Source organism: Lathamus discolor, chromosome 5 (genome assembly GCF_037157495.1).
Source record: "Lathamus discolor isolate bLatDis1 chromosome 5, bLatDis1.hap1, whole genome shotgun sequence".
Taxonomy (NCBI): Eukaryota; Metazoa; Chordata; class Aves; order Psittaciformes; family Psittacidae; genus Lathamus; species Lathamus discolor.
Genome location: NC_088888.1, coordinates 19,821,428 through 20,026,916, shown reverse-complemented (window position 1 = coordinate 20,026,916; position 205,489 = coordinate 19,821,428). Strand labels below are relative to the sequence as shown.

Here is a 205,489-nt window from a genome sequence, read left to right as displayed (position 1 = left end):
GCAGAGAGAGAGGGGAAAGCAACCTACAAAATGTTTAATGCTTTCTGATATCCATGAACCCAGCCACATGGGTGACAGTAACACATTAAGGTTGACATCATGAAATTAATGCAATCACCTTTATAAGGGTTCACTATTTAGTTCTAGATCATTGGTGAAACACAGCTGAAAGAACAGACTGGGACTTTTTGGGCACCAGATGGAATTTTACATAAAAAACTGCTGTGGAAAGTTCTTTTCCCTCTGGAGATGGATGATCTGCAGTGGCCATCTATTTCTTTTCTTGGTATTAATAATGTGAAGTGTGTATTGAGCATCACTTTGAGAAAAACCCTTTGATATCTTTGTTAAACATTGTCCTTTGCTATAGCTTTATCTCTAGCAACAAATCTGGTGTGTTTTGTACAGACAGAATAAACGATAAAAACAACTTATTCCATTGAAGGAGACCATTCAACTTTAAAACGAGATAACTTTTTACAAGAAAGGTGGTTTATCCATCCCAGGGAGGCTTGCTCTGATCAGGTATCACCGTGAAAGGCACAACACAGCAGCACCTCTTAGAAGGCCTTCACAAAGCGACGGCCGGGCAGACCGAAGGGAATTCTTCGGAGAGGAGATCTGCCGACCTTCAGCACGTCCCGCAGCTCCACAGCGGGAGCTGGGGCTCCAGGAGAGCCGCTGCCATCGCCGGGGTACCACCCTCAGCCGTCCCGCTCGCGGCAAGCGCTGACCCTCACGCGGGCCGGGCCCCAGCCCCTCTCCCACCTCATGTCCAAACCCACCCCGAGCGCTTACCACCTCCCGGCAGCCGCCCTCGGGCCGCCATCCCCTCCGAGGGGCTCACTGGGCCTCACTCGGCACCTCCCCTCTTCTCCTCCCTCCGCCAACCAGAGCCCCGAGGAGGCAGCTCGAGGCAGCTCCAACGGCCGTTAATGGTCGCCCCAGGGGCCGTGCCAGGGACGGGAGCGCGCCGGGGGCTGCCTCTGTGGAGTCGGGCACAGCGGCGCTTCAGCGGCTGCTGCGGACCCGGCAGAGGGAGCCGGAGACCGGGGCCGCAAGGCTGAGGTAAGGCGGAGCAGTCGGACTGAGGACGTGGGGCCGGGTCTCTGTTTTTTGCCTTGTTTTAACTCTGTTGGTTAAATGAGCGGCTTTCTTCAGGTTTTTGCTCAGCCTGAGCCGCCCCACCACGGCAGCGGTGGGCAGGCATCGGCCGCCGGCATTATCACTGCCTGTGCCCGTTGCTTCACGCACCATCCTTTTCAATGCTTTCCCAACAGGGTAATCCCACCCACAGCCAAGAGCTGCACCGCCCTCCGCAGAAACAAGACCTGAAAGTAGCACCTCGGCTGTTACATTGAGCTGCCTCCGGGGTGGATCATCCCCAGCTCGCTCCTGGAGCCACCGCTGTGGGGTGAGGAGCTGCTTAATATGCTGGAGGTGTGCTCTGCTTGCTTCTCGGCTCGCGTTGATACTCAGGTGGCTTTGCAGCTACAGCTTATGGTCTGCAATTTATGTAATTTGAATTGACAGTGATTCCATCGTCATTATGTTTATTTAGAAGAGATGCCCTGTGATTCGTTCAGTTTTATGTGTTGTTTTCCTTACTTTTACAATCATGGGTTTGTAATTTCCTACCTAATTCTTAAGGACCGCCATGCATCGTGGCTCCCATGGTATTTACTTGTCTGGAAAGAGTATGGGTCTGAACAGGACCTGCTCACCCTTGTACAGGTAAATCTGCTGTAGTCTTACCTGAAATATTTTCTTTTATTCTAATATTACAGGTCTTCTGATTTCCATAAATTTAGTTTTGCACCATTTTTGTCCCCCACTTTTTAAAAAAAACCAAAAACCACCCAAACCCAACAAAACAAGCTACTTGCTGTGCTAACCTTCAGGTGCTTCTTAGTTTTGAGGTAGGCAAGTAAATACAACTTTATTATATCAGTTTCTAAAAGCTAGATACCAAAACAATTCAGTACCATGAAGTATGGCACTTTAAATGCCAGAGTGCTTTATTGTTTGATCACTTGTCCCTGGAGTTAAACCTGAAACCTGTATCAGATTCCACTTGCACTCCTTGAATACAGTATAGGAAAAGCTAGGTACAGTGTTTTGAACACAGGACAGCGCTAACCTAGGAAAAGGTAGGAAATCTGGAGTGGAAGGGTTTATCATCCATCCTGCCTCTCTTTGGAGTTCAAGTGTTTAATATCATCTATAGCTCTTCATTGAGAGAGATGCCTATAAAAAGAAAACAGCTTTTATTTTTTCCTTAACTATATCCTCATTGTAGGAGAAGAGATGGAGGTGTCATCATGGTAGAGATCACCTTGTCAGAGAAACCATGCAGAAAGTGAGAGACTATTTTCTTTGCAACCTTATGACTTTCAAAGCCACATCTCTCTACACCCAGGAATACTTCAAACCTGTAGCTTACTGGGAGAGAGGCAGAGTACTTGTTACCTGTGTTATTGAAGCTGTGTCATCATGCAGAAAGTAATACATGGGAAAAAGGAAATTTGGCTCCCACATGAAGTATCTGAGTCACTCTGGGAGCCCAGAGTTCTGATCCCTGCCTCAGGGAACACATAGTTATTTTACCAATTAATAATGTTCTTTGGAGTAATGCTCAGAACTGAATGCTGCCTTCTCACAAGTGTATATTTTAGGTTCTCAGGTGTTCTATAGAAGCAGACCGTTGCCCTCAATAGGCAACAGCTGAGTGAAAGCTGTTGATTAGTAATTTGGGATCTTGATATGTTAATTATGCCTAAGACCCACCTAGGTGGCTGTTTTTGTTTTCTTTTCATTAAAAAAAAAAAAAAAAAGAAATCAAAGCAATAATGATGTGATCCTCCCTTTCAAGATTTCCTGTGAATATAGGTATTTCTGTATTTATCAAAATGGTAGGATGGTTTGTTTCTTTCAGTGACACAAATGGCTGCTTTGGAAGTAAGCACTATCACAAAAAAAGCCATGCTTTAATGTCTAAATCACAGCAGTATGTGTAAACACAATGAAAACTTCAGGATGGAGATTTTACAGCTAATGAAAAAATTCTGTAAGCACACACATCTGCTAGGTATGCAGATAAAAGGTACAGAAAGAGCTTCTACAGTGGGGATTTACATATATTAACTTTGTAATTGTATGCACAACAGGCAATTACACAAGAGTTAATAAAATAATACTAATAACGATTTGTATAAGGTAATTGAAATTTATGAAGCAGTTTTGGTGGCTATTAAAGCTGTGATGTCTTCAAGTAGAGATAATGAGTATGATAGAAGTGACTAGCATGAATAAACTTAATGTTGCATTTGTCAGACAAAGACAGTAAAATATTTTGAAAAGGGGTCTGAATTTTAGTATCATCACTGTGTAAGTGGGAAACTTATGTAGGAATGTAAGTCATGTTTTGGTTTGCTTTGCAACTTAAGTCAGAAATGGGATACTGCACTTTAGATAGTTTCATCTAAAACCCTTTTCTCCTGCTCAGTGAGATCTTGGCTATTTACAAATACTGGGTAAAGTGCTGGTGTGCTTTGGCATTACTTCTGTGTAATGGAAAGCTTGCAGCTTTTTCCCCAAACCATTGTTATGTTTAGCAATTTGAATTCTTTTCTCAGGTCTGTACCACTCTAACTGTTACTGTTGAGTTAAGGTGTGTATCTGTTAGACTGAAGACATAAACTGATGGCTTCTGGATCAGTGTCACTGTGCCTTTGAGGTCTGTGAAGAAAGAAATTAGATCTCTGAATGTGCGAATGTTTTTGTTTGAGTATGGCTTATCTTTTAAAGCGCTGTTTCTGTGTTTAAAGTTTACACTAAGATTGCTTTCTTTATTTGAGAGTTTTAATCCTGTATTATTTTTTCCATACCATGCAATATATTCCCAAGGTGACAGCAAGTGCTTTTTCTCACCAGAAAATTCTGTGTAAGTGGCAAATGAGGCAATTACCACCCACTTAAAATGGGCCTTTCTTTGTGTTTTGTGGGGGCTTCACCTGGACAGAGAATTAAGACCTTTTGCTAGAAAGGCTTCACTTTCTTTTATGTTCTTGTTATATTGCAATATCACTATCCTAGAGAAAGTATGTTTACTGTAGGATATGATGAAAGAAAAAAAAAGCTCTCTCACTGATCACATTACTTTCTTTTGCTTCATGAAAGTACTGGATTGTAATAGCATGGATTGTTGGTGAGGAGTGATTTGGGAGAATGCAATTAGGAGGGACATGTAAAAACTTCAGGAGTAAGACAGAAGAAATGTCAAGCAAGTCAAATTGTTCTTGAGATGTGGTGTTAGTAATTTGGAGCTCTGCTGTCAGCAGTAAGGACTGCAAGGAGCACAGAGGTTGTAAGACAAGGTTGACGCATAGTGGCAGAACTATGTATCAGTGTTTTCGAGAGCTAGGAATTGGTTTATGGAATTAGGTTCTTCATTTCCCCCCTCCTTCCCACTCCTTCCTTGCCTCCAGCTGAGCTCCTAAGGGAAAGGTTGGGGGAGAGGAATGGGAAGCAGCAGAAGGATGTTTATGCTGCTTGGTAGGAATGTAAACCAAGTAATTAATGATGTGCATTGAATAAATGGGTTTGGGTTTTCTTGGCTTCCTTCTTACTGCAGATTGCTACAAACAGTCTGTCTCTGCCTTTCGCTCACACAAAAGCATTTGTAAATTTAACCTGTTCCTAGGAAAATCTTACTGAACCGAGTCTTGGTTTTGAGCATCTTCTATAGGGACCAGAAGTTTCTTGACTTGGGTATGACATGTCAAATCTCCACCAACACTTGTCACGTTTAGGACTACAACGCAACAGGGGAAATATGGGTCTGGTTGCTAAAGTTCTGGGACAGTTTAGACTGGGTATTAGGAAAAATCTCTTCACTGAAAGGGTAGTTGGAACAGGCTTCCCAGGGAAATAGTGGAATTACTATCCGTGGAAGTGTTGAAAAATCGGGTAGATGAGGCCCTTAGTGACATGGTTTAGTGGCGGTCTGGGCAATCCTGGGGTAATGGTTCAACTTTATGGTTTTAAAGCTCTTTTCCAGCCTAGTTCATTCTATTATTCCTTTTTTTGAAGTAAGAAAGTGGGATTTAACAGCCTATGAGAGCAGATGAAATGGGGTTCTCCTCTACCATCCTTTTCATTTCTTGGTGAATTTTGAAATTTCTATGAGTGCAGGCCTGGCTCATGTTCTTCCACTCCAAATGGGCTCCTCACACAAGAAGTGACCTATAGTAAAGGTCCCAGAAAGCTTCACACATGCATCTTTTCCTCCATGCATTTCTGGAGGGAGTTTGAATTCATTGAAGTGTGAATGTTCCAAATCTTCCTTTAGCAGGAGGAAGTAAAAGGAGGGGTTCAGTGGTATTCATTACTAGGCATGCTGCATTTGGCAAATGGCAGAAGAAGGAAGCAAAAGGGTGATGGCCTTAAGCGAGATCAGCTCTAATCCAGCCACTGGTGCTGAGGGACCAAGAGAATAATTGGACTGATACAAGCAGTAAAAATGATTGAAGCTACACATCTTGTCAGCTGACCATGGACTTTAACCTTAGACTTCGCCAATTTAACCTAGGAATGAAGAAGGAGTTGTTCAGTTCTTTCTGAAAAGTGGAGGAGCCATCAAAGTTCTTTTCCATACAATAGAGGTCACCAGTCTGCTTTGTAAGTGGATATAATGCTTGCTTCAGCAGCTTTAAGTTTATTAATATAAGAAGATGTTGTGACCCAATCCCAGAGTGTAGTTTTATAACTGAGTTATCTTACACAGCCTATAGAGTGTCAGGTTTAGACAGCTCTCTGATTGGTAGCTGTTGCAGGTTTGCTCTTATAGAGGATTCTGGAGTTTATGAAGCTCAAGTCTTCCTTGCTTATGTACATAGGAAACTGAGGCAGTATCTTAAGACTGGGAGCTGTCTGCTGTAAACTTCTTGGCTTCATTCAGTAAAGAGATTTGCAAAATACAGTACAAAGCCTTGTCTGCAGACTGCAATTTCTCTCTTCATCAGGTAATAAAGATGGGTGACTGCTTTAAGGGAGTCACTTAAGTGCCAAAAAAAACTTTACTTGATTTTTTTTTTTTTTTGTTGTTGATTTTAAAAACTTTCCCTACACTTCATTGTGTTACTTTATGCACAGGCTGACCCTGAGAATTAGGGATTGTCTGCCTAGGTGGTAAATTCAGCTCCTTCCCAAGCCACTCTCATAATCCTCACTGTCTGTGAGGATCACAGAAGCAGGAAGGTGAGAAAGTGTGGAGAGGAAAGACTTGTAGTAACAAAGATGCTTTTGCTTTGTCACAAAGAGTGGTAATCTCTTCCTGCTGTTTCATTTCTTCATAAACGTCCCGACCCCTGTATATTCTCTGTCCAGCATGTCAGTTAATTATTTTTCATTGGATGGAAAAACTGTAATTCCACTAAATTAAAAACAGGGCTGCAAATGGGCTTGGTTTGATCTCTGTGGCGTCTGAGGCAGAGGAACAAGACTATTTCCCACAATTAGATGTTAATTTATGTCTGAGCATGTCTATTCCTAGAAACAGCAAGCACATGTAGCATAACTAGCACCATTAAACCAGCATCATCCACCCTCTGTGCTTGGCAGGCGCAGAACTGGAAGAGGGGGAAACTTATGAGAGACCCGTCTCTAAATTGAGCAGTGGGGATGCAATGAAATGAGCAGAAACTTGTGATGGAGAAGATGGAGTGCAGCTTCTTTGAATGGTCAAATGCACAGAGTATTACAGAAGAACTGTGGTTTTGTTTGTTAAACATACATCCACTTTATTTTCATTTCATTCCTGGTCAAGTCTGCCTGAGATTCACATCATAAAGCAGCTACGAAGGTTTATTATGAACTGATGAAATATCTAATAAAGAAAAAAAATTAACCCCCCCCCCCGAAATGTTCTTTGGCCTTTGGAAAGCTATATACTAACAGTTTTGATTAAATGGAATAAGAGGTCACTAAATCTGGTCTTTTACCTACTGTGTGTAACAGCTTCAGCTACATCCATTTCAATAATGAAATTCTGTGATGCCTTTACCTTATACACAAAGCACCATGCACTGTATATATTTAATTTTGTTTCCATTTTACAATGCGATGAAAATCTTTTTCAACTAGAATAGATGCTAGCCTTGGATACTTAAGTGCTGAATAGAATAATAAATCCTGTGCATCACTAGCTTGACTTTCATCCAAGTGTCTCAAAGAGCTTTATAAACATCAAGTGATCTTTCCAGCATGCCCATCACAACTGGAGAGTATTACCACTGTCCTGCAGCTATTATTATTAATTTGTATCACTGCATCTAAGAGCTCCAGTCGGAGTTAAAACTCTACTGTGTGTATCATGAAAAGTTAAGCTCTGTCCCAAAGACCTTTGAACGATTATAGAAAAATAGTAACAGTAGAAGGGGCAGGGAAATTGCAACTTAGGAATTGACCACTGTTGGAACAGCATGGTCTGTCCAGCTGTTGTCATGTATCTTGTGGGCAGTACAGTGAAGATGAAGCCTGAAGAATGTTTTTCAGTGGCTCTTTGGATTTTACTATGGGACTGCTTCCATGTTTTAAAGTGCAGCACAGGAAAGGTACACCTCAGGCACACTTGGCTTGATGAGGGATTAAGTTTGCCTCAATATTAGGAGAAAATTGTGTAGAGTGGAGGTAACTGAACTGCAGAGGAGTAAAGAGTATTTTTTATGTGTGGCAGTAACACTAATGGAACCAGTGGGCTGAGGAAAGAAGGTAAAACAGAGTGGCCAGCCCTTTGCCCTAACACAGTTGTCAATGAACTGAAGTGGGTAGTGGGTGTTACGACAGAGCTCACTGTACCTGCACCCTGTGATGATCTCAATTTTGTCTTCCTGTTTCCAGACATACCTAGAGAGAAATTTTCAGCAGAAAAAGGGAAGCACTAAGACTGTGTCACCATATGAAGAATATTGTACAGAGTCTGGGCACCTGCAGTCAAACCGATTAAACTGCAGCAGTTGTGAAGAGATCTGATGATGATTCAACAGCTGCAGAAGCAATTTTTGGAAGTAGTGTCTAGCATGTTTAGGCTGTGCAGTGATTCTTGAAGTCTTCTGGCACATAACTCAGGCTTACACTTGGATTCTTTGTATTGTCTAGTAGGTGAGGCTTGCGCTAGACTTTAGAAGAAAGGGGGAACTTGCTTCTGGGACTTCCTCCTAGCCCAGTGGCAGTTGACGTGTGATAGGAGGGAGAGTGCTTAGCTCAGATCATACCCTATACTGAGAGTTAAGGAGGTGGGGGTGAGCTGCATCTGAGCCATTCATGCTTTGCATGAGTTCTTTATTTGCTTAGCTGATGATTAAGTAGAATGTCTTTCATTTTACAGCTCCTCTACTGCAGTTAGACTGCAAACCTAACCAGGGTTATACTTTCCACCTTGAGTCTCTGAAGATACAGTGTCTGAGGAGCATAACAGCAGAGTTATTCACTTTACCCTGAGATCTGTTCTCCCACTTCTGAGATGCACATGCTTCTGACTGGCTCTTATGAAAGGCAGAGATTGCACCTCTGATTGCTCCCAGCTGTTGAGCAGAGAAAACACCTGGAAGAGTGTGCTTGTGATTCCTGTGTGCAGCTTCTGTTGTACTACACCTGTCCTCTAGTTTCACTCTATAACTCCACCTCTATTTTTCTCACTTGTTTTCCAGTTATCTGGCTGTTCTTGGTCAAACTGAAGCAGAATTTGGTTCACTGTCCAAGTCTAGAGAGCAGACTGCTTTTCAAGTAGATTGCCTCTACTGTCCAACTCCTTTCAGCAGTGTAGACAGGCCCATATGATCCCTGATGCAAGAGAACAGATGCACAGAAACCTGTACCATTGAAAATATAACTGTAGACTGTAAGAACCTGTGTTAAAATAAAACCTGCAGACCCCACATATTCCTTCTGCCAACCAGACTGGTGGATCCCAGGTGTTTCTTAGGTATGTGTCATGCTGCTTCTCCCATCCTCCATACTATCCAGGACTTCCACAGTACATGAGGCTTCCTTTGTGCCATGGCCGTGGCTCCTGCCACTGGACTCTCATAGCTCTTGTTTACAGTTGGTTAGCACAAGTTTGTTAGCACTGGCCCCTTTGCCATTCCACACCATTACTTCTTGTGAAACTTGCTGCTGAGGCCTGCCACAGTGGCTGCAGCCTGTGAGTTGGGCAGAACATCCACCTGCTGAAATATGCATGCAGGTCTAGCTCTTCATGTTCTTCGTTAGCATCATGAGTGGGCTTAGGTGGCTGCGGTGTTAGAGAGCTGGGGTTTGTGAATCCTGGGCTGTGATTCTCTGCATGTATCATATAAAATGGCTGTGCTAAGAAATTAATCTTGTGAAGTCCATGTTCCTTGTGTTCTTCCATGTTATCCCTAGCTTTAATTTAGAATCCCAGAGACTGTAGTCTACGGAGATGTTTTTTAACCCAAGGACAGTGGATACAATATAAACATGGGGTTGTGCCTTGAATGTAACAAGTCAGGCTGACTTTGACAGACTGGCTGTTGGTTTGCTCTCATCCCAACAGTGACCTTACAGAAAGCTATTGCATCTTGCTGGGATTTGCACAGGTGAAGGAAAAGAGGGGTGACACTGTTGATGACTGCCCTTTAACATCAGCAAATGCTGTATTCCTTTTGTGTGTCTTGTTTGTCCATTCCAGTTCACATCTCCCTGTTGGGTCGTGTCTCATTCTGATGTGGTGATATTTCACATCCATTTTAGTGCTAGTGTGTTCTAGTAATCAGTGCAATACCTTGCAGCTGTTGGCCTCTTTGAAGATGTCACTGGAGCTGAGGTTGCAGCTCAAAGGCAGTCATCCAAGGCTGGAAAAAAGACACTTTGACTGCACAGATCAGAGTAGTATTTTATTTGCCATGCTTGCACACTGCCACAGGCTGTGATTCTGCTGACTTCTAGGTAATGCAGGTCCAAGCTTAGGTGGAAGACTGCAAAGGGGAAATCCTGTGCAGCAAGGAGTGGTGGTGTTTGATGGAGGAGCTGGCATTCCTCTCTCTTCAAGGGCAGACAACACTTCAGTGTGATAACAGGGGATGATGTCCTTCTACAAGGGCCATCATTCATGCATGACATGAAAATTGCATCTGGTTTATGCTGCAGTTGAAAACTTCCCAAGGCACTGAGTCTTATTCTGCATGGCCTCTTCAAATTTCCGTGTAAACAAGTTCAGGGCTGCCCTCCTAAATCTACAGTCATAACATAATAAATGTTTGAGGTACTTTGTGTGAAGGACTATGTTTGCAAGAGGAGGAGAATGTGTGTGAGGTGTTACTGAAGCTCTGGTAATAAATGGCAACTTAGTACAAGAATTCAGCTTAAACCAGGTGGAAGTGGTTTTACTTTGCAGTGAATAAAAGTGGTTTTACTTTGCATGTGAGGGCACACATGGCCTTGGGTGCTGTTGCTGAATGGACAAGCTGTAATTTGCTGTGCGCCATTGTAACTCAATAATTTACAGTTCTGTTCTGGATGGAGACAGCAATTTTGTTTGAATGTGATTGGCTTTTTCTGTGTCAAAGAAATGTGTAGTGTTGCCAGTGTGCTCAGAGGGATAGTGATCAACCTATGTTAAATCCATGCATTTGGTGATTTTTCTGCTTGAAAAGGGTTGGACTTTGTCTGCTTCAATGTAGATTAGTAGAAGGAAAGTGTTTATCATATTTGAGGTTTACTTCCTCTAAGAGAAAATTCTTTATTGCTTGGCCCTTTGCAAGTAAGGCTAGATCTAGCAGTAAAATTTCAGTAGTCAACATCTGGATTTTTCTTGTGTAAAGAATAATGAGATGTACTGATGCCTTGTAGCATCTCTGAAGGGCATATCTCTTTTGCTGCCTTTTAAAATCTAAGATGAAAAAGAAAGTAATGAGCCAACTAATCTGTACAGTACTTGCTGTCCCTTCTACACAAGAGGAACTGCTTTTTTCCTCAGGACACTAATTGACTTGATATTCCCTGACTTGATATTCCCTTTATACTGCTGAAGGTAAGGTGCTGCTATGCACTTGGAATAAAGAGGGGAAAAAATGGCATATACAATGTAGGACAGTTGAGCTACCACTGAGAAATATGTACTAATTACACTGATTTCTCACCTGCATCTAAAATGACAGAATTGTATTGTAGCCTATCTTGCCTTCTGGGTAATTGTTTTACCTGCTGGGTGCCTGTTTTACAAGGTCAGTGAAATGATTCCAAATGAGAGAAAAAAGCCTAACTAAAATGCACCATCTCAGATGTCCTATTTGGATGGTGGGGAGAAGAGAGAGATAGAGGTGTGCTGCATAACTGTAATTAATATTTATTTTTACTATTATCAAGGCAATTCTCAGAGTTTCATCTGTGCTGGGTTCAGCATCTGACATTGGCTTGTGCACTTTGATTCCGTGTCTGGTTTTCTGATCTTGGTGGAAATGTATTGGAGAAGACAGAAATGGAGCAAATTGGGAACCAAAGCCATCCCCATGCTAACTAATTGAATATATATATATAATGAACAACTCTACAATCGCTGTTGAAGGTGTTACATCAAACAGTCATGAAAATTTTCAAAGCTTGTAGATAAAAACATGTTGGCAGCTGGGAAAGGGAGCTGTACAAAGGGAGAGCTTTTTAAAAGCGTTGGGATTACAGGTTCACACATCTCATTTAAAAACAAAACCAAAAAAATAGAGCTGTTATGCAAACATCGCCCTCCGATTCCTGCAGTGTAATAAGTACACACCATTTACATTCTACAGTAAAGAGAAGCCATGCAGAGTGAGCCAGGCCACTGAGCAGTTTTTATGGCCATCTGGCACATAGTGCTCAACTGTCTGTCACTGGAGACCCAGTGTTACCTCTGGGCTGTTATCTCAGTTGCTTTATTTGTCATTTGTTGACATCAAGAAGTGGAGATTATGGAAGATGTTATTTATGTGACTAAACCAAATGCTACCTTAATGGCAGCTGCCTTCTGTTTAGTTTTTTATTTGTAAAGTGAAGCAGAATTTTGTCTTTGCAGCTGTTCATGGCTTATTTTTAAGTTGTCCATCAAATCTGACAACAAAAGCCAAGGTTCAACACTCTGAATTAAACTTAGCTAGCTCATTTTTCCCAGGTCTTCTGTTTGTGCTAAATGACTTTTTAGTTCCCTTGGCCACAAGAAGACTTTAAGTTACCAGCCTGTAGTAAGGCAGATTTTGGGCACATCAGTTGAGCTGTTCTTAGGTTTTGGTTTTTCGTAGATGCAAATGGTATCAGATGGAGGGCTTATACAACAAAGGGTATAGCTGCTTGGTATGTTCAGTTTGTTTCAAGTGCTGTGTGTTGTAGCAGAGCTGCTGTTTGTCTGCTGTAGATACTTTGAGAGACTATTCTCTACTGTAGAAGAGCTGCCAGTTGTTGCTGTGGCACTCAGGTGAAACACTGTTGGAAGTACTTGGACCTTCTCTCAGAGAAAAAATAGCCATTCTTCTTAATTAAGAAATCATTTTAGCGGGAAAGAAGTGACATGGATAGGGAAACTCCAGCAGAAGAGACAGACTCCCTCTTTCTTTCCATGAGGACAGAACAGATGAGGAAGGGAGGATTTGTGTTGAAACACTTTTATTGACTGCTTTATCAAGCACATCTTAGTTTTTTTTACCTGTTTGAAGAGAAGGCTTATTTTGGAGCCTAATAAACTAGAACTTATTCTAGTTTAGTGATTGGGAGCTTCTTGGTGTACTTTGTGCTTATCTGGAAGAAAAGGTGGGGAGTAGTTCCACATGAATTCTCTAGCTGATTCAGGATCTTGTTGGAGTCTGTTTTTCTTCTCTCCTTTTATGTTACTTAGACAAATGGAAAATAATGAAGAAGAGACATAGAACAAGCTCCCTGGATCAATAAAAATGCCAGTTTGGTTGCATCAATATAATAGGCAGAGCTGATGTCATTTGCTAAATAAATGGGGGTGTTTAATGCAGCATCATGGGTGTCCAGAGTGCTTTAAAAGCAAAGATGATACAACTCAACAGTTGTAGGCTGCTGTGGCTGGATGGGGCTTTGTACAACCTGGTCCAGTGGGAGGTATTCCTGTCCATGGTAGGGATGTTGGAGCTAGATGATCTTTAAGGTCCCTTCCAACCCAAACTATTCTATGATTTTAAGTCTTCAATAGGAAATGAACTTCATGCCAAAGCATCAGCTATACTGAGGTTAGACAGTGGGCCATGAGGCTCAGTGGGGCAAGGCTGGACACAGTTTAGCTTCCAAAATGCTGTGCGCTTGATTTCTTACTACAGAATTGTTAGTAGCAATAGCAAGCTTTCTTTGAAGACAGACACTGTGTGTTGTCTGCTGGCTAGAGACAATAGCCAATTCATTCATTTTCATGGCACTAAGTATTTATTGGTTTTGGTTTTGTTTTCTTAAAGTTTTCACTATTAGCCCAGAGACTGACAGAAGTCTCATGCAATTTCTCTGGTGCTGCAGTATTCCCAGAGAGGTTTTCTTTAAATACCAGTGAAAGGGAAAGGAATGTTAGTAGTTAAACTGAAGGAGCTGCTAGTTTATACAGGAACAAGTTTCATTTTGGCCAGTTACCAGAAGTCTTCATAGTTATTTGATACATCTCTTGCTTCTCAACTTTACTTCTCAGCTGCTAAATGCTGCAGTTCAATAAACTTTGCTCATTGATCATTAGACAAATACAGATGTGAAATTGGAGCGCTATGAAAGAGGTAGCCATGTGAGATGGAGAATTTCTACTTTTGAGGCTGTTAAAGCCTAAATGAAAGTCCTTTAAACCCTGACCTTTTGCTTCTGTGTTTATTTTGTTCATGTTCTGCTTCAGAAGCCACATACTGGCTTTATTCATATAGAGAAAAACAAATAAGTGTGACCCTTTCTCTGACACACAAGCAGCTTTCTTTCTGGTTCTTCGTGCTATTCTGAAATGAATACTGACAGACAGCCTCTTAACAGTCTGTATGTAACACTTTTTTACAAGTATTTCAGAGCTTTACAAATATGATTACACGCTTTGATCCCTTTCCCAAAGGGCAAATACCTCTTGGAGAAAAAAGCCACATTTGCAACATCACAAGCAAAATCAAATATTCTTTTAGTGCAAGAAAGAGAAGGATAGTACTCCAGCTAACCTTAAGAAATGTAAATGGCTTACAAGAAGTCAGTCTAGTGTAGAGCCCAGTCACCCTGGCTAGTGACCTGTCCTTTCAGTAATCTTCCATGTCTATTTGTTTTTCATTTCTTGTGAAAATCAAGTGCTGAGCCAAAGCATTAGTTCAGCATGGAGTCAGATATGTTATGACACATCTTGGCACTGTGCAGTCACTGATGCAGGGCTCATCTTGAGCAAACAGAGGATAGACTGTGGCAGAAAGATCTCGTGTTTGTTCCAGAGAAAGTTTGGTCTTGTTGCACACACAGGTTGGGTCAATAAGTAAAACTAGCTTCTGTATGAAGCTCTGTGTCCAAGATGATAAAATGGGTGCTGTTAGTTTACTAAATGAATGCTAAATTCTGCACACAGAATCTACCTGTGGTAGCTAGCCTGGTTACCAAGAGAGGCTGCTTACAACTTATCCTAAAGAAAGAGCAAAGCAATTTCCTTTGTTACGTGTCAGGACATTCCCCCCACGTCTTGCATCCCACCCCAGCCCTGTCTTGGTGGTTGATGGCCTCCCAGTACCATCAAATACCAAGCTGCCACTGCAACTTTGGACAAGAGTTGGTGGGATGTTGGAAGGAGACTTACATGGACCATGCATGTCTCTTCACTGATCTTTGCTTGCCAATTGTTCAGGACCTGGCACGAGACTTGGGGGATGGGGAGAGGGAAGGTTTCATCATGGACTTCAGCAGTCTCAGATGGCATGGGGAATTCTGCTCTTTCCCTTTGCTTCTAGCATTTGCCACAAGGTTGATCTGTCACTTGTCTGAGGAGAGAAAGTGGATGTATGTTATTGCAAAGGAGGTTTCCCACTGCTGGAGGAGAGGGTCTGCAGCATACAGGCAGTTCGTGGCCAAGTGATGGAGGGGCAGAGCATGAAACTAATACAGAGCTGCTTCACTAGGTCCAGCTGCTGCACAAACATGGTACTGTCAGTATCTTGCATATCACTACCCTTTTCTCCTGTCCGTCTACCAAGATGGTGCAGGAAACCTCACAGTGACTTCTCTCCACAGTAGCAGGGTTTTGTCCTCTCTTTTCTGCACGGATTTGTGTGCACAGGTCTCAGCCTGGCACAGGGACTCTGTACTGCCTTATACTGCCTATGACTTTGGAGTGATGAGGAACTTGCATACCAGTCACACCGGGGATGACATTTCTTTTACTGGTTTGGCATAGTCGGCAAGGACTAATACACAGGTAGAACTAGATTCATGTACGTGGGTGAGTTTGGACTGTATCAGAGCTGCCTACCACGTCCAGATAAGTTTGGGATAAGTGGATACTTCTCTATCCTTGCCAAATTACATGAACTGCTGCAAATGAAGGTTGCATAGTCTGTTATATCTGATCCAGTAACGCCTGTGTATGAGACTAGCCTGTGAGTGTCCTAAGCCTGGAGTAGCTTGAGGAATGGTAAAAACCGCGTCATATAAACCTTTGTGCAAACCTTTGAAGTTCAGCCACCTTCACTGACTCTGAGTTGGTGTGCAATGCTTTTATTTGTCTGGCTATGCTGGCACAGACAGGGCCCCAGTAGTCATGGACAGCAGATTGAATAATTTGTACGCAACAGAAGCATGGCATGAGGAATGTGCTTCTGGCTGCAGTGAGCAAGTCACTTTATCATTGGGGATTTTTTAAACTGAAGACTGTTTACCTGGCAGCTCTGAATTAGCATGCTGATGCATTCTGTGCAGGAAGAGTTTACACAGGTTCCTTGGAAGAATTTAATAGTTCAGCTTTCTATGTTTTTCTATATTTAGCAGATCAACCCCTTAGCTGTATATTCTAAAATAAAGGATAAAAATTAGGCCTTCTAATACTTAATGCTTACATTATTCTCATATGCTTTGAAGTAGCAGTTATCTAGGAATGGAATTATACAGTATCCACAAACTGTAGTTAACAGTTAGTTACGCTCTCAAACAGAAAATTATACCAAGAAATCCATAAACAGGAAGAACAGCAAGGGTCAGGCTGTCTTACTGTGAAGAATTACATAGTGTGGGAGGCCTATTGCCTTTTGTGCTTTCTGCTTTATGCCAGTCTCAGCTTCCATCATGCTGAGAAATCAGACATTAAATGTTGCATTTGTCGTGGTTTAAACAAAGTCACACAGCTCGTCCACTCACTCCCTCCTTTCTTTCCGTCCCTCTACTCATGGAGGGACGGAGAGGAGAATCGGAAAGCATGCAACTCCCACGGGTTGAGATAAGAACAGTTTAGTAACTAAGGTATAACACAAACCACTACTGCTACCACCAGTGATAATGATGATAAATGAAATAACAAGGGGAAAGAATACAACACCTCATCACCAGCCGACCGATAACTTGCCCAACCCCACCCAACCGAGCACGGACCAATATCTCACCCAACCCTGCAGTCCCTCGCCCTTCCGGGTAACTCTCCGTCACATCCTGGGCATGACGTGCTGTGGTATGGAATACCTCTTTGTTCAGCTTGGGTCAGGTGTCCTGTCTCTGCTTCCTCCCAGCCTCCCCTCCTCCCTGGCAGAGCATGAGGCTCAGAAAGTCCTTGGTCAGACTAAAACATTTGTGTTATCAGCAATGTTCCCAGGCCAGAAGTCAAAACACAGCGCTGCACCAGCTACTAAGAAGGAGAAAAATGACTGCTACTGCTGAACCCAGGACAGTATCCACCCCTTATTCCACACCATTCACGTCATGCTCAAATCCCACATTTTCAATATACCATCACTCTTGTCTCAGTGCACTCTTGGTGCATGGACCAGTCCCTATAAAGCTGCTGAGTCCATCTGGTCCATGATGTCAGGCTCCATCTCTTTAACAGTCTCTCAGAGCAGGAAAGGCTGTGTGCAGTGTTCACACTCGTGAATAACCTGGGGAATAGCGTCCATTGCTAAGTCCACCCTGGATCATCTCTGTGTTGCATCTCTGCCCTGATGGCCTGAAGTGTCATGGGCTCACCAGGCTCAAAATAATTCACTGCCCCTTCAGCAGTTTCTCTAGCTTGTTGCTGGGGACTCCATACAGCTGCCTTCCATCTCCGACGCTTCCAAGGCACTGGACGGGCCCAGTGGACTAGATACTGGCTCATACTGTCCCACACACACTGCCACTCATGACTGTACAGCCTTGGGGAAAACCTCCTGCTCCTCCGGTACCGTCTAACCCCAGACAAGACCCAAACCTGACTCTGCTTACCTTTTGACGTCAGACAAAATGGCCGTGGGTAGAACACCCTCTGTGTGTGTGCCAACATGCTGATCCCCATCACAATCAGCAGGCAGGTCCCAAGGGTACCCAGAGGCCATTCAAACCCTTCAGAACTCTCCAATGATGCTGCTGTGCTTGTCCCTGGGGCTGGTGCAGCTGCCGTGCCTGCCGGCTCTCCCACCACCAGCTTCTCTCTTCCTGGGTGCAGCTCTTCCTCCTCTGCCGTGCTGGGAAATGCTGCCTGGGCTCCTGCATCCTCCTGGGGCTCGGCGCGGGGCTGGGCTCGGCCGCGGGGCTCGGGTCCTCCGCGGGGCTCGGCTCCTCCGCGGGTCTGGGCTCCTTCGCGGGGCTCGGCTCCTCCGCCGCCTCCCCCCGCTGCTCAGCAGCCGCCTTCCTCCCGGCCTCTGGCCCCGCTCCTGCCACCGCGTGGTCCCCGGGGCCGCTCTCCCGGGCCGCTTCGGCCGCCGCCGGCTCCCGGGGCCTCTCCCCCTTGGCTCCCCGCGGCCTCACGAAGACGGAGGCGAGGACAAGGGCCAGGACGGTGAAGAGCAGCGGGACGGCCGGGTACAAGTCCACGGCCACGGCCATCCAGCCCTGCTGCCGGAGCCCACCCGTATTGCAAGTCTTTGCCATAAAGTACAGTGAAACAAGAACCTTAGCCCAAGCCCCACACTTGATACTAACACAGCAAATACCGGCTCTAAGTAATGTACAGCATTCTGAAACTGTGAGATCAAGAGAAACAACTCTGAAAGCCAATAAATCAGCATTGTGACGAGTGACTCTTAATCCAGTCAGATCTGTCATTATCTCAACCCTTTGAGCCCCACGCTGGGCGCCAAAAAGAACTGTCGTGGTTTAAACAAAATCACACAGCTCGTCCACTCACTGCCCCCCTTCTTTCCCTCCCTCTACTCATGGAGGGACGGAGAGGAGAATTGAAAAGAATGCAGCTCCCACGGGTTGAGATAAGAACAGTAACTAAGGTATAACACAAATCACTACTGCTACCACCAATAATAATAATGATAAGGGAAATAACAAGGGGAACGTATACAAGACCTCACCACCAGCCAACCGATAACTTGCCCCACCCCACCCAACCAAGCACCAACCGATACCTCGTCCAAGTCTGCAGTCCCTCACCCTTCTGGGTAACTCTCCGTTACATCCCAGGCATGATGTGCTGTGGTATGGAATACTTCTTTGGTCAGTGTCCTGGGTTCAGCAGTAGCAGTTGTTTTTTTCCTTCTTAGTAGCTAGTGCAGTGCTGTGTTTTTGATTTTTGGCCCGGGAACAGTGCTGATAACGCCGATGTTTTCAGTTGCCGTTCAAATGTTTGGTCTGGCCAAGGGCTTCCTGAGCCTCATGCTCTGCCAGGGAGGAGGGGAAGCCGGGAGGAAGCAGAGACAGGACACCCGAGCCAAGGTAGCCAAAGAGGTATTCCTACCACAGCACGTCATGCCCAGGATGTAACTGGGAGTTACCCAGAAGGGCTAGGGGACTGCAGGGTTGGACGAGGTATCGGTCGGTGGTCGGCTGGGGGGAGTGGGGCGAGTTATTGGTTGGCTGGTGTTGAAGTGTTGTATTCTTTCCTCTTGTTATTTCCTTTATTATTATTATCATTGGTGGTAGCAGCAGTGATTTGTGTTATACCTTAGTTACTAAACTGTTCTTATCTCAACCCGTGGGAGTTGCATTCTTTTTGATTCTCCTCTCCGTCCCTCCAGGACCAGGGGGAGGGCAAGAAGGGGGGGGAGTGAGAGAGTGACTGTGTCATTTATGGATGACTTTTGTTTAAACCACGACAGTCAGTTTGGGTCAGGTGTCCTGTCTCTGCTTCCTCCCAGCTTCCCCTCCTCCCTGGCAGAGCATGAGGCTCAGAAAGACCTTGGTCAGACTAAAACATTTGTGTTATCAGCAATGTTCCCAGGCCAAAAGTCAAAACACAGTGCTGCACCAGCTACTAAGAAGGAGAAAAATGACTGCTACTGCTGAACCCAGGACAGTATTCAAAACACATGAATTCTATTTCAGTGCATTTTGCACAAAACTGTGTAATCCTTCTAGTAGATATTTAGCTCTATCTAGTATGTTTGATCTTCAGACTACGTTCAAAATAAATGATCCTCCTTGCCTTTACTCTAGAAAGGTGCTGAATGTTGACTAAGGAAAACTGATCTATATTGATGTTAAGTGACTGAATCAAGGATGGTGTGAAATAAATGGTTAAAGGCTGCATTAATCTTTCTGCCTTACTGGATGTATGCAAACTGCATAGGGCCTAACACTTTTCAGTTCCTGTGGAGTGATTCAAGTGTCATAGATTGTTGAATTTCTTTCCTTACCTTTCTGCTGTCAGTCAAAGGCTGACAAAAGAAGGCCACCCCAAAAAGCACAATTAATTCACAGATCAGCACTTTCTTGTTTAATACATCTCTTTATAAACAACTGTATTGTTTCGCACAACAAACATGGTTAGAAAGAGCAGGTACAATATACAAGTTGATTGCCTTCAGGGACTCATGGATGAGTGAATCCTGAGATCTTTCAGTTCTTGGGATAACAGTGCAGCTGCTGAGCCAGTGGACAACTTGCACATGCATGCATCTGAGGCAGTGTAAATGGCTTTACCTTTATAATCCAGACTAAGACCAGCAAAGGCAAGGAACTGGTTCAGATTTATGCAAAAGTTTTCTATGTCAATCAAATTTGCCTGTTTCAGTAGTTGTAACTGCTGAGAATTATCTTCATGAAGCTTGATGTAAAGAAACCAAAGAAAGAAACCCACAATATCAACTACATGCTAAGAACTTTAAATCAGTCAGCGTGATTGATAAACATTTAGCTTTACTTGGCAAATGAGTGATAGCTTTATATTTTATCCACAGAATAACATTGGGTTAACAATAGAAAGAAAGAATTAGAGGTAGAATATTAGAGGGTTTTTTTATTCTTGGTCTGGATGGGTATTCAGTACTTGTACAGGTACTATTGAATGCTGCTTGCACCTCTAGTGGCTGTAATATCAAGTTAGCTTTAAGGTTCCTTTTATGGAGAAGGTCTACAGAGACTGTTAAGAGTGATGAAGAAGGGGTTTAAACTGAAAGTACATGTTGTTTGCTCTATTGTATTAAGACAGGTGTAGGAATTTAATATACTAAACAGCGACAGTCTTTTAACACTTACTTTCATTACAGATGGAAACAGCTGCTGGCAATACAAGCCTCGGTACCTTTAGATGTTAGTATCTCTACTGTTACATTGTCAGCACATTCTCTTGTCTTTGAACGTGACAATTTGGGAGGGGAGGCAGTGTAGTTAATGAGGGAGAATTTGCAAAAGGGGTGATGGAGAAACCCAAAAGGGGGTGCTGGAGGACCCTACAGCAATTTTGACAGAGAAACCAGGAAGTAGAGAAATTAAGGTGTGCATGGGTGCCAGAACAGAAGCTGACAGAGGTACTGGATAACAAGTTTCAAATAGCATTTATTTCCCTGCTCCCACTAATTTAGCAGGAATTCCTGCCTCAGACAAAGTATTGCTATTAAGGTGGCAGCTGGAGTATGGTCAGCATCACCTAGCATGCACCCTTCAGAGTTCTATGCCCCGAGGATAGCATGACACATGTAATTAAAAAATATCAGTAATCCAACTGTGAGCATTCAAACTTCTCAGCTGTTAAGGGTGACTATTTTTAACAGAATTGTAAATGAGTATAATGGTGCTCCCAGGACTAAGTCTATAGTTGTTGATAATGATTAGACTACAGCTACTATTAAACAGGCAAATTGAGATACTGGGACATGCTACATTTCCCCAGAAGACAAACCAGGCAAGAACTGATTATATGAATATGAGGCAGCAGAAAGTGACAATTGGTTTTAGCCCAGCAGCCTAATTCTGCTTCAGCCACTTGATATCCCAGGAGGTAGGGCTGTGTGTCCAGGTGTGGAAAGATCTATTTGAAACTATTATTTTTGAGACAACCTGAGACCAAATAGTCAAAACCAGAAAGTAAAAAAAACAGGGCATGCAGTGTGACTTGAAGATAGCTATGGACTTTGTAACTAACAGCTGCTTACTTGATATTTTAATCTATATAAACATGGGGGTAATGAGGAGGAAAGTCTGCATGCAGACAGCATAAAGGTGACACCTCTGGCTGCACATGATGTACTATCCCAAAGGAGCCGGATTCACGCAAAGCTGGTAACGGTAGATCTGTTTAAACCTTCTCAGCAAGCCATTCTTTTAAAATGTGGTTAAGTCTAAGTGGTTAACTTAAATTTTAACTTACTCTTGAAGCTCATCATCTTCCTAAAGCTGCTGTTAAATGTGGTATGTCAAAAGACAGTTTCCAGAAACTGGTCAAACTAAATTTTTCAGGAATCTAAAGCAAATGTAGCATACCTTAAACACTGCAGGAGAAGGAAGGAAAAAAAAAATAGACAAATTATTTCTGAATGAAGAATGAACTCTGAATTTAGCTTAACTAGTAGGGGTTCAGATTCTCTTCACCCTCTTCTAAGAGCCTTTCATTTTTATTTCTTTGCTCCACTGAAGAGATGAAAGTAAGCATATTAACAATGAACCTTTCATTCAGCTTTCTTAATGCAGAAGTACTGATCATGCAGGGTGGCCTTTCAAAGGATGATACGATGCTATGCTTTTCTGTTTTTAAGGATTGCTACTTACTTTGCTTCAAAGAGACCCCAAACAATTTAAGAGCAGAAGAAAACCCCAGTATTTTCAAATGTTCTGAGAACCCTAAAAAGAGGGCATTGCATTTCTGATCCAGAGGTACATCCTGAAGTGTTTAGAACTCTAGTGAGAATATGGTTCTCCATCCTCCCTGAGCATGCTTGGTAGAGGGAAATGACTTCTGCAGCTGAAAAAAGAATAAAAGGAACTAAACAACAAGGAAAGAGGAGGTGCTATCTTCTGTCCTTATGTGTGAACGGAGAGCCAACAGACAAGAGTAAGTCTCTGTAATTTTATTCTCATTACTTACACAGTCACTGCACCGTGCTACAAGTTATTAACTCACAGCATCCTGTTGCATATTATTAGCTTCGCACAAACTTAGCAGAAAGGAACATTCTGCTTACGGTTAAATCATTGCCATTAACATTTGCTACTATCTGAAGAACAAATCCCTGCTTGAGGATGCAGTAATCTTTAAAAACTATATATAAATTTCAGTTATCTTTTCCTACTGCTTCAGATGCATGTGCTAAATTTGAAATAATTTACAGTTAGTCTTATAAAGTTCTGCTTGTTTTTCTTCCAAAGAAAATAGCAGCATATTGCAAAATAGGAAGGTCCTGTAGCAAAATATGTAGTTATTACTAAATAATCCATCAAAAATGGTTTCTAATTAGACAGTCCTGTTTCATTACTTTGCATGTAACATATGTTGCAGAACTGACTCAAACTCTACACAGGTATATTCACAAAGATACAGTTTTCTGTAGTACTGAGTCAAAAAAGTTGGTGCTGTTTGGCAAGTAAATATTTGTGTCTTTCTTTACCATTTTATAATCTGATCTGAGCTGACTTGAAGAGGAAGGTGGATGTGATCAATAAGCACTTGTCAATTTGCATTCTCTGCCTTCTGCTTTCACACCTTCTTTCCTCCTGACTCAACTTCAGATTGGAAGATGAGGTATGCAGAGTTTATGGGAAGGTGTATATGAACAATATCAAAGAACTGAAGTTCAAACAACCCATAGCCGCCTAACATCCAGAACAAGTAAATCACGTCAGCATTAAGTTTCAGTTAATTGAAGAAACAGCGTATCACTGTAGTAAAATACACAATGAAGTTATCACTTCTATACACCAGTATTTTAATCTGCTTGCAAGAACAAAGTTGATGCCTTTTTTTTTTCCTTTCTGTAGTGTGTACTGAAAAGTCAGAAACAACAACATTCATGTGGAACTACTTTCAAATGCCCAGTTACACATGCTGATTGCCTCAACAAAGAAAGAAAAATGAATCAAGACTAGGAAGAGAAAGAAAAGTATGTCCTTATCACTAATGTATTTGGTAACTGTTATTTAAGAGTGACTCCAGCAGCATTAAAGTTTGTTCTCCTGGAAAAGCTGCTGATAGTGAGAGAGACAGCCCACTACTGCACAAGCTCACCATGTCAAGTGTGCATTGTGAATACTTTTTAGCAGTTTTTCCAGTGTGTTCCTTTGTGTAGCAAAGTATGTACAGTCTCAGCTAAGATTATGAACTGGTTACACAGGGCCTGTATTCTTACACAGCAGATCCTGCCCCATCAGCCTTTGTGTTGAACCATGGTTTACTGCTGCTTACATTACTTTTTGTTCTGTGTGCAGAATTCTAATAAGGTATTTAAGTGATGAAATAAACATCTGCTGACAGTAAATACAGTTCATTTTAAGTAAAGTAGTGTTGTCTTAAACATTGCCATTAGTTTTCTAGGTACAAAAGTTCTCAGGAGCATACAAATTTATTTCCAGCATGCGTTGCCCACAATCTCACTGTGACATTAAGAGATTACTTTTGATTAGGCCTTCTCTTTGCTGTTCTGCTAATGACTGACAATTTCAGTAACTACACTACAACAAAGAGAAAGTTAATGCATTTGTCTGGGCACCTAACTGTGTACACATCAACTGTGAGCATAGGTGCCGTCAATTACTCCACTGGTGCATTTCTTGAGTATAAACCCTCTATTTTTATGAACACTGTTAGTATCAGTTTTCTTCCTTGGTGAGTCTTTGTACTGAAATAGTTATTGTAAGATTTTAAAAAAGTGCTTTTATCCTTTAGAGACTTATATCTAAGCTATAGCATAGTCACAGAAGGAACTGCTATGACTGTAGAATGAACTAAACACCACGAGTACAAAGTTAATATAAACAGGACATTGTGTTCACGAGGCCAGGAGACCACAGTTTATCCAAGAGAAGAAAGCCATGCAAAATTCAAGTTTTGAATGTATTTTTCACCTTCCATGGAGTAGATAAAAGAGTTTAATATTACTTTCAGGCTGCTATAATTGCACCAGGACTCTTCTGAGGGTGTTGCCTCTGCACTACTGAAGAGGAGTTCATGTTCTCAGGTACCTCAGTTTACAGTTACATCGGTTCTCATTGAAGACACTAAACTGTTTCAAAACAGAAACCAATGAAGGTAAGGACAGGCATTGGCATAGCAACCTTCATGGCAGTTCTTGCTCTTTTTTGAAGCCTTGGCTCACACCCAGCTATAGGCCTGAAAACTTGATGCAAAGGCACAGTTGTTTTATGTAACTTACCTTTACTTAACACAGACATCTTGTTCAAGAATCACAGTTTGATAACCGAAAATACCATATGGATTTGGGGGGGGGAGTGTGTACGTATACCATGAATCAGGCCCAATTTCAATACCCAACAATTTTCAAAATTGTTTTTAAATAATTACCGTGATATTCTCTCTCCCTCTAATACAGTCCTTTAATGAACCTTGTATTTCTAGCATCTAAATGATGAAGAAACAAGTTATTCCTCTACTTATCCATTTTTAATACAGCCCATTATGATTTGCAATATAGCTAAAGTTGTCAAAATGGATGAAAGAACATTTAAGACATTAAAACTCTGATGACAATGATATAGTGTACAGTATGCATCAAATGAAAACAGTTCATTTGATGAATGTATCTAACCTCAAAATTAAATTGACCAAACTGGCTACTGTAGATTTAGCCAGATTTGCTTACAAAATAAATGACTAAACTTGAACCCAGCAGAGAGATTACTTTCCCCTTCCAAACTGGCAGAAAATACTGTCCACCTTCATCAGCTGTAAATTCAGTCTGAAGTTAGTGACCTAATGTGTGTATTTTCCCCATTTGTATTTCTTAAATAAACCTGCAGGAGAAAAGGTGCAAAATAGCAAGACCTGTTGGAATAGGCAGAAAGGAATTCAAACTTTAATCTGATTGGTTTAATTTTTTTAGCATGAGGAAAAAGAATAAAGTTACAAGATCCTTTTAATATTTTCACAATGTTAAACTAAAACTGAGCTCTAGGCTACATGTGTAAGTAAATCTAGAACACAAAAGGGTTAAATAAGGTCTTCTTTTAAGATACAAGAACTTAAGCTTTCTTTTACGTTTAACAAACTTCACAGAACAGATACTGCAAAGGAACAACCCCCTCCCCAACTTTTTTTTTAAAGTGAACATTGTCCATAATTTACATGAACTTTTAAGTAGTGTTCTCTCAAGAGCCACCTTGAAACTATCTGTGCATTTGTAATGAGATTAAAGAGAGTATTAAGGAGGAACAAAATAGCATCTTCAGTATTAATGCAGAAAAGTCTTATGTGTCAATCACAATGCCCATCAAAATGCTATGGTAGGATTTTGTAGGAAAAGAAAGTGCGTATCACAGCAGCCTCCAAAACCCATGTTTGCTTAAACTCCTCATGGCAAATGTAAATAATATCCTTGGACAGCCCCTCTCACCAAGACCACTGCCTGAAAATGCAGCACATTACGGAAGATTTTGGTGCTGGTTTTATTTTCTTGACTAATATCAATAATAAGAAACCAGCTTGCCTTCTGGATAGTTTATAATGATATGATGGGGCACTTCTGATTTGCTCTATGGTTAATTAACAAGAATGCAGTCAGATGCTGAGTGTGTCTGGAGATGCAAACATATAATATTTTTATTTAAATTAGTTGTCTCCTTGTTAAATGCTCCTAGCTGGCTACCAAAGTAACAATCTGATTTGGCCTATAAGGAGTTAGTTACCTGTAACAAGTAGAATGGAAGATGACTCATCCAAGCTTACTCCCAAAACTCTGGGGTTTTTCCAAGTGATACGTTACTTCACCCCTCTGATGTTTTATACCTGCCCAGGATTTGAGGACGAGACAAAATCTTTCCCTCCCTCAGGCTTTCTTACATATTTACCTGATTGTTAACACCTTACTAATAGGCTGAGAAGCTGAATTCATTCAGGATTAAGCTGGGCCACACCAGTACAAATCCTTTTTACCTGCATAAAACATGTGTGCAGCAGCAGATGTGCCAATTACAATGTTTGCTTTTTTGTTTCCAAACTGACAAGACTGGTGCAATTCAGTTCAGCTTAGCTCAATGTGACGTACTGTAATATAGAACCATAGGTCTAACCAAATCCAAAACACTCTACTCCATGTAATGCTTTTCACATTCACTTGCTATACTTGCTTTGCAATAGACGCGGGCAGAGATTTTCATGGGCGCGTTCAGCTGCATAGAAAGAGGGCTGATGGAGCCCACTTGATTATCTCATTGACACTCTGGAAGCGAGGAACACAAACTCGATCTGATAAAGGATGTTTTACCGGTTGTTCCCCAATACTGTTACTGAATTCTGTTTGCTACAAAATGTCCTTTCCCCCCCCCCCCCAATATATAAGTCTAGCTACAGAAAGTCAGTCTGTAGAATCCAGCCATGGCTACTGTGCTGTGAATTAGCCTTATTTGATCAATTATCAGATACCTGCACTTAGCAAAAGGCAAACAAGAGCCAATCAGGTTTTGGCCAGTGGGAATGGCTGCACTGCTCAAGGTATGTGGAATCCGTTCACACAACTCATACTATCTCTGTGGATGCCATGTAAAAAGTATGCACCATTTACTGCTCTGGGATGGAGTTGGCTTTATAGTGAGATCATAATTTAACTGAAAAGAAAGAAAAAAACCAACAAAAAAAAAAAAAACAAAAACCCCAACAAAACAAAAAAAAAACCCAACAAAAAACAAACAAAAAAAAACCACCAAGAAAAAAACCCACAAACAAACAACCCCCCCCAAACCAAACAAATAAACAAAAAAACCCAAACAACCCTGATAGGTTATTTATAGTTAAGATAGATATAAAAAATTTTATAAGAATCTCTGTCCCCCTTTCTTTTTGGCTTCCTGGGAAGAACCAGAAAGATGTTCCTACCCCAACAGAATCCCTGATGCTGGTGACACTGCCTAACTCAAAAGCCACACGCGATGAAGGCACGAGTGACCAGTCAGGTCTTCAGGGCTTAAGCAGCTGCAATTGCTGCTCTTAGTAGTATTTCACCTCCTCAGGATTCACTAGCAGTGAAGAGGTGAAAGGCTGCACATTAAACAGTTTGTCTGAAAGCCATGTGCATAGCAAACTTTTACACCAGCTTCTATACAACTATTTGTTTTAACTCTGCAGCTGGAATGTTTCCAGCATAAGGCTTTTAGAGTGACTCCAGCAATAACAGAAGCCTTTGGATTTTTTGTTTTGTTTAAATCCACTAGCCATGCTCAAAAATAGTATTTCTTCATGTTTTATTTTTATACGGTGGCTAGCAGGCACCTTAGTAACCAGCCAGAAATCAATTTCAACCACCATCAACCCCTAAACTACAGTACCAGGACAGCTGGCTAAAGAAAGGAAACTGATTGGCTGTAGTCTGAAACTTGCCTAGTACAAGGTGTCTGGCTGACTTTGTCCTAAATAAGGCTAACATTAGTGAACTAAGAGAACAGCATTTGGTTGCAGTCTTGCACTCAGGAACATCCTTCGCCAATGCGTTGGCAAGATCTCCCTACTTTCCGATCCAGTTTCACCATTTTCATAATGGCTTCCTCACGCCCACGTCCCATGTGGTCAAATGTGCAGTCATGTTGTTCAGGCAGGCGATGTAACATACAGAACACATAACCTACCATGGAAAGGGAGAAGAAAAAAAATACAGTTAGGGACTTGGTTAAAGTGGCAGAATCTTACCTGAATCAGAAATGAAGGATTACTTACCAGAGGATTACGCAGTTCTCAGAAATTAATGCCAGCTTTAAGTTTTTACTTACCTATCTTCCTTACAGGGTGTTAATAATCATCTGATTACTTACTGCATTTTCTTGAGTATTTATTAACATAGTACCAAAGCTCAAGTCATACTAGCTTTGAGTTTGTGGGTTTTTTTCTGTTGTCTCAGAGAGGAAGTGCCCCAAATCACCTAATGTAGGTATGCCCACACAGTAACAAAGCTAATTTTGCAAAAAGAAGAAGCTAATCACCTTCTCTGAAATCTTTTCTACTTTATTTGCAGCTGGCTGTCATTTCTGAAATTCATGCCTATGGTATTGCGGGTTGAGCTCCCAAGCAGGCATTCAGTCAGATCTGTTAAATGTAAGCACCTTGCTTTCTCCTTACTGCCAGCACCCCAAGTTGGCAGTAACTGCAGGAAAGTTCATGGCTCCACTACTATGCCAGTTTTCAGAAGCTTCTCTTCATGAGCTGTTCTGACACTAACCACAGGGAGTGAGCAGGCATTTGACATAGGGACATGTCCTGCCACATCATCTTGCTCTGTAGCTGAAAAGATGAAGGTTACTGTCTCTTTGTCTAAAGCTAGTCAATATTATTCAGTTTTCCAGGGAGCACATGACTCAGAAACACATGTAAATACTTCTTCCTACAGGTGAGGAGGGCATCTTCTAGTCTACAAAGAAAATAAACTTATTTTATTATTTGTCCCTAGCTCTTTATAACAGTAAAGAAACTGCCTCAAATTTCCTGCCTCTAAAGTGAATGTTACATAGCGGTAAGTAGTATTAAGATGATATAGTAGGGGGAAAAGTCACACAGTTACAGGGCTCATGTAGTCCACTGTATATGAAACCAAGTATGATATTGCCTATGCTGCAATATTTTTCCTGCCTGACGATGCAAGGAACATCACTCTGTCTCTAACTGAATGCTTTACATTACTGCTGCTCCTTGAATGCTCAGAAGATATTAAATCCACAAAATGTTGATTTTTGAGATGGAAAAGCATAAAAAAGAGCGAGTAATTGAGAGTGTGTTTGTGCCTAATACACATATATATAAATATGCGTTATGTATTTTAAGCTCCCGGACTATAAAACATCAATTGTGAGAGACAACAGCAGGCTACCTTTATGTTAGCATGATTGTTAAGAAACAGAAAAGGAGAGAGTATCACACATGGAATTATTAAAAAAAAAAAAAAAGGAAAAAAAAAGTGAAGAAAAAATTATTTATCTTTGCTCTGTGTTTTAACAGCACCAGCTGTGAAAAGCCATGTCTATTATCTGTGTCTGGCTTTGAAACCCAGTATTAGTAACAAAGCAAAAAAAAGATAGGTTTTCTTCATTGGTATATGCTATTCAGAAATATGGATGGAAGGATGCAGATTGCATTGATAGATATCTCACCCTTGTGATCATTGCTTCCACTTCAGTCTCAATCTGGATCATACCACAAAATCCAGTATAATAAATATTTTGAGGTGCCAAAAATTCAAGGTCTCTTTGTTAAAAAGAAAACATCCTTGAACTATGGCTTCAATACTGAACAGGCATTTCACTCAGTTCTCTCTTACAGAAAGCATGGAGTGAAGACTTCCCTTATTTCTTGAAACAAAACTTCAAATTACTGAACCAACATCCACTACAGGCACAAGAATACATAAAATACCTGACTAGATGAGCTCAGAAATCAAGTTCTTCATCTTATCTGCAATGGACCATTAAGAACAGATGCAAGAAACCCTGTGGATATGGACTGTGCTGAAGTTGTTTCAGATCACTGTACGTAAAAACTGGTTTTAAATCCTGATGGTTTTACAGATCCTCTCCACATGGTTAACAAGCATATGTATAAATGCTGTTTAATGTTACATAAAAGAGCTCTTGGACATGTGTACAGTGTTCCACACAGCTCCAGCAAGACAATTCTGTAAGTCTAATAAGAAAATAAATATACAACATGATTCATCACTTTCAATTGCCCATCTCCTCACCTTCTACAAAGCTTCCTGCCTTCCGTAGACCAGTATAACTTCATAGTGGTCCTTTCCACTCTGCCACTCCCCATCCCCCATCTTCCCCCCCCCCCCCCAGTACAATCTATTCTGTGCTTTCCCATATCTTCATGTCTTTTTTTGAACACATTTTAGTTCTTAAGGAGCACCTGTTTTAATGTAGGAAAATCTGTAGCATTTGCTGTATTTATTCCAGATTAAACATTTTTTTTTGTTTGTCAGTTATATACTTATGCATTCTTGAACAGCATTTCAGTAACTGTCCACAAAGAATGCCATGTGATTTTCATTTTCCTAGACAATGGAAAAAGTATTTCTGAATTCAGCAACTAAATAATCTAAAACTGTTATTCATGTATCTGCTGATTAGAACTGATAATACCTAATGGAAGAATACCTAAGCACATTTTGAACAATACTAAAATAGTTTTGTATATTGGCTGTTCTTATGGAGGGGGTTTATTCTCTTTGCAATGCAGATCTTCTGCAAGTCTCATTTCCAAAAAGAGACTTCAGATCTTTAGTCCCAAAACTGCTCCAAATGCCAAAGTCACTTTAAAGATTGAAACTTGTATTTTTGTAGGTTTTATTTTAAATTTAAACAACTTGAATACTGCTATATAGTAGTTAATTGAGTAACAGCAGTTCTGATTACTTCAGAATGGGTATAATTCAAGTAAGTTATTCCTGCTATATTCACTCCTTGCTTCTTCACTGGTCTGGAAATCAGAGTGGACATTCTGTGGTCTGCACCTGCACAAGCACTTCATGTTGTATCCAGACCATCAGGTTTTACAACAGTTATATAATTAACTTACATACACTGGGGCAGTAGGCCAATATATTTACTTCTATTTTGTTTCTTAAAGCCGATGCATATTTAGAGGTCAAACTTTTCTCCTGAGAACTCTGCTTTTATGGTTATAAAGCAAGTTAGATAAATGAACTCTTGTGTGTATTTACAGTCAGGTTCGTTATGGGAAGATATCAAATACAGGCTGTCTTCCCTGAAAGATTTTACTGCAGAAATGCTTCTTTTAGCACACTGTATCTAGAAGACAGTAACATTATGCTAGGGGAAAGAGCATGGGAAAAGGGAATCCATCTGCCAGCTAAAGTTAGTTTCCCTAGTCATCAACCAAAAATACACCAGACATCTACTCCAAGCATAGATGATTTCAGTCCAGTAAATATAATAATACATCTCACACCATTGCAATTGTTGTTTTCTGATGTTAGAAGTAAACTGTGAATCACCTACTCCTCAGGCCTGTAATGCAAACTTCTTGAAAATTTCCATTCTGAAGTATCTCAAAACCTCCGAGCTCCTCTAAGCACCCCAGAAACTATTGCACAACTTATCATCAAAAATTCACTTCCATTTTATCACTAGAACATAAAATGGCTAAAGCCATAAAGCACTGTACTATCTCTGCTTTACTTGTACCCATAAAGATGAGTCATTCAGAGGAAGTTTAAGATCACACACAAGCAACTGTGAGGTTGCTTTCATCATTCCTGAGGAATCTATTGAGAAAAGGCAGTTGGAGAAGACAGAAAACAAAATAATCTTCTATTTTCAAGACCAGAAGATACCACAGACCTACAGTTTGCTGTGTGGGGGCGATGATGAAAAAGAACTGCATTTTCCTTATCATTACATTCAAGAGCACTGGATAGATGGGAGTATGGAATGACAATAAGCAAATATTTTAGCTAAAACCTACATTTAATTCTTAACTTTGTCTTAAAATTCTGAAACCAGTAAGCTACTAAAGTACCAATAAAATGGTATATGAAGCATCACAAACAATTCAACTAAATGGCATAATAATCCACAACCCAAAAGCCAAATTGTGATTTTGGAGGATCCCTGTTTTTAAAAAATTTCTTTTTGCTTGTTTGTCAACAGGAATTGGTCCATGTGGTTCCATGACTTTCTGGAACATGTCACAAATGCCCAATATTTGGATTACTGCAAACTACTGATGGGAAAGCACAGTGGCACTGGTGGGACTGCTCCAGTGGATGTCCTTGGGCAGGCATGGAGTCCCAGACTCCTCTGATGTACTGCTGGAGATCATCACAATGTGACTTAAAATATATAATAATGATCCCTGTTACGTGAATTGCACCGTGATAGAAAGGAAGCTCCCTTTTCTCCTACCCTGAGATTCTGGTCCTGATAGACAAGACATTCAGAAAGCTGCTAAAAGATGACAGATTTGTTTGGTTTGTTTGTGAACATGTTCTGAAAAGTGACTTGAAAACTTTCAAAAGTTTCCCTATTTGAAACATCTTGATGTATATTATCTAAAAAGCATTTGCATAACATCCTTCTCTCTAAATTGGAGAGATATCAATTTGATGGATGGACCACTCTGTGGATAAAGAACTGGCTGGATGGCCGCACACAAAGAGTTGTAGTCAATGGCTCGATGTCCTGCTGGAGACTAGTAATGAGTGGTGTCCCTCAGGGATCGGTGTTGGGACCGGTCTTGTTCAACATCTTCATTGCTGACATGGACAGTGGGATTGAGTGCGCCCTCAGCAAGTTTGCTGATGACACCAAGCTGTGTGGTTCGGTTGATACCCTGGAGGGAAGGGATGCCGTCCAGAGAGACCTTGACACACTTGTGAGGTGGGCTGATGCCAACCTTATGAAGTTCAACCATGCCAAGTGCAAGGTCCTGCACCTGGGTCGAAGCAATCCCAGGCACAGCTACAGACTGGGCAAAGAAGAGATTCAGAGCAGCCCTGCAGAGAAGGACTTGGGGGTGTTGGTTGATGAGAAAATGAACATGAGCTGGCAGTGTGCGCTCGCAGCCCAGAAAGCCAACTGTATCCTGGGCTGCATCAAAAGGAGCGTGACCAGCAGGTAGAAGGAGATGATCCTGCCCCTCTACTCTGCTCTTGTGAGACCTCACCTGGAGTATTGTGTGCAGTTCTGGTGTCCTCAACATAAAAAGGACATGGAACTGTTGGAACAAGTCCAGAGGAGGGCCACGAGGATGATCAGGGGACTGGAGCACCTCCCGTATGAAGACAGGCTGAGGAAGTTGGGGCTGTTCAGCCTGGAGAAGAGAAGGCTGCGTGGGGACCTCATAGCAGCCTTCCAGTACCTGAAGGGGGCCTATAGGGATGCTGGGGATGCTTCGTCAGGGACTGTAGTGACAGGACAAGGGGTAACGGGTTAAAACTTAAACGGGAAGTTTAGATTGGATGTAAGGAGGAAATTCTTTCCTGTTAGGGTGGTGAGGCACTGGAATGGGTTGCCCAGGGAGGTTGTGAGTGCTCCATCCCTGGCGGTGTTCAAGGCCAGGTTGGATGAAGCCTTGGGTGGGATGATTTAGTGTGAGGTGTCCCTGCCCATGGCAGGGGGGTTGGAACTAGATGATCTTGAGGTCCTTTCCAACCCTAACTATTCTATGATTCTATGTTGCCACAATTACCCTGATAGTCAACATATTCATACTTTTGTTTTTTTTCAGAATAGTGAGCACTTCTGGACTTTGCCATACAACGAACACATCATATGGCTTATACAGCAGTTTTGTCTACTGAAGAAAACGGAACCTTGCTTATGCAGAGGTACATTTTTGCATTTCTAAAAGCTAAGCCATTCAAATGTCATTGTTGAAATGAAAAGACAAAGCCCTTCATTACCAAGTACCATCAATCATCTTACTTGTTCAAGCTAGACAATTACGTTTTCATTGCATGCATGAACTGCTCCAAAAGTTTAGCTTTATATACTGCAGTGACCTCTCCTGATACATTCAAAGAAGCTCCCATTGGTAGGTAAAAGAAAGTGAAGTCAATATTACCATAAAAAAATCAGAGCTTCTGACACTTTAGAGTCATCTTACCTGCCCACTAGTATTTATCATTTTAATGATACTTATCATTTTAATTCTGGCAAAATTGTCAGGATTTGCAGCTTCTGCCATTTCCAGATTTTTAATTGTATTTGATAAACAATTTGTGTTGGTATAGATCCCCTATACCAAGCCTATTCAAAGTAGCCTTGATAATGACATACACTTGTTCCTGTGCAGAATTTTGTTCTGTGTATTTTGACTTCTTCATGTACTTCACAAGAAATTTTACCTTTCTGACTAATTTGAAATGTTAATCAACAGAGGTTCAAACAGAACTTAACAATACCTTGCAACCTCAAGAGATGAAGGTGCTACAAAAATTCTCCCCCAAAGGTGTACTGCTAAACAAGGTATGTGTGAGTTTATATGCAGATTTCTGTGCAAGAACCGACTTCAACATATCTTTAAAAGGTGAATATATCTACAAAACATCATACAACACAGCACAAGCAGGCAGATTAGGCAGCAGAGAAGATCAGCTCATACCATGATAATGTGCTGCTGCAGCACTGTTCAGAATAATTGGACAACATTCAACAAAATATCCAGTAATCCCCAAAACAACACATGCATCTCCCCCATCCCTTCCAACTGCGAAGATAATGTAATGTCTGGTAAATGATACTAACAACAAAGCTATTTAAAAAGTGTGGGAAGGAAATATTTTTTCAAGACATGATATAGGAAGAAATAAATGTAAAGAGTAGAACAAACAGCTACCAAGATATAACACTTGTATGTTGAGTACCTCAGGAAATACTTGCTCTCTGGATTTCAATGTAATCAATCAGGTTGCTCCCCTGGTATTTTGGATACTGTTCAAAAAGAACATCCAGCAACAGAAGGACTACAGTCCAGCCTAGCAAAACTGCCAGTGCAGCTTACATGCACTGCTATTTTGCAGTACAAATATTCTAGCGTGCTGGTATCTTGCACCAATTCTCCCTCTAGACAGTTCCATTCTTGCATAAACTCTAATTATCTCTTCTCTCTCTGCTGTCGGGAATGCTCTGCATTGGCATTGTCAGCTTTCATAACACAACTCAGGAACATTAAGTTTTACTGACGTTTTCTATAAAACCAAACCAAATCCCAACAAGCTGAACAAGCTTTTGGAAATAAGCAAACTAAACTATTCTCCTGTTTCCCCTTTTCAGCTCTGCAAAATGTCATCAACTTTGATTAAGTGCTAAGTAGTTTGGAATAACTTGGCTAGAAATCTTGTCATTCATTCCCAAGGGAAGAAAAGAGTAAGCCACATTGTGGTGAAGCTTTTCAACCAAATAGATGTATTTATTAAAACTCAGAAAACCCCTGTAGCTAAGATGGTCTTTCTATCATTTCCATTTGAAGAAAAGTGGATGGGGAATGTTAAACTCTAAGTGGTCAAACTTAGAAGTCTCTAAATATTAATGTACAGTATCTTAAAAGTTGCCCTCTCAAGGCATTTCAGTTCTATGTTCCTTCACAAACAGCACAGTTGCAATAGATTCACAAAATGCACAGCAGAAAGAAATGTACTTTTCTTATTTTTCTAGTAATTTGCTATGGTCACTGCAACTTGCCCTTCAATATTTTCTTCTTTATATAGATTGTCTAAACTTACTTAGACTACTAAAACTATCAATAACTGAATCAAAAAGAGGAAAAGAAAAGCAGTGGTATAAGACACATTAAAATGTTTCTTTAAATCTGCTAACCTGTTCCCAGGTCTGGACATGCCAATGGGACTTCCATCCTGCTCTTAAATCAGTCAGAATCTCAGGTTTCATGCTAGGAACACAGCTCTGTGACATCTCTGACTCTACATAAAATTTTATGTCTGAGAGTCAGGATGCTTCAGAGATGCTGTAGATTCATTCAGTAATTCTACTGTAGGGTTTATGCTTAGGAGAAAAGAAGGGAACAACAATATTTTTCTTTCCATTCTCTACTTTGCTGTCTACCACAAACAGTGTAAAGCAGTATGTATGAGCAGGCATTTGAGACAAAAAAGCTATTAGTGAAAAAAAACTGCCCAGGAAATGAATGGAAAAAGTTGCATACAAGATAAAGATGATACCATCTTAATTGTGTAACAGCCACAGAACAGGTGTGGTTAAAAGATTCTGCAAAAATTCTTTAGACTGCAAGGTGAAGACTTTGTATTTCCAAGTTCAGCCACGTATAACCTGTGTTTCAAAGGGTCTTCTGTTTTCTTGAAGATCATAAGCCTGGGAAGCTGCTTTAGGGAGCACAAAAGAGATGTGGTTTTGCACTGTGGAGACTCTGCAAACAAACTATGTTTTATCCCTATTTGTGCTATCCATATTTCACATTCACTCTGCTATTTATCTTATTACTTGCACAGAAAGCTGTCAAACTGTCTTCTCCTACATTAAATGTGACACAAATTTTGAACAGAGAATTTGTATCACTTGAGGGCAGAGCACATACTGATTTTTTAGGGTGTTTTTTTTTTTTTTTAATCAACAATCCTCAAGGAGGTTCTACATAAGACACTATTCTACTCCTTGACTTAGAACTAAGAAGAACTCAAAAGAAACAGTTTCCTCCTGTTTCTTTGAAGACAGTGTATTTGGAATGGGAAAAAATTAAGATATGGCAGTGTCCTAGGTTCAAGTCCTGTTTTTGCTCTAGTAGATACCAACTCCACAAAAGGAGGGAGCCTCTTCAGGAACAGAACTGAGGTTTTCAGGAAATGATTTCTGAATTTCAAGGAGCCTGCATTGAACAAAGTGATACAGACAGCAAAGTTAATTGCTTTGTAATAGCAATAAAAAGAATAATAATAAAATAAAAGTTCTAGAAGCATTCAAAATTTGCTGTGGGCCACGCCTTACTAAATACTGTAGGTCTCAGTCAGGATCATACCACAGTTCTGCCATGTACCACAAAATAAATGGGGTTAAATCTTCTGGTTTGGACCAAATAATTTTCTTGCTCTACAGAACACATGCACATAAGAATTTATCACAACTTCTTCACCCCACTCTGGATCCAGGAGTTGAGGCCAACATCTATCAGAGGCAGTCTAATGCAGCAACCCAGGTGGTACATGATTACCTCCATGGGCACAGCATGCAATCAATACTCACTTTTAAACTGCTTTATACCTCAGAAGTTACTAACCTACACATTTCATATGTAGACTCCCAACTTTATACATTTTCCTCATAAGTTGCAGCCCACAGCAGTCAGGCAAAAGCAGCAGTTGAGACACTACAAGCTGACTTACCAGCTAGCACAACTGGTGAAACACCTGTGGAACTGGGGTATGATCCCAGTTCATCTATGCTTATAGATGTACCTTCATAGAAATTTACATTTTAATGTTACATGCTTTCTCAATATAACTGAAACAAAAGTTAATTTAACAAGAGATTAAAAAAAAAAAAAAACCAAAAAAACCCACAACCAAAAAACACTTAACAAATTTTGCTCCCATCAACTTGCAGCATCAGTAGTGGTGCCAGAGAGTGAACACCAGTGTACAACTAACTTGAGGGAGAGGGAAAGCTAGGTTCAAAGGGAAAAATTTAGACTTTAAGTAGGTGAAAAGTGTTTGCTTTTTTGAATAATCATGTGATCTTGTAATGTTATATTCAGGAGAAATTAATATTACTGCTACACTTGTAAAAGAAATGTTCACTGCCACATTTGCAGGGCTGAGAACATACTGAAACAACACTGCATCTCCCATATTGTTCTTGGTTTCACAAGGTTATATCCCATAGGATGCGAGAGAATGAATCCAAAGGACAGGACATGTTGTAAAAAAGCAGAATTACGCCAAAAATGTAGCGTCCAAGAATAGACACCTAATAAAGCAGAGATAAACCGTAACAGGTAACACTATAAAATTAGGTTCTCCATAGGCTATACCAGCATATAAAGAAGTATTTGTTTCCTACCCAGACATTTAGATTTGAGTAGTGTGAAATCTTAGAAAAAGTCTCTTGAGAAAGGGCAGGTGGATGACAGAGCTTTCCTAACACCAATACAGGGCCTTGTGCAGTGTTTGACGTTTTTAAAAGAACAAGGTATTAATACTTCTAGAATTCTCTCTACAGCAGGGCCACCTGAGCTAATACACTTCTGCCAAAAGCTGAAGATTTAATTAAAAGCCCACATGTACCCAGTAACTTAATTAAAATAGCAAGCAATACTGAGTGATTCAATAATGTATGTGTATCATTTTGTTTAGCCCAATGAAAATGCATGAAAGATAAAGCTACTAATAAAGAACTGGAATGAATAATGAAAGTCTATACCAACATACTGTACGTGTTGTATTAATTCTGTTCTCCTGAATCCTGAATGTATTTTGACTTTGAATCACCACATGCTGAATATTACTCCAAGTCTGCCTTTCAGTATATTTCCTGAATTGTATTATTTATGTCTTGGGTTTAAATAGCTTTCTAGAGGTTGCACTGTATTGATCCACAGTCTGACATCACCTAGGCTTGCCGGTCACATCACTAGAGAGAAGCAGCTCTCTTAAACCTAAATGAAATTTATATCATTATCCCCTATTTATACCTTATGTCCAGGGTCTCTTAGATTACACATTCTGATCCACACAAGCTTTCTATTCCTGTGACCTCCTACAATCTATGTCAAGAATAATTCTTCTTCTAACTAAAGGGAAACAGAGCTCCATTCAGAGCTCTATTTATCCCATATTTATCCCATGAAGGAAAATAAACACTTATACCTACCCTTACATCCTTCCCCTTTAGTTTGTGTGTGAACCAGCTGTAGTTCCTGGAAAAAAAATCCTGATTTTTTGAGGTAAATTTTGACAATTCCTTTACATATCCATTTTGTCCTCCCAATTCTGATGCAGCAATTGGTGTGATATTTTTCCTCTAGTTCTTCCTATGAAGAATTTATATTTTCACCAACAAAATTTACTGGCCATCATTCCATGCTATCTAAGCCTTACTTGATGATCAGTTTACCTAACTTATAATGTTCCTTTGGGATTTGTCAGATTACTATGCCATGGTTTTGGGCCTTCTCTTGTTTACTTCAAATATCAAGCATATTAGTAAAATCAGTACTTACTTGAAAAGCTATTTGTTAACATATGGACAAATGTGTTTGATTCACTTTGATGGGGAATGCAGTATCTAGGCAGTACCTCTCCTTTTGCGAACAAACTGCTCCAGCCCTCTGCCAACCAGCAGGAGCTTTCTAAGCACACAGCCCTGGAGAAGCTGTAACATTTTGACTTCAAATCAAATCCTGTGAGACTGGATAAATAAGAACACTGTAAATAAAGAACTTTGATTAGTAAAGGTAGAGCTTCTTTAACCTTCAAAAATGTTTCCTTGAACATCGGGCAGGTAGGTAGCTATTATCTTCATTTGCTGATAAAAAAAAAAAAAAGACTCAAAGAGCAAATTTCTTCCCTAAAGGTACTGAAAGAGACAGAATTAGAAATAAGATAGTCTCAGCTAGGGCATGCATCTCTTGTGTATGCAAGACAATTAAAAATTGCATCTTCAACTGTTCAACTAATGTGGCTTTCTTACCTCATATTCTTCTTTCTTCTTTAACCACAGTACAGGTACGTATGAAAGAAGAGACCAAATGTAGCACACCAACAAAATGCCTATTTTTTCACTCATACTATAGTATAGAACCTGAAGGGCTTACAACATCAGTAGTGTAAAAATAAAACTTCTTTTTTTGGGTTTGTTTTTAAAAGGAACATGCTAACTTGTCTTATTTAAGGAGAACTCAAGGACTTAAGAGACCAACTGACCGTTTCAATAACATGTATTGATTGGGACTGAAGAAGGTAACTAACAGGCACACTATACATCACTGAATCAGGAGAGTCACCTGCTGCGGAACTTTAAGTAGCATAGTGGAAGAAATCAGAATCAGCACATGCTGTAAGAAAGCCACACTAGTTGAACAAGGTGGGGTAGTATACTAGAGCCTTTTCAAACTATTTCATGATTCCTAATTATAAGCAGACCATGAACTCCATTTACACTTTCAAAGCTGTGGACAGATTTTCTAAAGCCTAGGCACTAAAGTGTTTTTTTCTGGGTCCTACCCTTGAAACCCATGAGTCACCAATTAGTCAACTGCTTTTAATTTCTAGAATTTTCAGAATACATACTACCCAGGCAGACCAACACTAGTTAACAGTGCATATTCCCTATCAAATTATAGTATTGGGATAAAACCTTTATAAAACAAAACAAAAACTCCTTTCAGTTTGAAGTCAATCTTCAATAGTTTTTCTTTTTTAACACTTACAGGACTGTAAGCTTGTAAACTAAGCTGCAGGCATTACTGGAATGGCTGAATGCCTGAGGCAAAACACCTATTCTGGGAGCAACTACCTTAGGACAACAGTCAACAGAAGACAGCTGAGGATGGTACATCTTAACGCCTGGCAGGAAGACTTGCCAGAATGACAATATGCAACCAGTTGCTAATAGATTTTTAATACTTCTTCTTGAACTGGTTGACTAAATTTCCAGAAGCAGTGCACAGTATTTAATGTTAATCAATAGAAGTACATATGTTATACCAACATATATTCATGTCCTGAAGGCATTTTGGTTTGTACCAGAAAAACCTTATCCATCTAGAAAGTAAACTCACCAGCACCATTACAAATTCTTCTCTAGAGAAAAAGGTTCCATGGAAATGGAACCACAATTTTACCAAGATTTAAGAGAAACATTAGTCTCAATACATGTTGTCAATACAAAATTGTGCACTTGTCAAGAGCTTTTTTTTTTTCTTCCTTATCCCAAATTTGTTTCTTTCTTGCTGTCCTTCTTAAGATAATTTCTAAATTAACTGAGTAAACCAAATCATTCCAAATTTATTTTGGCACAACCCAAACAAATGCCTCATCTCCTGTGTTTATGAACAAGCAGCTCTGTTATACAAGTTAAGAGCCTGCAGTTGGTTTTCTTCCACTTGTTTTATCACTGTATTACAGTGAGACTTATCTGTCTACAGTTATCTGTAGAAAAGGTACGGTCCCTTTTGTGGGGCCACATTTGTTTCTGGTGGCTACCAAAAAAGCTTGATATGAGTCTGCTCTTTTTTCCTCTTACCCCTCTGCTTAGCAGAAGACCAGAAGTGATGGACACATAAAAAAAACCCACGAAAAGAATTCCACCAGGTTGTTACAGATTTATACAGAATTAAATTAAAAACAGGAATGTAGAAAAATAAGCAGAGTAACATAACAGAAAACTCTTTTTTATACTACTTAGTTATGCTTATGAGTTTGTGTGTGTATATATATATATATATATATATATATATGCATACATAGACATGAGAAAAGTTTCTGAAGTGGTTTAGAAGGCACGTTTGCCAAATATTTCAAAAACGTTTTGCTCCTGTCCCTGCTAAAATTTAAGATTTTTACAACTTATTTATAATGCTTTCTCACAGTGGTTGGATCTCCTTTAATTTGCACTTACTCATCAATGTTTTAATAGTCCTTTCCATTGCTAATTATATAGACAGATAATTTGGCAAGAACCAAATTATCTTTAGAATGCACCAGACTTAAGTCAGGAGTTGGTTCAGGATTTGGTAGGGAATTCTGTAAGAGATGTAATGCCAGTTTGTTATTCACATTGTTCTAGTGCAAGATAAATGTATTTCCCATGGGTTTATTCCCTCATCACCTTAAGGTCAGCTTTCCTCTGAGCGACTTTTTTCAAGTGACCATTTTATCAAGACAATCTTACCTACTTTGATCACATCATGATGAGGCATTTCACCAAGTTCTAATACAAGTCTGCCATGAGATTTATCCAGTTTGCATTAAAGTCATATTCAACACCATCACAGAGACACCCAGCACATTGTATACTGTGAAGACTAAAATCTGTCCTCTTTCTAGAGACATGCTTTTGTAGTTAGTTAGATCTAAATCACAATGAGCAGTGGACAGCGATGTATGTGCTTAAAGTTATATCCACATAAAATTTCTAGCTAGACATGAAGGAAAGTTATGCCCTTATAAAGGAGGAGTCTGTGATGTACCCCAACAGTGTACTGAGCCATCATTCCACACATTCAGCACAGCAAGGCAGCACTCTGGCTAACCAGCAAAGTGAGACTCTCATTTCCTGACTCAAAGTTTTATTGCTGTAGAAGCCACTTGTGAACGTGCACCCCTTCAAATCCAGAAAGAGACAAACACCAATACTTGCCAATGTCTCACAAATAAAAATAGCAAAGCAACATGTTTTGCCTTCACCCGTGCCTGAGGTTAGTATCTACTGCAGAGTCTCCTCCAAGAGCAGTGGTGAACACAGAACTGTTCAAGTAAGTCTGTATTCTGGGAAATTATAACTTGTTACAACATAACCTTGGCCAGTAAAACTCAAGAAAATCTTTCTTGTCCGCACAAGCAAGAAATAGGGCTAATGAGTGTTTGATCAGCTTGCACAACAACTGAGCCGTTAGTTTTTTAAGTCTGATCAAACTGGAAGGTTTCAACTTCTTCCCATCCTATTAAGCATCTACTGTGGCCAAAGAACACGAAAATCTTGAGAGCCCTATTTGAGAAACACACAAACAAATCGACAAAATCTTTCTACGGCACTGCCACTGAAAACTAAGGCTTGACTTACTTCCAGGGCCCAGTATCTTGGCCACCCCACTGATTGTCAACAGTTCTGGATAGATGGACTTCAAGCTACAGATGTGTCCATTAGGATGTTGCCTACAAATGACAAACTATTCTCAATAACAGGTACTGAAGAGCTGGTATACTGTACTGATTTTTAATTTCTGACTGGGACTATATCTAACACAACATGCAAGAAATTCCTTTACTGATCCTCTAGAATATCCTCATACACCTTATGGAATTCCAACAATATTTAAAGAACACTGCAGATTTCCATGTGTTGGCTTTACACAGCAAGTGATACCAGAACTATTTGCTGTAAAATAATAAGCCTCAGCCATAAAATTAAGCTATCCTTTCTGTGCAATTAATTTCTATGGCTTATAAGTTTAAAGTTCATTGTCTTTTAAAAATGCACAACTTGACAAGATGCATACTGCTATTGAGTAGGACAAGGCCCATAAGTTTACTATGTTATTTGCAAATAATCAACCTGTCTTTTTCTAAAACACTCTTCCAGCACTCTATGTTATATAGCTACTGTCACTCTCAAATCCACTCCCCCTCATTTTAAATAAGGCTTTGGTACCGCCTGCTTATCCTATCACTGAACTGACAACATAATTTTCAGATCAAAGATCACTGGCAATTGATTTTGGACTGCTTGCACTTCCAGCAGAAATACTGTAATAGAATGTAACTTGAAGAATAAGATTCCTGTAAGTTCCTGATTATATAACTGCCTACTAAATCCAATATTAAATAAATACATTATTTCAATACAACCATTATCCATCAGAAGACACTAAACTGTTGAAAGGCCCACCCAAAAGCAGAGAACATCGCTGCCTGGAAAACATGCCTAGTGTAACTGTCATCTAGAAACGCTTCACAGGAAGATGGTTTTGTTCTAGCAGTGTTGATTTAAAGGTTATCCAGTCAGAGGCACAAAATGGGAATTCATTTTAAAATTTCTTTCTCACTGAAGCTTGCAAAGTGCATCAGCAATTAACAAGTCCTATCATTTCTCCCAGTTCGCTGTGTGAAAAGGCTCAGAACTCGTCTTACAAATTGCTCTTTTGAAGATCAAAGAGAAGCTGAATTTGTCTGTGTGCTCTGGATGAGTTTGTAATTTACTGGAACTTTCAGAGGAGGCTCGGCAGCACGCTTGTTTGACAGCCCCAGGGCACAGGATTCAGGAGAGCTCTGTGACTCTTCTCTTCCGAGTTCCTTCCTTGGCTTTAATTGGCACCTCATTAGAAATTAATGAAAATGACATCCTCTGTTCTTCCTGCTCCAGGCAAAGAACACTAGAAAAAGGCCCATCACAATTCATAACACATTCAATTTATATAGCAATGGCTCTTAAGCATTATTTATGAGATGTGAATTTCTTGTCAGCAGTTAATAACTTATATGGAGCAGAAGCAGAACGAAAAAAGACCTTGAGAGTGTGTGTGTATGTGTGTGTGTATGAAAATACACACATTTTCTACATCTGAAAAATTTCTGTGTTCAAAGAACCCTTGCTGGTTTTTTTGGTTTTTCAATTTCTGGTGAATTGTCTTCCTTCTTGACAAAGCTCTGCAGCACTGTCAGATCTGTCTAAAATTCCATGTACTGTCAAAGGAACAAGCTCAGCTGCATCACCTCTCTAGGACAGGTCCTACAGGAGACAAGAGAGCCAACACAGCAATCTCTCCAAAATATCTCTGAATTTGCAATAAAGTAGACTACTCTGTCCCCTTTTAAAAAGGTTGTGCCCTGCTGGACAAGTCCCAGCTACGCTGGAGTAGTATTTGCAGGTATATCTACATTAAAACATTGTCCAGCAGGTATAAATTTCTCTTTCCACTATGTCTCTCTAAAAATCCCACTGGAAGAGACAGCAGAACAAAAGGAGATGATTTCCAGTACTTTTAACATCGAGGAGAGATGATGTGTAATAGCAAACAATAAAACTGCTATTATGCGGAGTTAATCTAGATTTTAATAACAGTGTTTCAGATGCAGCTTTGGAATAACATAATATTTCTGTGGCTAATCCTTTTTCCTTACATCCAAGCAAAACACACACATTTGTCCTTCTAAAGTTTGTGTCTGCCTTTTTATTGATTCTGACTATCAGCATTTATTTTAACGCTTAAAGTTGAAGGGGTTTTCTACTTTTTTTCCACTGCTTCAGTTAAGGAATAAGATGCCAAGAATTTAATAGCAGTGGTAGAAAGTCCAGATCAAAAAATGTTCTACCTTGGCCATTACTTTTGAAGGATATACAGGCTTGTTCTACACCAGTTGATTGTATTTCCAGCTCTTTCAATTAAACACACATTGTTACCAGTGCTTCACATTATGACAAAAAGGATAACCTGATCACACACGGATTTAGAAAACATTTTAAATTAATGAGAATTTTAACACATTTATTCTGTCCTGTTTCCCTTCATCTCCTCCCCGGGGTTTCTGAGCTGGCTTGTCATTCATGACCTACAGCAACCTAGTTTTACAGATAGCAGGGCAAAGTTACTGAGAATGGTATCCAAGGCAGCTATGTAAAATGACAAAAGCTGGTGGGTATTGGTAAAGCGGTTTAGGTGATGTGCAGTTGAGATGGCCTGTGTTGCTCAGTGGCAAGGTTTTGTTTACTTATTAACTTTACTACTAAGTGGCACATGGTATGCTTACTTTCACATCACAGGAGAGCACTCCATTACAGGGAACACATACATACTGAATACAGTATTAATTAAAAGTTATAGCCGTACAGATAAACCAAAGATACAATCTTTTCAGCCCTTCTCTTAAAAAATGTGTGGGATAGAAATGTTTATTATACATACTTTAAACTAGATAGGATGCAATATATAATGTAGGAAAGTAAATTTTCTTTTCCTCACTTATTGCTGAGGAACTAAGAATTTTTTGTTTCCTATTCATGTTTTGTTAACACATTTTATGACCTTTAACAATTTTTTCCATAAAGCTGTATATATCCAGGGAAAACAATTCAAAAAACAAGTTCTACAACATTTGTATTGCAACAGTGTTGAATTGTGGAACTACCTCAAGAAAACTTGAGAGGAGCCATATTTGTCATCCAATTTAAGAAAAAAAAAAAAAAAAAGGCAGGTCTGATTTTATAATTTGAAAAGCATTGCTAATCAGTGGAAGGACTTTTAAAAGGTTGTTTTCAACTTCATGCTCTTACATAGCTCCAGTTTTGCAGAATGCAGGAAAGATTAATGACAGAACATAATCTCTAAATCAGCTTTTCTTCAATTCTCCCCAAACCTGTAAAACTTTCATGTTCCCAGTATTAGGGAGGATTCTTGTATCTCAGTCAGGTCCCTGTAAGCAGCCTCAAGACATCTGTGACAACAGAATACCAGGAGCAGAAACTCCTGCCCCTACCATGCTGAGCAGGAAAGGCAATGCCAAACTATGTCACTGACAGTGCTGAATTCCTTTAGTTTGGTAAAAATGCTACTGGATACTTCAAAGTATTCAGACACAGGATTTCCATAATAAGAATTTTTATATTTCAGCTTTTGATTTCATGTTTGGTGGCTTCAAGATAACGTATGTTAGTTCTACAGCAGTTCCCCAGTACCTGAAACAAAGCTTGCCTCATGTCCAAAGGAGCACAACACAAAAGTAATCTCTAAAGATTGAAGACAGTGAGATACTGAAGAAAAGAACAAAGGATAATCATGGAATCTTTGCCACTTTCTATTGCTTTCTCTTCACTTGTTATTTAGAACTCATTTATACACTATATATAAATGAGGTCTGCCTCATTTGACTGGGTCTTTGTAACTAGCTTAGCTAATCCTTTCTCCCCCCATTGACGCTCTGAAAGACATGCCTTCTATCTAGAAAACATTTTAGTACAATATCCTCCAATTCACAGGTGCAATGTGAATTGCACTTATCGTCGATGCAAATCCTTTGGAAATTATCCCCCTGCTGAGACACAATGAAGTAACTAAACAAATTTCTCTGCATGTATTGATACAAGTATGGTCAGAGAGCACAAGCATAAGTTGCAACAGATGACTATATGTAAAAATAATTAGCAGGTAAAACTACCCTGTGCATTCTCACTGGGTCTGACAAGCACATTTAAACCAGTTATAAACACAATTGTTCCATGAAGAAGAGAGGATCTCCTCTGGAATCCAGTCACATTAATTATTGTTTCAGAAAGATTATTTGCATGTAACATGAAACCCCAAATTAGTTGTCTGCATGAGATTATCATCCTCAATTCAATTAGCTGAACAGTGTCATCAACTTTGGAAAAGCCAGGGTGGATGACTAAGTATTACGGACAAGCCGTTCCCACCAAGAGCTAACTATGAGAAAGCGTTTTCAGTTAGAGTGGGTTTTTGCTTAAACTTTTTAATAATTATGTAATTATAAAATGCACAATGTAGATGCTGACCTATGTTTCTTCTAGCTCTGTGAAAACCTTGTCATCTTTGCGTATTTTGACATGCTTTGTGTTTCTTCTCCTGTCAAGTGGGTATGATGCTCTCCCGCCTTACAGGGACTTTTGAAGCTAAATTCATTAACATCTGAGCTCTCTTGAGGCAGTACATCAAGGCCAAAGTTTTAAAGGGGAAATTAGAGAGGAACTAATTATAACTTTCTGCTACCAGCAGAAGCTATGGCTTCTGTTTAAAGTTATCTTTGAAAGATTAAAAAAAAATGCAAGCATTCTCTGTATTTCTACCTCTGATATGGATCTGAACACGGCTGCATTAGAAAGCTGGACACTACTGACAAGCAGTACTCACCACAGCGACATGATCCCAGTTCCTGCTGTACTAGCTCCAGTTTTGTTTGGCACTGGAAGCATCGGCGTCTACTCTTCTGTTTGGATCGACTGGTTTCTTCAGGCCTGTCATTACTGTCATCCAGTAGCCGTGGCCGTTTCTCAGGAGAAGCCTCACTCTCCGACTGTGAATCTGTTGTATTCACAACAAATATTTTAGGAAAAATATTAGAACTTCCTTGCTGAGGCATCCCCTTGGGCAGACTGAAGGTATACAGCTGGGGTCACCACCAAGCAGCAAGATACTTCCCATTCTACTGCATGTACCCATTTGCTTAACAATCAAAATGAGGATCAAATAAAAGACAAATTATCTTTGTCCCCTCTAACAACCCCTCCTGCTGGCAACACTGAATACAAAATGAACTGATTAGCTTCCTTCCAGCCATAGCTGGGTCATACAGAGATATATGTAGAGTATAGACAGTCCTGAACAACTGCAGGCTTCATCTGTCATCTCTTTTAGCTTCTCCTATGAGCCACCTTGGCTCTCCCTGCACAAACTGAATAGGCTGCTGATGACACACAACTGAATGCTGGTTTGACCTGTTTCCTCCCTGGGCAACAGGGAGATTTTTAAGGCAAAGCATGTAAATTATATCTCTTATGACTGAAGGTGGTAGGTACATAAAAGCACTATACTGTGCTTCCCTCTCTTTCCACACGGGTAACAATTTAATTTAGCATACACCAACAATGCAAACCCAAACAAAAGAAGCCCAGGCCGCGCATGCATGCTATAAATTCAAAGTGCTCAGCTATTTTTAAAGAGCTAGTCAGAATACTGTCTGCATTAACTACTTCATAAATTTCAGCTTATAACATAATAAGTGTATGGAAAACCTTAAAAAGTCAAAGTTCAGGATGGTTACTTCAGGTGCTGTAGTGCCTTTTTCTGTTGCTGTGGTTTGTTGTTTTTTCCCTTCTTACAATGGATATATTGACCAGAGGTCTCGGCACGAAACGCATGTTACTGACTGGAACATGGCATACCCACACCTTATTTTCATGGCATGTTAGAGGCAGTGGATTTCAGCAGATACACAGTTCTACAATCTGAGTCAGGTCAGGCTGGAAAAGACATTTTTGCTTCTCCAATCTGTGTATAGCAGAATCAGTTCTGCCTTTTGCTTAATAGAAGCTGCAAATAAATGTAATGCAAAGTGTACTAAAAATTAAATTGTTGGTAGCAGCGTTGCAAGGAAACTAACTGCAGAAAGCCATTACTGCAGTCACCAAGAAAAAAAAAAAAAGGTTTTAGTTCAGTTAAATCCATTTTGAAAGGACATTAATATAACAAGTAACAAGAGAACTATATGTTTTTGCAGAAGAGTAGCCTATTCCTATCGCACAAGTTCTTACCTTTAGGTTTCCATTGTGTGGTATCTTGTGCTTAAGGAAAGCATGTCTACTTTGCATTAGCTGTCCTGGACTAGTCAGGAAAAGGTAACTGCTGTGGCTAAAGCACTGGCCATATCCTTGTTATTTCAACGATCCACTGCTTATCACCATCACGACTTTCCTTGAGCAAATATCTAATAAAGTCAGACTAGGCTAGCCTCTCCCTCTGGGGTATGCTCTATGAACTTTCCCTGGTCCCTCATATCTAGTATAAACTAAGCCATTTCTCTTACCTGCGCTTCAGACCTTGTCTCGCAGTGCTTCCCAGTTGTTGGACTCCAGTATTACACCCATGGCAAACAGACAACTTGCCTCACTTGGGTCTACTTTTTTTCTGACATAAGGTATGCTGAAAATGTGCCCGGCTTTACAATAAGAGCAAAGTCTCCACATCTCAGATTTCACAGAAAAGTGAACTGCTTTCTGCACAGTATATAGGTGATAAGTTTTTATTAAGCTGCAATAATTTATCTGATGTGTGCCTTAACACAACCTTTTTTTTGATCAACGTCATAGATTACATGGATTTTGTGAGCTTACATCTCACAAAATATATCTATTAGGCCTAAACTAACATTCAGTACATAACTTAGTCCACCTCTGCATGCTCTGCAGGAGCCTTGACAAGGAAAATAAAGCAGTCATAATGAACTCATACAGCTATGGAGCAACCAGTCCTGTCTTGAATTAAATCTCTGCAGAAGAATATCCACAAGACAGATCCTCTGTCTTTACCCAACTCTACCCTCCAACTGGCACCTTATGTACAGCAATCTGGCTGACTCAGGGCTCAGTGTAAATCAGTGTAAATCAGCCCACCTTGCTGACAAAGATGGGGAATTACATGATTTGCAGTTTATCCATTACTCAGAGAAACAGATACACTGCTGTTTTGAAAGAGCTGCCTCCCACACAGCTTTGCTTCTGGAAACATGAGCCACTCTGGGAATTCTCAAAAGCAAATTTGGCATTCTGAATTAAGAAGATGGAAACCACAGTGGTCTGCTTATAATGAAGTCCAAATAAGGGAGTTGTGTGAGTCAACCAGTGTCTATCAGTTAATTAACCCATGTGCCTTACTGAGAAAAACAGCTACCCAGAGTCAGGCTAGTAGTCCTATAATTAAAAAGATTTCATTGTACATTTCCTGTTAATTGGTGATGACTAACTGAATATTAACATAAGTCAGTTAATATGACAGAAATGAAAATTTAGATGGACAATTTTTTAAAATGCATCTCCTCTTGCTATAAAGAGTGCCAGCACTGAGGTCACCTTAGCCTGACTCTAGGGGCAGTGCCAGCCATCTGATCACTGCCTGCACAGCACCTTGAACATGTGAACCCAAACCAATACTCATTACAAAACCGACCAACAGTACACACACTTCCATCCTCTCAGGGTCAAGAACAAAAAGTGAGGAGAAATCATGGATCAGAAATCAGAACTTTTAGGTTCAGCCCTGCATGCGTTTCTTCCAGATCGTGTTTCTTTCCACAATACTGACACAAGCAATAGAGAACACAAAATAAATCTCCCAGCACCTGGAATCTTGCAACATTACATTTCAGAGATCTGATAGCAAAAGGAAATTGTCATGCACAGCTTCACTACCTGGGTTGCAGAAAAACATCCCCTAGGAACAGGGTGAAGTTTTGCAACTAGACTCAAGAGTAAATTCTCTGTGTATTAAACAATAAAAATGGCTCAAGAGGAGGATTTTTTTCAGCCAGTGACTGACAGTGACTTCCCTCAGAAGAATGGTTCATGCAACAAGAATTACTTCTTGGTCTGATTTTAAGGAACAATTCCCACACTAAACTTCCATTTTAGTATTACACCAAAAAATACCCAATCTGAGTTAAAAAAAAAAAAAAAAAAGCTTTCCTTTTACCTGCAGATTATCAAAAATCATAAAACTCTTCCGTAAAAATAAAGAAAAACAATAGAGACGTCCCCAAAATGTTACAAGGAAATTGCTCAGCAGAGATTCTTCTATATCTGAGGATGGAGATTGTTCTAATTGTGGTGACTCCCGCGTGAAATGAGATAACGAAATAATTCAGCCAAGCAAGACTGAAACTGGAGGCTCGTCTGGAAACAACAAGCAGTCTTAAAAAACTGTTATCTCTTAGACAGAAACTCGCTTTAGTTCTGTCCTGTCATTGTTCTCGCCTTCATTTCTCATGTTCTCCCCTCAAAGTTTTCCAAATAAAGAGCTGAGTACCACTCTCTAACTCTCCTGCCATGCAAGCTGCGTGCACATGACTCAACTAACAATCACGATGGCTCTTTCACAGCATTTTGGAGAGAGGGTGGGGCACTCTAACCCCAGCAAAGACATGGGCTGATGTCCTGGGTTCAGCAGTAGCAGTCATTTTTCTTCTAAGTAGCTGGTGCAGTGCTTTTTGACTTTCAGGCTGGGAACAATGTTGGTAACACCAATGTTTTTAGTTGGTGCTCAGTAATGTTAACTCTGACCAAGGACTTTCTGAGTCTCATGCTCTGCCAGGGAGGAGGGGAAGCCAGGAGGAAGCAGAGACAGGACACCTGACCCAAACTAGCCAAAGGGGTATTCCATACCACAGCACGTCATGCCCAGTATATAAACTGGGGGCAGTTACCCGGAAGGGCTAGATCACTGCTCGGGTCAGGCTGGGTATTAGTTGGCAGGTGGTGAGCAGCTGTATTCTCTTCATCGATTTACAGATGTCCAGTTTGCATAGCTGATCCCTAACCCAATCCACATCTACCAAAGCAAACTCCTCCTTTGTCCTGACTCCTTCTGGGGCTATAGAAATCCGGGGCCCTCGGGGAGAGTCTGCAGGAGTAAAGACAGAGGCAAAGAAGGCATTCAGCACCTCTGCCTTCTTTATATCCTCTGTCTCCAGGGTACCCACTTCGTTCAGCAGTGGGCCTATATTGCCTCTTGTTTTAGTTTTATTTGCTATGTATTTGAAGAAGCCCTTTCTATTGTCTTTAACCCGACTAGCAAGATTGAGTTCCAAGGAGGCCTTAGCTGTCCCAATTGCCTCCCTACATCCTCTAACAACTGTCCTATATTCCTCCCAAGCGGCCAGCCCCTCCTTCCATAATCCATAGATTCTCCTTTTCCACTTGAGTTTGCCCAGCAGCTCCTTGTTTAACCACGCCGGTCTCCTAGATCCCTTACTTGACTTCCTACTCATTGGGACGCTCCGATCCTGAGCTTGGAAGAAGCGGTCCTTGAATGCTAACCAACTATCTTGAGCCCCTTTACCGCCTAGTACACTTTCCCATGAGACTTCCCTTAGCAGTTGACTGAAGAGGCCAAAGTTGGCCCTTCGGAAATCCAGAACTGTGGCTTTGCTAGGTATTCTATTCCTCCCACACAGGATCCTAAACTCCACCATCTCATGGTCACTGCAGTCAAGGCTGCCATTGACCGTCACCACTTCGACCAAACCCTCCTTGTTGGCGAGTACTAAATCTAGCAGCGCTGCTCCCCTAGTTGGTACGTCCACCATTTGCATTAAGAAATTATCATCAATGCACTCGAGGAACCTCCTAGACTGTGAATGACTGGCTGTGTGAGTCTTCCAGCAAATATCGGGGTAGTTAAAGTCCCCCACGACGACTAAGGCATGTAGTCGCGAGGCTACTTCCAGTTGCCTGTAGAAAGCCTCATCAACTCCTTTGTCCTGATTAGGAGGTCTGTAATAGACCCCCACAACTGTATCACCCGTGCCAGTCTGCCCCTTGATTCGTACCCACAGACATTCCACTTGCTCCTCATCCGACCCCGGACAGAACTCAATACATTCTAGTTGCTCGAGGGAGCTGGCGGAGGTCATTGCTAGGCCACTTTCCATCATCTTTGGTAAGTCGTGGGAAACGGGCGAGGTGCCTGAGGATTGGCGGATGGCAAAGGTCACACCAGTCTATAAGAAAGGCAAGAAGGAGGACCCGGGTAATTATAGACCGGTCAGCCTTACCTCCATCCCTGGAAAGATGATGGAACAACTTATTCTTGACTCCATCACTAGGCATATCAAGGATGAGGGGGTCATTAAGAACAGCCAACATGGTTTTATGAGGGGGAAGTCATGTATGACCAACCTTATAGCCTTCTATGAGGAAGTGACTAGGTGGAAGGATGATGGTAGAGCGGTAGATGTAGTTTTTCTTGATTTCAGTAAGGCATTTGATACTGTCTCCCACAGCATCCTCATAAATAAGCTAAGGAAGTGTGGGCTTGACGATCAAGTAGTGAGGTGGATCGAGAACTGGTTGAAAGGAAGAAGTCAGAGAGTTGTGGTCAATGGCGCAGAATCTAGCTGGAGGTCTGTGACTAGTGGAGTTCCTCAGGGGTCGGTGCTGGGACCGGTGCTGTTTAATATTTTCATCAATGACCTGGATGAGGGAACTGAGTGCACCCTCAGCAAGTTTGCTGATGACACAAAACTGGGAGGAGTGGCTGACACACCAGAGGACTGTGCTGCCATTCAGCGAGACCTGGACAGGCTGGAGAGTTGGGCGGGGAGAAACTTGATGAAATTTAACAAGGGCAAGTGTAGAGTCTTGCATCTGGGGAAGAACAACCCCATGTACCAGTACAGGTTGGGGGGTGACCTGCTGGAAAGTAGTGAACGGGAAAGGGACCTGGGGGTCCTGGTGGATAGGAGGATGACCATGAGCCAGCAATGTGCTCTTGTGGCCAAGAAGGCAAATGGCATCTTAGGGTGCATTAGAAAGGGAGTGGTTAGTAGGTCAAGAGAGGTTCTCCTCCCCCTCTACTCAGCCTTGGTGAGGCCGCATCTGGAATATTGCGTCCAGTTCTGGGCCCCTCTGTTCAAGGACAGGGAATTGCTTGAAGGAGTCCAGCGCAGAGCCACAAAGATGATTAAGGGAGTGGAACATCTCCCTTATGAGGAGAGGCTGAGGGAGCTGGGTCTCTTTAGCTTGGAGAAGAGGAGACTGAGGGGTGACCTCATCAATGTTTACAAATATGTAAAGGGTAGGTGTCAGGATGATGGAGCTAGGCTTTTTTCAGTGATATCCAGTGATAGGACAAGGGGCAATGGGTGTAAACTGGAGCACAGGAAGTTCCACGTTAACATCAGGAAGAACTTCTTTACTGTAAGAGTGACAGAGCACTGGAACAGGTTGCCCAGGGGGGTTGTGGAGTCTCCTACACTGGAGATATTCAAGGCCCGCCTGGACAAGTTCCTGTGTGATGTACTGTAGGTTACCCTGCTCTTGCAGGGGGGGTTGGACTAGATGATCTTTTTAGGTCCCTTCCAACCCTTGGGATTCTGTGATTCTGTGATTCTGTGATTCCCTTGTTACTTCCCTTATCATTATTGGTGGTAGTAGCAGTGGTTTGTGTTATACCTTAGTTACTGGACTGTTCTTATCTCAACCTGTGGGAGTCATATTCTTTTGATTCTCCTCCCCATCCCTCTGGGAGTGGGAGGGAAGAAGGGGAGGGGGGAGTGAGCAAGTGGCTGCATGGTTCTGAGTTACCAGCTGGGCTTAAACCATGACAGCTGTCAAAACATAACAGGGAAGGAGGAAGGAAGAGATGGAAGAGTAGGAAGAGAAGCCCTCTTCAGCTGCTGCTTGCTTCAATAAATAGATGAAACCGTTTAATTTCTGGTTTAGTGACAGCTTTTGAGTCACTCAGGGTTTGTTTTTTTTTCTTTCCTAGAGAACCCATCACACTGACAGACTGATATTTATGATCTCAGCTGCCTGTGCAAACACCAGTAAGAGCAGTAATTAATGAATCCTCAAACATCACTGCCATCTCCTCTGAAACCATTTTAGAAGGAGCTTGAGCTGTTAAAACCTCTGTCCATGAAGAAACTTGCACAGGCACAATCAATAACTGCATAATGGGGTTTAACTAAAGTTTGAGCAATATCTTGTTCCCAGTTTCTAGTTTTGATTTCTCCTTCCCTTCATTCTTCCGTTTTTAAATGAGGAATTACTTAATTCCCTGGATGTTGACCATGCACTAGAAATTTCATCTAGAGGAAACTGCCTTGTTACAAATCTTTCCTATCACATTTACCAGAATGATCATTTAAAATCATCTCCTCTACTTCAAATGAACCTAAAAGTAACACAGCTGTTCCAAAATCCATTTGGCTTGTTGACAATTAATGAGACAGAAATTAGAGATTAACATTTTGTGAGCCAAGTTGGACAACTGTGACTACCTCAGTTCTTCCCTGTTGCTGTAAAATGCTGCAGAAAGTTATTTTTAAGCTCTGATATTTACAGTGACAAGAACATCTTGTCTTCTCACACAATCATGACTGTATCTCAAAGCTGCATCAGAAACCTAAGCATGCACCTCTTTGGAAGCACTCACACTCATCAGGATTTTATTCCTTTTGTAACTTCATCTCAGTTTTTCATAAAACCCTACAGAAAATGTCTCAAAGTCTTACATAAACCCTTTGGTAAGATTTAACCACACAATCTCTTTTCTAGCACCATCACAGTAACCTTAGTATCACCATTTCACTGATTTATTGTTTCCCTTCCACAGAATTCAAAAGCAATTGCACTAAAACTCATTGTCCCCATGCAATGCAGAATAGGGAGACCACATAGGAAGAGTGCCTACAGAACTCAAGTCCTGTCTGACACTTCTTTGCCTAGGAGGCTCCCTGTGAAATCACTCTGGAGACTAAAAATAACCCCCCAAAAGATGCATTACAGAAGTCACTATTTCTGAACAGTTACCAAACCCATTCCAAATTAGTTGTTTCCAACTCCAACAAGTAAAAACAACCAACCAATTAAAAAATACCACCCTACAACTTTTAGCCTGTTTGAAATACATAATTGTAAGGGTTGCAGCAAGATGTTCCAAATGTGAATTATCACTGATGTGCACCAAACTCCAAGATGTGAATGCTCCATCCCTGGCGGTGTTCAAGGACAGTTTGGACAGAGCCTTGGGTAACGTGATTTAATGTGAGGTGTCCCTGCCCATGGCATGGGGGTTTGGAACTAGATGATCTTAAGGTCCTTTCTATGATTCTATGATTCACCTTCTCCCTTTGCAACAGAGATTAAAAAAAAGGCTTCCATTACACAGTGACAAAGTGCTGTGGTTTTGGGTTTTTTTTTTTTTTTGTTTGGGTATTTACTTTTTTTTCAAATGGAACTAAAAACAGTGAAAAAATGAAATACAGCTTTGAAATGTTTGAAATATTGCTTTGAAAGTAAGCAGTATTTCTGAGCTCAACAACAGCATGGCTTAATTTCCCCAAAATGAGAGCTGCCATATATGATGCATGTGTTGCAAGGAAAGAAGAAGAGAATCAAAGGTGTGCAGTACCAACCACTTTGCTGGCATAGTGAGAACAGGCATTTGTAAAACATAAAGATGAACACTCCAGAGTTACTGTGGGGCAAACCAGGGATGCCTTATTGCCTTAGGAAACGAGGCAGCTGCCCCCCATCCTGAGTAGTTTATGTGCATCAACCTAATTTGTATTTCTTTCCACCAAACTTCAAAACTACCCTAAGTTAAAATTTTATATATATATATATGTGTGTGTGAATGGTAATTAATGCATAGATTACTGCTGGCATATGATTTCAAGGAAACAGAAAAATGTGGGAGCATAACCACATTAATTTTAGTAACATTCCACTTACACATAAGTGTCCTGGGTTGAGCAGCAGCAGTCAACACTTTTTTGCTGTGGGGGAGACTCAAGACTAGCAAGAGTTGCCTGGGAGTGGGGTGGAGGCTCCATCCTCAGAGGTGCTCAAAACCATGCTTGAGATCGTGCCCAGCCTGCTCTAGGTTATCTTGCTCTGAGCAAGGAGATTGGTCCTTAAGGTCTGTGGAGGTCCCTTCCACCCTCAGACATTCTGTAAGCCTCTAATCCACGGACGTGAAAATGAAACTTAAAAAAAATTATATGCTAATTCTTTCCTACCTCTCACATTTTTTGATTTTTTTTCCTCTAAACCTGTATTGTCGGCACTATTATCCATCAAAAAGGAAGTGCACTGTACTGCAGCATAACTTAATAAGGCTATTAACTACTATCTCTAATGAAATGGAAGAGACTAATCTTGTGCCAGTAACCCAGATGAATGAAATGCCCATTGAAAATTGTGTAACAAATAGTGATCTACATAGGTCACTGCACGCAGCTTAACAAAGTTATAATTAGAAAAAGTGTGCAGGTGACTATTCTCCTTTCTTGTCACTAAATTTTGTAATTGCTAAATTAAGTGAAAAGCTAATTAGTTTTAATCTCATTTTTAGGCTCCTATACTACATCTGTTTTATAGTTAAATTCTTGCATTACTCCCCCATACTCTCTGATGTCAGCATGTCTTTAGTTCATGGAAGCGTTCACTTATTTCTCAAGCATTTTTACTTATATACCCAGTTGATTTAAACAAGTACATATTTAAATGTATCAGGCACCTGTACTGTACAGTTCCTTTGACAGATGAAGTTAGGGCATTTCAATTAGTTGAAACATTAAGGCTCTAGAGAGACCTTATAGCAGTCTTCTAATGCCTAAAGGGGAATCTGAGAGACTTTTTACAAGGGTATGCAGTGATAGCACAAGGGGGAAAGATTTTAAGCTGAAAGAGGGTAGGTTTAGATTAGACCGGAGGAAGAAATTCTTCCCTGTGAGGATGCTGAGGCACTGGCACAGGTTGTCCAGAGAAGCTGTGGCTGCCCCACCCCGGCAGTGTCAAAGTATGTAAACTTCTGGAGCTCAACACAGATGAGAACAGGTTGGACCATGCTGCTTCACACTACGCTTGCTGCTAGCTGCCCATGTCTTGCACACAGGTAAACAGTTGAAGAAGGTATTTAAAAACAGCTGCTGAAAGCAAAACCATACACAGATGGCAACTGCTAGTGTGTGCAAGCCTGAAACTGAATTCCCCTTGCCTTGATTGCCTGGGACAATTTATGCAGTGTAGGAGCTTGATACCATTCTAACGATTTGTTATGGGAAGCTGGTCTGCATTGTTGGGCTTTTCTAGTAGCTGATAAACAGCATCTCAAGCCCTTCATATATCCAGACTATTATTAAGAACGATCCTTGAAAAAGGGGAAAAAAAAAAAAGAAAAAAAAAAGACCACAATGCTAAACTCACTAGTTTTCAGAAAAATATTTAACATGTCAGTTTGAACTGATTTTCTGATTACATTATGTATTTTAGCAGCACAGGGTTAGGGTTGGGAGAGGGACAAAGGCAGATTCTGGTGACAGTAAAGTTGAAGAATAAATGACGCTGCAAGTGTCCTGAATAATCAAAACAGGATTATTAACTGGAGGAATAATGTACACACAGAGACAGCTAAATGGAAGAACCAAAACACAAGGAATTGAAAATCTGGAACAGGATGTACATGATGAAAAAGTTATGAAGGCAAATCATGAACATCCTGGCCATTCCACAGCACCTGAAGAGACTACTTAACTAGTATTCAAATACATATATTTGCATGTATGAATATGCATGTACAAACACATACAAAAATAGCTTACTGTGCTTCTGAAATTCAGAAGCATTCAGCAATATCATAGTTTTGGTTTTGCTGACTTTAATGAGGGGCCACTTATGCTTTGTGAAACTCTGTAATGTTGGATTAACAAGAACAGATAATGCTATAAATAGGGCATCTCTGGTAGTCAGCTCAAGTGCATAAGTAAGTGGTGTTGCTCTGCTTCAAAATCCTAGCAGTATACTCCAGCTCTGTCCTCATCAATCAGATGGTGTACAGTGCTCAGGAAGGCAATTCTTCAAACTAATAGCCTAAAACCAGTTCTATATAGAAACTACTTGCTCTGTTATTTTTCATTCATATGCTGAGTTTTTCTTAGAACACCCTACCCCCTCACTCGTATAATGAAGGCTTTCCAAGGCTAAGACACAGATTCAGAAGAGGAATTGTAGGGAACTCTCGCCTGCTAGCAGTGAAAAAAAATATGTATTTTCAATATTCATCTTTCAAAAATCTGATCTGTCATTAACTGCAGAACCTCAGTGATGCCATTAGCAACAGAAACCTTGCAATGAGAGACTATAATTCCAAGGGCTGTAACTGATTAATGGTAAGGAAAAACCCTAAAAGCCCTTGTATTTTGATAAAGATTTTACTGAATGCATTAAAGCAGGTTCTGAAATATACAGCCAATCCACCTTCAGAATATACTTGGGTTTGAGTCAGGCATTTTAAGAAAAGCTTAAAATTCACTTTGTATCTTGATTGTTACTTTTTCCAGCTTTTTTTTTTTTTTTTTTTTATTTATTTTGTGGAGAAAAAACCACCAGCCCTGGCACAGAAGACAATTTTTGTACACCTGATTGCTGTCTATAATACTTCAGAAGTCAGGCTAGCTTACTGGGCAGTTCCTGCTGATTTGAAAGGAGATGCTTGGGAAACATCTATACTAACCTGAATCAAAGCTCTACATAAAGGCAGAAGTAGAACAGATCAATGAAACTCAGAGGATACAACAGTACCTGTACTGCCTTGTATCTCACATCCACCTTTTTTTCAACCCTCTTTTGCCTCAAGATGTTTGTCTCATCAGTTACTCCCTGAAATTTATGTTACGGAAAGTAATTTGGAACAGGAATGGGGAAAAGAGGTAACTTGTTTGCATGACAATTCAGTGAACACACAATAAACCCCTTACTTTGTACAAATATACGCTTTCCCCTGAGTATGCTTAACAGACTCAAGCATGCTTCCAAGAGACTCTAAAATTACTTCTATGTATTTTTAGAGTCCTTATGAAAATGAGCACCTAAATGGCGAGTATCTAAAACTTGTATTTAAAAGCTGTCTGATGCTCACAGAAATCATTCAGAAGAGAGGTCTTCACCAAGAGTCAGAGGAAACCTTTGAGCACTGCCCTCACATCAAAAAGTACAGCAGCAACAGGCTATTAGCCCCCTGCACGTTACACGTTTTAATCTAGGATATTAAAAATATCAATAATAAAGAGCACATAAAAGAGGACATGTGTTTTGAAATATTTTTCAGGCCAGCTACTTAGTGCTGAACTTGTTAAAAAAAAAAATCTTTCAGTGCAATAAAATAACAAATTTTACATGATAAAAAGCTGTGTCTCATTTGCTAAATCAAACCAGTAAGAAAGATGTCTGAACCGCACAGATCAGACCGAGGTGCTGGCTGCAACAAATTGAGGTAAAATCAATTCTTCAGGCTGACAGGAGCAGAGCTCCTCACAGATTTTTAAGTTAACCATCTCAACTATTCTTTGCAACATTCTCCATGTTGTCTTGCTATTGGTCAAGCCCCACTGAAACTAAAGCAAACCCTAAACTCCCTAGTCCTGTTCCAATGTAGATTTTTATTCAGTTCTAGGAAGAGGCTGCAGGTGGTAAAGGTCACACATGTCACCCCTCATTTATTTGTCCTTGAAATTAATGGAGATACAGTTTATTTAAAGTTGTGAGCTGCGATTTTATTATTTAGGAATAGCTTCCCAGTACCTCAGTGGGTAGATGCTGTTACTGAAACAAGAAATCCAGAGCTGTTTGGACCATAATGCCAAGCAGGCTTAATAGATGTGTATTCTTCAGTATTAGCTATGTACCTATTGCCAAAGGTCAGTTAACTGGTCACAGAGATCCTGATAGTTCAGAAAACTAAACATGGCATCAAATGACTTAAAAAAAAATACATTAAAAAATAATATTTACTCTTTTGTTTCACTGGATTTGAGGACAAATCCCTTATCATAATTCCCTAAGACTTTAAAACAAAGATGTGGTCATAATTGAATTTTAAAAGATAATGACCTTAAAGATACACAATTTTGTATGTGGCAAGAATTTCACCAACTAGATGGAAAACCACTTTTCAGACCATAGCGAAAATGTGCAGAGGAATCAGTTAAGGGCAGCAGAACATACTTGTTTTTCAAGAGAGAAAAGTATCTTATTTACCAAAGCACACTTGGGTTATTCTGCTCATAGCCACCAACAACCCTGCCACGAGGATTGTTCATTCAGCTCTTTGCTGACCATCCCAACTCCCTCACCTTTCCAAGAGCCTCTCTCCTGCCTCCTCTCTGCAATGCTCAAGTAATTAAATACTCACGTGTACTTCTAGAGCCTACCTGCCTCAGCTCTCACCAAGTGCTATGAATGCTGTTGAGGTTAGACTAAATACCTTTAATCACTCAGATTGTATCTGGTTTCTGTTAGCGTCATTGAAAAAATTAGGTTGGAAGGGACTTTTGAGGGGTCACTTAATCCAGCATCCTCCTTGATACAGAGTAAACATCAAAGCTGGACTGGTTTGCTGGAGGCCTGGTCCAGCTGCTATTCCAGTGCCAGCTAGAGGGGAAAAAAAATCTCTTCCCTTGATCTGCCAGCTATACTCTTCCCAACACAGCTAATCCAGAGACATGGTCTACTATTCTCCTCTCATCTGGTACTACCTTTAATTTGACATTCAAAATAACTTTCCTACTGGCTTACAATACAATGTGAACTCCTATCAAGAGATCATCCTGTCCCTTTGACGTAAGCACATTTTCCTCAAAGTTGTTCTACTTCAAATGTGGTCTTTTTCATAATGGGATTTGGGATATGGAAATGAGAACAGACGAAAAATTTAAGTCAGGAGCAGCAAAAAGAGATAAAGACAAATGAAGGCTGAAGAATGGACTTACATGTAATAAAGTCTTGAGCAGGTTATCTGGTGAAGTTACCAAAAAAGAAGGTTCAAGGGCATGCCTGAACAGCATAAAGGATAAAATATGAGTTTGGGTGATTTAAGAGAATAAATAAAAGTAGTAGGAGTAACAGTTTTAAGTACCAGGAGGACATTCTCTATTAGGATGCAGGACTTGAAAACTACTATTGTACTGGGTTGTTCAGTTTTTTCTTCCTCGCAAGGGAGGAAAAGCTTGTTTCTCACAGCCTGTGTACCCCTGTATAACCAAAACCTAATGAAATTTGTACACACCTCTGCCTTTCACACAGGCACACACTGAATCCTGCTTTCTACACAAGGTACTGTTCTAGTTTCAGCTGGGAAAGAGTTAATTTTCTTCCTATTAGCTAGGAGAGTGCTGTGTTTTGGATTTACCATGAGAATAATAAACACACTGATGTTTTAGTTATTGCTGAGCAGTGCTTACAGCAAGTGAAGAATTTATCTGAGTTAGTACAATTTTGGGGAATACAATATTATAAAATGGGAAACGTTAATAAGCTTGTAAGTTATCATGTTCATTTATTTATCCTATTCCATAAAAGTAATTGTGTTTTATTTCCTGAGGCCAGCAATCCTTCCACGAATAACTTCAACAGCCTGATTAGAAAAAGGAGTTACTCTCAAGTTGGACTTACTAGCATGGTTTATAAACATCTTCAAAACAAGTAAGTATTTCCAATTCATCTATACAGTGTGTGAAACAGGGCTTCCACAGCCACATTACATTTTTTGTCCCTTTGGCCATTTCAACTGCTTAGCTTCCTCACTTCATGAACAATGCAAAAGAAAGGAACACCTTAGGACCAGTAAGTGTGAAAGTTTATTTCAAAGAATATCAATTATGAAAAGGATTAGTTTCCATTCAACTCAGTTTAGAGTACTTTAACACTGGCAGATATAAGTAATTCCTGTCCTAGTATCATAGGATGATAGAAAAATAATGTATTTATTTTACCCTGGCTGTACTGAATAGACAAGGACAGGAGTCACTGTTTGCACATGTTCTCATGCTGCTGCACTCCTTTACATTTCCAAATGTTGTACGTTTTCCATGACCCAGAAGAAAATTCTCTTCAGAAGTAAACAGCAGGAGTGATTAATGTATGAACTACGAAGATGCTTGCAAAACTTCTCTTTAGAGCAAGGATAGGCTAAATTTCAAGGCATTTCTTTTTCTCTGTGGCTTAGTAAAGAGGTGATTTAGACGTCTAGCACAGTAATGTGCTAGCATGTGATAGATAAAAGATCAAGAAAGTCTTTTTTTTTTTTAATATTACCAATTATTGTGTGCTAACAAGCTCTTAAAAACCTTCCCAGGAACAGCTTGACTTTTTATAACTCAGAGGCAAGGATCATCATGGCTATAGATGACTTTTAACAAACTTTTTGATCTATTGACCTCAAACCCATCTCTGTGGATTCTCCAACCACACTGGGTATAACACATTTAGTCTAAAACATATGGGAGGCTTCTAGCGTAAAAGAGTTCAGGTGACCATATCGACTATGTGTAATGAATGAGGGTGATTTTGTAAAGTTGAACAAGGTGATAGTGAAAATAAATCCAAAATCACAGCAAGTCCTTAAATTTGTTTATAGATCAGTCTATTATGACCCTTACCATTAGGAGGATTTTAATCTACAATAATTGTAAGACTCTGAAAAGGCTTTTAGATAACCAGTACCGGCAACTAATGCAAAGGATATGTACAAAAATAATCAAACTGAGGTATATGTGCTCAAGCTCCTTTGAGCAGGAAAGGAAGCTAGTCCATTCATCCAGAAAGCTATGGAAGCACAGAACAGATAATCCAACACATCACAGAAACAGGCAAGAAGATGATAGTAAAAACCCATCAACATACATCATCTGATCACGGTACGGTGTCATCTCCCAGCCTCTATTAGCTCTTGCTGCATCAGGGCAAGTCCCAGACACTTTATCCTGTTTATAATTGCTGATAAGCAGTAATAAGGCTTCCATGCTTCAGCTCCTGTCCGTTCCATTTCAGTGCCCACCTATTAGGTTATAACTTTTATTTACAGCCTTGTTTGATGCGCTGTTCTATTAGTACAGCTGGAAACTGAGCGGGGGGGGGCGAAAGTAGAAAAAATAAGAGTGTCCCTAATGGGCACTATTATTGCCAGGGCTGGGTGATTTACCGTGCTCCTTGAAGGCTGTTCTATCATTACTTCCTTGATAGTGAGAGAGCTTAAAGGAGGGTGGATTTCTAACACAGTGCCCTGCAGAAGTCAAACGCTAAAGAACACCTTAAAAGTCCCTTGTAACACCAATGAAAAACAAACCTCAAAGTTGTTTTAATGTTGCAAACTTCCTTCACTAATATTTTGTATATTTTTGGTTAGGAGCTTAACACTTGAATACAATTAAAAAAAAAGTAAAATCTAATTAGTGGTGTACCAGGTTCTTTTGTCCTCTTTCAACACAAAGACTGGTAAGAAATGATCATACAAAAGTAGCGATTTCTTGGGTTTGGCTTTGGCTGAACTTGTGTACTTCTATTTCCACAACCTGCCCTTTCTGGAACTCCTAAAAGGCTCTCCCCTCTCAGTTGTACGGGTTCAGCCTCAAAGCATTCAGATTTCTGGCAGTGCTACAATAAAGCACACGCATTAATGCAAGAACATCAAGAAACTCAAAACTTCAAAGAGGACCCCATGCCTGCTTAACTGCTTTGCTCAAGCCGTGCAAGAATTATTTGCATCTTCTAGACTCAAATTTTAAACTAGAAAATGATAGAGCGAGGAGACAGATACTGTAATCTTGTACAATATAAATACTACCAAACCAATCCAGGACAGATACCCTCATTAAATGCAAGCCATCTGCACATATAACTATACAAAATATTTAAGACGCACGTCTCTCATGAACTGCTACTGAGAAAGTACTTAAAACCTCACCAACTTTATGGACATAATGTATGAATTGCCTGTATCATTACTGCATTTTATCTGCCCGTTTCTACTACCTTCTCTACTGCACAATAAAAAATTAACTGAGTGCACTCACACGGTTCCACTGATTTTTTTTTTTCCAGATTTCTTTAAGCCGCATGAGGATGCTTTAAAATCCGGCTTAGAACTGTGTATTAAATCATCATTAAAGTTGTAGAGCAGAAATAGAAGACTAATATGCCACGTAGTACTGCACTTTGCTGACATGGGCACCCAATATAAATGGGATCTGGATGCCTGACTGACTAGAGTAAGCCTCGCAGTATCTGCTATCAACATTACCTGACCATTAAGAAACAAATCAAAATGCCAGAGAAGCTTGCACTGGCCACACAGTCCCATCTCTTTTTCTGACAAAATCTTCAAACTGCTGGCTCTCAAAAACCTTTGAGGCATCATCCAAGCTAATGATTGCTGGGCTTTATTAACTCCTTTCATTACAATCCTTGTCCTATGGGCACACTTGGGAACAGAAATACTTTTTACCACAGCGATGATTCTGGCAAACAGGAGAAGGAAAAACCCTGCTATTTGGTGTCATAATACAATTCTTTATCTGAACATCTCCTCCAGCATGCAAGCTGACAAGTGCATGAGGTGAAAACTCCTTTTTGGTATGAGAACTTTTCCTGTGTCTTGACAGATTTATTGTTCTTTCTTCAATGGTTACATTAATGCTAATAAAATACAAAAGGTTTAAGTCTTCTTAATACCCTCCTGACGGGAACTTGCATACAAGATAAGTAGGTCAAATTTCTAATTTTCTATCTCAAATACTGATATATGGTAGACTTCAGGGGGAAAAAAAAAACTATGCTTGAAGAGGGAGGCGGAATTGCACAGATGAATTCCACCCAAACATTCTGCCTTCAAAGCTCTTCCAAGCAGAAGAAATGTAGAAAACTTACAGAAAAGAGGCTTATATGTAATGTGTAGTATTGACAACTATTGCTTACACAGCTTCCTAGGAAGGGACACTAAGCTGAATGTAGTGTGAAAGAACTTGCTGGTTTTGGCTGAATAGTTAATTTTCTTCACAGTAGTTAGTGTGGGGTTATGTTTTATTTGTTGTTAAACTGCAACAAATATTCACCTAAGCAGCCTGCTGCATGTGCCTTAAGATGTCATACCATTTCTGGGCAATATTTTACAGTCAATGTTTTCTTGTCAATTCCCATATTTATCCAGATTCCCAAATGCAGGCTTGGAAAACAAGGTAATTTATTTTAAAAACTAAAGTTTGCTGAAAATTCAAGCTCTGGAGAAAAAAACCTAACTCCTGGTACAGGTTTATTAGTGTAAGGGACTACAAACAAAATATGCAGATCACTGAGTAAATAATGCAAAAAACATTGGGGGAAATTCCCTTCTGCATATTTAACACAGCTCAGTTGGTACATAAATATAGGCAAAATTATTTTGGAAACACAGACTGCTAGAACATTACCACTACCTAAATGCCTGCTACTACCACTCCACAGGAGATTATGGCTTCCCACAGTGGTGCTGGTGGAAAGGATCATATGAGGTCTCTTTAAACCATGCAAAACCAAGTCTGAAAAAATATCTGAGCCAATGTGGGTAACTTGGCTGGCTGCCTGCCTGAATGAGAGCTCACACGGTTCTTCATCTGCTGCAGAAGCAGCAAACTTCAGCCTGACAATGACCTAACGGGTCACTACTAACAGTAGCTCTGTGAGAGATTATCCATCTATATCCTCCATGTAGAAATAAAGTTACTGAAAGGACACAAAGCAGGTAAAATTTAGTCTCAATGCAAACATCAGCTGTCTATACATCTTCGATCAGTTTTCTACTCAATACTCTGAACTTAAAACAGGGATTTCCAGAGCACAATCATTAGAGTTAAATCAGACCAATTACTCCTTCATGTTTTATGTTTACAAAATTTAACAGAAATCATGTATTTATGGAATTATGTTTAACAGAACTTTGAGATTAACTATGTGCCATACAAATCCTTTTACAGGTACATTTCTGACAGCAAAGTGACAATATTCCTATTTTATTTGGCATTCACCAGATATAGTTGACTATTAAACTATAATCATACAGCTACATCTCACACAAAATCTAACTCCTTGACCCCACAAAACACGTACCTGAGTTGCAAGATCTTTTGGTTGGTGTGGTTAACGAGGCATGAGCTGTACTTGTGCATGGCCCACCTGGAATCAGAGAAGATCATAGGTCTCAAAATGCCACCTACATTTAACATTTACAACTATATCAAAATTATACTTAGGAATATAAAACGCTGAGGAGCACTTGTCTTTGAAAAGCACATAAGGAAGTAGTCTATTATTCTCAGTATCGCTTTCACAGGCAAATCCAAATATGTCTGAAAAACTAGATGATAAGCTGGGACAAAAAGACAAGTCACATTATACTTTATAAATATTTCAAGAGACAGTTTTAGGAAAACACTGTAAACAGCAATTTTTCCAGCCTTGACAAAGTTACTGTTTCTGTCAGAACAAAGGTAGAAATGCATGTAACTAACAAGTATTGCAAGGGACAAAGCGATCACTTCCCTGATGTCAACAGCAACCTTGTCACTGACTCCAGTGAGATACCTGCTTTGCCTCCTAGCTTATGCTTGTGTTTTCCAAGTGTGGCACAAGAATATGCAAACATGCCATGTTTAAGTTTTTTTGTCAAACTCTGGACTCTTGCTCACTCCTCTGGTATCTGTTTGGTAGGAAACTGGTTTTTAGCTTTTTTCTTAATACGCATCATTGTTGAAGAGTTCTCCAGAGACCTCGTTGAAACAACAACCGACTGTATTCAGTGACTTGCAGTAAAAATAAATAAATAAAAAATAAACCCCATATAGTGAAGACAAGACAAATCTAAAGTAGCATTACCAGTGATAATAACATATTTATAACACATTTGATAATTGGATATTACAAATGGGATGATGTTAGAGAGCCTGAAATTAAGTTAGATCTAGTAGAGTTTGGCTACCGAAATACCAATAATCAAACCTGCACTGGACTGCTGGTGATACAGTAACACTATGCTGGCAATACAATGTAAGTCTTCACAGCCTGAAAAATACTTTTTTCCTTAATTCTTTTTTCAGTCCTCACGTATCTGGAAAGCAGCACTGGGGCTTTGGCAATCCTGGTTTCTTTTTTTTTTTTTTTCTTTTCAAGTATTTTGAAGTCTGGCCTGTACTGAACTGTTTCTTTTTGCTTCTCTCCAAGATGCTCCCCTTCAAGTTTTGATTCTATTTCTATTTTTTCATTAAATGTCAGGTCTTGGGTAGCTGTCTACCCTGTAAAACTCACAGCACTGTAACACTACAAAAAAGGTAAAGACACTCCTGCAATTCAGAAAGAAAAGTGTGAGGAAACTGTTTCAGTGCATATGACTTCAATGAAATGCTCTTGGGACCAAAGATCTCAGCAAAGGACTGGTAAACTTCCCCAAGTTTTCTGTTCTCCAAAAAGTCCCTTTAGCAACGTACATGTATCTTTTTCTAGGCTAGAATATAAAAAAAATGAAAGCATTTTGATCTATGTTAGTAATACTATAGTAAAAGGCTCAGAAAATGCCTAATCTAGGGTTTGGTGCACTTGGGAACAAAATCGATACTGCAACAGAGCCATGTTGAAATGTTTTTGATATTCAACAATTACACAGCAACTCTGTTATGTCAGTCTCAATTTTCAAAGACTGAGTATATAGTATTTCAATATAGTATTTGAGTAAACAAAATATACAACAGAATATAGACTATACCAAAAAATATACAACAGCGTATGGAAATTCAATGAATTGACTTTAGACCACAGCTACCTCTTAAGATGCAGCTGCTTTTCTTATACAATTGTAGTTACATTATCTTGGTTTTCACTGACTAGACACTAACAAACATCATTGCTGTGGGCTGTCAACACTAATCTTTGCAATTATCGTAGAGTAAATGTTTACACTAGCTGATATTTTCAGCATCCAAGTATATACAAGACATTTATTTCTCACTCTCTAAAGCACAGTAAGTTGGTACATATTCTGCACTTCCCTATGTCAGAGTTTTTCTTTTATTTAGTTTTCCTCATTAGATATTACTTTCATATAGCTTTGATTTGCACAGCACAGCACCAGAGTTTCAACAAAAAATATCTTGGGACTTGCATGCACATACACCAGTGCCTAATAACCAGCGAAGGCAGCATGTCCTTCCTTCTGCTACTGTTTTTGTTCTACCATTAAAAATGTCATGCATAATTCAATAGTAAGTTGTATGGGCTTGACTGTGCAATTCTACACGGAAGGCACTATGTTGAATCTTCTGGTATACATAATAGCTAATACATGCATCTCTGTGTTATTTTAAACAGGGCAGTATATTTCTCATCGCTTTGAAAAAAAATTCTGTATGAAAAAAGAGGGAAGCCACTAACAGTAGAACACAAGTCCTTCTTGGCTGTACACAAAGGTAGGTTTATAATTTAGCATGATTCAGGATATATCTGCACCTTCATTCCCCAAAAAAGTAAGCGTTCCAAATTTAACTGTGGTACGTAAAACATTTCAGAACACAGTGAAAGGCCATACGTGTCTAACTTCTAACATAACCCATGGGGCTGTAGACTGCTGTTTTTTCTCAGCACAAACAAGAGATTAAAATGGAAGAATAAAGATATCTTTCTACTCTATATCCAATTAACATATTAAACAATAGCTTCTGCTATTTTTTTCCAGTGTAAGGTTTCTGGCATTTGCAACTCCTCTTCCAAACAAAAGCAGCCACTGCCCAGCAATAATGTAATCCCAAGAGAAGATTAAAAATGCAAACCCACTAAAAGCTACTGAAGAAATTACAACTGTGAGAATTGCTGAGTTTGCAAATTCAAATGCAGAATTAATGAAGGCCAAAAAAGATCCTTTAATTAGAACATTATCATATATTAAAACAAAAGGTCTTGCAGCTGCTATGGTTTTGGCTTTTGATATCCCTAGCTTTCTATGGCTTTCTGTTAACTGTACTCTAAAATTTGGAAAAAACAGGTTCAAACCAGTTTCTCTGCTAAATCTCTAAAGTAGTAGAATTTTACATATTATTTATATTTCTATATAATGTTAATTTTGTTACTATTATAGGCTATTATAATTTCTCTATATTTAAATTGACATTTAGAGTGCCTTTCTGCATTGTCCACCCTCCCTTCTCTATATTTAAATTGACATTTAGAGTGCCTTTCTGCATTGTCCACCCTCCCTTCCTGAAAGTCAGTAACAATTAGCAAGTACCACCTGCCCTGTAGGACATGTCCTGAGGCACGGTAACTTTTCATTTCTTTTTCTGAAGTCTTGGTAACGTAAAGTGACTCTACTCAGAACTGTGCAGGAAAAAGTGAAATACCAGGATAAACTCCCCCCTGTCCCTGCTGTTCAAGGAAGTGCTAAGTATGAACCCAGAGCACAGGTGTCAGGTGTATTTGAACAGCATTTGGAAGTACTTACTGAGCAGCGGACAAGATGCAGAATGGAGTGCAACCAAGCTTGTAGATGAGCACAAAGCCTAAGATTAATTGTATCAGAGTATTATTGTACAGATAACAAACCCTCTAAGTCAGATAAAGAACAAACTGGAAAAAATGAGTGAGGGAGCCTGAAGCTCAGTGACACTCGATCACAGTAACACAAGCATGCCTGAATACCAGTTTTGAGCTTTTGGTTCTGTGATGGTTCCCTCCCAGAAAAAGCACACCAACTCTCTGCATGCAATGGGCCAGAAAAGGGTAGTAAGAAAGAGCTGAATTTCTTTGGACTTCAGTGGTGTAGTCAAGAGAGGGAGAACTTCATAGTTATTTCAATGCATGGAAGAACCCACCTTTGGAAAACTGTCCAAACCAGTAATCTAGTTGTGAATTTCCTGAATAGGTAGAGACATAATCTAATTAATCTACATAATTGAGTTTGAAGACAGTCATTGATTTCAAACAGCAATACCTAAACAAATGGGAACATAAATCTCTATAAATTCAGCCTGCACAGACAGAATATACTTCAAGGAAAAAAAGGCAAAAGAACTTCACAGCACTTGCAAACTGCTTATTTGCTGCAAAATGGGTAAGCTGCACTATAATTTAAGTGATGTCATTACTAAACAGATAAGAGGATTATGTCACATGCAAACACATACTTTTAAAAATCTCATTTCACAAACCTGCCATTATTTACTTTTGTGGATTTATTTACATGTTGCTTTTGGAGAACGAAACCAAACCTGGACTGCCTTGCTGCTGCTGAATGGCTGGTAGGTTTAACAACTGTAGCAAAGTAAATGGAAATAGGACTCAGATTCCCCTTTTTTCCCTGCTGTTGTCTCACTCTGTTACCTGTTCTTCCTCAGTTTCCTCATCTGTAAAACAGAAACGGCACTTTCGTACTTTATAGGTGTAAGTCGAAGTTTAAAAAATGTGCTATTGAAATTGGCAGTTGAATTATATTTTTATAAATAATTTTTAGGTAACCTTGATAGCTGTGCAGCTCTAACCCACATTTTTATTATGTGGCTGTGTTTCTGTTTCATGTTCCATAGGGTCCTTTCACTTTAATAAATGGGATTCCAGGATACACTGTCTACTCTGCAGTGTGAAGTGACTATAAATCAGAGGTAACAATTAACGGTGATACCATCCCACTGGTCTTCATTATGTTTCAAAATTATCATGCCACAGATGTGGAAAGAAGTGTTCACTTCATAAATCTATGTGCAGATCTTTAAGATGTTGTAAGAGCCAGGAATGTTCTTTAAATGAAACGGGGGCTGTAGGAATTAGACTGAAATTTACAGAAAGATCCTCATGCCATAAAAGATGACAAAGGTGACAAGTCTACTAGACACTGTTTTGTTCAAATTTCTACCTGTATGTTCTGTACTGCCACCTAATTCTAGTGGCATTTCTCAAAAGATGACTCAAACAGCCCACAATATGGTTTTATATTTGAAAGTCTTCTTGCAAATTGCAAGGGAAAAAGTGTTTGCATCAATACTGAGAAAAATACATATTTTGTGACGAATATTCAAGAGAAATCCAGGTTTGATAATAATCCAAAAGAAAACCTGACTTGCTGTTAACATTAAAAAGAGTAACAAAAGGCTATTTGTACATAGCAGATAATGAAAACAAGACTGAAAGAAACTAAAACTAAATCCCTCAAGTTATAAACCACTTTTTGCTACTATCTAACTTAATAAAAGGCTGAAAAGATAGCTCGTTCTTATTCTGTGGCACAGAAATCCAAAGATGCCTGTAATGCTAAAAACCAGCCAGGTGCATATTCTATATGAGAGTTCCCCATCCATAGCCAGAATTAGGAGAAAGAAAAAGGAAAAAAAGATGAAAAAAAAAAAAAAAAAGGAGTAAAAAAGGAAAAAAAGAGAAAGGAAAAAACGAAAGGAAAAAGGATGTACAAAACTGACTCCTGCTGCAATAACCAACTGAATTCTCTAGGCCAAGGCATTTAGTGAAGTATACAATGGAGAGCATCCAAGAGCAACTATCATTTGAAAGATCAATATCCTTACTTCAAAGCCACAAAACACAATTAAGGATATCACAGTAATAATCCAAAATCTGAAGTCTTTTCAGAGCATACTCAGGGAAGCTGCCATCTGACTCTGCTGACAAACCAAGGCAAAATGCAAAAACTGTGAAGTTATTACATATCAGTACAAAATCTGTTGCATAGCATCAGAGAGAAGGCCATTCAACAAAAAAGAAAAGAAAGGATGCACTTTGCTTATTAATTTTTCATAAGGTTATGTTAAAAAAAATACTTTTTTTATTCCAAAGACAGAAAAAAATATCATTACTTTTATACTACTATAGGCTTATTTGGCTTTTTACACAGTCATGCTTCAATGAGCCAAGAAATTCAGACTATAAGCATTCATTAAGTGCAATAGAAAAAAAATCACTCACCTGTCTGCCAGACACCTTTTACGAAAGCCTGGTACTACAGCTGAGGCAGAGATACACTCTTTATGTACATATAGTAACTTCACCAACATAACTTCATAACTGGGGGTATTTCAGTGCTTGCAGCACATGCAAATGCTTAATAAAACAAACTACTTCAAAACATTCTTCAAACTTTAGATTCTTGCAAATCTGAATGTTTGAAACAAACTGATGATGTTTTAAACACAGCTTGACATGCAACAGTTCAAGTTGTGGAGGGTATACAACAGCTAGTCAAAAGTTACAGAAATTAAGTCCTGAAAATTCATATTTGGGCATTTAAAATTCAGCACACACAGCCGTTAGGTATGGTCAGTGACCTGGACTGAAATCTCTAGTGCATTTTTTGACATTTACAGCAGTATCTCAGATTTTTGTGCACCTTCTCGTAATAATTTCAATGTGGAAATGCATTTAACTGTTCTGGAAATGCCAGATACTCATTTTGTCCTTTTTCAATTGTGGTTCTTGCTAATTCAAGGAGGCCAGGAAGTGTTAAGCACATAATTAAAATAAAATCTTGTCAACTGAAGCTAAGAACTACTGAAATATCAAATCTGAGCCAGATGCCAGAGTCAGAGTTATTCACGTTGACATTTCTCCTGTCACGTAACACCACAGTTAGTTTTAAACCTGTACAGTGTTAGCTTTAGGTCTATTTATATAGTGACAGAAAAATAATGTGACAGCCCTAAAGAAAGCAATGAAGGCCTGAAACTATGCAAAAGTATTCTATATGCAGTGTGACCTTTTCTTTACCAAAATGCGTAAAACCTTCCTTAATAAGTTAATTTTTTTATAAGATTGCTGGTGCCTGAAGGTAGAGAGAGGGAGAAGTGAGGACCACTGTCAAATCCCTTTTTCCTGCCTGTTAAAAATCAACAAATACCATGCCCACCCAATAACAAAAGGAAAACGTTGGCAGAACAACCAGCTCATATGCTGACTGACACTGAAATTAACTACCATTAGGACCACATACAGGAAGTGAGGGAAGGGAAAAATTAGAGAAAAACTATCCAAGAACTTGAACAGAGAAACTTATCTGCACATAAAGCATCTGAAAAATAAGAGTTAGACATATTTAACCATCTGTTAAGAAACAGATCATTAAAATCCATGCAAATATAGACTTTTTAAGGCTATGGAAGTATCAATATACACCTTCTTTCTCTACAAAAGTTTATTTCAGAAAACTTACTGCAACTGATGAGACCTGAAGGTTCTGGATAGTAAAAGGCAACTAAGGAGCATATGTGGGGCAGGAAAGAAAAAAAAAATAATAGAAAAAATAAATCATAGAACATTCCCCCTCTCCCCAAACTGCAACAGCATTTTTTTTTTAATTGATGATAAATAATACTTCATAAAAAGAAAACATATGTGAAGGAGGAAAAAAGTAAATAAGTCTGTAAGTCCTGAAGCTTGCATCACTGTCTCTGGGCATAAATATTTAACACATTTTTGTTGATTCTAAGACTAAGAATTACCTCCAGCTAGGTAACTCGTCTACCAGGGGATGAGATGCTTATCAGTAAGGCAGCCACTGGGGTAGATGCTCATAATTGAGGGTGGCAGGAGATGGAAAGTCACTACAACCTGGTTGTGTATATAAGACACTTGGGAATGCAAATGCAACTGTCTCAGAAAATCAAACCAGTAACAAAACCAGGCAGAAATACTTGCATACTATTGAACTGAACTCCTGCAAAATTCAGTCCAAGGAACTTTTCTCCTGTATCACCCACTGTGTGTTAAAAAAGGAAATGGCTACTTAAAAACAAGTACAAAAATCCCCTCACTTTCTTTGACACAGAATATGAATCTCACCACATAAGACTTCTATGGTTCTATTCAGTTATCGTAACAAGAATGGAATTTGTGACTTGCTTAAATGAGTTGCTGCAATTCTGTCCAATCTGTGCACCCTATGGACTCCAGTACTATAGCAAACTCTTTGACATGCGACTGTTCTCAAAAGCTTTAGAGAGAAGAGAGGGGAGTGGAATGCACCATGAGAATCCTTCCTGAGTACTCCATTCTTTCCATGCCTTCATAGGGGTTACCATAATGATCCCATACATTGATTACTTGTGAATTACCACAGTTCAATTCAGAACAGCACATAGCTGTACATTATTGCAAGGCACTGCAAATTATTAATCTTTGAGAAACACAGCTGCAATAAGAACAGTGCATGCTTTATAGAACTTGTTGCATAATAAATAAATATTGCATAGAAAAAAACACCCTCAAATTAAAATTGAAAAGGCATTTGAAGTTTGGGTATTCTTCACTACTGGAAAGAACCTTTCATGCTAAGGCCATTATCCATCAGAAAAGCTCCATCTGTGTATAATTATTTCTGATAAATGATATGAAGCTTCATTAAAGAGGTAGTAGGGACGTGAGAGAAGACAGAGAGCTCAAGCTGTAAATAAATCTCTTCATGTATTTTACTTAAAATCACGCCAGCAGGAAGTCCTAAAGAATTTTTTTTTTTTATAGGTAATATTTTCAAATGCTCTGCAGGCTGTGCTGCCTATTATCCATCACCTTCAGTGTATGTTCATAAGCTTGCAACAATTCAGGATGAAGGACACTATTTAATTTCTTTCCCAACCCAGTAATCACCTTCCCACTTATGCCCAAGTCCTTCTTGGCAAGGTGATGCACCCTGTAACACCAAAAAGTCGATCCTGGCCAATAAACCAGCAGAGCTGCTGAAGCCCCGTGCCCTGTGGAGGCCCAAATGTGTTGCCAAAGCATGAGGTTTTGATTAATTTTCTAGGAAGGTTGTTTTAAAGCCTTGTTTTTACAGCAAACTACAGGTTTCCCCAGGAGAAGCACTGGACAGAAGGAAGAGATGATGGGTGGTCAGCAGCAACTGCGTATGCAAAGGAGAGACAAGAGTTACATGGCAAGTTTACTCTTATTACACGAGCTGGTATCGGAACAGTCGCATTTGAACCTTGCTATATTTCTGACAATATTCTCACATGCAGATACAAAACAGTAACAAAAATATTATTTTCCTTAGTCTAACAAACAACCACAATCCCCAAAATGACAATCTGTGATTTGTCCACAGCTAATCTGCAGGAGTAAAAAAACATATATGCACATCTACATACCTGAAAAGAGAATAAATACTTCAGCAACTTGGCAAAACCATCTATGCAGACAGTTAACACAAGCATAGTATATCAATGATTTTTCAGTCCTAGTGCTTTGTCAGCATTGTTACTTCCAGCAGTTGCCTCAATGTTGAGGAACTGGAGTAGCTCTGTCAAATTTCCTAATAAAATAAAAGCCTGCTTTTCTTGCAATGTGTATTTCCCAGCCATGCTGTAAACTCAGCTCGAGAGTGACTGTCTCCACAGAGCACCTTCTAAAATAAAGCCACAGTTGGAGGAAAATGAACCTATAAATCACACATTTAAGCTTAAGTTATAGAATGCAAATTTTATAACTCAGTATATTAGACACTGAATGAATTTACACAGAGGTTTAGAATAATCTAAATTACACCTGTATCTCACTGTGTTTTGCTAATCTTTGGTATCTCATCTTACGTTCACAGAGAATTTTTGCCTGACAGTTCAATAGAAAAAAAAAGAAGAAAGATGGGTCATGAAAGAAGAGACAGATTGCCACATGAAACTCAAGTTTTATGCAAACAACCTAACTGTAGTGTGGACAAATACATATTACAGCCAGTGCTTTGTGCAACTGCACTAGTTTAAAAACATAAGGCTTTAAAGTCAAATTTCATAAGATACTGGTCTTTATCCTAGAATATATGTATTTATTTACCGGCAATGTGTGAAGGAGTTTCTCAGAATAAGAGTGCCTCAAATCGTAATGAAATTATATACTGCAGTTCAAACAGCTATAAAGTCAGTTAGAAAATCCCTTAACCCCTTTGAATTTGTTCTTTGGTTAAAGCCATTAATGTCTATAATTTGTGAGCAACATCCAGTCTTTCCCCTTGCCCCAGAAGACAGGTCATTGACTTCCAAAGGGAGTCAGTGAAACATAAGCCTGAGAACAAGGCAAAATGTTCATGTCTCCTTTGCTGTCACTCAGGAGTCATGCACTTACATTCCTCTTTGCTCGGTGAAGTTACATTCAGTTCTGTCAAAAGTTGCTGGTTGGAGTTAGCGGCCTGCGTGGTTAGAGAGGTATTGCTGTTGTCACTGTTTGTTTCTCCAGAGAACAAATCTGACTGGCTGTTGCTTGTGCTGGGAGTAGAGTCATCATCCGGCTGTTTCTTCTGGAAATCTGTCAAAACCAAGATTTCATACATGATCCCACTTGCTTAATCTTACCATCCAACTTCATTGCAAAAAACAGCCCAGCATAACAAAAATAATCACAAAACACTGACAGAGGTATCATCATTGTGATCATTCATGTATCTCATACAACACAAAGAGCAGTCTTCCAAGTTTAAGCAGTCTTCCAATTTAAAATATCTTTGAAAACTTATTTGCTCTTGAAGAACAATAAATAAATGTTTTCAGAACTACACAAAGGTCTTGTTTCCCCAGCCATTCAAGAACATCCAAAGCTTGCCACTGCATACATCAGTATACAGCACATGGCATCATTTTAAAAACAGTTCACACAAAACACATATATAAAGGAGCAAACATCCAATGAGGAAAGAACTAAGGCATGAAATACATGTATAAGGAAACGTTACGCTTCTCTCAACACAATCCTTCTCCCTGCTGTTATACAAAACAACACCGGTAACAGTTTTGGCACAGCTGCTGCAGACAGCTATGGTTCTGGTTTGGCACTGGGGAGCTGGTGAAGGTTGCCTTTGTATCACTTGTTTGGTGGGGGTTTGGTGGTGGTGTTCTCCCTTCTTCTTTTCATCACTTACTCCAACACTGGCATTCAAAGCTGCTTATTGATCTATGATCATGGAATTAAACATGGGAAGTAAATCACTACAATACATTAAAACTGCTTACAAATGATCTGGTTTCAAAGTTTTTTCTTTTTTCCAGCAAGTGCCAACTCACACTATGTCTCTAAACTGCACCAGCAGTCCAAATTCCACAGCCCGGACAGCTGCCATCCTCAGGCTTATCTTGCCTCCAAAGCAGACTCAGGTTTGAGGGGATATACTCTTTTCTTTGTACATGCAAATCCTCCCTTGAGGGCTTTTTCCCCAAACACACAGTCCTGATACCTGATTGCTACGGCATTTGTCTCAGTTCCTACCAGCTACACTACTGATTTCAGTCTGGCCCAGCTCTGCTGCTGGATGCCCTCCCTGGGGAACACCCACCCCAGCCAAGTGGATTTTGCTCTGCTCAACATCCAGTTACTCTCAGAATGCAAAGGCACCTCTTCCTTTTAAAAAGACAGATGATGATGAAAGACATCATCACGTCTTCGTGTTCCTAAACACTTTTTTTTTTCCCTAAAAGTGGCATACAAAGTCAGAATTTAACCATTACACAAACACATACATAAATGAGTATTTCGTTGCTCATTATTATGTCATGACAGGGAGGAAAACAGAGGAGTCCATAAATATTTACAGATAATGACATGTTAGAAACATGGATCACCAACATGACTCACTGAGATTGGAAGCACTGTAGCCAAACAGTCCCTAAAAGTTACTTAAGGATTTCAGTTATTTGCCAGAGAAATTAAGCTGTAACTTTTGCTGTGAAGAGTCAGCCAGAAGCCAGAAGCTTAGAGCAGAACAAGCTCAAAGCCAGGAGGAGAAGGAAGCAACAGGAACTAATCCAACTCCACAACACAGTGCTGAAGAGCTGGTAGGATGCTTTTTGTCAGGGGTGAGTTACTGGACACAGGAAGATGTCTTACTCAGGACTCACTAGTTATCAACAGTTTCAACCAAGTTGGGCTCTTGGATATTATTACTACTACGTTTATGCAACCAAGAAAGCTTCAAGCACTTGGGATTCTGCACCAGCCACAGTCAGACAGCTACAGCAATTATAACTGGAGTCACCACCCCAGAAGATATCCACCACCCAACTCTTCATGCCTGTACCAAGGCCACAGTCCTGTCAGAAGGGGAGCTCACAACTGGAGGCATTTTAGGAACCACCAGTCACTAGCTGTCTATAAACAACCAGTACAGAATACAAATTATTACAATTGTGCAGGTTGCTTGCTAATAAAAGGTGGCTAGAAAGATTTTAAGTGGTTTCACATAAGATTGCATTCAAGGCAGTGCACAGAAGAACAGCTGTGTTGTGTGCACATACCGAAGTTGGAGCAACTCCATCTTCAAGGAGCAGAGCAAATATAATGGTTATGCTCAATATTAAACACTGTGAGCAATCTATAAAATGCATTAGAAAGAAAGTGGAGAGTTACAGAACAGCAATAGATACTATGAAATCCATTAAAAATCAGCAAAGTTAAAAATTCTCAGCCAGCTGGGATAGCTGCAAATACTTTCTTTACTCAAGCTGCTCTTGCTCACTCCAGTCTCTATACATGCCAAAGGGCATTTACAGGGAAATGTAAAACATTTTTACAAAGTGGCCTATATAATTAAAGTCCTGACAGTCCTTTCACAACACTATAGTAAGTACCAGTACTACACTGTGTCTCCCAAAGCTGCAAGTTTAAGAGCATGTTGACCAAAGTGGGCTGGGTTTTGGTTTTGTTGTGAAAAATTACTCACTTTTGCAACCTAAATAAATTGATAAATTCTCCAACTTCAAAGGCAGCATGCCAAAAACAGTCATTCAGTGACAGCATTTCCCAACATGATTACTAGTGAAGCACTTCAGAGGCGTCACACAGCAGCAACATCCACCAAGGCAGTTAAATGCCATTGGCCTTCATGAATCAAGGACCTTGTGGTCAAACTTGCTTTTACTTAGACTACAAATCAATTAACTTTCACAAAAATCATAGTCTGCTCAGTTGTGTGGAACCTGAGAACATCTCCCAGATCTCACTTTTAAACCACTTTTTCACTGCAGACTTAAGTACTTGAGGAAAGTGTTTACAGACTGCTTACCCCAAGCACCAGAGACATATTAACCATAACTGAAGTTATACTACTTACTTACACTACAGCAAATTATTACCAGTTGCCTCCATAATGTGGTGTCAACAGCAATACAGGACCTATTCAGTAACATAGTTTATATAATAAACTTGACCTAAATTATCAACAGATTTCTAGAACATTGCTTCATAATTCATGGTCCAGTATTCACCTAGGACAAAAACAGATCCAGTGACATACTGGATCGACTGTATTATATTTCCTCTGCATACTGGTGGATGGCATTTGGCTTTTGCTAACCAGGACTCTCGTTAACACAAATAACTTGCAGATCCATTTGATCTCCCCCCCCCCGCCCCCCACCCCCTCCCAGCACAATTAAGACCTGGCAACAATTACAGGAGAGCCATGGCTTAAGAAATCCAGTTATGCTTTAACTCTTAAAGCAAAACAAAAACACACACACACAATACAGACAGGACCTTGGCAAGTTCTGAAGGGGTGGCTTTATTCTGATTAAAATCAGAATGTAATTCTGGTGACAGAACAATGACCTCTCCTAATATTCTCAATGAGGAAAAAACAGAACAAGAGTTGGCAAGATATTAATCACCATTTCCAGAAGTTTCTATTTATCAAGAAACGCATGCAAAACACTTCTTTTAATTATTATTATTTTTATTGAGACTTTCACTATGCTGGTAAAATTTGTGCCAAAATGCACAATAGCTAACAGTACGTCCACCAAATCCATGTTCCTCTTTGCTAGTTCATGAAACTCAGCATTGTAACTTTTTACAGGAACTTCAACTCGTACCCAGGTTTACTGGAAACAAACCTTCTCCATTTGTTAGGAAGTATGTTTTCTTTTTCTTCTCAACACCCTCTCCTTTTCCCCACTGCCTTCAGTTTTGCTGTTTTTTTGTGGTTGTGGTGGTTGTTTTCATTTTTGATATTCTGGTGTTAGTTACAAGGCAAAGCCAGCACCAAAATTAGATGTGTAAATTAGCCATTTCCTGCATGGGGGAATAACAGGAGGAAAGATCTCTCAATAAAATGCAGGAAATATATACAATAAACTATTACTGCATAGCAGAGAAGCTGCCAGTCTTCTAGATGCAAAATCCTTTTGTTTTGTTGAGTTTTGCAGCTGCGCTCAGCATCTCAACCAGCTGAGCAGGAGCAGAAAATCTCAAGCATGGCTCTCATGCACTACATGTTAATACGAAGTGTGTTGTTTTTCTTTTATTGCTTAGGATTTCTTTGTAAACTAAACAATGACCATGTGCATGTATAGACGTAGAATCATAGAATAGTTAGGGTTGGAAAGGACCTCAAGATCATCTAGTTCCAACCCCCCTGCCATGGGCAGGGACACCTCACACTAAACCATCCCACACAAGGCCTTGAACACTGCCAGGGATGGAGCATTCACAACCTCCCTGGGCAGCCTATTCCTGTGCCTCACCACCCCAACAAGAAAGATTTTCCTCCTTATAGCCAATCTAAACTTCCCCTGTTTAAGTTTTAACCCATTACCCCTTGTCCTGTCACTACAGTCCCTGACGAAAAGTCCCTCCCCAGCATCCCTATAGGCCCCCTTCAGATACTGGAAGGCTGCTATGAGGTCTCCACGCAGCCTTCTCTTCTCCAGGCTGAACAGCCCCAACTTTCTCAGCCTGTCTTAGAATCATAGAATAGTTAGGGCTGGATGATACGAACATTTCATATTCTAGGTATACAATGAATTAAAAGAGTTTACACTAAAAGGCAGGCAAGAAGCCAGATTTGTTTCCAGCCTTCCAAAGACAAGTTCTTTTGCAAGGCAATCTTCTGTCCATTTTTATTCATAAAATAACATTATAATGAAAGCCACTGTGTTTACAGCTTCTGATTCTAACCCATAAAACCAGAGGTGCTACATGAAATCATGTCTTCTGCACAGGACTAGAACTATCATATTTCTCTGGTTATTGTTACCAGGTTATAGGAAGCAATCAGAAAGAGCCCATCTGCCCAGTATGATGGATTTCACCCATTACCTCAAGATCAAACTAAGAAATATTCAAAACATCTAACCTCCTCCACCACCTAAAATACTTCAAATTCTGTGACACAAAAAAAAACCTCAACCAACAAACAAAAAAGAAAAACCCTAAGGAAATGCTGAGTTCTCAGCTTTTTCTTAACTGTAAGGGGTATGTAACTAAAGGCAAGGAACAACCCTTCAGCTTCTGGTAACTTCTGTGATTACAGTCACTTGAAACTTGAGGTAAAAGTGAATATGAGCAATTATCACCATGTTATAAAGCATTTTACTCTGACGACGACAGGCATGTCAGAATATTACAATGAAATGACTCAATAGTAAGCCAGACCTTTTTCTCATTTGCGTTCATGCTACACCATAAGAAATTATAAAATTTATGAAACTCCCAAAGGGTCTTAACAAAAACTCTCCTTTGGGCTTATTTTAAGGGTCAAGGTTATACATACTTCCTATTCTCTGGTATACAACATATGTTTTCATTATTAAGAAATGGGTTCATTCAAATAAATTATGGATGTTCCAAGAAGCATCAGAGTTAATAGCACGCTAAGAGGAGAAAACTAGAGTCTTTAAAGTAATTATTTGGGTTGATGTGCAATATTACACGACTTCTTTATTCTTCAGTCCTATAGCTCCCATAACTCGGCAGTGTGAACTAGCAAAAAAGTTATTTGGAGAGTGCTTGCATCTTGCATGCACTGAATGTGCAATATGCATGGTTTCTATTGCCAGAGCATCTTGTTATTCTACAGAGCATAAATGTATTAGTGTTACATCAAATGTCTACTAGTCCATTAGTATCCCAGAGCACACAACAGACTTTCACCTTACTCTAGTCTGATCAGAAAATATCCATACTTAAGAGAAATTGCATTCTTAAAGTACTCAATAGAAAGTAACACAAATATGACATTCAAACTGCTACAGTGAAATGTTTACATTAAGTTAATGCATCATTTTATTTTTTTTTCATCATGTGCCTGGAAAATCTGTTCTTATGTGAGCATGGAATAGTTCTGCAAGTCGCAAATATTTTATTTACTTATTTATTGAGAACTCTTCAGTGGACTTTTCTGGTTCATAGCTTACTGAAAGCATTTCAAGTGTCACTCATGTACAACTACATTTTTGCACAATGAATTAGTATGAAATAGATAAAACCTTTCCTTTAAGTAGCAATCTGAATGCAATCTAAAGCTCCAACAACAGACTGGCAATAAAATACCACTTAAGAACAGAAGATTCCCCCCCACCCCCCCACCTTTTCAAATACACAGGAAGATGCACTAACCCACTTAAAAAATAAACACAGATCTCCTGCCTTGAGGGGGACACACCATAGGATTTGCACAGGCATTTGTATTAGACAACAAAAACCAAAGTCATAAAATGGAATCAGAGGTAAGTACTGTACAAAATAATATTTATAAATAAACACTATATAACATATATGCATATATAAAAAGATATTTCTTAACACATCCAAAATAATAAAGGCAACAATAGGTGAATGAATTGAAAATCAGGCTGAAGAAAATGAAATAACTGTTGCAGGATTTTACTGTGTCAGGCATCAGGGTTCATCACTTTCACATTTAAGCACAAAGTACAGGAAGCATTATGAAACCAGCAAAAATATTAGAAATATGATTTTTCTGTATAACTGAAATTTATTTAGAATTGTTAGAACATGTGGTACAGGAAAACCCTCACGGTTTTTATTCATAAATACAACTTTTTAATTATTTTTGTCCCCCTGAAGGAAAGACATTTTTAGTCTTATTATAAATCATGAGATTTTTAGGCTTATTCTTCATGATTGCTATATTTTTTACATGGCAACACATTATTAATAAGTTTCAAATAATACTGTATATGTATGTGACATACTGAACTTTCAAATAAGCATAAAAATAATAGAAAAAAGGTAAATGAAATATAAAAAATAAAAAGTTGGATTTGCAAGGGAGGTAAACAGACAGTGAGAACACAGCTGCAGTTACATGTATTTATCATTCAGGAATTAGGATCAAGTTATACAATAAGACTGTCATATTTGTAAAATTACTGGGATGTTTTAACATAATAAGTCTTCTGGGTTTTTCTGGGGGATGGAGGGGTGGTTTTTTGTTTGCTTGTTGGTTTTTTGTTTGTTGGTGTTTGGTTTGTTGTTTGGTTTTGTTTTTTTATTTTCCAGGAAGTCTGATGACATTGTGTTTTTCTCTCAAAAATCAGGCACCTCTTGCTTAAAGGTGCGATTCCACTCTAGGCCTTCTTTCTCCTGGCTCTATAAAATGATTCGCCCCCAGAGTGACACAGGAAGCTCCAGATTTAACTACCAGATTTTGACTATTATTTAGCATGAAAAATCATGAATAACTAATACACAAAGACTAGCAAGACAATGAGCATAATATTATTATAGATGACATTCAACTTGAGATCCAGGTCATTAATAAATATATATGCAGAAATCTTTACGGAAGAGAATTGCAGTTTTGTATAAAAGTGAGAAGAATCTACAGTAACTGCATTAACCAGGTTATAACACTTTACGCGACTGCCACGAGAAAAAGAAAAGCCATTTTAAAAGCATGTGATCCCACAACCTCCAACATAGTTGTAGATGATGAAATTCAAGATTTCACAAAAGTATCCTCCAAGAGTAGCTTCCCCACAGAACAAACACTCCTTATTTGTCTGGTAATAGCAACTAGCTTGCTGCAACTACTTCAGTACTGACCAGGAGCAAGGCCACTGAAAATCCCTGTAAATAACATTTTAAAAACCCTTGTGTCACATTTCTTACTGTTACTTTACAAAGCATGCTTACATTACATCAACTAAAATTTCACTATTCCATAAAACTTACCAACATGAAGAAGAATACTACTGCCTGTCATCACAGGATCCAGAGTACTGAAACTATGAAGAATAAACTGCTATTTTAACAATTCAGCTTAAATTTCCTGTTATAGAATCCCTGAAGTCAGCGGTTAGCATTTTTACTTGAATTCATTACAGACCATGTACTGTGAGAAAGCACTATATAAAGGTACTATTACATTGCTAAACCTAAAACCAATGAGGGGCTAGCCATCCAGCACCTGTGTCTGACAGTGGAACTAGGAAATTAAGACAATTTATTATCCAACTAATTGAGATTGTATAGATCCTGGAATCGTTACTAAACAATACTGGTAATAATCCAACCCAAGGGGAAAGCATGAACTTTGAACAAACTGTGGAAAACAAAGCGACCAGTCCTTAATCATGACTGCAAGAAAGATTTTGGTTTTCAATGATATATAGAGTGAGAATTTATTAGGAATAACATCTACCAAAATAGATTACTAGTGAAGCACCAATCAAGTGGGCAGCTTGCCATGGGCTCTTACATGCTGTCACTGCAAAAGATGGCAGCAACAATAACATGACCAACTCCAGCGAGAAACAAGAAAAGAAACCCTAGTACCCAGGAAAAGTAAACCAGGAAAAGTAAACTGATGTAGAGTCGTGGAATTAGTCTGTAAATCAACTGGCTGCAGTGATTTGAAGTATCCATTTGGCACTTACAGAGAACAATCATTTAACATGACCTGAAGGTAACACAACAGTGGAGAGAGAATTATATATAGGAGAGTTTAAAAAAAAGTACCTCGGGAATTTACAGGATTTATTTTCTAAAGATGACTTGGAAGACTTGTAGTATGAGCATTTAAAACCAGACAATATGAAATTCTAGCAAATACTCAAAAATGTAAGTTTAAAATTGACTAAGAGCAGCACACAACCTACAAAAACCCCACAGCTCTATCACTCCCCTAGATTTCTGTATCTTTGTCTCCAGAGTTCTTTTAGTACTAGTATCCCTTTACAAAACCAGAGTAGTCCATGTCCCACTTCAAGTTAAATTCACAGTGGTGATACATCAGAATCTATGCTCCTAAAGGGGAAAAAAACATTCATTTTAATAAGAAGAATCTGATCTATCAAACCAAGCAGTTTGCAACAGCAGCGAGTCACATGAAGTAGACTCATGAAATGAACTTTGAGGTGCTTTTGCAATAAATGAGAGATCTTGAAAATAGGACTGTAACTGATAGAATTTAATTACCATTCATATTTATTCTGGACACTTCATTCACCAGGCACAAAGGAACTAATATTGCTTTAATAAAAGAAATGTTTCAATTAGCCTTTCTTGCACTGGAGCTATCTTTTAAGTCACCTTATCATGCCCTTTCCAATACCTAGAGAGAACCCTTCAATTTCAGAACGCACATCTGTTATTTTTTAATTAATTCCTTCAATCTAATTTATGTGGTTCCAATTAAAGTGAACATTTGCCTCATTTTCTGTCAATAATAGTCACATTTATAGTTGCAGCACTCCCAAATATTTGGCTATACTATAAATTGTCAGGATGTTCACAAGGGATAAAAGGCCTTGATGGTAAATTAAGCCTTCCTAGTACAAACCCCTCATCAGTGCCCTTTCCCTCATCTCCAGTTAAGCTACGTTAATAACTTCTATGATCAAAACTCTCAAAATATCCCTCAGAATTACTCATTTATCAGATTCTTTTCCCCAGTCTCAGCCTAGACGCAGAGCTAGAAACCATTCTGGAAGAGAAAGGAGAGGAGACGCTCTCATTTCCTGGCCTCACTTTCCCATGGACAACCCACCTTTTGAACCATGTGTCTGTGAGGAATATTTAGTATTTTATCACTATTTCAGTTTTACCACCAACACAATGAATGGTGAGGTTAAGTATGTGGGGTGAGCTTCTTCCCACTCTTCTCAACCCTACTGGAATGTATTCATGTTGTAATAAATATCTGCCTTTCATATGCAGTAGGTAAAGCGTGGAGAGGAAACTCTTGAGTCTGACAGTCCTGTTGTGGGGGCAAAAAACTTTGCAATGCCTGGAGTTTATATAAGTAATTTGTGACTGCAATAATCTATAGTAACATGAAAAGAGCCAGGTCATGTTTTAATCACACAAGTGAAAAAGCTCACTGGAAACACATCTGACACCTCTGTGCCTTAGCTTCAAGCTTCACATTTTACTGACTTCCCAAAGGAGCCCAGGAGCTTAGGGGAGTAGCTGTAGTTTCCCACTTATCACCCCCTCTATCCTATTCTGTAATTGTACTGAAATGCAAGAGCAGAGTTCAACCTGACAACAAAAAACTGCAGACATGCAAGGCCCAAGGAAAGGAAAGTTGATGCAGATTTATGAATCCAAAAGGTCACTCTCACTATGTGCAGGTGCTGCAAACCACTGTGTTACATTAAATTCCAACTATGGATCAACATGGCCAACCCGAACTTAAGCACCCCTTGCTTATTTTCAACAAGCCTGCAATATATGTATTTCTTTTCCAGTCTTTTAGGAACAAAACTACGAATACACACAGATATCAAAGAACTGCCTACATAAACCAAACATTGCTTAGTCCTCTCTCTGAACAACAAACATGGTGAAGTTTTGAGTTAATAAAACCAACTTATTTTACTTCTATTTATTAAAATTGTTTTCTACAAGAAGGTAGTAGAAATGTTGAATTCAAGTCAATGACAACACACATTTTCATTATTAGCCAATTCATCCCAAAGAAAATAGCTGGAGCACATCTCAAAATTTAAAATCAGGATAAAATGGCTGCAAAAATAAGTCATCTAGTGAGTGCGTATCTAAAGCTTACTGATTTTCTTCTTTATGTTTTTTTCTTACAAATACAATTTCAGTATCTAGATGCTGCTCTGGTTTCTTTACATTAAATGAAGTTTAGGAATAAAAAAATAAATAAAGGAAAACCTGCTCTCCTGAGAATGATACATTCCTGCCCCCCACCTCCCTGGAAAAGACAGATAAAGGCGTTTCTCAACTCACTTACACCACAAATACACATGAACTTAAAGCATCTCTTGTGACGATGAAATGATCCTTCTGCCTGTCAGTGTTGTGGGATCTCTGATGAAACTGGCTATAATATATGTCGATGTTTCAACATGGAAATAAAGTGCAATAAACAAACAAACAAACAAAAAAAAAAACAAAAAAAAAAACACCATGAGAGGAAGGCGATTCTTTTGCTTGTTACATTCATGATTTGTGATTTCAAATGATTAGACTTCCTGGCTACCATTGTAAGTTATTGGAGATGAGAAAATTAGTCTTTTGCCAGTGCTGCTTCCAGAGCTCTGGATTGCAAATTATTGTTATTGGGCATTAATAGCTCTGGAATCCCTTAAAGAGGAGTTTTCACTAGCAAAGCATAAATCCCCAGATCAAAGCAGCAATATGCCAACCTTGAACAATGCATTAATTAAATGCTGGAAATGTTGGGATCCTGCACATGAAAACAGATTCTGTGGCTAGTCTTCTATGCTCCAAGTTTTCTTTCTGGGAGTTTAACAGCGTGATGGCCATGGAATTAGAACTCCTACTCACAGAAAGGCCCTAGCTTTTTTGCTTTTCATCTACAGCCTTAGAGAAGACTTTCAAGGTTTCACAGGATCCTCTATCAATGACATACAAAAGAAACAAAAACTATTTTGAATTTTCAACCTGTGGGGAGAAGAGGGTGCTCTCATTATGCTGTGAAAGAACAGGAAAAATAATCCTAAAATGCTTACTAAACAGAAAAGAAAAGGATGAAAAATGTTATTCTCACACATTCAGCTAGTTTGTTACACTTTCCAAAATGCAATGGCCATGAAAAGCAAGAAACTAAAATATGCTTTCAAGTAGCCTTTGAAAGTATTTTTTCCAGCATTCTTTGTTATAGAATCATAGAATAGTTAGGGTTGGAAAGGACCTCAAGATCATCTAGTTCCAACCCCACTGCCATGGGCAGGGACACCTCTCACTAAACCATCCCACCCAAGGCTTCATCCAACCTGGCCTTGAACACCGCCAGGGATGGAGCACTCACAACCTCCCTGGACAACCCATTCCAGTGCCTCACCACCCTAACAGGAAAGAAGTTCCTCCTTATATCCAATCTAAACTTCCCCTGTTTAAGTTTTAACCCGTTACCCCTTGTCCTGTCACTACAGTCCCTAATGAATAGTCCCTCCCCAGCATCCCTATAGGCCCCCTTCAGGTACTAGAAGGCTGCTATGAGGTCTCCACGCAGCCTTCTCTTCTCCAGGATGAACAGCCCCAACTTCCTCAGCCTGTCTTCATACGGGAGGTGCTCCAGTCCCCTGATCATCCTTGTGGCCCTCCTCTGGACTTGTTCCAACAGTTCCATGTCCTTTTTATGTTGAGGACACCAGAACTGCACACAATACTCTAGGTGAGGTCTCACAAGAGCGGAGTAGAGGGGCAGGATCACCTCCTTCGACCTGCTGGTCACACTCCTTTTGATGCAGCCCAGGATACGGTTGGCTTTCTAGGCTGTGAGCGCACACTGCCGGCTCATGTTCATTTTCTCGTTGATCAGCACCCCCAAGTTCTTCTCCGCAGAGCTGCTCTGAATCTATTTGCCCAGTCTGTAGCTGTGCCTGGGATTGCTTCGACCCAGGTGCAGGACCTTGCACTTGGCATGGTTGAACTTCATAAGGTTGGCATCAGCCCACCTCACAAGCGTGTTAAGGTCCCTCTGGATGGCATCCCTTCCCTCCAGCATCTCAACCAGACCACACAGCTTGATGTCATCGGCAAACCTGCTGAGGGCACACTCAATCCCACTGTCCATGTCAGCGATGAAGATGTTTAACAAGACCGGTCCCAACACTGATCCCTGAGGGACACCACTCATTACTGGTCTCCAGCCAGACACTGAGCCATTGACCACAACTCTTTGTGTGCGGCCATCCACCCAGTTCTTTATCCACCGAGTGGTCCATCCATCAAATTGATATCTCTCCTAAACAGAGCTAGAAATAACAATTATATAGCCTCTTCAGGGCTCATGTTCTATAGACTGACAGATGGAACCCATCCCTGAAAAGCTCTGAAATAGTATGTTAGAAATTATCTGTTTCTTTGCATTAATAAACTACAAGATAAACAGTTAACAATAACCTCTCTCCTCCAGTTAGAGTGGCTGTGTTTCAAGTACAATTACAGGCATTTGGAAACTTAACTGAGGACTGGCATGTAAAATTCAGATCAAACAGGTAAATATGAATAAACTAAAGGATGAAAACATTTTTAGAAAGAGCCAAATGACTGCTAGAAGCTATCATGCACATGGTTCTGTTTCCCTGCTTAAAGCACAAACATCCATAGAGCCTATCCTTAGAGCCCAGCAAAAATAATAAAATGCAGCTTATCCCAGCAGCAACATGGGAGGCTAACAGAAAAATTTAATTAACTGACAAACTGAGAATAAACTGGGTCAAGCAGCCGAACCTCCCCCATCATAATCAAAGAGCTACAGTGGTGGGAAATCCTGTATGCAGTTTAATTCTCTTTAAAAACAGTTCTATTAGTTCTCCAGGAGCAGTTGGAGAGGCCCCCCACCATGAAGCTTCCACTTCAGTGTGTGATGCAGTAAACTAAACTCTGTAATGTCTACCACCAGAGGGAGGTGTTCTATTATACTACATCTGCCAAAAAACTTTTTTTTCCTTGCGCATCGATTTCTATTCTATTTAATCATTATCAATAGGGAACAAGCTTCTTTCTTTCTGCAAAGACACTTTGAAGAGTCTCTTGTTATTTATTTAAACTAATCACTGCTATGGCAAATGTGATTATCTATTTAACAAACGCAAACTTGTAACTAATCCATTGTTTCCATCTCAAGCAATCAACAAAACCCCTGTACTTTATCCTCTCTTTCCAGCCCATAACACAAAGACAACAGCAATACTCATCTTCCATATGAGAGGGGCCATTACAGAATTTTCTTCTAAACCAGAAACTACATTTTTCAGTAGGGAGAGGGAAAAAAACACCCAAAACAAAAAAAAAAAAAAAAAAAAAAAAACCCAAACAAAAAACTTGTGAGAAGTGGCACCACCATGCTATCTCACATGAATCAGCTCAGCAAATGATCAAACTTGAAAGAGATATAAATTAAATAGCAGAAAAAGAGAGCTGCAGAAGCAAGACTGATGCCATTTCACCTTTGCTAAATTCTTTCAAGCTGTACAAATTTGTGGGAATAATCAGTAGCAGAGTTCCCTAAAAGAGTTGTGCCAACAATGTCTAACTGCAAGCATCTATTTGTGCACAAGTATAAGTGGACAGAGGCAGACACCTCTGGAAAAAGATTCAGAGTGCCTACATGAAGAGAGAAATTACTGCAATATAAAGTGCCTCAATCACTGTCTTGAAATACTTGCCTCTACTGACCACAGTGGGCAACTCAGATATGCATAGAAAAAAACCATACCCAGTAACCCAGACGTCTTCCTTTACAATGGTTCCACCTATTCCACACAAAGAATAAAAACAAACCCCTTATGTTTGAAAAAAGAGAATTATCAGCTTCCTCTGGAGCTAGTATAGGAAAGATTCACACAAACAGCACATAGTAATATAGATGAAAAATTCAGCATTACATTTTCCTTCAGTCTTCATGTAAAGAAACCTGTCACCCATTGCACTGGCTATTTCTAATTAAAGTCTGCAAGTTTTCCAATATATGAATGTTAAATGGAAGCTTTTATCAGGACACTCTCCAATGGTAAATCTGATCTTGCTGGAGAAGCAGAAAGATATCTAATAGAAAAAAATGGCAGTAAAATTTTCCCTATTAAATGTATTTTTCTTAGAAACAGCAAGAGTAAATCTAAGAGGTAATACTCTGTGACTGACTTTCCACTGTTCTTCCTCATTTAAAATGTTGTAAGGTAACATTTTAATGCTGCTGAATTGTCTGTACATTAAAATATCTCTGAGGCAAACTACTTCAGAGGCTGCTCTTCTGAAGCATGGATTTTATCCTCATAATCATATAGTAGGATCATAGTGACAGATCTGACACCAGATACATTTTTATACCTAAATATAAACTTCAACAAAAAAAGTATTTAGCGCAAGTCAAAATGGAAGGAAAATAATTATTTGGTGGGTTTTTTCCTCTATATGTGAAACAACCATTACTTTTATTCATACTATGGGTTGGATTATCTCTAGAAACACTACTTACACAAAAAAGAAGATGTTCTACATATTTATTTAAATAAAAAAATGGGCTACACTGGATGTTCTAAAAGTGAACTTTAAGGAGCATTTATCTCTCGTCCAAGATTTCTGTAAACATTCATATATTAAGATTCCTAAGAGCAAAATGAAGGTATCCAAGTGATGACATCAATCCACAGCCTAATATTTGCGCTTTTTTCCCAGCTGGTGCATGTTTTCTCCAAGATTTTAACTCAGAAATTAATTTGTAGACTTGCATGCTAACTGCACAGATACTCCACAGAAAATCAACATTTGATTCTTAAATCTTGTTTCATAAAGGCAAGCCTCCTGCAAATCTCGTGCACTTGATTTCACAGACTCAAGAGCGCTCCTGATTATGGCCTATATTCTCACTGCCAAATTCAGCAATGACTAAGAATACATTAGCACCACAGACACTCTGATATGAAACCCATGTACTCAATTCCATCAGCATACTCCCTTGCTAATTAATTCGTGACCTCTTCAACATGCTCTGGGACTTTAGCCTACAATCTCCCTCGGTACAGAATGTAATTCAACCTTGACTGCAACACTGGTCTGGCTTCCTGGCTATTCCTTCATTTCCAAGCTTCCCAGGCTACATTAGAACATGTCAACTGTATCTGGGGGCAACAGTGTGATTACAGAAGCTCAGCTTTCAATTACAAGATTTTAATACCCTGTATTTAATTTTAGGAAGAAGACTCATTTTTTTATATTTTGCAGACATTTACACTAACAGCTGTGCTACTTCCGCTTTGCCTACTCTGTCCAGAGTCAAATTCTACTTTATTAAATCACCACCAAACCAAGTTCTCGTTGTGGTGCTGCTTTAATTAGTAAATTTAAATTTGCATCCTTGAAGAACTTATAAAAATCAAAGACAAATAAATCTGTTCCCCTTAAGAGACCATGGGGCAGAGGTGACATGAAATCCAAGCTTCTGTAATATGTTCAACTGCATTATTTCAAGCTGTTTTATACTGCACTGGGTAGTGCATAGGGTGAAAAATGCCCTATGTTATATGTCTAAAGGTAAAGTCGATGTATACTGTTGAGCAATCTTTTCATTATTTGCAAATACACTGAGGGCTGTTAGCTACATTTTCATAACCTCTTTGTAAGGGTATCCAACTGCCTTTGAGATAAGGAAAAGATGCGTATGAAGAAAATTAAGCCACTTGCCCAATTTCATGCTGGCAACGCATGACAAAGTCAGGAAGCCGATATTCATTTCAAATCTAGGAAGGTTTTTTTTTTTGGGGTATTTTTAGAACTGTTGAGAACAGTTTGCCCTGTTTTCTTAGTCTTGCACTCTTGGCCACTACTGATGGACTGGGCGCTGGCTAGTCATAGCTTTGGCTGGTTCTGTACAGATATTCCTTTATTCAATTTCATTAATTATTTAGGAATTGTTCACTTGTGTACAGAAAACAGTTTGAAGAGAGCAAGCAATGCAATGCTGTAAAAAAATGGAACTCAGGAAAGAACACAAATTAGCAAAGAAATAATATAGTTAGGAGTATACTGTGTGAAGAGCTTAGTGCCAAGAATCAATTAATATGAGTATTCTGATTATTAGCCATTTTGCTTGCAAATTGAAAGGGTTGCCATTTAAATCTTGCTTAATCATACTGAACCTTCTAGACAAAACCTGTTTTTTAATATTATTTCTGAAAAATAGCTCAGTCAGTCCTTCTGAAATGAAACAATACTAATAAAATCTTCACAAATATTACACAATACTAAAGCAGACTGTTATTCTGCAAACAGCAAAGTGACTAACATAAATCAAAAAGAAGTATGCCATGGCTGACATCAAGAGCTTTTCAGTCCCTGCTATCTGTTCTCCTTTTCCGGAGGACCTCAAGATAGCTCACCATGATATATGAAAAAATTACTGCTTTCTGATTTTAGAGCTTCTTTCTCTTATTCCTGCTCATCAAACCTGAAATCTCTTCCTTTCTCCACACTCCCTCAAAAAAGTAGTTTTAGAAAGATAAAACTTCTGTTCTCTGGTAAATTTAAAGATGCTTTGCACAGTCTGGATTTCCTATCAAACTTGCACAATGATATTGATTTGCAATGCCATAATAACTGCATCAGTCTGAAAATCTACAGCAGTTCTCCATGTTGGAGGCATGGCACTAATCTCAAGAATTTTCAGATTACTTTTCACATCAAAATTAAGTAGCAGAAAAGTAGTGATTTTTTAAAGAAGTTTACAGTCACGAAGACTCCTAGGAATAGGCTTGTCTGTCAAATACACTGCAGTGCCTGATTCTCAAGCTTTAATTCATGCTAAAGATTACAGGAGGCATTGGTCAATGGAGAGTGATAGCTGTATTTGCCCATTAATGATGTGTCACCAGCTTCTAGATTCAAGATTCATGTTTATGACTTTCTGTATCAGCTGCCTACCAGACTTCTTTCAATACTGTAAAAGGTATTTTATCTTAGCAATAGATGTCTTTTTCATCACCTATTTTTAGGAACCAGTATCAGATCTTACACTGATGGACACTTGCTGCAACATATTTTTTTCCTCCTTTTTGTTAATATCCCCAAGCAAATGATATCTTCAAGATATTCTGCAAATAGGGAGTTAGGACTATTGTTGGATATTTGTATTGTCTTCTCACTTGAGCATAATTCAACTTTCTTTTTCCTTAGTCATTTTCTTCTGCTAACAAGCACAAGGAAAAAGAAAACATGGCTAGAAGCGAGTAAGAGCAACTTTAACATGCTGTGTTAGCAAAATATGCTATTGCTAGGCAAATGCAAAGCAGTCCCTTATGCACTTGAATCCTGACAAAGGCAGAGCATACTGACAGTATCACGTTTAGGAAGATGTGGAGGTTCAGTAAAGGTACAGAGCTATCCCTCTGCTATTCTGAACCCTCTGCTATTCTGAACTCATTTTCATAGTTTAAGGAAACAAATCTTAGGCTGCTATACTGATGCTGAGAAAGCAGAATTTGTATTATCTTTGTTACCTCTTCAATGACAGTAGACTGAAAGGCTTTCATCAGATCTCATGTGGTGAAGAACAGAAAGCTGTAGCTTTCCACGTGGATGTCTGATTAGTACCAAAATATCTTCAAAAACATCTGCTTTCAAAAATAGAAAATGGAAGCACAGCACGGTACATTAATACAAAATGGCTGCCTAATCAAAGTTCAAATGAAACTGATCCCAAACTGCCAAACTACAGCTACTTTGCTGACAAAGTTGCAAGTTAGTTTTACGTGACAATTTTTCTACAAGAGAAGATGAATTGTCTATAGCAGATTATTTCAAGGACCTATCATGATGCCTAGAAGTTCCTCAGGATCTATACTTGCTCAGTTTTCCAGAAGGAGTTAGAGCTAGACAGTCCGCAATTGGAAATTTCTTATATGTTTCAACAGAGGTGATATGCCCTGTTTACACAAAAGACAACAGCTATTCAGTAATCAGCTGCAAATCACAGATTTTTAGAAATACTATCTAAGCTAAAGAACTAGAATTCCCATCAGAAAAGACCACTAGAAAATATATGTATTCACTTGAGAACAGTTGCTATTTCTTAAAAATACCACAGTATATACCAATACCTTATGCAGTTTAAGAAAACCACCATATTCCTCCATAATTCAATTATCCATCTACTAGAAATTCGTAAATACAAATGGAAAAGCAGGCATATAATAATAACTTCAAGTATTTTTTCCAACTAAAACTGTAAATGCAACCTAAATATTTTATTAATTTAAAATTCTGCTCAACAACTAAATATAATGAGAGAATAAATAAGAGAGCAATTAGCTATACTACGAGAGAAAATATGCTCCTTCGGTATCGTGCACCTGAAAGTAATTTTATTGGAAAACAGAAGTAAGAATGGGCCTTGGAATAAGAAATCTCGGTAACATGATTTACATGTTGCTCTTATTAAAAAAAACCAAAAGATCAGCTGTCATCTTTAAGAAAGCACTACAGAGTCCTCAGTTAAAATTCAAAATTAAAATTATTAGAGAATTATATAGATACAAACACTCACTTAACTATTCCAAAGCCATTTATTTTGGTTAGTTCACTTTACAGAAAAAGTTATGAATAAGTCCACGTTCAATTTAATAATGTTTATGCATTTCTACTTCTCTCCTAAAAAGGATTTGGCAAGGCAAATCTCTGTGAGGAAATCCAATAGGTCCTTTCTTGTCTCTGTTGTCCCTGTAGAGACTTTGAGCAGGCTGGGACATGTCTCCTTGTCTAAACACTGCCACAGACCTTTTCAAATGTAAATGGTGCGTGAGAGCAGAACTATTTAATTCACCCATTTAATCCTCTTAATATTTTAAATATGCCAGAATTTGGTCACAATGAAGAAAGCTTTTCTCTTGTGGCACAGTATTACCTTTATCTACTGTATTTCAGTATCTATTTTCCATGCTCATTCACCCTAATTAGGGCTTTACTGAGCAAGAAGGTAACAATTACTGTGTTCTCTAGCCAGTATAACATTGTATCAATGTGTTGTAAAAGAAAAAAAAAATATTACAAAATCCAGTTATTTTAATCCAGTCCCATGACAGGCAGTTATTATCAGAGGCAGTGATTCACATTATACTGTCAAATCACATTATATTAGTATATACACGGCCCAGAATCACAAAAGATGTTACTCTACCTTTTTTAAAATCCAAGTCCATACTCAAATGCGAAACTTGAATTTTCTCACAGAACTGAAAATAAGCCAGAGCACTGAAGTGGTGCAAAAGAGTGGCAACATACATTTGGCCTCAGGAACTTCTCCTACTTCAATTGTTTTTGCTGACTTCATGACATCTTACTGATTAAAAACCTTTCCCCTCTGGTATCCACATAGGTTTTACAGTCTCCACCGAGAAGAGCAGTCTTCTGTATAAATATTAATGGTTTATACCTACAAAGGCAGCCAGCTGTGAAGAACATTTTTTCTTAAAAACTTTACTTTGATTTTCTGTGACTCCACCCAATATTGCATAAATTGAGTCAGCAACAGGACTCCTCTGGGATTCTTATTTTTTATACATTCATTGATATTTTATATACTTAATTATAATGATAAAAGAAAATTATTCTTAAAAAAAAAAAAGCTTTAGGAGATACTGTCTGGCAAAATAACTCTGCAATAACACTTGAGGATGCTGAGGAAAAACATGCCTCCAAAGTAAATTTTTTTTTCCTCTTTATTGCACCAGACTCAAAAGAACCAAGTAAATCCTTGGTTGCCACTCATGTTTCACAACTGACACTGTTCATCTGCAGGTTTTCAGAATTTGCGAACAACTTAACAACTTCTGACATTTACATTTAACATAGCCATAACATATTAACAGCATTTGGTGAGTTATGGTCTGATAAAAAAAGGAAGAAAGGGGAAGAAAAGCAATTTGGAAAACATACATGTATTGTCATTATACTGATAAAATCCTCAGAACCAACAAGCTACTGAATGTGTCTGACATTCAGAATCAATGCTTCAAGACCTGATCATCAATTTCCAAGTTTAATCAGTAAACACATGGATTTGTGTCGGACACCAGTTAAACATTCATCAGAGTTCTGTTACAAGCACCTAAACAAAGACGGCTTTAACCTGAACTAGTACTTTTCAACTATGGCACAAGTCCTTCTACTTGTGATGTATCTTGTTTCCCAGAGCTAGAGTCTCATAGATCTTTGATGAACATGATGATGGTTCGCTATTTCTGCTTTAAATGTTAAAGTCTTAACCGTTCTTGCTTAAGCTTCCGGAGTTCCTAATTTTCCTCAAGCCCTAATGACATTCTGAAGAGATGATGTAATCTTCACATAGCTTAATATAACCCAGCCTTCAATTTACAGGGCCAGGAGTACAGGTTTGGAATACAGGAAAATACTAAAACTATTTTTTCCTGCTTGTTGAGATAGTATACTGCTGAGTGTAAGCACCACTTCATTTTTGATTACATGGTGCTCAGACCTGAATTTGTATCTCAGTTATTTAGATGTCACTGATTCCTCATAATATACATTTTGTAAATGAAACATAAGTAGAAAAATTAAATACTGTTGTTCAGGGCAGTAAAGTCATTTGTGGGAAATTTCAAACTAATCCCAGATATTCACATACTCTTCTTTCCCTACTTGCACTTCTTTCATTATATTGAGTTTAACATCACTTCATAGACTTAGGTGCCTAGATAATATGCTAATTAGTGAGTGCATGTACCTATGTATCTCCACATTAAAAGTAAAAAACCAATATATTAAAAAAAATAGAGACCTTAAATGACTACAAGCCTGGTAGGCCTACCAAACCTGTGTCTTACCATCTTTAATGTAAAACAATCTAGAAGACACTTCTGAAAATGTCACTTTTCTATTTCTAATGGACAATTTGATTGCACTTAAAAAGAGATCTGCTTTCACCTCCAAGGGACTTAATCAATGGAAACAACAGTTACCATGACTGCCATTTTCTACTGGCTATAAAAATTTTTTTCTCATCTCAGTGGAAAACAGTCCTGATTTTGATTGTGTATACATTTTCTAGGCATATACCAAAACACAGCTGTGGATACACATAGGCATATCTGCTCTAAAAAGAGAGGGTGTTGTGGGATTGTAATTGATCTTTATTCTTCATACAGCTCCCAAAACTGTTGGGATTATATTCAAAATGCCCAGCTTTAAAGGCACTCTGCTAGAGACAGCACTGACATTGTGGCTGACAGATCTCTGCAGCGACAGAACTTTTTTTTGTAATAAATATCAGATAGGTGAAATGGAGGAGGCAAATTGCTCAGCAAAATCTGCAATGAACTCCCTCAGGAACAATGAGCCACAAGCAGCTCACTTCATTCTGCTACATATGCAAAGTATGAAAGCATAAAATATGGGGTTTATCCCTTCTAAAATGTAACATATATATATATATATATATATATGTCTATATTATATATATATATATATCTCCTTTCACCTGCCAAGTCCCATCCCTTCTCCCAAGCCTCTCAAACAAAACCACAATGCCTGCATACGATTTTACCCCAGGCAAAAGGACAAGGGAACTGCCAGCATGAAAATACCAAACTTTTCCAGCACTGTTGGAAAATACTCAGAATGACAGTGACACATGGCAAAGAAGCCTGTATAAAATAAAATGTCACACAAACTGCACCTTAGAGATGATTTAATTCTAACTAATGCTGGACAAGATGGAGTAGTAGGCACCCCAAAGATTTTGGGAGGCAACAAACTATGTAAAAGTTTATGTAGCATAAGTTTACGGGTAAATTTGAGGCAGAAAATGGCAGCACCCAGAAAGGATGCTTGTGAAAGTTAAATGAAAATGAATTAGAAGTCTGAAGTCAGACTTCTCAGAGATACCAAATCTTTAGATTCAACTTCAGACCTTCAGTTTCCCCATGTCTTGTATTGGCCTTCTATGCATTTTCACCAGTACATTTCAAATTTTATCAAAAACCTGGATATACAAAGTTACTGCTTTACTACTTAATTATTTATTATTGCTTTTTCTGCTTCAAAGAAATTTTCACTCCAAAAATAATACCTTAAGAACAAGAATCAGAATTTCCTATTCTGCAAAAATACATTATATTAATATGCAGGAAACTGGCTGCAGCCCAGAACTTAGCACTCCTCCATTTTAGTCAGTCTCTTGGGAAGCTTTACGCCAATAACCCTACTATATACTGACTTTCATGGCCAAATCATTAATCTTCCCCACACTGCTTATCCCAGCTAGGGTAATGTTTGATCTAATTCTAACAGATTTTCATTCCAGAACCAATTGTAAATCTCAGCATGGGATTACATACAACTTCAATGAATCAGTCTCATGCAAGAATCTGATGACTTGCACTTGTTTAGATTTTCAGTACTTTACTTACGGGGGTGGGAGCTCAAGGAGGAAGGTTAGTTGAAAAAGGAAATTTAAAAAGAAGTGATACCTCTTTTATGCTAATCATATTTATATGACTATATATGAAATCTGTCTTAACTGCTTATGGCATTTCTATTTACCTTTAGAAATTTCAAAGGCAGACTCTGTGATCCGTCTTTTCACTGCATCTAGTGAGCTGCAGCAATTAATGCAAAGCAAGAAAGCAGCTCTGTAAACCTGCTGACAGCCATTTAATGGGAGAGGTGGCAAGTGGTAGACATGTCCTGGCAGTGTGCTTAATGGATACACAAACACCCACAGTCGTCAGCCTGAAGTGATACTGGCAGAAAATTAACTGAGAGATACAAAGCTCATTTAGCGAAAGAGACCCACAGCAATCTGGACAATGTAAGACTGTGTAAAGGTTGGGAGAGGGAAAATGAGAAGATGCATTTCTTCAAGGAGATGGCAGTCTTTAATTTCATAAGTAAGTCATTTTATTTAGCCTTGTTGCTTCAGTACACAAACCATCGCCTCTGCTTTGCAAAGTAAAAGCTTTTGTACAGATCTGTAAGCTCCCTGGATAGAGCATGTCACAGACTTCCTCAAGTTAAAAGGAGATTTTCATGTTAATAACACTGCCACCATATCATGTTTTCTTCAGACACTTCAGAACGTGGATGTAATAAAAATTATAGTCTCCCTCACATAACGGCCATCTCAAAATGCAAACCTCAAGCACTGTCAGACCTATTGCAATTCCTAACAGAAAAGGAAATCAGTATATTGACTTACACCAACTACTGGAATTGGGAAATAAAGAGAAAGACCTACCGCCAACGATTAAAAAGAATAAAACCGAAAAAACAAACACCACAAAGCATCACAAAACCTACATGCTTAAATAACAGAAAATCCGAATTCTTTATTCCTGCTGCAGTAATAACCAACAGCTCAAACAGGGCAGGGATGCTGTTATACTGTACATTGTATGGTGCAAACAAAAGAGAACATGGAGACTGCAGAAGGTATATTTGGCATACTACAGTGTATGTCAAATATTGTAATGAAATCACAAGTTCAAAGTCTTCTGTAACATTTCTGTTATGGACAGGATTCCGTCTTTGTGCTGACTAAGACAGAAGATCAAACTATATGTTCTATGATCTAGTGTAAGGTGTAATCATTCTGTTAATTAGTGCTTTTAAGCCACTGTCTATGACACTGAAAACATGCTTCTTATTACAGAGTAATGAAATTTCAAGTCCATGAATCCTCCACAATAATTAAAATGAGGAAAATGCCAGGCTGTTTTCTGAGATCTGACATTTCACAACACAGAACACAATCCTGAAGTGACCTGTAAATCCACTACTTGCTCTCTACCTCCAGACCTTCTCTTTGAACTGAAAACCAAGAGCTAGACAAAGTCTACAAACCCCAAATAGCCAACATTTCCTGAAGTTTTAGAACTACACAGCTAAAGGCAAGCCTTGCCATGCTTCCTTCTTGCCACACTCCCTTCTCACAGAACATTAAGGAAAACATAAATGTTTTACATACTGTAATAATAATCATAAAAAGTTTTTACTCTTAACAAAAGTTAACCTCCCCGCACTTTGTAAAAGTAATTTTTCAAACACACTTCATCTAATTTCTAATTGAGGATGATTTCATTCCTCAAACTGGAGGAAAACAAGACCAAGCCCCAACACCCTAAACCTATCCCACCCAATTATCTACATGAGCCAAAAGTCTAAAATGTTGTTCAATGCAAAACTACCCTGAGCACTTTCCAACCAAAATGTGTCCAGAACAAGATGACTGCATCACTTAAAAATCACATCTTGAAGGGAGAAACGCCACAATACAGAAAACATTTCCCCTAACAGCTGTGGCGGTTTTAAGCAGCTCCCTGCGTGTTCCTCAGTCAACTGTCCAACCATGGGCCTTCAACGGTGCTGACATTACAGCCTGATGAACCATGCCAGAAAACTGATCTGAGTTTGGAAAAAAATCCATCACCTCCTCTCAGCTCAAAGAGCTTCACACACCGGAACAAGCACATTTTTGTTGTCAATTTTTTTTCTTGACTCTGGTCAGCACCATAGCTCCCAGCCCAGTTACAAAACATAGCTAGGGGCAAGGGGCAACACTGAGGAGGGAACAAACAGGGAGTCTTCGAAACCCTATAAATTGCAGAACATACTGGAAACCTGGGCTTTTGTTTCATTTATGTGTAGAGTAAGCAATGACAATTTTTGGAAAGTCAGAGTGTTTGAAGCTGTTTGCAAAATTCAGGAACTAAGTTATCTTTGCTTCAGTAGCTTTATGGGAAAGTTTTCATAAATTACACATTCTTCCCATAGAGGCATACATATCTTAATATCCATGACCAGTGCTATACTTGGAGACAGTATATGTCAACACCTTTCACCTTCCTCCTTCTATGTAGCTCAATCAACTTCCTAACAGCAAAACTAGCAACACTTACGTGTGGGTGTGACAGTCTCAAATAGACTTTCAGTATACTTTTCATTTAGAAGCAACTCTACAAAACACAAGCAAGTATTACTGTCTAACACAGTTAAGTATTTGTTACAAACACTCTAAAATCAGCCATACATCTTCCAAAAATATCACTTCTTCCATTTTTTAGCTACAGTACAAAATTCCTTTCTTTGTAACCATGCATGTCTGCCAGACGTATCATGGGAGCCAGCATTTTAGAAAGATTTGAAACAGGCAACATTGACAATGCTTCTATCTAAAAGAATTAATAAATTAGAAATGAAACCCTCCTGGTCCAGAGGGAAATCAGTTGCCAACAATGGTGAAAAGTAAGTCTCCCTTTGCTATTAGTTATTATACAGTTGTGCATTTTGTGCTCTAGATATTTATTTTTTGCTCCTCTTCTTAGTAGAAGTCCTGGATACCTCCCACTCCAAGCAAGGTTCTGAATGCAATCCAAATCAGTGTAATAATGTCCATGACATTCCTGAACTTCTCTGAGCAATAATGAAGGAAATTAATAAATGTATTTTTATCTTCTGGCTTTCACTACTATATTACTTTGGTTGGAAGGCACCTCTCAGCACTGCCCTGTCCAAAACATGTTAGAACATGTCACTGCCATTGATTCCTCTTTTCTATGATGCAAAGATGACAAAATCAAGACACCTCTAGTTATTCCTAAACTGATTTTCACACAATTTGACAATATATACTTAGCCTGTAATTAGCTTATTAATTTCCACTATCCATCCCCTCTGACCCATGTTTTTTGCTCCCTCCCTGTGGTCTCAAAGATGGTAAATTATACTGATAAACAGAACTCACACATATGTCTGCATTCTGATGGGCCAGTTTCCTCCCAGCTCAGTTTGCTGTGTGGTCACAACAGCCATACAGCAGAGGGAAAGAGGAACTGAGGCTTTCTAATTCAGTTTACCTATACTAGCTCATATTGCTGGTGGAACTCTATAACAAGTAACTTACATTTTGAGCTAAATTTGAGGTAGCTTGATGTCAATCATCTATAGATAAAAACCTTAATCATATACAGCTTCAGATAAAACTTCCCAACACTGAGCCTGGAATCAGCTACTGGGAGAGACAGTAAGGCTGGTCCGAATATAGACAAACTTAACAAAATAAAAACAAGGCTGAGAAACCTAAAGAGCAAACTAGACAACTCGATAGCTTAACCGCTTTTTTGAGGCACAGCTATTGTGTGGCAGCTAAGAAGAAGAAAGAGCAAGACAAAAGTCTAAACTTAACAATCTATACCACCATTTGTCTAATTCTACATGACAATGTAACACACAAGACTATGTCCAAAATTAAAACAAAATAAAAAGAGTAAGTTTAGAGTGGAAAGATACTAGATAAAAGCAGCCATTTAATCAGTAGACAGTATAGGCCTTTTAAAAGTAGTTTACAGAAAAAGTAGTAACCTGAAACATGACATTAGGTCTCTAGGGGATGGTTTTGTCTTTGAGATAAAAAACTGAACACATAGTGTCGCTTTGCTGTCTGCTGAGAAACCTGTATCCTGTCGTCTGTCCAGCCCAAAGAACAACACTAGCAGAAATCTGAGCAGTGAGCTCCACAGCTTCTGAGAGGTTATGTGATCTTCTGTTCTTTCTTTCAGGCTAGGTGATAGCTACAAAGATATGGAATTCTGTTTTCCTCCTATTGCTTCTGCATTGTCAAAAGACATTAGAAAAAGCTTTAAGAATAAATATACATTCCAGATTTTATCTTGAATCCCAGTATGCACAAAGTGAAGAGAGGCAGTTAAGTGTTTTCAAAACCAGGAACATTGATACAGTGGAACTAAGCAGATCAAGCTTTCAGGCTATATTTTAAAAGCCCTGAATACATGGCTGGCGGGGCACACTAATAAAAAACTTCAAATACCAGATGAAGTAGCTCTATAATGGAAAGACAGCCTAACTAAACATATGCCAAGCAGGAAAACCAGCTTATTTTTCTATTACTCCTATTTGCTTGGCCACAAAACCCACAACAGAAGTCTCTACTATTTGCTACCTAATTGATCATACTCAAAACTAATATGCATAAACTTCTGCATGTGGAACTTCAGACCTATTTTACATGCAAGGCTAATGATGCAAGTTCTATTTCTCAGAAATACTGAAATTGTTTTTGTTGCTTAGAAAGTGCTAGCCACTGCTTTGGGAAAAAGTCACAATTGTTGGAACTGTTCCGACTCTGGATAAAACATTTCTTCAGCTTTAGGAGCATTATAGTAAACATTTGCTTTTTATTTTCGCCATATCCAGAATGGTGAGAATGACCTCCCTATGTTTTTTTTTATCATGTCCACATGAGTTACAAACCACAGCCTCATTTGCTTAGGTATCTCAGGTTGACAATTATGTTCTCACTGGGTATGGTGAAGTACTTCTGTTATTACACTTATGTTTTCACCCAAGCTCAACACACAAGCCTGACTGTGTTACAAGATGGATGTCAGAGTGGAAAGAATCAAGCCACATGTCCATGGTATCAATGCAAATTCTAACAGATACGGTCAATAAAAAACATTTTTATATAACTGTGGCAAAACAGTAGGAATTAAAGAGATGTGTAGATCACAGTGGAACCCAAGCTACCTATCTCCTAAACTGAAAAGTCATTTCTGCTGTCAAAAACTCTCCCATACTGCCCAAGACATGAGAAGCAAGAAAATTAGCATCTATTAGCGAAACCAACAGGATAATCTCTTGAACAGATGCATATTCATTACCATACTATAACAAAATACAGCGCTGGCTGTCGCACAATTTACTGACTATGCTTTCTGGGAGAAAACCTTGGGATAGGATGTATACAGGATACATGCTCTTCAGCAGTGATAGGAATTTTAGGATTTATTACTTATAGTTGGTGAAATGTATTGGCAACAGCATAATGCAAAATTAAAACCTCATGTAAAGGAAGCAGTGGGACTTACAAGCTTTTGTTAACTATCCAAACATTTATCACATTAGTAGTAGGAAGCACAGTGACAGGTAAGAAAGCTGGCACTTCCTAAAAGGAATTAAGAGTTTACAGGACCACAACAGAGGTCTCAAAGCACAGACACCTACTTTGGCAGGTTGCCGCAAAACAAAGAGATGTAAAATAGAGATTTTAAAATGTTATATTGTTTCACCTGTTATTAAAAATTGCAGTGTATTTGAGTTGCATTTGGTGAGCTGGGAGATAAATACTGTTCTCAATAGATATATGGCTGTGTTTTGGAAAAGATATCACTCCACAGAGACTGTGAAATACCATCTATAACTAACAAGTACTAGCGTGTGCAAGAGAGGACACTCTTATAGGACACTGCTTCTGTCATTTGCACACTAGTTGTTAGCAAATATTTGGCATTATATGAAGACATTCAAATAAACAGTAAAAACTGTCATGACAATGATGGTTATTCACTGTTCTGGAAAACACAGATGCAGCTGCTTTCCCCATGTATTCCTGTTAGCATGATATAAATGTACACTAAAGAAAACTTTCAATAACAAGTGTGAAACAATCAACAGCAATTTACTTTGAGAGTTTGATAATCTTTGCTCTAATAAATTAAGCAATATAAGCAATACTTATACTGCTTAATTATTACAGCAATATAAGCAAAAGTATAAGGAATATTTCATTCTTATAGGAAGACCTAAAAGGAAACCTACAGAGCACCTACATATTGTCTATAAGGGGGGAGTGGGAGGAGCAGATACATGGGAGAATTTGTTCCTGTGATTTTCCACAGAAAGGAAGGATTGACAGATGTTATCTGAGCTTCTCAGTAAGTATTTATGTTCTTTATTTTCCATCCACTAAATTCAAGATGCCTTTCTACTGTAATTCTGCACAGTCAGAAGACAAAATAGGTAACTGAACAAATATACCATCAGGGTCCAGCTTAAGAAACACAGTATGGACTTCCCCACTCACAGAACTTGCCACATGCTTTAAAACCAGCAGAAACCCTTCCTATTTCTCCTTCAGGAAGAAGGTGATTTTATTATGTCTAATACAATCGTCAGCTTCTCTGGAAAATGGCCACTGCCATGTCATCTTTCCATTAGAAACAGACAAGGCTAATGCTTCACACCACCCACAATCAGTGGTTATTTAGCAGCACAGCTGCCCTGCACTGCTTTAAGTACCTTCCAGTATGTAATGCACAGTAGCCAGATTTTACTAATTTTAAAGCTACATATCAAGGTAGCAAAAGAAGACATCTGTCACTCATCATGTGGATAGGCTGTTGTGGTGGGGATCAGTGAAGGGACACCAGCAATAAAATTATGTTTCTGTATACCCATGGAGTAACTGACACCCTTAAATGAAGGGTACCTTTACTTTGCTCACCCAAAACGAGGAACATGCTTAAAAAGTATCCTCATCTTGAAATTTTGGTGTTTCTGAACCAAACACTGACAACGCTAAATTGACTGAGGAGCAGTTTTGTATGTCATACAGCCAGTTCAACCATTACTTGACCAATTTCACACTAGGCTAAAACAGCTCATAAATATTATTTAATACTTCAACTAAGAACATTGTTGGGTTTTTGTTGTTGTTGTTGTTTTCCCCAGCCTTCTCATTTGTTCATATAGAAAAACAGAAAATGCATGTTTAGCTCCTAATAAAACAGCATTTTCTCGGTTACGAAGCACTTAAAAGCACGTAGATAGCTTAAAAACCAACCAACCAAAGAACAAACACCCCAAGTCTAGCTTCTGTACATTCCAATTCCTTATATAGGCCACTTGCAGCTGTCTGAACCATTAATAGGTCAGATGCAACACTGGGTAAGATAAACAATGCTCACAGCATATTTATATGGACAGGTTTTCATTTAGTTCTAGGTAGAGTGAAGAAATGAACACAATTTTGATTATAACACTTCCAAAAGAGACCTTGTAGCTAAAACATTGATTTCCCCTCCAATACATGTCAGCTTGAGGGCACTTTTCAACTAACATGTTGATCCCTGAAGCAACTTTGATTTTTAAGAAGTGTGCTTGTGTTACAGTTAGCAATCACCATCTCAAGAGGACTCTCATTTAGGGAGCATGACTTCATTCTGGACATTTTTCAAATTAGCTGACATTGAGATGCTACAGCTTTCCATAATGAGGAAGTGCTATTTATTCTGTTAGCATGTGGTGCAAGCTTTCCAGGGTCCATCAAGGAATACAAGAGTTACCAAGGTATAGTACCACTCCCTAATTATTTAGTGTCTCTGAAACTAACACCTTCATGACACTGTTTATATATGGACAGAATCCTTCTGATTTCCATTTCCTGTTGATTTCTCCCTAAGAATCTCTAGTTAAACCCTGTGGCCTCAATCATAGGTCCAAAAATCACATTTAAAAAGCAAATTAAAAGGATTTTGAAAAATTGCGTAATGTATTACATAACTATCCAAAGTAAAACAATCCAGAACAAATTCTAATCGTCTAACCAATGAAAATCAGCCAAGGATTAAGACAGAGACATGTCAGAAAGCACCTCAAAGGCATCATTTCCAATGAAGTCCTATTTCAACTTAGCTACAGAAGTTGTACACCATCCCTGCAAGGCCTATCACTGAACAGGAATGAATGTACTTTGGAAATTAGTTCAATTAAATGTCTGGGCTAACATTTAATTTAGAGAGGTTGTTCTCTTAATTGTGAGAGCCTTTTCATGCTCCGCATGAAAAAGAAACAATTAGAACTATCTGAAAAAAAACAACTGTGAAATTTCTCCACCATCTCATATGCCACTGCAGCAAGTGCACAAACATGTAACAGATGGTCAATTTAACATACATTCTCAGATATTAAACTTTACCTGCAGGTCCATTAAACTCTTTTCTACTGGAAACACTGCATAAATTCCTTAGTAACCACAATACAGAGGATTAACTTGACCTTTCTCCATGGCATGATACATTCCTGCTCAAAGCAATCAAATACAAACCTAAAACGATAGTAGCTGTTCTTCTAGTGTCAATTTTTACAGTTACATCTTTAAGTGAGTTGCAGAGTGTCAGTCATCTACCTTATTGCTTCCTTATGGCAAACACCATGGAATTAATGGGTACTAGAAAAAAGCACAGTGACAGATTAAGGTACTCTAAAACAGTCTTGTGAACCCAGAAAGTGAAAATCCTGGTCAGCACAAGGAGGAAAGGAAAAGGCTGAAGTACTGTTTTACACTATTGCTACCTGTGCCTGTGCTATACAGTTTACATGACAGCTTTTATCTGTTCTTACAAACATGCTTCAGTAGCTCTTGGAAATTACAATGACACAATACTGGACCACTGTTCTTAATCACAGAATCCCAAGGGTTGGAAGGGACCTCAAAAGATCATCTAGTCCAACCCCCCTGCAAGAGCAGGGTAACCTACAGTACATCACACAGGAACTTGTCCAGGCGGGCCTTGAATATCTCCAGTGTAGGAGACTCCACAACCCCCCTGGGCAACCTGTTCCAGTGCTCTGTCACTCTTACAGTAAAGAAGTTCTTCCTGATGTTAACGTGGAACTTCCTATGCTCCAGTTTACACCCATTGCCCCTTGTCCTATCACTGGATATCACTGAAAAAAACCTAGCTCCATCATCCTGACACCTACCCTTTACATATTTGTAAACATTGATGAGGTCACCCCTCAGTCTCTTCTTCTCCAAGCTAAAGAGACCCAGCTCCCTCAGCCTCTCCTCATAAGGGAGATGTTCCACTCCCTTAATCCTCAGCTTGGAAAAATTACAATACTGAGAACTAGATCAAATACTGATTTTACTCAAAGTAACTGCTTGCCTTATGGCAAGCTACAACTTGTTAATGGTGTATATCACAATAATGGTATGTAAATGAAGACAGCTTCAGAAATACATCGTTACAGCTAGCCTAATTATTTGATTTAATGTATTCAAATGCCTGTAAATAGTACAGAGGATGAAAAGTTGTTCACTGTTATTAAAACCTCAAGTAAAACTACTCCTGATTCAAATTACTGCATTTTGGGAGCCATGAAAACAAATTCTCCTGTGTTTCCTATCATGTGATATTTAACACCCAAACTCTCAAGAAACAACAAACTTTTATGTCAGTCAGGAACTACACTTTTGCTTCAGTGAGTTCTAAGACACAAAAAGTTAGGTGAAAAGAAATACTGCTATGCAGCATAGAAAGAATATTCAGGGATATATTTGGCTAGTATACCTTGATGCGTTTGGATACATGATTGTGTCAAAGCAAACAGAACTTTTAAAACACTCCCCATAATGGTTTCAACACACAATTGCCCCAGGAAGCAATAAATATTCCTTTAAGCAACTGGAACAATTAAGACTAACTATATTTTTCCTTCTTCACAAACATTTATTTTGGAACAGCAAGGATACTTATCTTAGACCACCTGCTCATCCTGCCCCTTCACTGGCAACCACATTCCTTCAAATATGGGCAACGGGCACAAACTGAAACACAAGAAGCTCCATCTGAGTACCAGGAAACACCTTTTCCACTGTGATAGTGACTGAGCACTGGCACAGGTTGCCCAGGTTGGCTGCAAAGCCTCCATCCTTGGAGATATTCAAAAGCTGTCTGGACACAGTCCTGGGTGTTGCATCAGATTGCAACAATTGACCTACAGATGTTCCTTCCAACTTCAACCTTTCCTGTGAAATATATAGCAGTCTGACCAATAATGAAGAATCCCTCTCTGTGTAAAGCTGTTCTCACCAATTGCTGATACAGCTATGTGCCAGCAGTAAGACTGTATTCCTGACGCTACTGTTTGAGAATAGAAACAAACAAAAAGATTTGGACAGCATATGAACCATGACATCAATCATGGATGATCTTTTACTGTCAGTTTACAGGAGACAATGATCTATATACCAACACCTACATGTAAACATGATCTCTAAAAAATGGTGACATAAGGGGAAGCTACATTTCTTCTGATGGCGATGATCTCGCTCAACTACATTCACCTTTGTCATACTCTAGGTGCTCTGCAGCAATGCTGATGTTCCAAACCCTCAGGTAACTATGAGTGCCGAATATAGCAGTCATCATCATAGTGGGAGTAGCACATGAAACCTGTCCATATCTCTATACTGGCTTCTCAGAGTGGAAATTCACATGAGATCTCTGACCTTGCTGAAACCCAGTTATCTATCAACATGGCACTAGAAGGCATTTGAAGAGAACCATGCAGTGAACTGCCACACCACAAACTGCCTAAAGCAAAGGTGAAGCTCACCAGCACTCTTCCCCACAGTCAATTCAAGTTTGTGTAATGAATTCCTACAGAAACTAAAACCACTGGAAATGTTATCAGTATCTCCTCTAAAGGCAAGGTGTACTTATCTGGCTTTCACTAACATAAACATAAAGAAGAGAATAAAATGATGTGCTTAAATGCCCTACAGGATTTACCATGGGAAAAAACCAAACCAACCATAACAGATGTTAATCACATTGCTTAATTAGTTCTAGGCATTATGGTAAGGTGAACTGTAAGTGAAACAAAAAGCCATATGAAGGAGGTAAATTCATTAGAAAAATGCCCAACACAAAAATTAGAAAATTCATTAGAAAAATGCCCAATACAAGCCAACAAAACTAGCATTCCAGGACACTATGAAAACACCATGTTTGAAACAGACACAGCCATGGAGGAACACAATATCCTCCAGAAGATCATGCAATGCCACAGAGAATGAAAACAGCACCTGTGCTCTTGCTGGGTAGAACATTAACATGAAGGCCTGCCAACACCTTGAAAGTGTGAATCTATAGATATTTAAATACAGATAGACACACTTGAAACACTTCAGGCAGGAGTATTTGCAGTTCTTACAACATTCTGTAATAAAGTAAGTACAACAAAAAAAAAATCAAAATCATTTAGTACTGAGAGTTCATTTTAAACAATGTCTGAATTTTTCCTCCTCGATACCACATGATATTGTTTGGTTTCTCTCATGAATTTTACCTTGCTCCCCTTTTCTTTACACTCTCCTGTTGAAACAGGATTTCATGTATTTTTTGTTTCACATCCGCTGCACTGGAAACTCTCACTTTTTTTCTTGTAATACTGACAAGCACTAAAAGTATATGGAGTATAAGCTCCACATATTTTTGAAGATTTGAAGGCTTTCACCAAAACAAATTATTTGCAGGTTTACACTTCAAGACAAATGGTAATCTATGTTCCATACCAGGGTATGGCAACTGATAAATTAAAGCAAATGTATGTATAAGAATCTCTGGTCTTCAAAATGGGCAAAGGCATTTGTTTCCTTCTCTTCACAGAGAAAATATTTTATAGATAATATTAACCACACATTCATTTTGTTTAGCACAGTTAAGAGCAAGACTCAACTCCGCTATTACTCTTTGGAGCTACCGTCTTGCTTTGGGATTTATTGCATCTATGCTGACAGTGACTGATGCCACCTTTACCATCCCTATTCTCATTTTTCAGCTAATGAAAACTTCACTTTTGGAACAACACTTTATAAACGTACAGTTTCAGTATTTCTTAGCTTATTTTGTCAACTCTTATCTTAACAATTTTTGTACTGTGCAATGAATAAAGCAAAGTGCCATGTATGAACTGAAGAAAAAGTGAGATGGTTTAAATGAGAAATTCACAAAAGACTAAAAGGAGGATGCAAAAAGCAAATGGATACTGGATAGGAGAGCATTTAAGTACTGTGAAATGAATTTAAACGCTATAAAAGTTGTGTAAGTTTATCTTTTAATCTGTTGCTCAAAACCAAAAAGTAAGATGTACAGTTTTCATTATAATATCATCATCATCAATGGGAAAACTGCTCTGAACTATGCCTATTTATGTCTGCAGATAGGAGATTTTCATAAAGGAGAACTTAATATTGTATGTTGAGGTTCTCATGCAAATAGGAATTGCAGGTTTTTTTAATTCTTTTTACTGTTTCACTAAACAATTCTGCAAGGTACATCTACATTCTACATCTGAACTGTACCTTCCAGAAGAGCAAACCTGTTAGCAGCTAGGACTTATATTTACACACAGAAGAATAAACGCATGCTAGAGACAGCACCGAACAGAACTCTCTGCAGGAATTTTCAGTTTGGTTTCCTAAGGCAACTGAAATGGAAACTTATTTCAAAGAACTTGAACTAAAACTCTGAATAAAGCATCTGATAGAAATTAATTTCCTTACACCAATTCAACAAAGGCAAAGGGAAAGGTCTGTGTCAGGTTAACAAATTGCATTTCTACTAAGAAGCTTCCTAAATTGAGAAAAATCTGGTTAATGGAAACTGCGCAAGAGTCAATAGCTTCTACTATGGCCCTGACACAGAACAGGGCATCAATGGACCTAATAATCTTTTACAAATGTCTCCAGCATTATGATGCCGTCACCTTCCCTTTTCTGTTTTCACCTCTTCCTCTCCCATTCATTCACTGTCACATCCAGTGTAGTAGATCAATTATTATTTCACTAGAAGCAAGAGAGGTATTTTCTACCTAGAACTGCTGAAGTAGTAGAGGACACATTTCAGGCATGCTCAACACATTATTTTGAACTGTGCCAATGATAAGAACAGTTTGTAAGCAAGATAACACCACAGACTGAGCTCTGATGAAGCCTCTCTCCCCTCTCCCCCTTTCAATGTTAAAGAAATCCACCCTGTGCCTCTGAGCCCCAAAAGTAAATATAACTCAGCTATTTATGCTCCAGAGCAGACAAGAGCTAGGCAAAAATTTCTTAAACGTTTTTCACTAAAAATGCAAATGTATCTATGATCCATTAGTCATTTAATACACTAATTTTTTAAAAATAAAATATATTAAACACAACCCACCCCCACACACACACTTTTTAAAATTTCACTCAACATTCACAATTTTATTGTGCATGGAAGTTTTTGCCACTGTCAATGAATATCTAATTTCAAGAAATACAGGATTCTTCCTGCTGCAAGAACCCTGGCTGTGTTCCCCCTTCCAGCGGCCTCAGCTTCCCATTGCCCATCTCCTAGCTGTCACACTTGAGCTCAGAGTGTGAATCCTCACTTATCTTTGTGCATTACACAGCTCTACTTTTGAATGAAACACACAGAAATTACAGAGCCAATTGCCTAAATAGTAGAAAAGCCACACAACAAAATTCCATAAATGCTATTGTCATTGTAAAATGAGACTGAAATTAGCATCCAGTTTCTATCATTGTTTTTACTGAAGATGATCTGGAAGATTTATTATGGTGACTAGAACACTACAGAGTAAAGAATTTTTTCAGGCTTGCTAGTAAATTTTCATCAGTGGTATCACATGGTACCACCAACTCCTGCAGACTCAATTATTCTTAAATTTACTACTTACTGAATAGCTTTGATGGGTTCCAAAAGAGTAGTGTAATTTCCCAACCCAGCTGCCAACCCCACACAACTGAGTGCAGCACTATTGCATAGTGCTTTCAAGAAATTTGACAGGAGTAGCATGACATAGTGGCATACTATAAATAAACAACAATTTTAAGGTGTTTAGACCAAATCCTAAGACTTAATATGAATTCTCCAACTTTTGTCTTTATTTTACACTCTTTTCTGAAACTGAAAACAGATGGAGCCCTGCATATCCACTTCACTGGGTACTGGCAGAAGAGAAGATACAGCTGTGACTCCCCAAAGCATAATGGGGAGCCAGACACAAGCTACTGAACACAAATAAAAATTAAATAATAAAAATTTTCAAAAGTGAATGTCGTTCCTCTATGGATTCCCTTCCATTTAGTTACTGCAACTTTCATTTTTGGTCAGTACCTAGCGACTTAACCTTACCCTAAATTTTTAATCATGGATGAGGCCAGTATCACACATACACAACATTGCCAGGTTACAGTTAAGATTAATTTTCAGTTCCTTTGGAAAAGTAATAAGCATACATATAGGAAAAAAATATGTATTTACTCTACTCATAAACAGTTCATTTCAAGCACGAACATACCTGAAAGCCTTGATAAGAAACTAAAACAGTTTTGAAACCTCATTATAAGAGTTACAAGAAAAGGCCTAATCAATTTAAACACCAGACAGCACAAATGCAGAAAATGCCTTCAAAAATGCAGCTCACATTTACCTATACAGAAGAAGATGACAGGGGAAAGAGAGAAGCGTTATCACAAATGACTTATCACCTTAACAAAGTATAAAAACTGTTAACGTTTCACTTATTTTCTCTCAGTGAAAAACACTAGGAGCATGCAGCTTAACATTTTAATGCACATCTGCTTCTTGGGGAAGCTTCATAATATTGGTTTTTCAATTCTTGAACACTGTAGGTTTGATTTCAAGAATTTATAGAGGTTACCACAGAATGCCTAATTTGTAAGGAACACTTACCCCTGATCATACAAGACAGCAAACGTATCACACCCTAGGGATTAAAACTGCTTTGCAGAAAGCTGCCAGAGATACAGATGCTTTAACTTCGTTGCATAGCATTCTGTAAGCTATTACCACACTGATAGATTCGTATCTATCACTCATCTTCTGAATCAGATGAGGAAGAAAAAACTGTGGGCGTGGGGGGGGGTGGTGGTGGTGGTGGACAAGAACATGAGAAAGAACTCTTAAGGGAACTTTTTCCAGTGGACACCTGTAGACTTGGCAGCACAAACCGTTGCTGTCTGGAACACAGAGATGCCAAACTCAGTCCCTTATTTAATGAAGACTTTGCTGTTCAAACAGATACCCACTGTCTTCTGTTCATTTCTGTAGATAAATTTGAGTAATTTGAATTTTCACACAAATCTTAAAACAAAAAAAAAAAAGTAAAAGTAAAGAAAAAAGAAAAAAAAAAAACCCAACGTTCTGAGTTGGGACCATTCATGCCTATGGCCTGTCTAAGGCAAAAGCTGCAGCCTATGAGAGAAGTCAGCAAAAGCCACGTAAGAATACTTGGAAAAGAAAGCAGCTCTACAGCAAGGTACACATCTCAGATTCTTTAAGTCTATTGGGAGCTAAGCTACCCTGAGCATCCAGTGAAGGTCTCACTTCTTGTGAGGAGGAAGTTAAATATATAAATAAAGATCATGAAGATCCGGCTTACCCTCACTTATTTTAACCCTAGAAAGCTCACATCTGTGTCTTTCACATTTTTTTTGGTAAGCTAACATATGCACCAACCTAATGTTTTTATTCTACAAGCTCTCTAAAAGCCTCTAGGACTAAAAACAGCTCAAGTACAAAAATATCATGGTGTTTGACATGAAAATGGAGGAAAAAATGTTATTTGCTTTCAGAGCAATACTCAGATTTTAAGTATATTTCTATACGTCTTGGTATCTCATTTGGTAAGCATCAGGGAAATTATAATTTTTCCTTTGTTTTCAGTAAAGATGAAGCAATTCCATTAACTTATTTGCCTTTCATCCTCAAAGCAATTTCTGTAGCACACATCAAATGCCAGAAGTAGATCAGAAATCCTGTATCATTTGCAGACAAGGTGAGCAAAACTGGTTTTACTTCACTAGTTTATGGCGTTCAACAAACCAAAGCTTTCTTCTTCATAAATGGTGTTACAGCAAGAGTCAGTCCCACCAGATGAGACACACAACACGGACTTTTGACAGCAAAGTTTCCAACTATCCCTTTCATGATCTAATTTTCAGCAACACAGGTTAGAAGAAAGAAGCTAGCTCTAACCCTAACTTCCATATCTCAACTCTTTGGCCAGTGTATAACTACTTTAACCAGCACTTTGCATCAATTTAAAATGGTTTAGACACAAAACTACTGAATTCTACATTAATTTTATTATATATGAGCCAGATGAATGTAATTTGAAGGCATGAACTTTAAACAAATGTGTTAAAAAAATACCCTTTTTTGATTCTGCTGCCACTCTACAAGAAAGCAAGTGAAAGACAAGACATTATAAAAAACTCCAGCAAAAAAACCCACAACTGTCCCAGAGAACAAGGATAATTTTCTTTTTCCTCGGGTATCATTTCCATCCCAGCAGGAGAGAAAAAAAAAACCAACAAAACAACAAACCTGAACAAACACAAAACGGTAAATGCAAATCATCACTTCCCTGATGAACGTAAAAGGTTCTGAAACCAACAATTTAAAAACGCTTAGAAAACTGAAGGTTGTTAATTAGTGAATTATTAAGACATCATCCCTCTTGGCAGAAGTCTGTGCTGCACCACTTCTGTCAAACACCAGCTCACCTTATGCCTAAGCTTTGAAGGACTCTACGTCTCCAAGGAGGGTGATGAAATTATCTTAAAGGCAAAACAAGGAATTTCTTCCCACTTCAGCAATTCCAACCTTACTGGTTCTGCTGAGCACTCTAGCTGTACCTCTATGGACCTACCTTGCTCCTAAAGTTAAAAGCAAATGCTTCATTTGGAGTATTCCAAAATTTTGATAAAAGTACTAAATAAAACCTGGCAAATTTGTCTTCCACAAGTGAACAGAAATTCATTATCAGTAACTTACAGTTGAAACAAGTTGAATCAGAGATAAAATCTGCAGTGAAAATATTTGTAAAATGCCACCTCCCAACCTGCCTGCTCCAAACTGGCACCCAGTTTTGCAAAAGGCTCTTTTCAAAGCTAACAAAAATCTCCAACCACCAAGACTAACATTTAATTTTGAACAGCCTTCTCACCTCTCTGCATTATCACATGAAATTCACATCACCAAACAGCAGTGTCACAAGGCATTTATTGAAAAGGTATTAAGGCAGAACACTCTGAACAGCTACTATCCCTTGCAGTACTGGCATGGACAGACATGGGGTTTCTCTTCTGCACTTTGCCCATTCTCACTGTGATTTCAACTAATCCTTCCTGCATTCTCCTGATGCTCTGAATGCTCCAAAAAGTACTTTTTCATACATGAAAGCAAATCTAAAGCAGAGATTGATCTTACATTACAATCTTTCTAGGAGAATTCTACTTCAAGCAAGGTACTGTTTATCAAATAATTAATTTTAATATTCTAGCAATAAGTTTTTTTTCCTTTATGTTCCAATCTGAAGACAAGAACAAATTCAGTAATAGAACGTCAATGTTAATTTAAGAGAAGATGAAAAATGACTTAATAACCCTGCAGCAAGAAAACATTCTACAATAGGTCATGGAAGCATAAAATTTTCAACAAATTCATTCTTGTACCATGGTATATTCCTGCTAATAGACCAGGGCACAACCAAAAGATTGTTAATACCTTGCTGCACAAACTTATATAGCAGAAAAAAACCCGACTTTTAAAGTCTCAGTTTCCCTAATCAGCAGTAAAACTGGAAAAAGAGGCAGGAAGCCTCCTACTTGCTTTCCCTTGAGCAAAGGGCAGAAAATGAGTTGCAGTTAACCACGAAATTCAACTCCATATTAAGCTTCTATTTAATAAATGATACTAAATACTACCACAGAAAGGTTTTAGCAAGGAAAGTTGTACTTTGAGAGCCAGAAAAGTACAGAACAAAAAAAGCTATGACAGTAATTTGTTACTAGTTTCACTCAGCCACACTAACTGCAAGCTATGGTACAGTCTAAAGTCAGGAAACTTTTCCTTCATTAACCCAGATATGCGTTTTGTAAAGGTGCCCACTAGGATACAGCCTTTTGCTGTACACAGTGTGAGGCATAATACAGAACAGAAGAGTTTTCTCATACAAGGCATTAGAAAGAAAAGTCAAGGTTTAGGACACAGTGAATGCCATACCACTGTAACTTGCCATCCCCCCTAACCCTTAGCCTTTCAGAAAACAGGGAACCAAAGAGGGCAGAAGGTAACCCACACATATGCCAAGCTGTGTGCTTAAGGGTTTCCATTGAGAGTCTAAAAGCCAAAGCTTCCTTTTGGCTAAGCAACAAGGGAGGTTGGGTAGAAACCAGCAAGCATCTCAACCACTGCAGCTAGATGCTTACACAGATTCTACAGCTACTCAGCCTCAGACTTAGTGAAGAACACGGGTTTTCTTCCCCTGCTCAATAATACAATCTCACACTGGCTTATGCTTTTCTTTAGTTTTCAGGTCTTGAATTTCTTAGCTAGGAAAGGAGAAAAGGAAGAAAAATGGTTCTAGCCCCGCAGCTCTAGAAATCATTTTAAAAACTTCATAAATGTTACTCTAATCCTGTTTTACAAACAACTCATTTAAACAAAAGTGTTTTATAATCAAGTTTAAAGACTGCATCTCAATCACTATTCACATTTAAACATGAAATTTAGCACTTTTTGTTAATTCAAAAAATTATATCTACACACTCTTATAATTAAGCTTAGTATTTTTCTTGTTTTGTGGGACACTTCTTTGCTAGCTTATCTGTCTACTCAATTTACAAGTACACCTGAATGCAAACTGGAATTTAATAGAAAGTTCACAAAAACAGGAATTTAAAAATGATTACTTGGTTAAATAAAAAGTTACCTCAAATGCTTTGGATATTTTAGATTTATTTTTTTTTTTTAGTTTCAGATATGCTTTGTATTTACTTAGAAGGGCTACCATGGTTAGTAAAAATGACTGCTTCAGACTGTCAGGAATATCATGCAGGAAGGAATATCCTGAATTATATTCCTTCCCAACACCCCTGTTTATAAATTAAAGCAAAGAGGTCAAGAAGCTAATAGTCTTTCTTCCTGTTTTGTGATTACATGTTAATCATTAAAGTAATTAAAAGAAAACAAGATTAATAAAACAGTTTCTCTGCACTTCCAGAAGAGGTTACTCTAACGAGAGGTAGTTTAGTATTTCTATACACCTGTTTAGTCAGCAACTTTTACAACATCACGCCTCATCTGCTTCTTTGTAGCATCTGGCAGGTAAAAGCTAGTCAATTCAAAAGAACATACACCGGTTTGGCAAATCACTGAGGTCTACCAATTTCTGAAGGATTATTTTGATTAGGAACATGACAACATCAAGTTCTAAAAAGTGAAGCAACTTCATAATGGGAAATATTTAACATAAAATACAGAGTAAAAAAAACCACTTCAGAGCATTTATCTAAAATACAGAGCACATATCCAGAGAGAACATACACACTTGTAAAAATAAAGAACATATACATACATGTGTATATGTTAATATAAACATACAACAACATTTTGGTTTATTTGCCACTAAATACATATACACACAAAAAATATGGTCCAGATTAAGACAGCTTTACTTTATTCCTGACTGTTGTGGAACAACACCATAGGGAAGAGAAAATGATTTAAAAAAAAAAAAAAAAAAAAAATCAGTATTTTTCTACACACCGAAGAACAATATTTAAAACCCTGTGTAGATAAGAGCATTTAATTTGACATTACTCAAGCATAGTCTAAGATGCAAGGCTTCTGAATAGTAACACAAACCATAAAATGTCACCTGTATGCACATTTATATGGGTAAATAGATACTAAAACCCTGCTTCAAATTTTGATACATCTAGAATGGTTTCAAAGTTTTCTTCTTAACCAAACCCTTACCAAAATCCATAAAACAGATTCTGATTAATTTTACTAGAGTGCATTAAGGGTTAAAAACTGTTCTCACCCCTCACAAGTATCTTGAACTTGTATTGACATAAATTACGTTATCTGCTTAACATTTTGTTTTTATAAAAAGGAGCTAGACTCTCATTTGAATACTTTGGTAAGCCTAAAGATAAAACAAGCTGCCATAACAATATACAAGGTTTAGTACTTCATTTTCTGGAGCCCTCTAAGGGAGATACACTCTCAAGTCCTACTGACAACATTGTCAGAAGTCAAAGGTGAGTGAGCCATAAATTTTACTCCCCTGTACGTTAAGGCACGCTGTAATTTCTCAGGTTCGGGTGTGTGTATGGAAAGAGTCACAACTGACTACTCATTTTCTCTCAGTAGGGAGTTAAATAGTGTACCTTGCTGCGTAGAAAACAGTTTCAAGTTACAAACAAAGCTATTCCTTCTACTCCCCTGCAAATGGACATTGTGCACTTTGCCATGGTACCTACAGAAAAGGCCCCAATAAATATCTTAAAATTCCTTTCACCATAAACTAGGGCATGGTCAGCAGAACAGAGCTGCTCACAATGTCAGATATTTATGCAGTACTAACTCACAGTAAATATCTTATAAATTGAGAGCAAAATAGCTTTCATTCTGTCAAAAAGAGCTCAAGTGGGAACAAATACATGAAATCTGACCTTTACATCAAAAAAGCTCTTTTGGTTACCACCAAGAAAAACAGGTTCTGTTACAAAAGACTTCATCACCCTGCATTTCTAAACATGTTTGATGAATATTCCTAAATATTTTCTCCCACCTGAGACACACAAAGATCCTTCCAAAGAAAGAAAGAAAAGAAAAAGAGACAGAGCAAAATGCACCTGCTACAGCAGCCAAGATACATTGATTTGAATATTGTTGCCAGCCATCTTGACTTCAGATTCAGACACTTTTTTTTCAGTTCAGTTGCTCACAAATTCAAGGGCCCAATTAAAAAAAACAACCAAAGTTACTCATAACGGAACCCATCCAGCTACCTCTGGATGTGACTCCTATTTATATCTTACATGAAACCCCTACAGTTTCCAGTTATACAATCATTTTAACTCTCTTAAAATAATAGTTACAGACACTTAACAGAAACGGTGCAGAACAAAGACTACATGAGGCCTTTTAAAACATTAACTTACCTTTGTCAACAGGGTAGATATCTGCACCCGTTACATGCTTCTGCATTTCTAGGATTATTTATACACAGTTTTCTTTATTGCTTATTTAGCCAACTTTTATTTTAGATAAAAAGAATTTAACTAAAAGCAAGTGAATACCAAGTCCAGTTTGAGCAAGCCTAAAGTATTCAAGACGCACAAGTTTATTTTTGCATTTTTAATGCTTACAGCTCCCCATTTCCGTGGGATTTTTCCCAAAAAGCTGGGCAGAAATGGCCCAATCCCAAAATATAAAAGGTCCTGTTACTTAGCAACTGAGATCAAATTATGATGCTACCAATGTTACTTAACTGCTAATATACATAAATGTACATAAACACAAAGTTTAGAAAGCTTCAAGGTTTCCTCCTTATACACTAAGTTCATTAACCTTGTTCACAGTGAAATTTGCATGTTCACTTATACAAGTAACAGCCATGCTGTGGGTAACATTCGTAGCTAAAATTATATAAACCAGAGCTTCCCCCCAGCTTTGTCCCATGAGAAGTCTTAAAGCAAAGTCTTACATTATGCTCTGAAGATCATTACTAAGAGCTACTCTGTAGACTATTGCTAGATTGCTTGTTGAGACTTAGCACTTCTGATCACAAGCGAGACAGAGCATCCAACTTGTGGCCTGACTGAAGCCAAACAGTTCAGAATTGACTCTCCAGACTCATGGTTTCCAAATGCTTTGGCCCAGTAACAGCCCGAGTTCCAACTAACTGAATTTATTTATACCAGAAGGATCAGAGGTGGCATTATGGGATGGTAAAATCCCACACTAAGCTTCAGAAGTCAAGCAGTCTGAAATTGGAAAGCGTATGAACTAACCATTTTTGTACACTTCTGATCTTACCTCTATTTAAATTATTTTCATAATGCATGCAAACAATCACAGCACTTCTAGAGGACCCTTAACTTGCTTACTGGATAGAATAAAAGAAGTTCAAAATGTGCAATCAGAATTTTCCAGAAAGCAAAGCTCTTTCTGCTAGACTCTTGACTTCATTTTAAACCCCAGGAAAATTCTGAACAGAAATCAGAAACAACTAAATTCTACGCGCTGCCTCTGCCACAGAATTCCTACGTAACTTATGTTAGTTCTTCCTACTCATTACTTATTTTCAGGATGTTCAAACAGGTACTCTTGGCTCCCCGCTAGCAGAAGCATTCAGTACCCTTGCCATTCAGTCAGGGCAGGGAGATCTGTACTTCCAGTGTTTAAGGCATCTTAAAATGATAGGCTTTGGGGAAAGGAGGTTAAGGACCAACTACAGTCCCATGGCTTCTCAAAGTTGCTAATACCTGTGGATGTTTGACATTTGTGCTTTAGATACTTATCTATGTATAGTGAACAAGAATATCACCACCTCGACTCACAGAAATGTCAAGATGGTAAATTACTTATTTTCTTGAACCACAGGGGGTTAATTACTTCTCTAAAGAAATTCTACAAAGAAAATAATTATTCTCTATTCAGGTCAATATGCAAATGCCGTAGTAAGAAGATACAAGTCATGACAATGTCCTATATTACTTCCTGTTCAGTACAATGACGGAGTACAGTTCTGCAGAAACATCCTTGTAGTGTTGCAATTAAAAATGTGTACCTATTTCTTACTTAATAGTGAGGGAGGTTATTCATTAGATATACTAGTGCCCACGGTGCGTGCAGAACCCCCAGCATCTTCGCTTCAGTACAGGGTATCTGTGTAAAGGAGACATTTTCACCTAATGGAGCTTATCTAGATAATATTTAATGACCTGTGATTTAAACCAGGAGATTAGGCCAGTACTCTCATGCTTTAATCCTTTAGCATAAAATCTCTTTAATCCTTTTAGCATAATTAAAAGACAGTTATAACGCACACATATTCGATTAATTATTACAGCACCACAACCTGTCTTGTAATTTCTTAAATCTTCAGTGCCAGATTCAGTCAACAGTCTATGCTTTCTGCAAAGGAAAGGAACAAAGTCTTACACATTCTGTTACTAGAGATGCAGTTATTCTGGACAGCTTTTCAAGAAAGGTCTTATCTACAGTCCTACAGGCTTAGAGATCTCCAGCACAGGATTCCCTAGCCCCCATTTATGGAGATTCACCTACTCATAATTAAGATCCAAGCCAGATTCCTGCTCTTCACTTTCCAAGTAGTTCATGTTATATGTAAACTCATTCATAGACAATGTTAAAAAAAAAACACAACCCAAAACAAACAGAAAGGAAACCCAAAATGCAAGCTGTATTGACTAAATCTGCATGAGCAGTTTGCCCTCTGGTGACTAACTTTGTGAGAACATACAAGATTTGTAATAGATATATTAAGACTGGTATGAAAAAAGAATGACTGTAATGTTTGCAGGCTCTACTAGAAAGAGCATTAAAAGTTTTAAAATAAATGTTCTGCATTAATTGCAACAATGTGATTTTATTCAATTTTAGAAGAGAAATAAACTGAACTAAAGTGTCAAGACGAACAGAACTGCAACTATAGAATTGCCACATATGAGAAAGAAGAGAACTGAAATTTCAGAATTTTGCCTAAGACTCATGAAGACTAAGACAACATAAAGAAGCAAAAAGGTCCCTCTCAGCATCCATTCTTCAAAGGTGTAACAGCCAGGTCCAAAAATTGTCTTGTCATAGCAAGAGCTCAATAGCCAGAACTCCTTGCTCTGTGTGTCACACAGAGATGATGTTGGCCAAGCTACTGGGACATGCATCTTGGGGATAAGTATACAGGTGTAAAAGCATAAATAGACAAAATCAAATTAAATACAGTTTTTCCAAAATAAGATTGCCTTTCCTCCTTCATACAATCTGAGACTAATGTGTTACACTCATTTCCTGCACTATCACTAATGCTACGTTAGAGCTGGGGGATGGTGGTGTGAATCGGTATTACATACGAGAGGAACAAGCTTCTATGCCAGAGTCTGGGCAATTTACTGAGCATGAAGGCTTTGACTGAGGACAGCCAATTCGCATTTTAATCTAGTATGTGCTAATGACACGCTTATTTCAAGCTGATTGGGAAGAGCAAAATACAGATATTATTCCTCAGAATGACTTTTTTTTTTTTCCCCCAAGACAGGGCTCTAGATTTATCTCAGCTCCTTAAATGACCACTGCTACTGATTATCATGTCCATTTTATCTTTACAAACAGCCCAGTGAAGCAGGGAAATATTATCATCACTCAGTAACTGATGAGGAACAGAAGTGGAAGGAAAGCAATAAAAAAATAATCAAAAAATTAAAAAGGGCAACTTGTTTCATATCACAAAGAAATGCTCATTGACTCTGAAAAGAAAATCAGGTCTCAAGTTCCTGGCTAGCTGCCTAGATGCTAATCACAATTATCTCATATAAAATAGATGGGCAATTGAAAGCCATCAGTTACATGGGGTTCTATTATCCAGGTCACGTTTGTCCTGTACACCTGCTTACCTAACAGCTTAAATCACCTTTAACAGCTGTATTTCCCTTACACCTAGCTGCTGAGCCAAAACGTTTTTCTTGGTCTTGCCTTGCTTGTGTACGCAAGGACTACTGAAATGTTGTCCAAGTCAATCACTGTGACTGTTCACTAAATTCCTTCTCAGCGTCCTTCACTGAGGGTTGTTGGTGGACAGTAACTTCTTCCTTTGAAGTTGTACAACCATCTAGAATGTGAAAGTTTGAGTGAAGAGAGATAAAAGGAAATGCTGGGGCTGGAACGCAAGCAAGAATTGCAAAGTAAACTTCTAAAACCATTGTATTTTGCTTGAACTCACCAGGAAGTTTGATTAAGGTAAAGACCAGTAGAATACTCGATAATTTTTGCAACAATCACAAATATTGATGGTCATAGAGGTACCCTTTCCGGATTACCTGGAAGTGGTAGAACAATGAGTGCTTCCTCAAAGCCACGTAGCGTATAAGCTCAGTACTCTTATTTAGGAAGTGTTATTTCTAGATTCCTTCCCTTGTAATATACATTTTGAAGCTAGCACTGTTACCACCTGGCACTCCTTGCACAGCAGTACAAGGAGAAAGAGAAAGGTCAGCTGCCAGCCCTGTACAATTTTCATGTGGCATTAGTAATTAGAATCCTAGAGCACATGCAGTCAACTCAAAAGATATCCCTGTGCATTCCTAAATATTCCACATGCAGTCCCTGCATAACACATCTCTAATGACAAACTAAATTTTATTTGCAAGATGAAACGTAAATCTGCATCCTACTTCTCAAAATAAGGAGCCAATTGTTTCTAAAATGTGCTCACTGATACTGAAGAGATACTCTTCTCAGAGAGAAAGAGTTAAATATCCTCTTTTATTCCCTGAAGGCTGCTGATCGCATGCAGAGGTGCCATGTTTTATTTAAAACATGCTCGCTCTCAGTAACCACTTGTTCTAATTGGCAAGGCAAGGCTGGGTCCCCAAAGCACACAGCTCATTACATTCAGTTTGGATTACAAAAACACGATGAAACAAACTGCATCGAAATGCACAAATTAACAGCTCAGGAGTGCACGACATGGACATGGAATTAGATTGCAATATGGAACAAACTCCACAGGGAGGCTAAGGAACAAATCACTAGTGTCTCTATAAACTCCAAACGAGCAAATACACAAAATAGAGCACAGACTTTTCTATAAATCAAGCAAATTGCTCAATGGGAAACAAAGAAAAACATTCCCTCTCCTATCTTATGCACACATTTAAGGAGAATGGAGTTACAAGAAAGTTTAATAAATTAAATCTGTGGGTTGCACATTCTGAATAGGTAACTCTGCTTTCATGCTGGCAATGTGCAAATATCACGGTAATTAAGTCATATTTCTAAACATTTCTCTTTTTTTTCACATCATCAAAGAACCAATACACAAGAGACTAAATTACAGCTGGTGTTTCAACAAGTCATTTGGAAAGGTTATGAGTTAGAAGGTGAGCAAGATACTAACAAAACAGAAAGAAACTGGCTTTACCATAAGGAAGAAAACATACTAGAAAAGAGACCTATGAAAAACTAAAAATAATGCAAGTCTGAGACAAAAAAGGCTGAGCCTTTTTCTTTGCTTGTAGCTGAATCTATATACAATAGGACTTGCAATGCCCTGAGATAAGAAAAAGAAAACATACGGAAAATATCAGCAATGTCTTGTCCAGAGAGAGGAAAAAAATAAATTAAGACTATCCGCTAGTCTTTTTAGGTAGCCAGTGCTGAGAAAAGGTCATATTTTCATTTGCGTGTAATTTATATTTTTAACAAATGAGCTCCAGACTACTAGACTGTGAATTTAGCAAGATGCAGTCCAGTGAAACAGCCACTAATGTCCTACAGGGTACGCTGCTGATAGGATTGATTGACTATAAAATGTTAGTTCTTAATTAAAAGCATCCCATTTTCCTATAGTGTTGGTGAAAAGATACTTCCAAATCTGACTGGAAAAAGCCCTACTAACTTGAAGTCAGTAGTAGCCATAAAGAAAACAAAAAAACCTGTCCTACCTCAATACACAACATTTGAGTGTCAGTTGACAGTGACAGAAATTCTTTCTTCCATTAACAACTGTACAGAAATAAAAATACTTTACGGGCCTGTCCTCTATCAGTGCTTGCCTTTTCCCACTATTTTATATAGGTGAAGATGGGAGGAAGAGGAATATAATTGAGAAAATTGAACTAGCAGCTGAACACTGGTCCTGTTGACACCCTATGCTGCACTGCTGTGCACACACCACCTGAATACAGCCAGGTCCCAGGCAGATGGGAGTTGTATCTCCCATACAGTATCTTTAATGCCTTTCTATATAACGCATAGCAAAATCATGTCAGTATTGCCACCAAAGCAACACAGGAGCCCTGTACTCACAACTTCAATGCCATGATAGTATAGATGAAGAAAAAAGTAGAATCTCACAAGTAATATTACACTAACTTCATTCAAAATGTGATCTCCAAGTCTTAAAACTCCAGCAAGCCTAGAAAGCTTCAGGTATCGCTGCCTTACAAACTTCGATTTCCCAGTATATATTGACTATGAGGCACACATAGCAAAATAACGATAATTTGGTTGATGGTACTGTTTCTGACAGAAGTACAAAAAAATTAGTCCTAAGCTTAGATAATGCAACTATACTTGAATAAACTCATTTTCCATTACTTTGTATTTCCCCTTCAAAACTTTAAGATACATTAGGGGAAAAGGAGTCAACTAAAACCATGAACCCTTTCCCAATCTTCTCACAAAATATTGCCCTGTTCTAACAGTGCAAACAGAGCTATTACTCTGAACTTTTAAGCTGCAGAATAACTACGTATACTAACAGAGTAAAACAAAACTTTGGGGTCAGCAGTGCAAATCAAGCTTATAAAAAAAAAAAAAAAAATTAAGCCCAACTGAAGTAATTTATTCAATTCTTTTTCTTAATTCTGTTCCATGGTGATTGGCTCTCAAGTTGATTCTCTCTCAAGTTGAGCACACATCTCACCGTTTCAAGTATACTAACTATGCTAAATATCTTTTCCCTACCAGCCTTCCTCTTTCAAAAATTCTTTGGTCATAGAGTAAAAGTAATTAGGTGTATGCCAAGCAATATCTGTATCTGGAATGTTATAGATCATTATTAGCAACTGCCATAGAAATTAAAAATACTTTCGTTGCCACTATGACCAGCTATACAATCTTCCAAAGAAGTGCTTAGCTGCAAGCCTGACTGTGTAATAGAAGTTTAAGATGAAACTTGACTACTTTCAAATGCTAGCCAGTAAGCATTGGGTTTTGTAGTCAGCACTCCATGTACTTCAAAATACAAAGACAGACATGAATACAGCAACAAATTCTAGCCTAATGAAGTAAGAAATTGAGGCACCAGTTTCCATTAGGAGCCAACAAAGGGAATACTACACTGAAAAAGAAACATTTTGTGTACAGATAAAGAAAGTGAGTACTCAGTGCTGGTTTCATACTTCCGAAAATGCTTGCTGCTTTTCTGGCAAAGTACTAAAACATGTGGATTCACATCAGAAATAACAAGGATATGGAAAATGCAAACCTAACAGATTTTGATCAATGCATTTAGGAATGAAAGCTTTATGAACAGCATATTTTACCATTTATCATACAACAAGCATACAGCAAAGATAACATCTGAACGAGCAACATGCAAGATGCACTTGTCAAAAAGGTTTCCAGTAAGCAAGATGAAAGCTCGACTGAGGATCAAGTTAGCAACCAATTAAAAGCAAAACCTAGTTAGGCAGGAATGCTGATTTTTGCAGTAGGTATTATTACTGCCAGACGAAGCAGCATTCTAAATACCTCCCAGGATTTACAAAGACTGAGAGAAGAAGAAATTGTGTTATTGAAGTGACTCTCTGAGCCACAAATCCCCCAATTTTGTAAGCTCCAAAAACTGTGCATGTGACTTAGGCCATGACAAAATAAAGGTCTGCTCAACAAAGCAGAAGGGTTAAGATGCACAAAACCACGAAATAACTCCACAGTCAAGACACTCTAGTTCAGTAAATAGAAAGAGGAGCAAATAATCTGGTATGTCTAGCATCTGATGATACACAGAAACTAATTGTCAGGGTGTTTTTTTTTTTTCCTCTCTTCTCCCTCCCATCATGTCTTTCAAATTCAGGAGAATAAAAGATTCTATTGACATTACAATATTTCACAATCTGGCAGAGCTAAGCATATGTATTGAAAATACATATGTAGTTCCACCAATACTGATTTCCTACTTTGTAACCGGAGATGAAGTCTATCATTTTTACTCATTAAGATGCCAGTGTTTAAAAACACCAGCATGATTTCAAACTAAAAATAAAACTAAACTAAGAGCTGAGGTCTCTAAAACTCAGAAAATTCTTGGGTTATAGAGTTGAAGTATTTTCTCAAATTCAGTGATGCTGATCTTGCGCTTCAGAGAACATAAATGCTGCATAGCTGGATTAAGAAGAGAGATGGACACCCATCTCTAGAAGTTTCAACTACACCTTCAGACAGAAGGCCTATGAAACAGATTCACAAATCCATGTGAATCTGTTTCATGACATCCATGAAATCCATGTCATCATTTCATGTTCTTCCAGTTTCCCAAGTGCATCTCTCCACCAAACCATCCAGGGCTACACCTAACTTACAGCTTCAGATACTACTAATTAAGATGAAATCTCCTTCCTGCACCACTCTTTCCAAAGCTGACAGTTTCAACACAAATGAAACTTTCTAGACTCACAATCAAATGGATTAAAAGCAGACTGCATTTTTGGGGGTGATTTAAGTAGAAAGACTAGCTTTAACATTTTCTGTATTTAAATATTTGTTCTTAGTCTGTTAGAGTTTGTTCTGTGACTGTTCCCAGAGGTTCCAATTAAAACTGAGATCTTAAGGTACCAGGTGTTGCTTCCATGAATGTTTGTAGAATTCCTGCCTGAAAGAGCCTACTTTATAGAAGCTGGCTTTTCAAAAGTACAAATAATGTCCCTACCTTAAGTTGAGATTAAAACTTCCATAAACCTAATGGGAGCAAAGATAGATTAATAAAGAGTACTTCCGAAAAATTTCACTTACCACTGTCCTGTATTTTAATCACTCAAATTTCACAGTTTACTGTATTGAAAGAAGGGAGGTTGCAGTATCAGGGAAAGATGTGGTGTTACCAAGGGAGATACTCTGGCAGAATTTGCATTTTTTTTCACTTACCACCCTATATTCTCATCTAAAAAAAAACCCCAAAACAAAAACAAAACAAAAAACCCACACTATTTCATTTGTATTCTGAATGTGCCAGAAGTCTGAAGCAGCTATGCCTTAACCATCTGAACAGCAGATTTATTTGAAGCAATTTAATATGTAGGATTGCACTTGTACTGTACCTAGAGACTTTGAGGCACTGATAGCACACAGTAAACACTGACCTGGAGACAGAATGTTGCAAAGTATTTTGCAGAAGTACAATTCACTTGAAATTATTTCAGAGAGGCTCTTGAACATTTCAGAGTCTGATGCTTCTACAGAGCTTAAGTCAGGTATTCCTTCTTGGAACAGGCAGATGGGGTGAAGAGAAGGCAGAGGGCTTAAGAGGAGAGCCAAGTTCAAGCTCCACTCCAGTATTTATCAACCTTTACGTGCAAGCCAAGAACTAGTCTGTGGCAAATGAGCAGCAGATTTGTGGTTGTACAGAAGAGCTCAGTCAAAACTGGGCTCTTCTAGGCAAAGGGTTGCACGTATGCGCGCAGTATCCAGCTCACTCTTGCCACAGAAAGCTGAACAATACAACCTCAATAATAACCTGTGAAATGTATTGCTGTGTTTAATACAAGAAAATGTATTACCCAAAACAAGGAATTCCAGTCTCTGTGCTACATAATCTGGTTGCTTTTGCTGTTTGCTTCACCTTTGGACAAGCAGGAGTGAAAATTCACTGAATTCATACTGATAATAAATTTAGAAATCACAAGTGTTTGGTCAAACAAGAAGGCAAACTCTCAGCCCTGCTTCATTTCCATGCTGATGAACATCATAGACACAAAAATATGACAATTTTTCCCAGGGGATGGGGACGAGAGGAAGGGCAGAAGCAAAGAGCTCATGACCATGTATTTACAAACTTCCACATAGTTCAGAAAGTCTGGAAAATAAGATAGGAATGTTCCACATAATAACTCACATTGCAGCGTAAACCCAACAATGTTTTCACCTCTTGCTGACCTGCTGCCCTTCTCCCTGATCTACATAAAAAGGTAATGCTCCCACAAATGTAAGGGGCTTTGCTCTGTGGGTGTCTGAAATTAATTCTTTAATAAATATGAAAACTGGATTCTGCCCCTTCCCTCTTTAAAAAAAAAAAAAAAACAACAAACCCATACAAAATTTAACAAGTTACTAACCTTTTTCGTTGTGTGGATTTCTTTTTTCTAAAATGAAAGAGAAAGGAAACAACAATCAAGAGAAAGAATAATTCCCAATTTTCTCTTGCATACAAATCTACTTCAGTATATTTGAATAAGTTGCCATATTAAAAGCAAAAAAAGAGAAACATTTTCCCACATCATATCTCTGAAGTACCTGGACTGCTGAAAAACATCTTTCAACAGCTTACTTGCCTACAATCTTGCTATTTGTAGTGGTTACATTTACAGAAACAGAAGTATACATCTTTCTATTTCTATATTGTGGCTGGAAATCCATTATAAAAAGATATGCTAAAAATATTCCATTAACATTAAAAAATGATGACATTGAGAAGTTCTGAGTTTCTACTCAAACAGAACTGGTTATTTCAATGCTACTTGTTGAAAGAACCACAGTTAAGAACTAAAAGACAGAGTGTATTTGTCTTTTCCCACAATACTTGGTTTCGTTTCAACATGCAGTAGCTTTTTAAGTTACTCAAACACTTTAAAAGTCTTAAACAACCTAAGTGAAGCCTTGAAAATTTTTAAAAGTAAGCCACCCCCCACTGCAAATCACACAAATATTTTGGTATCATTTTGTATTCTTACAACAGGAAAAACGATGACCAGAATTCCAGAAGAATTACAGAATAGAAGCCAGGAACTTTTCTTCTTGTTAAAAACAACCAACAACAACAACAAAATAGTAAAAGCAAAATAACAGATGCTTTGCTTAATGCCTGGTCTGCTGGCTGTGAAGTTTTGGGTATTCTATTTGCCTCAGAATATGAAGGGAGGGCTATTTTGATATCTCATTATTAGAAAATCCACATTTCTGAGGTACATGAATGTAAGTTGTTTATAGTGCTAACATGAACATAACAGTTGTACTGACTCAAATCAAAGATCTAGTAGCTTGTTTCTCACTGTGGTCAGTAGGGAAAGAGTACAAGGGCAGACTTGCACTTTCTTCAGTATACCCTTTCTGGTGATCCATGGCTTTGGAAAACAGCCAGAGAAATACATGCATAATTTTTCTGAACAGCCTTTGATAATCTTTATTTCCCATGTGTTTGTTTAATGATGCAATGCTGAACACAAGATCTGAAAACTACAAGTTCAAACTTATTTTTGGTAAAGAAAAAAAAAAAATCTGAAATAGCTTTAAAGTTTAAAAGAAAAAAAAATCTGAACTTTTTAATATTGCATCTGTTCCCACAAGAGAAATTAAAAATCATGAACTATGACAGTAATTTAATTACAATTAAAAATTATTTTATGATACTAAATAAAATAGAAAGGCATAGCTAGAGGATGAAAAAAGGAACAAGGTCAATAACAATTCCTAACATTTTACATACATGACCTTGCAATAACAAAACTATATGCAACAATTAGCTTACTGAAGAGCTACTGATGACTTAATATTCAAGGACTGCAAGTTAAAAAGAAATAGAACAAGACGTGTTCTATAACAACTTTTAATTTTTTACCCATTTTTCATTTTTAACCATATTTCAGAGATTATCAAAATAAATCCTACAAAATTCCAAAATACAATTCAGACTTATGCATTTTGAAAGCCACATCATCCATATAGGAGCTGTGCTGACAACAGAGCTCTGTAGTTCAAAGGTGCTCCAGAACTCCATAAGCCTCAAGAACAAGGTTTGATTGTCACACTTACACAAGAAGTTCTTGATTAGCAAATAAACTAAGCACCAAAGTGAGGAAAATCTGATTACACATGCACACTGAAGGAAGAAAAACCCATGCGCAAATCCCAAAGGAGATGCCAACAATGTGGTTTCGATAATCTAACAAAAACACAAGAACCTTTTACTGCACTTACCAGCAAAGCATTTGGAACAGAGATTCATAGTCTTGCTGGACCTGGGACAAAAATAAAAAAAAAAAAATAGAGCTAAAAAATTCATTATTATTCTAATCAATACAGGGAAGATTTCTGGGGAATGAAGCAAGAATATATAGGGTATGAACTTAAATCTTACTAGCAATCAAAGACAAGTGGCTAGAAGTGGCTGGACTAGGAACAGGGTCAGGGGAAGAGATCTCATACAGCAATCTCTTTCCAGTTTAAAGAGCTTCCATAATATGATTTCCACACATTTACTCATATTTTTAAATAAGCTCACTTTACCATTCAATGTATATATTAAATACTCATCATTCGAACCTTTCTACTGCAATATGATAATAATGATAGACAGGAAGAGCCAGTACATTCCACTTGAATATTAGACTCCCCTTGGCAACAGCTCTGCAGTCCTGACAAATCCTGAATACAGTACAGCAATGGAGAGATTAAATTCTTGCACTTATAAGGACACAGACAGATGTGCTCTTGGAAGTCTAACTGGAATGGCTTAAGAAGTTATTACCTCAAGCTGTTCATTACTACCTTCAGCTGCATCCAGAAGTAATTTAAAATAACCTGGCTGACTCTGCACTGACATGGACTACGATAGTTCATATGATCCATTAGAGAGCTCTGAGGGCAGCAGCCTTCAGCTGAGAGAAAAACACTTGGAGAATGACAGCAATCTCTTAAGCCTCCCAGATGTCTCCAAAGTGTTTGTGCAATTATGTCACAAGTGCTCACCCTCATAAAGTCAGTCAGCTCACAAGAAGAAAAATTTTAAAGAAGTAAAGCTATAGACCTCTCCAGGGCTACCATGAAACTATCCAAAGCAATATAATGTGGGAGAACAAGTTTCTCCCAGTTTACAAAGAGTTCTAACATCACAACATCTCCTTTACAAAGTGAACTGAAGAATATTCTCAAGAGCTCTCTAAGTGTTGAAATGTCTTTAAGAGCAACCCAGCTTCTGTGCACACTGCCCAGTATTTGATTTGTTCAGCATGCCTGAATCAGATCTGCCATGGCATATAAGCATTAACATCATCCTGAGCAGGTCTGAAAGTACATACTGACAGGCAAGGTTGAACCAAAACTGCGTCTATGCCTCCTCAGGGCAACCTGTAGCTGGAACATATTATTTAGCTGAATTAATTGCATCTTTCTCTTTACCGATACACATGTACAAAACCAACTGAAACTACCAAAACAGTTGTTTTCAATGTCCAGGCAAACATAGACAGAATTTTGAGACCTGCATCTTACAATATATAAATTATAAAAAACAAACTGCTTACTACCTCAAGACAAAAAAAGTTGTCAATTTTTTCAAAGCAATTTTATCAGAAATTAACACAACTGTCAGAATTATAGAATTCACACACACACACAAACACACCTGAGTTTGCAAATGGATTCTGAATGACTTTCCAGTAACAAAGTAAATCCAGACCTGGTTAATCATATCTCAGTCACATCAAAACATTATAGATGCTTTTCAATTCATGCACATTTGAAAGCTGCTTTACATCAGGCTCAAGAATTCTAGAAGAACACAGTTCACTGCAGATATGAGACATAAGCACTTGTCAGCTATAACAAGAGCCACAGACACATGAAAGCTAGTTTTAAATGCAAACAGTATGTGCACAGGAGAAAAGTTAATTTCCAGGAAAAGAAAAGCAGAACAGCATTTGTAGCCATACAAATACATCATCAAGTTGGTATATACCCAAAGATTCAATATCTATGTTGACAGTCTGCACAGATTATCTACCTTCAGAACTGCAATTAAAAACAGCATGGTGAGTCAACACCTACAGCATTAGTGTGCTGCAGTTCAGTACTCACTGCTTATGGGTTAGACCTTCTGGAGCAGCTCAATATGCCAGGCAGGAGCTTCTCTGCAAAGCCATTAAACCCCAGGGGCAGCAAAGAAAAAGAAAGGCAGAGTTCAGATGGTTCATATTGATGACATTGGAATGGGCAATGACAAATGTTTTCACTGGTATAATCAACCATCTCAGCTGTTAAATATCAATCCAAAGCCTCATAATATTTACTTATCAGCACATCAACAATGGAAAACACACACAACATACAGCTATGCGGAAAAAAAAGAAAAAAGAAAGACTGCCATTTACTCGTAACACCCAAAACCCCCAGATTTTCTGAAAGGACAGTGCTGTTGGACAACTGACCTGGTGAGCTAATAATAACTTCAGTTCACTGTTCCTTTCAAAGCAACTCAAGTCAGTCTGAGGCTGCTACTTAAGATGAGAATCTAAACTTTGAGTGGCTTTTTTTCCTATCTTTTACAGTCACTTATGTCACTGTAGATCTATCAACATTACACTAGAACTAAGAAAATGGCTTTTTTTATTAGAGACAGTAACACTGTGGATCAACAATCAGCCCCCTTCTGAAAGTGCAATATTTAAGTAGAGCAAAAGCCTTGCAAGAAAAATGCATTAAGCAGTTTACATACATCAAACTTACTAGGTATTATCTGAGTCATGTCAATATCTGCCAAGTAAAATGTATGTTTTACAGCCTTTGTTACGCTGTGAATCCTTCCTCTCATCACCAAGATTTCCTCTTTGCAGCAGGCAAGGGCTCTCTCATCAGTTAAAACTGAGCAAACCTGCATATTGCCGTTTTCTCTATGAAGTAAATCTTGTCAAGCACATCACTGTTTTACATTAACTATTTCCTAGTGACCCCAGCATTCACCAGAAGCTTATACTGCCAGGCAGAACAGTTAAAAAACGTGGACACACTAAGGTAGTTCCAAGATTTCTCTCACAAAAGTCAGCTTTATGCTTAACAGTACCTAAACTAGAATTACTACACTATACACTTTATATGTACAATATCCCTAGAAAGCCAGCTTTATACTGATAATTTACAACCTCCACTTGTACATAATTTAAGCTGATATTCAGGAAGACATTCATATTTATGGATAAATCAAGTCAAATAGAATGGTATTATCTCAAAGACAGAACATAAAGTTAAACCCTATTTGAAGGTACTTCTATCTGTCAAAAAGAAACCATTTAACTAAAGGGTGACACAAAATTATTATGGAGATTGGAAATCACAAGGTGAAGCAAGCTCAGAAGGTCAAGTGGCAGAGCAAGTTAGAGACAGAATATAGTTCAAGCCAGCTGGAAAACCCCAGAGGCTACAGAACGACTGCATGCAACAGTTCCACAGAGCTCAGTGTCTGAAACAAGCGTAGGTATTAGATATGCTTCCAGTGCCACAGAAAAAAAAACAGACCAAAAACAAAAAAGCCAAAAAAGCCCACAACCAACAAGACAAACATTCCTTTAACACAGCCATGAAAGTAACAGCAAGAGGACAAAGTTTACAGAAATGGGAAATCCTGTAAGTTGCAACATATTTATACTTTAAGCAATAAATAAATCACATGTAGTGATAAAAATTAAAAAAAAAAAAAAAAAAACAACACATTTGAGGCTATACAAACCATCTTCCCTTACTTACACTGTGGTCTCTACAAACCTCCATAGCAAAAGAAGCTATTTGAGCCTTTAGACAGATGCACACACCCCCCAGTGTCAGGTCCTAACTTCAGTGAGATTGTCATCTGCATCTCCAGTTAAAGGTGAATAATGTAAACTGACAGCCAGAAAGAGGCATTCAATATCAAAAATAACATACTTCAAATCCTATGTATTTATAAGTAACTACTTAATAAAACGGAAGAGACTACTTCCCCAATTTCACTTTCATATAGTACTTCCAGTACATTCTCACGAATGGTGCCTTATCTACTCTGCTAAAAGCACTCCAAGCTATTTACTTAAATTTACACCCTACACTACTAATTACTTCTTTTCTTTTCTTGCCATTTGGCAGTATACCATTGTGAGGTACCATCCAAATCAATGCACATTCCACTCCATCTTCATGGGAAGTTGCTTTTTTTTTTTCACTTCTCCCTCTCCCAGTAAACGATTTTATCAATACAAAACCACATCTAGAGCATGAATTTTAAATTCTAGCTATAAATATCAAAGACAAGATTGTTAGACATACAGCAGTTTATCAGAATGGCCAGAATATAATAAAAAAACCCCACCAAACCAAAAAAAAAAAAAAAGACAATCTCAACCTGAAGGTTCAAGAACAAATTCCATGCGTAAATTCTGTACATTCAAAGTTAAAAAGAGATATACAGGAATTTGTCTGATCTCAGGACTCTCAGCACTCAGTCTCCCTAACGAACACAATTTTCTGCCAAGAAACTTAAGATAGGCACACCTAATATATGCTGAAGTTTTTGTAATAAAATCCATTTTCCAAAACATTTTCCAGCAGACTCTCACACACTTCCTAGCTTCCTCATACCATATTTAAGGGGAAAGAAAAAAAAAACAGCAAACCAGAAACACTAGAAACTAATACTAGCTTAACTCCACACAAGTGCAAAAGGCTAATACAAATGCTCAATTTCATCTATATTAGGATTGTATTTGTAGGTTTCCCATGCTTTTTAATAGTGAACTAGTATTACTAATGTAGATGATAACTAAGAATCGTGCAACTGCATCAGACAAAACACCAAGTAAAGATTCTAATACAGGTACAGATCTTCAGTGCTTGAAAAACACCAGAATAACAGTTATTCTTGAAAACAATTTTTCTTCTGCTGCCTTTTGAGGATAGAAGAATAAGGAGTTTGGAGAAAAAACGCTTTCATACAGCATGCATGCATTAAATGTTTAAAGATATTTAAGCCACAGATACTAATTAAGTATGACTGCAAAAACCCAGCTTCTACATTTTTATTGGGAACAAGGTTTTCCAGCATATCTAGTGATAATACTTTACGATTCAGAAGTTCCCATGACTTGGTAGCAGGAAAATGTACCTGCTTCAGCAGCACTATAATTGCATTGGTGATTAAACACACCGTTAAACGCTTCTTGGTCCCCTTCCAGTACAGCAATTACAGTGGGATCACAGTATCACCACTGTATAAATAGATCTTCACCCCTGAATGATACCTGTCCAATAGTGTCAGGTGTTGAATGTTTGAGAAACATTAACTTAATGACATGATTCTTATTAATTAGTTAAAACTACAAAGAAGCTTCCTCTCTATACATTCAGCACATACTGTTTCATATATCTGGCAACTCAGAACAACTATACATATGTTAAATCAATACACTTATAGTACTGTAGTTAATGGCCTGTCACCATTTCCATTATAAAGCAATTTTCAAAGGTTTATAACTCTGCTGAAGAATTCACTCGGAGCTGAATCCTGGCACACAGCAAAAGTAAAACCATAGCCCACATAGGTTTACTTTCATCTAACCAGACTAGAAGGATTATAGAATCAACTAGGTTGGAAGAGACCTTTAAGATCATCAAGTCCTACTTATTAAAAGAAAACTGATCCAATTCTGTATTTCCCTTTCACTTTTCATCATTCACTTAGAGCATGTAACACTTCACCTTGTACAGGAAGGAGGTTAATTAGACTGTATTAATAAGACCTTCAATTGTCCTTTGAAAGTTGTGTATCCTGTACAATAGTTACTGAAGAAAGCCATTTCACTTCTCTAGATCAGAAGTCACCTCACTGGTTTCATATATGCTGCACATTTAATATTTACAGTTCCTCCTTAATTTATTATCTTGCTGTGGGGACATCAGCAAGGGATTTTTAGACATTTTAAACAATTATTTTTATCTTTATGACTGAGGCAGCTCAATTATTCTTCAAGAATGATGTATGCCAAAGTCTTTTTAAATAAAAGAACAGTGGAGCACATCAAAACCAGGTAGACCTGTAGAGAACTTGACAACCAGCAAGAGATTTTTAAGCAAAATAAAATCTGAAATTAAATATCCCATAAATGCAGTCAATGTGCTCTACTTCATCAGCTGTTCTATACCCACATGCTCAGTGATAAGAATTCTAGTTTAATTAGAAAAGTGATATCAGTAAGATTTTATAATTATTACTATTACTAAAGGGCACTTTTTTTGCTTGGAAAATACATTAATATTCTGGTTTTGGACTCCTCATTTTCACCGCAAACAATTTAAGTGGTGTTTATCATTTCAAGATTTTTGGTAAGCTGCTGAAAATGATGCTTCAGTTACTGAGTCACATGGTCATAAGGACCTCATTATCCTGACCTCAATATGAAATTAAATGGAGGGTAAACTTTATGCACGGCAGAGCATACTAGTGCAAAGCCCTTCTGGCAGCTTTCTACACTCAAAAGATACACTGATGCATCCCAATGAAGTAGCTGTATCCTGATTTATTATTTTTCATCAGTACCTGCGCTCAGCATTCTTTTAAAACCCTATGCACTTTTCATGCTTTAAATACACAGATGCTGAAGTGCTTTGTTGACAATAAGACCTAAGAGCACAAATACACAAGTAAGAGGGGAAAATGGGGAAAATACACAGTAAAAAAGTAGCTCCTTAGTCTTACAAAACATATCATGGGCTCTGACACAGAAGCACTGATAAGAGTTCCAATTCAAAGCCTCCTCCAACAATTTGTATTACAAACTGCAAAGAATCCAATGCATCTAAACAAGGTAAGACAGTTCGTAAGAATGTAGATCTGACTCAACTGGGTTTCTAGCTGAGCTACAAAGTTGGTACCCTCCAGTCAAAACTAAATGCTTCATATTCCCATGAATACATGCCTCTACATTTCCCTAAAAAAAAAAAAAAAAAAAAAAAAAAAAAATCTCAGTGGCAAAATCCTATACCAAACATTCCTCTGCAACTCTTCAAAAATCTTCACAGACACATGCTGCCTACTATCTGAAGGACAGTAAAAACTGAAATACTAAGTATTAACAGAGTCCAAGAGGCCTTTAGTAAAGTAGAAATAAAATTTGAAAGTTCTGATCTACCCACCTTCCATCAATTCCTCAAGGACATTATTTATGTGCACTGTAAGTAATAACTAACACTGCCCTATGACAACACAATCATCATCTTCAGATTTACAATGTGAAATCACATTATCTTTTCCTTCAGATCAGACACTCCAATGCTCCGCAGATAAGCAGCAGTCAAAACCCCATTCTATTTGTGTTATTCCTTTTACCAGAGGGTAACAAATACTAATAGTAAAACATTCTTAGAAAAAACAGAAGCTGGAAGAAACAAATACAATAGGAGTAGGAGTACTGAAGTTTTTTAAGTAAAAAAAGCACCTCAGATACTCCATCCCAATTTTTTGGGGGGAGAAAGAGGGGGAAAAGGGAAAGTTACTTGCAAAATACAGATTTAAAATGTGCGCATTTCCGATCTGATAATAATATTGGCTGCTGCCAATATTATTATTATTATATATTCAAACTTCTCATTAACTACAGTGAGCTTATAGGTCTTACCTTCTTGTATTTCTGTAACAATAAGATTTGGTTCAAACAGGGAACAACTGAAGAGTAATAAAGCTGCTTCAAAAACAGGATGAAAAACTTCCATTCTTTTAGTAGACAGTATTCTGGTCTTTGTCATTTTCTTTGATCACATGCTAACCAAAGATAACATGCACCTGACTCACTGAATAAAACTGTGCTTTACTGATTTCTTCCCCAGAGAAAACAAACTCCTGAAAACAAACACCTGATAAAACAATAACTTTATGTAATGGGGAAGTTGACTGTGTATATGTCTGCATATTTAACTTTCCATGCACATGCCCTGTTTAAGTAAATAATGAAAACAATAAAATGAAACTATTTTGAGTCATAATATGTAAGCTTCGTTAATAACTATACAGATGCCTTTCATTTTTTCTTCTATACAGATAATCTTTCCCTTCTGTTTCACAGCTATATGGTCACTACCAGTCATTGCATTGAACAAGAAGTCAACATCATCAGGTATATCCTATAGGCACTGAAACAGAATGAACGTAATACAGAAAAAAGCAACACAGACCAACCACACAAGTGTTGCATTTGATCTTACAGAAAACAGTTTGCTTGTTACGGAGCAGAACTGGCATTTTTTACACTACGTTATTATGAGTTTATCTTATTTTATTCCACCTTTCATCTCTCTGTATCTTTTCAAAATATACATAAAAACCTGCATCCCTTCAAATTCCAAAAGGAAAACATCAATTCATTCCCAAATAGTCAAGATTTGGTAGCTAATACATCTAGCTATCTTAACATCCAAAGTGCTGGGGACCTTGTTAGAGACCTCAATTGTTTTGTTTCTGACTGTGATCAAGAACTGTTTTGTCTTCTGCAGGTTTAACTGCAGCATGCCTGAAAATTGATCCCTTGCATTCCAGAATGAGCATCCGTAGCCAGGGAAGAGCAAATATCAGAGTAAAAGAACAGATCCACAGATAACTTTTAGGTGTCTTTGCCCATACAACCTGCCTTTTGCACAGCAGTTTAAAAATTAAAAAAGAAACAAAACCCAGGGAAATTCTCTTCCTCCACTATTACTGACTCATTATTTTCACCCTCCCAAATCTCTTTATCAGAGACCACGATAAACAAAGCAAAACACTAAACTGGATACAGAAGAAAAACAATAGCAAACAATAACCTAACCTAGTGTACCAGTTCGGGACAATTATTAAAATAAATTATACTGAAGGGATTAAAAGAAAATAAGTATCGTAAATGTCAAAATGAAACACAGATAATTATAGGTAAACACCCTTATTTTGCTTTTAGCACCTCATCACAACTATTGGAAGAATGATCTCACTCTAAACTTGACTACCTTATTAAACTTAGTGTAATTACTCTGACACATGAAACGGTTCAGAAAAGTGCCCTCACCTATACAACCTGCCTGTTGTTATGTATGTAAGCTGAGGAAAGGGAAACTCCATTCTGCCAGCTGAAGCAATAAGGGACTGAAAAATAAGCATCAGAAGACTACACCATCTGCTACCATGTCAGACTGTATAGCTCTCAAATTATTTACTAACAGAGGAGATCACACAAACTGAAGCTTGTATTAAGTCATGAATAACACTGCAGTATGCATTTTTTGCTTTCAAATTTCAGGTGTTATCTTCTAAACAGAGAATAAGAAAGTTATAAAGCATGAACATCAAAAACTATGAGATTGAAGATCTGACATTTTAGCATACTACCTCATAGGCTTAAAGGACTCACTACTTGAAAATTGTTTTAACACTCATCACTGTAAAAGTTTCTATGCTGCTACTATTATCCCTGACACGGAACAAAACACTGCACACAATTCCTTATGCTGTCAATCAGTACTGCTCCCAATCTACTACAAACATATACAAACCATCTCCAGGCATCTTCCAACTATGACCCATCAAACCTGGAGATCCCCAGAATTTGTTAAATTAGAACCGGAAGCATGAACATGAAACCCTATTGCTTATTTACTTATCAGCTGAAAAGGCAGTCAGATCTACAACAGTATTCTCTAATCAGAATTCAAATCTGTATTTTCTTTAAGGTATTAAGGCGATTGAGAGAGAAAGAAACACTGCAACTTAAAAAATCTCTTTTAAAAATAGCACATTTTAAGCATTCTTAAAATCACTGATTTTCCCTAGAGAAGTTCTTGTATGAGCTACGTATGGGTTAAGCTGAGTATCCAAGAAAGACCAGCTGTGTTCCAAAGTGTTCTCCACTAACACAGGGGGTTATTTAAAATATTCCACCTGTCTTCTCTTGAGCACAGCCTACGAAGAGCTGGCAAACTGGTCCAGTGTCTAATTGACCTACTCAGAGAAAGCCATCTGGACTCCCAACCCCAGTTAGCTCTTGGCTTAAAAACTCTGCAAAGTAATTAAAAAAAAAAAAAAACAAAACAAAAAAACCAGACACGGCAACACAAAAATGGCATAGGAAGCTGGAGAGACAGATTGCTCATCTTACATTAGATGGTGCTGCCTTCCCCTTGGCCTTCACACATAGCCAATGTCAGAAAATTATACTGACTGTTTATTCAGCAAAAACTCTGTTGACCCTATATACTTACAGATATACCACAGGTATAAACACCTAATGGGTTATACCTCGACCCCTAAGATGACAAGAGATGACAAGGCATCACAGAAAGGTACCCACATAGGATCAAAGTTAGCACAGCGCCTTTCTGCTGTATTGCAAAATCTCCATTCTCTGGTTCTCTGCCAGTTTGCACTGAACATTTATAACTTTTTAGGTACTCGAACATCTGCGAAACATTTTATAACAACTCAAGCTATCAGCACACAGGGGTTCCTGTTGTTGTAAACACTGAATCAGCTAAACCACTAGTAACACTAATGAGAATTTACTGTATAAAGAAAACATATTACAGAAACCAGGCACCACACTGCAGCACCAATGGATGAGTCACAGTAGGGCTTATACCAAGTTCAGAAGATCATCCCTCAGCTCTGCAAAATCCAACATAAATCAAGTCTACTTACATTTGCATTGCAAGGCTGCAGTGAATGCTATTTGCAGTGGGCATTACTATAGGATAATCCAGCCTGCAATGTCTGCAAATAAGTCCATAGGGAACAAACACGACTTACAAGAATCAGTTTCTGTTATTAAGAGCCTATCAGTAGTACATAGCAACTAAATACATTATTGATGTGGTGGTCTTGTACGTTATTCATAGAAGGCAAAATGCTGATTAAGAAAAACAGGATAAATCTTGTAACACTACAGGGTTCAGTACCACATATGCAAAACAACCCAGAAAATTTCCCCAGTAAATAAAGTCTGAGTAATCTACATAAAAATGTTATTTGATTGCCTCCTTTTCACACTACATGACAAGAGTTCTGGGATATTTTTTCCTGCTTCTCTTTTCAGCATAAGAATTAGCAAATCAGAAGACTTGAGAATGAACACATTGGGATTCTCACAAAAAGAAAAATCCACACATGAACCCAACACAAAAAAGCAAAACACCACCACCAAAACAAAATAAAACCCACATGAAACCAAACATGAATATTTAAACAGAATAAGAGAGGCATTCATAAAATGCTGGAGCAATGCTGAAATTAAAAATACTGTATATTTCAACTCGCTTCCTGTTCCCCCAGTAAATGTTTGCAAGAGCTCTCGCTTCTGCTCTTGAGACTTTATTAAATTCAACAGAAGCAAAGAAGTGGTTTGACAGTCACAACAGTTCTACTGATAAATTTCAAAGCCTTTAAGTGTCTCTATAAGGTTAAAACAACAACAGAAAAAAACAAAAGAGACAGTTATAAAGTCCCTTTTTAAAAATGTACATGGCTCAGGCTTTTCAACTGGCCAAATCTTCAGGCTAAAGAATTAAATCTTCCTCAAAAATTAATTTGTGGGTCACCTGAGAATTAAAATTATCAGAATAGCTAAATACCAATAAAACTTTTAATTTCTTATGCATCACACAAGAAATGACCAAATTTAGTTTCCCTATATCCTGAAGTTTATAAAAAGATATCACAGCTTATTTGCAAAAGTCACCTATACAGATTAAATTTTTCAGTTCATAAGAAAGTACTAAGGCATGGCTCCAAAGTAAGTAATATGTGTGGTAAGTAAAATGTGGTGGTCTTGTTATATATTAATTACAAAATTATGCATTTATGTAATAACTGATCAAGTTGGGAATGTCCCTGCTCATGGCAGGGTAGTGATGAGCTTTAAATGCTCTTTCCCACTCAAACCATTCTGTGAACATATAAATAATATCCTTAACTTATGGCTTGTAAAACTTGCTGTCTGGAAGCTCTAAATTGACTGGACATGGTATAGGAGACAAAACACTGCGGTGGTCAAGGGAACGCAGTCAGGTATTTGATTAAGTAACGTAAGAGTACGAAACAATATAAACATATATTGCTTAGTAAGCATTTTATTTGAAAATGCATACTGAAGAACTATGTAGTTCTTTAAAACCCTACATTTGAAATAAAATGCCTTAACAGTATAAAACAAGTTCCTCCCTGTCACAGTACTCATTTTCAGGGGAATAAAATGCACCTATAAAACAAACCAAATGCAAATCCTCTCATCTCCCCAACAACCTCATACTTTTTCTGCTACTGAAATTTTCTTACTAGTTGCGTATCAGCATCCGACACTTTCCTCAAGCTTCAAGATGCAAATACATTTCTAATTTGCATTTAACTAATTCACCTGTCATAGTTTACCCATAAGCTATAGTACTAGAACCATCGCTGCATTAGCAGTTTCAGAGGAACAAAAGCTATACTAATTTTTGCATTTGTGCTACCATGCAAGAGACCCATAACTAAGTTAGTTTTATTTTTTTCTCTTTACAACACACACACTAAAATCAGTCACAGAATGCAGGCAGGGTTTGTTTCTGTAATACGCCATAAGCGTTTCATCAAAAAGCACACATAAAGGTCCAAAAGCCTCCTCTGTAGTAGTGACAGAATGGTCCAAAGGAAAAACAAAAGAGTTTTTGAACAAACTGCCTCTTCCCTCTCACAGCTGCCAGTGGGACAGATTGTCATATCTGGTTTTGCTTGCAGGACTTCTTATACATTGAAGGTTGAGCATTTTGAGTCGTTTAGTTTCGTTGGAACTAAAGTATTACATTTAAATAAATAAATAAAATAGTCAATGGACAGAGCAGATGAATATTCTGGTTGGTCTCTACTCCTGAGTGAATTTTCTCTGATGTACAAAGCAATGCCTTTTATGTTTCAGGCCCAAAGGTTCTGAAAATGTTTACCTTACCATAGCTGAAGGTCACTGACTAGCTCTCCTTCTGGCATATATAATACAAGAAAAAGCTGTATGATTTTATCAAAGTGTCTCAAATAATTCCAAGGTTGGTTAGGGGAAAGAAGAACACCTAAAAACATTAGCCTTCTCCATAAAAGCTACATTGTATGAAAGCTCTACATTCTACTGATATTGCATATAATTATGAAAGCAGAATTTGTTGGATGGAATAATGCATTTTTTTCATTACTGACTCATCTTCCAAGTTACTGAGGCTTTTGAAACTGCCCTGTATCACACATAACAGCCTGGAATGTTAGACTTGAAGCTTGTCTGGACTCAGGGACTATTTCTTACCCAGTACAGGCATCCACATCTCACTGAAACTAAACAGAGGGTTTTGGGTGCATGTATCAACCACTTATTATGGGAAAGACTGGTGGTAAAAGTAAAATATTCCAAACTGCTTTTAAGTTCATAGCACTGAACATTAAACATCCATAATAATGACAGCTACTGCCCTTCCCTCTCTGCCCTGCCGCCTCCTCCCCTCTGAATTTAACAGAGGGTATCTGAATTTGAGGACCTGACCATTCAGGGTACCTGAACTCATGTTGTATTTTAAACACCATTTTTTCCATTACCATCATCGAAATTGTTCTCCCCACACTCATCAATGTGTCCAGTATTACTGCCTCATTCCTTACTCTTCAAGCAATTTACTCAATTGCCCTAATCAGGAAAAATCCACCTACCAGGGCTCCCCCCACCCGTCACAGCACACAGGCTAAGGCACAAGGAAAGGGGTTTAGGATAGGAGAAGGAAATTTGCCATGAGATACTTCAACGTATTGCACAATGAAGCTGTCAAGAAACTTTTAGAGGAGCTAAAATACAACAGGAGAACAGACCTACTAAATTTAGGATTTACAATTTTTTCCCTGAAACTTGTACACTTTGTACGCTCTAATTTTTCCCTGAAACTTGCACACTGTGTACACTGTACACAATGTACTCCTGCAACAAATATACAGAGAAAAATTACTACAGCTTTTTTTTAAATGAAATACCTGAAGTAATTTCCAACTCAAAACTGTTTGGAAATATGTCAAATGACAAAAAATTAGATATACTGCTACAGATTCTGCCAAACAAATAGTCATAAATAGAACATGAACATAATGCTGAGAACATATTTTTCCCAAAACAGTTTGTGAGCAGAAACAATAATAAATTAATGTGAGTGATGCATCTTACTAATGGGGAAAATACATATCTTTTTTAAATGCACAAGATGATTTCTGCAAGTAATTAAACACACAAAAGAGCAACCAGTAAGAAGTCCAAAGAATACTGCCTTATGAAACTAAATTATTATTGTACACCAACAATAATTACATTTCTGTCCACAGCTGTAGAAAAATATTTTGGACTGATATTTAAAATATTATTAAGTCACCACATACTTATGAGTCATTTTCACATGTGCAAACTACAGACAGAGAAGTATGGCTAGTTATCCTGTTTTATGGCATTCCATCATCTGATGTTCTGAAATTTTACTGCAAGACTGAATGTAAACTACAGATTAAATATACCACAGGTTTTGCTCTGTTATCTTGCCAGCCGGGGAAAAATATTAGAATGTAAAACTATATTATTTATTTAACACCTAACTCATTTCAAAGTTGTTAAAAGCTGATGCAACAGTAAACGTGTACATGCTTTAAAACAGGACTACACAAGTACATTTTTAATGCACTTAAGTCAGACACAAGCCTATCAAATCCTAAATCTGCTGCTGAACGAAATCACTCCACTAAGATACTCACCACATTTTTGCCTTTGGACTCAGCCCTGCAAACGTACAATCACTGTTTGATCCCATTACGTAAGTATGGATGGTAACATAACATTTTCAAAGGTTCACGAGTGTCAATGGAATTTGACACACAAGTCATTTAAATGCTTTGAAATCATTTATTATATTCGGACTTTCAGTGAAGGACACTCAGTTACAAGAACTATGTTTGCCTTGTTACCTATGACAGATATAAGAGTTGTTTTTCTTTTAACCCAATCACATTACTTTCAGGGCTTCTCTTACTATGCCCTCCCAGTAAATAAACCAAAACAAGCAAATTAGACCCTGTGTATTACATGACCAGAATTCAGATGGGTTTATTTCAGTCTTAAGCTTTTCCATATTTGAAAGCATACAAAACAGGCTAAACAATCTCAGTGAGATAAACGCAGAAAAGTGAGATTTTAATACTCTATGCTGAGAATGTCTATTAATTCAGGATCTCTACCAATGTAACTTAGCTTTTTCATTTTCATGCTCCAAGGCGTAGAAACAAGTTTTAGCTATTTTTGTCACAAATCTCTTTCAGCCTTATGCATTCCAATATCATCCTCACTCCTGTTAATGACATATGAGAGGTAAAATATGAGTTCTTTCCTACTGTTCATCCCCTGAAGCTGGAGCTTGACAGTACCCATCCACAACACCAAAAAGCTGTTCTTTCTTCTTCTGGAATTTTGCTCAAAATGTCCACCCACAGGTTGTACAGCAAACAAGCAAATCTGCACTCTGCTCTCACCCAGCCACCATTCAAATTTTGCTCCTGTAAGTAGCAAGTGACATAGCCAGTGGAGAGCATTCAGCATTCCCCATACACACTTGCCACTCATAAATCTCCCTTTATGTTTGCAGCAAGATAACAAATAACTCTGCTTTCAGTCTCCCACTTTCTCTAACTTTGTAAGTACACTTTTGTAGAACTCATTTGTACCCTCTACTAGGGTACTTCCTGGCCTATGCTGTAACACACTTCTCCTCTTTTAGTCAGTTACTTCGGGAAGAAATTCCATTTTAGGGTTTCAAACTATTCTAATGCAGAACATGCCGATTTATTAACAGTTGACAATTTCTCATAGTGTCAACTTGATTAATTCTTTTTCCAGTTAAGGGAGCTCTCTGTGTCTCTAAAGTACAAATAAATATTTTCATACGATTGCAGTTCCAAATTTGGGTTTAGTAAAATCGAAGTTTTAATGAAAAATGTATTTATATTTTGGTCTCTCTGTGGCAGCTCTGCAAAGCAGGGTGTACATGGCTAGCATTTACAGATAATAACAAATCACGTAAAGCTCAAATAACAAGTAGATTTTTTTAAAGCAGAATTTCTTATTAATTTTGTAATCTTAGCAATGCAGCAGTACAAGAAAGTGTTATACAATAATCTGCCAAAACATAAATAAAACCTGCTGATCTCATCTCCTCTCAATATCTAACTAATGAGAAATGCAACTAAGTAAACAGCGTTCATGCTAAATCACAGGGGGGCTAGTTAAGTGTTCAGCTTAATAATCAAACGTGCTATCAACAGCAATAAGTCTTGTTTGGAAACAACTTTGACATAACCAATCTGTTGAGCTAATCAGTGACCCACAAATCTAAACTCCCAAATTTAACTAGCTTGATCTACATCAGTCCGCTTCTGCATTTTAAACATGCAAGTTCTGCTAATTAATACAATTAATTCAAGACAAGCACTAGCTTACTCTTCTGCATAAAGTCCATTAGCAGCCTCTTTTAAGTAAATTATCAGGATCTCTCAAACATCTTAACCATCACCCTCCAATTTGCTATTTCCTCGACATCTAAAATAAAACTGCAGAAAATACTGATATTTACCATTCCATAATGTGTACCTTGCTTTGTCATAATACAATTGCGCATAAGCAGTTAGAGTTTAAAGCAGTATATGGAGAAGTCTCAGATGCCTACGTAATTAACAAGATAGATCAAATTTTGTACCTAGGCACTTGACATTTTCCTTATAAATTTATAACTAAAGCCTTAATGCAAGTACAGCAGATCTAAAATTTAGTGGCTGGAGGACAGAGAGAAGAACAAGGTCAACCCAAGTTTTACTCTCTGACAAAAATAAAAATACTTAGATTTTCTTTTCTACTTGCAAGGGCATAAGAGAAAAAGGTAACAAGGAAACTAAAGGAATAATCAAAATGTGAACATGCTTTGCTCTCCCCTCTTCCCACCTCCTTCAAAGTTTTGCTACAGTCTAATTCCCAAGCGTAAACACTTGTGACAGCCCTTCTCATGTTGTGCCTTGGAAGCACAGTCAGGAACTCTTACTCCACTGCTGCTGGCAAAAGACCCCTAAGTAAAACTGCAGACAACAGTGTGGACTACCTTTACAGGTAGCTCACCTTTCTCTCTGGTCACGTGGCCATGAGAAATGAACCGGTGCATGTGCTGTTCAGTGAGTGACGGCAGAGAAGAGCACTTTCCAAGAAGCTAGCTGTGAAGTTGGGATGAGACCCTCAAGCAAATGAACTGGGCCTTTCTCCCATTCCACACAGTACACTTCCCAGGTCTCAGGTAATTGCATTTTGATTACCAGGCTAGAAAGAATTCAGAATGTACATTTTGCTTTGAAGTTCAAGGGTTTTAAACACTTAGTGAAAAAACAGTCATTTATCCCACATCCTTTATCCCATGACACATGAAGGGAAACTTTAATCAGCCTGGCATTTTGGCTTTTCAACCTTTGGTGATCCAGATTAACGCAAACACAAACTGTAATCCTCACATTTTCACAAGGTAGCTTTTACTATTTTGTAAGTGTTAAAAGTAGACCTACTACATTTATTTACGTGAACGGAACCACAGGCATGGCGGCGCTCACAGAAACCATCACGTTATCCTCAGCATTTTCTTATTTTGAAATGACACGGAGAAAGTGTACAAACAAGCCTCAACTTCTTATTTTCTTCTACTGAGACTGAAGGGATAAATCACAATCACTGCACTTACTTCATCTGATTGCAGGAAATCAGGGCCAAGTTAAACATTTTGTTTGCATGCATGTGGCACAAACAGCAAAGGCTCTTTCGTTAGATCAGCTTTTTAAGCATTTTTAAAGGTAATCTTGGGCAAGGGCACAGCAACCAAGCACAGAGGGATCATTAACGGTGAGTAATAAAAATTAGCCCCATAACATTACCTCATCCTAAACTCTTATCCAACTGTGTGTAACCTCCTCAGTACACAAGGAGAAGCAGTAAGTTTTAACTACCCAATCACTGTGACAGGCTGCAGCTGCAAACTGCAACTCTGCTGCTTCATTAACTGTGTCAAATTAATGCTGAACACTAAATAGAAGCAGCAGTTTTAACTCCCTAAATTTAAAAATTAAGCAAGCAAGCAGCAGGATCAGCCCATAACATCAGTCATCTTTGGTCTCCAAGAAAAATACAGGAAGAAAAATCGATGTTTCTATGATTCTGCTTGACTTTAAGCTTTTAATAATATATCTCTGCACCTACCTCAACTGCACCCTTTACTCATGGAAGGCCCCTTCAGAAGTGAGACCATACAATCTTCTCTCACTCTCCACTTTCACCAAAGCACAACAGCAGTCTGGGAACTTCAGTAGGTAGGTGAAATTTTTGGATTTTTAGCTCTTTAAGCATCTTTTTTTCTCAAGTCAGTTTATGTAAATGTTTTTGTTCTGTTATGGGAAGATAAAATGCTATGTACAGCCTTTCAAAGAAATGTTTACACTTAACTAATTCAAGTAGAATCAAAGTGAATTAAACACATCTGTAGCTATATTTAGATGGTACAAATTAAACTGGCAGCTTATATGTTTCATGGTAAGGATAATGCCACATTCAGTGTTTGCTACATACATGCGTCCTGGGTTCAGCAGTAGCAGTCGTTTTTCTCCTACTTGGTAGCTGGCGCAGTGATGTGTTTTGAACTTTTGGCCTGGGAACAGCACTGATAACACTGATGTTTTTAGTTACTGCTCAAATGTTTTAGTCTGACCAAGGACTTTCTGAGTCTCATGCTCTGCCAGGGAGGAGGGGAAGCTGGGAGGAAGCAGAGACAGGACACCTGACCCAAACTAGCAAAGAGGTATTCCATACCACAGAACATCATGCCCAGGATGTAATGGAGAGTTACCGTGGAAGGGCTAGGGCACTCCGGGGTTGGAGGTAGGTATCGGTCGGTGCTCAGTCAGGTGGGGTTGGGGGAGTTATCGGTCAGCTGGTGCTGTGGTATTGTATTCTCTCCCCTTGTTATTTCCTTCATCATTATTATTATTGGTGGTAGCAGCAGTGATTTGTGTTATACCTTAGTTACTAAACTGTTCTTATCTCAGCCCATGGGAGTTTCATTCTTTTCGATTCTCCTCTCCATCCCTCTGGGAGTAGGGGGAGGGGAAGAAGGGAGGGGAGTGAGTGGACGAGCTGTGTGACTTTGTTTAAACCACAACAACATGCTACCTGATTTTAGCAGAAACAATAGTTTCTGAACAATATCTACAAGTAGACAGCTGAAAACAGAAACATTAAGTCAAGCCATCTGTCCAGTCAGCTGTTAAAGACATTTGTCTTTCATGTCCTAGTAGTAGTTTCATTGCAGCTATGATGACCTAAGGGTGTAAGTTAGATTGATTTTGGAGACTGAGTTAATATCTACATGTATACTTAGAAAAAGTAAACAAGCTTCCCCATATACTGAAGAAAAGACTGCCTCAAAAAACTGGTCTACTGTTTCTAAATTAGGTGCTACTAAAAATAAAACATTTACCTTCAGAATGTGTCCTGCATAGATGATGAGGGACAAGAAAGCTAAGCAAAAGAAAGGACAGCACTGTTGATTAACCAGCTAATAATAAGTCCTAAGATGAGACTCGTATACACCATTTCCCTGACTCTTTTCTCTACCTGCTTTCACAGACATCTAAAGAATACAAGTTTTTTGAGCTCCCATTTACTTCACCAACTTACTACATAACCTTAAAAAGACTACAAATCCATTTGGACCATAAATTGACTAAAGTATTTATTGGCTGAGTGGCCTTCAGTAGTCCTCGAAAAAAATAAAGATGATCTCTAATTTTATTTTTGTGACATTCATACCAGGAAAAATACTACTGGTACACAGCTACTCAAATATGTGTTCCAACAGAAAATGTTGGGTTTTCATTACAGCTGTTTTCATCTTGAAAACTGATAAACACATATTAGCATTCGTCTGTGCTACAGTAAGTCATCAGCTATACAATCCATCTACGTTTCATTTTTTATAATTGTGTATCAAAATTTGTGAAGACATTAAAGTTGTGTATGCATATATTTGTACAAAAATGAAAATCTCCATATGGCATTTCCAACCACAACATACAGACTACTTCAATACACTTTCGCATTCAGGTCTGCAACAAGTATGTTGCTAGTGTTAAGTCAGAAACCCACAACTAAATGAGCAAACTGGAATAACATGGACAGAAAGAGTGCTAGTAAGAGAGCAGCTAAACTGCTTTCTATCTCACTGGCATATAAGAGAATGGTGGAAACCGGATCTGAAGGGGGTGAAGAAAGGGGAATGATAAACCAAACCAAAAAGAGAAACCAAAACTTATAGCAATCTCTGAATTATGTAGGCTTAAGTTTTTCAAAGTCCTTGTCTAGTTTAGTTTGGGTTTCCATTACAGCAGTTTAAACAACTGCCAGTTATTTCAGTTATTTGAATTTCAGATGCACTTCAGAAGATATGTCAAGTCAGACAACCTGTAGTGCTAGAGTTCTCATTATGCCAGTAAGTGATGGAATTTCCATTATTTGAAAGAATGATATAACACATCAGTTTAGTTTACTATATAATAATATGTATTACTGTTTTTCTTTTACTTTCTGAATCTGCCTTTAAAAGCTACCTGAACAGGACAGGAAGTGTTAATTATTCACCAGAAGGATTTCTGGTCTTTCCTGTATTAGTCACACAAGAACATTAGTAGTCAAAGGAGAGACTGCATCACAGAGTAAAGGATAATAATGGGGTCCTATCTTCATCAAGAGAGAGCTGCAAAACTACCTGAGACTTGCAGATGTGTAATGCAGGCGGTTCTTGCTCTTCTAATTGTATAGCAACTCTTCTGATTGAAAGAGACTTCACCCACCCACCCCAAACACTTCCTTCTACATGAACATCCCTGGAACAACAATGGGTCAATATTGTCCTACAGCAAGTTTTGATTTAAAACAACACCTCTCCCTAAAAGAGCTATAGAAGCTGTAAACACTCCCTGCTACCAAGTCTTTCATTCAAGACTCCCAAAGCACTGTGGAATTAAATGAAGAGTGATGTATGATTCACTAACGAAGGAAAACATCCAAAGGGAAAAGCATGGACCAACTGTCACACAGTGCATCTTCAGCAGAAATAGTAACAAATGCTTTCCAAACTTAAATGCCAAGAAGAGGACTTTAATTAAAAAAAAAAAAAAAAAAAAAAAGGAACATTCTCCTACCCTCAGCTTTATGGGTTTATAGGCTCTAATATCTTGGAATAAATGTAAGATGGTAAAAAAAAAAAAAGTCAGCATTAGAGCACAGGATCTGTACATTTGAAATCAAAGTATCCAAGAGAAAGTTAAAACAGGAACATGCCCAGTGTCCAAAATAAAACCTACGCTAACAAACTACACATAAAATATTAAAAGAATATACAACATCATTCAACACTAAATAGAAACATTCTAACATCTAACTAATTTTGGAAAAGAAATATACTATAAAATAGGTATGTTAAAAGTATCACAAACATTCTATGCATTTGACAACACCAAAATTACAAGCAGCAGTTAGTCCACTTTCTTAAATAAGGAGTCACCTGCTACATCTTAAATATTATTTCCAAGGCACGTTTAATTTCAGCTACTTTGCCATGAAGTACTAATCACAAAGCTCCAATGCCAAGAAAAAGATATTTGAAGTGCTCAAATATTATTCTCAATTGCTTTCTTTTGAAAGCTCAAAAATGAGTTAGCCTAGGGAAGTTACTGAGTACAAATGGATTAATCCTAAAAGCCCTCTATCACTTTATAGCACAGCTGGCAGTTCATCTACACATCCATGTAAAAATTATAAAACAAGATTTTGGCTGCCTCAAAGAACATCTGTATTTTACATATTCTAAAACTCTCATAATTTTATAAAATTAAATTATGACACTGTTTTCCATCTTTTTTTTTTTTTCCCTATTAAAAATTGAGTCATTAGACTAACATTCACATTAAAATTGGAAAAAACCTTTATTATGGAAACATACTATGTTAAAAATGCTTTCACTCCTTCAAAACAAGTATACAGAAGTTGATTCTAAAATCAGAAATTATTATATTTTAAATTGATTAACATGCTAACAATTCAGGGGAACACTTGAAACCTATCTGCATTAATAAGGAAGCTTTTGTTAACATGGACAATTTTAGAAATCATTATTGTCTATTAGTTCACTGAAAGAGATCACTAAAAAAAGACAACACTGGGACATCAAACAATGAACTTGAAAACTGATGTCAGCAATACCTGAAATAAGACTCACCTTTCTGCAGCTAAAAATGCATTTCATTGAGTAATATTGGATACTTGTTAAAAAAAGTTTCAAAGACAATTAATTGACCAAAACCCCAGACTCCTTAATATTGACATTATCTTAGACCAAAAGAGCATCTAATCAACAGTTAGAAGAACAATACAATTTCCAGTACTGAGGGACTCTTGCTAAATGACAGCATTTTGCCTACTTTATACATGCAACTTCCTCTGAGACACCTCTAACAACATATAATTAGAGATCAAAATGCTGCTGTTATGGCGACAGGGCTGATCTCAGTATCAGTCATGTTGTGAAGGCCAGCTGTGTTTTAGCAATTAAGTCAATGAGGACATAACTTGGGATTCTGCTTTTCTAAGTGCGCAATTAGGTTATCATGGAACCAGCCTGCCTTTTTAGGGTTTTTTTTGTTTGTTGTTTCGTTGGTTGTGCAATTATTTTCTGGTTTGTTTTCAGGTTTTTGTGTGTCTTTGGGTTTGGTTTTTTTTTTCATAGAATCATAGAGTGGATAGGGTTGGAAAGGACCTTAAGATTATCTAGTTCCAATGCCCTGCTGTGGTCAGGGATGCCTCACCCTAGACCATGTCCACCCTAGGCTCTGTCCAACCTGGCCTTGAACACTACCAGGTATTTTGTTTTGTTTGTTTTTAAAGAAAACCACTGTCGCAATTTTTCATTACTTCCAGTTTGTTTCTTTAATTTACACCAAATAAACATTGGAAATCCAACACTAGCCAAAGTATATTTATTAAAGGACATAATGCAAATGTAAGTAAATTTAAAATACATTCCCTAAAACCACTAATAAAAACACTTTAACATTTAGAAACTTAAATTTATGTTTCTCCCATTGACCAACATTGTTCAAATTCAGAGCATGAATATGGTGGCCAGATTAAACAGAAAGAATAGAACAGGATACCTACAATTCTTTCATAAATATAACATAGAGCAGCATTCCCTGCTGCAGGGAAGATCCCAGAGGACAGATTAAATGTAAAAAATCCATCAACAATTGCCTAATACTTCTCCGTACAGGAAAGTACAGCACTTACCACAATGCTACTGCTCTGTTGCTATTAACAGAGAAATTGAACACACAACTGCAAATGCCCTTCTTCAACTCATGGAATACTGTAACTCTCCAATGAATACATTCTCCTGAGTACAGGTAAAGAATAATCTAGAGTGCCTGGAACTATGTATTGCAATACACTGACTTCCAAATTGCAAGGTTTTAAAAAATGTGTTAAAAAAAGAAGTTAAAATCCCAGACTCCTTAAGCACATAGAATTCTCACCAATTCATACAGAAGATCCACCCTTGCCATAAAAAAAGAAAAAAAAAAAAAAATTAAAATCTTGAGTTAGAACATAATGGTTCACCATTTTAACAGAACGTAAAAATACCAGCCCACTTCTACTGAACATTAGCAGCATCTCCATAGTCTGAAACCATCGATCTTGGTCACACACACAAAGGTTTCTTTTTCAGAAAGTCTTTTCCAGAATCATTTTGCATTAGATGCATATTGTGCCCTCAATAGTATTTTCTTATGTGGCCTTTTCAGTGTCCTGAGAAAATACATACAACCTAAGTTCCTTCACAAATCTGATGTCTGGAAAAGCCAATTCACACTGCAGCTATTGCCTGATTTTTGATTCTTCTTCCAAAACCAGAGAAGGGATCCCATGCTGGTGAACCCTGCCTATACTGAAGATACAAGAATTTTTGTCATTTGAACAAAAGAGAGAAAAAGGAAGAACCGATCAATGTAATTTACCTGCCTGAACTGAATACAAAGTTTATCTCTGAGATCCATGTAAGAGTTTCAACATAATGAAAATCAAATATGGCCCCAAAACATTCAAAAGACATTTGCGATAACACTTTAAGATCCAAGGTTAGTCAGTCAAGGTTGCGTATTTGAGGAGATACAGGAGCACAGTGACATTTTAAACCTCACAGAACATAAGCAATAATTTGCTGAAAAACATATCACATTCATCATTCCTACCAAATGTCTCTAAAGAAGCCTGTGTCCATTTCTACGTACAACCTTCTAATTTAAAATAATTTTAAAATCCAGTAACTGGCACAGCATGTTAGTGAAAATATTCAAGACAGAACCAAACATATCCAATTAATACATCCATCAAGGATCATTCTCTCAAGTTAATGCTTTGCATTACTGATTGCAACACCTTAAAAGAAACAATGTGCCATGATGCTTTCATCAATTTGTATCACAGAATCACAAAACGGTTTGGGCTGGAAGGGGCCTTAAAGATCATCTAGTTCCAACCCACCTGCAAGCACAGCCCAGAAATTTGAGACTTCAACAGTTCTCCAAGCCCAGCAGGCAGCAGCAACATTACCACATTTGTGGAAGTTTGATTTAGAAGTGGTTAAAATATATGCAACTAAAACCAGCAGCAGTATTCCTTAAAACTGATGCTTATATTATAACCCTCTAACAGACTGGACTTACCATTAGAAACTTGAGAACCCAAAGCATGTTCAATAAAACGACGCAATATATGAAGCACAACATATCTATGCTACCATACAGCAGCTGAACATCTTACTCACTAGCATTGAGACAGATATTTCACAGTATTAATCATGGAATAATCATTAGCACTGCCCAAATCACAATACCTTTGACTAATAGCAGTTTACAAAAGACATGAAGAAGGTACTGACTGACTGACAGGAAGATAGAAAGAAGCCTGGGAGGTGACCTAGGCATAGTAACTTAACTCCTCCAGGCTTCAAAAAGCAGCTCCCAATCTACTTCTTTCTTGTTCATTCCACTTGTAGGAGCAGCAGCTATGACACTTAATTTCATTCTGGATGATGAAAAAGTTACAGTTAGATTAAAAGGTGTTGAATATGTGTGTCTAAAATTAGCACTGCATCTATCTACAATTAGAAAATATTTCTAAATTGGTTTATATAAAAATTATTAATAAATTTATGGAATAAGCAAGTGTTTGTTTTCTCAAATTCTGGCTTCACTGAAGAAGTGAAGATTTTTAATCAAGCAGGCCTATTTTTGGATCTTCTTGAAAAAACACCCTCATACACCAGCAGTTTGAATTTATTCACTCCTTAGAATTATCACACAGCAAGATTAAAGGAAACAAAATCAGCTACATTTTCCTCCCCGCACAAACAGAATGGTTAAATTATGGAACTACTTCCTGCAGGATGCTGTGAGGGTCAAGAGTACATATAGATCACCAAGTCATTATGTCAATTCATAAAAAAATAGGTAAGACCTATTAAGCCATAAATCTATAAACCAGAGGACAAACTTATGTCAGACTGCCAGAAGTAAAGGAGGTATACCAAGATAAGCATCACTGCATGCTTGCTCTGTCCTTATGTTTATTTCCTCATCATCACTCATCACCCAAATCAGAAACAGGGCTGGATGAGTCTTTGGTCTAATGCAGAACAGCTGTTTTTCATTAAAAGACAAAATCTCCATTCTGTTTTGTCTATTCTAGTAAGTACTGAAAAAGAAAGCATTTTCACATTCCTAGAAGACAGCTTATTACAGTTAAAGTATTAAATCCAGTTCATCTGCTTCTACTTTGAGTGCCAATAACCCCTATTCCTAAAGGTATGTTTCTGCAACAAAGAGAAAATGTGGTACCTTGCAACTGCAGTTGCAAGAGGCAACTGCTTACTGTACAAAAAAGGGGAAGAAAAAGAAAAAAAAGATCTTTTGACTTTAGTTGAAATGCTCTTCTAATTGTATTATGACTGAAGGAAATCACAAAAACATCACAATTTATCATTATTTATTCTGCATTTTCTTATTCAAGCAGGGAACACAGAATCATCAAACAGTTAGGGTTAAAAAGGACCCTAAGATCATCTAGTTCCAACTCCCCTGCCATGAGCAGGGACACCTCACACTAAACCATGTCACCCAAGGCTCTGTCCAGCCTAGCCTTGAACACCACCAGGGCTGGAGCATTCACAGCTTCCCTGGGCAACCCATTCCAGTGCCTCACCACCCTTACAGTAAAGAACTTCCTCCTTATATCCAAACTAACCCAACATCGATCCCTGAGGGACACCACTTGTTACTGGTCTCCAGCTGAACATTCAGCCATTGTCCACAACATTTTGCGCGTGGCCATCCAGCCAGTTCTTTATCCACTGAGTGGTCCATCTATGAAATTGATGTCTGTCCAATTTAGAGACATGACCAAGTTCAGTTCCCCATCACCACTCTCTCCTCAGAGAGAAGCTTCTATATGTCTCATAATTCTCAGTTTCTTCCAAAATTAAGATACAAAGAAAGAACTGCCGTGTCTCTACAATGCCTCTTATCATCCTCTGCAGCACTTCCTAGGAAAACTTGTAAATAAATCAATTCCTCATTGGTCTCTGTTTCTGTCACTTAAATAATTTGTCACTTCTCTTTGTGAACAGACCAGTAGATGTGTTACAGCAGTTAGTGATCGTTTTTAACTACAAACTGCTTCAAGTTCTTTTACCCACGGATATGACAGAGTAAGATAAAAAATACAATATTCAAGTATTTTTAGTCTCAACCTAAGACCAAAACAGAGTACAAGGGCCACAGCAGGCAAATTACTTGATTCCAACCAAACACAGCTTCCAGTGATAGATGGCCTATAAACACTTGTAATAAACACAAGTAAACAAGCTTTTCTCTTACCAGAAGAAATGTTTACGCCTTGTACAAATTGCAAGAATTAACCTTCCTAAGACATAAGAATCATGAATTTATTTATTTAAATCAGTTTATCACTTTAGAGGGAAGAATTGACATTTCTGATCATCATTAACTGCAGAGAAACCCTGCCCCTCAGACAGCACCACCCACACACAGCTATCTCAAAGCACCCTCACTGCTCACTCTTTGCTCAAAGACCACAGTTAATACAGAGGTCTAATAAACAATAACCTATTTGGTAGAGCTGTGCTGTCTTGCATAAACTGACAAATTCATTACTTATTCTAGCATTTGAGCCAAAGCTCCAGTAAGTGAAAGCCTGGCTAAGGAGCCGCATAATACAAGCACAGTGAAAATGAATTCTCAGCGGGAAAGGTACATATTTCAACAGTTTACTCAAGCTTCATTTAGGAACATCTATGTGAGGTTACAACAAAATTAGGCATTCACGATGACCTACACAACCTATGAGATTAGAAAGTATGCATTAAAAGGACAGTCACTGAGAGTTCATATAGAATCAGCAGCTGTAATCACCAAAATAAAAGAAGAAAAAGACTAGGCAGAGAAGAGGCTTCTAATAGCATATATATAATCATCATTTGTTTAGAAGCTAAAAGCAAGCTTTGGTGATATACAGTCACAAATTAATCATGCTTCTGTTAAATGATTCACCATTTGATCAAATGCTTAATTTTAGTATACAAAACTGAGAAAAGAGCCAGATTGGCATGGCAGGGACCTGATGATACATAAGTGACTGGAAAATCCAGACTCAGAAATAAACTCTGGATTGGGCCTGCACAGAATGCTTGGGGCACAATGTCTCATCACACATATGATGCACACAGTGTCAGAAAAAGGCAGAACAAATGGTAACATCCTGCAAAACCCCTGCTGGCATATTCTCAAACAATACTGCCATCAGTTTTAGGTGACTACAATACCTTACTGTTGCCAGAAATAAGATGAAATGAAACTAATAATACTGTGTTTTCAATAACTTCCAGCTGGCTGCCACCATTTCAAGAATGGAATTCATTTGTTTTACATCCATTAACATAGTTCCTTCTTTATTGGTTCTGAGACACTCATTTCAATGGTAAGGGGTATCAGTCTGGACTATAAGAAAAATAAGCAGCAGTCACTACAGTACATGTAGAATTGTAAAAGTATTACCCTCTCTGACATACTCCTTTCACAGGATATGGCTCTACCAGCCAAGAAGCATTTTAGCTTACACGTCCCATGTACACATATAATCGTTTAGTAGTAAAAGCCTCGGCCCTTTAATGAGCTATACACAAGCAAAACCTTTGTGGAGTCCTTTAAAAGCTAGAGAGGAATTGCCAACGTGCAGTTCATTAAAGGATAATGCCTCATCCCTAATAAGCAAAATGGCTTAACTGGAATATATGCATATAGTAATATCTTCATGTATTTATTAGCTTAGAGTTGAAGATTTTATATATGCTATAAAGTGAAACAGGTTTCTGAAATCCACTAGTCTAAGAAAAAAAACCCAACATTACATGGTCTGTTAATCAGGAAAAGAAGAATTTTTCCAGACCACAAGAATCAGAAGTTAAGCACAGCATAAACTCCAGATATAGTAACCTAAAATAACAACTCACATACTGCACCCTTTCCAATCCTTGTACACTAAGACTATTCCAATAAAAAGCAAAATAGCTGCAACTAACTGAAGATACAAAAATAGGAAGGGCAGCAAAATATTTCCAAACAGTAAGTTGTGTGGATATAAAAATATAAAGATAATTTCAGTGTTCCATTCAAACTTTACTTGAGCAGAAATGACAGACTGGATATTCTAAAAAGAAGGGCAAGTCTGCACAAGATTTAAGGATGGATTCCATGATCTTCAACCAAAGGTAAGCAAACATTTACTGGTGACCTTAGGCATATGTTTCAGAAGTTCTGAACAGTCTCACTCACGCCTCTCCTTTCAGCTCTTCCTTTTTCAGTCTCTTAGATCTCAAAATATCAAGAGTTTAGGAGTTTTCTAGTCACTAGAGATTCTTAAAAACTACAGAATCTGGATTTCTGATACAAAGCAGGCATTTTAAAAGAAGAACCCCTCCAACTTTAATGTAGCAGTATATACTAGTCTTCTCTTGTAGTCTCTCTGTATGCCACCACTATGTTCACGCATCTCAGGAGCTACTTCTATCACTGTTCACCAACAGGCAAGTTTTAGCCCAGAAACCCCATGACTTACTTCAATTTTAATGCTTCTTTCTGTATTTTCCTTACTGTTTCCTATCTTTGTGGATTACTGCAGGAGTAAGAATCCTACTGCATACAGTCCTGGATAAGTATTATATACAAATAATTATCATCTTTAATACTTGGCAAAATCTAAACATTATTATTTGATCTCCTGAAACCTGCTATCTACATGGTTCAGGCTCCCAAGAACAACTTTCAGAACTTTTCATAGTCTTAAATGTCCTGCACGTAAAGAGTAAATACAGCCCCATTATTCCAAAATGTGACTTTACAGACATATAAAGGTGACATGAAAATCACAAATAAGACTCTGTCTTAAGACATGCTGCTGGTAATAACCCTAGCTGACATTGCAGAATTCCAACTTCCAGCGCATGTAAGGCTTTTTGCTACCAGGATTTACTTTCTTCAGAAAGCTGGTATAAAACTATGACCCCTTAAGTATTCCTGCCAATGCAGCTGCACTAGAACGGCATGTCTGTACAGATTTACCAGTTTTCCAAGTACTAGCAAGGTCTAAGTAAATAAGGACAAGAAGACTCTTCAGGACTGAGAGTACCCTCAAACTCTGAAAGCTGACAGCACAATTTGGGTTTTTTTGTAGGGTTTTGTTTGGGTTCAAGTGGAAAAATGGAATCATAGAATCATGGAATAGTTAGGCTTGGAAAGGACCTTAAGACCATCCAGTTGCTGTGTATTGAAATGAACCTGGAAGACACTTAACTGGAAAGCAGATTAATTTATTCACTGTATTGGTGGAGAAAGTTTTTTTTCCAGTGTTGTCTTTCAAAAGTATCTTACAAGAAACACTAATGTTTCTTGTAACGAGGGGGCAGAGGGAGGCAAAAAAAAACCCCTTTTTGATAGCTGCTTGCTCAAGGGAAATATATGCTTAAAAAAAAAAAAAAAAAAAAAGCAGCATTCAAGGCAATGGGTTTTCTTGAGAGCCTCCTGTCACCATTAAGCCGAAGCTTGAACACAAAGCACCAGATTTCCTTCTCATTATTGCAACACACTGAACCAGCCCAAAGAAAAAGTTCACTTGTTCACTTTTAACTTTCTGCGACTTTCCCTTCACATCAGTACCACATTACAGGAGTCAGTACACTACATAAGATACAGCAGCAACTTGCTTTCCACTACACTGCAGAAAACATCAGGCCCAAATACGGGAGCCTAACAAAACAAAAATAAACAAAATAATTTATTGTATATTTATAATCTGTCTTGCAAGATCACTCCCAGCAGTGCCATGGCATTTGCTGCAGTTCAGGCTTCTGTCATAACTCAAAAATGGGATTTCATTCAAAACCCTGCCAGTCCAATAAACCAACCAAATGTACAGTGACATTACTAAATCACCCTTATTGCATCTCTTTTCTCTCAGCCTCCACTTCCACGGAGTACCTTAAATTGTACGACATAAATCCCAAGAAGGTACAATCACACACAAATGTAAATCTCAGGTGGGCCCTCAAAAGTCTATTTAGTCACATATTCCTTGAACTTCCCATAAATAAGAACATTAGGGACTAACTGTCCTGATATAAAGACATTTTATGATCATGTGTATCTTCCCGTATACATTCTAACATGCTACACCTAACTAAAAAAACAAAAAAAAAAATCGATAATGGAAACATTTTCAGACATATGACCCTAGAGGTGACAGCAGTTTAGCAAGGAACAGGCTTACTTTTTTTCACCTTTGAGAAATAGGAATGACGCTATTTTCTTCTTCCTAAAAAGGGATCAGCTGACAGCTAACGAGGACCTTATCTATTACGAACCTCCCTGCCTTCATGAGGTGGAGACACAAGTGTATTTTTGTCCTTTGCATTTCTCCTTCGTTAGCTATGCTGCCCTGCGCTGACCTGCGTGAGAGCTCCCCGTTCCCGGCCGCGCGGCAAGGATGTGCCAGGCGCTCTGCTCCAGGACCCCAACCCGAGCACCCAGGGGTCCGCGTTATCCACTCCTAGCCTCTGAGGAGCTAAAGGCAGGCCCCGCAGCGCAGCCCGCAGCCGTCTGTCACCCCGCAGCCCAAAAGAAAGGGCTGCCGCTCCAGGAAACCTGCGTGGCTGAGGAAGCGATCGGGCCTTCCCCCAGCGAGCCAACGCGAAGGCCGCCGCCGAGGGGCGGGCAGCGGGGGAGCCTGCGGGGCCGCGGCTAAGGGCCAGGCCAGGCCCCCCCCGGGCCCAGGGACAACGCAGACACCTTTCCGCCTCACCCCCTTCCTTGCGTGCCCCGCTGCCTTAAAGCAGGAGCCGCCGCCTCACCCACCCGGGCCCTGGACGCGGCACACCCGCCAGGAAGGGGGACACCCCTTTGCCCCAACGGGCACCCCGTGCGGCCTGCCCGGCGGGGACCAACGACCGCCCCGCCCCAGGGCGAGCTGCGGGCTAGGCCCCCGTGACAGGGCCGAGCCCAGGGCTACCACCTGGCCCGGCGCCCCAACCGGCCTCCCCGCCAGGCTAGGCCCGGCCAGGCCCACACCCAGGCCCTGCCCCCGCCCGGCCGCGGCCCCCCACCGCCTCGCCCTTCGCCCAAAAGGCCCCCTCCCTCCCCGCACCGGCGCGGCTCCAGCCCAGCCCCCTGCTCGCCCCTGGGCCTCGCTTACCCCCAAAAGCCGCAGGGGCAGCGCGGTGGCAAGCTGGGCGCCTTGCTGCGCTCGCTGCCGGCGTCTCCCATGGTGGGGCCGGTGCGCGGGGCGGCGGCAGCGGCAGGCGGGGGGGCACGGGGCTCCCAGCCGGGATTCCAGGCCGGTCAGCTGGAGCCGGGAGACACCACTGGGGAGGTGGTGGAGGGGCGGCCGCGGGAGGGGGGCGGCCGCGCCCTACCGGTCGGGCCCGCTGGGGAGCGGAGATACAGCGCGGATATCTGCGCGGAGGCCCCTCCCGCCCGCCGGCTGCTGTGACGACCCCGCTGTCGCAGCGGGGTGCGCCCGCCCTCCCCCGCCACTCGGCCCCTGACTCAACAATGCTTCCCCCGCTCCGGCGCCTTGCCTCCCCCCGTCCTTGAACGGGATGGTTTCGCCAAGGCACCGGATCAGCTGGGAGTGGCATATACCATAGCCTATCCCCGGGTGAGAGCTGGGTTAGACTGGGGACGGTAACTAGGGAAGACACAAGTTGGGAAAGCGTCCATAGATTTGAGAAGGGAACAGGCTTCTTTGAGGAGGCTCAGCTGGGACTGAGGCCTACAGAGCTGCCCGGAGCCGCTAACCTCTTTTGGCTCTACCCGCGCGTTACGCACAGGGTGGTACAGCCAGGGAAGACCGGCGCGGCGGGGGTGCCAATGCTGGCCGCGCAGGCGCGGAGTGCGTGCGACGCGGAAGTTGGTCGGTGCGTGCGGGTCTCCGGGGGGGGTCTGTCCTGTATGTCTGCCGTGGCACAGAGCTCGGCGCAGGCACTCGGCCGGGAGCTGCGTCAGCGAGCATGGACTGATTGCTGCCAGCCCGGTGTGCCGGGGGTCGGGCGGTCTGTGAGCACCCGGTGTCTTTCCCTCGCTGGTGGCCGCCTCTGAGGAACCCAGTGCCAGGGTGTGAGGGCCGGACGACAGGCACACAGGACACATCGGAGGACGGGACGCTCTTCCCCGTGGGCTCCGTTTACTTCCGTGGCAGGCCTCTCTGCTGCGAGCTGGGAGGGAGGCCGGGAAGGGCCCAGAGGGCTCGATCTTGTTTATTCTGTAGATGTTCGTTCTCAGTGTCCCTGAAATAAAACCTGTCAGGTATCTGACGTACTCGGGGGGGGGGGGGGGGGGGGTTCTTTGCCTTTGGTAAACGACACTCCCTGCCGGAGGACACTAAGCTGAATGTTGGCTGAAGCTTTGGCGCTGGTGTTTTGGTCCCAGGGAAAGAGGTGAGGTATGGCAAGCAGGGAAGAAGCGTACAGCGGGCATGGTGCAATGACTGCGCCGTTTGATGGGTAGGAAAAGTGAAGGGAATTTCCAGCAGATAGACTTGAGGGCTGTACTGGCTTGTGGGGATTGTACTTCTGGTACCAGTTTAGCAAATGGCCGTAAGTTACAATTTTGCGTTTGAAGTACCTTTTTTTTTTTCTGTGAAGTGGCAATACTGCTGACCCCCTGCTAAAATTGCTTTTTGATCCAAGTGAAAAATGCTATGTGGAAAAGTGCTGGTGTGGCAATAATAAAGGTGCGATTTTGATACATTCGTGATGTGCTTTTCCGTATCTTATGCTTTCATTTTGGCTTTACAGAAATCAAGGTTATTTAACATTGGAAATAATAAGTATGCTTAGTGAAGTCCAGAGTATATAGTTTTTTGTGAACAACTAATTCTGCCAGTGACATTTTGAATATTAACCTTTTTTAAGAATTTTATATCAAATTAATTCATGACAGAGAAAAAAGTAATGGGATACATACACACACATGCTTGACTTTTTAATAAAAAGGTAGAATTTAGTTGAAAGCATGTGAATAGACTTTGTTTGAAGAGACTGGTTTGTGACAGCATTTACTAGGAAAGGTAGTTTTATCTAACTATTGAGTCTGGGGTTACCTGACTCTCTACTGATGCATCACATGGGCCATTAATGCTCTGGTAGCTCAACCAGTCACTGCTCTTCCTCAGCAGCAACTTTGAAAGCAGTAACATTATCGAGTGTGAGACAGATACGGTACAATGGAGACAGGATGTGTATTGAGAGTTTTCATTCAGACTGACTGGTCCAGCTGGCAACCCTCTCTAAAGTGCCCTGGATGCTTTCTCAACTATTATATAAACATCCCTCTGGATAAACAAATGGATAAACAGCACCTAGGAAGCATATGCAGGGATATGCAGCATATTAGTTGGATAAGGCTGTGAATATTCATACGCAGGAAGTCATCATGTGGCCCAGGTGTAGCAAAGCATGTTTCAACATTGGGTAGCAAATATTCATTGTAAACACGCATGGGGGAGGGAACCTACTTAGTGGTAGGAAAGTACCTTATGTGACGCCAGAAGAGTAGTGAGCAACTACATGACAAGAGAAACAGACAATGTAATTTTAGTTCTGCACACCTGAATGAATGAAAAAGATGGGGAAGGTGGTAATCCTTCTTAATGAGATTCTAGTAGCCCTTCGGCTCTTTACCAGCTATCCATTTGCAGGCAAATGAGAGAGAATGCACTGAAGAGCAACCAAAATACAACCTGCAGACACTGAAATACTTGAAAAATCTAATGTTTACTGTTCGGCCTGGAAACAGTTGCAAATAGGGAGAGATCACAACCATACATTCTTATTTAAAATATAAACAAAAGAAGATATTTGCCAGCAGGACACAGAGTGTAATAGAAGATATGAAAGAGATGTCTCTAAGGGGAGAAATGCTTAGGACAAATACAAAAAGTGTTCTCATGGTGAAGTATGATTTTTACCTCTCACTGAGGTGCTTTTGACTCATTCTCAATGGGGCCCTATTGCAAGATTAGATGAGGTAACAGACCTCACAGGTTCAGGAGGCAAAACTCCACCAGATTTAGGAGCAACAATTAAATACCATTGTTTCTAAAGTGCCTTTTATTTGTTTGGGTTTTTTTCCCCTCAGATATACTGGAAAAGGTTGTACCTGTATATAGTCAGAACATCTGGGGGTTGTTTATTTTAGTATAAACATGATTGCCCAATTGAGATACATGTGCACAACCATAAAGTGGAGCAGGTGGAGAATGTCACAAGTATTGTACATCTTCTTTCTCATCTCGAGATCTAAATTACCATAAAATGGTAAAAGTGACTCATGTGGTGCCAATCTGTTAGAGAGACTCTTGAACTGATTGTAATAATCACCACTTTTACTCCTCTCCAGTAGGCAGATAGTCTTAGTGAAACCTTTTCTTTTGGAAGATCATTCTTGTTAAATCCTGTATTAAGGCTGAAAATAAAATGAGCATGTGGGAAAGGGCAGTTGAGAGGACATGTCTGAGCTATAGTCATAGGTAATGATAAAAAGTGAACAATTACAATGATTCACTAGAGCCCAGGGCATAGGCTACAGACTGTGAAGACATTAACCTGCAGCAAGTCAGCAACACAAATGTGACCCCAGAAAAGGTGACTGAACCATGCCAATGACTAGCTGAATCAGAACCAAGGCTGCCAGGTTTTCAAATGCCTACTCTTCCATGCATAGTTCATCTCATTTTATGCATTTGAAAAGCTTATCTTGGGTTTTGTAGGCACCTGGCACAGCAGGATATGATCCAGCTGAATGCCTGAAGATTTGTTTATTCATTTAGCATAATTTAATTTAGGTGTCAGTACGTGCAGTCTAAAGAGACAAGTGCCCGAACCTTAGCCTCTGGCTTGGGCCATGAGTGAATCTGACTCTAGTTTGCTTTGCTGCTTGAAGGAAATCTCCAGATTAAAGAAGGCAAGCTTAGATCATCTTGGCTTTCAACATTGGTTGTGTTGACAAAGGAAAAAAAAAAACTCTGCAAAAACCAATTTAACCAGCCGTGAATTATCAACTTTTGAGGTCATGTAGATTAGAGAGGTTTTGTAGCTGTGTCTTTTTTAAGCATAAAACATAAGTTTGGAAACGAAAGGACAACTTTAAATAGTTACAGCACAGGATTTGGAGTTAGGACTTTGACATTCTTTGGTTATTTTAAGTCTCTGCCTCAGTTTTGTTTTCTGAAATGGAAACTGATAATCTCAGGGGCAGTTTGGTAAATGCATCTTTATTGGATGGCATTTTTAGAGATTAGGAATTGTTGTTATTACTACTGTGACTAAGAGAATGCATTATTTGCAATGAATGACTGGACGGAGGGTCCAAGGTGAAAGAGAAAACTCAGCACAGCCAGTTACAATTTGCATGGATATGACTACCCCAGAGGCAATTATTATTAATAATACTTTCATTTAGTTCACACATGTATTACTTCCCCTTCTTGCCTCTTATGTAATGCAGGTCACTTTGAGAAAAGCACAAATGGAAAAAAATGGAGTGCAATTAAACAAACATTCTAGGTTAGTCTAAAAAATGCCAGATAAATATATATATATTTTAATCAAAACATTAGGCATAATTTAATAAAAGGAGAGGATGCCTAGAAAGTAAAAGTGGGTGGTGACTCCACACAGATGTGACATTGACTGGTACTGAAATCACTCACAGAAAAATAAACCTGCAGATGTTAAAAGATGTGTAGATGTGGCACCTAGTGACATGATTTAGTGGTGGTCTCAGCAGTATTGGCTTTGTGGTTGGACTCGATGATCTTAAAGGTCTTTTCAAACCTAAATGATCCTATGTTCTGTATAAGCCAAGACTTCTACTCTTATTATTACTGTAAACCATGAGATTTATCTGAATGTGTAATGACAATCACATTGTGCTAGGCATTTCCTGATGCTGGATACCAGACTCAGCAAAGACCATTCTTAGCCTTTAAAAGCTCTCTTTAGCAAATGATCTCTAGCACTTTCTTCAAAAAAAAAAAAAAAAAAAAGAAAGAAAGAAAAAAGATAAAAGGCAAGCATTGTTACAGCAATTTTACCAGAAGGAAAGCAGCCTTGTAATACCATTCACATTGCTCAACTCCCAGTATAGCAACCAGTGCAGAGTCTGTGCCCCCTTGAAAAGCTCATTCTTTGGGTGCTCCTTTAGCAACCCCAATATCTGCCTCCTCTGCCCCAAGGTCCAGGTTCACTTAACAGTGGTGTCCCAAATCATCTTTGCTGTAACTACTTGATTTATAAATTAAATGGATAAAAATAAATAAATAAAGCACTGTTCATGTCCTTCCATTTGAAAAAGCAGCTTAGGCTAATAAATAGTGAAATGGAAGGGTAAAAGACTAATGATATTTATCTATTTCCTGTTTTCTTTACCTGTCTTCCCTTCAGCATTTTCATAATGCCCAGCGCAAAGGGACCTTGTCTGCACCTAGGTCCTCTGGGTCCTGCTGCAGTACAAGTAAACAAGCATAATAAAAATCTAATCTTGTATAAATATAAAACAGGCCAGCCTTCATTAGACTGGAAGTTGCCTGCCCCTGGCAATCTGTTTGAGTATAAGCTATTTCTGCTCTCTCCTCCGCTGCTCTGAAGATGTCAGACCGGGGACTTGGCAGCTGAACATATTTCCAGGCACCTCAATAGGTTTCTCAGTTCTCTGACTTCTGACCTGGTGTTTCTGAGCATGGCTGAGATGAGCAGTAATTCCCTCATAAATGCTCCAGTGGCGGCGAGGCTTAATTGCTCAGCGGCATGAGAAAGTGTTTGGTGGTTCAATGACAAAAGGTCTTGGAGAATGTGAAACAGGAGTTGACAGTTCTCCCTTGCTGCCCCTGCCTGCTCCCCTCCGTAATGTATCTGACATTTAGCTTTTATAGGGCTGCGGCACTAACATTAGCAGAGTAAACCCTTATATTGCTGTTTATGGTGTCCATGTGATCACAGCAAGATCAGAGGTTAGAAACTATAAGGGCAGCTTGGGTAATTTTGTAAGCAGCAGCAGCACCAATTTCTTTGACAGCAAGTAAAAGAACAACAACAACAGCAAAAAAGACATTGCCGCTGGAAATGAAGAGCATACAGAGCAGCTGTTTGAAATTTGTCTGACACTGTTATAAAACAAGTTTAAAGTGTTAACAGTTGTACCCATGGCACAGTTTCCCCTGCTGTGTGCACACTGACAGCTTTGCTTTATGCTGAATGACTGAGCTACCACAGTTGTGCTCAATGCCCTTGCCTTTCAGATCAACATCTCTGAGAAGCATTGCCCCAGCTGTTGGCTGCGAATGGCTGGACAGGCTCTGGGTGAACTTGCAGGCTTGCGGGCAGGGATGCTGTGCAGTCAACCATAACTGTCATGCCACATGGGAGCATCTGCTGGGCTGACTAATGTTTGTGGTGGTCCTCCAACCTTCTGGCCCACTCAGCTAAATCTGTGCCTTCTTCTGACCCGAGGCTGGGAGTCACACCTCCAGATTGCTGGAGAGCCCGTGTTTCCCACTTGCCTGTTGCATCAAAGTGATAGCAGAATACAAGCAAAAAAGGCTGGAGAAGGAGATAGTGGCCCTGAGCAACTTGGTTCTTCCTAGACCAGAGCAGCCACTGGCCTTCAACAGACGCTGAGGGGGGAGAAAGAGGAGGCAGGTTGATGAGGGATTCCTGTACAACCTCCTGCAGTAACACACACACTGCAGTGTGCTCTGCTCTCCTGGAAAAACTGAGATCTGATGGTATATCTCACCCTGAGGGGAGACCTGCAACTCCAGTTTGGAGGAGCTGGGGTACCTGCCAGAAGGTGAGGAGATGGTGCTCAGTGAAGATGAGTGAAGAGAATGCTGAGGTTTTGAATTTTCCTTAGAAACACGGCAGGGGATCTCAGTACCTCCCTCTGTCAAGCTGCAAAGGATTTAACAGGTTACTGCTGAAGCCAGGATACTCCATTTTGTTTCAGAGTCAGGCAAGAAACTTCAGTAGAACCTAGAAAGCAAAGCAGCAGGTAAGAAACCAGAGCAGCAAGCCGTGACAGAATGATTTCCAGAGAACTGGGAGAGGGAGGACTGGGAATCTCTAAGTGAAACAAGGGTTAGGGAGATGCTTCTGGTAAGATACCATAGGGAGACACATTGTCTCAGCTGTAAGAGAAAAAAATTGAGCTGTGCAACAGTGCTGTAGTTGTAGATGAGACAGAAAGTGGAGAGCAGACTGGATGAGAGGAGCTGAAGTGGCTGAGCTGCAGGACCATAACCCCCAGCGTGAGCAGCAGCTCTGAGACTCCAGATGCTGATCCTTACTTTGTTCCTGCATGGCTCTGTTGATACTACCAGCGGTGCAGAAAGAGGGATGAGCTGTACAGTGTGGGGGCAATGCTGGGGAGATGGGAATGATATCTCCCCATAGCACAAGGAGCAGCCTTCCTTTTCCTTGCCACAGCAGGAACAGACCTTGTCTCAGAGCCTTTGGGACAGTCCATCCCAGATTGTGTGGCATGTAACACGGGTGGTCCCGGAGTCACAGTCAACTGCTGTGAGAGGGAGGACTTCTTATGAACAGATGGGAACAAAAGTGGCTATCAGTGTTTGTGTATGGAGGGAGGGGGGAGATCTAAGGGTCCTGGAGCAAAGAGGGGAGATGGAAACAAACTTACTGCAGCTTCCTAACTTTCTGAAGTTGGACTCTCACCTCGAGCTTCCCAAGAACATCTTTGACTTCAGCAGAGAGTATGGGCCTGTATGGACTGCAAATGTGTGGATTCATAGAACAAATGAGAATGTAAGTGTAGTAGGAGTCTGACCAGAAGACCAGTGAGAATACCCACACTCAGGTTTGTAGCCGAGTGCTGACACAGGAATGATTATGTATGCCTAACCACTCCTACCCCATATAGGAAAGAGAAGATGAGTCACTATTTGGGTTTGCAAATGGATTTCAGGAGTATTATTACATTTTACAGACAACTTTTCAACTGAGGGACAGGTTACAGCATGCATCTTGAAGGCTGCTGACAAGAGGAGACAGGAGGAGGTGGAACATGGGGACAGGTCAATGGTTAACAAGCTAAAAATAGTTCAGTGAAATACCACAGGCAGAAACCATAGTGATGGAAAAAAGAGTAACAGGAGGACAGAAAAAGGGAAGGAAGGGACCAGCAAGCTCCTGGGAAGCAATATAAAAACTGAGAGACTTCTGAGCAGGGATCCTCAAGTCCTTACTGTCACAATTAGCCTCCTGAAGCCGGTCTGTGTTGCTGGGAATGTCACTTGTGCTGCCTGCTGAGTTTTCTCATTCCTTTATTAAACTTCCCAGTATTGGTTAGCAGGGATACGAGTTTTAAGGAGGCCAAGGGAAAAACTGGCACAGTGGCTTTGTAATAGCATCTATTTCTGAAGTGATGTGACAGTTTAACGCCTCAAAATGGGATCTGGGACAAACTGCTTTGTTTTCCTATTCTGTTCTTTAGAGTCAAGGCTGGATTAAGACCATGTGAGTGTAGGCCTGTTTCTAGTCAGTTCTCCAGGGAAGAAAGCTTTCTGCTTTCCTTGTTTCAAATAAAAGCTTGAAAAACCCAGTCCAGGAATTTCTACAAGTTTTTGAAGGCAAGTTACAGACAACAACCCCGAGGCATGAGCTGTCTGTGCTTATTAGTGAAGTGTTGTTTTTACCTGCCATTAGTAGAAGTGTCTCCTTAACTTAATGTGAGCTTGTTCATGTGTGTGATCAGAAGATGACACAAGTTCTCCAGACAGCATGATTGGGAGTACGTGTCAATAGCCATTATTTATTCTCAGTTGTGCCTAACTGCATGTCTGGGATGGGCACATCCTCCCGGCTTTGGGCCCAGAGGAAAGGCCCCACACTGTGACTCTTCTGCTCCTACCCCAGCACTTTCTGGTCATGTTGGCTTATTGCACAGAGGGAGATAGCTGCTCTCACACCCAGGATCTTTAACTTGGCCCTTGGCTGTGCAGGGAGAAAGGGCTACAGCAAACAGGCAAGAGACCCTGCACAGCACTGACTGCAAGCCAAGTATACCTTCCTGAAGAAAAGCAGACTGTACTGCTCTGGTTCAGGAAGTTAAAGGCTGTATGTGGTTCTGGGCAACTTGATCTATTTGAAGATGTCCCTGCTCATTGCAGGGGGTTTGGACTAGATGAACTGTGAAAGTCCCTTCCAACCCAAACTATCTATTCTATGATTCTATGATCAGGAGAGTTCTCCAGCAAGGGGTTCAAATACTTGTTAGCTTGCACACATGCATGGGCAGCCAGCAAAAGCATTCACCCACGCTGTGGATGGACTGAAGTGTCAAAGGGGTGACCTGTGTCCTCCTCACCAGCATCCTAGGGTGGCCTCTATGATGCTGTGATGGGGGGATGTGATGCTGCATATAGCAGTCAAGAGGAGGGGGAGACACTATCCTTCTTTTTTATATTTATAAAAGTTTGATGTTTCATTACAAGTTTTGGATACAACTTCCTTATTTTTGCTTCTTTCTCCAGCAAAAATGGACAGATCTACTGTATGATATAACCAATTTATATAGACATAGCAGTCTTTTAAACTAACAAATGTGATACTGAAAATCTTAACAGCTGCCAGTGAGCAATATGCGTATCACAGAATCACAAAATCACAGAATCCCAAGGGTTGGAAGGGACCTCAAAAGATCATCTAGTCCAACCCCCCTGCAAGAGCAGGGTAACCTACAGTACATCACACAGGAACTTGTCCAGGCGGGCCTTGAATATCTCAAATGTAGAAAACTCCACAACCCCCCTGGGCAACCTGTTCCAGTGCTCTGTCACTCTCACAGTAAAAAAGTTTTTCCTGATGTTCACATGGAACCTCCTATGCTCCAGTTTACACCCATTGCCCCTTGTCCTATCACTGGATATCACTGAAAAAAGCCTAGCTCCATCATCCTGACACCCACCCTTTACATATTTGTAAACATTGATGAGGTCACCCCTCAGTCTCCTCTTCTCCAAGCTAAAGAGACCCAGCTCCCTCAGCCTCTCCTCATAAGGGAGATGTTCCACTCCCTTAATCATCTTTGTGGCTCTGCACTGGACCCTTTCAAGCAATTCCCTGTCCTTCTTGAGCTGAGGGGCCCAGAACTGGATGCAATATTCCAGATGCGGCCTCACCAAGGCAGAATAGAGGGGGAGGAGAACCTCTCTCGACCTACTAACCACCCCCTTTCTAATACACCCTAGGATGCCATTGGCCTTTTTGGCCACAAGGGCATATTGCTGGCTCATGGTCATCCTCCTATCCACCAGGACCCCCAGGTCCCTTTCCCCTTCGCTACTTTCCAGCAGGTCACCCCCCAACCTGTACTGGTACATGGGGTTGTTCTTCCCCAGATGCAAGATTCTACACTTGCCCTTGTTGAATTTCATCACATTTCTCCCCGCCCAACTCTCCAGCCTACCCAGGTCTTGATGAATGGCAGCACAGCCTTCTGGTGTGTCAGCCACTCCTCCCAGTTTAGTATCATCAGCAAACTTGAATGAAGCAGAGAAATGCATCTGGTGTGAAAGAGCCCATGACACCAATTGGTGTTTAACCATGACAGGACAGTGAATATGGACTATTGCCTGTTTGAGGGATATTCATCACCAGCATCACACGCCCTTAGGCACTTTACAGGATGTGCTTGGTTGCTGCAGTGGGAGGTGGTACTGTCACGAGTTTTGTGGCTGGGATTTTCATTTGATGGTCATTTAAATGATGAGCCACTCAAGCTCCTGTTTGCTGATGTTTGTCCTGTTTCCTCTATGCACACCCTGTGTACTTCTCTGTCCCTATTTCTCCTGTCTCCTCTCCACCTCTTCCCGTCCAGGTACTCAGGCATGTGTACAAAGCCACTGGACTTCCTTTGCACCTCATTTCCTCTGAGTTTGTTTGCATCCCTCTTCCTGGGTCACAAATCTTTTGCTGAAAGGTCATAACACCTGCCTTAGCCAGGCTGAGGTGTCAAATCCTATCAAAGCAGTGTAAAGACACGTTAGTTTTTGTGCAGAGAAAGAAAATCCTATTTTAAGTCCCACAATTAGTATTTTTTGCTTATGAGGCATGCCTACGTTAATTGCTTAGCCTGTTCAAAAGATATTAGCAGCCTGGTTATCAGTAGCAGCTACACCAGTGTTGTTGTCATGGTTTCATTAAACAAATCTAGGAAAGAAAAAAGGCAAGAAGAGTAGCTTGAGATGTTAAGGCAATCAGATGTAGGGCCCACTGCCACAGCTGTTCCACTGCTTCTACAGCCTAGGGAAACCCTACATTTTCCTGTAGACGCCTAAACAAGAGAGTGGATAACTTTGGCTTTTTGATAGAAAACCATCTACTTAGAGGGACCTGCTGACTGGTCATCATATGAAGGAATAGGGAGAGCTACCTGGCAGCTCTTATACTGCTTATGACATTTATCCTACTTACGAATATATAACTTGCAGCAAGTTTTTCTTCTGTAAAAAATAGGAAGCATCCAGTCAGGAATAAGGAATAACTGGTGTGAATGTCCAGATGGTGCTGAACTGAGATACCAGGAGATGGCAAAAAAATTATCTCTTTTCCAGCTTCCTGCATTATGCCAAACAGCAGGTTGTTAACAAATAACTTGTGGAGACTAGTATTCTTGTCAATAGTTTCTTTTAGTATAGGTCTGGGACTTAAGACAGCCTGTGGGGGACAATGTTACACCACTAGTATTGGCACATCTGTCTAACAGTGCACTGACCTCCTAAAAAGAAATTTACCCATATGGACCATAGTCCTCCGTTTCCTTCTCCATGCTACCAAATGCAGTGATAGCTATCTGTGTAGCTACAGATCCAGCCCTGCTGCCACATCTATTCTAGCGCATTCCCCAGGAGATCTTTAAAACACAATTATCTCCAGCTCCACCTAATCACACAATCTGTCCCAAGGTCTGTTCTTTTTCTTTTTTTTCTTTTTTTGTGGTCCTCCTGTTGCCAAGGTCTGTCCCAAGGACTCTGATCTCTTTGATCCTGTATCAACGCTTGACTGTGTCCTTTATCAACCAGCTTGCTCTGGGACAACCTCATGGCTGCTCTTGCTGTTGCGATACTTTGCCTTGTAAAGCAGATAGAGAGATAGTCTAGTTGTATTTAATCTGCCCTGATGCAGGACATCCATCTGCCCAAGCCTTTCGTTTTGCCAGCCTCCCATGGCTGTTTTCATGCAGGTGTCAGTGTGTCTCCCCAAACCATGTTCTTTCCCCTTATCTCACTAATGAGCAACCAGGGCTGAGCACTCAGCCCCGTGACTAGCCCATTCAGGCAGTATCTTTTCAGGCTGTTAAAGAATTCTAAAAGGGGAAGAAATTGGGCATATTGTAATATTTTGGGTTTCAGCTTTTCTAAAAACAAGCAGGTGGCTTCTGGGAAGCTGGAGGAAAAGGAGGGGCAATAGGGAAGCTGGAAAGCTCAGGCATAGGAGATGTGGTGGCATTGAAAAACTACTAAATTTAAACTCTGCTGTCTAGGTTTCAGTTGTGTCCAGTTTGGGTTCAGCTTACACTGGAAACTAGGCTCTAATTTATACTCCTGCGAGAGGTCTATGGCTAGCTTTTTTTCAGGAGAGTGAAGATAAAGTTTGAAGTTAAATGCATGAAGGCTGCAGCCATGGGTGAAATGGTACAAAAATGGATGAGAGACAAGCTATCAGTACTTAACTGTAGCTTAATCCATAATTATTTATTGCAGAATCTTTTACACCCATATTTGTCTCATGTAGTCTATTTCTGGAGACAGGCTGTTAGACACCAGCTAAGCAGGTGGTTTGCCGATGACTCCCACATTATATATTGATCTGTTCTGCGCTCCCTGTTCCTGGCTGGTAACTTTATCAAGACAGAACTGCCTTGGTAGTTTATGTTTTGACAGTGCCCAGCAGTATGAATGCTCATGAATGAAACACATAAAATCCCCTATGTGTATAAAGCCAGTAAATAAACCAACCTAAAGTACCCATTTATTAAACTCCCTCTCCCCTCTCTCACTCTCACATGTTGTGCCAACCCTGGATAAAACCTAACATGAAACTCAGCGTTTTCCCAGGGAATCTGTGAGCATCTATTCTCCTCCCTCAAGCTGCTTCTCAGGCCCCCACCAAATCCCCTGTCTGCATGGCAGCATCTCTCAGGAAGGGCCAGCCAATTAAATGCGACAGCCCCATAAAACCTGTAAAACCTTATCTTTGTCCCTTGTGCTCTCTGATCCTTTTGGCTCTCCGTGACCCATCCTAGACTGATTTCCTCCTTTACGTAGTACCAGCATCAGCTTCTTCTCAATGACTATTTGCCCAGGCTTTTGGGGTGATGACAGAAATGATAGCCTGCAGCTTTTTGTATTGCCTGTTTCCTGGCTCGTGCAGGCTGATTCATACCCAAGGGGAGCTCTGCCATGAAATGTGCCTCATGTTTTATACTGTGCTTAGGCATTTAGAATAACACATTTCTTCATCATTTTCCCATCTGAATGCTGTAAGGAACTAGTGCTAGTACTTCATATTTTGGGTCTGTTTAACCCATAGAAGTACCTTCTTCGCTGGATAGCACTGAAACTAGTCCTGTGTTTTCTTAAAGCGACAGAATTGGGCCTTTGATGTCTGTTATCTGATTTACCCAGCTGGATTCTCCTGACACCAAGAAACTGTAGGAGAGCCCAAGGGTACCAGTTCAGCACTTCGATTTCTAGAGTCAGATGATCTATCCATAGGTGAAGAGAAGTCATGCTGCAAATTTGTGGATTAGGTGCAGGGCACTAATTGGTTCCTAGCCCAGCAGAGTTCTGTTAGATCTATGTCCCTCCTCACACCTTCAAAAAGTCACTCAAAAAAAGGGCTGTAAATGGGCTTCTTTGGAGGCAGAAGATGAGAATGACCTCGGGGAAGGGCAGAGTTGATATACTGGATGATAAGAATAGTTTCAATCCCCAAACCAGGTGTTTTTTTCTACTGCTTGAATTTGGTTGTAAACTTTCTCTTTCAGGGAAAAGCTCTTCTTGACTATTTTGTCCACACTTTTTGCTCAGTCATACCCTTTCCTTCCAACAGCTTATTTTACATGTCATCTTACCCCTGGCAGTAAAATGTCTGAGAATGGTCTGAAAATCAAGGAGAGCAATCTTACAGCAGAGAAATAAAAATGCCTTATTTCCAAGCTCAGTTCTGCATAGTACCTATAAGCTGCAGTTACTTATGCTGTCTGAATCAAAAGAATTTATTGCCATTATTAAAAATATATTTTAGGAGTTTCAAATGGGATATCGTAGCTTGATGCACTGATTGGTGCTCACAGATTTATTAGACATGTGATAAGTAACTTGAGAATAAGAAGATAGATGTAATCATTTGAAGATGCATTTAACTTTTAAAGATATGGAACCAAAAACTATATATATGTTGTAATGTTCAGACAGCATGTGCCCTGTTTCCTGCTAGAAAGTGTGAACCTGTCTTGAACTTTGCAGCCACAATTCAGAAGCAGCTTTCGCCAGCTTGTGCAGATAGATAAGAAATAGGTTTTCCATTGAAAAGAGGTAAAATCTCTTACCAGTATCTGTCCAACTGTGTTTATAAATGTTCTAAACATTTCAGCATCTCCTTGTATTCTTGTTTCAGGTGGTCTGCAAGATGCTTCCAACTTGTTTCATTTATTGCTGAAAGACGGGGCAGCTCAGGAATGCAAGGTTTGGTTCTTCTCTTTCTTCCTTGGCTTTAAAAGCATGAAATCCTACTGATGAAAGGAAATTATACCTGCTTTATACCAGTTAAAAGCTATGATTATTAACATTATAGTAGCCTTAATAGTGCATATATAACTGGTCTTAGTTTATATATGTGAAAGAGAAGTCATGCCTGTGACACATTTGCCTCTTGGAGTTTCGGAAAGCTTCATTGTCTACAGGGTTCATGAGGAACCTGAGAACCAGAGCTCTTGGGTTCCTGCTATTAGTACTACTACGAATTCATTTGCACAGATTATTTGATCTTTATGTGTCTTCGTTCGCAAATAGCTATAATGCTTTTTCTGCCAGGGAGATGTAACCTGTTAATAGTTGTAGAATGCTTTGAGACTGTGTATAAGGTACTGCATGAAAGCGCAAAATTACATACAGAAAGCCTGTCTTCAGACTTCCTGTTGCTTTTCTGAATGACTTGTTTTAATTACAGTGGGCTAAGCAGCTGTGAACATGCAATTGTTGTATGTTAAATAAAGGTTTTAGTTCCTCAGTTCCCATCCAGGTGTGTGGTTATAAGTTGATCAATGCTGTCCTCCCCTGGCAATGCATTCCAAGAGTGATGAATTCACCTCTTTATATTAATAATGTCAAGCTCATCAATATTTTAAAACCCAAACTTAATTTTGTTCTCTTGAGCCTTGCCTTTGGCTTGTGAAAGCAGAAGCTTTAAAATCTATTATTTGGGAAGTCTACTGGGATGCCTTGATGTGGCAGGTGCTATATAAGTTTAGTGCTGCATTGCTGTTAAAGTCCATTAAGAAGGATCTTTCTGGGGCTGTCCGCACACTGCAGATTAAAACCAGAAAAATAAAGGCACACTCAATAAATGCTGCTGTAATGGTTCAGATAGCTGCAGAGAGAGGACTCATCTTTGGCTTGTGATCAGTTTACTTCTGGGTTCAATGGAAAGGTTGTTTGGCTTCCTGTATAAGCTCTGAGAAAACAAAAAAAAAAAAAAAAGAAAATCAATGTGGAGAATCGTGGATGAGAGCCAGAGAAAATGATGTACTGAATCCAGAATATAGAAATCCTTCACAATTCCTATATTCTGCGCCATATGTGCTCTTTGTATTCTAGCAAGAGCTAAGCTTTACTATCATGAATCCAGTACCATTGCAGTGCTGTATATGATGTGAACAAATTGTCAATTTTTATTCAGTCATTTAAAAACACTTATCAAACCCCCCTACCAACATATTGTTAAGAAGGCAACATGGGTAAAAGGTGAGAGGAGGAGCCATCAAATGCTTGCAGAAGGGCTGGAAATAAAGCATAGGAATAAGTGATCAGCTTTTAAGCTGATAAAGATTGTCAGCAAGACGCCTCCTTAGTCACTACTATGGCCAGTGTTCAACTGTTTGGAAAAGGGAGAGGAACGTCAGGCGTTAGAATCTGACACTGCCACAGAGTTTTTTCACATCTAGAGGGGAAGGAGCAATGGCAGAGGTAACCCACGAAAGCAGGTGTTGGCAGTGGGCCCATTCCATGCTGGCAGACACAAGGCAGTGCCTCCAGGAGGGGTGAGGGAGAGCACCCAGGCACCTTGATGGGTTTTACTTGAGCTGTGGTGCCCCAGGAAGGGAACTGGGGTGCTGCAAGGGAGAGCTGAACAGAGTCTCTTACTCAAGGCATGATGGGGTGATCAAATACACAAATGATGTTAGTCTACCTAGTGTATGGAGCAAACCAGTCTGCAATCATGGTAATGCCCTTTGTTAAGTCAGTGGCATGATCTTCGTGCCCTGCTCTGGTTTCCTGTTTTGGATACTGAGTAAGGCTCTTGGATACAAGTGTCAGAAATTGCAAACCAGCGTGAATATTATGGTGTTCAAATGAGGAAGGTCTGGGAACACTGAAAGTACATCAGAGGGGAGGTCCCTGGCTGCAGTGTGGAAAATGTGGGTGGTAGAAGGAAGGGAAAATAGATGCTTCTGTTCATCCTCCCAGAACATAAGGACAAGGGGACATTCTTGGGAATAAAAGGCAGCATATATATAAAACTGTTAAAAGGAAATACATTTTATACAATGCCTAATTAGCTCATTCCCGTAAAATAACATCCCATAAGAGATTAGTAGGATTTTTAAAAGGGATTAAACATTTATATGGATAATGTAATTGGGGATGTGCTCATTAAATCGAATGTGTATTTTCTTTTGTTATGAAACGATATAAACCCTCTTGCTTCGGGGCTTAGGCTAATTGCTAACTGATAAGAATTACAAAGAAACTTCCCCTGTTGGCAAGTCATTCCCTGCTTGTCTTCTGGTGGGTTCCCTGTTCTTAATCTGAAGCATTTCACCAGGCAGTGCCACAGCAGGATTATTCAACTCCATGGTCCATTTGGTGCAGCATGGTAATTCCATTTCTTTGTAATCAGATTGTGTCTCACTGTGACAGATCACAGAAAACCCAGCGATCTGAGACAGAATCCCATTTATCTTCTGCTAGCTCCATAAAGGGGTTGACTGGAGTGCCCCACCTATTCGGCATACCAAACTGCCATTCACAAATCTCACATACCTGTCCTAACAGTGGCACCTTCAAACTCTTCTTCAGGGTTTACACAAGATCAGTTAGAGACGTGACAGGACACTAAACACCCCACAACATACAGCTTTTGAGAGCATGTCCTTCTCCCTTACCTGTGAATGGGGTTGTCTCATGGGTGCTGCAGGCTGTAATGAGTTGGAACTAGACACATTCAGGTGAAAATTAGTTATAACCAGAAAGAGAAAATGGCCCAAAACTCTTCCTTGCACTTCCAGGTAAGATAGGAAAGATGCTGGTGGTAGCCTAGCCTTCCCATTTAAAAACATCAGAAGGCCTTATTTAATCTGGCTGAAATTCAATTGTCTTGCGTTTGATTACTGAAACACCCTTCTCTTGGTCTTGCTAAGTGTATTTTCAGTCTGTGCACATCCCTGCAAAATACTGCTGTAAAGATCATCCTCCTGATCCATCAGTTTGAAGATTTTGCACATTCTTTGCTCCTCTTTACTCCATTCCACTCCTTTACTCCATCAAACACAAGCTATTTATCTTTCCTGTCAAGGCCCTTCCCACCCTGCCAAAGAGCTCTCCTTTGCTGTGACAATGTCTTTTCCCTTCTCATCATTCTGTCAGTCTCTATTTCTCACTTGTTAACATTTTTATAGAAACACTTCTGTGTTTTTTCCTTGCTGGTATTGGGAGGAATCCAGCAGATAAGGAGACTCTCCTTATCTTCCCAAATCTTTGTTGAAAACCCTCCTTTACCATGCTGCCTATGAAGAGTTTAACAGTGGTTTGGCCGCCCCCCATCCTACTGACAAACAGGAGTCTATTCATTCTACCCACTGCCCTGTCTGCCCAGATGCATCCACTGCTTTTTCACATCTGGGAGGTAGAGATAGTCTTTTGTTTCTTCAAAGTGTCTTTGCAACAGCTTCTCCATCACTGACTAGGATTTCTAAGCACCACTGCAAAACAAAATCAATATTACTCATTCCTTTTCTGTCAAGGTTCACTTGAACAATTTACCTGAGTGCTGATGCTTTTGTGCTAGTGAAACACCTGCTAGTGAGACACCCAAATTACCAACTGCTTTCTGTAGGAGCTATACATGGAAGGTCATCGTGCTGTGCAGCCAAGGTCTTTTCTGAAGATGCATACAGTGGAAAGTGGGCTCCAGAGCAGAAGTGTTCAGTTTAGCTCTGTTCTTGGCAATGTTGCTTTTTTCTTCATCTGCTAATGACTCCTGTAAATCCTCCAGTCCAAGAGGGTGTCTTACTAAATGCTGCCATTATTTATAAAGCACTCCTGTTGAATTGCTTAAAGTCAGTCCTGCAGGACAATTTCAATCAAATTGTGTTCAATTTGTTCCAGCTGAATAACTCTGAAATGTAAATAAAATTAAACTAATGGTGCTATATTTGTATCCTGTTACAAATGTAATAAGCTTGAAGTAATGCTGACTGTAAAATCAGGTATAGTCTTTAGAGTTAAAATCAACCTCTAAAAAACAGCACAAAATTTGTTATCTTGCTTGCAAGAGCAATCAGGAGTACATTTATTCCAGAGCATCTTTTTAATCATATTTGTTCATTCTGCTACTCTGCTTCATTCTAATAAAAGGCAAGAAAAACTTGGTCTCCTGTGGTGGTTGTGTCTGGTTTAACAAACATGCAGGATACCTTGTATCTGTTCCTAACTCACCATCTGGGGATTTGCAGTGATATCGTTATTAATAATAATCTTAAATTTGTAGGACATCTTTAATCCCAAAGCACATTATAAATTAGAGTTGAGGCCTGAAGTTACTACTTAGCACTGTCAAAATATGTCTGAATTCTTCCAGTTATTAAGTAAGAGACACCAGAAATGGTCCTAGAAATTGTAAATATTGATACATACATGGCAGAATATCTTATCTATTGAATACCTTTCCAGGACGTTTAGTCCCTAGAAGGTCTAGGATTCCTATCAGTTAGTTATTTGGATCATTCCTGGTGCAAACATTACCCCAAACCACTGGGGAAAACCCAGCTTTCACCAAAAATGCTACAAAATGTATTTCAGGCATCCTAACCAGGCACAGCTTCAGGATTTGAAGGTCTTTAACAGAGTGTTAGAGACAGGAAGATACGTGGATGGCAGTTAAGCAACTGGGAGCAGGTAGCTGAATTGGCCCTGCTGGGACTTAAGCCTCTGGCTCCAGGGAGCCTAGGTGTTTTGAATGCTGCCATCTGTTCAGCTACAAGCTGCTCTGCTTCCAGCTGCTGGCCCAGGGAGTAGTTAGGAGCCCATCCAATCTCTCACATACTTGTTTTGCGCATTCTACAGGAGCATCAAAGGCCTCATGGTATACAGGCAGAGGGTTCAACAGACTCAGGGAAAGGATGCAAAAGTATCTTGTGCAGCACAGGCAGAAGGAAGACAAAAGCGGGACTGAGCTGCACTGGTGAGGGCTGATAGACATCCTCAGAACCTTTGTTTCCCCCCCACCCCTGTTGATTTGTTTCTAAAGGCCCTAAACCACAGTGCAGTAGAGTAGTTCCCACAGTTAACGATGCTCCAAACATCGGTGCCTCTCAGGTCTTCACCAGTTACAGCAATAGCCAACTCTATGTCTGAAGCAAATTCTCTTTGGTAAGGTAATTGATACCAGCTTGCCACAGAGTGAGGTTGCTAGTGGACAAGAAACTTTTCTGAACCGTTAACAACATTCAGATATTAAGGACATCTGGTTTCCAAGACCTTTGTGACCTCAAAGTGCTTGGACAGCCTCCTCTGAAAGTCCTGTCAGACCAACTATGAATCCTGGTGTTTGAAGTGATATGGAAAATATTAAGTCAGGGTCAGTATTGACAGATTTTTAAAAAATGGTAGCTTAATATTCCCTTACTTCAGAACCTTGCCTAGAAAGCTTTCCAAGTTTGTTCAGAATGGAGTAAAATTAACAAAGCTGCAGTCATACCTTTCTTTCTGTTTCATTTCTATTTCAGACATTTATTTCATAACTGCCAAGCACAATTATGTGGCCTCAAGAACAGAAGCAAAATCAGCACTGTGGTAATGGGGCGTGTCTTAATGGAAGGCACTGGGATCATGCCAAGACCACATGCAGTCCAAAGGGTACCAGCCCAAAGGGCGTGAATTGAGGTATCCTCATTATATGATCCAAGAACCATAGAGGCCTTTCAGTAATCTTTTATTTTTAATTAAACAAACAAATGTTCAGTTGGTTAAATAAATTGTTAAGAGGAAGAAGCTCTAACATTCCTTCTGATCCTTCTTTCTTTTGTGGCTCTCTCATGTTTGCTGCTCACACGCTTTCCTCAGTTATTCGCAGCCACATGACAAATGCTACCTAATGGCCAGCTTATTATATTTGTGCTTTTGTACTACCCTCTTCTTACAAACCTGAAACACTTTGAATTCACACAGTGAATTACAGCAAGCCAATGTTCACTTTTGATAGACAGGATTCATTTAAAAAATGGCTTATGTGAAAATCTTTGGATGAGCTGCAGTGTGTTAAGTTTTGTGTGGACACATCTATACTTTGAACTTTTCTGCCTGGCCTCTTGCTGATGTCCCGTATGATATTGCTTCATGCCAGGGTTGATTCATCTGCTTACCTGTAGGCTCTCGCTTGATCAAGGGTCAAGCTAATGTGATTCAGCTAATGGTGTGTGTACCCAAAAGTAGCCTGCGAATATATACTCTCAAAATCTCATATACTATCTCATGCCTTGCAGCCTCCAACATACATGAGGGGTCATCCAGAAGTTGAATGTCATCATGTGCCCAGGGAAATCAGGCTGTTCAGACTTCCCTGAAGTGACGTAGATACAGGTGTATATACTAAAATGAATGAGTGGAGAAGGATCTATCTAGGATGTAGCTTATTGTGACAAAGGAGGAATGAAACTCTGGCAAAAATAGGGAAAAGCCACCAAGGCTGTAAACAAGGTCTGTGGCAATTTTCCATGTACCTGTTTCTTCTCCAAGGCTTTGGGTCTGATATTTGGTGCAGGAGTCAGTGGCCTGGCCTGTGCTGGTGGCAAATAGGAGACTTGTCCTAACTTAGCCAGTGCTATGAGGATGGAAAATTCCTATGAATCCAGGATCTTTTCCCTGTGCAAAAAGCCAGGGCAGACCCAGACAAAGATGCTCCCTAAACACAGGAAAAACTTGCTGTACCACTGCAGTAAGAGGCTTCTCAAGATGATGGTAGTAGCTCTTATGTTCAGGTGTATCTTGAGGTTATAGAGAGAGGGACAAGGGAAGGTACACAATGTGTTCTGCAGGCCCTGCAGTTGGTGTTATTTTAGGCCAACAAAAGTTAGGCAGTTTCTCCAACCTGTTTGGCTTGTAACTCCCATTTTGATGCTGTTTGCTGAAAGCAGCATCCATACCAGGGAAATTTTGTTTGGTGGTGGTTCCTGTCCTGGGTTCAGCAGTAGCAGTCATTTTTCTCCTTCTCAGTAGCTGGTGCAGTGCTGTGTTTTTGACTTTTAGCCTGGGAACAGCACTGATAACACTGATGTTTTTAGTTACTGCTCAAATGTTTTAGTCTGACCAAAGACTTTCTGAGCCTCATGCTCTGTCAGGGAGGAGGGGAAGCTGGGAGGAAGCAGAGACAGGACACCTGACCCAAACTAGCAAAGAGGTATTCCATACCACAGCACATCATGCCCAGGATGTAACAGCGAGTTACCCTTTAAGGGCTAGGGCACTGTGGGGTTGGACAAGGTATCAGTCGGTGCTCGGTCGGGTGGGGTGGGGTGAGTTATCAGTTGGCTGGTGGTGAGGTGTTGTATTCTCTTCCCTTGTTATTTCCTTCATCATTATTATTATTGGTGGTAGCAGCAGTGATTTGTGTTATACCTTAGTTACTGGACTGTTCTTATCTCAACCTGTGGGAGCTGCATTCTTTTCGATTCTCCTCTCCGTCCCTCCGGGAGCCAGGGGAGGGCAAGAAGGGGGAGAGTGAGTGAACGAGCTGCGTGGCTGGGTTTAAACCATGACAGTTCTCCTAACATTTTCATAGTAATTGCACACCAATTACTCACCATCCCCATTCTCCCCATCTTTTGCATTTTCATACTACCCACCCCAATCATATGCCTCCACCCCAGTTAAACTAATGAGAGCTCAGCACTTTCAGACAGATAAATGCTCAATAGAGGCATCCCAGTCTACTGATACTTCACCTAGGGAGAGTTTGGACAATATACCAGGCACTTTGATGGATACTACCAGCTTTCAGGTCCTTTGGAATTTTATGAAGCACATTTTCCAAAACAAATGTGGAAATGGAAGGAGATTAAATACCCCTTGGCTGGTCACAGTCAGTCATACTCTTGGCATCATCATAACTTAAGTCTGGTAAAGTTATTGCAGGACCCTGCTTGGCATTGTGCTTTGAATATGTCCCCTAGTAAAATAAGGGAGAACAGAAAGCAAAGGTAGGGCTGCAGCTTCTCACCAAGAGTGCAAGACAAAGCAGGCTCAGAAAGGTTGTTGGTGAAGTTATGCTACACCTGTGAGAGGACTGTTCTGCCACATGAAGTGACCACATTTTCCTCATCTGTCCTCTGCTTTTCAAATAGCTCCCTTCTCTGCCCTTCAGAGCCTTATTCATGTGAGGGTAAACTCCTCCAGCATAAGGACAGGCTGCTTTAACACATAGGCAAGGCTGCATTCCCTTCTGATCTCTACTCTTCTTCCAGCTCTTTACAACACGGATTTCTCCTACCTAACCTCCCGATGTCTCTCATCTCCACCACTTTTCCTTCCCCTGCAAAGGGAAAGCTTTCCCTTGTGTGGGGAAAAGACATGGGCATTCCCAAATCATTGTTTAGTAAACAGTGTCATGGCTGCTACAGCGATCCCAGCTGACACAGTAGCATCAGTTCCTCAGCCTATCTTGCTGCCACATCACAGTCTCTAAGAAGGGGGAGAATATCCATTGCAGAGTGCCAAACCAAGCTCCAAAGTAAGAAAGAAAAGGGAAGAAATCAAGTGTTTTACATCATCTTGATGATATTGTGGAGGATGGAAAAAGGAAAAAAAAGAAGAGGAGCAGATGGGAGCTCTGTGAGCAGAAATATGACAGGTTTTTTATGTGAAAGGTGAGACAGAACAACAGAAAATAAGAAGCAACAACACCAACAAAGAAAAAAACCTACAGAAAGGGCTTCCGGAGTGGAGACAGAAGCAAAGAGCTGGTTCGTTCCTTTGCAGTACGTCAGCCCCAGCCAGTTGTGCTCTAGAGCCCAGAGGGACAAGTGCTTATTATGGAGAGCAGTACACTTGCTGAAACACAAGCCAGAAGCTCTTTCATTCCTACTTCAAAAGCTAGGGCAACAAAGCCAGCAGATGCCTAAAATTCCCACACTTGTAGTCAGGCAAGGACAGGAGAGAGAAGTGCCACACCTGTACCTACCTGGGAGCATTGCAGCCCTACTGTGTGCACCCAGCAGCTATTCCGCTGCTTTACAGTGCAGATTTCATTGACAGTATATCACAGGTTGTTCTGTGGATGAGTCTGTGCCTGGCTTGATGGAAAATTTTGCCTTGATTTGCCTGATGGGAGGTTTTACTACTTGCATTATTTGATTTTCAGTAAAGTCTATTTTCGACAAAAAATTTAAAGTTTCATAAATTTAAATGCTATCTCATAAACACCATAAAATGCCATTTTGACAAATATAATAAACATAACAAAATGCCCTTTCAATAAAATTGCTGAAATCATGCCAGACTGCTTAATAAAGTTGCATTTCAGCATAGTTAGCACCTAGGTTTAAAGAAGGAATGCAAAACCTGCTTTAAACCCTCACATTTGAGCCATGATTTGTTGCAGTTTGCTGACCTTAACACATTCAAAGACCATGCGCTTCACCTTCCTACCTGCCAGTGGGACTCAGGGCCAGGTTTAGCTATGGGGCAAAAATACAGTTACGTTCACATTTCGCAGGAGCAGCTATTGCTCAGCAGCCTCCAGCTTTGTCATGCCTCCATCAGCTTTCCAAATATTGCATATTTCATACACATTCCACATTAGCTTTTGGTAAAATGGAGCAAGTCTTATCACAAATGCCCTGGGAAAAGTCTCATGAGCTGGCAAGCTGATGGGCAGATTTTTCTCTTAGAATAGAAAAAACCACAACACCATTGCTGTCCAAGTTGTTGAAGTGAAAAGAGCTACATTTCCCTGTGTGTGTGACCCAGTACTAGGTTTTTACCAGCTGGTAGTAGCTGGAAGAGGTGAACTTGCAATGTAATGATGTAGTGACAATTGTGGCCAAGAGTAGAGAAGAAATAAACCCTCCAGGATATATAGCCAGAATTATGGAGCTCCTATTTTGCAATAACTGCTACAGCCTTGCAATGCTATGGGGGCACTGAGGAGAAACCTGGATGAGTGGACAGTGGGTGCTTGGAGAGTTACACTGGCAAGAAAGAGTTGTGAGCAAACAAAAAGGTGTGAAAAAAATTCCCAGCAAAGCTACTTTCCTAAACCAAAACTATGTGGCTTCAGGACATCAAAGTGGACTCCTTTATCCCGTTCTCAGCATCAGCTCCTTCATAAATAAAGCCAAGTCATTGTCTGACAGGACCCACTTGCTCAGTTTAGCAAAAACCGCGGGAAACCTGTAAGATATACTGACACTCTGCTCAGCACCTCCAGGCTCCATATGCAAAACAGACCGAAATGCAAGGAACACATGCCAGGAATAAACCCACTCCAGGAGAGGACCCAAGCTGGGCCAGCATTCTGCTCATCTCCCTGCTCTCATCTCTACTTCCTACTGCCCAGCACTAGTGTCAAAACTCAGAGCAGCTGGCTAGGGCCACAGTATGGCATTCCAAGTGAAGGCAGCTGCCCTGCTGCTGTGCCTGACACAGGGCAGGTTGCAGTGCCATGCTGTGGGGAAAGCTGCTGAGGGAGTGCTATGCCATGGGGAAAGCTGCCAGGAGCTTCTGCCAGATGGCTTCAGGAGACAAGGCCTCTCAGCCACACCATTCCTTAGATACATTGCTTACATGTACACCTTTCCGGAGACTCCATTTATGCATGCCTTTCCTTGTTCTTTTGCCTCTCCACTGGAAGTGGACTGCAAGACCACTGTACTTACCTCAATTTCTGCCACCTGCTTGTGAATCAGTCATCCTGTTTTCCCAGTTCACTATCATCTCATTCTCCCTTTTATCCAAGAAGTGGAGGAAGGTGATGGAGATATATGAAAATGGGAGAAAGGAACATTGCTGGATAAATAAGGTGGTGGGAGAAAAGTCCAAAGAGGCAGAGGCAGTGCTTGAGTGAGTGCTACCACATTTCATTGCTTGGTTCATGTGTGAACCTTATGGCTTTAGTCTTAACCTAGAGCATCTTCAGCAAATTCCAGAGCTTCTGAGAGAAACAGAAAACTGTCACTCAGACACCACTACAGAGGCAGGATCCTGTGGAGGCTGAAGGATGTCTTTTTAAATTCTCTGTGTGATGCAAGCACTTGTCTGGGTCCTATTTCTCCCTGCAGGTGCTCTGCCTGCCACAACATGGTTAAGAGAGGTTTGGCAGCAGCACCCCAGAGCCATGGGATGCTGTTAGTATTACCATGCTGTTCATTGCAAGGGAGTGTTATTTCCATTTTCTTCAACTGGCTTGATGAACTTGGTGTAGCAAATCAATGGTAAGATGAGTGTCACCTCTGAGCTTGCTGAACTGTGCTCTCCCTAATGAAACCAGTGGGTCCTCCATAACTTGTGTCTTTCCAAAAGTATTGTCCTCTTGGTGTTAGCCTTCTTCCACAAATACTTGGAGAATGGTGATTGAAATAATTTGAAGTTATCTCTTGGTCTGACAGATTAACTGCCAAGTGTGAAATGTCTCTCCACTGGTGTGTTTATTTCTGGAATTTTTGGAATATTTCTGGTTTTATTTCCTTCTGGAAATGACATGCATCTTCCAGTGGGCTCTAGGTTGGCAGCTGAATGCTGAATATAAATGGGAACTCCTGATTGCAGAGTAAAAGATAAAACAGCAGGAAACAACAAATTACATCTCCGTCCCATGAATGAAGTGACATTCTTCAGCGTTCTCTTCTGTTTTATCCAATTTCATGGAATGTATTTAATTATTTCTCATTATAAATGAGACTTAATTTAGACAATTTAAGAAATTCTGTGCTTAGAAATCTTCCCTTCACTGCACAGCTATATTAATTTTATGATGTCACAAATGTCAGAATAAAACATTTATATTCTTCTCTTCATCAACTAAAATTTGCCTGTGGTTATAAATCCATGGAACTCGGTTAGATTACACCAGATAGCAATTTGATCCTATTTTTCTAGGTTCAGAGGTTCAAAGAGTTACTACTGGCTCTAATTCCCTTTCTTCCAGGGTTAGTTATCAAATTCACTTAAATGATAAATCTGCCTTCAGTGTCATGAGAGCTATTACCAAGAGCAGAGGCAGAGGAGAGTCAGATCCTATATGGAAGGTTTTCCTCTCCATGTTAGATATTCAAGGTGTAATCTGAGAATGCAACTTGACAAAAATGCACAGCTTTTGTCTGGCCTCCATCTGACCTAGATTCTCTTTTAGGCTGGATCTCTGTGTATGCTCCTTCCAATTTTGTATTCCGTAGGTCAGGCCATTTATCCACTGTTTTGAGATTCATGACCCATGTTATACTTCACAGCATAGTGCAAGCACTGAGGTTTGTCTGATTTTTACCTGCAAAGTGTAATTCTTCTCTAACAACCTTTCACATTCATTCACAGCTTCAGTTGAAGGTGTTTGCTGGGTGGTCAGTGGGTGATGTTGCTGTCCAGAGCTTCAGACTCAGCTGTGTAGGCTCATTTACTAAGGATTTCTTTTTCTTTCATTTCCTTTACTAAGGGTTTCACAGCAGTGGCAAGCAGAACAAGACTGCAAGTGCCCATTTTGAAAAGATCTTTAATTAATTAATTTCTATGTAGCAAAGGAGAGTCAAAGCATTCCACAGAAACCTCTAAACTGGATCTCTTGCTGGGTCCTTTGGGAGCAAAGGTACTTCAGAAATGTAATGTTAGTGCAGATGACTGTATTGATATGGCTCAGTACCATGCTAGTAGGCATTGTTTAGGACGACATTACAGATTTACTTAACCTACTCTGGTAAAGTCGTGCCTGTTCTGGAGCTTTTATAGGGAGTCTGGGGAGGTGATGAATAATATTGGCTCTTGTCTGTAGTTTCCTCTCTCAAAATGTAATGGACACAAGATATATGATTATATCAATATAAGTCTGCAGTACTACAACTGAATATCTGAAAACAGTCTATGCCTCTGCAAATCTGCCAACGTTTCAATGAATTCAGTGGATTTATACCATTTACTGTCGCTAGGACCAGCATCTGTCCTAATTGTTATTGACTGACTAGTAGGTTCAAAGGTCCCCTTTGTCTGTGGGAGTCTTGCATTTGTAGGTATAGTTATGCTACTAAACTGGCTATAGAGGTATTAACACTATATTACTGGTACAGCTGTGAGAGATGAGCATCATTAAGCCAGAGTGCTCCAAAACACCGGTTCTGAAAGATGCCGCTATAATATACTGCATCCGTTGGTCAATTATGTCTCTTTTGACCCAGATCTCACAAGTCCAGAAAACCACTTCTTTTGAGTCAGCTTGGATCTGCTTTCCCCTCAGCTAGGCTTTAATTGAGCAAAGTTCCCTGAGATCATTTCAACTAATATTGAATGGATATGTCAGCGAGTTTCTTTCTGAGCCCTCAGAGATCTCATTTGCTCTGGCATCTCTGGTCTCCATCAGTTTTACTTCGTCTAGCCTGGAATAGATTTGTACCCATCCTTTCACCTGTTTGTACATAAATGGGGGTAATGGCTGACAAATGAACCAAATTCCAGGAGAAACATTTTATACTTTGTTTCCTATTTACATGCTCCTTATTTAATCACGATTCAGCTTTTTCTTCAGAAGGAGACTGAGCTACAACCTCAGAAAATTGGGCAGCACTAAATGTTTTTATTGTTCCTTTACATGTAACACTGCTGTATAGATATAGTGCTGACACCAAGGAAAAATAAGGCAAGAAGCTGACACAGAAAGATTGGAGCAATGTGGCAGTCAGATTCTGCAGTGACTTCCAACACTGTTATGAACTCCAGACCAGTCCCAGAGGAGCATCTCCTTTATTAGTTTCTAGGTATCTGTCATTTTCTGTTATTTGTGTTACTGCTGATTATTATTGCTAAGATCTTTTCAGGATAAATGGAGGTGAAAAAGGAGAGTAAAAGAACACAAGGCAGAAGTGTCCACAGTGAAATGTAAGGAGTCTCTCAGGATCTTCAAACCTCTTCCTAGAATAGCCAGCTTTTCCAGGCTTCTCTCTCAGGCTGCACATTTTCTGTACTCCTTCATGCCCAAACACCCAAGGGAAGTGTTTCACATAAGAAAGGAGTTTCACAAAATGGGCAAGGAAGCCCCAGGAGGTTGTTTAGTTCAAATACCCAAAAGTATAAGTGTGCCCTAAAAGAACAAAGCAAACTTTGAAAGTTCCTGAGCACTCTCAGTCGCTTTCTCACCAGGTGCCCTGGACTGGGAAAGACTCTTTCTTCCCTGTATCCTTTTTCCTTACATCTGAAGAAGAAACCTACAGGAGACATCACCTGCCTGCAAAATGCTCAGATCACTAACTAGATGGATCGGTGTGGTTTCATCCTGGAATAGCTTGCTGCTTTGCTGCTTCTTTGCTTTTTGTTCATAGGGTGATGTCAAAAATGTCATACTTATTAAAGCTAGGAGGAAAGGACAATGTCAGTGTGCGATGCGTAAGGACTGTGACAAGGAGAGAGGCCATAGATATAGGTCTAATGTCACTAATAATACATGAGGCAGCATAATGGAAGGCCTTTGGAGAGAAAGGCAGCACTTAAGGGATTCTGGATAGGTAGAATTCAGTCCTCCTTTGAGAGTTAATTACACCAGTTGGCCTGATATATCCCAATGTTTCACACTCTTTGATATATTAGATCATTTCAAACATTTAACCTTGAAATGACAGAGCTGCTGTAGCTGTTCTTGCATGGTCCTGCCGAATAAATTGGGACTAGGGTGTGTCAGCTTGGAGTCTCAGGCTGTGTCTGACTCTTCAGGGATGCTGTTTTTATTGCCACAGGAATTTCTCCAGCTAAGGCACTGACTGGAGAAGATCAGTAAGGACTTTGATAGTATAAATTTTAAGCTATTCTGGTTCTTTATTCAATATTACCTTAAGCTCTCACCCTCTCAGCCACCAATGACTTCATTGGGAGTACTGATTCTGAACACTGTACCTAAGAATATACAGCACCCTGCATTTTCATGTAACAATCGGACATTTGGAGGTAGGATGACTGTGCAAGAGAAGAAATCCCAGTATGACTTCTGACAGCCAGACCCACTTCCTACCTATCACACAGGGTCAAAGGGGAAGAGGGGAGGGGTCACAAAGATGGTAGAACAGCATCTTTTGTCTTCTTGTTTTGAGAGCATATTCTACAAGCCCCAAAACGCAGTCATTGCCTAAGCACTGTGCAAATATTGGTAACTAATTTGTATTCTATGCTATTCTGATAAAACAAACAACTAATTTTGTTTATACATTGAAGGCTTTTCCACTACCTGCTTTTATTAAATTGAAGTTTGAACCAAGATCGTCTGATGTTCTTTAAATCAGAATGAAATTATGGATGTCACATTCATGATCAAAATCGCACAAAAAAATTAGTGATTGTGTTTATGTCAATGGGATTATATTAAAGTATTGGGTTTATTTTTAAATAAACTACATCAGCTGTCACACGCTTTGTGACTGATGCACAGTTGTCAAGACAGTCAGATAGGTTGCTGTGGGTTCATTTGCTGTGATGGCACTGGGACTCCTGCAGAGCAGCCAGCACAATCCAAGGACTCCCCAAGCAATCTGATCCTGAAGGACTCCGTTCCAGTGCAGTGCTGGTGCTTTCCTGGTTACTGCTTTTTTCCCTCTCCAATACTTTTTCCTCCCACCAGTATCTCTAATTCACTGTGCACAACACCATAAGGGCTCAACCCTGACCCTAAGCTCCTTCTTAGAAAACTTCCTGGCATTTTTCCTTGAATACTCCCAAAGTCTGTTTAGGAGTGAAAAATGCCTATTCCATGGAGTTGAAAAGGCAGAGGACAGTGTCAGCCTTTCTCTTGCTACACCAAACTGTGCTCCACCATGCACAACTTTGCTAGAAGTCCTTCATTTTGTTCCGTGAGAACGAAGCTCCAGCAATTGCATCCGATTGAAATCAATGTCAGGCACACAAAGTCAGGTCTAACATTTGGCATTGGAGCATAAACACCCCGATTTACATGGGGGAGGCACCAGGCAGTATGCAGCTTAGAGCTCTGCTCAACAAATAAACATCAGTTTATTTAGCTTTCAGTAGCCTTGGAGCTAGACACTTATCACCAGATGTAGCTCTGTTTATGTAAAGCTAGCCTTGGAGAAGAGTCTCAACAAACCATGAAGCTCTTGTCTGCAAAGCTCTTCTAAGGCTCCTGCTGGCTTTGTGTCTTCATGCTGTGCTGAGATATTGCACAGGAGGAATAACATCTCCGTCAGCATTCAGTGGGGTCCCCTCAACAGCTGAGTGGGCAAGCTGGGGAGCTGGTGCTGCCAGTGGGCTGACCTGTGTTCCTCTGAGTAAATCTATGGGAATGTAAGGGCCAAGAGTAATAAAAGCGGAGGTTGAGGATGCCTGTTTTGTACCCGAGATGGGCTACAGGTACAAAGCACAGGTTTTGCTGTTTGTTGGACAACACTTACCTTTGGTGTCACAGGTATCATCCCCCATCCCTGCACATGCCTTTCACGTTGGTGAGTTCACTCCCTCAATCCCCACTAGTAGGTGAAAACAGCACCAATTAAATCTCACATGCCTATGTTCAGCGCAACTGCTACTTCGTCTGGGGCAGATTAACTGTTACACACTGATACTGCTGGTTGAAAGCTCTTTATAGTACTGGTCCTTGCAATACCCCAGGCTTGCTTCCTTCAAGCTTAATTTGGCTGTGTGTCAGCACCAGATACAGCGAAGCTTTTAAAGTGAGTCTTTGTCAGAGAGAGCTCCAGTGCTAAGAACTCATCCCACTGCCACTTCCCTGCTAAATCCACCTAACCCACATATTTTCACAATGTGCTTTGGAACAAAAGCATTGAAACCACATATTTATTCCTCTCTGATATTTCCATTGCTCTACCTCTCAGGAATTCAGCATGTTTTGTTTGAATTATAAGATTATTTTAATACTGTGTTTGTTTTGTGTTCTGAAATGCTTCTATTGTTGTTCTGCAGTGCCCCAAGTGTCCTGACTGCAAAGTGCTTTAAGTACAACTGGATTATTGCCTTGCTTAGGTAAACACCAGAAAACAGGTTTCCTAGTATTGCCAAATGCATCAAAGCAAGTTCTGAATATACATATGAACACACATGAGTCAGAGCTCACGTAAATAATCAGCAGGTACATGCACACCAATATGTACACCACAAAATGTTATTCATGCACTTGAACCTACAGCAGATGTCAAGGAATTGTGCTGAAAGGATCACCTCAGATTTCTCTGAGGATTTGAGATTAAGTTTGACTGTAAATCTGAGCTCATTCATTGCATCTCCTGATTTCTAGAAAAGCTTCTCTTGCTTTTGTGCGTCTGCCCCAAATCGAGAAAAGATTTCTCACTGCTGGCTTACACAGCCTGTACCCACAACAACAGGCATGTGGAAAACCTTGTTAAACCAAGTATATTTTCTGTCCTTGTAAGACAAAGTCTGGGGAGAAATGCTCATTGGCTTCTAGCAGCGATAATTCAGAAGGCAAACCAAACTGTGTTGTGAGGCACCTTGGACACTTTTTCATTTACTTTCTTCGTCCTGAATATCTATCCCCATGAGGCCTGAAAAGCAAGTAATGACTAAATTGCAGTGGGCTGTGCATGTGAGTGCACAAGAAAGACACTGAAGGTTTGTTCCTTCCAGGCTGGACAAACAGCCAGACTTGCTAAAGGAAATACAAGACTCCTTCGCTACACTGATGGTTGCTCATGTAATTACAATGATGCTGGCACAGGAAAAGGAAGGTGCCTGAAGCTTTTGCCTTTCCACAAACGGATGATGGTAGACGCTTGTTAGCTCAGTGGGGGAAGTGGAAGAGGCGTAAGTGAGGGGGGCAGAAACCAGACTTTAATTCAACTTCATTTCTTTGCTGCTAGCCCATGGCTTTTCAGATAGATTTTTTTTTCAGGTGTACAGCATTTGCCCTATTTTCTCAGAAATCCTTGGGTTGTTTCTCTCTCCGATGTTCTGATCAGATTTGACTAGAAACAAAAGCACGGAGTTGAGGTGATCAACAGCAAAAGGAGCACAGTTTATCATAGGCTGCTAGGCCTTGCTCTTTGCTTTTATTTTGTCTTGATTATTGTTATATATGGCTGTGCCTGCAGAAATTCAATAGGAATTAAAGATACCTTCCAATGAGCTCAGCATTGTCCTTTACTGAATTTTATTGGGCCCCAAATAGCAGGAAAGGAGAAAATCCTGTGCTGTCCCTTTCTCCTTATCTCTAGTGTAAAATGTCAACCTGACCGAGCAGACACACTGTTTTGCAACAGTACAGCCCTGGCTGCTGGCATTTATAGTGCAGTATCACCTATAGTTGTTTTTTGAGGGCCAAATGATGTGATAATGTGAGAGGCAGCACTGCTGCTGTGCCTGTCCTAGCCCTGCCGCTTGGCAGAGTTGCAGAAGTGGCAGCAGTGAAGGATGGTTTTAAAGAAATAGAGATCAGTGAAGCTCTATAAATATATTGGTTTATATGGACCCCTGCTTATGAAAGAGAGTTTTTTTTGGAAGTAACAATGTACCTTGAGCTTTCTCTAATTAGGAGAGGCTCACAAGCTTGTTCTCCTGCTTAAAAGCTAAATTTATTATTTGCTCTCATGGCAAGCCAAATTTAAATGAAACTTTAAGCTGTTAACATAAATTTACTCATTGACCAAGGAAATAGACACACTGCATCAGATCAAAAGTCCATTCAGCCCAGCAGTCATACTAAGTGGCAGTGGTGGATGCTTCAGTGTAAATGTAAGAACAGAATACTTACGCCCTGCCTGATTCACCTCCCCAACCTCCAGCAGTCACCATTTGAAAAGCTTCCCATTTTGCTAATACAGGATTTATTTTTAAGACTGAACCTTTCAGAAAATGTTCCAGGATGAGGAAGTTTTTCAGGAATGTGTAAAGGTGAGACAGCAAGAGAAAACAGGAGCATTGCTTTGTTCATGGCAGACAGTGTAGGTAGTCTGCCTGCTGTTGCACTTTAAAATGACTGTTCTTGGCCGCTTCATTTACTCTGCATCAGTAAATCAGCTCTTCCAAGCCTCTAGACCCAGGAGATTTTCAGTCCCATCCATGTGGGTGGTTGATCTCCTTAACTGATTTGTGTTGGGATATCCATTTACCCTCATGACAAGTAGAAATAACACTTTTTTCTGTGGGTGGAGGAAGACCTAAAGGTTTATTTCTAAGGTGGAGAAGCAGAAAAAGTTTGAAGGTGGTCTGCCAGTATTGAAATACTCCTGCGGCTCCAAGCAGAAAGTTGCAAACATCCCTGTTTGTACTGGTGTTCTTGGCACGTGCTCCTGAACCTTTTTCCATTGTGGTCAATGAGCCAGCTGTTTTCACCAAAAACTCATAATAAATATGCCAGAAAAGCAGAGCAAAGATGAGATGATGGACAATAAATGTGAAGATGTCATTCTTCTTGTGTCTTGACGGAGGGTCTCTTGCTTACTGAATTATTAAAATTGAACTGAAAGAACTGTTGAGTATCTTAATAGCTATACGTGGAAAATGAAGTTGTATTATTGCCATTTCCTCACAAGAAACAGATCACCTCCATCTTTTGGGGCTCTATGATAAGCACCTTCAGAAACCTCTTCATTCTGTCACATCTGCAATACCCTGTGTCTTGCTTAAGTTGATACAATTGTTTTCCACTCACAGGATCCAGCCGTACTCCGGAGCGCTTGGATATGTAAGTTCAGCACCGATCTTTGTGTTTGTAAATATTTGGGATGCTTCTTCTCACAGCAGAGAATTTTCTTCAGTCCCCATTAAGCAGTGTGTACAACTACCTAAGCTGGTTAATCATGGAGCTTGTGCCTTACTGCTCTTCTCATAGCCTTGGTTTAGTCATACTTGGCCACATGGTGAGATCTCTGAGGGCTGGGAAACATGCTCTATTGCTCATCAGCACTCCACCTGGGGAGATAAAACGGGATGAGGTCTGACTCCCAAGGAAAGCTCTTGTCCAGATTTTGGCTGCTGAAATGGCTTCAACTTTGGATGTCAGCAATGGTAGAGTTTAAGTGAATCAGCATCCCAAACTTTTCAACATAAAAGCCCTAGAGGCAGCAGCCTAAATCCAACCCAGATCATTATTTTCTTTCTTAATTTATCTCCTTTGCACATTTTTAGCTTTCATTTGCCTCACTAGAAGCATCTCTTCAGTCACATTTCTTTGCCTTTTAACAACATTTATGTCCATGGCATACAAGCAGCCCTCTCCAAACATCCCTTTGTAGCTCAGCACCTGTGGGCTGCAGCTGAGGATTTATCAGCATGTACATAGTAGAGCTACAAATGATCCCAAGGAAGATCCGAACCAAAGCTTTCAAAGCTTTCAGATCATGGTGCTTTAATTAGCTAACAGCCAGGTAAACATCCTGGGCCCTTGCAACAGAACCATGCAGCTAGGTCTTACACTAGGAGAAACTTGGGAGATTGTCATCTCTTATCTCTCTTGCAAACTTTGCTATGGGTTATGAGTATGACATTTGGTAATGTAGCAACAGTACAGTATTAAATAAAACAAAACAAAGCAAAACAAAAACAAAAACAAAAAAAAAAAGAAAGAAAAAAGAAAAAAAAAACCCTCTCAGACTCTGGAAAAGAAGAGCTCCTGCCATTTCCCTTTTGTATCCACTGCCAAGGTATTTGAAAAGAGCAGGAGATAAGTAGCCTTATGACTACTATAGATTAACAGGCTCTGAGGTACCAAAAGCAGATTGCTGCTGCTGGGTGTATGATGGCTATTGAAATTCACATCTATACAGACATTTCCATGGTGGCATTGCGAAGAGCAGGGTGCATAAAAGGCTACAGATCATAAACACTGAGGCCATGCAAAGTAAGACAAAGAGTAAACCCTCTGTCACGGGTGGGAGACCCTTTCTGACTACAGATTATGGATCTTCCACAGAGACAAAGGATACACCAGAACTTGGAAAATTCCCTGTGCGAGTCTTTCTACAGGGGAGGGAACACGAGCCCTTGACCTGCAACACTGAATGCAACTGGCATGAGGTGTCTGCTGTCCCTCTAGGCTCTCCAAGGAAGATCATGGGCACTGAGGGACCTCTGCCGGGTGAGCTAGGGAACTCTGGAGGGCAACAGTACATGTGTTTTGGGTTTGCTTGCATACTTTGGTTTTGCTTACGGTTTATTTTGCAGAGCTCATTGAACAGGGATGGGGCTTCAAGCAAGAGGTGCTATGGCTTGTTACCATCACTGAGGCATGTTGCAAGGTTGGCCTTGATGCGTGGGCTACATGTGCCATGTCATCGTTTTCCAAGGTGTGTGTCAGAAAGTGCACAGTTTGCTCAAGGCTGGTTAAAGCAAGAATGGCTTTTGCTTTCCTTGCTTTAGCACTGGCATATGAGAGGCTCAAAATCAGCTGCACTGGGGTTGCACCAGGACAATGACACTGTTAATTCTCACCCATGATCTGTGATACAAATTGTGAAGTGATGACATGCAGTGAGTGACTTCAGCTGTCCTGATCTCCTCATCTGTACTGTTCCCATGCTATGGCCAGGGAATTGGATATACTGAGAAGAAAAGTGTTTTTTCCAGTGTCACCTAGAAGACCAAGGACAGACTTGGGAAAAAACACAGCTATCCTTTCTCCAAGTATCCTGGTATAACCTCTACACATGGAATTTCCTAATAAAGATATGAGTCAGTTCTTTTTGCATGTCCCCATAGTGTGCAGCATATACACCCACAGCCTCTGACAACCTTCCAAGCATTTGCAGTGTCATCCTTCCAACATCCCTGTGAAGGAAATACTAGAGAGCCTCTTTTGCACCTAAGGAATAACAATGCAGGGGGTCTAAGACATATCTCATGCCTTTGATCTAAAGAAATCTGAGAAAGCTGAACTGGTAATAAGTAATGGTTGCGTAAGTGCTGGAAGAAAGCACTGTAATAACCTGGGTTTTGATACTTAGTTTCAGAAACCTGAATACTTCCTCTGCCAGGGGAGGGGAGGACAAACTCAACTGAACTTTCGTGTTTGCACCTCTCTGGAGAATAGAATTTGCACATAATTGGTAGTTCTCAGTTATATCCACACATTTCTCTCCAGCTGCTTCTGTTACTCAGCAGAAAGGTGGGATGTTTATTTTCATCTCTTACGTGCTGTTGATTAACTGATCCCCAAGGAAAAAAGGGATTAAAAACCACATCTGCAGGCTCCGAGGGATATGCCCTGGACAGACCCATTCCCCTCCCTTTTTCCCTCCTCTCTCCCTCCTTTCTTCCCTCCCATCCTGCAGCTTTCTGTCCTCTAAGTGCAGGGAGGCTTCAGAGCAAAGGCAAAGGCAAAGGCAAATGATTCCAACTTGTGTGATAGTTTTTATACTTATCCCATCAAAAAATGTGTTGTCCATGTTGTGTGGGGTGCTCTTTGCTATAATAGTAGGGGGTGTAGGTCATGACTGAGCAGCATTGGCAGAGATGTGTGGTGGTGGCACTGGAATACCATTGTGACCTGGAGGTCGGAAGTGAAGAAACTGGTGGATTTTGGTGTGTGGCAGATTTTGGTGTGTGACAGATTTTAATACAAAATACCTCTGTTGAAGAGATATGTCCTTACTGCATTGGAGCCATCAACATTCAGGGCAAATTCATTGTGTCAGGAGCCACAGTTTCTTCTAGAATAGCTAAAATTCAGTATAAAATAATTAAAGGTTAAAAATAGCTCCATGGCTGTGTCTACTCTTTTCTCTAAGTTAATGTTTACTTTCTTCATTTCTCTGTTATTGGCACTGGCCAAGTCAGCAGTCAGATGCAGCAGAACTGAATGAGTTACTGCTTTAGCCCCCAGGGTCATGCACAGCACATGGACATGATGCAAGAAACATACAACTTATTTTTGTTGGATGGAGAATGTGAAAATGATCCCCAGGTCTACAAATGGAAGGAGCTGTTCCCATAATAGTTAAGGCCACTGGGCTGTCTTATTAAGGTCAGATCTAGTGTGTCGTGTTGAACATAATTATTGCACTGCTTATAATTTCAGTACATTTGATTCTGAATATAAAATGAGGCAATTTTCTTCCTGGGGATAAGAGATATGTGTGCCTTTGCAGAGCCTGAGACACAATCACTTTTAGACTGGCCAGCTTTATTTCTTCCTGATGAGGCTTTGACTCCCCAGGGAATAAGCTGAAAACAGTGTTTTTAACAGAGAAGGCAAAATACAAAGAAGAAAGTTTTTCTTCTGCTCTCAGGGGTGTTGTGCTTGGATGGTAGCCTGTTGCTAAGTGGCCCCATGGGAACAATTCCCAAAAGGATCATAGTTCTCTGTCCACGGATTTCATTCCCTTTAGACCTCTTTCATCTCTTCATTCAAATCTTAATGCTGAGACTGACCCTGTAAGCTATTAGTTGCCCTCAGCTACCATTCTTCCTCTTTTAAAAGCAAGGCTGATAGGAATATTTAAAAAAACAGACTTTTCAGACCTGGCAAATTTTGTCATTAGGTAAGTGCAAAATGCTCTCCCCCCCCACCCCGCTTTTCTTTCTGAAGTGAATGGGATTGGATTCTTTGTTGCCTTGCACTTTACACTGAAATGTATGCTTGTGCCAAACATGCTGCCAAATCCAAGGGGTAGCATTTTGTATGTTCTTTATTCAGGCATGAATGCCTGTGCAAGGTGCAAAGCAAGACTAGCTCAGATGCTACAACAGTCCCGATCACAGAATGTTACTAGCAAATGCTAAAACATGGTACCACATTTCGTTAGTTCCTCTGCCTCTTGTCTGAAAACAGGACACTGAGACCGAGCACAATCCTTACCCTACATAACTGGCATAAATTTAGAAAGCTATTAGGTATAAACCACCACTTCCCATGGTCTTGCTCATTCTCAACCTGCAAATAAATTCTAATTTTTCAAAATCTAAGCCTGTATAGGGATTATAACTTTGCCGGTTTGTACCCACCATAATTTTCAGGTGTCCTATGATGACCTATAATTGCAGCATTGAATGGATGGCTAAGGATTCTGTATGCACTCACAAGGAAAACACCTGCTATCTTGGATCCATTTCATACCTCAAATGGAACAAAAGGTTTTTTATTATACAGTGGTCCTGCTCATTTGTGTTTTGTTTGGTTCTTTGTTTTTTTTCCCCTAATGGTTTATAGTCCTGAAAAATGTTCTGGGTGATGGCGGTGCTGGCAGCATTGTGCCCTCCTTTAAGGATTACTTTCAAAGTGAGTGCTCTATAGCATCATAGGGGCTGAGACTCTGGTTATTAAGAAAAGAGATATTCTTGGGGGATGAGAGAAGGTAATAGTTGTGGAAGAACCCCTTAACTGAGTGTATTTCCTGCATCTGCAAGAGAGGCTATCTCCCTCTGGTGTCCTCAGAAGGACATGTATATACTCTCTGCCAGTCCAAATCTTGATGGACAATTCTTGAATTGTTTGGTGTTGTGGGTTATTATCCTTAGGAAAATTAGTGTGACCTACGGGATCACAGCATTTAGGAAGAAAAGACCTGTAAAAAGACATGGCTGGTGCTGAGAGTTTCCGATGCTTTTTCTGGATGACCCCTCACCAGCTGTGGTTACCCCAGGCAGTTCTGGACATGAGAGAGGTTGCACACTGTTGCATGGGTTGCACACTCCCATGAGGGAGGTGTTTCCAGATCTCCTTTCTGCTCCTCACAGCAGAGACAGTCAGAGACCTGGTTTGGGGGAACGAGGAATAAAAGGAGTTATATTCTGCTCCTTCTTGAAAAACAGAAGCTTTGTAATTGAGTTTGTCCACACAACAGCAAAGCTTGAATTTGATGTTTACTTCTTAGGTTCCTGACCTGAAAGAGTTCCCATCTTTTTGCTCTAAGCTCCTGTGCTAACTTCAGGGCCACCTCATCACCCAGTACACTGTGGAGACATGTTCTAACTTGGCACTGAGAAATGGAGAGGCTGTAGTGAGGCAGCTTGAAGAGCAGTCTCAGGGTATAGAGAAACTCCCTCAGCAAAAATTGCTGGGCTGAGATCCTGTGATTTGTGTGAAAATGTGGTGTTGAATGACCACAAAACACATGAGTAGTAATGGGATTCACGAGAGCATCAGTATCTACCACAGGAGCTTGCTGTGCTTGCAGGAGGCTCAATCTGTAGCCTCCCTGGAGATCAGCTGGCATTTAATCTTGATCACTGCAGAAAAGGGAGGCTGAGCTTGCAACAGTGACTGACTTAGCTGATGTGTATGAAAATGTTATTAAAATAGGAAAAGGTCTCTCCAGATGGATTTTCCCCTGCCATTTAAAAATCCCATGTAAATGGTGCACAAAGGATTTGGGGTGGGGAAACTATCAGAGATAATAATAAGCTATTAATACAAACTAGTCAAGTTTCACTCAGCAGTATTATGACACAGCCATGTCTCATTTAGGAGTGTAGTATGAAGCTGTCCTTCAGATATGACAAGGTTTATGTTTTCCCTGAGTTGTTTTCAAATCAGGAGGGAAATCTCAATTAATTTAAAGTTTTGCCTGGTGTCAGTCCTGCCTCCGTGGGTTTGGGATTCCAGCCTGATGCCATAACCTACAGCAGCAGTGATGGATGTAGTGTTTTTGTTAACAAGGGAGTAATAAGTACCAAAAAGAGGTGACAAGCATGGGAAGGGTTGTCTGAGTCAGGAATATGTTGCCCCATTCTCTGGAAGTCAAAAATGTTGCCATAGAAAGGGAATTTGAAATGGTAGATTGTTTTACCCTCAGGAAAGCAGAAGTTTGATGTGGGTATTTTTTCTAGCACTGACTGCTAGAAAATCATAGCTATAGGTAGAAAAGACCAGCTCAGCATCCCTGTAGCTGCTTCTGTGCAGAGCAGCTATCCAACTAAATGTCTGTGTCTAAAAAACGTGGTTCCTACCCCTTCTCTTGCAATTCTGTGCCTTGGCTTGGCAGATCCCATTATTACAAACTCTTTTTTACATGATAACCTCACGTTAGATATCCTCTGTAGGATTTTAGTACTTCATTTTTACAGCCCATATAAGCAGCTGAATCAGTGAACTCACCTGTAATGTAGTTACAACATACGGCATGCATGAGTCCTCACTGTGTCACAGCTGGATTCACTTACTCAGCTTAGCACAATAGAGACATTTTGTAAAAAGGAAGAATTTCCTTGCTTACAGCTTACTGGGAATTTTAGCTGGTGTGTGATTCTTTTTCCAGACAGTGAACTTTAAATTTGTAATAGAATCTGCCTTCAAAAACCAGTACTAGCAATTAATGAAGGACAGCAGTTAGGGATGGAGAAGCATATTAACTTACCTAGGAACCTAGACAA

General features: G+C 39.4%; 1 protein-coding gene and 1 long non-coding RNA gene across 3 annotated transcripts; one reads left to right on the top strand and one right to left on the bottom strand.

Annotated features, from left to right (window-relative positions):
* The first annotated feature begins 767 nt into the window (after positions 1-767).
* LOC136014879 (uncharacterized) lies at positions 768-22,340 on the top strand. The gene is made up of 3 exons (XR_010612905.1): positions 768-1,068; positions 1,281-1,414; positions 22,107-22,340. It is a non-coding gene; the product is annotated as an uncharacterized LOC136014879 (long non-coding RNA).
* Positions 22,341-22,403: 63 nt separating this feature from the next.
* Positions 22,404-164,789, bottom strand: ZFAND3 (zinc finger AN1-type containing 3). 2 transcript variants are annotated; one of them, XM_065680018.1, is made up of 7 exons: positions 164,630-164,789; positions 132,855-132,895; positions 130,997-131,023; positions 76,843-77,022; positions 66,856-66,921; positions 47,573-47,743; positions 22,404-28,133 (listed from the first exon to the last, which is right to left on the bottom strand). In XM_065680018.1, the coding sequence occupies exons 1-7, from the start codon at positions 164,698-164,700 to the stop codon at positions 27,979-27,981; spliced, it is 711 nt and encodes a 236-aa protein (XP_065536090.1). In that variant the 5' UTR covers positions 164,701-164,789; the 3' UTR covers positions 22,404-27,978. The 2 variants fall into 2 exon arrangements, with proteins under 2 accessions (XP_065536090.1, XP_065536091.1); XM_065680019.1 differs by lacking the exon at positions 164,630-164,789 and adding an exon at positions 134,733-134,791.
* Positions 164,790-205,489: the final 40,700 nt, after the last annotated feature.

Excerpts from the sequence above, each read along its gene's own strand:
- ZFAND3 (XM_065680018.1), bottom strand. The coding sequence starts at position 164,700 with ATGGGAGACGCCGGCAGCGAGCGCAGCAAGGCGCCCAGCTTGCCACCG. Across the intron at positions 132,896-164,629 it reads TGCCCCTGCGGCTTTTGGGG|GTCCAGCAAGACTATGAATC; the intron begins GTAAGCGAGGCC and ends TTTTTGTCCCAG. Across the intron at positions 28,134-47,572 it reads ACTGGGATCATGTCGCTGTG|GTTATGTGTTCTGTATGTTA; the intron begins GTGAGTACTGCT and ends TTTCCATGGTAG.